The sequence below is a fragment of the Dendrobates tinctorius genome, unplaced genomic scaffold, assembly GCF_039654945.1.
Source record: "Dendrobates tinctorius isolate UK_male_01 unplaced genomic scaffold, ASM3965494v1 ptg000182l, whole genome shotgun sequence".
NCBI lineage: Eukaryota > Metazoa > Chordata > Amphibia > Anura > Dendrobatidae > Dendrobates > Dendrobates tinctorius.
The window spans coordinates 947,286-1,215,387 of record NW_027361849.1 but is presented as its reverse complement, the minus strand read 5'-3'; the positions used below and the strand labels follow the sequence as shown (position 1 = coordinate 1,215,387).

Sequence of the window (268,102 nt, the reverse complement as noted above, 5' to 3'; positions counted from 1 at the left end):
AATGGCTTGGCAATACTAGAAAATTTTGCTATAAATTTCCGATAAAAATTAGCAAAACCCAAAAACTTCTGGAGGGCCTTCAAAGAAGTGGGCTGAACCCAATCATAAATGGCCTGTACCTTGGCCGGGTCCATTTCAATAGTTGACGGAGACAAAATAAATCCCAAAAATGAAATCCTCTGTACCCCAAAAAGGCATTTCGATCCTTTGACATACAGGGAATTCTCCCTCAAGACCCGGAACACAGTCCGAACATGTTCCACATGAGAATCCCAATCCTTGGAGAAGATCAAAATATCATCCAGATACATAATCAAAAATTTATCCACAAAGTCTCGGAAAATATCGTTCATGAAGCACTGGAAGACAGAAGGGGCATTAGTGAGCCCAAAAGGCATCACCAGGTACTCAAAATGTCCCTCCGGAGTATTAAACGCCGTCTTCCATTCATCCCCATGCTTAATGCGGATAAGATTATACGCCCCCCTGAGGTCAAGCTTGGTAAACCAGCAAGCACCTTTAACTCTGGAGAATAGATCCGAAATCGGGTAACGGATACTGATATTTAATAGTAATTTTGTTGAGGGCACGATAATCAATACAAGGCCTTAATGAACCATCCTTTTTGGCCACGAAAAAAAAACCGGCACCTAAGGGTGAAGAGGATGGTCTAATATGACCCTTCTCCAACGCCTCCTTAATATAGGATCGCATAGCCTCGTGCTCGGGTACAGATAAATTGAAGAGCTGACCCTTGGGAAATTTACACCCCGGGCTCAGTTCAATTGCACAGTCATAACTCCTATGAGGAGGCAAAGACGCAGACTCATTCTCACTAAATACATCATAAAAGTCCACCAAATAATCAGGAACATCATGCGACTGAGGAGAGGTGGAAAAAACCGGAGCCTCACTAAGGGCACACCGACAACCCCAACTCACCACAGACACGGATTTCCAATCCAAAACTGGATTATGAATTTGCAACCAGGGAAAACCCAGAACAATGGTATCATGAAAATTATGCAACACCAAAAATCTGCAATTTTCTTGATGGTCTGGGGCGACCCGCATTACCACCTGGGTCCAAAACTGAGGTTTATTTTTCGCCAAAGCAGTAGCATCAATCCCCCTCAAAGGGATAGACGTCCACAGAGGTGTCATCGGAAATCCACAACGTTTAGCAAAATCCAAGTCCATTAGGTTCAGGGCTGCTCCCGAATCCACAAAAGCCTTGGCGGAAAATGTGGACAGGGAGCAGATCAGAGTAATTGCCAGAAGAAACTTAGGTTGAACACCACCCACAGAAAACGTGTGTGCAAAACGTTTCTCTCGTTTAGGACAGACAGAAATAATATGCGAGGCATCTCCACAAAAAAAACACAGGTTATTACGCCTTCTGAACTCCTGACGTTGCTCCCTGGACAAAACTCTATCACATTGCATAGGTTCAGACACTTGTTCAACAGGTGGCAACACCTCTCGTGCAGTTTTGCGTTCACGTAAACACCGATCAACCTGAATGGCTAATGACATAGAATCGTCAAGACCAGAGGGAACAGGAAATCCCACCATAGTATCTTTTACGGCTTCTGACAAACCCTTCCGAAAGAGAGCTGCCAAGGCATTATCATTCCAGGTAGTAAGGACCGCCCACTTTCGGAATTTTTGACAGTACAATTCTGCAGAATCTCGACCCTGGCTTAATGCCAACAGGGTCTTTTCAGCCTGATCAATAGCATTAGGTTCGTCATACAACAACCCCAAGGCTTGAAAAAATGCGTTCACATTAGTCAGAATAGGATCATCTGGTTTCAAAGAAAAGCCCAATCCTGGGGATCGCCACGCAGCAAAGAGATGACCATTTTAACCCGCTGCGCGGAGCTCCCTGACAAGTTAGGCTTTAAGGCAAAAAATAATTTACAATTATTTTTGAAATTCAAAAATTTAGACCGATCCCCAAAAAAACACATCAGGAGTAGGGATCTTTGGTTCAGCAGCATGTGAATGAGCAAGGTAGGCAGAAATTCCCTGCACTTCCGCAGCGAGCTGCTCCACACGATCAGACAATTGCTTTATCTCCATTGAGAGAAAAAAAAATTACCCATACGGCCTCAGAGATATAGAGGAAAAAATATACACACTTTTTTTTTTAACAATTCTTTCCTGCTATTGAGTACCCTAGGATCTGCAGTATGGCTGGTGATTCTGTTATGAATGAGTCACTGTAGGAGGCAAAAAACGAAATACTAGCTAAGTCCAGAAAACAGAGAAGTTGGCAGCTATCGGATTGCAGACCCCTGAACCTATCAACAGCAACTAGCAGTAGCCGTGGGGGGTTCCTATGGTGCCCTAGACCCCTCGATCACAGCCGGAGAACTAAATAGCCTAAAGACAGAAAGGGAAATCTAAACTGCCCCAGAGCAGACCCCAAAGCAATAGGCAGCCCCCAACATATAATGACGGTGATGCAAGATGAAAAAACACTCACACAGATAGAAAGATAGGCTGAGCAAATGATGGGGCCCAAGCTAACTAAATAGGACAGGATAGAAAAGCTGCTGTCTGCAATCCGCCAAAACCCTATCAAAACAAGAGCCAACAGACTGATAGGGAAAAAAGCCCTGAAGACGCTAGGCTTCAAAAAGACTATATCAGTACTCAGGTATTTTCTTAAGACAGAGCAAAAAGGAATTCAGCTCACCCCAGCAGGGAATGGCAGAAAAACAAGGCAAAACACAAATGCAAAAAGCAGAGCAGAAAACTTAGCTTTTGAGGAGCAGGAATCAGACTGGTCTCCTAGAATCCCTCAGAGAAATCACCAGCAAGGCAGAAGGGCGTCGGCTGCCTTATATCCAGTCAGCAATTCCAGTCACCCAGTCATCATCATCCTGCTCAGGTGCTTGGTAATCAGCCTCACTACCTTCCTTCACCAGAAGAGGGAGTTCATCAGACCTCAATGGTGAAGGGGAAAATGAACTCACAACAGTCATGTACTCATGCTTGTTCTGGTGATGTATTCATGTACTCATGCTGGTTCTGGTGATGTAGTCATGTACTCATGGTGGTTCTGGTGATGTATTCATGTACTCATGCTGGTTCTGGTGATGTAGTCATGTACTCATGGTGGTTCTGGTGATGTAGTCATGTATTCATGGTGGTTCACGGTGTATTTACACCGTGTGCAGAATTATTATGCAAGTTGTATTTGAGAGGATTCTTTTTATTATTGAACAACAACTATGTTCTCAATCAACCCAAAATACTCATAGATATCAAATCGTAATATTTTTGGAAGTTGGAGTAGGTTTTTTTTTAGATTTGGCGATCTTAGGAGGATATCTGTTTTTTTCAGGTAACTATTACAGTGCAGAATTATTAGGCAACTCAAGAAAACCAAATATCTACCCATCTCACTTGTTTATTTTCACCAGGTAAACAATAAAGCAACACAAAATTTGGAAATAAACATTTCTGACATTCAAAAACAAAAAAAATCAGTGACCAATATAGCCACCTTAAAGAAAGAAACGATGACACTCACCTTCCTTCCATCCATAGATTCTGTCAGTTGCTTGATATCTTTACGATCCACATTGCAATGTGCCGCAGCCACCACAGCCTCCCAGACACTGCTCCGAGAGGTGTACTGTTTTCCCTCCCTGTAGATCTCACATTTTATGAGGAACCACAGGTTCTCTATGGGGTTCAGATCAGGTGAACAAGGGGGCCATGTCGTTATTTTTTCTTTTAGACCTTTACTGGGCAGCCACGCTGTGGAGTATTTGGATGCATGTGATGGAGCATTGTCCTGCATGAAAATCATGTTTTTCTTGAACGACACCGACTTCTTCCTGTACCACTGCTTGAAGAAGGTGTCTTCCAGAAACTGGCACTAGGTCTGGGAGTTGAGCTTCACTCCATCCTCAACCCGAAAAGGTCCCACAAGTTCATCTTTGATGATACCAGCCAATACCGCCCAGCGGACCGGACAGCGGCAGTTTACATACATCTGAACCGATATAAAAAAGGTATTTATGCATTAAAGGTGCAGGGTCAGGGGGAAGCAAAAGTACTAAGAGAATGCATATGTGACATACAATTGAATGACATCATTATATGATATCTCCAAAAAGGGGTGACAGATTCCCTTTAAGATATTTCTTGGCCCAGTCTTGACGTTTTATCTTATGTTTCTTGTTGAGAGGTGGTCGTTTTTCAGCCTTCCTTACCTTGGCCATGTCCCTGAGTATGGCACACCTTGTGCTTTTTGATACTCCAGTAATGCTGCAGCTCTGAAATATGGCAAAACTGGTGGCAAATGGCATCTTGACAGCTTGACGCTTGATTTTCTTCAATTCATGGGCAGTTATTTTGCGCCTTTTTTTTATCAACACGCTTCTTGCGACCCTGTTGGATATTTGCCATGAAACGCTTGATTGTTCGGTGATCACGCTTCAAAAATTTGGCAATTTCAAGACTGCTGCATCCCTCTGCAAGACATCGCACAATTTTCGACTTTTCAGAGTCTGCCAAATCTTTCTTCTGACCAATTTTGCCAAAGGAAAGGAAGTTGCCTAATAATTAAGCACACCTTATATAGGGTGTTGATGTCATTAGACCACACCCCTCCTCATTATAGAGATGCAAATCACCTGATTTACATAATTGGCAGTTGGCGTTCAAGCCTATACAGCTTGGAGTAGGACGACATGTATAGAAAGGATGATGTGATCAAAATACTCATTTGCCTAATAATTCTGCACACAGTGTATGTACTCATGGTGGTTCTGGTGATGTAGTCATGTACTCGTGGTGGTTCTGGTGATGTAGTCATGTACTCGTGGTTCTGGTGATGTATTAATGTACTCGTGGTGGTTCTGGTGATGTATTCATGTACTCGTGGTGGTTCTGGTGATGTAGTCATGTACTCATGGTGGTTCTGGTGATGTAGTCATGTACTCATGGTGGTTCTGGTGATGTAGTCATGTACTCATGGTGGTTCTGGTGATGTCATGTATTCATGGTGGTTCTGGTGATGTAGTCATGTACTCGTGGTGGTTCTGGTGATGTAGTCATGTACTCGTGGTGGTTCTGGTGATGTAGTCATGTACTTGTGGTGGTTCTGGTGATGTATTCATGTACTCGTGGTGGTTCTGGTGATGTAGTCATGTACTCGTGGTGGTTCTGGTGATGTAGTCATGTACTCATGGTGGTTCTGGTGATGTAGTCATGCACTCATGGTGGTTCTGGTGATGTATTGAATAACTGACACATAAGAGGGCACCATCAATAAATTACATTAAATATGAGGTAGAACAAGTGATCAACCCAAGGCATGTCAAAAAGCTATATACTGCAACCTGTATGAAAGAGACTATGCCACTAAAAAAGGACCACAAAATATAGCAATTTGAAAAATAACAATTTTATTACAGTGTACAAAGCACACCAAACCACACAATATACAACCCCTGGCAAAGATTCTGGACTCACCGGCCTTGGAGGATGTTCATTCAGTTGTTTAATTTTGTAGAAATAAAGCCGATCACAGACCTGGCACAAAACTAAAGTCAATTGAAATGGCAACGTTCTGGCTTTAAGAAACACTAAAAGAAATCCAGAACAAGAAATGAGGCAGTCAGTAATGGTTACTTTTTTAAACCAAGCATAGGGGAAAAATTATGGAATCATGAAAAACAAACCAACAAAAAAACCCTCCAACACATCACTAGTATTTTGTCGCACCACCGCTGGCTTTTCTAACAGCTTGCAGTCTCTGAGGCATGGACTTAGGCTAGTTTCACATTTGCGTTTGGAGGCGCAGCGGACGCTCGCCGTGAAGCTTCGCCGTCTGCTGCGCCTCCTCCGGTCAGCTCTGCCTATGGGCGCATACCGCTGCATGCGGCCTGTGTACCCTATCTTTAGCATTGGGTACGCAGGATGTGTGCAGGTATGCGTTTGCCGCCGCATGCGTCATTTTGACGCTGCGGCGACCTGCACCAAACGCAACGAGCTGACCGGTGGAGGCGCGGCAGGGGGCGGAGCTTCTCGGCGATCGTCCGCTGCACCTCCAAACGTAAATGTGAAACTAGCCTTAATGAGTGTCACACAGCACTCTTCATCAATCTGGCTCCAACTTTCTCTGCTGTTCCCAGATCAGCTCTGCAGGTCGGAGCCTTGTCATCGACCATTTTCTTCATCTTCCACCAAAGATTTTCTATTGGATTGAGATCCGGACTATTTGCAGGCCATGACATTGGCCTTATGTGTCGTTTTTCAAGGAATGTTTGCACAGTTTTTGCTCTATGGCAGGATGCATTATCTTGAAAAATGATTTCATCATCCCCAAAAATCCTTTCAATTGATGGGATAAGAAAAGTCTCCAAAATATCAGCATCAACTTGTGCATTTATTGACTGCCACATTATTTGTTCTTGATTTCTTTTAGTGTTTCTTAAAGCCAGACAGTCGCCATATGAAATGACGTTAGTTTGTGCCAGGTCTGTGATCGGCTTTTTTTTCCACAAAATTAAACAACTGAATGAACATCCTCCAAGGCCGGGGATTCCATCATTTTTGCCAGGGGTTGTAAAAGCAACATGGTGATAATGCATCCATTACACAATGACACAAGCGACAAAGCAATAATCTACACTTTCTCATGAGGAATCGATGTAAGGTCCAGATACACAATATAGCTTACATTTAAACAATCGACTTGAGACAACCTGCAATTAGTGATCTTTGCTACAAATCACTGGTCCAATCTATCTCCGAAAGAGGAAACGATGTTGAGATCAGGCAAATGAAATCTTGTAATCACTTTCCCTATCTACAAGATGTAAATATAACAACCAAATCCAGCAACCCTGAAATATGTGCAAAACACAATAGATGAGGAGGAGGAGATAGAAAGGGTAAAAATAGCTCCCCAAGTCACGTGCTGAGAAGCGGGTACGTGACAGATTGGCGACAGCGGTGGGATAGAATGTATTTCTATTAGAGCATTAGTGCATGGTGTAAGCAATTATTCCCTGTGCTCATGCCTTTTTATCCTTGCGAGGAGGGCACCAGCTCTACAAGGTTCAGCTCGGTGCTTACTTACACATACTACTAAACAGTTTCCCTTCCCCGTTTTTTCCTCTTCGCCACGACAGCACCCACTGAGAGAGGGGATCCGCCCCCGGAACAGGAAACCTACAGAGAGATAAATGGGGCGGTCCCCCTCGCTCCCTCAGTTTGGTTTCCTGTTCCTGGAAAGGAACCTGCAGAAGAGGATACCTGGTCTGGTAGCCGCCTGCGTGCATAATATGAGCAGCAGGGGCCCCAGGACTGGAAGCAGCGTCGGGCGGAGAGGCGAATTTTCCCCCCCCCAGAGCTGGTAATGCAGGTGAGGCCGGAGGAGAAAAAGTGCCAAGGCTCACTAAAGGGGACGGTGCATATACCCCCCCCAGGAAGGGGGAGAAGCGCATTACATATCCCATGTATCCGGGATGGCGGTGGGCCCGGGACAGAGCAGAAGAGCCTGAGGGCCCAGCAAGTGGGGAGCGCATCGTAAGTACCAGGAGCGCGCCCCTCCCGGGAGAAAAGCGGAAGGGCCTGAGCGCTGTGCCAGGCAGCGCTACGGGGATCATACCTGCGCAAGGGGGGCGGCCGGGCGCATAGGGGTCAGGGTCCGGCGGCCGCTGCATAACCGCTTCCTGCGGCGCTCCCAGGCAAAGGCGACCCGGAAGTGGTGGGACAACTTCCGGGGTCGATACAGGAGGCGGCGATCGCGGGGAAACCCCCGCGCATGCGCAGAGGAAAAAAAAAAAAAAAAAAGGAACCTATAAAAAGAAGCCACGAGCATAGCGCCGATGCGCAGTCATGTCATCCATAGATGACCCAGCTTCGCTCCCGTTGATTCAGCCAGTGGAATCCCCACATGGCAGCAGACAAAGCGGTACTACAAGGAGAAGTAGTAGCACCAGAAGAAGTGGCAGCTCCAGGAAGGAATCTAGTGGACCTTCCAGGCAAGGCGAGCCCTTGGAGAAAGAACGTAAAGAGAAAAAACCGTCCCACGCCTCGCCTAAGCCTGAGTCGCGGACCCCGCAGCCGGTAGTTACTGATGAAACTCACGGGTGAGTGTTTTTAGTCAGAATAAATGACTGATGTTCGCTTGTTTCTGGTCCGCACCCCCCTTTTTTTAGGCCAAAAGAACGGAGAAGGCGAAAAATAGAGAGTGTGCCTTATGTTCTCAGCCCCTCCCAGACGGCCACCCTAAGAGACTATGCCAGTCGTGTGTTGAGGAGGCCTTACAGGAGGAATCCTCGCGGAAGAAGGAGGATATCCGAGCAATAATTAGAGAAGAGCTACGGGCCTTAGGCAGCTCCAGGAGTCTGGGAGATCACTCCTCCGTGAGAGAAATAGGTTCACCAAGAGGGGGAGCTTCGCCGGCGTCAAACTCATCGGCAGAAACTGGGGATCTAGACTCTGATAGATCCCAGGAATACCCTTCCTCAGAGGATGAGGAGCAGACGTGTTTCCCTACAGACAGCGTCAGCAACTTGGTTAAGTCGGTCCGGAATACCATGGGGCTACCAGAGAGTAGGGACCCCAAGACTCCGCAAGACATAATGTTTGCAGGCATTTCCTGTAAAAAGGTCCGTGCATTCCCAGTGGTCCCAGCTATAAAGGAGCTAGTAAAAAGGGAGTGGGAGAAACAGGGGCAGAGAACCTTCCTCCCCTTAACGTCAAAGCGTAAATATCCTTTTGACGACGAGGAATTGACGGCTTGGTCGAGAGCCCCCAAGGTGGATGCGGCAGTGGCCTCTACCTCTCGTAGATCCTCCCTGCCGGTAGAGGATTCAGGAATGTTGGCTGACTCATTAGATAGTAAGACCGATACACTCCTTAAACGATCCTGGGAAGCATGTACGGCAGCTTTTAAGCCCGCAATAGCAGCCACGTGCACGGCAAGGTCAATGTTGGTGTAGCTGAATGACCTAGAGGACAATATTAAGAATGGAGTAGCCAGGAGTAAACTCCTGTCCTCTATGCCCCTCATTAAGGGAGCAGCTGCCTTCCTCTCCGATTCCTCAGCGGACTCTCTCCGTTTATCCGCTAGAGCAGCAGGACTAACCAATGCAGGCCGGCGGGCCTTATGGTTGAAGGGGTGGAAAGGAGACACACAAACAAAAACTAGACTGTGTGCTATACCCTGCCAGGGTAAGTACTTATTTGGTACGGAACTGGACGAGATCTTAACAAAAGCGGGGGAGAGAAAGAAAGGTTTTCCTAACCCGTATATTCCCTTTAATAGGAGGGCCTACAGAAAACCGCCGTTTGGCAAAAAGAAAGACTTTAAACCCCAGGATCGCTGGGGAAATAAGGACCCCAAACAAAGGGGCAATCAGTTCGGAAAACGTCCCTTCAGAGGAGACAGGTTCCGCTAATACCAGTACACCGGTAGGTGGCAGACTACTGAAATTCAGCCACCAATGGGGGAAGGTAACATCAAACCCATGGGCCATTGATATCGTCTCATCGGGCCTAAAACTAGAATTCGTTCGGCACCCACCGAACCTCTTCCTATTGACTTCCATGAAATCCCAGATACAGCAGGAAGCACTAGAGATGGAGATTGCAGTACTGCTAACTAAACAGGTCCTGATAGAGGTCCCAGGAGACGAAAGAGGAATGGGTTTTTATTCTCCTCTATTTTTAATCCCAAAACCAGATGGCTCTTTCAGGACTATAATAAATTTAAAGAAGCTTAATACCTTCTTGAGGCTGAGGCCGTTTAAGATGGAGTCAATAAATTCTGCAATAAAACTTTTGTTTCCCAGGTGTTATATGGCAGTCTTGGATCTAAAGGATGCCTATTACCATCTCCCCATATTCCGAGAGCACCAGAAGTTCCTGCAGGTAGCGGTCTGGTTCAAGGGTCGGATTCAGCATTTCCAGTTTGCGGCAATGCCATTCGGGCTATCCATGGCTCCTCGGGTATTTACCAAATTGATGCTGGAGGTGATGTCGTATGTAAGACTGAATGACACCCTAGTGATCCCTTACTTGGACGACCTACTAGTAGTGGGGAATTCTGTTTCTCAGTGTGAGACAAGAATGGCTCAGATTATCTCATCCTTACAAACACTGGGCTGGCTAATTAACTGGGAGAAGTCCAGGCTAGAACCAGTGACCTGTCAGAGGTTCCTAGGCCTGCAAGTAGACTCCGTAAGTCAAAAATGCTTTTTACCAGACGCTAAAGCAGTGGCTATAATCAATAAGATGCAAGATACTATAGGAAGACCCGTAATATCATTGAGACAGGGTATGTCCTTGCTGGGATCCCTGATATCGTGCATCCCGGCGGTGCAATGGGCTCAATTCCACTCCAGAAAGCTACAATGGGCTATTCTGCAGGAAACAGATAGACTGCAGGGATGGTTGGAAGGGAAGATGTCCCTATCGCCGGTTAAGTCCCTAGAGTGGTGGTTGAATCCTACCAATTTGTCAAAGGGAGTGCAATGGTGGGTAACTCCCTCCAAGGTGCTCACCACGGATGCTAGCCCCTTAGGTTGGGGGGCCCACCTGGAGGAGCACATGATACAAGGCCGGTGGCGTAAACATGAAATAGAAACCTCCTCTAATGTAAAGGAGCTAAAAGCAATTTACTATGCGATGTCTCAATTTCTCCCGCAGTTAAGAGGAACCCACGTGAGGGTCCAGACAGACAATACCACCGCAGTGGCCTATATAAACCGACAAGGAGGTACACGATCGGGACCGTTGATGTCTATCGCGGAAAAGATCCTAGAGGTGGCCGAAGTACATCTTCACTCCTTGTCGGCACTCCACATAAGAGGAGTGGACAACTCTCAAACAGACTATCTCAGTCGACGGGTCCTATATCAGGGCGAGTGGGTCCTCAGCAGGCACGTCTTCGAGACGATAGCGACAGAATGGGGCAGACCAGAGATAGACCTGTTCGCGACCAGAGCCAACAGACGTGTAAAAAGGTTTGCTTCGCTCTACAGGTCAGACAACCCAGACATTCTAGATGCCCTCCAAGCACCCTGGACATTCCAGCTAGCCTATGCCTTCCCTCCAATGGTTCTGCTGCCAACAGTAGTCAGGAAAATAAGACAAGAGAGGGCGAGGGTCATCTTGATAGCCCCGTTTTGGCCCAAGAGGCCGTGGTTTTCCTGGCTGAGAGCCATGTCGATAACCGACCCGTGGATCCTGCCGCTGCACCAGGATCTTCTCTCGCAGGGACCCTGCTACCATCCATTGGTCAAAGCACTACACCTAGCGGCCTGGAATTTGAAAGGGAACTATTAAAGCAGAAAGGCTTTTCGAAAAACCTAATTAATACCCTGCTACAAAGTAGAAAAGAATCTACAACAAAGATATACGCCAAGGTGTGGAGGAAATTCCTGACCTTTCACCCAGCAGCGCTAGCCGGTGAACCACCCACTACGGCCATCTTAGAGTTTCTTCAAAGAGGCAGAGAATTGGGCCTCTCAGTAAATACTCTTAAAGTCCATATATCGGCCCTAGGAGCCCTATTTAACTATAACGTGGCAGCAAATAGATGGGTGACCCGTTTTGTTTCAGCCTGTCAACGATCAGAACCGGTGCATATTCCTCTGCTTCCGGCATGGGACCTTACTCTGGTCTTGGATGCCTTTACTCAGGCCCCGTTTGAACCCATAGATTCAGCATCAGTGAAGTGCCTCTCATTGAAAACGGCTACACTAGTGGCTTTAGTATCAGCTAGAAGAGTAGGTGATCTTCATGCTCTATCAATAGACCCTCCGTTCTTGTCAATAACACGAGACAGACTGATTTTGAAGACAGATACGTCCTACCTTCCCAAACGGGTAACTAAATTCCATAGGTCTCAGGAGATATGCCTACCTTCCTTCTACGAAAACCCGTCAAACCAGGACGAGGTGAAATATCACACCTTAGATGTGAGGAGAGCTGTACTAGCCTACCTTGATAGGACCAGTCCCTGGAGGCAGAGTAGGTCTCTTTTTGTCTCCTTCCAGGGCAACAGAAAGGGGTCTGGAGTTACAACAGGCACATTATCCAGGTGGATCAGAGATGCGATCATAATGGCATATTTGGCTAGAGGAGAAGAAACTCCGCTGGGGATTAAGGCGCACTCTACTAGAGCCATATCATCCTCCTGGGCCGAGAGGGCAAACGTCCCAATTGAACAAATATGTAAGGCGGCAACCTGGTCTTCTCCATCTACCTTTTATAGTCACTATAGACTAGATTTATCCTCTACCGAGGATCTGTCTTTCGGTAGATCAGTCCTTAACACGGTGTGCCCTCCCAAGTGATTATCTCTGGAAATCTCTCAGTGGGTGCTGTCGTGGCGAAGAGGAAAAACCGGATTACTTACCGGTAATACTCTTTTGTAGAGTCCACGACAGCACCCGCTCACTTCCCTCCCGTAAAACTTTTTTCACATGGGTCTCCTTGGTGGCGGAGATTGTAATTAAGATTTTATACGTGGTTAAACTTAGCAAACTTAAATGATGTAGGCGTAAGATAGATGAATCGCCCAAACAAATTGACTAAAACATGTATGGCGGTTCCTCCGTTGTTCTCAGTAACACAAACTGAGGGAGCGAGGGGGACCGCCCCATTTATCTCTCTGTAGGTTTCCTGTTCCGGGGGCGGATCCCCTCTCTCAGTGGGTGCTGTCGTGGACTCTACAAAAGAGTATTATCGGTAAGTAATCCGGTTTTCTTTTCTGTTATTTGGCAAAGGCTGTTCATCGATATGGCAGCCCTGTACAAGAAGCAGAGCAGAGAGGCTCTGAGCGACCTCTGTGAGCAGAGGAATAGAGGCAGCCGACAGATCCAAGGAACTGCTGATACGCGCCTTGGTCGAGCAGGACATAGAGCAAAATACTGAAGCATCTGGGCAAGGAGAGAGTCCCAGCAATGCCAGTGTTAGGACACCCGAGGGTGAACCCACTGGACCACGGCAACGAACCTCCCCCGGGCGAGCCGACCAGGTGGACCACCCCCTATACAGGGAGCGTTTGGGACAGGCCCAGAGGAGACTATTACCACGGCAGCTGGTACCCAGGGCACATGGGGGAAGACCAGACAGGAGGTAGGCAAGGCAGCCGGAAAGAGCGGAGAGACCAGAATACAGAGATGCGGAGATATAGGCAGGCACGGTGGGAACACAGACTGGATGGAGACACAGGATGGCACGGCAGGAACACAGACTGGATGGAGACACAGGATGGCACGGCAGGAACACAGGCTGGATGGAGACACAGGATGGCACGGCAGGAACACAGACTGGATGGAGACACAGGATGGCACGGCAGGAACACAGGCTGGATGGAGACACAGGCTGGATGGAGACACAGGATGGCAAGGCAGGAATACAGGCTGGATGGAGACACAGAATGGTAAATGCGGGGTAGGAGGAAGTGGAGGAAGCAGCGGAGACCGCCAGCAAGAGTGGGGCCAGAATCAATGGAAAATACAAGTGACGATCAGGCAGCGTCACTAGGGAGCGACGGCCTGATATGTGAGAGTGAGGAGGAGCTTCCGGGTCAGGGTCCTCCTGACCATAGAGAGGACCAGGAGGAGCGACCTGCTCACAAAGGAGGAAGTGCGCGTCCCCGGCGAGACCTGCGTGGGGCGCGCGCCCGGGAGGAAGCAAGCGCTGTCGTCAGAGCAGGAGAACAGACGGGGACGCACCGGGAAGCTGCGGTCTGGTGAGTCTGACGGGGCGCAGAAGGCGGCAGCACGACAGGAGCGAGCGGCGACGTGACAGTACCCCCCTCCTTACGCGCCCCCCTCCCAAGGCTGGAAAGAAATCTTGCCAAAATCCGGGGAGCTTGAATGTTCTCCCGAGGCTCCCAAGATCTCTCCTCAGGGCCAAAACCCTTCCAATCGACCAGAAAAAAGGTCTTTCCCCTTAGCTTTTTCATGGTGAGAATGTCTTTAACCTCAAAGACATCATCGGCGGAAACAGGCTGGGGAGTGCGGGTGGTAGTGACATGGAATTGGTTGAGCACCACAGGTTTCAGAAGAGAAACATGAAATGAATTAGGGATGCGAAGCGAGGCAGGGAGCTTTAACTTGTAAGAGACATCGTTGATGCGAGTCAAGACCTAGAAGGGTCCAATATACCGGGGACCCAATTTGTGCGAAGGGATCCTAAGGCGGATGAACTTGGAGGATAACCACACTCTGTCGCCAGGATGGTAGAGAGCTGGGTCCAAGCGCCTTTTGTTTGCGTGTCTCTTCATCTTAACCTGCGCTTGTTCGAGAGCGGTTTTGGTCTCCTGCCAGATCCTGGAGAACTCCCCAGACAGAAGATCAGCGGCCGGCACACCCGAAACAAGAGGAACCGGTAGAGGCACGCCTGGATGTAGCCCATAGATGATAAAGAAGGGAGACTTGGCAGAAGATTCGTTGGCGTGATTGTTATACGCAAATTCGACCCATGGGAGCAAGTCTGACCAGTCGTTCTGGTGAGTGTTGGAGAAATGACGGAGGTAATTAGCCAAAATTTGGTTAGTACGCTCTGCTTGACCGTTGGTCTGAGGGTGATATGCGGAGGAGAAATCCAGTGTGATGTTCATAAACTTGCAGAGCGCTCTCCAAAATCGGGAGGTGAACTGGACTCCTCTGTCAGAGACAATACGTTGAGGGAAGCCATGGACATGAAAAATATGGTGGATAAAAATCTTCGCCAAATCAGGAGCCGAGGGTAACAGAGGGATGAAATGAGTCATCTTGGAGAATCTATCCACAACGACTAAGATGACAGTACATCCAGAAGAACGAGGCAGGTCAGTGATAAAGTCCATAGCAATGTGCTGCCAGGGAGCCGAACGGACTGGAAGCGGGTGCAAGAGTCCAGAAGGTAATTGCCTGGGGACCTTGTTTTTGGCCCAGGATGGACACGAGGCTAAAAAACTACGAACAACTTGAGGAAGAGTAGGCCACCAATAGTAGCGTGAGACCAGACGAAGGGTCTTTTTCAACCCAACATGGCCTGCAATTTTGGAGGCATGACCCCAATGCAAGACTCGTTTCTTGTTGGTCACTGGGACGAAGGTCTTACCCGGTGGTAGGGTAGACAAACTGAGGGGTGTCACCGTGATGATCTTGGAGGGATCCAGGATGTGCGTAGGGCCCTCCTCGGTATCGATGGCAAGAAAGGATCTGGACAACCCATCAGCCTTGAGGTTCTTCCTACCTGGGCAAAAGTGCAATTCAAAATCGAAACGGGCGAAAAATAAAGACCATCTCGCTTGTCGTGGATTAAGTCTCTGTGCCGATCGGATGTAAGCCAAATTCTTATGGTCCGTGTAGATCTTAAAAGGATGCACAGCTCCTTCCAAAAGGTACCGCCATTCCTGCAACGCCATCTTGATGGCCAAAAGCTCCCTGTCACCAATGGAGTAATTCCGTTCCGGAGTGAAGAACGTCTTTGAGAAGAAGCCACAGGTGACCAGTCGCCCGGAAGGAGATCTCTGAGAGAGTACAGCTCTGGCCCCGATGGCAGAGGCATCCACCTCCAAAATAAAAGGATTGTTAGTCTTTGGGCGGTGAAGGACTGGAGCAGACGCAAAGGCTTGCTTCAGGACAAGAAAGGATTCTTCGGCCTCTGAGGACCAAACGTGCGGGTTGGCCCCCTTACAAATCAGAGAGGAGATGGGAGCGGTCAAGGAAGAAAAATGAGGGATGAATTGCCGGTAGTAATTGGCAAAACCCAGGAATCGTTGAATTGCCTTGACTCCGTGAGGTTGTGGCCAGTTGAGTACGGCTGACACTTTCTCTGGATCCATGCTTAAGCCAGAATCAGAAACAATGTACCCCAGGAACGGAAGAGAGGTTTGTTCAAAGGAGCATTTCTCCAGTTTCGCATATAGGCGATTCTCCCTCAGGCATGAGAGGACTAGACGAACACTCTTCCTATGGGCAGCCAAATCCGAGGAAAAGACAAGAATATCGTCCAGATACACTACCACACAAGAGTACAGGAGATCTCGGAAAATGTTATTCACGAATTCCTGGAATACTGCGGGGGCATTGCACAAGCCAAAGGGCATGACCAAATATTCATAATGGCCATCCCTGGTGTTGAACGCGGTCTTCCATTCGTCACCAGGGCGAATGCGGATGCGATTGTAGGCCCCACGAAGATCCAGTTTGGTGAAAATTCGTGCCCCCCGCAACCGATCAAACAGCTCCGGAATGAGAGGAAGTGGGTACTTGTTCTTGATAGTGATATCATTGAGGCCCCGGTAGTCGATGCAAGGACGAAGAGCCCCATCCTTCTTCACGAAAAAGAAGCCTGCGGGTGAGGAAGACTTCCGGATAAAGCCTCTAGCCAGATTTTCCTGGACGTACTCGGACATGGCTTGGGATTCGAGAGGATTCAAAGGATAAATTCGGCCCCAAGGTGGAGTAGAGCCTGGAACGAGATCGATGTGGCTGTCATAAGGACGATGCGGGGGCATGCACTCTGCCTCCTTTTTGTTGAAAACGTCCGCGAAGGACCAATAGGCTGAAGGCAAACCCACGGGCGCCGCTGGAGTCCTTAGCAACTTGATTGGCTGAATGGGAAGAAGGCACGAAGAGTGGCACGACTGACCCCATCGAGAATGTCCCCAGATCGCCAATCGAGAACGGGCTCATGAGTCCTTAACCACGGAAGGCCTAAGAGGAGCGTATGGGATAGCGAGGGCAGTACAAAGAAGGCTATCCTCTCCCGATGTAGAGCTTCGACTTGTAATTCCACTTCTTCGGTGACCAAGGTAACGACCTCCCGCAGGGGAGCGCCGTCGTCAGAAGCTAACTGCTGAGGAGACTCCAAGGATCTGACAGGTATCCGCAACTTTTTGACCGCCTCAAGCTGGATGAAGTTCCCGGCAGCTCCAGAATCAATATAGGCCAGCTCAGAGACGCGGGAGGAACCAAGATTCAATAGGACAGAAAGGGTCAAGGGTGGAGAGGTATCACTAACACCTAGGGAGGCCTCTCTTACCTGTCCTAGGCGGAGGCGTTTCCCGGCCTCTCCGGACATGAGCGCAGAAGATGGGGGGAACTGCTGCAGTAAAGACAGAGACCCTTGTCGAACCTCTCCTGGCGGCGCTGCTCTGCCGGTTTGAGGCAATCTACCTGCATAGGTTCCGACGCCAGGGCAGCAGAGGTAGAGCCAAATCGCGGACCGGAGGGACTGCGTGTTGCTAGGGAAATGCGGGGAAGTCTTCTCTCCCTGGCGGACTCGCAGGAGCGCTCCTGGAAGCGCAAGTCAATGCGAGTCGTCAGGGAGATGAGATCCTCCAGGGACGTGGGAGTGTCCCGACCCGCCAGCTCGTCCTTGATACGAGCAGACAAACCCCGCCAAAATGCTCCCACCAAAGCCTCGTTGTTCCACCCGAGCTCAGAGGACAGGGTGCGAAACTGAATGGCATATTGACCCACAGAAAGAGTACCCTGGCGGAGATTAAAAAGGGACTCCGTGGTTGAGGCCAGGCATCCCGGTTCGTCAAAAACCTTGCGAAATGTCTCGAGGAATGTGGAGAGCTGGGAGACCACCGGATCGTCTCGCTCCCAGAGAGGGTTTACCCAGGCCAATGCTTCGCTCTCCAAGTGGGATACCATAAAGGCCACCTTGGCACGGTCCGTAGGATATTGCTGAGACAGCAAATCAAAGTGTAATTGGCACTGATTAAGGAACCCCCTGCACAATCTGGGGTCTCCGCCATACCGAGGAGGCTTAGCTAAATGGGGCGGTGGATGTGGAAGCGGCGCCTAAACAGGGGCAGCTTGGCGAGAGAGGAGTCGGTTATCCACAGAGGCAATATAATTTAAAATATGGCCCTGAGTATCGCGTTGCTGGGCGAGTTCCTGCTGGAGACTGGCCAGCTGGGATGCACTTCCGGGATCAGAGGGCTGTAGTGCCGATAGCCGGGATTCCATAGACTTTAGGAAAGTCATGATCCGGGCCTGGTTGTCTCGTAGAGTCGCCAGTTCCTTCTGGTTGGTTGCTGAGGTACCAGCGGGATTCATGGCCTGATTGTACTGTTAGGACCCCCGAGGGTGAACCCACTGGACCACGGCAAAGAACCTCCCCCAGGCGAGCCGACCAGGTGGACCACCCCCTATACAGGGAGCGTTTGGGACAGGCCCAGAGGAGACTATTACCGCGGCAGCTGGTACCCAGGGCACACGGGGGAAGACCAGACAGGAGGTAGGCAAGGCAGCCGGAAAGAGCGGAAAGACCAGAATCCGGAGATGCGGAGATATAGGCAGGCACGGTGGGAACATAGACTGGATGGAGACACAGGATGGCACAGCAGGAACACAGACTGGATGGAGACACAGGATGGCACGGCAGGAACACAGGCTGGATGGAGACACAGGATGGCACGGCAGGAACAAAGACTGGATGGAGACACAGGATGGCACGGCAGGAACACAGGCTGGATGGAGACACAGGCTGGATGGAGACACAGGATGGCAAGGCAGGAATACAGGCTGGATGGAGACACAGAATGGTAAATGCGGGGTAGGAGGAAGTGGAGGAAGCAGCGGAGACCGCCAGCAAGAGTGGGGCCAGAATCACTGGAAAATACAAGTGACGATCAGGCAGCGTCACTCGGGAGCGACGGCCTGATATGGGAGAGTGAGGAGGAGCTTCCGGGTCAGGGTCCTCCTGACCATAGAGAGGACCAGGAGGAGCGACCGGCTCACAAAGAAGGAAGTGTGCGTGCTCGGCGAGACCTGCGGGGGGCGCGCGCCCGGGAGAAAGCAAGCGCTGTCGTCAGAGCAGGAGAACAGACGGGGACGCGCCGGGAAGCTGCGGTCTGGTGAGTCTGATGGGGCGCAGAAGGCGGCGGCACGACAGGAGCGAGCGGCGATGTGACAGCCAGCTCTTGCATCGGAGATACCTGATAGAGGTGCCAGTAATGCCAGTGCTGCAGAGCCTATGGACTCGTACTTTACAAATGGCTTTACAACAGCTGGGAACAAGTGACACCAATCTGCGCCTGCAGCTTATTCTACAGTGCCGAGAGGCTGAGAGAGAGGCTGCAGGACGCCGAGAGGAGAGAGAGGCTGCAGAACGCTGAGAGGAGAGAGAAGCTGCAGAATGCAGAGAGGAGAGAGAGGCTGCAGAACGCCAGAAGGAGAGAGAGAGGCTGCAGAACGCCAGGAGAGAGGCTGCAGAACGCCGAGAGGAGTGAGAGGCTGCAGAACCCCAGGAGGAGAGAGAGGCTGCAGAACGCCGAGAGGAGAGAGAGGCTGCAGAACGCCAGAAGAGAGAGAGGCTGCAGAACGCCAGGTGAGAGAGAGGCTGCAGAACGCCGAGAGGAAAGAGAGGCTGCAGAATGCCAGGAGGAGAGAGAGGCTGCAGAACACCAAGAGGAGAGAGAGGCTGCAGAGCGCCGAGAGGAGAGAGAGGCTGCAGAATGCCAGAAGGAGAGAGAGAGGCTGCAGAATGCCAGGAGAGAGAGAGGCTGCAGAATGCCAGGCTGAGAGAGAGGCTGCAGAACGCCGAGAGGAGAGAGAGGCTGCAGAATGCCGAGAGAGGCTGCAGAACGCCAAGAGAGAGGCTGCAGAACGCCAGGCTGAGTGAGAGGCTGCAGAATGCCGGAAGAGAGAGGCTGCAGAACGCCAGACTGAGAGAGAGGCTGCAGAATGCCAGGCTGAGAGAGGCTGCAGAATGCCAAGAGAGAGGCGGCAGAATGCCAGGCTAAGAGAGAGGCTGCAGAACACTGAGAGGGAGGTGGCAGAACACCATGCTGAGAGAGAGGAGGCAGAACGCCAGGCTGAGAGGAGGCAGAACGCCAGGCTGAGAGAAAGGGTTCAGAACGCCAGGCTGAGAGAGAGGCTGCAGAACGCCCTGAGGAGAGAGAGGCTGCAGAACACCGGGAGGAGAGAGAGGCTGCAGAATGCCAGAAGGAGAAAGAGGCTGCTGAACTCCGGGAGGAGAGAGAGGCTGCAGAATGCCGGGAGGAGACAGCTTTCAAGCTTCAGATGGCTCAAAAAGAAAGGGGTAACAGTCTGCAGCTGACCCCCTCCCAGGACATAAATCCAAGGAAACCACGTCTGGAAAAATTCCCTGTGATGGAGAAGGATACGGACTTAGATACTTTCCTTTCGGGGGTTTGAAAAAACCTGCAGGCAATACCATGTACCCTGTGAGCAGTGGGCGCAGTATCTAACCCCAGGGTTGAGAGGCAAAGCCCTGGAAGTTTTTGCTGGCCTCCCGCCAGAGCTAGATGGGAACTATGAGGCAATAAAAGAGGCCCTGATCAGGAAGTACAACCTAACCCCTGAAGTGTACCAGAGGAAGTTCTGGAATCTACAACGTGGATCAACGGACAGCTATGCGGATGTTGTGAGCACCTTGAGGACCACGTTCCACCAATGGATCAGGGGACATTCTGTTAACAGTCTTGAGGATTTAACAGATCTTATAGTCAAGGATCAGTTTCTTCATATGTTCCCCACGGATGTACGACAATTTGTGTGTGATCGGGAGCCACGAACTGCGGATCAGGCCGCAAAGATTGCTGACTGCTATGTGGCCAACAGGATGCCTGAGGTGCGGAAGCCATCGGGATTCAGCTGGAAGGGAGGTAAACCAAATGGGGACCCTTCTCCCTCTGCCGGCCGCTCACCAGTGCTGCCCAAGTCCACCTCCTATGGGGTCCCGGGGACTAGACATTCTCTAGGCGATGCACGCCGATGCTTCTCCTGCAACAAAGTGGGACATGTGAGCTCTGTCTGCCCTGATAGGGAGAAATGTCCAACTACAACCACAAAGCCGTCGGGCCCCCACCGTCCGTCCTCTTTGTGGCCAGCTCTGATGTGAGGACCAGTGAGAAATGTCAATCTGTCACTGTTGCCAATAAAGTGACCATTGGCCTCAAAGACACTGGGGCAGAGGTGACTCTGGTGCGTCCAGCTATGGTAAACCCTGCAGATATCATACCAGGAAAGACTATGTCTATAACCGGGGTTGGAGGTGTCAGCCCTGCCGTGCCCATGGCCCGTGTGTACCTGGACTGGGGAGCAGGGAAAGGACAGAGAGGTGGGAGTATGAGGCTATTCCCACCAATGTGCTGCTAGGCGCAGACTTGGGGAGGATGGTGTCCCACTATGTCCCTACCATGCAAGTAAATGCTACAGAGAAGGTGGAAGAAAGCAACTCACCTGAGATCCCGTGCGAGGAGGGAAAATGTACCAATGCACAGGAATGTACGTATGTGGCAGCTGTGATCAGGAGTCAGGCTGCGGCTCAGACTCAACCCCAGAGATTAGAGGATGAGGCTCAGACTGAAGTGCCAGAACAGGAGGACCATACTGTGGCACCAAGACCTCTACTACCTGTTCCTGATTTACTGTCTACAGTCTCCAGAACCTCTGCTACCTGTTCCTGATTTACTGTCTACAGTCTCCAGGACCTCTGCTACCTCTTCCTGATTTACCGTCTGCCTACAGTCTCAAGGACCTCTGCTACCTGTTCCTTATCTACTGTCTGCCTACAGTCTTCAGGACCTCTGAAACCTGTTCCCAGTCTCCAGTTGGCATACAGTCTTCAGGACCTCTACTGCCTGCTCCCTGTCTCCTGTCTGCCTACAGTCTTCAGGACCTCTGCTACCTGTTCCAAATTTACAGTCTGCCTACAGTCTCCAGGGTCTCTACTACCTGTTCCTGGTCTCTTCAGGTGGAAGCACAGTATCACTTCCCCAGTACCTACAGGCGGAGGTGCAGTATCACTTCTCCGGAACCTCGGAACCTTCAGGTGAAGGCGTGGTATCACTTCTCCTGTACCTGTAGGTGGACGCTCGGTATCACTTCTCCGGTACCTGCAGGTGGACGCTCGGTATCACTTCTCCGGTACCTGCAGGTGGACGCTCGGTATCACTTCTCCGGTACCTGCAGGTGGACGCTCGGTATCACTTCTCCGGTACCGGCAGGTGGACGCTCGCTATCACTTCTCCGATACCTGCAGGTGGACGTTCTGTATCACTTCTCCGGTACCGGAAGGTGGATGCTAGGTATCACTTCTCCGATACCTGCAGGTGGACCCTCGGTATCACTTCTCCGGTACCTGCAGGTGGATGCTCGGTATCAATTTTCCTATACGTGCAGGGGAACGATCGGTATCACTTCCTCGATACCTGCAGGTGGACGCTCAGTATCACTTCTCCGGTACCTGCAGGGGAACGCTCGGTATCACTTCTCTGGTACCTGCAGGTGGACGCTCAGTATCATTTCCACGGTACCTGCAGGTGGACGCTCAGTATCACTTCCGCGGTACCTGCAGGTGGATGCTCAGTATCACTTCCCCGGTACCTGCAGGTGAACGCTCGGTATCACGTCCCTAATACCTGGAGGTGGACGCTCGGTATCACTTCTCGGTACCTGCAGGTGGACGCTCGGTATCACTTCTCCGGTACCAGCAGGTGGACGCTCGGTATCACTTCTCCAGTACCTGCAGGTGGACTCTCGGTGTCACTTCTCCGGTACCTGCAGGTGGACGCTCGGTATCACTTCTCCGGTACCTGTAGGTGGACGCTCGGTATCACTCTCCGTTACCTGTAGGTGGACGCTCGGTATCACTTCTCCGGTACCTGTAGGTGGACGCTCGGTATCACTTCTCCGGTACCTGCAGGTGGACGCTCGGTGTCAGTTCTCCGGTACCTGTAGGTGGACGCTCGGTATCACTTCTCCAGTACCTGCAGGTGAACACTCGGTGTCACTTCTCCGGTACCTGTAGGTGGACGCTCGGTGTCACTTCTCCTGTACCTGCAGGTGAACACTCGGTGTCACTTCTCCGGTACCTGCAGGTGGACGCTCGGTATCACTTCTCCGGTACCTGCAGGTGAACGCTCGGTATCACTTCTCCGATACCCGTAGGTGGACGCTCGGTGTCAGTTCTCCGGTACCTGTAGGTGGACGCTCGGTATCACTTCTCCGGTACCTGTAGGTGGACGCTGGGTGTCACTTCTCCGGTACCTGTAGGTGGACGCTCGGTGTCACTTCTCTGGTACCTGCAGGTGAACGCTCGGTGTCACTTCTCCGGTACCTGCAGGTGGATGCTCGGTATCACTTCTCCGGTACCTGCAGGTGGACGCTCGGTATCACTTCTCCGGTTCCTGCAGGTGGACGCTCGGTATCACTTTTCCGGTACCTGTAGGTGACCGCTCGGTGTCACTTCTCCAGTACCTGCAGGTGAACGCTCGGTGTCACTTCTCCAGTACCTGCAGGTGAATGCTTGGTGTCACTTCTCCGGTTCCTGCAGGTGGACGCTCGGTATCACTTCTCCGGTTCCTGCAGGTGGACGCTCGGTGTCACTTCTCCGGTACCTGCAGGTGAACGCTCGGTGTCACTTCTCCAGTACCTGCAGGTGAACGCTCGGTATCACTTCTCCGGTACCTGCAGGTGAACGCTCGGTATCACTTCTCCGATACCCGTAGGTGGACGCTCGGTGTCAGTTCTCCGGTACCTGTAGGTGGACGCTCGGTATCACTTCTCCGGTACCTGTAGGTGGACGCTGGGTGTCACTTCTCCGGTACCTGTAGGTGGACGCTCGGTATCACTTCTCCGGTACCTGTAGGTGGACGCTGGGTGTCACTTCTCCGGTACCTGCAGGTGGACGCTCGGTATCACTTCTCCGGTACCTGTAGGTGGACGCTCGGTATCACTTCTCCGGTACCTGCAGGTGGACGCTCGGTGTCAGTTCTCCGGTACCTGTAGGTGGACGCTCGGTATCACTTCTCCAGTACCTGCAGGTGAACACTCGGTGTCACTTCTCCGGTACCTGTAGGTGGACGCTCGGTGTCACTTCTCCTGTACCTGCAGGTGAACACTCGGTGTCACTTCTCCGGTACCTGCAGGTGGACGCTCGGTATCACTTCTCCGGTACCTGCAGGTGAACGCTCGGTATCACTTCTCCGATACCCGTAGGTGGACGCTCGGTGTCAGTTCTCCGGTACCTGTAGGTGGACGCTCGGTATCACTTCTCCGGTACCTGTAGGTGGACGCTGGGTGTCACTTCTCCGGTACCTGTAGGTGGACGCTCGGTGTCACTTCTCTGGTACCTGCAGGTGAACGCTCGGTGTCACTTCTCCGGTACCTGCAGGTGGATGCTCGGTATCACTTCTCCGGTACCTGCAGGTGGACGCTCGGTATCACTTCTCCGGTTCCTGCAGGTGGACGCTCGGTATCACTTTTCCGGTACCTGTAGGTGACCGCTCGGTGTCACTTCTCCAGTACCTGCAGGTGAACGCTCGGTGTCACTTCTCCAGTACCTGCAGGTGAATGCTTGGTGTCACTTCTCCGGTTCCTGCAGGTGGACGCTCGGTATCACTTCTCCGGTTCCTGCAGGTGGACGCTCGGTGTCACTTCTCCGGTACCTGCAGGTGAACGCTCGGTGTCACTTCTCCAGTACCTGCAGGTGAACGCTCGGTATCACTTCTCCGGTACCTGCAGGTGAACGCTCAGTATCACTTCTCCGATACCCGTAGGTGGACGCTCGGTGTCAGTTCTCCGGTACCTGTAGGTGGACGCTCGGTATCACTTCTCCGGTACCTGTAGGTGGACGCTGGGTGTCACTTCTCCGGTACCTGTAGGTGAACGCTTGGTGTCACTTCTCCGGTCCCTCAGGTGGACGCTCGGTATCACTTCTCCGGTTCCTGCAGGTGGACGCTCGGTGTCACTTCTCCGGTACCTGCAGGTGAACGCTCGGTGTCACTTCTCCAGTACCTGCAGGTGGACGCTCGGTATCACTTCTCCGGTACCTGCAGGTGAACGCTCGGTATCACTTCTCCGATACCTGTAGGTGGACGCTCGGTGTCAGTTCTCCGGTACCTGTAGGTGGACGCTCGGTATCACTTCTCCGGTACCTGTAGGTGGACGCTGGGTGTCACTTCTCCGGTACTTGTAGGTGGACGCTCGGTGTCACTTCTCTGTTACCTGCAGGTGAACGCTCGGTGTCACTTCTCCGGTACCTGCAGGTGGATGCTCGGTATCACTTCTCCGGTACCTGCAGGTGGACGCTCGGTATCACTTCTCCGGTACCTGCAGGTGAACGCTCAGTATCACTTCTCCGGTACCTGCAGGTGGACGCTCGGTATCACTTCTCCGGTACCTGTAGGTGGACGCTCGGTGTCACTTCTCCGGTACCTGCAGGTGGACGCTCGGTATCACTTCTCCGGTACCTGTAGGTGGACGCTCGGTGTCACTTCTCCGGTACCTGCAGGTGGACGCTCGGTATCACTTCTCCGGTACCTGCAGGTGGACGCTCGGTATCACTTCTCCGGTACCTGCAGGTGAACGCTCGGTGTCACTTCTCCGGTGCCTGCAGGTGGACGCTCAGTATCACTTCTCCGGTACCTGCAGGTGGACGCTCGGTATCACTTCTCCGGTACCTGCAGGTGGACGCTCGGTATCACTTCTCCGGTAACCGTAGGTGGACGCTCGGTATCACTTCTCCGGTACCTGCAGGTGGACGCTCGGTATCACTTCTCCGGTACCTGTAGGTGAACGCTCGGTATCACTTCTCTGGTACCTGGAGGTGGACGCTCGGTATCACTTCTCCGGTACCTGCAGGTGGACGCTCGGTATCACTTCTCCGGTACCTGCAGGTGAACGCTCGGTATCACTTCTCCGGTACCTGCAGGTGGACGCTCGGTGTCACTTCTCCGGTACCTGCAGGTGGACGCTCGGTGTCACTTCTCCGGTACCTGTAGGTGGACGCTCGGTGTCACTTCTCCGGTACCTGCAGGTGGACGCTCGGTATCACTTCTCCGGTACCTGCAGGTGGACGCTCGGTGTCACTTCTCCGGTACCTGCAGGTGGACGCTCGGTGTCACTTCTCCGGTACCTGCAGGTGGACGCTCGGTATCACTTCTCCGGTACCTGTAGGTGGACGCTCGATGTCACTTCTCCGGTACCTGCAGGTGGACGCTCGGTATCACTTCTCCGGTACCTGCAGGTGGACGCTCGGTGTCACTTCTCCGGTACCTGCAGGTGCACGCTCGGTGTCACTTCTCCGGCACCTGCAGGTGGACGCTCGGTATCACTTCTCCGGTACCTGTAGGTGGACGCTCGGTGTCACTTCTCCGGTACCTGCAGGTGGACGCTCGGTATCACTTCTCCGGTACCTGTAGGTGGACGCTCGGTGTCACTTCTCCGGTACCTGCAGGTGGACGCTCGGTATCACTTCTCCGGTACCTGCAGGTGGACGCTCGGTATCACTTCTCCGGTACCTGCAGGTGGACGCTCGGTATCACTTCTCCGGTACCTGCAGGTGGACGCTCGGTATCACTTCTCCGGTACCTGTAGGTGGACGCTCGGTGTCACTTCTCCGGTACCTGCAGGTGGACGCTCGGTATCACTTCTCCGGTACCTGCAGGTGGACGCTCGGTATCACTTCTCCGGTACCTGCAGGTTCTCTTTGGGTAAGTTCACCATTATTACTCTGTAATCCTGCGCTCTCCTGCCTGGAGTAGTAGTCCTCTCAGTCACATGTTGGGGGTTTTCCTGGCCTCTGCGTTTTTAATCATTAATGTTTGAGGTCCGCCTTATGCCCAGCGGGTGGCGGGATTAGGATTACAGGGTTGGGAGGAGGCTGCTCCATCCTCAGTGTCAGGCAGGAGACCAGTGAGACCTGAGCGCACACCGAGCCTCCGCCACCATGGGAACGCTCCTACTGGGAGTACTGACTGTCCTGTCGCCGGTGAGTACAGAGGGGATGGTGGGAGCTGTAGTCCTAACACTGAGACACGGAGCTCCATGATTGCTGGTGACGAACATTAAACATCTGATGAGGCTTGTATGTGAGATAGCTGACATGGGGGATAGGGGCCACTGGGGGAAGAGAGAGGCACTGAGGTAAGGGAGTGACATGGGGGATAGGGGCCACTGGGGGAAGAGAGAGGCACTGAGGTAAGGGAGTGACATGGGGGATAGGGGCCACTGGGGGGAAGAGAGAGGCACTGAGGTAAGGGAGTGACATGGGGGATAGGGGCCACGGGAGGAAGAGAGAGGCACTAAGGTAAGGGAGTGACATGGGGGATAGGGGCCACAGGAGGAAGAGAGAGGCACTGAGGTAAGGGAGTGACATGGGGGATAGGGGCCACAGGAGGAAGAGAGAGGCACTGAGGTAAGGGAGTGACATGGGGGATAGGGGCCACTGGGGGGAAGAGAGAGGCACTGAGGTAAGGGAGTGACATGGGGGATAGGGGCCACTGGGGGAAGAGAGAGGTACTGAGGTAAGGGAGTGACATGGGGGATAGGGGCCACAGGAGGAAGAGAGAGGCACTGAGGTAAGGGAGTGACATGGGGGATAGGGGCCACAGGAGGAAGAGAGAGGCACTGAGGTAAGGGAGTGACATGGGGGATAGGGGCCACAGGAGGAAGAGAGAGGCACTGAGGTAAGGGAGTGACATGGGGGATAGGGGCCACTGGGGGAAGAGAAGTACTGAGGTAAGGGAGTGACATGGGGGATAGGGGCCACTGGGGGAAGAGAGAGGCACTGAGGTAAGGGAGTGACATGGGGGATAGGGGCCACTGGAGGAAGAGAGAGGCACTGAGGTAAAGGAGTGACATGGGGGATAGGGGCCACTTGGGGAAGAGAGAGGCACTGAGGTAAGGGAGTGACATGGGGGATAGGGGCCACTGGGGGAAGAGAGAGGCACTGAGGTAAGGGAGTGACATGGGGGATAGGGGACACTGGGGGAAGAGAGAGGCACTGAGGTAAAGGAGTGACATGGGGGATAGGGGCCACTGGGGGAAGAGAGAGGCACTGAGGTAAGGGAGTGACATGGGGGATAGGGGCCACTGGGGGAAGAGAGAGGCACTGAGGTAAGGGAGTGACATGGGGGATAGGGACCACTGGGGGGAAGAGAGAGGCACTGAGGTAAGGGAGTGACATGGGGGATAGGGGCCACTGGGGGAAGAGAGAGGCACTGAGGTAAGGGAGTGACATGGGGGATAGGGGCCACTGGGGGAAGAGAGAGGCACTGAGGTAAGGGAGTGACATGGGGGATAGGGGCCACTGGGGGGAAGAGAGGCACTGAGGTAAGGGAGTGACATGGGGGATAGGGGCCACTGGGGGAAGAGAGAGGCACTGAGGTAAGGGAGTGACATGGGGGATAGGGGCCACTGGGGGAAGAGAGAGGCACTGAGGTAAGGGAGTGACATGGGGGATAGGGGCCACTGGGGGAAGAGAGAGGCACTGAGGTAAGGGAGTGACATGGGGGATAGGGGCCACTGGGGGAAGAGAGAGGCACTGAGGTAAGGGAGTGACATGGGGGATAGGGGCCTCTGGTGGAAGAGAGAGGCACTGAGGTAAGGGAGTGACATGGGGGATAGGGGCCACTGGGGGAAGAGAGAGGTACTGAGGTAAGGGAGTGACATGGGGGATAGGGGCCACTGGGGGAAGAGAGAGGCACTGAGGTAAGGGAGTGACATGGGGGATAGGGGCCACTGGGCGAAGAGAGAGGCACTGAGGTAAGGGAGTGACATGGGGGATAGGGGCCACTGGGGGAAGAGAGAGGCACTGAGGTAAGGGAGTGACATGGGGGATAGGGGCCACTGGGGGAAGAGAGAGGCACTGAGGTAAGGGAGTGACATGGGGGATAGGGGCCACTGGGGGAAGAGAGAGGCACTGAGGTAAGGGAGTGACATGGGGGATAGGGGCCACTGGGGGAAGAGAGAGGCACTGAGGTAAGGGAGTGACATGGGGGATAGGGGCCACTGGGGGAAGAGAGAGGCACTGAGGTAAGGGAGTGACATGGGGGATAGGGGCCACTGGGGGAAGAGAGAGGCACTGAGGTAAGGGAGTGACATGGGGGATAGGGGCCACTGGGGGAAGAGAGAGGCACTGAGGTAAGGGAGTGACATGGGGGATAGGGGCCACTGGGGGAAGAGAGAGGCACTGAGGTAAGGGAGTGACATGGGGGATAGGGGCCACTGGGGGAAGAGAGAGGTACTGAGGTAAGGGAGTGACATGGGGGAAAGGGGCCACTGGGGGAAGAGAGAGGCACTGAGGTAAGGGAGTGACATGGGGGATAGGGGCCACTGGGCGAAGAGAGAGGCACTGAGGTAAGGGAGTGACATGGGGGATAGGGGCCACTGGGGGAAGAGAGAGGCACTGAGGTAAGGGAGTGACATGGGGGATAGGGGCCACTGGGGGAAGAGAGAGGCACTGAGGTAAGGGAGTGACATGGGAGATAGGGGCCACTGGGGGAAGAGAGAGGCACTGAGGTAAGGGAGTGACATGGGGGATAGGGGCCACTGGGGGAAGAGAGAGGTACTGAGGTAAGGGAGTGACATGGGGGATAGGGGCCACTGGGGGAAGAGAGAGGCACTGAGGTAAGGGAGTGACATGGGGGATAGGGGCCACTGGGCGAAGAGATAGGCACTGAGGTAAGGGAGTGACATGGGGGATAGGGGCCACTGGGGGAAGAGAGAGGCACTGAGGTAAGGGAGTGACGGGGGATAGGGGCCACTGGGGGAAGAGAGAGGTACTGAGGTAAGGGAGTGACATAGGCGATAGGGGCCACTGGGGGAAGAGAGAGGCACTGAGGTAAGGGAGTGACATGGGGGATAGGGGCCACTGGGGGAAGAGAGAGGCACTGAGGTAAGGGAGTGACATGGGGGATAGGGGCCACTGGGGGAAGAGAGAGGCACTGAGGTAAGGGAGTGACATGGGGGATAGGGGCCACTGGGGGAAGAGAGAGGTACTGAGGTAAGGGAGTGACATGGGGGATAGGGGCCACTGGGGGAAGAGAGAGGCACTGAGGTAAGGGAGTGACATGGGGGATAGGGGCCACTGGGCGAAGAGAGAGGCACTGAGGTAAGGGAGTGACATGGGGGATAGGGGCCACTGGGGGAAGAGAGAGGCACTGAGGTAAGGGAGTGACAGGGGGGATAGGGGCCACTGGGGGAAGAGAGAGGTACTGAGGTAAGGGAGTGACATGGGGGATAGGGGCCACTGGGGGAAGCGAGAGGCACTGAGGTAAGGGAGTGACATGGGGGATAGGGGCCACTGGGGGAAGAGAGGTACTGAGGTAAGGGAGTGACATGGGGGATAGGGGCCACTGGGGGAAGAGAGACACTGAGGTAAGGGAGTGGGGGGATAGGGGCCACTGGGGGAAGAGAGAGGCACTGAGGTAAGGGAGTGACATGGGGGATAGGGGCCACTGGGGGAAGAGAGAGGCACTGAGGTAAGGGAGTGACATGGGGGATAGGGGCCACTGGGGGAAGAGAGAGGCACTGAGGTAAGGGAGTGACATGGGGGATAGGGGCCACTGGGGGAAGAGAGAGGCACTGAGGTAAGGGAGTGACATGGGGGATAGGGGCCACTGGGGAAAGAGAGAGGCACTGAGGTAAGGGAGTGACATGGGGGATAGGGGCCACTGGGGGAAGAGAGGGGCACTGAGGTAAGGGAGTGACATGGGGGGATAGGGGCCACTGGGGGAAGAGAGAGGCACTGAGGTAAGGGAGTGACATGGGGGATAGGGGCCACTGGGCGAAGAGAGAGGCACTGAGGTAAGGGAGTGACATGGGGGATAGGGGCCACTGGGGGGAAGAGAGAGGCACTGAGGTAAGGGAGTGACATGGGGGATAGGGGCCACAGGGGGAAGAGAGAGGTACTGAGGTAAGGGAGTGACATGGGGGAAAGGGGCCACTGGGGGAAGAGAGAGGCACTGAGGTAAGGGAGTGACATGGGGGATAGGGGCCACTGGGCGAAGAGAGAGGCACTGAGGTAAGGGAGTGACATGGGGGATAGGGGCCACTGGGGGAAGAGAGAGGCACTGAGGTAAGGGAGTGACATGGGGGATAGGGGCCACTGGGGGAAGAGAGAGGCACTGAGGTAAGGGAGTGACATGGGAGATAGGGGCCACTGGGGGAAGAGAGAGGCACTGAGGTAAGGGAGTGACATGGGGGATAGGGGCCACTGGGGGAAGAGAGAGGTACTGAGGTAAGGGAGTGACATGGGGGATAGGGGCCACTGGGGGAAGAGAGAGGCACTGAGGTAAGGGAGTGACATGGGGGATAGGGGCCACTGGGCGAAGAGATAGGCACTGAGGTAAGGGAGTGACATGGGGGATAGGGGCCACTGGGGGAAGAGAGAGGCACTGAGGTAAGGGAGTGACGGGGAATAGGGGCCACTGGGGGAAGAGAGAGGTACTGAGGTAAGGGAGTGACATAGGCGATAGGGGCCACTGGGGGAAGAGAGAGGCACTGAGGTAAGGGAGTGACATGGGGGATAGGGGCCACTGGGGGAAGAGAGAGGCACTGAGGTAAGGGAGTGACATGGGGGATAGGGGCCACTGGGGGAAGAGAGAGGCACTGAGGTAAGGGAGTGACATGGGGGATAGGGGCCACTGGGGGAAGAGAGAGGTACTGAGGTAAGGGAGTGACATGGGGGATAGGGGCCACTGGGGGAAGAGAGAGGCACTGAGGTAAGGGAGTGACATGGGGGATAGGGGCCACTGGGCGAAGAGAGAGGCACTGAGGTAAGGGAGTGACATGGGGGATAGGGGCCACTGGGGGAAGAGAGAGGCACTGAGGTAAGGGAGTGACAGGGGGGATAGGGGCCACTGGGGGAAGAGAGAGGTACTGAGGTAAGGGAGTGACATGGGGGATAGGGGCCACTGGGGGAAGCGAGAGGCACTGAGGTAAGGGAGTGACATGGGGGATAGGGGCCACTGGGGGAAGAGAGGTACTGAGGTAAGGGAGTGACATGGGGGATAGGGGCCACTGGGGGAAGAGAGACACTGAGGTAAGGGAGTGGGGGGATAGGGGCCACTGGGGGAAGAGAGAGGCACTGAGGTAAGGGAGTGACATGGGGGATAGGGGCCACTGGGGGAAGAGAGAGGCACTGAGGTAAGGGAGTGACATGGGGGATAGGGGCCACTGGGGGAAGAGAGGCACTGAGGTAAGGGAGTGACATGGGGGATAGGGGCCACTGGGGGAAGAGAGAGGCACTGAGGTAAGGGAGTGACATGGGGGATAGGGGCCACTGGGGAAAGAGAGAGGCACTGAGGTAAGGGAGTGACATGGGGGATAGGGGCCACTGGGGGAAGAGAGGGGCACTGAGGTAAGGGAGTGACATGGGGGGATAGGGGCCACTGGGGGAAGAGAGAGGCACTGAGGTAAGGGAGTGACATGGGGGATAGGGGCCACTGGGCGAAGAGAGAGGCACTGAGGTAAGGGAGTGACATGGGGGATAGGGGCCACTGGGGGGAAGAGAGAGGCACTGAGGTAAGGGAGTGACATGGGGGATAGGGGCCACAGGGGGAAGAGAGAGGTACTGAGGTAAGGGAGTGACATGGGGGATAGGGGCCACTGGGGAAAGAGAGAGGCACTGAGGTAAGGGAGTGACATGGGGGATAGGGGCCACTGGGGGAAGAGAGAGGCACTGAGGTAAGGGAGTGACATGGGGGATAGGGGCCACTGGGGGAAGAGAGAGGCACTGAGGTAAGGGAGTGACATGGGGGATAGGGGCCACTGGGGGAAGAGAGAGGCACTGAGGTAAGGGAGTGACATGGGGGATAGGGGCCACTGGGGGAAGAGAGAGGTACTGAGGTAAGGGAGTGACATGGGGGATAGGGGCCACTGGGGGAAGAGAGAGGCACTGAGGTAAGGGAGTGACATGGGGGATAGGGGCCACTGGGCGAAGAGAGAGGCACTGAGATAAGGGAGTGACATGGGGGATAGGGGCCACTGGGGGAAGAGAGAGGCACTGAGGTAAGGGAGTGACATGGGGGATAGGGGCCACTGGGGGAAGAGAGAGGTACTGAGGTAAGGGAGTGACATGGGGGATAGGGGCCACTGGGGGAAGCGAGAGGCACTGAGGTAAGGGAGTGACATGGGGGATAGGGGCCACTGGGGGAAGAGAGGTACTGAGGTAAGGGAGTGACATGGGGGATAGGGGCCACTGGGGGAAGAGAGGCACTGAGGTAAGGGAGTGACATGGGGGATAGGGGCCACTGGGGGAAGAGAGGGGCACTGAGGTAAGGGAGTGACATGGGGGATAGGGGTCACTGGGGGAAGAGAGAGACACTGAGGTAAGGGAGTGATATGGGGGATAGGGGCCACTGGGGGAAGAGAGAGGCACTGAGGTAAGGGAGTGACATGGAGGATAGGGGCCACTGGGGGAAGAGAGAGGCACTGAGGTAAGGGAGTGACATGGGGGATAGGGGCCACTGGGCGAAGAGAGAGGCACTGAGGTAAGGGAGTGACATGGGGGATAGGGGCCACTGGGGGAAGAGAGAGGCACTAAGGTAAGGGAGTGACATGGGGGATAGGGGCCACTGGGGGAAGAGAGAGGTACTGAGGTAAGGGAGTGACATGGGGGATAGGGGCCACTGGGGGAAGAGAGAGGTACTGAGGTAAGGGAGTGACATGGGGGATAGGGGCCACGGGGGGAAGAGAAGTACTGAGGTGAGGGAGTAACATGGGTATAGGGGGCACTGAGGGGTAAGAGGGGGCATGGGTTTAGGGGGCACTGGGGAAAAGAAGGGTACTGAGGTAAGAGAGGGGCATGAATAGGGGGCACGAAGATGGGGGTACTGAGGTAAGAGGGGCATTGGTATAGGGGCACTGAAGTAAGAGATGGGCACTAAGGTAAGAGATGGGCACGGGTATAGGGGCATTAAGGGAATAGGGGGCACGGGTAAAGGGGCACTGGGGGAAAAGGGGTCACAGGGATGGGGACACTGGGGGAAGAGGGGGCACAGGGATAGGGGGCATTGGGGAAGAGGGGCACAGGGAAAGGGGACACAGAGGGAAGAGGGGGGCATAAGGATGGGGGTCAGTGGGGTAAGAGGGGGAACTAAGTGAAGAGGGGGCACTGGGGGAAGAGGGGGGTACTGAGATAAGAGGGGCACTGAGGTAAGAGATGGTCACTCGGGTAAGAGAGGCACAGGGATAGGGGCACTGGGGTTAGAGAAGGGCACTGATGTAAGTGAGGGTCATGGGTATAGGGGCATTGGGGTAAGAGGGGGCACGAGTATAGGGGGCACTGAGGTAAGAGGAGCACGGATATAGTGGTCACTGGGGGAAGTGGGGGCACGCGTGGAGGGGCACTGGATGAGCATGGGTATAGATGGAATTGTGGAAAGAGGGAGCACGGGTATATTGGGCATTGTTTTAAGAGGTTCAGGGGTATAGGGGGCATTGGAGGAAGAGGGAGCATGGGTATAGGGGGCACTGGGGGAAGCGGGGGCACGGGTATAAGGGACACTGGAGTTAGAGGGGGCACAAGTATAGGGGCACTAAGGTAAGTGAGAGGCACGGGACAGGGGCATTGGGGTAAGAGGGGGCACGGGTATAGGGGTCCTGGGGGAAGGAGGAGCACTAAGGGAAGAGGGGGCACGGGTATAGAGGGCACTGGGGAAAAGGGATCACAGCGATATGGGGCACTGGGGAAGAAGGGGCACAGGGATAGGTGGCACTGGGGGAAGAGAGGGGCATAGGGAAAGGGGACACAGAGGTTAGAGATGGGCACTGAGGTAAGATATGGGCACTGAGGTAAGAGGGACACTGGGATAGGGGCACTGAGGTAAGAGGGGCACCGATATAGGGGTCAATGGGGGAAGAGGGGGCACTCGTAGAGGGGCACTGGGTGAACATGGGTATAGAAGGCATTGTGGAAAGAGGGAGCATGGTTATAGAGGGAATTGGAGGAAGCAGGGGCACGGGTATAAGGGACACTGGAGTTAGAGGGGGAATGAGTATAGGGGCACTAAGGTAAGTGAGAGGCATGGGTATAGGGGCATTGGGGTAAGAGGGGGCACGGTTATAGGGGGCACTGGGGGAAGACGGGGCATGGGTATAGGGGACACTGGGTGAAGAGGGATCATGGGCAGAGAGTGGCATTGAGGTAAGAGATTTGCACTGAGGGAAGAGGGGGCACAGGGATAGGGGGCACTGGGGGAAGAGAGGGGCATGGGGACAGGGGACACCGAGGGAAGAGAGGGGCACAGGGATAGGGTTCAGTGGGGTAAGGGGGGCTCGGGTATAGTAGGCACGTTGATGGGGTACTGAGGTAAGAGGTGGTCACGGGTATAGAGGGCAATGGGGGAAGAGGGGTACTGAAGTAAAAGAGGGGCACGGGGATAGTGGGCACTGAGGGCAGAGAGTGGCACTGAGGTAAGAGATGGGCACTAAGGTAAGAGAGGGGCACGGGTATAGGGGTACTGCGGGAAGGGGGAGCACTAAGGGAAGAGGGGGCACGGGTATAGGGGGCACTGGGGGAAAATGGATAAAGGAATCACAGCGATATGGGGCACTGGGGAAGAAGGGACACAGGGATAGGTGGCACTGGGGGAAGAGAGGGGCATAGGGAAAGGGGACACAGAGGTTAGAGAGGGGCACTGAGGTAAGATATGGGCACTGAGGTAAGAGGGGCACGGGGATAGGGGCACTGGGGGAAGAGGGGGCACTGAGGTAAGTGAGGGGCATGGGTATAGGGACATTGTGCTAAGAGGGGGGAATGGGTATAGGGTACACTGAGGTAAGAGGAAGCATTGGGGTAAGAGAGGGGCACGGGTATAGGGGTCACTGGGGGAAGAAGGGGCACTTATATAAGGTCACTGGGAGAAGAGTGAGCATGGGTATAGAGGGCACTGGTGGAAGAAAGAGCACGGGTATAGTGGGCATTTTAGAAAAAGGGGCATGGGTATGGGGGCACTGGGGAAGAGGGCGCACGGGTATGGGAGGCATTGGGGGAAAAGGGAGCACGTGTAAAGGGGGCATTGGGGGAAGAGGGAATACGGTTATAGGGGGCACTGGGGCAAGAGGGGGCACGGATATAAGGGACACTGGAGTTATCGGGGGCACGGGTATAGGGGGTACTGAGGTAAGAGAGGGGCATGGGTATAAGGGGAATTGAGGTAAGTGAGAGGTACGGGTATAGGGGCATTGGGGGGTAAGAGGGAGCACAGGTAGAGGGGCACTAGGGGAAGAGGGGGCATGGGTATAGGGGCACTGGTGGAAGAGGGAGCACGGGTATAGGGGCACTGGGGGAAGAGGGAGCATGGGTATAGGGGGAACTTAGGGAAGAGGGAGCACAGGTATAGAGGCAATGGGGTAGAAGGAGCACAAGTATAGAATCATAGAATCCTAGAATGGTAGAGTTGGAAGGGATCTCCTGGGTCATCTATCTGGTCCAACCCCCTGCTCAAAGCAGGATTCACTAAATCATCCCAGTCAGATGTCTGTCCAGGGTCTTGTTTGAAGACTTCCATTGAAGGGGAACTCACCACTTCTCGTGGCAGCCTGTTCCACTCATTGATCACTCTAACTGTCAAAAAGTTTTTTCTAATATCTAATCTGTGTCTCCTCCCATTCAGTTTCATCCCATTGCTTCTAGTCTTTCCTTGTGCAAATGAGAATAAAGTTGATCCTTCTACAATGTGACAGCCCTTTAGATATTTGTAGACAGCTATTAAGTCTCCTCTCAGTCTTCTCTTTTGCAAACTAAACATTCCCAAATCCTGCAACCTTTCCTCATAAGACAGGGTTTGCAGACCGGTCACCATTCTGGTCGCTCTTTTCTGAACTTGCTCCAGTTTGTTGATGTCTTTTTTAAAATGTGGCGCCCAAAACTGGACACAATATTCCAGACTAGCTCTGTGGGTTTGGTTGCTGCTGCCACCTCTTGTCCAGCTATAGCAACGCATGCTGGTCAGCAGCGAGCTACTCCAGGGACTAAGTCCTCCTTTTGGTCTACTGAGCATGCCCATGGGACGATCTCTCATTGGAGATCGGAGGTCACATGCTCAGGTCCTGCTCCAGCTCGGATTGGACCATCAGGAAGGTCCCGGAAGGACGCTTCTATACAAGGTTCGCTCGCCTGCTCGGCCATGTGCTAGTATGCACAGTATTTGGTAGAGGTGTATGTGTTGATGGATGCCTGTGAAGCGCTGACTGACTTATTATGAAACCCCTTCCCTTTGATACGCATGTTGGTAGAGTTAGAGTTTACAGTCAGCTCCGAGTTGTGACACTGTCTAGCGTCTCAGTGCTCCCTGCTCCTCACACATGCTAGCGCCAGTGTGTGCCAGGCTTTAAGGCACCACTGTACCGCATCTACTGCAGCGCCTGTCAGAGCGGCGCCGTGCGCATTTCTGTACCATTAAAGTGCGCTTTCCAGTTCTGAGTCTAGGCTGGTTGATGGCGTCCGCCAGTACGGCACTGTATGCACTTCAGTGCGGTTTTCTGTTAGTTTAGCTTCTACCTGGCACCGCAGTTGCGGTGCCGAGTGCTAGTGGTCTAGAAGGACTCTAACCCAGCATCTTTGGGGCTGAGTCCTGAGACTGTACACTAGCGCTCACTCCGCCGAGTCCTGTGACGTGAACAGGCTCCGGCATTTGTTACAGCGGCTCTGTGAAGCAACAGAGTTCGCTCCTGTACACACCGGGTCAGCGGTTAACCCGCTGGTGTTTTGTTAGTACTCCGCCATTACCGAGCAGCAGTTTTCCATCTCTACACGGTGGACCCCGGGTTGCAATCGCACTTCCTTATATTTTATATTTAGTGCGATCCGCAACCCTAACCGTTAATGACTGTGCTTTGAGAATTTCATTTTTCAAGATTTCCCATCCTTCCTGGACATTTTTGTCCTTAAGGATATCCAGCCATTGGATCCCTCCGATTCTCTTTGTGAGTCCCTTAAAATCTAAGAGTCTCTGGACTAAGAGGGGGCAAGAGTATAGGAGACATTGGAATTAGAGCGGGCACTGAGGTAAGACAGGGGCGTGGGTATAGGGGGCACTGGGGGAAGAGAGAGCACAGTTACAGAGGGCATTGGGGAAGAGGAAGCATGGTCAAAGTGGCTGTAGCAAAACGGGGTGAGTGGGTGCTCTCGTCCACTGGCCCGGCTGCCTTTAGAAAGACTGCATGGACCAGTTCTCTCACCACTGATCGCCCGCTCTATCTCCCCGTGGGCAATACACTACACAGACAACACAGGGTGAGGGTAACACAATGCGGCAACACTTTATTGAACCACAACACCCAATAGCAAACAGAACAGTCCCAGCAATTACCCCAAGATGGTGACATTACAGGGTCTCACCCTTCCGCTGACTCACCGGGGTAATGGTAGATGATATATCAGAGCTCCCAGGGTCACTATCCCACCTGTGATACACAGAGAGGAGGTATCGACAAGCGTAGGGAGATAACCGAGAGCAGTCCTGTGTTTTCAGCTGGGTCTGATGTACCCTGAGCTGAGACCCTGAAGAGTGACACCAACCAGAAGAAAAGAAGTCTCTTTTATACCCGAGACAGGTGATCCACTTTTAGATTTACCCAGTGTCCTTCAGTCCACCCTCACAGCCTTTCCCTATCTACTTTCCATGTCACAAACTGTTTCCAGAATACAATGACAATTGGCATATCAGCAGACATCGACAGCCAAAGACAAGCACACACTATGGTATATGGCACATCAGCTCCTCACAAGGCTGTCTTCTTGACCCACCAGAATCAGCACTTAACTCCACAAGCCGATATACAGGTAAAAAGTCTTGGCTTTCAAAACATAGTTGGGAGATTAAGATACAATCTGGTTTCTTCACAGGGGCTATTGGGAGAAGAGGGTGCACGGATATAGGGGGCACTGGTATAACAGGAGGCAAGTATATGGGGCATTGTGGGCAGAGGGAGCATGGGTATTGGGGGCATTGGGGGAAGAGGGAGCATGGGTATAGTAGGGGCACTGGGGGAAGAGGGAGCACGGGTATAGGGGGCATTGTGGGCAGAGGGAGCATGGATATAGTAGGGGCACTGGGGGAAGAGGGAGCACGGGTATAGGGGGCATTGTGGGCAGAGGGAGCATGGGTATAGTAGGGGCACTGGGGGAAGAGGGAGCACGGGTATAGGGGGCATTGTGGGCAGAGGGAGCATGGGTATAGTAGGGGCACTGGGGGAAGAGGGAGCACGGGTATAGGGGGCATTGTGGGCAGAGGGAGCATGGGTATAGTAGGGGCACTGGGGGAAGAGGGAGCACGGGTATAGGGGGCATTGTGGGCAGAGGGAGCATGGATATAGTAGGGGCACTGGGGGAAGAGGGAGCACGGGTATAGGGGGCATTGTGGGCAGAGGGAGCATGGGTATAGTAGGGGCACTGGGGGAAGAGGGAGCATGGGTATAGGGGGTATTGTGGGCAGAGGGAGCATGGGTATAGTAGGGGCACTGGGGGAAGAGGGAGCACGGGTATAGGGGGCATTGTGGGCAGAGGGAGCATGGGTATAGTAGGGGCATTGTGGGCAGAGGGAGCATGGGTATAGGGGGTATTGTGGGCAGAGGGAGCATGGGTATAGTAGGGGCACTGGGGGAAGAGGGAGCACGGGTATAGGGGGCATTGTGGGCAGAGGGAGCATGGATATAGTAGGGGCACTGGGGGAAGAGAGCACGGGTATAGGGGGCATTGTGGGCAGAGGGAGCATGGGTATAGTAGGGGCACTGGGGGAAGAGGGAGCACGGGTATAGGGGGCATTGTGGGCAGAGGGAGCATGGGTATAGTAGGGGCACTGGGGGAAGAGGGAGCACGGGTATAGGGGGCATTGTGGGCAGAGGGAGCATGGGTATAGTAGGGGCACTGGGGGAAGAGGGAGCACGGGTATAGGGGGCATTGTGGGCAGAGGGAGCATGGATATAGTAGGGGCACTGGGGGAAGAGGGAGCACGGGTATAGGGGGCATTGTGGGCAGAGGGAGCATGGGTATAGTAGGGGCACTGGGGGAAGAGGGAGCACGGGTATAGGGGGCATTGTGGGCAGAGGGAGCATGGGTATAGTAGGGGCACTGGGGGAAGAGGGAGCACGGGTATAGGGGGCATTGGGGGAAGAGGGAGCATGGGTATAGTAGGGGCACTGGGGGAAGAGGGAGCACGGGTATAGGGGGCATTGTGGGCAGAGGGAGCATGGGTATAGTAGGGGCACTGGGGGAAGCGGGAGCACGGGTATAGGGGGCATTGGGGGAAGAGGGAGCATGGGTATAGTAGGGGCACTGGGGGAAGAGGGAGCACGGGTATAGGGGGCATTGTGGGCAGAGGGAGCATGGGTATAGTAGGGGCACTGGGGGAAGAGGGAACACGGGTATAGGGGGCATTGTGGGCAGAGGGAGCATGGTTATAGTAGGGGCATTGGGGGAAGAGGGAGCACGGGTATAGGGGGCATTGTGGGCAGAGGGAGCATGGGTATAGTAGGGGCACTGGGGGAAGCGGGAGCACGGGTATAGGGGGCATTGTGGGCAGAGGGAGCATGGGTATAGTAGGGGCACTGGGGGAAGAGGGAGCACGGATATAGGGGGCATTGGGGGCAGAGGGAGCATGGTTATAGTAGGGGCATTGGGGGAAGAGGGAGCACGGGTATAGGGGGCATTGTGGGCAGAGGGAGCATGGGTATAGTAGGGGCACTGGGGGAAGCGGGAGCACGGGTATAGGGGGCATCGGGGGAAGAGGGAGCATGGTTATAGTAGGGGCACTGGGGGAAGAGGGAGCACGGGTATAGGGGGCATTGGGGGAAGAGGGAGCATGGGTATAGTAGGGGCACTGGGGGAAGCGGGAGCACGGGTATAGGGGGCATTGGGGGAAGAGGGAGCACGGGTATAGGGCATTGGGGGAAGGGGGAGCATGGGTATAGTAGGGGCACTGGGGGAAGCGGGAGCACGGGTATAGGGGGCATTGGGGGAAGAGGGAGCATGGTTATAGTAGGGGTACTGGGGGAAGAGGGAGCACGGGTATAGGGGGCATTGGGGGAAGAGGGAGCATGGGTATAGTAGGGGCACTGGGGGAAGCGGGAGCATGGTTATAGTAGGGGCACTGGGGGAAGAGGGAGCACGGGTATAGGGGGCATTGGGGAAGAGGGAGCATGGGTATAGTAGGGGCACTGGGGGAAGCGGGAGCACGGGTATAGGGGGCATTGGGGGAAGAGGGAGCATGGTTATAGTAGGGGTACTGGGGGAAGAGGGAGCACGGGTATAGGGGGCATTGGGGGAAGAGGGAGCACGGGTATAGGGGGCACTGGGGGAAGAGGGAGCACGGGTATAGGGGGCATTGGGGGAAGAGGGAGCATGGGTATAATAGGGGCACTGGGGGAAGCGAGAGCACGGGTATAGGGGGCATTGGGGGAAGAGGGAGCATGGGTATAGTAGGGGCACTGGGGGAAGAGGGAGCGCGTTTATAGGGGGCATTGTGGGCAGAGGGAGCATGCATATAGGGGGCATTGTGGGAAGAGGGAGCATGGGTATAGTACGGGCACTGGGGGAAGAGGGAGCACGGGTATAGGGGGCATTGGGGGAAGAGGGAGCACGGGTATAGTAGGGGCACTGTGGCTCAGTGGTTAGCACTGCAGCCTTGCAGCGCCGGAGTCCTGGGTTTGAATCCCACCAAGAACAACATCTGCAAGGAGTTTGTATGTTCTCCCCGTGTTTGCGTGGGTTTCTTCCGGGTACTCCGGTTTCCTCCCACACTACAAAGACATACTGATAGGAAATTTAGATTGTGAGCCCCATTGGAGACAGCGATGACAATGTGTGCAAACTGTAAAGCGCTGCGGAATATGTTAGCGCTATATAAAAATAAAGATTATTATTATTTATTATTATTGTGGGCAGAGGGAGCATGGGTATAGGGGCAATGGGGGAAGCGGGAGAACAGCACTGAGAAAAGAGAGGGGCACGGGTATAGGGATTGCTGAGCTAAAAGAGTGTTCAGGTGCCCTCTCTTCACCCACAGGTGTAGGGTGCTGTGGGTGAAGAGGGGGCACTGGGGGAAGAGGGAGTATGGGTATAGAGGACACTGGGGGAACAGGGGGCAATGGAGGAAGAGGGGTGCATGGGAATAGGGGGCACAGGTGGATGACCAGTAAGGGCAGTGCGAAGGAGGTTGATATTGAAAGAAATTTGGAACTGGATCATGAAAGGAATGGTGAGGGTGGTGATCCACACCCTGCACATTGGATGCAGTTATGAAATGAATCTCTATAAATATTAGACAAATGCTTTAATTTAGTGCAGCAATCCCTCCGGAGCTGAGATCTGCCCTGGGACCGTACGGCTGAAGTGACATGAGCATAAGTTGTATCATGCGCCACAATCGGGCCAATTATGGAAATGACACTCGATTCAAACTCTGTGAGGCTCCAATCCGAGCTCAGTGTCTTGTATGAGAGAATCACATCTTCCGTCCGGAGCAGGCGGAAGCATGTCTGACAGCCATTCCATTCCAGTGTCAGGTGAATTCCAACCAGAGTCCACCTCATTCTACTCAATGTGCTTCTGATCAGGTGATCACCTGGACCAAATCTTATCTAACAAAGGAAAGTATAAAATCCCTGCTGTGGTGTTCATAGTCCTCCTGCAATAGGACAAGCTGGATGGCAAAACAAGTGCTAGTAACATCCCAAAAGTTATAGGAATGAAAAAATAACTTATAACCATGCCAAAGGAGATGAAAAGAAAAGTCTCGAGTGAGGAAAAGAAGGGCTCAATTCTGGCTTTACTAGCAGAGGGATACAGGGAGTGCCATGTGGCCTCCATCCTTAAAATTTCTAAGACAGCAGTCCATTCCAACAAGGTCAAGCAGCAGACATTGGGGACAACAAAGATACAGACCGGTAGAGGGTGAAAACGACTCTCCACTGACCGGGATGATCGTCATCTTATTCGACTGTTACTCAGCAACCGCAGGATGACATCAAGTGACCTACAAAAGGAATGGCAAATGGCAGCTGGGGTGAAGTGCACGGCAAGAACAGTTCATAACAGGCTCCTAGAGGCAGGGCTCAAGTCATGTAAAGCTAGAAAAAAGCCTTTCCTCAATGAGAAGCAAAGGAGAGCCAGGCTGAAGTTTACCAGAGACCATAAGGATTGGACCATAGAGGACTGGAGTAAGGTAATCTTCTCTGATGAGTCCAATTTTCAGCTTTGCCCAACACCTGGGCGTCTAATGGTTAGTCGGAGACCTGGAGAGGCGTACAAGCCACAGTGTCTTGCACCCACTGTGAAATTTGGTGGAGGATCGGTGATGATGTGGGGAGGCTTCAGCAAGGCTGGAATTGGGGAGGTTAATCTTTGTGAAGGACGTATGAATCAAGCAGCATACAAGGTTATCCTGGAAAAACAGCTGATTCCTTCTGGTCAGGCAATGTTCCCCAACTCTGAGGACAGTGCGCCATGCCACACAGCTAGGGCAATCGATGTGTGGATGAAGGACCACCACATCAAATCCCTGTCATGGCCGCCCAATCGCCAGACCTGAACCCCACTGAAAACCTCTGGAATGTAATCAGGAGGAAGATGGAGAGTCACAAGCCATCAGACAAAGAAGAACTGCTGACGTGTGTCCCAGGAGCGGCATAAGGTCACCCAGAAGCCGTGTGAGAGACTGGAGGAAAGCAGCCAAGACGCAGGAAAGCTGGGATTAACAATCATGGGGATTCCACAGAATACTGATCTCTGAACTCTTCCTGAGGTAAATCATTAGTATTGTTGTTTCTAAATGATTATGAACTTGTTTTCTGCATTTTTTGTTATTTGACCATTTCTCATTTTCTGAAAATACAAAATTTATTGCTTGGAAATTCGGAGACGACATGTCAGAAGTTTATAGAATAAAAGAGCAATTTACATATTACTCAGAAATATAAAGAGGAAAATCAGAGAAACTGAACATTGTGCAGCGGTCTATTAATGTTTACCAGAGCTGTATATATATAGAGATGGGATAGTGTCTCTATATAGAGGGGGATATAGTGAGTGTCTGTATATAGAGGGGGATATAGTGAGTGTCTGTATATAGAGGGGGATAGTGAGTGTCTGTATATAGAGGGGGATAGTGAGTGTCTGTATATAGAGGGGGATAGTGTCTCTATATAGAGGGGGATATAGTGAGTGTCTGTATATAGAGGGGGATATAGTGAGTGTCTGTATATAGAGGGGGATAGTGAGTGTCTGTATATAGAGGGGGATATAGTGAGTGTCTGTATATAGAGGGGGATATAGTGAGTGTCTGTATATAGAGGGGGATAGTGAGTGTCTGTATATAGAGGGGGATAGTGAGTGTCTGTATATAGAGATGGGATAGTGAGTGTCTGTATATAGAGGGGGATAGTGAGTGTATATAGAGGGGGATAGTGAGTGTCTGTATATAGAGGGGGATAGTGAGTGTCTGTATATAGAGGGGGGCATAGTGAGTGTATATAGAGGGGGATAGTGAGTGTCTGTATATAGAGGGGGATAGTGAGTGTCTGTATATAGAGGGGGATAGTGAGTGTCTGTATATAGAGGGGGGGATAGTGAGTGTCTGTATAGAGGGGGGGATAGTGAGTGTCTGTATATAGAGGGGGATAGTGAGTGTCTGTATATAGAGAGGGATAGTGAGTGTCTGTATATAGAGGGGGATAGTGAGTGTCTGTATATAGAGGGGGATAGTGTCTGTATATAGAGGGGGATAGTGAGTGTCTGTATATAGAGGGGGATAGTGAGTGTCTGTATATAGAGGGGGATAGTGAGTGTCTATATAGAGGGGGATAGTGAGTGTCTGTATATAGAGGGGGATAGTGAGTGTATATAGAGGGGGGATAGTGAGTGTCTGTATATAGAGGGGGATATAGTGAGTGTCTGTATATAGAGGGGGATAGTGAGTGTCTGTATATAGAGGGGGATATAGTGAGTGTCTGTATATAGAGGGGGATATAGTGAGTGTCTGTATATAGAGGGGGATAGTGAGTGTCTGTATATAGAGATGGGATAGTGAGTGTCTGTATATAGAGGGGGATAGTGAGTGTATATAGAGGGGGATATAGTGAGTGTCTGTATATAGAGGGGGATAGTGAGTGTCTGTATATAGAGATGGGATAGTGAGTGTCTGTATATAGAGGGGGATAGTGAGTGTATATAGAGGGGGATAGTGAGTGTCTGTATATAGAGGGGGATAGTGAGTGTCTGTATATAGAGGGGGATAGTGAGTGTCTGTATATAGAGATGGGATAGTGAGTGTCTGTATATAGAGGGGGATAGTGAGTGTATATAGAGGGGGATATAGTGAGTGTCTGTATATAGAGGGGGATAGTGAGTGTCTGTATATAGTGATGGGATAGTGAGTGTCTATATAGAGGGGGATAGTGAGTGTATATAGAGGGGGATAGTGAGTGTCTGTATATAGAGGGGAATAGTGAGTGTCTGTATATAGAGGGGGATAGTGAGTGTCTGTATATAGAGGGGGATAGTGAGTGTCTGTATATAGAGGGGGATAGTGAGTGTCTGTATATAGAGAGGGATAGTGAGTGTCTGTATATAGAGGGGGATAGTGAGTGTCTGTATATAGAGGGGGGATAGTGAGTGTCTGTATATAGAGGGGGATAGTGAGTGTCTGTATATAGAGGGGGATAGTGAGTGTCTGTATATAGAGAGGGATAGTGAGTGTCTGTATATAGAGGGGGATAGTGAGTGTCTGTATATAGAGGGGGATAGTGAGTGTCTGTATATAGAGGGGGATAGTGAGTGTCTGTATATAGAGGGGGGATAGTGAGTGTCTGTATATAGAGGGGGATAGTGAGTGTCTGTATATAGAGGGGGATAGTGAGTGTCTGTATATAGAGGGGGATAGTGAGTGTATATAGAGGGGGATAGTGAGTGTCTGTATATAGAGGGGGATAGTGAGTATCTGTATATAGAGGGGGATAGTGAGTGTCTGTATATAGAGGGGGATAGTGAGTGTCTGTATATAGAGATGGGATAGTGAGTGTCTGTATATAGAGGGGGATAGTGAGTGTCTGTATGTAGAGGGGGATAGTGAGTGTCTGTATGTAGAGGGGGATAGTGAGTGTCTGTATATAGAGGGGGATAGTGTCTGTATATAGAGGGGGGATAGTGTCTGTATATAGAGATGGGATAGTGAGTGTCTGTATATAGAGAGGGATAGTGAGTGTCTGTATATAGAGGGGGATAGTGAGTGTCTGTATATAGAGGGGGATAGTGAGTGTCTGTATATAGAGGGGGATAGTGAGTGTCTGTATATAGAGGGGGATAGTGAGTGTCTGTATATAGAAGAGGATAGTGAGTGTCTGTATATAGAGGGGGATAGTGAGTGTCTGTATATAGAGGGGGATAGTGAGTGTCTGTATATAGAGGGGGATAGTGAGTGTCTGTATATAGAGGGGGATAGTGAGTGTCTGTATATAGAGGGGGATAGTGAGTGTCTGTATATAGAAGAGGATAGTGAGTGTCTGTATATAGAGGGGGATAGTGAGTGTCTGTATGTAGAGGGGGATAGTGAGTGTCTGTATATAGAGGGGGATAGTGAGTGTCTGTATATAGAAGAGGATAGTGAGTGTCTGTATATAGAGGGGGATAGTGAGTGTCTGTATATAGAGGGGGATAGTGAGTGTCTGTATATAGAGGGGGATAGTGTCTGTATATAGAGGGGGGATAGTGTCTGTATATAGAGATGGGATAGTGAGTGTCTGTATATAGAGGGGGATAGTGAGTGTATATAGAGGGGGATAGTGAGTGTCTGTATATAGAGGGGGATAGTGAGTGTATATAGAGGGGGATAGTGAGTGTCTGTATATAGAGGGGGATAGTGAGTGTCTGTATATAGAGGGGGATAGTGAGTGTCTGTATATAGAGGGGGATAGTGAGTGTATATAGAGGGGGATAGTGAGTGTCTGTATATAGAGGGGGATAGTGTCTGTATATAGAGGGGGGATAGTGAGTGTATATAGAGGGGGATAGTGAGTGTCTGTATATAGAGGGGGATAGTGAGTGTCTGTATATAGAGGGGGATAGTGAGTGTATATAGAGATGGGATAGTGAGTGTCTGTATATAGAGGGGGATAGTGAGTGTCTGTATATAGAGGGGGATAGTGAGTGTCTGTATATAGAAGAGGATAGTGAGTGTCTGTATATAGAGGGGGATAGTGAGTGTCTGTATATAGAGGGGGATAGTGAGTGTCTGTATATAGAGGGGGATAGTGAGTGTCTGTATATAGAGATGGGATAGTGAGTGTCTGTATATAGAGGGGGATAGTGAGTGTCTGTATATAGAGGGGGATAGTGAGTGTCTGTATGTAGAGGGGGATAGTGAGTGTCTGTATATAGAGGGGGATAGTGAGTGTCTGTATATAGAGGGGGATAGTGAGTGTATATAGAGGGGGATAGTGAGTGTCTGTATATAGAGGGGGATAGTGAGTGTCTGTATATAGAGGGGGATAGTGAGTGTCTGTATATAGAGGGGGATAGTGAGTGTCTGTATATAGAGGGGGATAGTGAGTGTATATAGAGATGGGATAGTGAGTGTCTGTATATAGAGGGGGATAGTGAGTGTCTGTATATAGAGGGGGATAGTGAGTGTCTGTATATAGAGGGGGATAGTGAGTGTCTGTATATAGAGGGGGATAGTGTCTCTATATAGAGGGGGATATAGTGAGTGTCTGTATATAGAGGGGGATATAGTGAGTGTCTGTATATAGAGGGGGATAGTGAGTGTCTGTATATAGAGGGGGGATATAGTGAGTGTCTGTATATAGAGGGGGATAGTGAGTGTCTGTATATAGAGGGGGATAGTGAGTGTCTGTATATAGAGGGGGATATAGTGAGTGTCTGTATATAGAGGGGGATAGTGAGTGTCTGTATATAGAGGGGGATAGTGAGTGTCTGTATATAGAGGGGGATAGTGAGTGTATATAGAGGGGGATAGTGAGTGTCTGTATATAGAGGGGGATAGTGAGTGTCTGTATATAGAGGGGGGCATAGTGAGTGTATATAGAGGGGGATAGTGAGTGTCTGTATATAGAGGGGGATAGTGAGTGTCTGTATATAGAGGGGGATAGTGAGTGTCTGTATATAGAGGGGGGGATAGTGAGTGTCTGTATATAGAGGGGGATAGTGAGTGTCTGTATATAGAGAGGGATAGTGAGTGTCTGTATATAGAGGGGGATAGTGAGTGTCTGTATATAGAGGGGGGATAGTGAGTGTCTGTATATAGAGGGGGATAGTGAGTGTCTGTATATAGAGAGGGATAGTGAGTGTCTGTATATAGAGGGGGATAGTGAGTGTCTGTATATAGAGGGGGGATAGTGAGTGTCTGTATATAGAGGGGGGGATAGTGAGTGTCTGTATATAGAGGGGGATAGTGAGTGTCTGTATATAGAGAGGGATAGTGAGTGTCTGTATATAGAGGGGGATAGTGAGTGTCTGTATATAGAGGGGGATAGTGAGTGTCTGTATATAGAGGGGGGGATAGTGAGTGTCTGTATATAGAGGGGGATAGTGAGTGTCTGTATATAGAGAGGGATAGTGAGTGTCTGTATATAGAGGGGGATAGTGAGTGTCTGTATATAGAGGGGGGATAGTGAGTGTCTGTATATAGAGGGGGATAGTGAGTGTCTGTATATAGAGGGGGATAGTGAGTGTCTATATAGAGGGGGATAGTGAGTGTCTGTATATAGAGGGGGATAGTGAGTGTCTGTATATAGAGGGGGATAGTGAGTGTCTGTATATAGAGGGGGATAGTGAGTGTCTGTATATAGAGGGGGATAGTGAGTGTCTGTATATAGAGGGGGATAGTGAGTGTCTGTATATAGAGGGGGATAGTGAGTGTATATAGAGGGGGATAGTGAGTGTCTGTATATAGAGGGGGATAGTGAGTGTCTGTATATAGAGATGGGATAGTGTCTCTATATAGAGGGGGATATAGTGAGTGTATATAGAGGGGGGATAGTGAGTGTCTGTATATAGAGGGGGATATAGTGAGTGTCTGTATATAGAGGGGGATAGTGAGTGTCTGTATATAGATGGGAGATAGTGAGTGTCTGTATATAGAGGGGGATAGTGAGTGTATATAGAGGGGGGATAGTGAGTGTCTGTATATAGAGGGGGATAGTGAGTGTCTGTATATAGAGGGGGATATAGTGAGTGTCTGTATATAGAGGGGGATATAGTGAGTGTCTGTATATAGAGGGGGATAGTGAGTGTCTGTATATAGAGGGGGATAGTGAGTGTATATAGAGGGGGATATAGTGAGTGTCTGTATATAGAGGGGGATAGTGAGTGTCTGTATATAGAGATGGGATAGTGAGTGTCTGTATATAGAGGGGGATAGTGAGTGTATATAGAGGGGGATAGTGAGTGTCTGTATATAGAGGGGGATAGTGAGTGTCTGTATATAGAGGGGGGATAGTGAGTGTCTGTATATAGAGGGGGATAGTGAGTGTCTGTATATAGAGGGGGATAGTGAGTGTCTATATAGAGGGGGATAGTGAGTGTCTGTATATAGAGGGGGATAGTGAGTGTCTGTATATAGAGGGGGATAGTGAGTGTCTGTATATAGAGGGGGATAGTGAGTGTCTGTATATAGAGGGGGATAGTGAGTGTCTGTATATAGAGGGGGATAGTGAGTGTATATAGAGGGGGATAGTGAGTGTCTGTATATAGAGGGGGATAGTGAGTGTCTGTATATAGAGGGGGATAGTGAGTGTATATAGAGGGGGATAGTGAGTGTCTGTATATAGAGGGGGATAGTGAGTATCTGTATATAGAGGGGGATAGTGAGTGTCTGTATATAGAGGGGGATAGTGAGTGTCTGTATGTAGAGGGGGATAGTGAGTGTATATAGAGGGGGATAGTGAGTGTCTGTATATAGAGGGGGATAGTGAGTGTCTGTATATAGAGGGGGATAGTGAGTGTCTGTATATAGAAGAGGATAGTGAGTGTCTGTATATAGAGGGGGATAGTGAGTGTCTGTATATAGAGGGGGATAGTGAGTGTCTGTATATAGAGGGGGATAGTGAGTATCTGTATATAGAGGGGGATAGTGAGTGTATATAGAGGGGGATAGTGAGTGTCTGTATATAGAGATGGGATAGTGAGTGTCTGTATATAGAGGGGGATAGTGAGTGTCTGTATGTAGAGGGGGATAGTGAGTGTCTGTATATAGAGATGGGATAGTGAGTGTCTGTATATAGAGGGGGATAGTGAGTGTCTGTATGTAGAGGGGGATAGTGAGTGTCTGTATGTAGAGGGGGATAGTGAGTGTCTGTATATAGAGGGGGATAGTGAGTGTCTGTATATAGAGGGGGATAGTGAGTGTCTGTATATAGAGGGGGATAGTGAGTGTCTGTATATAGAGGGGGATAGTGAGTGTCTGTATATAGAGGGGGATAGTGAGTGTCTGTATATAGAGGGGGATAGTGAGTGTCTGTATATAGAGGGGGATAGTGAATGTCTGTATATAGAGGGGGATAGTGAGTGTCTGTATATAGAGGGGGATAGTGAATGTCTGTATATAGAGGGGGATAGTGAGTGTCTGTATATAGAGGGGGATAGTGAGTGTCTGTATATAGAGGGGGATAGTGAGTGTCTGTATATAGAGGGGGATAGTGAGTGTCTGTATATAGAGGGGGATAGTGAGTGTATATAGAGGGGGATAGTGAGTGTCTGTATATAGAGGGGGATAGTGAGTGTCTGTATATAGAGGGGGATAGTGTCTGTATATAGAGGGGGGATAGTGTCTGTATATAGAGATGGGATAGTGAGTGTCTGTATATAGAGGGGGATAGTGAGTGTCTGTATATAGAGATGGGATAGTGAGTGTCTGTATATAGAGGGGGATAGTGAGTGTCTGTATGTAGAGGGGGATAGTGAGTGTCTGTATGTAGAGGGGGATAGTGAGTGTCTGTATATAGAGGGGGATAGTGAGTGTCTGTATATAGAGGGGGATAGTGAGTGTCTGTATATAGAGGGGGATAGTGAGTGTCTGTATATAGAGGGGGATAGTGAGTGTCTGTATATAGAGGGGGATAGTGAGTGTCTGTATATAGAGGGGGATAGTGAGTGTCTGTATATAGAGGGGGATAGTGAATGTCTGTATATAGAGGGGGATAGTGAGTGTCTGTATATAGAGGGGGATAGTGAATGTCTGTATATAGAGGGGGATAGTGAGTGTCTGTATATAGAGATGGGATAGTGAGTGTCTGTATATAGAGGGGGATAGTGAGTGTCTGTATATAGAGGGGGATAGTGAGTGTCTGTATGTAGAGGGGGATAGTGAGTGTCTGTATATAGAGGGGGATAGTGAGTGTCTGTATATAGAGGGGGATAGTGAGTGTCTGTATATAGAGGGGGATAGTGAGTGTCTGTATATAGAGGGGGATAGTGAGTGTCTGTATATAGAGGGGGATAGTGAGTGTCTGTATATAGAGGGGGATAGTGAGTGTCTGTATATAGAGGGGGATAGTGAATGTCTGTATATAGAGGGGGATAGTGAGTGTCTGTATATAGAGGGGGATAGTGAATGTCTGTATATAGAGGGGGATAGTGAGTGTCTGTATATAGAGGGGGATAGTGAGTGTCTGTATATAGAGGGGGATAGTGAGTGTCTGTATATAGAGGGGGATAGTGAGTGTCTGTATATAGAGGGGGATAGTGAGTGTCTGTATATAGAGGGGGATAGTGAGTGTCTGTATATAGAGGGGGATAGTGAGTGTCTGTATATAGAGGGGGATAATGAGTGTCTGTATATAGAGGGGGATAGTGAGTGTATATAGAGGGGGATAGTGAGTGTCTGTATATAGAGGGGGATAGTGAGTGTCTGTATATAGAGGGGGGATAGTGAGTGTCTGTATATAGAGGGGGATAGTGAGTGTCTGTATATAGAGGGGGATAGTGAGTGTCTGTATATAGAGGGGGGATAGTGAGTGTCTGTATATAGAGGGGGATAGTGAGTGTCTGTATATAGAGGGGGATAGTGAGTGTCTGTATATAGAGGGGGGATAGTGAGTGTCTGTATATAGAGGGGGATAGTGAGTGTCTGTATATAGAGGGGGGATAGTGAGTGTCTGTATATAGAGGGGGGATAGTGAGTGTCTGTATATAGAGGGGGATAGTGTCTGTATATAGAGGGGGATAGTGAGTGTCTGTATATAGAGGGGGATAGTGTCTATATAGAGGGGGATAGTGAGTGTCTGTATATAGAGGGGGATAGTGAGTGTCTGTATATAGAGGGGGATAGTGAGAGTCTGTATATAGAGGGGGATAGTGAGTGTCTGTATATAGAGGGGGATAGTGAGTGTCTGTATATAGAGGGGGATAGTGAGTGTCTGTATATAGAGGGGGATAGTGAGTGTCTGTATATAGAGGGGGATAGTGTCTCTATATAGAGGGGGATAGTGAGTGTCTGTATATAGAGGGGGATAGTGAGTGTCTGTATATAGAGGGGGATAGTGAGTGTCTGTATATAGAGGGGGGATAGTGAGTGTCTGTATATAGAGGGGGATAGTGAGTGTCTGTATATAGAGGGGGATATAGTGAGTGTCTGTATATAGAGGGGGATAGTGAGTGTCTGTATATAGAGGGGGATAGTGTCTCTATATAGAGGGGGATAGTGAGTGTCTGTATATAGAGGGGGATAGTGAGTGTCTGTATATAGAGGGGGATATAGTGAGTGTCTGTATATAGAGGGGGATAGTGAGTGTCTGTATATAGAGGGGGATAGTGTCTCTATATAGAGGGGGATAGTGAGTGTCTGTATATAGAGGGGGATAGTGAGTGTCTGTATATAGAGGGGGATAGTGTCTGTATATAGAGGGGGATAGTGTCTGTATATAGAGGGAGATAGTGAGTGTCTGTATGTAGAGGGGGGTAGTGAGTGTCTGTATATAGAGGGGGATAGTGAGTGTCTGTATATAGAGGGGGATAGTGAGTGTCTGTATATAGAGGGGGATAGTGAGTGTCTGTATATAGAGGGGGATAGTGAGTGTCTGTATATAGAGGGGGGATAGTGAGTGTCTGTATATAGAGGGGGATAGTGAGTGTCTGTATATAGAGGGGGATAGTGAGTGTCTGTATATAGAGGGGGATAGTGAGTGTCTGTATATAGAGGGGGATATAGTGAGTGTCTGTATATAGAGGGGGATAGTGAGTGTATATAGAGGGGGATAGTGTCTGTATATAGAGGGAGATAGTGAGTGTCTGTTTGTAGAGGGGGATAGTGAGTGTCTGTATATAGAGGGGGATAGTGAGTGTCTGTATATAGAGGGGGATAGTGTCTGTATATAGAGGGGGATAGTGTCTGTATATAGAGGGGGATAGTGAGTGTCTGTATATAGAGGGGGATAGTGAGTGTCTGTATATAGAGGGGGATGAGAGAGATATATATCCTTATTTCGCCCCTCTCCTCCGGTTCTCCCGGCAATTCCCTGTGTGTGACTTGTATATAGTGTCTTGGTCTCATGCAGTTTTTGCCCCCACAGGTAGGGGGCGCTCACCTGCTGTGCGATCTGCTGGGGGTAATGATGAAGGCGCAGGAGATGTGTGCAGACTCTCTATCTCAGCTCAATGTCTCTGCTGCCCCCTGGCTGCCTGAAGGTGAGTTGCAGCTTCTAATAACCATGTTGAGTTAATAATAATACTATTATTTTTGTAGCGCAAACATATTAGCAGCGCTGTACAATATAAGACATATACAGGCAATGGGGCCGTCACACGGTAACACACCGTTCACCAGTTACAGGGGAAGTGAGGGTCCTGCTGCGCGAGTGCTGCCATCTAAAAGGAAATAGGGGGGCGCAGAAGGTAGCGAGAGCTCGTCCTGTACGGTCGTCATCATAAATGGGCCCATGGTATAAAGTCTCCAGCCGGGATCTGTATATACAGTCACCTATCGGATACATGGAGGATGTGGAGATATGGCAGAAGAGGGAACAGGAGAAAGTTACAGTAGGTGATCAGCCGGTCTAAAGGGGAGCGTTTTTAAAGAATGATTAAAAATTTGGGGTACTTGGTATTAATCAGATCTTCCGGAGTAGTGCATTCCAGAGAACTGGCTCAGCATGAGAGAAGTCTTGGAGACCGAGGTGGGAGGATCAGATGCTGTTACTCTTAGATCCGTTTCAGGGCTTAGACCATGGCTAGCTGTCAGGCTGGGATCACACTTGTGTGTGCGATGCGAGAAACTCGCCCGAGTCTCATCAACCCCCGGCGCTCAGACCGGAGCGTCCAGCCGCATAGAAATACCCAAATGTATAGAGATAAGCGGCACCACTTCAATACAGCAACAGGGATCCACCATGTGTATAAGCCACGATATGGAAAGAAAAACATATACACAATGTTTGGGATCAACCTGAGCAAATTATTATATCAAAAATACAATATTGATTCACCCAGAGGCAAAGAAAAGACGAAAACCAACTAAGAAGCCAAGTAGGCAAAGAGACAAAAGCACTGAGCAGTGATGGTGAAGCCCCGGACCCTGAAGCACAGGTAGCACTCAACAATATTCACAACGATCTTCAGGTCCCAGAGAGAAAACCAATCCATCCCTGGCATACAGGGGTCCATCACTGGCATACAGGGGTCCATCACTGGCATTACAGGGGTCCATCACTGGCATACAGGGGTCCATCACTGGCATACAGGGGTCCATCCCTGGCATACAGGGGTCCATCTCTGGCATACAGGGGTCCATCACTGGCATACAGGGGTCCATCTCTGGCATACAGGGGTCCATCTCTGGCATACAGGGGTCCATCCCTGGCATACACGGGTCCATCACTGGCATACAGGGGTCCATCACTGGCATACAGGGGTCCATCTCTGGCATACAGGGGTCCATCACTGGCATACAGGGGTCCATCTCTGGCATACAGGGGTCCATCTCTGGCATACAGGGGTCCATCACTGGCGTACAGGGGTCCATCCCTGGCATACACGGGTCCATCCCTGGCATACAGGGGTCCATCACTGGCATACACGGGTCCATCCCTGGCATACAGGGGTCCATCCCTGGCATACAGGGGTCCATCCCTGGCATACAGGGGTCCATCCCTGGCATACACGGGTCCATCTCTGGCATACAGGGGTCCATCCCTGGCATACAGGGGTCCATCTCTGGCATACAGGGGTCCATCACTGGCATACAGGGGTCCATCACTGGCATACAGGGGTCCATCTCTGGCATACAGGGGTCCATCTCTGGCATACAGGGGTCCATCACTGGCGTACAGGGGTCCATCACTGGCATACAGGGGTCCATCACTGGCGTACAGGGGTCCATCACTGGCATACAGGGGTCCATCTCTGGCATACAGGGGTCCATCTCTGGCATACAGGGGTCCATCACTGGCATACAGGGGTCCATCCCTGGCATACAGGGGTCCATCTCTGGCATACAGGGGTCCATCACTGGCGTACAGGGGTCCATCACTGGCGTACAGGGGTCCATCACTGGCATACAGGGGTCCATCCCTGGCGTACAGGGGTCCATCACTGGCATACAGGGGTCCATCCCTGGCATACAGGGGTCCATCTCTGGCATACAGGGGTCCATCCCTGGCATACAGGGGTCCATCTCTGGCATACAGGGGTCCATCACTGGCATACAGGGGTCCATCTCTGGCATACAGGGGTCCATCTCTGGCATACAGGGGTCCATCACTGGCATACAGGGGTCCATCTCTGGCATACAGGGGTCCATCCCTGGCATACAGGGGTCCATCTCTGGCATACAGGGGTCCATCCCTGGCATACAGGGGTCCATCCCTGGCATACAGGGGTCCATCTCTGGCATACAGGGGTCCATCACTGGCGTACAGGGGTCCATCTCTGGCATACAGGGGTCCATCCCTGGCATACAGGGGTCCATCTCTGGCATACAGGGGTCCATCCCTGGCATACAGGGGTCCATCTCTGGCATACAGGGGTCCATCCCTGGCATACAGGGGTCCATCACTGGCATACAGGGGTCCATCACTGGCATACAGGGGTCCATCCCTGGCATACAGGGGTCCATCACTGGCGTACAGGGGTCCATCACTGGCGTACTGGGGTCCATCACTGGCGTACAGTGGTCCATCACTGGCGTACAGGGGTCCATCCCTGGCGTACAGGGGTCCATCACTGGCATACAGGGGCCCATCACTGGCATACAGGGGCCCATCCCTGGCATACAGGGGTCTATCACTGGCATACAGGGGTCCATCACTGGCATACAGGGGTCCATCACTGGCGTACAGGGGTCCATCCCTGGCATACAGGGGTCCATCACTGGCGTACAGGGGTCCATCACTGGCGTACAGGGGTCCATCCCTGGCATACTGGGGTCCATCGCTGGCATACAGGGGTCCATCCCTGGCATACAGGGGTCCATCCCTGGCATACAGGGGTAAACCCATAAGAAAGGGGATCACACGGAATCATACATGCAGTCCTAAGCAAAGAGCTGCTGCAGCAGCATAAACCCCAGAGAAGGAGAGGTATATGCACAGCAATAATGCAGCTAATACACAGCACCTACATCGTGCAGGAGGCCGGTGACACCGTCACTCCACGCAATGAGCCGGAGCCGTCCCGGTGGTGAAAAGGCCATGAGGACAGAATAAAGTGCTACGTGCGCTCCATGGGAGGTCAGGCCGCCCGCGTTCCCACAGCAGGTGCCTTCATCAGGGGCGTTGATGATGCATAACTGAGCCAGGCCTTTTTTATAATACAACTAGATGGTGGTCCGATTCTAAAGCATCAGGTGTTCTACAGTCTATCCCCCCCCGTTCAAATGCGCAACCAATCAGCGCCACGGGATTTCCGTTACAGACAGACAGAATTAGACGATTATATAGTAGATAAGTGTGCACCAGCTGTGAGGGCGCGAGAGCGCTATGCATTACTGCGGCGTTCACCTCCATCCCAGTTGCTGTGTCTGGCGTAGGAGCAAATATCACCCCCATTCCCATAGTGCGCACGCGCTGAGGTCGTCATGCCAACCAAGGACGCTAAGAAACAGCTATTGATGTAAAGCAGTCAGAGTGCGCATGCGCGAATCAATATCCAGTCATAGAGTCGCGTTACCTGACATAGCGTAACCATGACGACCAATGACGCTGAAGTCGCGATAGCCAGCATGAAACAGTCGGACTGCGCATGCGCACACGGTCGCAGAATAACATTATAGTACGCAGAAGCAAAGTACGCCGAAAAACCCAAACATGACGCCTAACAGTATCAGTCCACAATATCCTAGCGTGGCCTCACACAAGCACAAAAAATGCCTCAGTACTAAAGAGGGAAACAAACGTAGGTAAGTGGTGGCGACATCTGCAGAATATGGCGCAGGCGCAGACTCTGCCATCATGAGCCGTGATGGGGACTGTGCGTAGAGATCCAAATCTAACAACAGAGACGGGAAGTGCTAGAAATATAGGTATAGATGTGATGTCCTAGATCATAGCTAATAATTCCAAATACATATCTATCTCCAAAGACTTACTGATGGGGAATGTAGATTGTGAGCCCCATTGGGGACAGCGATGATGATGTGTGCAGGCTGTAAAGCGCTGCGGAATATGTTAGCGCTATATAAAAATAAAGATTATTATTATTCTCTTTTTTGACCAGAATAGTAAACGCTCCTTTATATGTCCAATGATTCACGGGTCCCTAAGACTCAGGGAAAGTTTACACAAAAGTCTTTACACAAAAAGTTACTATTATATATGCGGTCCACCCTGGATTATGCCCAAGGGACATGCAGGGACCGATTATAGGCGATATACGTAACCACAATCTATACACCAAGCACCATAGGGTCACAATGAGGACACAGTGATAAGGCGCTGCCATCATGGGGAGCCGTCACACGTCATCACCGACCGCCGGGCCGGAGACAGGGCTGTGATCCAGAACCGGCAGGCTACAGAGAAGAGCGATAGTCCCGGCCGCACAGTCTGCTGTCGCTGCTTCATCTATTTGCTTGATGAGGATATTCTCTGCTGCTTCCATTATTTTTGGAGACTTATAACAAACCCCTATCAGTAATTTATTATTTCCCCCTCCCCTTATCTCCCCCCACAGCGACTCTACATTCTCATTAGATTCATATATATTATCACGCAGGATGGGTTTTAATGATTTTACATAAAGACGCCCCCCTCCCCCTCGCTTATTTGTACGGTCATTCCTGATCAGACTATAGCCCTGTAAATTATGCGCCCGCTCACGGCTCTCGTCCGGCCAGGTCTCAGATATCCCCACCAGGTCAGAATTATGCTCCAATAAAGGTAATGATCTCCATCATCCACCACTTCTCCTTCTGTGAGTCCACGCGGCACGGACTGGACTTCCATCTATTCCATCACACTGGCTTTGCTCGTTTTGCAGGCTGCGCAGGGATGTGGGACAACCTCAGTTGTTGGCCACCGACACTCGCTGGTCACACCGTCTCTCTCCCGTGTCCGGAGGTCCTGCAGCTCATTACAGGCATCACAGGTGAGTGCAGCACGTACACGGCCCTGGCCCATAAGTGGCACATACGTGTATAAAGCATGGACATCAATGCTCTTACCAGAGGGGGTAATGCCATAGAGGATGACCTGAGGCCACCATAGAGGACGACCTGGGGACATAGAGGACGACCTGGGGCCACCATAGAGGACAACCTGGGGCCACAGAGGACGACCTGGGGCCATAGAGGGCGACCTGCGGCCACCATAGAGGACGACCTGGGGCCATAGAGGGTGACCTGGGGCCACCATAGAGGGCGACCTGGGGCCATAGAGGGCGACCTGAGGCCATAGAGGGCGACCTGGGGCCACCATAGAGGGCGACCTGGGGCCATAGAGGGCGACCTGAGGCCATAGAGGGCGACCTGGGGCCACCATAGAGGACGACTTGGTGCCATAGAGGGCGACCTGGGGCCATAGAGGGCGACCTGGGGCCACCATAGAGGGCGACCTGGGGCCATAGAGGGCGACCTGGGGCCACCATAGAGGACGACCTGGGGCCATAGAGGACGACCTGCGGCCACCATAGAGGGTGACCTGGGGCCACCATAGAGGGTGACCTGAGGCCATAGAGGATGACCTGGGGCCATAGAGGACGACCTGGGGCCATAGAGGACAACCTGGGGCTTCCTGTGCCAGCTTCACTGATGTTGTTGAGGGGCTGATACTTGGCTGTTGTATGTGTGTGCGCTGCTGGCTGCCATTAGTGATTGTCCTGTATATTATGCTTTATATCAGGCACTGTGAATCGAAACTGCACTGAGAGCGGCTGGTCGACGACTTTCCCCCCGGTGGACGTAGCCTGTCAGTATGACATCAACGACACTGAGTACGAGGATGTGGTGAGTGCTGGGACTCTCCTGCATCGGCCTGAACTCGAGCTTTTTTTCACCGTAGACACTTGAAGCTCTCAGATATTTCATGGTGAAATAAGTAGACTTGTTACAGCGCAGACTATGGATTGCGGCATTGTAGCCTCCGCTGTCCCTCCGGCCAGGAGACGTCTGCTGAGAAATCAGCACAAGGTCTCATGACTCCAGTTCTTCATAATTAATGTGTAATATATTTCTGTAATGGAAGGTTAAACCACTGCCAAGAGCAAGGACAAAGCTTGTCCCACTGAAAAGGTCTGTCTGGTCAGTGCCTAAACTCCGCGGTACTGTTAAGGCCATGGACGGAGATCTGCTAATAATTCAGGAAGATGCATGGGGTCTGTAGAGAGTGACAGGATCAGTTCTAGGCTGGGCTGTCACTTTGGGATCCCATAATGTTGAGATTGGATCTTATAAATTCTACAGGAGGTTCTATAGCGAGAGCAAAGACCCTGGTGGAGAGGGGACGCCCTGCCTAGTACCATCGTGTAAAGGGAATGGGGCAGAAAGAAATCCTGACTCGAGCCGATGGCCCTGTATAGAAAAATGAGTCTCAATCTACACAAGATTTCTAGAGACCAGTACATGCCTTCTCCGCATCATAGGAAAGGAGCCATGTGAGCATCTCATGAAAAGAGCCGTGGGGTGTCTCAGGAGAAGAGACATAGGGGCGTCTCAGGAGAAAAGACGTGGGGGCGTCTCAGGAGAAGAGATATAGGGGCATCTCAGGAGAAGAGCCGTGGGGGCGTCTCAGAAGAGCCGTGGGGGCGTCTCAGAAGAGCCGTGGGGGCGTCTCAGGAGAAGAGACATAGGGGCGTCTCAGGAGAAGAGACATAGGGGCGTCTCAGGAGAAGAGATATAGGGGAGTCTCAGGAGAAGAGCCGTGGGGGCGTCTCAGGAGAAGAGACGTGGGGGCGTCTCAGGAGAAGAGACGTGGGGGCGTCTCAGGAGAAGAGATATAGGGGCGTCTCAGGAGAAGAGCCGTGGGGGCGTCTCAGGAGAAGAGCCGTGGGGGCGTCTCAGGAGAAGAGACATAGGGGCGTCTCAGGAGAAGAGACATAGGGGCGTCTCAGGAGAAGAGACGTAGGGGCGTCTCAGGAGAAGAGCCGTGGGGGTGGGTCGGGGTGGGTCGGGGTGGGTCGCCCTCCCAGGGCTGTGGGGTACTCGGTACCGGGCCTGTGTCAGCGGGATGTGTCACAGCAGCAGTGACCCGGTCCGTGGCCCTGGGCGCCCAATGTAAAAAGGGAAGTTGAAATGGTGGAATGTAATTGATTAAATGAATAGTTTGTGACGCCACCTGTGGTGCTCGGCAAGGTAGGTGTTAAGCTGACGCTGCGTTCAGATCCGCTGGGACTGATGGTATGGTGCAGCGAAGATGTAAAAGCTTCCCACAGGTGAAGCTGTAGTCCCAGGGCAGTGTAGATGTGGTTGGCACGGGGATGTAGCAGTGCCGGAAGGGTAGGAAGCAGACAATGACACAGCGGGGTGCAATTTCTGTACCTTTACTTGATAAATGCAGTCCAGGGTCCTGATTACAGATGGTACCGGAGCAGGCTAGCCTGGAAGCAACTCAGGGATTCTCTCTCAGCAGATGGGCTGTGCAGTCTCCTTCCTAGCGCTTATTTGAGTGAAGTACTCCTAGTACTGAGTTACACTGAAGTTCCTCTCAATGCTCTTCTACTCTCACTCCTCGTATGGCAGACAGCTGTAGCCGCTATTCCACTCTTGGCTCACTCTGTGCTGTTGTGCCTCCGAGTTTTAGATGGGGGTAGGGCATTTACAGCCTCCTACTCCTCTGGTGTCTGTTGCAGGATCATTAGCATCCATACAACCGTGGAGACCAGGCTCCATTTCATTCGCTCTCACTGGAGATGAGCCTTTCCTCTCTGCTCGATCTCCGCGCTTCTTCCACACGTCTGCACACTTCACCCTCCTCAGACTAACTGACCACTCCTTCCTCTCGGCCCCCAGAGAGCACTCCTCCCCTTAATCCCGGTTCAGAGTCCCCACTGCTGGCCTGGAGTGGAACTGTGTTGCATGAGTAGGTTAACTGCAAGAGAGACCCTTCCTTGCTTCCAGGCATGACATCACCCTCCCTAGAGGAAGGCAATGCCATTGTGGTGGCCATACTCCTGGGGGCGCCACATTCCCCCCTAGTGCAAGTCAGCACTCCTGGGCTGATAAAAGAAAACATGAATAACATATAACAAATATAATTGTACAAGATTTTGAAAAATGAAAAATATACAAAAACCACAAGCTCCAAAAACAGTCCTATGATGACAAGTCCAAGCATCAATATCCATGGTCCATTCCTGGGCAAATGGTGAACTAATTACAAAGAAAGTTTTTGACCACACACAGTCCTGTGGTTCAGTGTACATGAAACAAGGTAAAAAACTGGAAAATTCAGATGAAACTCTTACAGGTTACCTGTAGGCACAAAACTTGAGAACAGTTACATATATATATATACAGTATATATATATATATATATATATATATATATATATATATATATATACAATTTTAACATTTACATTTATTTATCTATATACGATATCTGATGGGCGGTATACCTTGTGTAGTACGGGTAGACCTGCGTGACTCTGGTGTGGGTAAACTGGGTAGTATTCTCCTATGGACTCTTAGACTCACCATAGGCATAACAGGTTCACCACTGGCAGGGCGAGGGTTCTCTGGCTCCACTGCTGGTGTGGCATCTGCTGCCTGATTTTCCTGATCCTCAGGATTTTCTTGAGCAACGTCTTCTTGTACTACCAGTTGGGGAAATGTCAACACTGGCACCACTATTGCATCATTTACTTTAGTCTAATTTGCAGGGAATTCTCCAAGTATAGTGCTGACCTTTTCTTCTTCTATGGGTTGGATGTTATCTTGTTCTTCCATTCTTTCTCTTAACTGGTCAGGGCATAATTTCAAATGATCCCTCGATACGGCTGCTGAGGTTTCTCCTCCATCTTTACTAATAAGGCACACCTTGGTATTGTCGAAGTTTGAGGGTAGAATGGGGTAGGGTTCAGCTTCCCATTGGTCATCCAATTTATGCATCCTCCTTTTCCTCTTTAGGACTTGTTCTCCTGGTGACAAGGGAACTGCAGGTGCATGCTGATTGTAGTTCCTCTCTTGTTTTTGTCTTGCCTGAGCTAGACTCTTCTCCACACACACAGTACTCTTCTGTACTGTTGCTGCCTCTCTGTGTCCCAGTCAGCATCTGGTGACGTTACTTCAGGTGTCAGGACTCCCATGTCCAAATCAATAGGCAGTTTACCTGGCTTCGCTCTCATCAGGTACGCTGGGGTACAGTTGGTGGAGTTCACTGGAATATGGTTGTAGAGGTCTACCAGATCTGGCAATTTTTCTGGCCACAGATTTCTCTCCTCCAAAGGCAATGTCTTCAGTAGGTCAATCACTACCTGGTTCATCTTATCACACATGCCATTGGTCTGTGGATGATAAGGGGTTGTCCGGATCTTCTTACAACCATACATGTTACAGAATTCCTGGAACACTTCTGCCTCAAAAGCTGGACCTTGATCTGTAAGCACTTGCTCAGGATATCCATGTGGTCTACAGAAGTGCTGTTAGAATGCTCTGGTTGCTGTCCTGGCTGTTTGATCTTTGAAAGGCACAACTACCAGGAATCTTGAGTAGTGGTCCACGATGGTAAGAGCATAGATGTAGCCCGACCGGCTTGGGACCATCTTCACATGGTCCAGGGCTACCAACTCGAGTGGCTGTTTGGTTACTATTGGCTGCAGAGGAGCTCTCTGGCTGTTTCGATCCTTTCTGCGCAGGTTACATTGTCCACATTCCCGGCACCACCTCTCAATGGCTTTCCTCATACCAGCCCAGTAGAATCTCTCCCGGAGCAATGCTTCCAACTTCTTCCATCCGAAGTGTCCAGCTCCATTGTGGTATGCTTCAAAGACCATTGATGCCTCTCTCTTTGGGACTACTACCTGCCAGACCAGCTCATGAGTGGGGCCATTGATACTCCTCCGACACAGCTTTCCTTCATAGATGAACAGCCGACCTCTTTCTTTCCACAACTGCTGGGTTTCTTCCAGAGCATCCGACTCTGGGCGTGAGTCCGCTTGTGACAGTAGCTCCTTCACCAGGCGGACTGCGGGGTCATCATCCTGAGTTTCTGCCCAGTCATGATGGGGCAATGGATTTAGGGTGACCTCTTTCAAGCCAGACCTTCTGTTTCTCACCCCTTGAGCACGTTAGGCCGCAAGTGGCCGGTGGAAGGGAGGCAACTCTATTTCCTCAAGAGCCTCAGGGTCTTCTCCTGCATCTGGCAGATTAGTCATTCTGGACAGCGCATCAGCATTGGCATTCTTGTGCCCTGCTCTGTACTTGATGGTGAATTCATAGTTAGACAGCCGAGCCATCCACCGCTGCTCCAGTGCACCTAGTTTCGCAGTTTCCAAGTGGGTCAACGGATTGTTGTCCATGAAGATAGTAAACTTGGCTGAAACTAGGTAATGCTTGAACCTTTCAGTGACAGCCCAGACTATGGCAAGGAACTCCAACTTGAAGGAACTGTAGTTGTCAGGGTTCCTTTCAGTGGGACGAAGCTTCCAGCTGGCGTAGGAGATCACTCTTTCTTTTCCATTCTGTACCTGTGACAGTACTGCTCCCAGTCCCACGTTGCTGGCATCAGTATACAACACAAAGGGCTTCTCATAATCTAGGTAGGCCAGAGCTTCATCTCCTGTGAGAGCCATCTTCAGTCGGGTGAAGGATCTCTCCAGCTCCTCAGTCCATTCAAATGTGGAGTTCTTCTGTTTGGCTTTCTTAGACTGCCCCACCAGAAGATTTTGCATAGGAGTGGCTATTTCAGTGAAGCCTTTGATGAATCTTCGGTAGTAACCTACCAGTCCAAGAAATTGGCGTACTTCATGGAGGCTACTGGGCTTCGGCCAGTCCCGGATGACTGTGACTTTGTCCGGATCTGGTGCCACACCTTCTGCACCCACTACATGACCAAGGTACTGTACCTTGGGCTTCAGGAGGTGACAATTGGAAGGCTTCACCTTCAGGCCAAAATTGGACAAAGCTTCAAACACTTCAGCCAGGTGTTCCAGATGGTCCTCAAACGTCTTGGAGAAAACAATGACATCATCAAGGTACAACAGGACTGTCTCAAAGTTCATGTGTCCCAGGAGGCAGCACTCCATCAGCCGTTGAAATGTTCCTGGGGCGGTGCAGAGCCCGAATGGCATATAGTTGAACTCACAGAGACCCATTGGGGTGGTAAATGCTGTTTTCTCCTTATCTGCCTGTGCCACGGGAACCTGCCAATACCCACTAGTGAGATCCAAGGTGGAAAAGTAGTTAGCAGTTTTAAGTGCAGCTAAGGACTCTTCAATTCTGGGTAATGGGTAGGCATCTTTATGTGTAATGCTGTTAATTTTCCTGTAATCAACACACATTGTCATGGTACCATCCTTTTTCTTTACAAACACTATTGGAGCTGCCCAGGGGCTACAACTGTCTCTGATAACCCCAGCTTCCTTCATCTCTCTCAACATACTCTTAGCTTTTATGGGTGGATGGTCTCCTGTGGGGATATGATGTTGAACCCCTTTTGCCTGCCCAAAATCTAGTGGGTGTTTGCTGAATACCTGCTCATACTCTTGTGTCATTCTGTAAACCCCATTTTTCTGGTATGAAGGTGTAGAGTCAGTCCCCACCTGCAGTTGCTGGCACCACTCTTCCATCTGCTTCACAGAGCCATTGTCCTCCACCTGGTCGGATGAGACCAAGGGCTCTGCTGCCTGCAAAGAGTTGTTATTAACAGTGAGCAGCTTAGCAACTGTGGCGTACCGAGGTATTGTAGCCTCCTCCTCCCCACAATTCAAAAGGCATACAGGTACTCTCCCTTTTCGTACATCAACCACCCCTCTGGCTGTCAGGACAGTGGGCCTGCTATCAGAGTATACTGGTTCTACCAATGCCTGGTAATCCTTCCCTCTGAGGCCTATGGCTGCCCGACACCAAACCAACAATTCACATCTGGGGGGTATTGCAATGGGGAAAGCATCACTCACTCTGACGCTGCCAATTTCTCCGCCAGAGAGTTCTACCTGTTGTCTTTGCATGAGAGCTCTGATCTCCTTCTGCAGGACTCGTTGTTCACTGGAACCAGCAGTCTCAGCCACCTATTGCAACAAGACAATAACCTCGGACAGACAGTTTTCAATTACATTTGTAACAAGAGTCATCATGGGATTACCTTCACATCGATCAATATCAACACCTCTCAGACCTTGAGATTTTAGCTCTACCCGACCCACTTTAACAGTAATCTCTTTACATCCAATCTGCGGCAAAGACTGACCATTACTGGCAACTACTGTCAGTTCATCAGTTGGGCCACGGGTAAGTTCAGAATCAGCCCAATACCGCTTGTAAAGGATATAGGGCATAGTGGTCACCTGGGAGCCAGTGTCCAGCAAAGCGTTCATGGGGATGCCGTCAATCACCACAGGGAGAATCGGTCTCCCTCCAACATACTTGGCTCTCCAGTTCCTTGGGCCTGGGGATCCTACTCCTGGGGGTTGGCCCTCTGCCCCAGGGGTTGTTCGTTTAAAGGACAGAATCTTGCAAGATGACCTGCCTTGTAGCAGCGACGACAGATGGGACGTCCGTCCTGGTCATAGCGGTCGTTGTTCCTCCCTCGGAGTGGCAGGGCTCTCCTCCTCCGGAGCCACGGAACATCCTCTGGACTGGAAGCCAGCTGGATCTTCTCTTTGGAGGACACTTGCAGGGACTGCACAGTTTTAGTAAGTGCAGCCATTCCTTTGGTCAACTCCTGGACCTGTAGACGCTGCTCCTCAGTTGGATTTTTGTCCAGAGTCTGTGCATCAGCCTCCACAGGGATGGAAGGGAAAGATGTTGCTTCCTGGTGGTAGGTGATCGCTTGGCGCTTAGGGGGCGCTGGACGGCTGACAGTTGGTTCCTGCAGGACCCGATTAGCCCTGTCCGTAAAATCAGCAAAGTCCAGATCAGGATTTTGCAGGGTTATGATGCGCAACTGTCCTCTGTGTGTACTGGATAGGAGTCCTTCAATGAACTGCTCCTGGGTCGCTCTCGCCGGCTTGACCCAGGGCTGTGGGGTACTCAGTACCGGGCCGGTGTCAGGGGGATGATGTGTCACAGCAGCGGTGACCCGGTCTTTGGCCCTGGGCCCCAATATCAATGGCAGTGATGTTTGTTTGTAATGTAAAGTTTGTGACGCCACCCGTGGTATTTGGCAAATAAGGTGTTAGCCAACGCTGCTTGCAGATCCTCTGGGGCTGATGGTATATTGCAGCTTAGATGGTATAGCTCCTCACAGGTAGAGCTGTAACCCCAGGGCAGTGTACAGGTGCGATGGAGGAGTAGGGCACAGGATGGTGTCGATGTTGATACCCAGATGTAGCGGTGCTGATGCGGGAATGAATGGAGGACACCAGAGCTTGCAGTTTCAAAGCTTTACTCACAGTTCGTAGTGCACACAGGTGCCCGCTTCGGTACTGTGTCCTCCGTGGCAGAGGCCCAGCCAACCTCCAGGCAAGATAAGACTCTCCCCGCCAGCACCCAGCCAATATGTGCCTTCCTGAACGACTCCTCTATTGCGCCTTTTAATGTGAAGAGGTCCAGTACCGTGGTTACTCTGAAGTTCCTCCTGTCAGATGTTCCTAACAACTCTCTCACTTGTACGACAGACAGCTGTAGCCTGCTTCGGGGACTCCCTTCTCCTGAATTCCGACTCTCTATCCGTTTCGCTGTTGTGTCCCCAGTCTTGGTTGGGAGTAGTGCATGTACAGCCAACTACTCCACCGGTGTCTGCTGCAGAACCATAAGTGTCCATACAACCTCGGGGACCGGGCCCCGGCCTTGCGCTGCGAACCTATAGGCAGGGTTCCTATCCAACACACTCCTCCTCTCTGTTCTCTCTCCACTTCATTCCGTGCTTGTCTTTCTCTCTCTTATGGAAATGCAGATTACAGTTCTACGTCTCTCTCTCTTTCCCGTGCCAGCTGGCTCAGGTCACTGAGGCAGCTGCAGCACTCCTTCCTCCATCCCTTCTTCCAGGGATCCTCACTCCTGTCTGAGTGACTTCCTTCCCGACTGACCTCCTGTCAGACTGACCTGTAATCCTATTTTTCCCCTTCTTTTTATACTAACTCCACCCACCTCCCAGCACATCTCGTGTTACGAAGCAAGGATCCACGAAAGGTGCTTTGCTACACCCTGAGCCTAAAGCTACAGTGTGGTTCTGCTGAACTATCCTGTGTGTGGGATGCAGGTGTTGGAGTGTGGCAGGGAGTTCCCACCTTACCTGGATGGTGGGGCACTACACCTTAGGAGAAGGTGCAGTACCTCTGTGGCGACTGAGCCTCAGGGGCGCCACACTCCTTTAACAGTTTATCTTCCTCCTTCACACTGTCAGGATCAACTCGCTTAACTGCTCGCAGCGCCTCCTGCAGGTTGAGAGCATAGTCCCTTATACTGTCCTGCGCCTTCTGTTTGCATCCAAAGAATCGCATCTTGATTTCAGCTGCAGGGCGGGTGTCAAAGGTGCTTCTCAGCTTGGCTAGAATCTTTTTAACAGTCTCTTTATCAGTGTCCTGCCAGGCTTTCACCTCTCTCTGTGCTGCCCCTGTCAGTTGTCCAATAAGGATGTTCACTTTCTGGCTTTCAGACAGGGGGTATACTTGAAACAAACTGCACAGTCTCTCTTTAAATTCACTCAGGGTATGGGACTCACCCGAGTACTGTGGTAGCCTGGCCGCTCCTGGTATGTAGGGCATAGACAGCGGCATTATGGGAACCGCTGCGGTGGGCGCTACTCCTTGAGGCGCGGAGGGGTTGGCGGCATTGCTGTGTGGCGCGGACATTCTCTTCCCCCCTAGTTAACGTTAGCCAGGGCCGGGGGTTGGGTGAGCTTACCGGCTTCGCAGGCCCGATGCTCCGGGCTGTAGGCCTCAGCTCCTCACACTTCTCGCGCGCTTTTTCCTCTTCCCGCGCAGGGCTTCGCTGCTTCTCGCTTTCTGAGGGGCTCCGCCCATGACGGCCTGCCTCTTTGGTTTCTCGCTTGCGCCAAGTGGCGCGGCAATGGCGGCAATTGGCGCCAACACAGTCTTTTACACAAACACAGTCTATGGTACACAGGACCCGGGGGGTTACCGGGCTCCGTAATCCTATTCGTGACGCCAAAGTTGGGTCGCCCTCCCAGGTCTGTGGGGTACTCGGTACCGGGTCGGTGTCAGCGGGATGTGTCACAGCAGCAGTGACCCGGTCCGTGGCCCTGGGCGCCCAATGTAAAGAGAGAAATTGAAATGGTGGAATGTAATTGATTAAATGAATAGTTCATGACGCCACCTGTGGTGTTCGGCAAGGGAGGTGTTAAGCCGATGCTGCGTGCAGATCCGCTGGGACTGATGGTATGGTGCAGCAGAGATGTAAAAGCTTCCCACAGGTGAAGCTGTAGTCCCAGGGCAGTGTAGATGTGGTTGGCATGGGGATGTGGCGGTGCCGGAAGGGTCGGAAGCAGACAATGACACAGCGGGATGCAATTTCTGTACCTTTACTTGATAAATGCAGTCCAGGGTCCTGATTACAGATGGTACCGGAGCAGGCTAGCCTGGAAGCAACTCAGGGATTCGCTCTCAGCAGATGGGCTGTGCAGTCTCCTTCCTAGCGCTTATTTGAGTGAAGTACTCCTAGTACTGAGTTACACTGAAGTTCCTCTCAATGCTCTTCTACTCTCACTCCTCGTATGGCAGACAGCTGTAGCCGCTATTCCTCTCTTGGCTCACTCCGTGCTGTTGTGCCTCCGAGTCTGCGATGGGGGTAGGGCATTTACAGCCTCCTACTCCTCTGGTGTCTGTTGCAGGATCAATAGCATCCATACAACCGTGGAGACCAGGCTCCAGTTCATGCGCTCTCACTGGAGATGAGCCTTTCCTCTCTGCTCGATCTCCGCGCTTCTTCCACACCTCTGCACTTCACTTCACTTCACCCTCCTCAGACTAACTGACCACTCCTTCCTCTCGGCCCTCAGAGGGCACTCCTCCCCTTAATCCCAGTTCAGAGTCCCCCCTGCTGGCCTGGAGTGGAACTGTGCTGCATGAGTAGGTTAACTGCGAGAGCGACCCTTCCTTGCTTCCAGGCATGACATCACCCTCCCTGGAGGAAGCCAATGCCATTATGGCGGCCATACTCCTGGGGGCGCCACAGGGGCATCTCAGGAGAAGAGCTGTGGGGGGCGTCTGAGGAGAAGAGCCTTGGGGGCTTCTCAGGAGAAGAGCCGTGGGGGCCTCTCAGGAGCAGAGCCTTGGGGGCGTCTCAGGAGAAGAGCCGTGGGGGCGTCTCAGGAGCAGAGCCGTGGGGGCGTCTCAGGAGAAGAGCCGTGGGGGAGTCTCAGGAGAAGAGCCGTGGGGGAGTCTCAGGAGAAGAGCCATGAGGGCATCTCAGGAGAAGAGCTATGGGGGAGTCTCAGGAGAAGAGCCATGAGGGCGTCTCAGGAGAAGAGCCATGAGGGCGTCTCAGGAGAAGAGCCGTGTGGGCGTCAGAGGAGAAGAGCCGTGCGGGCGTCAGAGGAGAAGAGCCGTGGGGGCGTCTCAGGAGGGGAGCCATGGGGGCGTCAGAGGAGAAGAGCTGTGGGGGCGTCAGAGGAGAAAAGCCATGAGGGCGTCTCAGGAGGGGAGCCGTGGGGGCATCTTAGGAGGGGAGCCATGGGGGCGTCAGAGGAGAAAAGCCATGAGGGCGTCTCAGGAGAAGAGCCATGGGGGCGTCTCAGGAGGGGAGCCGTGGGGGCGTCAGAGGAGAAGAGCCTTGGGGGCCTCTCAGGAGAAGAGCCATGGGGGCGTCTCAGGAGAAGAGCTGTGGGGGAGTCTCAGGAAAAGAGCCGTGGGGGCATCTTAGGCCTGTTTCACATTTCCGTCTTTTCATGTCAGTCCAAATCCGCCAGAGCGTTAAAAAACGGATCCGTTTCCATCATGGGCCAAACGGATGCCACTGGATCCTTTTTTATACGGATCCGTTGCAGCCGGCAAGTGGATGAAATTTAAAGGAGCCGCGGTCTGGAAAAGGAGAGAGAGATTTTTTTTTTCTTTCTTCACAGCGCTTCCAGAACGCTATTCAGGGTTAAAATGCTTGGCAGAGCTAATCTTCCGGGCATGCACAATTGAAAATAGCAGTCCGGCGCTCAAAAAAAAAATTTCAGAGTCCGTCTCCTCCGCCCGGGAGGCGCTACAATTCTAACGGATCCGTCAAAAACGGTTGCGATGGACGACCATCAGTCAAAATCCGCCGCTAATGCAAGTCTATGGAGGAAAAAAACGGATCTGCCAAAAAAGGGGCGGATCCGTTTTTTTCTAAACGTGGCGGATTTTGACTGACGTCAAAAAGTGGAAATGTGAAACAGGCCTTAGGAGGGGAGCCGTGAGAGTGTCTCAGGAGGGGAGCCGTGGGGGAGTCTCAGGAGAAGAGCTGTAGGGGCGTCTCAGGAGGGGAGCCGTGGGGGTGTCTCAGGAGGGGAGCCGTGGGGGCATCTTAGGAGGGGAGCCGTGGGGGCATCTCAGGAGGGGAGCCATGGGGGCGTCTCAGGAGAAGAGCCGTGGGGGCATCTTAGGAGGAGAGCCGTGGGGGCATCTCAGGAGGGGAGCCGTGGGGGCATCTCAGGAGGGGAGCTGTGGGGGCATCTCAGGAGGGGAGCTGTGGGGGCGTCTCAGAAGAAGAGCCGTGGGGGCATCTTAGGAGGGGAGCCGTGGGGGCATCTCAGGAGGGGAGCCGTGGGGGCATCTCAGGAGGGGAGCCGTGGGGGCGTCTCAGGAGAAGAGCCGTGGGGGCATCTTAGGAGGGGAGCCGTGGGGGCATCTCAGGAGGGGAGCCGTGGGGGCGTCTCAGGAGAAGAGCCGTGGGGGCATCTCAGGAGGGGAGCCGTGGGGGTGTCTCAGGAGAAGAGCCGTGGGGGCATCTTAGGGGAGCCGTGGGGGAGTCTCAGGAGGGGAGCCGTGAGGGCGTCTCAGGAGGGGAGCCATGGGGGAGTCTCAGGAGAAGAGCGTGGGGACATCTTAGGAGGGGAGCCGTGGGGGCGTCTCAGGAGGGGAGCCGTGGGGGCGTCTCAGGAGGGGAGCCGTGGGGGGAGTCTCAGGAGGGGAGCCGTGAGGGCGCCTCAGGAGGGGAGCCCTGGGGGCATCTCAGGAGAAGAGCCATGGGGGCGTCTCAGGAGGGGAGCCGTGGGGGCGTCTCAGGAGGGGAGCCGTGGGGGCGTCTCAGGAGGGGAGCCGTGGGGGAGTCTCAGGAGGGGAGCCGTGGGGGAGTCTCAGGAGGAGAGCCGTGGGGACATCTTAGGAGGGGAGCCGTGGGGGCGTCTCAGGAGGGGAGCCGTGGGGACATCTTAGGAGGGGAGCCGTGGGGGCGTCTCAGGAGGGGAGCCGTGGGGGCGTCTCAGGAGGGGAGCCGTGGGGGCGTCTCAGGAGGGGAGCCGTGGGGGAGTCTCAGGAGGGGAGCCGTGGGGGAGTCTCAGGAGGAGAGCCGTGGGGACATCTTAGGAGGGGAGCCGTGGGGGCGTCTCAGGAGGGGAGCCGTGGGGACATCTTAGGAGGGGAGTCGTGGGGGCGTCTCAGGAGGGGAGCCGTGGGGGCGTCTCAGGAGGGGAGCCGTGGGGGCGTCTCAGGAGGGGAGCCGTGGGGGAGTCTCAGGAGGGGAGCCGTGAGGGCGTCTCAGGAGAAGAGCCTTGGGGGAGTCTCAGGAGGGGAGCCGTGGGGGCGTCTCAGGAGGGGAGCCGTGGGGACATCTTAGGAGGGGAGCCGTGGGGGCGTCTCAGGAGGGGAGCCGTGGGGACATCTTAGGAGGGGAGCCGTGGGGGCGTCTCAGGAGGGGAGCCGTGGGGGCGTCTCAGGAGGGGAGCCGTGGGGGCGTCTCAGGAGGGGAGCCGTGGGGGAGTCTCAGGAGGGGAGCCGTGAGGGCGTCTCAGGAGAAGAGCCATTGGGGCGTCTCAGGAGGGGAGCCGTGGGGGCGTCTCAGGAGGGGAGCCGTGGGGGCGTCTCAGGAGGGGAGCCGTGTGGGTAGCAATGAATGAATCTTCTTGTGCTGCCATTTGTGTCTTTACGTTTAGGGAACCTGTCACCATGAAAACACATCCGAGTCTTTCCTGTTTAATAGAATCTATAACGATCCGAGATAAGAACAGTAATAATATTCGGTGGGTTAGAATCAGTCATTAACCCCTCCACCCCTGCAGCTTCGGTACTTTTCAGACGTTTATCACATTAAACACTTGCGTAGAATTTATTGCTTCTGTTGCTTCGGTAAAGATATTTGGTTAATAGAGTGAATGAAGAATGGTGGGATTTCTGGGTGAGAGCATCAGTCATTAAGGACCGTAATATTCTGCACAGGTGTTGGCAAAGATAAAATATACTGCATCACTGCACCCCCATATACTATATATAAAACATACCGCATCACTACACCCCCGTATACTATATATAAAATATACTGCATCACTACACCCCCGTATACTATATATAAAATACACTGCATCACTGCATCCCCGTATCCATATACTATTTATAAAATATATTGCATAACTGCACCCCCATATACTATATATAAAATATACTGCATCACTGCACCCCCATATACTATATATAAAATATACTGCATCACTGCACCCCCGTATACTATATATAGAATATACTGCATCACTACACCCCCATATACTATATATAAAATACACTGCATCACTGCACCCCCATATACTATATATAAAATACACTGCATCACTGCACCCCCGTATACTATATATAAAATATACTGCATCACTACACCCCCATATACTATATATAAAATACACTGCATCACTGCACCCCCATATACTATATATAGAATATACTGCATCACTGCACCCCCATATACTATATATAAAATACACTGCATCACTGCACCCCCATATATTATATATAAAATATACTGCATCACTGCACCCCATATACTATATATATAAAATATACTGCATCACTGCACCCCCCGTATACTATATATAAAATATACTGCATCACTGCACCCCCATATACTATATATAAAATATACTGCATCACTGCACCCTGTATACTATATATAAAATATACTGCATCACTGCACCCCCATATACTATATATAAAATATACTGCATCACTGCACCCCCGTATACTATATATAAAATATACTGCATCACTGCACCTCCGTATACTATATATAAAATATACTGCATCACTGCACCCCCATATACTATATATAAAATATACTGCATCACTGCACCCCGTATACTATATATAAAATATACTGCATCACTGCACCCCCATATACTATATATAGAATATACTGCATCACTGCACCCCATATACTATATATATAAAATATACTGCATCACTGCACCCCCGTATACTATATATAAAATATACTGCATCACTGCACCCCCATATACTATATATAAAATATACTGCATCACTGCACCCCGTATACTATATATAAAATATACTGCATCACTGCACCCCCGTATACTATATATAAAATATACTGCATCACTGCATCCCCATATACTATATATAAAATATACTGCATCACTGCACCCCCGTATACTATATATAAAATATACTGCATCACTGCATCCCCGTATACTATATATAAAATATACAGCATCACTGCACCCCCATATACTATATATAAAATATACTGCATCACTGCATCCCCATATACTATATATAAAATATACTGCATCACTGCACCCCCATATACTATATATAAAATATACTGCATCACTACATCCCCATATACTATATATAAAATATACTGCATCACTGCATCCCCGTATACTATATATAAAATATACTGCATCACTGCACCCCGTATACTATATATAAAATATACTGCATCACTGCACCCCGTATACTATATATAAAATATACTGCATCACTGCATCCCCATATACTATATATAAAATATACTGCATCACTGCATCCCCATATACTATATATAAAATATACTGCATCACTGCATCCCCATATACTATATATAAAATATACTGCATCACTGCACCCCCATATACTATATATAAAATATACTGCATCACTGAATCCCCATATACTATATATAAAATATACTGCATCACTGCATCCCCATATACTATATATAAAATATACTGCATCCCCATATACTATATATAAAATATACTGCATCACTGCACCCCCATATACTATATATAAAATATACTGCATCCCCATATACTATATATAAAATATACTGCATCACTGCACCCCCATATACTATATATAAAATATACTGCATCACTGCATCCCCATATACTATATATAAAATATACTGCATCACTGCACCCCCATATACTGTATATAAAATATACTGCATCACTGCATCCCCATATACTATATATAAAATATACTGCATCCCCATATACTATATATAAAATATACTGCATCACTGCACCCCCATATACTATATATAAAATATACTGCATCCCCATATACTATATATAAAATATACTGCATCACTGCACCCCCATATACTATATATAAAATATACTGCATCACTGCATCCCCATATACTATATATAAAATATACTGCATCACTGCACCCCCGTATACTATATATAAAATATACTGCATCACTGCATCCCCATATACTATATATAAAATATACTGCATCACTGCACCCCCCATATGATATATATAAAAAATACTGCATCACTGCACCCCCGTATACTATATATAAAATATACCGCATCACTGCATCCCCATATACTATATATGAAATATACTGCATCACTGCACCCCCATATACTATATATAAAATATACTGCATCACTGCATCCCCATATACTATATATAAAATATACTGCATCACTAAACCCCATATACTATATATAAAATATACTGCATCACTGCATCCCCATATACTATATATAAAATATACTGCATCACTACATCCCCATATATAAAATATACTGCATCACTGCATCCCCATATACTATATATAAAATATACTGCATCACTGCATCCCCATATACTATATATAAAATATAATGCATCACTGCACCCCCGTATACTATATATAAAATATACTGCATCACTGCATCCCCATATACTAAATATAAAATATAATGCATCCCCATATACTATATATAAAATATACTGCATCACTGCACCCCCATATACTATATATAAAATATACTGCATCACTGCATCCCCATATAATATATATATAATATATACTGCATCACTACATCCCCATATACTATATATAAAATATACTGCATCACTGCACCCCCATATACTATATATAAAATATACTGCATTACTGCACCCCCATATACTATATATAAAATATACTGCATCACTGCACCCCCATATACTATATATAAAATATACTGCATCACTGCACCCCCTTATACTATATATAAAATATACTGCATCCCCATATGCTATATATAAAATATACTGCATCACTGCACCCCCATATACTATATATAAAATATACTGCATCACTGCATCCCCATATATAAAATATAGTGCATCACTGCACCCCCGTATACTATATATAAAATATACCGCATCACTGCATCCCCATATACTATATATAAAATATACTGCATCACTACATCCCCATATACTATATATAAAATATACTACATCACTGCATCCCCATATAATATATATAAAATATACTACATCACTACATCCCCATATACTATATATAAAATATACTACATCACTGTAACCCCATATACTATATATAAAATATACTGCATCACTGCACCCCCATATACTATATATAAAATATACTGCATCACTGCATCCCCATATACTATATATAAAATATACTGCATCACTGCACCCCCATATACTATATATAAAATACACTGCATCACTGCACCCTCATATACTATATATAGAATATACTGCATCACTGCACCCCCATATACTATATATAAAATACACTGCATCACTGCATCCCCATATACTATATATAAAATACACTGCATCACTGCACCCCCATATACTATATATAAAATATACTGCATCACTGCACCCCCATATACTATATAAAAAATATACTGCATCACTACATCCCCATATACTATATATAAAATATACTGCATCACTGCACCCCCATATACTATATATAAAATATACTGCATCACTGCATCCCCATATACTATATATAAAATATACTTCATCACTACACCCCCATATACTATATATAAAATATACTGCATCCCCATATACTATATATAAAATATCCTGCATCACTGCATCCCCTTATACTATATATAAAATATACTGCATCACTGCACCCCGTATACTATATATAAGATATACTGCATCACTGCACCCCCGTATACTATATATAAAATATACTGCATCACTGCATCCCCGTATAATATATATAAAATATACAGCATCACTGCATTCTCATATACTATATATAAAATATACTGCATCACTGCACCCCCATATACTATATATAAAATATACTACATCACTGCATCCCCATAAACTATATATAAAATATACTGCATCACTACATCCCCATATACTATATATAAAATATACTGCATCACTGCACCCCCATATACTATATATAAAATATACTGCATCACTGCATCCCCATATACTCTATATAAAATATACTGCATCACTACACCCCCATATACTATATATAAAATATACTGCATCCCCATATACTATATATAAAATATCCTGCATCACTGCATCCCCTTATACTATATATAAAATATACTGCATCACTGCATCCCCATATACTATATATAAAATATACTGCATCACTTCATCCCCATATACTATATATAAAATATACTGCATCACTGCACCCCCGTATACTATATATAAAATATACTGCATCACTGCATCCCCATATACTATATATAAAATATACTGCATCACTGCATCCCCGTATAATATATATAAAATATACTGCATCACTGCACCCCCATATACTATATATAAAATATACTGCATCACTGCATCCCCATATACTATATATAAAATATACTGCATCACTGCATCTCCATATACTATATATAAAATATACTGCACCACATATACTATATATAAAACATACCGCATCACTACACCCCCGTATACTATATATAAAATATACTGCATCACTGCACCCCCATATACTATATATAAAATATACTGCATCACTGCACCCCCATATATAAAATATAGTGCATCACTGCACCCCCGTATACTATATATAAAATATAAAGCATCACTGCATCCCCATATACTATATATAAAATATACTGCATCACTACACCCCCATATACTATATATAAAATATACTGCATTACTGCACCCCCATATACTATATATAAAATACACTGCATCACTGCACCCCCATATACTATATATAAAATATACTGCATCACTGCACCCCCTTATACTATATATAAAATATACTGCATCACTGCATCCCCATATGCTATATATAAAATATACTGCATCACTGCACCCCCATATACTATATATAAAATATACTGCATCACTGCATCCCCATATATAAAATATAGTGCATCACTGCACCCCCGTATACTATATATAAAATATACCGCATCACTGCATCCCCATATACTATATATAAAATATACTGCATCACTACATCCCCATATACTATATATAAAATATACTACATCACTGCATCCCCATATAATATATATAAAATATACTACATCACTACATCCCCATATACTATATATAAAATATACTACATCACTGTACCCCCATATACTATATATAAAATATACTGCATCACTGCACCCCCATATACTATATATAAAATATACTGCATCACTGCACCCCCATATACTATATATAAAATATACTGCATCACTGCACCCCCATATACTATATAAAAATATACTGCATCACTGCACCCCCATATTCTATATATAAAATATACTGCATCACTGCACCCCCATATACTATATAAAAAATATACTACATCACTGCATCCCCATATACTATATATAAAATATACTGCATCACTGCACCCCCATATACTATATATAAAATATACTGCATCACTGCACCCCCATATACTATATATAAAATATACTGCATCACTGCACCCCCATATACTATATAAAAAATATACTGCATCACTACATCCCCATATACTATGTATAAAATATACTGCATCACTGCACCCCCATATACTATATATAAAATATACTGCATCACTGCATCCCCATATACTATATATAAAATATACTGCATCACTACACCCCCATATACTATATATAAAATATACTGCATCCCCATATACTATATATAAAATATCCTGCATCACTGCATCCCCTTATACTATATATAAAATATACTGCATCACTGCATCCCCATATACTATATATAAAATATACTGCATCACTGCATCCCCATATACTATATATAAAATATACTGCATCACTGCACCCCCGTATACTATATATAAAATATACAGCATCACTACATCCCCATATACTATATATAAAATATACTACATCACTGCATCCCCATATAATATATATAAAATATACTACATCACTACATCCCCATATACTATATATAAAATATACTACATCACTGTACCCCCATATACTATATATAAAATATACTGCATCACTGCACCCCCATATACTATATATAAAATATACTGCATCACTGCATCCCCATATACTATATATAAAATATACTGCATCACTGCACCCCCATATACTATATATAAAATACACTGCATCACTGCACCCCCATATACTATATATAGAATATACTGCATCACTGCACCCCCATATACTATATATAAAATACACTGCATCACTGCATCCCCATATACTATATATAAAATATACTGCATCACTGCACCCCCATATACTATATATAAAATATACTGCATCACTGCACCCCCATATACTATATAAAAAATATACTGCATCACTACATCCCCATATACTATATATAAAATATACTGCATCACTGCACCCCCATATACTATATATAAAATATACTGCATCACTGCATGCCCATATACTATATATAAAATATACTGCATCACTACACCCCCATATACTATATATAAAATATACTGCATCCCCATATACTATATATAAAATATCCTGCATCACTGCATCCCCTTATACTATATATAAAATATACTGCATCACTGCATCCCCATATACTATATATAAAATATACTGCATCACTGCATCCCCATATACTATATATAAAATATACTGCATCACTGCACCCCCGTATACTATATATAAAATATACAGCATCACTGCATCCCCATATACTATATATAAAATATACTGCATCACTGCATCCCCGTATAATATATATAAAATATACTGCATCACTGCATCCCCATATACTATATATAAAATATACTGCATCACTGCACCCCCATATACTATATATAAAATATACTACATAACTGCATCCCCATATACTATATATAAAATATACTGCATCAATACATCCCCATATACTATATATAAAATATACTGCATCACTGCACCCCCATATACTATATATAAAATATACTGCATCACTGCATCCCCATATACTATATATAAAATATACTGCATCACTACACCCCCATATACTATATATAAAATATACTGCATCCCCATATACTATATATAAAATATCCTGCATCACTGCATCCCCTTATACTATATATAAAATATACTGCATCACTGCATCCCCATATACTATATATAAAATATACTGCATCACTGCATCCCCATATACTATATATAAAATATACTGCATCACTGCACCCCCGTATACTATATATAAAATATACTGCATCACTGCATCCCCATATACTATATATAAAATATACTGCATCACTGCATCCCAGTATAATATATATATAATATACTGCATCACTGCACCCCCATATACTATATATAAAATATACTGCATCACTGCATCCCCATATACTATATATAAAATATACTGCATCACTGCATCTCCATATACTATATATAAAATATACTGCACCCCATATACTATATATAAAACATACCGCATCACTACACCCCCATATACTATATATAAAATATACTGTATCACTGCACCCCCATATACTATATATAAAATATACTGCATCACTGCACCCCCATATATAAAATATAGTGCATCACTGCACCCCCGTATACTATATATAAAATATAAAGCATCACTGCATCCCCATATACTATATATAAAATATACTGCATCACTGCACCCCCATATACTATATATAAAATATACTGCATCACTGCATCCCCATATACTATATATAAAATATACTGCATCACTGCATCTCCATATACTATATATAAAATATACTGCACCCCATATACTATATATAAAACATACCGCATCACTACACCCCCGTATACTATATATAAAATATACTGCATCACTGCACCCCCATATACTATATATAAAATATACTGCATCACTGCACCCCCATATATAAAATATAGTGCATCACTGCACCCCCGTATACTATATATAAAATATAAAGCATCACTGCATCCCCATATACTATATATAAAATATACTGCATCACTACACCCCCATATACTATATATAAAATATACTGCATTACTGCACCCCCATATACTATATATAAAATATACTGCATCACTGCACCCCCATATACTATATATAAAATATACTGCATCACTGCACCCCCTTATACTATATATAAAATATACTGCATCCCCATATGCTATATATAAAATATACTGCATCACTGCACCCCCATATACTATATATAAAATATACTGCATCACTGCATCCCCATATATAAAATATAGTGCATCACTGCACCCCCGTATACTATATATAAAATATACCGCATCACTGCATCCCCATATACTATATATAAAATATACTGCATCACTACATCCCCATATACTATATATAAAATATACTACATCACTGCATCCCCATATAATATATATAAAATATACTACATCACTACATCCCCATATACTATATATAAAATATACTACATCACTGTAACCCCATATACTATATATAAAATATACTGCATCACTGCACCCCCATATACTATATATAAAATATACTGCATCACTGCATCCCCATATACTATATATAAAATATACTGCATCACTGCACCCCCATATACTATATATAAAATACACTGCATCACTGCACCCTCATATACTATATATAGAATATACTGCATCACTGCACCCCCATATACTATATATAAAATACACTGCATCACTGCATCCCCATATACTATATATAAAATATACTGCATCACTGCACCCCCATATACTATATATAAAATATACTGCATCACTGCACCCCCATATACTATATAAAAAATATACTGCATCACTACATCCCCATATACTATATATAAAATATACTGCATCACTGCACCCCCATATACTATATATAAAATATACTGCATCACTGCATCCCCATATACTATATATAAAATATACTTCATCACTACACCCCCATATACTATATATAAAATATACTGCATCCCCATATACTATATATAAAATATCCTGCATCACTGCATCCCCTTATACTATATATAAAATATACTGCATCACTGCACCCCGTATACTATATATAAGATATACTGCATCACTGCACCCCCGTATACTATATATAAAATATACTACATCACTGCATCCCCATATACTATATATAAAATATACTGCATCACTGCATCCCCGTATAATATATATAAAATATACAGCATCACTGCATTCTCATATACTATATATAAAATATACTGCATCACTGCACCCCCATATACTATATATAAAATATACTACATCACTGCATCCCCATAAACTATATATAAAATATACTGCATCACTACATCCCCATATACTATATATAAAATATACTGCATCACTGCACCCCCATATACTATATATAAAATATACTGCATCACTGCATCCCCATATACTCTATATAAAATATACTGCATCACTACACCCCCATATACTATATATAAAATATACTGCATCCCCATATACTATATATAAAATATCCTGCATCACTGCATCCCCTTATACTATATATAAAATATACTGCATCACTGCATCCCCATATACTATATATAAAATATACTGCATCACTGCATCCCCATATACTATATATAAAATATACTGCATCACTGCACCCCCGTATACTATATATAAAATATACTGCATCACTGCATCCCCATATACTATATATAAAATATACTGCATCACTGCATCCCCGTATAATATATATAAAATATACTGCATCACTGCACCCCCATATACTATATATAAAATATACTGCATCACTGCATCCCCATATACTATATATAAAATATACTGCACCACATATACTATATATAAAACATACCGCATCACTACACCCCCGTATACTATATATAAAATATACTGCATCACTGCACCCCCATATACTATATATAAAATATACTGCATCACTGCACCCCCATATATAAAATATAGTGCATCACTGCACCCCCGTATACTATATATAAAATATAAAGCATCACTGCATCCCCATATACTATATATAAAATATACTGCATCACTACACCCCCATATACTATATATAAAATATACTGCATTACTGCACCCCCATATACTATATATAAAATACACTGCATCACTGCACCCCCATATACTATATATAAAATATACTGCATCACTGCACCCCCTTATACTATATATAAAATATACTGCATCACTGCATCCCCATATGCTATATATAAAATATACTGCATCACTGCACCCCCATATACTATATATAAAATATACTGCATCACTGCATCCCCATATATAAAATATAGTGCATCACTGCACCCCCGTATACTATATATAAAATATACCGCATCACTGCATCCCCATATACTATATATAAAATATACTGCATCACTACATCCCCATATACTATATATAAAATATACTACATCACTGCATCCCCATATAATATATATAAAATATACTACATCACTACATCCCCATATACTATATATAAAATATACTACATCACTGTACCCCCATATACTATATATAAAATATACTGCATCACTGCACCCCCATATACTATATATAAAATATACTGCATCACTGCACCCCCATATACTATATTTAAAATATACTGCATCACTGCACCCCCATATACTATATAAAAAATATACTGCATCACTGCACCCCCATATTCTATATATAAAATATACTGCATCACTGCACCCCCATATACTATATAAAAAATATACTACATCACTGCATCCCCATATACTATATATAAAATATACTGCATCACTGCACCCCCATATACTATATATAAAATATACTGCATCACTGCACCCCCATATACTATATATAAAATATACTGCATCACTGCACCCCCATATACTATATAAAAATATACTGCATCACTACATCCCCATATACTATGTATAAAATATACTGCATCACTGCACCCCCATATACTATATATAAAATATACTGCATCACTGCATCCCCATATACTATATATAAAATATACTGCATCACTACACCCCCATATACTATATATAAAATATACTGCATCCCCATATACTATATATAAAATATCCTGCATCACTGCATCCCCTTATACTATATATAAAATATACTGCATCACTGCATCCCCATATACTATATATAAAATATACTGCATCACTGCATCCCCATATACTATATATAAAATATACTGCATCACTGCACCCCCGTATACTATATATAAAATATACAGCATCACTACATCCCCATATACTATATATAAAATATACTACATCACTGCATCCCCATATAATATATATAAAATATACTACATCACTACATCCCCATATACTATATATAAAATATACTACATCACTGTACCCCCATATACTATATATAAAATATACTGCATCTCTGCACCCCCATATACTATATATAAAATATACTGCATCACTGCATCCCCATATACTATATATAAAATATACTGCATCACTGCACCCCCATATACTATATATAAAATACACTGCATCACTGCACCCCCATATACTATATATAGAATATACTGCATCACTGCACCCCCATATACTATATATAAAATACACTGCATCACTGCATCCCCATATACTATATATAAAATATACTGCATCACTGCACCCCCATATACTATATATAAAATATACTGCATCACTGCACCCCCATATACTATATAAAAAATATACTGCATCACTACATCCCCATATACTATATATAAAATATACTGCATCACTGCACCCCCATATACTATATATAAAATATACTGCATCACTGCATGCCCATATACTATATATAAAATATACTGCATCACTACACCCCCATATACTATATATAAAATATACTGCATCCCCATATACTATATATAAAATATCCTGCATCACTGCATCCCCTTATACTATATATAAAATATACTGCATCACTGCATCCCCATATACTATATATAAAATATACTGCATCACTGCATCCCCATATACTATATATAAAATATACTGCATCACTGCACCCCCGTATACTATATATAAAATATACAGCATCACTGCATCCCCATATACTATATATAAAATATACTGCATCACTGCATCCCCGTATAATATATATAAAATATACTGCATCACTGCATCCCCATATACTATATATAAAATATACTGCATCACTGCACCCCCATATACTATATATAAAATATACTACATAACTGCATCCCCATATACTATATATAAAATATACTGCATCAATACATCCCCATATACTATATATAAAATATACTGCATCACTGCACCCCCATATACTATATATAAAATATACTGCATCACTGCATCCCCATATACTATATATAAAATATACTGCATCACTACACCCCCATATACTATATATAAAATATACTGCATCCCCATATACTATATATAAAATATCCTGCATCACTGCATCCTCTTATACTATATATAAAATATACTGCATCCCCATATACTATATATAAAATATACTGCATCACTGCATCCCCATATACTATATATAAAATATACTGCATCACTGCACCCCCGTATACTATATATAAAATATACTGCATCACTGCATCCCCATATACTATATATAAAATATACTGCATCACTGCATCCCCGTATAATATATATAAAATATACTGCATCACTGCACCCCCATATACTATATATAAAATATACTGCATCACTGCATCCCCATATACTATATATAAAATATACTGCATCACTGCATCTCCATATACTATATATAAAATATACTGCACCCCATATACTATATATAAAACATACCGCATCACTACACCCCCATATACTATATATAAAATATACTGTATCACTGCACCCCCATATACTATATATAAAATATACTGCATCACTGCACCCCCATATATAAAATATAGTGCATCACTGCACCCCCGTATACTATATATAAAATATAAAGCATCACTGCATCCCCATATACTATATATAAAATATACTGCATCACTGCACCCCCATATACTATATATAAAATATACTGCATCACTGCATCCCCATATACTATATATAAAATATACTGCATCACTGCATCTCCATATACTATATATAAAATATACTGCATCCCCATATACTATATATAAAATATCCTGCATCACTGCATCCCCTTATACTATATATAAAATATACTGCATCACTGCATCCCCATATACTATATATAAAATATACTGCATCACTGCATCCCCATATACTATATATAAAATATACTGCATCACTGCACCCCCGTATACTATATATAAAATATACAGCATCACTGCATCCCCATATACTATATATAAAATATACTGCATCACTGCATCCCCGTATAATATATATAAAATATACTGCATCACTGCATCCCCATATACTATATATAAAATATACTGCATCACTGCACCCCCATATACTATATATAAAATATACTACATAACTGCATCCCCATATACTATATATAAAATATACTGCATCACTGCACCCCCATATATAAAATATAGTGCATCACTGCACCCCCGTATACTATATATAAAATATAAAGCATCACTGCATCCCCATATACTATATATAAAATATACTGCATCACTGCACCCCCATATACTATATATAAAATATACTGCATCACTGCATCCCCATATACTATATATAAAATATACTGCATCACTGCATCTCCATATACTATATATAAAATATACTGCACCCCATATACTATATATAAAACATACCGCATCACTACACCCCCGTATACTATATATAAAATATACTGCATCACTGCACCCCCATATACTATATATAAAATATACTGCATCACTGCACCCCCATATATAAAATATAGTGCATCACTGCACCCCCGTATACTATATATAAAATATAAAGCATCACTGCATCCCCATATACTATATATAAAATATACTGCATCACTACACCCCCATATACTATATATAAAATATACTGCATTACTGCACCCCCATATACTATATATAAAATATACTGCATCACTGCACCCCCATATACTATATATAAAATATACTGCATCACTGCACCCCCTTATACTATATATAAAATATACTGCATCCCCATATGCTATATATAAAATATACTGCATCACTGCACCCCCATATACTATATATAAAATATACTGCATCACTGCATCCCCATATATAAAATATAGTGCATCACTGCACCCCCGTATACTATATATAAAATATACCGCATCACTGCATCCCCATATACTATATATAAAATATACTGCATCACTACATCCCCATATACTATATATAAAATATACTACATCACTGCATCCCCATATAATATATATAAAATATACTACATCACTACATCCCCATATACTATATATAAAATATACTACATCACTGTAACCCCATATACTATATATAAAATATACTGCATCACTGCACCCCCATATACTATATATAAAATATACTGCATCACTGCATCCCCATATACTATATATAAAATATACTGCATCACTGCACCCCCATATACTATATATAAAATACACTGCATCACTGCACCCTCATATACTATATATAGAATATACTGCATCACTGCACCCCCATATACTATATATAAAATACACTGCATCACTGCATCCCCATATACTATATATAAAATATACTGCATCACTGCACCCCCATATACTATATATAAAATATACTACATAACTGCATCCCCATATACTATATATAAAATATACTGCATCAATACATCCCCATATACTATATATAAAATATACTGCATCACTGCACCCCCATATACTATATATAAAATATACTGCATCACTGCATCCCCATATACTATATATAAAATATACTGCATCACTACACCCCCATATACTATATATAAAATATACTGCATCCCCATATACTATATATAAAATATCCTGCATCACTGCATCCTCTTATACTATATATAAAATATACTGCATCCCCATATACTATATATAAAATATACTGCATCACTGCATCCCCATATACTATATATAAAATATACTGCATCACTGCACCCCCGTATACTATATATAAAATATACTGCATCACTGCATCCCCATATACTATATATAAAATATACTGCATCACTGCATCCCCGTATAATATATATAAAATATACTGCATCACTGCACCCCCATATACTATATATAAAATATACTGCATCACTGCATCCCCATATACTATATATAAAATATACTGCATCACTGCATCTCCATATACTATATATAAAATATACTGCACCCCATATACTATATATAAAACATACCGCATCACTACACCCCCATATACTATATATAAAATATACTGTATCACTGCACCCCCATATACTATATATAAAATATACTGCATCACTGCACCCCCATATATAAAATATAGTGCATCACTGCACCCCCGTATACTATATATAAAATATAAAGCATCACTGCATCCCCATATACTATATATAAAATATACTGCATCACTGCACCCCCATATACTATATATAAAATATACTGCATCACTGCATCCCCATATACTATATATAAAATATACTGCATCACTGCATCTCCATATACTATATATAAAATATACTGCATCCCCATATACTATATATAAAATATCCTGCATCACTGCATCCCCTTATACTATATATAAAATATACTGCATCACTGCATCCCCATATACTATATATAAAATATACTGCATCACTGCATCCCCATATACTATATATAAAATATACTGCATCACTGCACCCCCGTATACTATATATAAAATATACAGCATCACTGCATCCCCATATACTATATATAAAATATACTGCATCACTGCATCCCCGTATAATATATATAAAATATACTGCATCACTGCATCCCCATATACTATATATAAAATATACTGCATCACTGCACCCCCATATACTATATATAAAATATACTACATAACTGCATCCCCATATACTATATATAAAATATACTGCATCACTGCACCCCCATATATAAAATATAGTGCATCACTGCACCCCCGTATACTATATATAAAATATAAAGCATCACTGCATCCCCATATACTATATATAAAATATACTGCATCACTGCACCCCCATATACTATATATAAAATATACTGCATCACTGCATCCCCATATACTATATATAAAATATACTGCATCACTGCATCTCCATATACTATATATAAAATATACTGCACCCCATATACTATATATAAAACATACCGCATCACTACACCCCCGTATACTATATATAAAATATACTGCATCACTGCACCCCCATATACTATATATAAAATATACTGCATCACTGCACCCCCATATATAAAATATAGTGCATCACTGCACCCCCGTATACTATATATAAAATATAAAGCATCACTGCATCCCCATATACTATATATAAAATATACTGCATCACTACACCCCCATATACTATATATAAAATATACTGCATTACTGCACCCCCATATACTATATATAAAATATACTGCATCACTGCACCCCCATATACTATATATAAAATATACTGCATCACTGCACCCCCTTATACTATATATAAAATATACTGCATCCCCATATGCTATATATAAAATATACTGCATCACTGCACCCCCATATACTATATATAAAATATACTGCATCACTGCATCCCCATATATAAAATATAGTGCATCACTGCACCCCCGTATACTATATATAAAATATACCGCATCACTGCATCCCCATATACTATATATAAAATATACTGCATCACTACATCCCCATATACTATATATAAAATATACTACATCACTGCATCCCCATATAATATATATAAAATATACTACATCACTACATCCCCATATACTATATATAAAATATACTACATCACTGTAACCCCATATACTATATATAAAATATACTGCATCACTGCACCCCCATATACTATATATAAAATATACTGCATCACTGCATCCCCATATACTATATATAAAATATACTGCATCACTGCACCCCCATATACTATATATAAAATACACTGCATCACTGCACCCTCATATACTATATATAGAATATACTGCATCACTGCACCCCCATATACTATATATAAAATACACTGCATCACTGCATCCCCATATACTATATATAAAATATACTGCATCACTGCACCCCCATATACTATATATAAAATATACTGCATCACTGCGCCCCCATATACTATATAAAAAATATACTGCATCACTACATCCCCATATACTATATATAAAATATACTGCATCACTGCACCCCCATATACTATATATAAAATATACTGCATCACTGCATCCCCATATACTATATATAAAATATACTTCATCACTACACCCCCATATACTATATATAAAATATACTGCATCCCCATATACTATATATAAAATATCCTGCATCACTGCATCCCCTTATACTATATATAAAATATACTGCATCACTGCACCCCGTATACTATATATAAGATATACTGCATCACTGCACCCCCGTATACTATATATAAAATATACTGCATCACTGCATCCCCATATACTATATATAAAATATACTGCATCACTGCATCCCCGTATAATATATATAAAATATACAGCATCACTGCATTCTCATATACTATATATAAAATATACTGCATCACTGCACCCCCATATACTATATATAAAATATACTACATCACTGCATCCCCATAAACTATATATAAAATATACTGCATCACTACATCCCCATATACTATATATAAAATATACTGCATCACTGCACCCCCATATACTATATATAAAATATACTGCATCACTGCATCCCCATATACTCTATATAAAATATACTGCATCACTACACCCCCATATACTATATATAAAATATACTGCATCCCCATATACTATATATAAAATATCCTGCATCACTGCATCCCCTTATACTATATATAAAATATACTGCATCACTGCATCCCCATATACTATATATAAAATATACTGCATCACTGCATCCCCATATACTATATATAAAATATACTGCATCACTGCACCCCCGTATACTATATATAAAATATACTGCATCACTGCATCCCCATATACTATATATAAAATATACTGCATCACTGCATCCCCGTATAATATATATAAAATATACTGCATCACTGCACCCCCATATACTATATATAAAATATACTGCATCACTGCATCCCCATATACTATATATAAAATATACTGCATCACTGCATCTCCATATACTATATATAAAATATACTGCACCACATATACTATATATAAAACATACCGCATCACTACACCCCCGTATACTATATATAAAATATACTGCATCACTGCACCCCCATATACTATATATAAAATATACTGCATCACTGCACCCCCATATATAAAATATAGTGCATCACTGCACCCCCGTATACTATATATAAAATATAAAGCATCACTGCATCCCCATATACTATATATAAAATATACTGCATCACTACACCCCCATATACTATATATAAAATATACTGCATTACTGCACCCCCATATACTATATATAAAATACACTGCATCACTGCACCCCCATATACTATATATAAAATATACTGCATCACTGCACCCCCTTATACTATATATAAAATATACTGCATCACTGCATCCCCATATGCTATATATAAAATATACTGCATCACTGCACCCCCATATACTATATATAAAATATACTGCATCACTGCATCCCCATATATAAAATATAGTGCATCACTGCACCCCCGTATACTATATATAAAATATACCGCATCACTGCATCCCCATATACTATATATAAAATATACTGCATCACTACATCCCCATATACTATATATAAAATATACTACATCACTGCATCCCCATATAATATATATAAAATATACTACATCACTACATCCCCATATACTATATATAAAATATACTACATCACTGTACCCCCATATACTATATATAAAATATACTGCATCACTGCACCCCCATATACTATATATAAAATATACTGCATCACTGCACCCCCATATACTATATTTAAAATATACTGCATCACTGCACCCCCATATACTATATAAAAAATATACTGCATCACTGCACCCCCATATTCTATATATAAAATATACTGCATCACTGCACCCCCATATACTATATAAAAAATATACTACATCACTGCATCCCCATATACTATATATAAAATATACTGCATCACTGCACCCCCATATACTATATATAAAATATACTGCATCACTGCACCCCCATATACTATATATAAAATATACTGCATCACTGCACCCCCATATACTATATAAAAAATATACTGCATCACTACATCCCCATATACTATGTATAAAATATACTGCATCACTGCACCCCCATATACTATATATAAAATATACTGCATCACTGCATCCCCATATACTATATATAAAATATACTGCATCACTACACCCCCATATACTATATATAAAATATACTGCATCCCCATATACTATATATAAAATATCCTGCATCACTGCATCCCCTTATACTATATATAAAATATACTGCATCACTGCATCCCCATATACTATATATAAAATATACTGCATCACTGCATCCCCATATACTATATATAAAATATACTGCATCACTGCACCCCCGTATACTATATATAAAATATACAGCATCACTACATCCCCATATACTATATATAAAATATACTACATCACTGCATCCCCATATAATATATATAAAATATACTACATCACTACATCCCCATATACTATATATAAAATATACTACATCACTGTACCCCCATATACTATATATAAAATATACTGCATCACTGCACCCCCATATACTATATATAAAATATACTGCATCACTGCATCCCCATATACTATATATAAAATATACTGCATCACTGCACCCCCATATACTATATATAAAATACACTGCATCACTGCACCCCCATATACTATATATAGAATATACTGCATCACTGCACCCCCATATACTATATATAAAATACACTGCATCACTGCATCCCCATATACTATATATAAAATATACTGCATCACTGCACCCCCATATACTATATATAAAATATACTGCATCACTGCACCCCCATATACTATATAAAAAATATACTGCATCACTACATCCCCATATACTATATATAAAATATACTGCATCACTGCACCCCCATATACTATATATAAAATATACTGCATCACTGCATGCCCATATACTATATATAAAATATACTGGATCACTACACCCCCATATACTATATATAAAATATACTGCATCCCCATATACTATATATAAAATATCCTGCATCACTGCATCCCCTTATACTATATATAAAATATACTGCATCACTGCATCCCCATATACTATATATAAAATATACTGCATCACTGCATCCCCATATACTATATATAAAATATACTGCATCACTGCACCCCCGTATACTATATATAAAATATACAGCATCACTGCATCCCCATATACTATATATAAAATATACTGCATCACTGCATCCCCGTATAATATATATAAAATATACTGCATCACTGCATCCCCATATACTATATATAAAATATACTGCATCACTGCACCCCCATATACTATATATAAAATATACTACATAACTGCATCCCCATATACTATATATAAAATATACTGCATCAATACATCCCCATATACTATATATAAAATATACTGCATCACTGCACCCCCATATACTATATATAAAATATACTGCATCACTGCATCCCCATATACTATATATAAAATATACTGCATCACTACACCCCCATATACTATATATAAAATATACTGCATCCCCATATACTATATATAAAATATCCTGCATCACTGCATCCCCTTATACTATATATAAAATATACTGCATCACTGCATCCCCATATACTATATATAAAATATACTGCATCACTGCATCCCCATATACTATATATAAAATATACTGCATCACTGCACCCCCGTATACTATATATAAAATATACTGCATCACTGCATCCCCATATACTATATATAAAATATACTGCATCACTGCATCCCCGTATAATATATATAAAATATACTGCATCACTGCACCCCCATATACTATATATAAAATATACTGCATCACTGCATCCCCATATACTATATATAAAATATACTGCATCACTGCATCTCCATATACTATATATAAAATATACTGCACCCCATATACTATATATAAAACATACCGCATCACTACACCCCCATATACTATATATAAAATATACTGTATCACTGCACCCCCATATACTATATATAAAATATACTGCATCACTGCACCCCCATATATAAAATATAGTGCATCACTGCACCCCCGTATACTATATATAAAATATAAAGCATCACTGCATCCCCATATACTATATATAAAATATACTGCATCACTGCACCCCCATATACTATATATAAAATATACTGCATCACTGCATCCCCATATACTATATATAAAATATACTGCATCACTGCATCTCCATATACTATATATAAAATATACTGCACCCCATATACTATATATAAAACATACCGCATCACTACACCCCCGTATACTATATATAAAATATACTGCATCACTGCACCCCCATATACTATATATAAAATATACTGCATCACTGCACCCCCATATATAAAATATAGTGCATCACTGCACCCCCGTATACTATATATAAAATATAAAGCATCACTGCATCCCCATATACTATATATAAAATATACTGCATCACTACACCCCCATATACTATATATAAAATATACTGCATCACTGCACCCCCATATATAAAATATAGTGCATCACTGCACCCCCGTATACTATATATAAAATATAAAGCATCACTGCATGCCCATATACTATATATAAAATATACTGCATCTCCATATACTATATATAAAATATACTGTATCACTGCACCCCCGTATACTATATATAAAATATACTGCATCACTGCATCTCCATATACTATATATAAAATATACTGCATCACTGCATCTCCATATACTATATATAAAATATAATGCATCACTGCATCTCCATATACTATATATAAAATATACTGCATCACTGCACCCCCATATACTATATATAAAATATACTGCAGCACTGCATCCCCATATACTATATATAAAATATACTGCAGCACTGCATCCCCATATACTATATATAAAATATACTGCAGCACTGCATCCCCATATACTATATATAAAATATACTGCATCACTGCACCCCCATATACTATATATAAAATATACTGCATCCCTGCATCTCCATATACTATATATAAAATATACTGCATCACTACACCCCCATATACTATATATAAAATATACTGCATCACTGCACCCCCATATACTATATATAAAATATACTGCATCACTGCACCCCCATATACTATACAGTCATGGCCAAAAGTATTGACACCCCTGCATTTCTGTCAGATAATATTCAGTTTCTTCATGAAAATGATTGCAAACACAAATTCTTTGGTATTATTATCTTCATTTAATTTGTCTTAAATGAAAAAACACAAAAGAGAATGAAGCAAAAAGCAAAACATTGATCATTTCACACAAAACTCCAAAAATGGGCCGGACAAAAGTATTGGCACCCTCAGCCTAATACTTGGTTGCGCAACCTTTAGCCAAAATAACTGCGACCAACCGCTTCCGGTAACCATCAATGAGTTTCTTACAATGCTCTGCTGGAATTTTAGACCATTCTTCTTTGGCAAACTGCTCCAGGTCCCTGATATTAGAAGGGTGCCTTCTCCAAACTGCCATTTTTAGATCTCTCCACAGGTGTTCTATGGGATTCAGGTCTGGACTCATTGCTGGCCACCTTAGAAGTCTCCAGTGCTTTCTCTCAAACCATTTTCTAGTGCTTTTTGAAGTGTGTTTTGGGTCATTGTCCTCCTGGAAGACCCATGACCTCTGAGGGAGACCCAGCTTTCTCACACTGGGCCCTAAATTATGCTGCAAAATTTGTTGGCAGTCTTCTGACTTCATAATGCCATGCACACGGTCAAGCAGTCCAGTGCCAGAGGCAGCAAAGCAACCCCAAAACATCAGGGAACCTCCGCCATGTTTGACTGTAGGGACCGTGTATTTTTCTTTGAATGCCTCTTTTTTCTCCTGTAAACTCTATGTTGATGCTTTTGCCCTAAAAGCTCTACTTTTGTCTCAACTGACCAAAGAACATTCTTCCAAAACATTTTAGGCTTTTTCAGGTAAGTTTTGGCAAACTCCAGCCTGGCTTTTTTATGTCTCGGGGTAAGAAGTGGAGTCTTCCTGGGTCTCCTACCATACAGTCCCTTTTCATTCAGACGCCGATGGATAGTACGGGTTGACACTGTTGTACCCTCAGACTGCAGGGCAGCTTGAACTTGTTTGGATGTTAGTCGAAGTTCTTTATCCAACATACGCACAATCTTGCGTTGAAATCTCTTGTCAATGTTTCTTTTCCGTCCACATCTAGGGAGGTTAGCCACAGTGCCATGGGCTTTAAACTTCTTGATGACACTGCGCACGGTAGACACAGGAACATTCAGGTCTTTGGAGATGGACTTGTAGCCTTGAGATTGCTCATGCTTCCTCACAATTTGGTTTCTCAAGTCCTCAGACAGTTCTTTGGTCTTCTTTCTTTTCTCCATGCTCAATGTGGTACACACAAGGACACAGGACAGAGGTTGAGTCAACTTTAATCCATGTCAACTGGCTGCAAGTGTGATTTAGTTATTGCCAACACCTGTTAGGTGCCACAGGTAAGTTACAGGTGCTGTTAATTACACAAATTAGAGAAGTATCACATGATTTTTCGCACAGTGCCAATACTTTTGTCCACCCTCTTTTTTATGTTTGGTGTGGAATTATATCCAATTTGGCTTTAGGACAATTCTTTTTGTGTTTTTTCATTTAAGACAAATTAAATGAAGATAATCATACCAAAGAATTTGTGTTTGCAATAATTTTCAGGAAGAAACTGAGTATTATCTGACAGAATTGCAGGGGTGTCAATACTTTTGGCCATGACTGTATATAAAATATACTACATCACTCCATCCCCATATACTATATATAAAATATACTGCATCACTGCACCCCCATATACTATATATAAAATATACTGCATCACTGCGCCTCCATATACTATATCTAAAATATACTGCATCACTGCATCCCCATATACTATATATAAAATATACTGCATCACTGCATCCCCATATACTATATATAAAATATACTGCATCACTGCGCCTCCATATACTATATATAAAATATACTACATCACTGCACCCCCATATACTATATCTAAAATATACTGCATCACTGCATCCCCATATACTATATATAAAATATACTGCATCACTGCATTCCCATATACTATATAAAATATACTGCATCACTGCACCTCCATATACTATATATAAAATTTACTGCACCACTGCACCCCCATATATAAAATATAGTGCATCACTGCACCCCCATATACTATATATAAAATATACCACATCACTGCATCCCATATACTATATATAAAATATACTGCATCACTGCACCCCCATATACTATATATAAAATATACTGCATCACTGCACTCCCATATACTATATATAAAATATACTGCATTACTGCATCCCCATATACTATATATAAAATATACTGCATCACTGCATCCCCATATACTATATATAAAATATACTGCATCACTGCATCTCCATATACTATATATAAAATATACTGCATCACTTCACCCCCGTATACTATATATAAAATATACTGCATCACTGCATCCCCATATACTATATATAAAATATACTGCATCACTGCACCCCCGTATACTATATATAAAATATACTGCATCACTGCATCCCCGTACACTATATATAAAATATACTGCATCACTACATCCACATATACTCTATATAAAATATACTGCATCACTGCATCTCCATATACTATATATAAAATATACTGCATCACTGCATCTCCATATACTATATATAAAATATACTGCATCACTGCACACTTGTATACTATATATAAAATATACTACATCACTGCATCTCCTGTATACTATATATAAAATACACTGCATCACTGCATCTCCATATACTATATATAAAATATACTGCATCACTGCACCCCCGTATACTATATATAAAATATACTGCATCACTGCACCCCGTATACTATATATAAAATATACTGCATCACTGCACCCTCGTATACCATATATAAAATATACTGCATCACTGCACCCCCGTATACTATATATAAAATATACTGCATCACTGCACCCCCGTATACTATATATAAAATATACTGCATCACTGCACCCCCGTATACTATATATAAAATATACTGCATCACTGCACCCCCGTATACTATATATAAAATATACTGCATCACTGCACCCCCGTATACTATATATAAAATACACTGCATCACTACATCCCCATATACTATATATAAAATATACTGCATCACTGTATCCCCGTATACTATATATAAAATATACTGCATCACTGCACCCCGTATACTATATATAAAATATACTGCATCACTGCACCCTCGTATACTATATATAAAATATACTGCATCACTGCACCCCCGTATACTATATATAAAATATACTGCATCACTGCACCCCCGTATACTATATATAAAATATACTGCATCACTGCACCCCCGTATACTATATATAAAATATACTGCATCACTGCACCCCCGTATACTATATATAAAATATACTGCATCACTGCATCCCCATATACTATATATAAAATATACTGCATTACTGCATACCCATATACTATATATAAAATATACTGCATCACTGCATCCCCATATACTATATATAAAATATACTGCATCACTGCATCTCCATATACTATATATAAAATATACTGCATCCCCGTATACTATATATAAAATATACTGCATCACTGCATCCCCATATACTACATATAAAATATACTGCATCAATGCACCCCCGTATACTATATATAAAATATACTGCATCACTGCACCCCCGTATACTATATATAAAATATACTACATCACTGCTCCCCCGTATACTATATATAAAATATACTGCATCACTGCATCCCCGTACACTATATATAAAATATACTGCATCACTACATCCCCATATACGCTATATAAAATATACTTCATCACTGCATCTCCATATACTATATATAAAATATACTGCATCACTGCACCCCCGTATACTATATATAAAATATACTGCATCCCCATATACTATATATAAAATATACTGCATCACTGCACCCCCGTATACTATATATAAAATATACTGCATCACTGCACCCCCGTATACTATATATAAAATATACTGCATCACTGCACCCCCGTATACTATATATAAAATATACTGCATCACTGCACCCCCGTATACTATATATAAAATATACTGCATCACTGCACCCGTATACTATATATAAAATATACTGCATCACTGCATCCTCATATACTATATATAAAATATACTGCATCACTGCACCCCCATATACTATATTTAAAATATACTGCATTACTGCATCCCCATATACTATATATAAAATATACTGCATCACTGCATCCCCATATACTATATATAAAATATATTGCATCACTGCATCCCCGTACACTATATATAAAATATACTGCATCACTGCACCCCCGTATACTATATATAAAATATACTGCATCACTGCACCCCCGTATACTATATATAAAATATACTGCATCACTGCACCCCCGTATACTATATATAAAATATACTGCATCACTGCACCCCCGTATACTATATATAAAATATACTGCATCACTGCACCCGTATACTATATATAAAATATACTGCATCACTGCATCCCCATATACTATATATAAAATATACTGCATCACTGCACCCCCATATACTATATTTAAAATATACTGCATTACTGCATCCCCATATACTATATATAAAATATACTGCATCACTGCATCCCCATATACTATATATAAAATATATTGCATCACTGCATCCCCGTACACTATATATAAAATATACTGCATCACTGCATCTCCATATACTATATATAAATTATACTGCATCACTGCATCTCCATATACTATATATAAAATATACTGCATCACTGCATCCCCATATACTATATATAAAATATACTGCATCACCATATACTATATATAAAATATACTGCATCACTGCATCCCCATATACTGTATAAAATATACTGCATCACTGCATCTCCATATACTATATATAAAATATACTGCATCACTGCATCTCCATATACTATATATAAAATATACTGCATCACTGCACACCTGTATACTATATATAATATACTACATCACTGCATCTCCTGTATACTATATATAAAATATACTGCATCACTGCACCCCCGTATACTATATATAAAATATACTGCATCACTGCACCGCCGTATACTATATATAAAATATACTGCATCACTGCATCCCCATATACTATATATAAAATATACTGCATCACTGCACACCCATATACTATATATAAAATATACTGCATCACTGCACCCCCGTATACTATATATAAAATATACTGCATAACTGCATCCCCATATACTATATATAAAATATACTGCATCACTGCATCTCCATATACTATATATAAAATATACTGCATCACTGCACCCCCGTATACTATATATAAAATATACTGCATCACTGCACACCCATATACTATATATAAAATATACTGCATCACTGCACCCCCGTATACTATATATAAAATATACTGCATAACTGCATCCCCATATACTATATATAAAATATACTGCATCACTGCATCCCCATATACTATATATAAAATATACCGCATCACTGCTTCTCCATATACTATATATAAAATATACTGCATCACTGCACCCCCGTATACTATATATAAAATATACTGCATCCCCCTATACTATATATAAAATATACTGCATCACTGCATCCCCGTATACTATATATAAAATATACTGCATTACTGCATCCCCATATACTATATATAAAATATACTGCATCACTGCATCCCCATATACTATATATAAAATATACTGCATCACTGCATCTCCATATACTATATATAAAATATACTGCATCACTGCACCCCCGTATACTATATATAAAATATACTGCATCACTGCATCCCTATATACTATATATAAAATATACTGCATCACTGCACCCCCGTATACTATATATAAAATATACTGCATCACTGCATCTCCATATACTATATATAAAATATAATGCATCACTGCATCTCCATATACTATATATAAAATATACTGCATCACTGCACCCCCGTATACTATATATAAAATATACTGCATCACTGCACCCCCGTATACTATATATAAAATATACTGCATCACTGCACCCCCGTATACTATATATAAAATATACTGCATAACTGCATCCCCATATACTATATATAAAATATACTGCACCACTGCACCCCCATATACTATATATAAAATATACTACATCACTGCATCCCCATATACTATATATAAAATATACTGCATCACTGCATCCCCATATACTATATATAAAATATACTGCATCACCATATACTATATATAAAATATACTGCATCACTGCATCCCCATATACTGTATAAAATATACTGCATCACTGCACCTCCATATACTATATATAAAATATACTGCATCCCCATATACTATATATAAAATATACTGCATCACTGCATCCCCATATACTGTATAAAATACACTGCATCACTGCATCCCATATACTATATATAAAATATACTGCATCACTGCACCCCCATATACTATATATAAAATATACTGCATCCCCATATACTATATATAAAATATACTGCATCACTGCATCCCATATACTATATATAAAATATACTGCATCACTGCATCTCCATATACTATATATAAAATATACTGCATCACTGCATCCCATATACTATATATAAAATATACTGCATCACTGCATCCCCGTACACTATATATAAAATATACTGCATCACTACATCCCCATATACTCTGTATAAAATATACTGCATCACTGCATCTCCATATACTATATATAAACTATACTGCATCACTGCATCCTCATATACTATATATAAAATATACTGCATCGCTGCACCCCCGTATACTATATATAAAATATACTGCATCACTGCACCCCCGTATACTATATATAAAATATACTGCATCACTGCACCCCCGTATACTATATATAAAATATACTGCATCACTGCACCCCCGTATACTATATATAAAATATACTGCATCACTGCACCCCGTATACTATATATAAAATATACTGCATCACTGCATCCCCATATACTATATATAAAATATACTGCATCACTGCACCGCCATATACTATATATAAAATATACTGCATTACTGCATCCCCATATACTATATATAAAATATACTGCATCACTGCATCCCCATATACTATATATAAAATATACTGCATCACTGCATCCCCGTACACTATATATAAAATATACTGCATCACTACATCCCCGTATACTCTATATAAAATATACTGCATCACTGCATCTCCATATACTATATATAAAATATACTGCATCACTGCATCTCCATATACTATATATAAAATATACTGCATCACTGCACACCTGTATACTATATATAATATACTACATCACTGCATCTCCTGTATACTATATATAAAATATACTGTATCACTGCACCCCCGTATACTATATATAGAATATACTGCATCACTGCATCCCCATATACTATATATAAAATATACTGCATCACTGCACCCCCGTATACTATATATAAAATTTACTGCATCACTGCACCCTCGTATACTATATAAAATATGCTGCATCACTGCACCCCCGTATACTATATATAAAATATACTGCATCACTGCACCCCCGTATACTATATATAAAATATACTGCATCACTGCACCCCCGTATACTATATATAAAATATACTGCATCACTGCACCCCCGTATACTATATATAAAATATACTGCATCACTGCACCCCCGTATACTATATATAAAATATACTGCATCACTGCATCCCCATATACTATATATAAAATATACTGCATCACTGCACCCCGTATACTATATATAAAATATACTGCATCACTGCACCCCCGTATACTATATATAAAATATACTGCATCCCCCTATACTATATATAAAATATACTGCATCACTGCATCCCCGTATACTATATATAAAATATACTGCATCACTGCATCCCATATACTATATATAAAATATACTGCATCACTGCATCTCCATATACTATATATAAAATATACTGCATCACTGCATCTCCATATACTATATATAAATTATACTGCATCACTGCATCCCTGTATATTATATATAAATTATACTGCATCACTGCATCCCCATATACTATATATAAAATATACTGCATCACTGCATCCACATATACTATATATAAAATATACTGCATCACTGCACCCCCGTATATTATATATAAAATATACTGCATCACTGCATCCCCATATACTATATATAAAATATACTGCATCACTGCATCTCCATATACTATATATAAAATATACTGCATCACTGCACCCCCGTATACTATATATAAAATATACTGCATCCCCCTATACTATATATAAAATATACTGCATCACTGCATCCTCATATACTATATATAAAATATACTGCATCACTGCATCTCCATATACTATATATAAAATATACTGCATCACTGCATCTCCATATACTATATATAAAATATACTGTATCACTGCATCCCCATATACTATATATAAAATATACTGCATCACTGCATCCCCATATACTATATATAAAATATACTGCATAACTGCATCCCCATATACTATATATAAAATATACTGCATCACTGCATCTCCATATACTATATATAAAATATACTGCATCACTGCACCCCGTATACTATATATAAGATATACTGCATCCCCCTATACTATATATAAAATATACTGAATCACTGCATCCCCGTATACTATATATAAAATATACTGCATTACTGCATCCCCATATACTATATATAAAATATACTGCATCTCTGCATTCTCATATACTATATATAAAATATACTGCATCACTGCACCCCCGTATACTTTATATAAAATATACTGCATCACTGCACCCCCGTATACTATATATAAAATATACTGCATCACTGCATCCCTATATACTATATATAAAATATACTGCATCACTGCACCCCCGTATACTATATATAAAATATACTGCATCACTGCACCCCCGTATACTATATATAAAATATACTGCATCACTGCACCCCCATATACTATATATAAAATATACTGCATCACTGCACCCCCGTATACTATATATAAAATATACTGCATCACTGCATCTCCATATACTATATATAAAATATACTGCATCACTGCACCCTCGTATACTACATATAAAATATACTGCATCACTGCATCCCCATATACTATATATAAAATATACTGCATCACTGCATCCCCATATACTATATATAAAATATACTGCATCACTGTACCCCCGTATACTATATATAAAATATACTGCATCACTGCACCCTCGTATACTATATATAAAATATACTGCATAACTGCACCCCCGTATACTATATATAAAATATACTGCATCACTGCACCCCTGTATACTATATATAAAATATACTGCATCACTGCACCCCCGTATACTATATATAAAATATACTGCATCACCATATACTATATATAAAATATACTGCATCACTGCATCCCCATATACTATATATAAAATATACTGCATCCCCGTATACTATATATAAAATTTACTGCATCACTGCATCTCCATATACTATATATAAAATATACTGCATCACTGCATCTCCATATACTATATATAAAATATACTGCATCACTGCACACCTGTATACTATATATAATATACTACATCACTGCATCTCCTGTATACTATATATAAAATATACTGTATCACTGCACCCCCGTATACTATATATAGAATATACTGCATCACTGCATCCCCATATACTATATATAAAATATACTGCATCACTGCACCCCCGTATACTATATATAAAATTTACTGCATCACTGCACCCTCGTATACTATATAAAATATGCTGCATCACTGCACCCCTGTATACTATATATAAAATATACTGCATCACTGCACCCCCGTATACTATATATAAAATATACTGCATCACTGCACCCCCGTATACTATATATAAAATATACTGCATCACTGCACCCCCGTATACTATATATAAAATATACTGCATCACTGCATCCCCATATACTATATATAAAATATACTGCATCACTGCACCCCGTATACTATATATAAAATATACTGCATCACTGCACCCCCGTATACTATATATAAAATATACTGCATCCCCCTATACTGTATATAAAATATACTGCATCACTGCATCCCCGTATACTATATATAAAATATACTGCATCACTGCATCCCATATACTATATATAAAATATACTGCATCACTGCATCTCCATATACTATATATAAAATATACTGCATCACTGCATCTCCATATACTATATATAAATTATACTGCATCACTGCATCCCTGTATATTATATATAAATTATACTGCATCACTGCATCACCATATACTATATATAAAATATACTGCATCACTGCATCCACATATACTATATATAAAATATACTGCATCACTGCACCCCCGTATATTATATATAAAATATACTGCATCACTGCATCCCCATATACTATATATAAAATATACTGCATCACTGCATCTCCATATACTATATATAAAATATACTGCATCACTGCACCCCTGTATACTATATATAAAATATACTGCATCCCCTATACTATATATAAAATATACTGCATCACTGCATCCTCATATACTATATATAAAATATACTGCATCACTGCATCTCCATATACTATATATAAAATATACTGCATCACTGCATCTCCATATACTATATATAAAATATACTGTATCACTGCATCCCCATATACTATATATAAAATATACTGCATCACTGCATCCCCATATACTATATATAAAATATACTGCATCACTGCATCCCCATATACTATATATAAAATATACTGCATCACTGCATCTCCATATACTATATATAAAATATACTGCATCACTGCACCCCGTATACTATATATAAGATATACTGCATCCCCCTATACTATATATAAAATATACTGAATCACTGCATCCCCCTATACTATATATAAAATATACTGAATCACTGCATCCCCGTATACTATATATAAAATATACTGCATTACTGCATCCCCATATACTATATATAAAATATACTGCATCTCTGCATTCTCATATACTATATATAAAATATACTGCATCACTGCACCCCCGTATACTTTATATAAAATATACTGCATCACTGCACCCCCGTATACTATATATAAAATATACTGCATCACTGCACCCCCGTATACTATATATAAAATATACTGCATCACTGCACCCCCGTATACTATATATAAAATATACTGCATCACTGCACCCCCATATACTATATATAAAATATACTGCATCACTGCACCCCCGTATACTATATATAAAATATACTGCATCACTGCATCTCCATATACTATATATAAAATATACTGCATCCCCATATACTATATATAAAATATACTGCATCACTGCATCCCCATATACTATATATAAAATATACTGCATCACTGTACCCCCGTATACTATATATAAAATATACTGCATCACTGCACCCTCGTATACTATATATAAAATATACTGCATAACTGCACCCCCGTATACTATATATAAAATATACTGCATCACTGCACCCCTGTATACTATATATAAAATATACTGCATCACTGCACCCCCGTATACTATATATAAAATATACTGCATCACCATATACTATATATAAAATATACTGCATCACTGCATCCCCATATACTATATATAAAATATACTGCATCCCCGTATACTATATATAAAATTTACTGCATCACTGCACCCCCGTATACTATATATAAAATATACTGCATCACTGCACCCCCGTATACTATATATAAAATATACTGCATCACTGCACCCCGTATACTAGATATAAAATATACTGCATCACTTCATCCCCATATACTATATATAAAATATACTGCATCACTGCATCCCATATACTATATATAAAATATACTGCATCACTGCATCTCCATATACTATATATAAAATATACTGCATCACTGCATCTCCATATACTATATATAAAATATACTGCATCACTGCATCCCCGTACACTATATATAAAATATACTGCATCACTACATCCCCATATACTCTGTATAAAATATACTGCATCACTGCATCTCCATATACTATATATAAAATATACTGCATCACTGCACCCCCGTATACTATATATAAACTATACTGCATCACTGCATCCCCATATACTATATATAAAATATACTGCATCACTGCACCCCCGTATACTATATATAAAATATACTGCATCACTGCACCCCCGTATACTATATATAAAATATACTGCATCACTGCACCCCCGTATACTATATATAAAATATACTGCATCACTGCACCCCCGTATACTATATATAAAATATACTGCATCACTGCACCCCGTATACTATATATAAAATATACTGCATCACTGCATCCCCATATACTATATATAAAATATACTGCATCACTGCACCGCCATATACTATATATAAAATATACTGCATTACTGCATCCCCATATACTATATATAAAATATACTGCATCACTGCATCCCCATATACTATATATAAAATATACTGCATCACTGCATCCCCGTACACTATGTATAAAATATACTGCATCACTACATCCCCATATACTCTATATAAAATATACTGCATCACTGCATCTCCATATACTATATATAAAATATACTGCATCACTGCATCTCCATATACTATATATAAAATATACTGCATCACTGCACACCTGTATACTATATATAATATACTACATCACTGCATCTCCTGTATACTATATATAAAATATACTGTATCACTGCACCCCCGTATACTATATATAAAATATACTGCATCACTGCATCCCCATATACTATATATAAAATATACTGCATCACTGCACCCCCGTATACTATATATAAAATTTACTGCATCACTGCACCCTCGTATACTATATAAAATATGCTGCATCACTGCACCCCCGTATACTATATATAAAATATACTGCATCACTGCACCCCCGTATACTATATATAAAATATACTGCATCACTGCACCCCCGTATACTATATACAGTGGGGCAAAAAAGTATTTAGTCAGTCAGCAATAGTGCAAGTTCCACCACTTAAAAAGATGAGAGGCGTCTGTAATTTACATCATAGGTAGACCTCAACTATGGGAGACAAACTGAGAAAAAAAAATCCAGAAAATCACATTGTCTGTTTTTTTTTCATTTTATTTGCATATTATGGTGGAAAATAAGTATTTGGTCAGAAACAAAATTTCATCTCAATACTTTGTGATATATCCTTTGTTGGCAATGACAGAGGTTAAACGTTTTCTGTAAGTCTTCACAAGGTTGCCACACACTGTTGTTGGTATGTTGGCCCATTCCTCCATGCAGATCTCCTCTAGAGCAGTGATGTTTTTGGCTTTTCGCTTGGCAACACTGACTTTCAACTCCCTCCAAAGGTTTTCTATAGGGTTGAGATCTGGAGACTGGCTAGGCCACTCCAGGACCTTGAAATGCTTCTTACGAAGCCACTCCTTCGTTGCCCTGGCGGTGTGCTTTGGATCATTGTCATGTTGAAAGACCCAGCCACGTTTTATCTTCAATGCCCTTGCTGATGGAAGGAGGTTTGCACTCAAAATCTCACAATACATGGCCCCATTCATTCTTTCATGTACCCGGATCAGTCGTCCTGGCCCCTTTGCAGAGAAACAGCCCAAAAGCATGATGTTTCCACCACCATGCTTTACAGTAGGTATGGTGTTTGATGGATGCAACTCAGTATTCTTTTTCCTCCAAACACGACAAGTTGTGTTTCTACCAAACAGTTCCAGTTTGGTTTCATCAGACCATAGGACATTCTCCCAAAACTCCTCTGGATCATCCAAATGCTCTAGCAAACTTCAGATGGGCCCGGACATGTACAGGCTTAAGCAGTGGGACACGTCTGGCACTGCAGGATCTGAGTCCATGGTGGCGTAGTGTGTTACTTATGGTAGGCCTTGTTACATTGGTCCCAGCTCTCTGCAGTTCATTCACTAGGTCCCCCCGCGTGGTTCTGGGATTTTTGCTCACCATTCTTGTGATCATTCTGACCCCACGGGGTGGGATTTTGCGTGGAGCACCAGATCGAGGGAGATTATCAGTGGTCTTGTATGTCTTCCATTTTCTAATTATTGCTCCCACAGTTGATTTCTTCACTCCAAGCTGGTTGGCTATTGCAGATTCAGTCTTCCCAGCCTGGTGCAGGGCTACAATTTTGTTTCTGGTGTCCTTTGACAGCTCTTTGGTCTTCACCATAGTGGAGTTTGGAGTCAGACTGTTTGAGGGTGTGCACAGGTGTCTTTTTATACTGATAACAAGTTTAAACAGGTGCCATTACTACAGGTAATGAGTGGAGGAAAGAGGAGACTCTTAAAGAAGAAGTTACAGGTCTGTGAGAGCCAGAAATCTTGATTGCTTGTTTCTGACCAAATACTTATTTTCCACCATAATATGCAAATAAAATGAAAAAAAAACCAGACAATGTGATTTTCTGGATTTTTTTTTCTCAGTTTGTCTCCCATAGTTGAGGTCTACCTATGATGTAAATTACAGACGCCTCTCATCTTTTTAAGTGGTGGAACTTGCACTATTGCTGACTGACTAAATACTTTTTTGCCCCACTGTATAAAATATACTGCATCACTGCACCCCCGTATACTATATATAAAATATACTGCATCACTGCACCCCCGTATACTATATATAAAATATACTGCATCACTGCATCCCCATATACTATATATAAAATATACTGCATCACTGCACCCCCGTATACTATATATAAAATATACTGCATCACTGCACCCCCGTATACTATATATAAAATATACTGCATCCCCCTATACTATATATAAAATATACTGCATCACTGCATCCCCGTATACTATATATAAAATATACTGCATCACTGCATCCCCATATACTATATATAAAATATACTGCATCACTGCATCCCATATACTATATATAAAATATACTGCATCACTGCATCTCCATATACTATATATAAAATATACTGCATCACTGCATCTCCATATACTATATATAAATTATACTGCATCACTGCATCCCTGTATATTATATATAAATTATACTGCATCACTGCATCCCCATATACTATATATAAAATATACTGCATCACTGCATCCACATATACTATATATAAAATATACTGCATCACTGCACCCCCGTATATTATATATAAAATATACTGCATCACTGCATCCCCATATACTATATATAAAATATACTGCATCACTGCATCTCCATATACTATATATAAAATATACTGCATCACTGCACCCCCGTATACTATATATAAAATATACTGCATCCCCCTATACTATATATAAAATATACTGCATCACTGCATCCTCATATACTATATAAAATATACTGCATCACTGCATCTCCATATACTATATATAAAATATACTGCATCACTGCATCTCCATATACTATATATAAAATATACTGTATCACTGCATCCCCATATACTATATATAAAATATACTGCATCACTGCATCCCCATATACTATATATAAAATATACTGCATCACTGCACCCCGTAAACTATATATAAGATATACTGCATCCCCCTATACTATATATAAAATATACTGAATCACTGCATCCCCGTATACTATATATAAAATATACTGCATTACTGCATCCCCATATACTATATATAAAATATACTGCATCTCTGCATTCTCATATACTATATATAAAATATACTGCATCACTGCACCCCCGTATACTTTATATAAAATATACTGCATCACTGCACCCCCGTATACTATATATAAAATATACTGCATCACTGCATCCCTATATACTATATATAAAATATACTGCATCACTGCACCCCCGTATACTATATATAAAATATACTGCATCACTGCATCCTCGTACACTATATATAAAATATACTGCATCACTGCATCTCCATATACTATATATAAAATATACTGCATCACTGCATCTCCATATACTATATATAAAACATACTGCATCACTGCACCCTCGTATACTACATATAAAATATACTGCATCACTGCATCCCCATATACTATATATAAAATATACTGCATCACTGCATCCCCATATACTATATATAAAATATACTGCATCACTGTACCCCCGTATACTATATATAAAATATACTGCATCACTGCACCCTCGTATACTATATATAAAATATACTGCATAACTGCACCCCCGTATACTATATATAAAATATACTGCATCACTGCACCCCTGTATACTATATATAAAATATACTGCATCACTGCACCCCCGTATACTATATATAAAATATACTGCATCACTGCACCCCTGTATACTATATATAAAATATACTGCATCACTGCACCCTCGTATACTATATATAAAATATACTGCATAACTGCACCCCCGTATACTATATATAAAATATACTGCATCACTGCACCCCCGTATACTATATATAAAATATACTGCATCACTGCATCCTCATATACTATATATAAAATATACTGCATCAATGCACCCCCGTATACTATATATAAAATATACTGCATCCCCGTATACTATATATAAAATTTACTGCATCACTGCACCCCCGTATACTATATATAAAATATACTGCATCACTGCACCCCCGTATACTATATATAAAATATACTGCATCACTGCACCCCCGTATACTATATATAAAATATACTGCATAACTGCATCCTCATATACTATATATAAAATATACTGCATCAATGCACCCCCGTATACTATATATAAAATATACTGCATCACTGCACCGCCGTATACTATATATAAAATATACTGCATCACTGCACCCCCGTATACTATATATAAAATATACTGCATCACTGCACCCCCGTATACTATATATAAAATATACTGCATCACTGCACCCCCGTATACTATATATAAAATACACTGCATAACTGCATCCCCATATACTATATATAAAATATACTGCATCACTGCACCCCCATATACTATATATAAAATATACTGCATTACTGCATCCCCATATACTATATATAAAATATACTGCATCACTGCATCTCCATATACTATATATAAAATATACTGCATCACTGCACCCCCGTATACTATATATAAAATATACTGCATCCCCCTATACTATATATAAAATATACTGCATCCCCGTATACTATATATAAAATATACTGCATCACTGCATCCCCATATACTATATATAAAATATACTGCATCCCCCTATACTATATATAAAATATACTGCATCACTGCATCCCCGTATACTATATATAAAATATACTGCATCACTGCATCCCCATATACTATATATAAAATATACTGCATCTCCATATACTATATATAAAATATACTGCATCATTGCATCTCCATATACTATATATAAAATATACTGCATCACTGCATCTCCATATACTATGTATAAAATATACTGCATCACTGCACACCTGTATACTATATATAAAATATACTACATCACTGCATCTCCTGTATACTATGTATAAAATACACTGCATCACTGAATCTCCATATACTATATATGAAATATACTGCATCACTGCACCCCCGTATATTATATATAAAATATACTGCATCACTGCATCCCCATATACTATATATAAAATATACTGCATCACTGTACCCCTGTATACTATATATAAAATATACTGCATCACTGCACTCTCGTATACTATATATAAAATATACTGCATCACTGCATGCCCGTATACTATATATAAAATATACTGCATCACTGCACCCCCGTATACTATATATAAAATATACTGCATCACTACACCCCCGTGTACTATATATAAAATATACTGCATCACTGCACCCCCATATACTATATATAAAATATACTGCATCACTGCACCCCCGTATACTATATATAAAATATACTGCATCACTGCATCCCCGTACACTATATATAAAATATACTGCATCACTACATCCCCATATACTCTATATAAAATATACTGCATGACTGCATCTCCATATACTATATATAAAATATACTGCATCACTGCACCCCCGTATACTATATATAAAATATACTGCATCACTGCATCCCCATATACTATATATAAAATATACTGCATCACTGCACCCCCATATACTATATCTAAAATATACTGCATTACTGCATCCCCATATACTATATATTAAATATACTGCATCACTGCATCCCCATATACTATATATAAAATATACTGCATCACTGCATCTCCATATACTATATATAAAATATACTGCATCACTGCATCTCCATATACTATATATAAAATATACTGCATCACTGCATCTCCATATACTATATATAAAATATACTGCATCACTGCATACCTGTATACTATATATATAATATACTACATCACTGCATCTCCTGTATACTATATATAAAATATACTGCATCACTGCATCCCCATATACTATATATAAAATATACTGCATCACTGCACCCCCGTATACTATATATAAAATATACTGCATCACTGCATCCCCATATACTACATATAAAATATACTGCATCACTGCACCCCCGTATACTATATATAAAATATACTGCATCACTGCACCCCGTATACTATATATAAAATATACTGCATCACTGCACCCTCGTATACTATATAAAATATGCTGCATCACTGCACCCCCGTATACTATATATAAAATATACTGCATCACTACATCCCCATACACTCTATATAAAATATACTGCATCACTGCATCTCCATATACTATATATAAAATATACTGCATCACTGCATCTCCATATACTATATATAAAATATACTGCATCACTGCACACCTGTATACTATATATATAATATACTACATCACTGCATCTCCTGTATACTATATATAAAATATACTGCATCACTGCACCCCCTTATACTATATATAAAATATACTGCATCACTGCATCCCCATATACTATATATAAAATATACTGCATCACTGCACCCCCGTATACTATATATAAAATATACTGCATCACTGCACCCTCGTATACTATATAAAATATGCTGCATCACTGCACCCCCGTATACTATATATAAAATATACTGCATCACTGCACCCCCGTATACTATATATAAAATATACTGCATCACTGCACCCCCGTATACTATATATATAAAATATACTGCATCACTGCACCCCCGTATACTATATATAAAATATACTGCATCACTGCATCCCCATATACTATATATAAAATATACTGCATCACTGCACCCCCGTATACTATATATAAAATATACTGCATCACTGCACCACCGTATACTATATATAAAATATACTGCATCCCCCTATACTATATATAAAATATACTGCATCACTGCATCCCCGTATACTATATATAAAATATACTGCATTACTGCATCCCCATATACTATATATAAAATATACTGCATCACTGCATCCCCATATACTATATATAAAATATACTGCATCACTGCATCTCCATATACTATATATATAATATACTGCATCACTGCATCTCCATATACTATATATAAATTATACTGCATCACTGCATCCCTGTATATTATATATAAAATATACTGCATCACTGCATCCCCATATACTATATATAAAATATACTGCATCACTGCATCCCCATATACTATATATAAAATATACTGCATCACTGCATCTCCATATACTATATATAAAATATACTGCATCACTGCACCCCCGTATACTATATATAAAATATACTGCATTCCCCTATACTATATATAAAATATACTGCATCACTGCATCCCCGTATACTATATATAAAATATACTGCATTACTGCATCCCCATATACTATATATAAAATATACTGCATCACTGCACCCCCGTATACTATATATAAAATATACTGCATCACTGCACCCCCATATACTATATATAAAATATACTGCATCACTGCACCCCCATATACTATATATACAATATACTGCATCACTGCAACCCCGTATACTATATATAAAATGTACTGCATCACTGCATCCCCATATACTATATATAAAATATACTGCATCACTGCACCCCCTTATACTATATATAAAATATACTGCATCACTGCACCCCTGTATACTATATATAAAATATAGTGCATCACTGCACCCCCGTATACTATATATAAAATATACGGCATCACTGCATCCCCATATACTATATATAAAATATACTGCATCACTGCATCCCCATATACTATATATAAAATATACTGCATCACTGCACCCCCATATACTATTTATAAAATATACTGCATCACTGCACCCCCGTATACTATATATAAAATGTACTGCATCACTGCATCCCCATATACTATATAGAAAATATACTGCATCACTGCACCCCCATATACAATATATAAAATATACTGCATCCCCATATACTATATATAAAATATACTGCATCACTGCACCACCGTACACTATATATAAAATATACTGCATCACTACATCCCCATATACTATATATAAAATATACTTCATCACTGCATCCCCGTATACTATATATAAAATATACTGCATCACTGCATCCCCATATACTATATATAAAATATACTGCATCACTGCACCCCCGTATACTATATATAAAATATACTGCATCACTGCACCCCCATATACTATATATAAAATATACTGCATCACTGCACCCCTGTATACCATATATAAAATATACTGCATCACTGCATCTGCATATACTATATATAAAATATACTGCATCACTGCATCCCATATACTATATATAAAATATACTGCATCACTGCATCTCCATATACTATATATAAAATATACTGCATCTCCATATACTATATATAAATTATACTGCATCACTGTATCCCTGTATATTATATATAAAATATACTGCATCACTGCATCCCCACATACTATATATAAAATATACTGCATCACTGCATCCACATATACTATATATAAAATATACTGCATCACTGCACCCCCGTATATTATATATAAAATATACTGCATCACTGCATCCCCATATACTATATATAAAATATGCTGCATCACTGCATCTCCATATACTATATATAAAATATACTGCATCACTGCACCCCCGTATACTATATATAAAATATACTGCATCCCCCTATACTATATATAAAATATACTGCATCACTGCATCCCCGTATACTATATATAAAATATACTGCATCCCCATATACTATATATAAAATATACTGCATCACTGCATCCTCATATACTATATATAAAATATACTGCATCACTGCATCTCCATATACTATATATAAAATATACTGCATCACTGCATCTCCATATACTATATATAAAATATACTGTATCACTGCATCCCTATATACTATATATAAAATATACTGCATCACTGCATCCCCATATACTATATATAAAATATACTGCATCACTGCACCCCCGTATACTATATATAAAATATACTGCATCACTGCACCCCAGTATACTATATATAAAATATACTGCATCACTGCATCCCCATATACTATATATAAAATATACTGCATCACTGCACCCCCGTATACTATATATAAAATATACTGCATCACTGCATCTCCATATACTATATATAAAATATACTGCATCACTGCACCCCGTATACTATATATAAAATATACTGCATCACTGCACCTCCGTATACTATATATAAAATATACTGCATCACTGCACCCCCATACACTATATATAAAATATACCGCATCAGTGCATCCCCATATACTATATATAAAATATACTGCATCACCGTATACTATATATAAAATTTACTGCATCACTGCATCTCCATATACTATATATAAAATATACTGCATCACTGCACCCCCGTATACTATATATAAAATATACTGCATCACTGCACCTCCGTATTCTATATATAAAATATACTGCATCACTGCACCCCCATACACTATATATAAAATATACCGCATCAGTGCATCCCCATATACTATATATAAAATATACTGCATCACTGCACCCCCGTATACTATATATAAAATATACTGCATCACTGCACCCCAGTATACTATATATAAAATATACTGCATCACTGCATCCCCATATACTATATATGAAATATACTGCATCACTGCACCCCAATATACTATATATAAAATATACTGCATCACTGCACCCCCGTATACTATATATAAAATATACTGCATCACTGCATCTCCATATACTATATATAAAATATACTGCATCACTGCACCCCCGTATACTATATATAAAATATACTGCATCACTGCACCTCCGTATACTATATATAAAATATACTGCATCACTGCACCCCCATACACTATATATAAAATATACCGCATCAGTGCATCCCCATATACTATATATAAAATATACTGCATCACCGTATACTATATATAAAATTTACTGCATCACTGCACCCCCGTATACTATATATAAAATATACTGCATCACTGCACCCCCTTATACTATATATAAAATATACTGCATCACTGCACCCCTGTATACTATATATAAAATATACTGCATCACTGCACCCCCGTATACTATATATAAAATATACTGCATCACTGCACCCCCTTATACTATATATAAAATATAATGCATCACTGCACCCCTGTATACTATATATAAAATATACTGCATCACTGCATACCCATATACTATATATAATATATACTGCATCACTGCACCCCCGTATACTATATATAAAATATACTGCATAACTGCATCCCCATATACTATATATAAAATATACTGCATCACTGCACCCCCGTATACTATATATAAAATATACTGCATAACTGCATCCCCATATACTATATATAAAATATACTGCATCACTGCACCCCCATATACTATATATAAAATATACTGCATCACTGCACCCCCGTATACTATATATAAAATGTACTGCATCACTGCACCCCCATATACTATATATAAAATATACTGCATCACTGCATCCCCATATACTATATATAAAATATACTGCATCACTGCACCCCAGTATACTATATATAAAATATACTGCATCACTGCATCCCCATATACTATATATAAAATATACTGCATCACTGCATCCCCGTACACTATATAAAATATACTGCATCACTACATCCCCATATACTATATATAAAATATACTGCATCACTGAACCCCCGTATACTATATATAAAATATACTGCATCACTGCATCCCCATATACTATATATTAAATATACTGCATCACTGCACCCCCGTATACTATATATAAAATATACTGCATCACTGCACCCCCATATACTATATATAAAATATACTGCATCACTGCACCCCCGTATACTATATATAAAATATACTGCATCACTGCACCCCCATATACTATATATAAAATATACTGCATCACTGCACCCCCGTATACTATATATAACATATACTGCATCACTGCATCCCCATATACTATATATAAAATATACTGCATCACTGCATCCCCATATACTATATATAAAATATACTGCATCCCCGTATACTATATATAAAATTTACTGCATCACTGCACCCCCGTATACTATATATAAAATATACTGCATCACTGCACCCCCGTATGCTATATATAAAATATACTGCATCACTGCACCCCCGTATACTATATATAAAATATACTGCATAACTGCATCCCCATATACTATATATAAAATATACTGCATCACTGCACCCCCGTATACTATATATAAAATATACTGCATCACTGCACCGCCGTATACTATATATAAAATATACTGCATCACTGCACCGCCGTATACTATATATAAAATATACTGCATCACTGCACCCCCGTATACTATATATAAAATATACTGCATCACTGCACCCCGTATACTATATATAAAATATACTGCATCACTGCACCCCCGTATACTATATATAAAATATACTGCATCACTGCATCCCCATGTACTATATATAAAATATACTGCATCACTGCACCCCCATATACTATATATAAAATATACTGCATCACTGCACCCCGTATACTATATATAAAATATACTGCATCACTGCACCCCCGTATACTATATATAAAATATACTGCATCCCCCTATACTATATATAAAATATACTGCATCACTGCATCCCCGTATACTATATATAAAATATACTGCATTACTGCATCCCCATATACTATATATAAAATATACTGCATCACTGCATCTCCATATACTATATATAAAATATACTGCATCACTGCACCCCCGTATACTATATATAAAATATACTGCATCCCCCTATACTATATATAAAATATACTGCATCACTGCATCCCCGTATACTATATATAAAATATACTGCATCACTGCATCCCCATATACTATATATAAAATATACTGCATCACTGCATCTCCATATACTATATATAAAATATACTGCATCACTGCACCCCCGTATACTATATATAAAATATACTGCATCACTGCATCCCTATATACTATATATAAAATATACTGCATCACTGCACCCCCGTATACTATATATAAAATATACTGCATCACTGCATCCTCGTACACTATATATAAAATATACTGCATCACTACATCCACATATACTCTATATAAAATATACTACATAACTGCATCCCCATATACTATATATAAAATATACTGCATCATTACATCCCCATATACTCTATATAAAATATACTGCATCATTGCATCTCCATATACTATATATAAAATATACTGCATCACTGCATCTCCATATACTATATATAAAATATACTGCATCACTGCACACCTGTATACTATTTATAAAATATACTACATCACTGCATCTCCTGTATACTATGTATAAAATACACTGCATCACTGAATCTCCATATACTATATATGAAATATACTGCATCACTGCACCCCCGTATATTATATATAAAATATACTGCATCACTGCATCCCCATATACTATATATAAAATATACTGCATCACTGCACCCTCGTATACTATATATAAAATATACTGCATCACTGCACCCCCGTATACTATATATAAAATATACTGCATCACTGCACCCCCGTATACTATATATAAAATATACTGCATCACTTCACCCCCGTGTACTATATATAAAATATACTGCATCACTGCACCCCCGTATACTATATATAAAATATACTGCATCACTGCACCCCCGTATACTATATATAAAATATACTGCATCACTGCATCCCCGTACACTATATATAAAATATACTGCATCACTACATCCCCATATACTCTATATAAAATATACTGCATCACTGCACCCCCATATACTATATCTAAAATATACTGCATTACTGCATCCCCATATACTATATATAAAATATACTGCATCACTGCATCCCCATATACTATATAAAAAATATACTGCATCACTGCATCTCCATATACTATGTATAAAATATACTGCATCACTGCATCTCCATATACTATATATAAAATATACTGCATCAGTGCATCTCCATATACTATATATAAAATATACTGCATCACTGCACACCTGTATACTATATATAATATACTACATCACTGCATCTCCTGTATACTATATATAAAATATACTGCATCACTGCATCCCCATATACTATATATAAAATATACTGCATCACTGTACCCCCGTATACTATATATAAAATATACTGCATCACTGCATCCCCATATACTACATATAAAATATACTGCATCACTGCACCCCCGTATACTATATATAAAATATACTGCATCACTGCACCCCCGTATACTATATATAAAATATACTGCATCACTGCACCCTCGTATACTATATAAAATATGCTGCATCACTGCACCCCCGTATACTATATATAAAATATACTGCATCACTACATCCCCATACACTCTATATAAAATATAATGCATCACTGCATCTCCATATACTATATATAAAATATACTGCATCACTGCATCTCCATATACTATATATAAAATATACTGCATCACTGCACACCTGTATACTATATATATAATATACTACATCACTGCATCTCCTGTATACTATATATAAAATATACTGCATCACTGCACCCCCATATACTATATATAAAATATACTGCATCACTGCACCCCCATATACTATATATAAAATATACTGCATCACTGCACCCCCGTATACTATATATAAAATATACTGCATCACTGCACCCTCGTATACTATATAAAATATGCTGCATCACTGCACCCCCGTATACTATATATAAAATATACTGCATCACTGCACCCCCGTATACTATATATAAAATATACTGCATCACTGCACCCCCGTATACTATATATAAAATATACTGCATCACTGCACCACCGTATACTATATATAAAATATACTGCATCACTGCACCACCGTATACTATATATAAAATATACTGCATCCCCCTATACTATATATAAAATATACTGCATCACTGCATCCCCGTATACTATATATAAAATATACTGCATTACTGCATCCCCATATACTATATATAAAATATACTGCATCACTGCATCCCCATATACTATATATAAAATATACTGCATCACTGCATCTCCATATACTATATATAATATACTGCATCACTGCATCTCCATATACTATATATAAATTATACTGCATCACTGCATCCCTGTATATTATATATAAAATATACTGCATCACTGCATCCCCATATACTATATATAAAATATACTGCATCACTGCATCCCCATATACTATATATAAAATATACTGCATCACTGCATCTCCATATACTATATATAAAATATACTGCATCACTGCACCCCCGTATACTATATATAAAATATACTGCATTCCCCTATACTATATATAAAATATACTGCATCACTGCATCCCCGTATACTATATATAAAATATACTGCATTACTGCATCCCCATATACTATATATAAAATATACTGCATCACTGCACCCCCGTATACTATATATAAAATATACTGCATCACTGCACCCCCATATAATATATATAAAATATACTGCATCACTGCACCCCCATATACTATATATACAATATACTGCATCACTGCACCCCCTTATACTATATATAAAATATACTGCATCACTGCACCCCTGAATACTATATATAAAATATAGTGCATCACTGCACCCCCGTATACTATATATAAAATATACTGCATCACTGCATCCCCATATACTATATATAAAATATACTGCATCACTGCATCCCCATATACTATATATAAAATATACTGCATCACTGCACCCCATATACTATATATAAAATATACTGCATCACTGCACCACCGTATACTATATATAAAATATACTGCATCCCCGTATACTATATATAAAATATACTGCATCACTGCATCCCCGTATACTATATATAAAATATACTGCATCACTGCACCCCCGTATACTATATATAAAATATACTGCATCACTGCACCACCGTATACTATATATAAAATATACTGCATCCCCGTATACTATATATAAAATATACTGCATCACTGCATCCCCATATACTATATATAAAATATACTGCATCACTGCACCCCCGTATACTATATATAAAATATACTGCATCACTGCACCACCGTATACTATATATAAAATATACTGCACCCCCGTATACTATATATAAAATATACTGCATCACTGCATCCCCGTATACTATATATAAAATATACTGCATTACTGCATCCCCATATACTATATATGAAATATACTGCATCACTGCATCCCCATATACTATATATAAAATATACTGCATCACTGCATCCCCATATACTATATATAAAATATACTGCATCACTGCATCTCCATATACTATATATAATATACTGCATCACTGCATCCCCATATACTATATATAAAATATACTGCATCACTGCACCCCCTTATACTATATATAAAATATACTGCATCACTGCACCCCTGTATACTATATATAAAATATAGTGCATCACTGCACCCCCGTATACTATATATAAAATATACTGCATCACTGCATCCCCATATACTATATATAAAATATACTGCATCACTGCATCCCCATATACTATATATAAAATATACTGCATCACTGCACCCCCATATACTATTTATAAAATATACTGCATCACTGCACCCCCGTATACTATATATAAAATATACTGCATCACTGCATCTCCATATACTATATATAAAATATACTGCATCACTGCACCCCGTATACTATATATAAAATATACTGCATCACTGCACCTCCGTATACTATATATAAAATATACTGCATCACTGCACCCCCATACACTATATATAAAATATACCGCATCAGTGCATCCCCATATACTATATATAAAATATACTGCATCACCGTATACTATATATAAAATTTACTGCATCACTGCATCTCCATATACTATATATAAAATATACTGCATCACTGCACCCCCGTATACTATATATAAAATATACTGCATCACTGCACCTCCGTATTCTATATATAAAATATACTGCATCACTGCACCCCCATACACTATATATAAAATATACCGCATCAGTGCATCCCCATATACTATATATAAAATATACTGCATCACTGCACCCCCGTATACTATATATAAAATATACTGCATCACTGCACCCCAGTATACTATATATAAAATATACTGCATCACTGCATCCCCATATACTATATATGAAATATACTGCATCACTGCACCCCAATATACTATATATAAAATATACTGCATCACTGCACCCCCGTATACTATATATAAAATATACTGCATCTCCATATACTATATATAAAATATACTGCATCACTGCACCCCCGTATACTATATATAAAATATACTGCATCACTGCACCTCCGTATACTATATATAAAATATACTGCATCACTGCACCCCCATACACTATATATAAAATATACCGCATCAGTGCATCCCCATATACTATATATAAAATATACTGCATCACCGTATACTATATATAAAATTTACTGCATCACTGCACCCCCGTATACTATATATAAAATATACTGCATCACTGCACCCCCTTATACTATATATAAAATATACTGCATCACTGCACCCCTGTATACTATATATAAAATATACTGCATCACTGCACCCCCGTATACTATATATAAAATATACTGCATCACTGCACCCCCTTATACTATATATAAAATATAATGCATCACTGCACCCCTGTATACTATATATAAAATATACTGCATCACTGCATACCCATATACTATATATAATATATACTGCATCACTGCACCCCCGTATACTATATATAAAATATACTGCATAACTGCATCCCCATATACTATATATAAAATATACTGCATCACTGCACCCCCGTATACTATATATAAAATATACTGCATAACTGCATCCCCATATACTATATATAAAATATACTGCATCACTGCACCCCCATATACTATATATAAAATATACTGCATCACTGCACCCCCGTATACTATATATAAAATGTACTGCATCACTGCACCCCCATATACTATATATAAAATATACTGCATCACTGCATCCCCATATACTATATATAAAATATACTGCATCACTGCACCCCAGTATACTATATATAAAATATACTGCATCACTGCATCCCCATATACTATATATAAAATATACTGCATCACTGCATCCCCGTACACTATATAAAATATACTGCATCACTACATCCCCATATACTATATATAAAATATACTGCATCACTGAACCCCCGTATACTATATATAAAATATACTGCATCACTGCATCCCCATATACTATATATTAAATATACTGCATCACTGCACCCCCGTATACTATATATAAAATATACTGCATCACTGCACCCCCATATACTATATATAAAATATACTGCATCACTGCACCCCCGTATACTATATATAAAATATACTGCATCACTGCACCCCCATATACTATATATAAAATATACTGCATCACTGCACCCCCGTATACTATATATAACATATACTGCATCACTGCATCCCCATATACTATATATAAAATATACTGCATCACTGCATCCCCATATACTATATATAAAATATACTGCTTCCCCGTATACTATATATAAAATTTACTGCATCACTGCACCCCCGTATACTATATATAAAATATACTGCATCACTGCACCCCCGTATACTATATATAAAATATACTGCATCACTGCACCCCCGTATACTATATATAAAATATACTGCATCACTGCACCCCCGTATGCTATATATAAAATATACTGCATCACTGCACCCCCGTATACTATATATAAAATATACTGCATAACTGCATCCCCATATACTATATATAAAATATACTGCATCACTGCACCCCCGTATACTATATATAAAATATACTGCATCACTGCACCGCCGTATACTATATATAAAATATACTGCATCACTGCACCGCCGTATACTATATATAAAATATACTGCATCACTGCACCCCCGTATACTATATATAAAATATACTGCATCACTGCACCCCGTATACTATATATAAAATATACTGCATCACTGCACCCCCGTATACTATATATAAAATATACTGCATCACTGCATCCCCATATACTATATATAAAATATACTGCATCACTGCACCCCCATATACTATATATAAAATATACTGCATCACTGCACCCCGTATACTATATATAAAATATACTGCATCACTGCACCCCCGTATACTATATATAAAATATACTGCATCCCCCTATACTATATATAAAATATACTGCATCACTGCATCCCCGTATACTATATATAAAATATACTGCATTACTGCATCCCCATATACTATATATAAAATATACTGCATCACTGCATCTCCATATACTATATATAAAATATACTGCATCACTGCACCCCCGTATACTATATATAAAATATACTGCATCCCCCTATACTATATATAAAATATACTGCATCACTGCATCCCCGTATACTATATATAAAATATACTGCATCACCATATACTATATATAAAATATACTGCATCACTGCATCTCCATATACTATATATAAAATATACTGCATCACTGCACCCCCGTATACTATATATAAAATATACTGCATCACTACATCCACATATACTCTATATAAAATATACTACATAACTGCATCCCCATATACTATATATAAAATATACTGCATCATTACATCCCCATATACTCTATATAAAATATACTGCATCATTGCATCTCCATATACTATATATAAAATATACTGCATCACTGCATCTCCATATACTATATATAAAATATACTGCATCACTGCACACCTGTATACTATTTATAAAATATACTACATCACTGCATCTCCTGTATACTATGTATAAAATACACTGCATCACTGAATCTCCATATACTATATATGAAATATACTGCATCACTGCACCCCCGTATATTATATATAAAATATACTGCATCACTGCATCCCCATATACTATATATAAAATATACTGCATCACTGCACCCTCGTATACTATATATAAAATATACTGCATCACTGCACCCCCGTATACTATATATAAAATATACTGCATCACTGCACCCCCGTATACTATATATAAAATATACTGCATCACTTCACCCCCGTGTACTATATATAAAATATACTGCATCACTGCACCCCCGTATACTATATATAAAATATACTGCATCACTGCACCCCCGTATACTATATATAAAATATACTGCATCACTGCATCCCCGTACACTATATATAAAATATACTGCATCACTACATCCCCATATACTCTATATAAAATATACTGCATCACTGCACCCCCATATACTATATCTAAAATATACTGCATTACTGCATCCCCATATACTATATATAAAATATACTGCATCACTGCATCCCCATATACTATATAAAAAATATACTGCATCACTGCATCTCCATATACTATGTATAAAATATACTGCATCACTGCATCTCCATATACTATATATAAAATATACTGCATCACTGCATCTCCATATACTATATATAAAATATACTGCATCACTGCACACCTGTATACTATATATAATATACTACATCACTGCATCTCCTGTATACTATATATAAAATATACTGCATCACTGCATCCCCATATACTATATATAAAATATACTGCATCACTGCACCCCCGTATACTATATATAAAATATACTGCATCACTGCATCCCCATATACTACATATAAAATATACTGCATCACTGCACCCCCGTATACTATATATAAAATATACTGCATCACTGCACCCCCGTATACTATATATAAAATATACTGCATCACTGCACCCTCGTATACTATATAAAATATGCTGCATCACTGCACCCCCGTATACTATATATAAAATATACTGCATCACTACATCCCCATACACTCTATATAAAATATAATGCATCACTGCATCTCCATATACTATATATAAAATATACTGCATCACTGCATCTCCATATACTATATATAAAATATACTGCATCACTGCACACCTGTATACTATATATATAATATACTACATCACTGCATCTCCTGTATACTATATATAAAATATACTGCATCACTGCACCCCCATATACTATATATAAAATATACTGCATCACTGCACCCCCATATACTATATATAAAATATACTGCATCACTGCACCCCCGTATACTATATATAAAATATACTGCATCACTGCACCCTCGTATACTATATAAAATATGCTGCATCACTGCACCCCCGTATACTATATATAAAATATACTGCATCACTGCACCCCCGTATACTATATATAAAATATACTGCATCACTGCACCCCCGTATACTATATATAAAATATACTGCATCACTGCATCCCCATATACTATATATAAAATATACTGCATCACTGCATCTCCATATACTATATATAATATACTGCATCACTGCATCTCCATATACTATATATAAATTATACTGCATCACTGCATCCCTGTATATTATATATAAAATATACTGCATCACTGCATCCCCATATACTATATATAAAATATACTGCATCACTGCATCCCCATATACTATATATAAAATATACTGCATCACTGCATCTCCATATACTATATATAAAATATACTGCATCACTGCACCCCCGTATACTATATATAAAATATACTGCATTCCCCTATACTATATATAAAATATACTGCATCACTGCATCCCCGTATACTATATATAAAATATACTGCATTACTGCATCCCCATATACTATATATAAAATATACTGCATCACTGCACCCCCGTATACTATATATAAAATATACTGCATCACTGCACCCCCATATAATATATATAAAATATACTGCATCACTGCACCCCCATATACTATATATACAATATACTGCATCACTGCACCCCCTTATACTATATATAAAATATACTGCATCACTGCACCCCTGAATACTATATATAAAATATAGTGCATCACTGCACCCCCGTATACTATATATAAAATATACTGCATCACTGCATCCCCATATACTATATATAAAATATACTGCATCACTGCATCCCCATATACTATATATAAAATATACTGCATCACTGCACCCCATATACTATATATAAAATATACTGCATCACTGCACCACCGTATACTATATATAAAATATACTGCATCCCCGTATACTATATATAAAATATACTGCATCACTGCATCCCCGTATACTATATATAAAATATACTGCATCACTGCACCCCCGTATACTATATATAAAATATACTGCATCACTGCACCACCGTATACTATATATAAAATATACTGCATCCCCGTATACTATATATAAAATATACTGCATCACTGCATCCCCATATACTATATATAAAATATACTGCATCACTGCACCCCCGTATACTATATATAAAATATACTGCATCACTGCACCACCGTATACTATATATAAAATATACTGCACCCCCGTATACTATATATAAAATATACTGCATCACTGCATCCCCGTATACTATATATAAAATATACTGCATTACTGCATCCCCATATACTATATATGAAATATACTGCATCACTGCATCCCCATATACTATATATAAAATATACTGCATCACTGCATCCCCATATACTATATATAAAATATACTGCATCACTGCATCTCCATATACTATATATAATATACTGCATCACTGCATCCCCATATACTATATATAAAATATACTGCATCACTGCACCCCCTTATACTATATATAAAATATACTGCATCACTGCACCCCTGTATACTATATATAAAATATAGTGCATCACTGCACCCCCGTATACTATATATAAAATATACTGCATCACTGCATCCCCATATACTATATATAAAATATACTGCATCACTGCATCCCCATATACTATATATAAAATATACTGCATCACTGCACCCCCATATACTATTTATAAAATATACTGCATCACTGCACCCCCGTATACTATATATAAAATGTACTGCATAACTGCATCCCCATATACTATATAGAAAATATACTGCATCACTGCACCCCCATATACTATATATAAAATATACTGCATCCCCATGTACTATATATAAAATATACTGCATCACTGTACCCCCGTACACTATATATAAAATATACTGCATCACTACATCCCCATATACTATATATAAAATATACTTCATCACTGCATCCCCATATACTATATATAAAATATACTGCATCACTGCATCCCCATATACTATATATAAAATATACTGCATCACTGCACCCCCGTATACTATATATAAAATATACTGCATCACTGCACCCCCATATACTATATATAAAATATACTGCATCACTGCACCCCCGTATACTATATATAAAATATACTGCATCACTGCATCTGCATATACTATATATAAAATATACTGCATCACTGCACCCCCGTATACTATATATAAAATATACTGCATCACTGCACCTCCGTATACTATATATAAAATATACTGCATCACTGCATCCCCATATACTATATATAAAATATACTGCATCACTGCATCCCCATATACTATATATAAAATATACTGCATCACTGCACCTCCGTATACTATATATAAAATATACTGCATCACTGCATCCCCATATACTATATATAAAATATACTGCATCACTGCACCCCCGTATACTATATATAAAATATACTGCATAACTGCACCCCCGTATACTATATATAAAATATACTGCATCACTGCACCCCTGTATACTATATATAAAATATACTGCATCACTGCACCCCCGTATACTATATATAAAATATACTGCATTACTGCACCCCTGTATACTATATATAAAATATACTGCATCACTGCACCCCCGTATACTATATATAAAATATACTGCATCACTGCATCCCCATATATTATATATAAAATATACTGCATCACTGCACCACCGTACACTATATATAAAATATACTGCATCACTGCACCCCCATATACTATATATAAAATATACTACATCACTGCATCCCCATATACTATACAGTCATGGCCAAAAGTATTGACACCCCTGCAGTTCTGTCAGATAATACTCGGTTTCTTCCTGAAATTGATTACAAACAAAAATTCTTTGGTATTATTATCTTCATTTAATTTGTCTGAAATGAAAAAACACAAAAGAGAATGAAGCAAAAAGCAAAACATTGATCATTTCACACAAAACTCTCAAAATGGGCCAGACAAAAGTATTGGCACCCTCAGTCTAATACTTGGTTGCACAACCTTTAGCCAAAATAACTGCGTCCAACCGCTTCCAGTAACCATCAATGAGTTTCTTACAATGCTCTGCTGGAATTTTAGACCATTCTTCTTTGGCAAACTGCTCCAGGTCCCTGATATTTGAAGGGGGCCTTCTCCAAACTGCCATTTTTAGATCTCTCCACAGGTGTTCTATGGGATTCAGGTCTGGACTCATTGCTGGCCACCTTAGAAGTCTCCAGTGCTTTCTCTCAAACCATTTTCTAGTGCTTCTTGAAGTGTATTTTGGATCATTGTCCTGCTGGAAGACCCATGACCTCTGAGGGATACCCAGCTTTCTCACAGTGGGCCCTACATTATGCTGCAAAATTTGTTGGTAGTCTTCACACATCATAATGCCATGCACACGGTCAAGCAGTCCAGTGTCAGAGGCAGCAAAGCAACCCCAAAACATCAGGGAACCTCCGCCATGTTTGACTGTAGGGACCGTGTTCTTTTCTTTGAATGCCTCTTTTTTTCTCCTGTAAACTCTATGTTGATGCCTTTGCCCAAAAAGCTCTACTTTTGTCTCCTCTGACCAGAGAACATTCTTCCAAAATGTTTTATGCTTTTTCAGGTAAGTTTTGGCAAACTCCAGCCTGGCTTTTTTGTGTCTCGGGTTAAGAAGTGGAGTCTTCCTGGGTCTCCTACCATACAGTCCCTTTTCATTCAGACGCCGACGGATAGTACGGGTTGACACTGTTGTACCCTCGGACTGCAGGGCAGCTTGAACTTGTTTGGATGCTAGTCGAGGTTCTTTATCCAACATCCGCACAATCTTGAGTTGAAATCTCTTGTCAATGTTTCTTTTCCGTCCACATCTAGGGAGGTTAGCCACAGTGCCATGGGCTTTACACTTCTTGATGACACTGCACACAGTAGACACAGGAACATTCAGGTCTTTGGAGATGGACTTGTAGCCTTGAGATTGCTCATGCTTCCTCACAATTTGGTTTCTCAAGTCCTCAGACAGTTCTTGGGTCTTCTTTCTTTTCTCCATCCTCAATGTGGTACACACAAGGACACAGGACAGAGGTTGAGTCAACTTTAATCCATGTCAGCTGGCTGCAAGTGTGATTTAGTTATTGCCAACACCTGTTAGGTGCCACAGGTAAGTTACAGGTGCTGTTAATTACACAAATTAAAGAAGCATCACATGATTTTTCGCACAGTGCCAATACTTTTGTCCACCCTCGTTTTTATGTTTGGTGTGGAATTATATCCAATTTGGCTTTAGCACAATTCTTTTTGTGTTTTTTCATTTAAGACAAATTAAATGAAGATAATAATACCAAAGAATTTGTGTTTGCAATAATTTTCAGGAAGAAACTGAGTATTATCTGACAGAATTGCAGGGGTGTCAATACTTTTGGCCATGACTGTATATAAAATATACTACATCACTCCATCCCCATATACTATATATAAAATATACTGCACCACTGCATCCCCATATACTATATATAAAATGGAATGGAGGATGTGTATGATGGGTATATGGGCACGGGACTATGGGATGGAGGATATGTATGATGGGTATATGGGCACGGGACTATGGGATGGAGGATATGTATGACGGGTATATGGGCACTGGACTATGGGATGGTGAATATGTATATGGACACGGGACTATGGGTTGGAGGATATGTATGATGGGTATATGGGCACTCGACTATGGGATGGAGGATATGTATGATGGGTATATGGGCACGGGACTATGGGATGGAGGATATGTATGACGGGTATATGGGCACGGGACTATGGGATGGCGAATATGTATATGGACACGGGACTATGGGTTGGAGGATATGTATGATGGGTATATGGGCACGGGACTATGGGATGGAGGCTATGTATGATGGGTATATGGGCACTGGACTATGGGATGGAGGATGTGTGATGCGTATATGGGCACTCTACTATGGGATGGAGGATATGTATGATGGGTATATGGGCACGGGACTATGGGATGGAGGATATGTATGATGGGTATATGGGCACGGGCCTATGGGATGGAGGATGTGTATGATGGGTATATGGGCACGGGCCTATGGGATGGAGATGTGTATGATGGGTATATGGGCACGGGACTATGGGATGGAGGATGTGTGATGGGTATATGGGCACTCGACTATGGGATGGCGAATATGTATGATGGGTATATGGGCACGGGACTATGGGATGGAGGATATGTATGATGGGTATATGGGCACGGGCCTATGGGATGGAGGATGTGTATGATGGGTATATGGGCACGGGCCTATGGGATGGAGATGTGTATGATGGGTATATGGGCACGGGACTATGGGATGGAGGATGTGTGATGGGTATATGGGCACTCGACTATGGGATGGCGAATATGTATGATGGGTATATGGGCACTGGACTATGGGATGGAGGGTATGTATGACGGGTATATGGGCAAGGGACTATGGGATGGAGGATGTGTGATGGATATATGGGCACGGGCCTATGGGATGGAGGATGTGTGATGGGTATATGGGCACTCGACTATGGGATGGCGGATATGTATGATGGGTATATGGGCACGGGACTATGAGATGAAGGATGTGTGATGGCGGGTATTTGGGCTTGGGACTATGGGATGGAGGATGTGTGATGGGTATATGGGCACTCGACTATGGGATGGAGGATGTGTGATGGGTACATGGGCACGGGCCTATGGGATGGAAGATGCGTGATGGGTATATGGGCACGGGACTATGGGATGGAGGATATGTATGATGGGTATATGGGCACGGGCCTATGGGATGGAAGATGCGTGATGGGTATATGGGCACGGGACTATGGGATGGAGAATGTGTGATGGGTATATGGGCATGGGACTATGGGATGGAGGATGCATGATGGGTATATGGGCATGAGATTGTGGGATGGAGGATGTGTGATGGGTATATGGGCACGGGGCTATGGGATGGAGGATGTGTATGATGGGTATATGGGGACTGGACTATGGGATGGAGGATGTGTGATGGGTATATGGGCACGGGGCTATGGGATGGAGGATGTGTATGATGGGTATATGGGGACTGGACTATGGGATGGAGGATGTGTGATGGGTATATGGGCACGGGACTATGGGATGGAGGATGTGTGATGGGTATTTGGGCACGGGACTATGGGATGGAGGATATGTATGATGGGTATATGGGCACGGGACTATGGGATGGTGGATATGTATGATGGGTATATGGGCACGGGACTATGGGATGGTGGATATGTATGATGGGTATATGGCACGGGACTATGGGATGGAGGATATGTATGATGGGTATATGGGCACGGGACTATGGGATGGAGGATATGTATGATGGGTATATGGGCACGGGACTATGGGATGGAGGATGTGTGATGGGTATATGGGCACGGGACTATGGGATGGAGGATATGTATGATGGGTATATGGGCACTGGACTATGGGATGGAGGATGTGTATGATGGGTATATGGGCACGGGACTATGGGATGGTGGATATGTTTGATGGGTATATGGGCACGGGACTATGGGATGGTGGATATGTATGATGGGTACATGGCACGGGACTATGGGATGGAGGATGTGTATGATGGGTATATGGGCACGGGACTATGGGATGGAGGATGTGTATGATGGGTATATGGGGACTGGACTATGGGATGGAGGATATGTATGATGGGTATATGGGCACGGGACTATGGGATGGAGGATATGTATGACAGGTATATGGGCACTGGACTATGGGATGGAGGATGTGTGATGGGTATATGGGCACGGGCCTATGGGATGGAGGATATGTATGATGGGTATATGGGCACTGGACTATGGGATGGAGGATGTGTGATGGGTATATGGGCACGGGACTATGGGATGGAGAATATGTATGATGGGTATATGAGCATGGGCCTATGGGATGGAGGATATGTATGATGGGTATATGGGCACTGGACTATGGGATGGAGGATGTGTGATGGGTATATGGGCACGGGACTATGGGATGGAGAATATGTATGATGGGTATATGGGCACTGGACTATGGGATGGAGGATGTGTGATGGGTATATGGGCACGGGCCTATGGGATGGAGGATATGTATGATGGGTATATGGGCACTGGACTATGGGATGGAGGATGTGTGATGGGTATATGAGCACGGGCCTATGGGATGGAGGATATGTATGATGGGTATATGGGCACTGGACTATGGGATGGAGGATGTGTATGATGGGTATATGGGCACTGGACTATGGGATGGAGGATGTGTGATGGGTATATGGGCACTGGACTATGGGATGGAGGATGTGTGATGGGTATATGGGCACTGGACTATGGGATGGAGGATATGTATGATGGGTATATGGACACGGGACTATGGGATGGAGGATATGTATGATGGGTATATGGGCACTGGACTATGGGATGGAGGATGTGTGATGGGTATATGGGCACTGGACTATGGGATGGAGGATGTGTGATGGGTATATGGGCACAGGACTATGGGATGGAGGATATGTATGATGGGTATATGGGCACGGGACTATGGGATGGAGGATGTGTATGATGGGTATATGGGGACTGGACTATGGGATGGAGGATGTGTATGATGGGTATATGGGGACTGGACTATGGGATGGAGGATGTGTATGATGGGTATATGGGCACGGGACTATGGGATGGAGGATGTGTGATGGGTATATGGGGACAGGACTATGGGATGGAGGATGTGTGATGGGTATATGGGCACGGGCCTATGGGATGGAGGCTGTATTTATAATTTGCTATAGCTATCCACAGTTAGTTACTATGCCCGGGCAGCGTCGGGCTCTTCAGCTAGTATAAAATATACTGCATCACTGTACCCCCATCTTAATATATAATTACCTTGCAATGTCTTCACACCCTGTTCCGACCAGATGTGTCCGGATCCCAGAATTCCTAGCGACGGAAGTTCACCGACCGCCATATTGGGAGACCCAAGTGATGGATGTCTCAATATGGAAACTGCTGCTGGTACCAGCCTCTTGCGCGGTACCACCAGCGGAATACCGTTGCACCACACACACACACAAACACTGTATACGCCTACGCAGCCTCTTGCGCGGTATCACCAGCGGAACCCCTTTGTGAACACGCCGCCTCCGTGATCAACCAAATGATTCACTGACCAACGCCATCTTTGTACAGGAGGAGCGCATGCGCAGTTTTAATGTGACCGCCGCTATATGTCTGCACAAAGATGGTGGTGGTCTGATTTACTGCGCAGGTGCAGTGAATCATTCGGCTGATCCCGGTGTCAGATGCGGGACGTGTCTACAGGCAGAGGAAGCCGGCCACATTAAAGGGGTTTTCCCATGAACGGAATTCATTTTTAAAAATTGTCTGTGTCTGACCGTGTACGGAGCATACCACATCTCCTGGGCAGGGGAGGCAGCAAAAGACAACACTGACATTACAGCAGGAGATCGCAGAGGATACATGTTGTGAGGTAAAATATTTCATTTTTTAAACAATATTTTACCTCACAACATGTATCCTCTGCGATCTCCTGCTGCAATGTCAGTATTGTCTTTTGCTTCCTCCCCTGCCCAGGAGATATGGTATGCTCCGTACACGGTCACAGAGGTGAGAGACAGAGCACAGGGGGAGACAGCTCAAACGGGACAGCACATGAGGGGAGAACACAGGAAGGAGAGAGACAGCAGACAAGGGGGACAGCACATGGGGTAGACAGGTCAAAGAAGAGAGCGCAGACGGGAGAAGTCAGCACATGGGGAAAGAGAGAGTGGATAGGTGGGTGAGCAAATGGGGGGGAAAAAGCCAGCCCCCATCACGACATTACCGCCCTCCCGATGCGATACCTTCGCCCTCCATCTAGTATACTACATATAAAATACACTGCATCACTACATTCCCATCATATTTAGGACTTTACTATTATTTTTTTCATGTATTTATCACAGATCTTCGCTGTTTGTGTCTTTACAGCAGGAATATTATATGCATCTGAAGACCCTGTATACAGTGGGCTATGGCACCTCGCTGAGCTCCCTGCTTCTGGCCCTTCTGCTCCTACTGTCATTTAGGTGATTAGTGCCTTGTCCGATTTATTTTGTTTGTATGTTATAATAAGAGTAGATTGTGAGCAGTGATGATGGGAGTGATACTTCTGTGTAGTGTGTACATATACAGTATATATATATATATACAGCTCTGGTAAACATTAATAGACCGCTGCACAATGTTCAGTTTCTCTGATTTTCCTCTTTATATTTCTGAGTAATATGTAAATTGCTCTTTTATTCTATAAACTTCTGACATGTCGTCTCCAAATTTCCAAGCAATAAATTTTGTATTTTCAGAAAATGAGAAATGGTCAAATAAAAAATGCAGAAAACAAGTTCATAATCATTTAGAAACAACAATACTAATGATTTACCTCAGGAAGAGTTCAGAGATCAGTATTCTGTGGAATCCCCATGATAGTTAATCCCAGCTTTCCTGCGTCTTGGCTGCTTTCCACCAGTCTCTCACTCTGATTTTGGGTGACCTTATGCCGCTCCTGGGACACACGTCAGCAGTTCTTCTTTGTCTGATGGCTTGTGACTCTCCATCTTCCTCCTGATTACATTCCAGAGGTTTTCAGTGGGGTTCAGGTCTGGAGATTGGGCGGCCATGACAGGGATTTGATGTGGTGGTCCTTCATCCACACATCGATTGCCCTAGCTGTGTGGCATGGCGCACTGTCCTCAGAGTTGGGGAACATTGCCTGAGCAGAAGGAAACCGCTGTTTTTCCAGGATTACCTTGTATGCGGCTTGATTCATACGTCCTTCACAAAGATTAACCTGCCCAATTCCAGCCTTGCTGAAGCCTCCCCACATCATCACCGATCCTCCACCTAATTTCACAGTGGGTGCAAGACACTGTGGCTTGTACGCCTCTCCAGGTCTCCGACTAACCATTAGACGCCCAGGTGTTGGGCAAAGCTGAAAATTAGACTCATCAGAGAAGATTACCTTACTCCAGTCCTTTATGGTCCAATCCTTATGGTCTTTGGCAAACTTCAGCCTGGCTCTCCTTTGCTTCTCAATGATGAAAGGCTTTTTTCTAGCTTTACATGACATGAGCCCTGCCTCTAGGAGCCTGTTGCGAACGGTTCTTGCCGTGCACTTCACCCCAGCTGCCATTTGCCATTCCTTTTGTAGGTCACTTGATGTCATCCTGCGGTTGCTGAGTGACATTTGAATAAGATGACTGTCATCCCGGTCAGTGGAGAGCCGTTTTGCCCTCTGCTGGTCTGTATCTTTGTTGTCCCCAATGTCTGCTGCTTGACCTTGTTGTAATGGACTGCCGTCTTAGAAATTTTAAGGATGGAGACAACATGGCGCTCACTGTATCCCTCTGCTAGTAAAGTCAGAATTGAGCCCTTCTTTTCCTCACTCGAGACTTTTCTTTTCATCTCCTTTGGCATGGTTATAAGTTATTTTTTCATTCCTATAACTTTTGGGATGTTACTAGCACTTGTTTTGCCGTCCAGCTTGTCCTATTGCAGGAGGACTATGAACACCACAGCAGGGTTTTTATACTTTCTTTCGTTAGATAAGATTTGGTCCAGGTGATCACCTGATCAGAAGCACATTGAGTAGAATGAGGTGGACTCTGGTTGGAATTCACCTGACACTGGAATGGAGGAATGGCTGTCAGACATGGAGAGAAGCGGATTTTTATAAAACACCGCAGTCGGCTCTTGATTTTTACCAGAGCTGTATTCTTACACATTGAAATTACAACACCAAGAAGGAGAAGTGGAGGATGATGGAGATCACCGGACGGAGACGTCATCGATCTGCACATGGTGGAAATTTCAACATTATCACAACCTCTGGATTCTCCAGTCCGGACTCTGAGCCTCCTGCAGAAATCCCAGCACCTCCGGCCTCAGCTGCTTTCACTGAGGTCATTAATGGTCTTCTGAGGAAGGTTCTGCCACTGAATGTATAGATCATCTCGATCCGCTGCCAGCAGCTCCTGTGTAGTCATAGACCAACGACGTTCTGGATGTGCTCGATGGAGACAACTCAGGAGACGCTGCCGCCAGCTCCTGTGTTATCAACGATTAAGACGTCCCCGATGTGCTCTATGGAGACAACTCAGGAGACGCTGCCGCCAGCTCCTGTGTTATCAACGACTAATGACATCCCCGATGTGCTCGATGGAGAAAATTCAGGAAACGCTGCCGACAGCTCCTGTGTAATCACGGACCAATGACGTCCCCGATGTGCTCGATGGAGACAACTCAGGAGACGCTGCCAACAGCTCCTGTGTAATCACCGGTGATGTCCCCGATGTGCTCTATGAAGACAAGTCTGGAGATGCTGCCAGCAGCTCCTGTGTAATCACCGACCAATGACGTCTCTAATGTGCTTTATGGAGACAACTCCAGAGACACTGTCGGCAGCTCCTGTGTAATGACCGACCAATCACATCCCCGATGTGCTCAATGGAGACAAGTCTGGAGATGCTGCCAACAGCTCCTGTGTAATCACCGGTGATGTCCCCGATGTGCTCTATGGAGACAAGTCTGGAGATGCTGCCAGCAGCTCCTGTGTAATCACCGACCAATGACGTCTCCAATGTGCTCTATGGAGACAACTCCAGAGACACTGTCAGCAGCTCCTGTGTAATCACAGACCAATCACATCCCCAATGTGCTCGATGGAGACAAGTCTGGAGATGCTGTCAACAGCTCCTGTGTAATCACCGGTGATGTCCCCGATGTGCTCTATGGAGACAAGTCTGGAGATGCTGCCAACAGCTCCTGTGTAATCACCGAATAATGACGTCCCCGATGTGCTCGATGGAAACAACTCTGGAGACACTGCTGACAGCTCCTGTGTAATCACAGACCAATGACGTCCTCGATGTGCTCGATGGAGTCAACTTGGGAGACACTGCTGACAGCTCCTGTGTAATCACCGGCCAATGATGTCCCCAATGTGCTCTATGGAGACAACTTCAGAGACGCTACTGGCAGCTCCTGTGTAATCACCGACCAATCACATCCCCAATGTGCTTGATGGAGAAAAGTCCGAAGGCGCTGCAGACAGCTCCTGTGTTGTCACTGATTAATGTCGTCCCCGATGTGCTCGATGAAGACATGTCAGGAGACGCTGCCGACAGCTCCTGTGTAATCACCGACCAATGACGTCCTGGATGTAGTTGATGGAGACAAGTCTGGAGAAGCTGCCGAGAGCTACTGTGTAATCACCGACCATTGACATTCCTGATGTGCTCTCTGGAGCCAGGTCTGGAGATGCTGCCAGCAGCTCCTGTGTAATCACCAACCAATGATTTTGCCAACGTGCTTGAGGGAGACAAGAGTGGAGACGCTGCCAGTAGCTCCTGTGTAATCACCGATCAATGACGTCCCTGATGTGCTCGATGGAGACAAGTCCAGAGATGCTACCGGCAGCTCCTATGTCATCATCGACCAATGACGTTCACGATGTGCCCAGTGGTAGACTAGTCACAAGACGCTGCAGCCACGAGAGCAGGTTTAGGCCACACAGTCGCTCACAGTAGTGCGAGGAATATGCAGTATGAGGATTTGATGTGGAAAAATGGCTCTTTGGACACTTTGGAGAAATAGCTGCACCACTGGGTCCACTAACAAACCAATATATCGCAAGCAGTTAGTGATTTGGAATGAAGACTAGATGTGTCCGACTACAGAACATTATGTCCCCCCCCACCATAATCCTGAGAGTAGGACTGGTATTGCGTGCCTTCATGAAGTCCTCCTCATGGATCTGCCCTTGTCATCTCCACACTAATCATTGGATATCATTGCGTGGAAGAGAAAAGTGTGACTCGTCCCTGAAGAGGGTAGACCTCCATTCCAGTCTCCATTGCCGTCTTGAAATGTGCCATGATCACCTTTGGGACGGGTGGTATGAGGTCAGTGGACCCCTGTAGCCGGATGTCCGGATTGAAGCACAATGTCGTGCTGACGCCCTCTAAAGGTTTGTGTAGACACTTAACATCTTACTCTTAGTAGGTGACATCTAATTTCACTTGCAGCACAGAACGGACCACTGCGCGCCATTCTTCTAATCTGACGAGACCATGTGGACAGCACCATGATGATGCCTTATAATAATAATACATTGTATTTCTATAGCGCCGACATATTCCGCAGCGCTTTACATTTCAGAGGGGATTTGTACAGACAATAGACATTACAGCATAACAATAATCACATAGATCATAACAGATACCAAGAGGAGTGAGGGCCCTGCTCGCAAGCTTACAGTCTATGAGGAAAGAGGGAGACACGAAAGGTGGGTGGTAACAGTTACCCTGATTGTATGGACCAGTCATAATGTTAAGTGTGTAACAGTACAGACACAGAGGGCTGATGGATGCATAAAGCATGTGGGAACATGATGCGGGAATCTGGTTATGGTAAAACTTTTGGCTCTGCCACACAGGGATAGGTTAGGTTAATGTGTTGAGGCGATAGGCCAGTCTGAATAAATGCGTTTTCAGGGCACGCTTAAAATTGTGGGGATTGGGGACTAATCGTATTGACCTGGGAAGTGCATTCCAAAGAATTGGCGCAGCACGTGTAAAGTCTTGGAGACGGGAGTGGGAGGTTCTGACTATTGAGGATGCTAACCTCAGGTCATCAGCAGAACGGAGTAATAATAAAGTAACTTGGCACTCAACTGAATTGTCCTTTTTAGGTGAAGTTTTTATTTATGTGCAGTCCTACAAAAAGACGTTTCGGCCTACACTTGGCCTTCGTCAGTCCGACTGCTGTCTATATAGTATGAAGAAACGTATGTCCACGAGCAAAATAATTTTTTGTAAGTACCTGCTTCCAAATATGGTGTAGGCCTATAGCAGGCTTCCAATTACCCTAAAGGCGTGCTGTGCTGGTAAATCAATTAGATGCAATATATTCCATAAGGAAATGAGGAGAGGTTCCCGCTGGATTGCTGAAGCAATATACCTGTAGAAAATGTACTGAGACCGGTAGCAAAAGGCCCGTATGGAGCATATAATAGTAGCTTGCAGGTGAGACCGGCAGCCTAAGGATAATATGGGGCTTATAGAAGTAGGTTGCAAGTGTGCAGGGCTGAACGCGGTATCCGCCGCCATTTGGAAGCTTGGATACCGCGTTCAGCCCAGCACACTTGCAACCTACTTCTATTGTATAAGCCCCATATTAGCCTTAGGCTGCCAGTCTCACCTGCAAGCTACTATTATATGCCCCATACGGGCCTTTTGCTACCGGTCTCAGTACAGACATTTTCTACAGGTATATTGCTTCAGCAATCCAGCGGGAACCTCTCCTCATTTCCTTATGGAATATATTGCATCTAATTGATTTACCAGCACAGCACGCCTTTAGGGTAATTGGAAGCCTGCTATAGGCCTACACCATATTTGGAAGCAGGTACTTACAAAAAATTATTTTGCTCGTGGACATACGTTTCTTCATACTATATAGACAGCAGTCGGACTGACGAAGGCCAAGTGTAGGCCGAAACGTCTTTTTGTAGGACTGCACATAAATAAAAACTTCACCTAAAAAGGACAATTCAGTTGAGTGCCAAGTTACTTTATTATTATCCACTTGGGTCTGGGTAACCTACTTGTGCACCTTGTGGTCGTGCCACGCTATACTTGACATAAGCAGAACGCAGGGCGCAGGTAGGATGGTATACTGAAACAAGGGAGGATGTCATGGTCCAGTCCGGAGTTTATTTTCTGCTGTCTTCACTCTGGACTGGTCATGCGGGAGTTAGTCTCCTCAGCCTCGTTCTGGAGCTAGCTGGGCTATTTCAGTCTCTCACAGCCTGATGACCAGTGTTAGTGATGGCTGTAGCTTCCAGTTTAGAGCCTCTGACCCTTGTACCTTGGTGATCCTCCTGCCTTTGACAGATATTCACGTGTATGACCCGGACTGATTTCTGACCCCGTCTCTTGGTATTCGTCTCTGCTCCTATGTTCCCTCTCTGGCATCTGACTCCCCGGCTTCTTCCCCGACCACGTATTTCGTCTCACGTTTTGGACCCTGTGCTCATGTTCTGGCTTTCTGACCCTTGGCTTGGTATTTTGACTACGTGTATTGCTCCTCCTTCTGGTACGTCTGCTCCTGTTAGTTTCTGACTCGGTTCGTCTGACTATTCTCTCTCGTTGCCTGTGTCACCTGTGCTGTTGCTCAGAGTTGCTGCTCTTAGGCCGGAGTCACACTACAGCGAGATACGGCCGAGTCTCGCAGGTTAAAACCAAGCTCTGGCACCGGCACTCCGGAGCGTGCAGCTCCCTGTATTGCTGTGCGGCTGCACGCTCCGCTCCAGAGTGCTGGCGCCAGAGCTTGGTTTTAACCTGCGAGACTCGGCCGTATCTCGCTGTGTGTGATCCCGGCCTTAGTGTGTAACCTCTCTTCCCTCACCAGCTCCCCCTGGTGGAAGTTTCACTACATTATCACTAACCCATACATTTAAACGGGATTTTGCACTTTTTTTTCTTTGGTCATGGATCTGCTGCATAACTTGGCAGATCAAGTGTCCAGTTTGAGGCAGATGGCGCAGGACTTTTCTGTGAATCATCAGTCCCTCGTCATGTCTCAGACCCACTTACAGAAAGAACTGACTGAGACTATTAAGACCATGCAGGGAAACACCTCTCATATTGTTTGTCCACCAGGTGACTCTGTAGATGTTGTTTTGCACTCTCCTGAACCCTCAGTTAACCTTCCTGACACGTTTTCTGGTGAAAAAGATACATTTCACCTATTCAAGGAGAGTTGTAAATTATGGTTTTCTCTTAGGGTACCGTTACACCTAGCGACTCACCAGCGATCCCGACCAGCGATATGACGCGGTCAGGATCGCTGGTGCATCGCTAGGTGGTCGCTAGTAAGCTGCCACACAGGCAGATCTCACCAGCGACATCGCAGGGGACGGGGATCGCTACTTACCTGTCAGACGAGGCGATCCTGCGTCCTCCCACCCGGCTCCGCGCGTCGCTCGTCGTCACAGCAGGAAGCGCCGCAGGAAGTGGCCGACGATGACGAATGGTCCAGGAGCTTTTCGCGCGATCACCGATAATCAGCGGGGGAGCCGGTCGGAGGTAAGTATTACATGGAGCGATATCGCTAGCAATATCGCTGCAACGTCACAAAATCGGTGACTTTACAGCGATATTGCTAGTGATATCGCAGTGAGTAACGGGGGCTTTAGACCCCGATCGTCTGGGGATGAGACTCAGCGGGAGGGGATTGTTATCTCCTTTCTTAGGGAGGGTCCCCAATCCTGGGCTTTTTCATTGCCCCCTACTGCCCCTGAATGGATGTCGGTAGATAAGTCCTAGGGCCTCAAAGAACCTATCTATGACGAACCGGACCGTGTTAGGGTGGCAGAGGACACTATTTTGGGTCTGGGGCAAGGGATGCACTCAGCCGAATGGTACAGCTCCGAATTCTGTCGATGGTCCACTGAGGTGTCCTGGGACGACTCCGCACTGAGATGTCTGTTCAGGAAGGGACCGTCGGATTGCTTGAAGGACGCTCTGGCTCTCCATCCACCTCCCAGCTCACTGGAGGAGGCTATGACTCAGGCTATCCGTATGGATCAGAGACTGCGGGAGAGAGGTGTTACTCAGCGAGGGTTTCCATTTTTCCCTGCTAACCCTGATGTTTTGCATCCATCTGAACCTATGGAGGTGGGAGCCGCCAACCCCCAGGAGAAGGAGAGGAAATGGCGACGTGATGGAAAGTTATGTTTTTACTGCGGAGATCCCGGACACTGGAAAAAAGACTGCCCCTCCTGTCCACCGACTAACAAGCGGCTGAGTCTGGGTGATCATTGTGGAGGTCACCCAGACTCCCAGGTACCTTTTTCTTCATTTTCAAAGATACTGTTAATGGTGGAACTTGGGATTGAGAACGGCTTTTTCCATACTTTGGCTTTTGTAGAGTGTGGGTCATCCTTAAACCTGATTGACTCTAAGCTGGTGGCCCGCTATAGATTAGGGACAGTTAGGTTGGAGACTCCTTTAAAAATTGTGGCTATCGACGCTACACCTCTCACTAAGGACGGTCTCCATTTCAGTTCTAAAGCATTCACCCTCAGGGTGGGGGCCCTACACCAGGAGCGCATGTCATGCTTTGTTTTGGATAACCTCCCTGCTGGCTTGGTGTTAGGGTTTCCCTGGTTGCAACGGCATAACCAGGTAATTGACTGGGGGTCCAGGGATATTGTTAAATGGGGACCTGCTTGTTCTGAAAATTGTCTTGCCACTGTGTCTGTCATCCGTCAGTCTGGAGGGTATTCCAGAGTACCTGAAGGATTTTGAGGATGTGTTCTCCGAAAAGGAGGCTGAGGTTCTACCACCACACCGCCCATTCGATTGTGCTGTTGATCTGGTTCCCGCTGCCAAATTGCCCAAAGTCCATCTGTACAATCTCTCCAGCCCTGAGCGGGCTGCTATGAAGGAGTATATCTCTTAGAGCCTCCGTAAAGGGCATATTCGGTCTTCTGTCTCTCCCGTGGTGGCGGGGTTCTTTTTTGTAATAAAAAAAGGATGGTAGTTTATGCCCATGCCTCGATTTTCGAGAACTGAATAAGATAAGCATAAGAAACACTTATCCTCTCACCACTGATACCTGATTTGTACAATCAATTGTCGGGGCCAGGTGGTTCTCTAAGTTGGACCTAAGGGGAGCATACAATCTCATCCGTATGCGGGAGGGGGATGAGTGGAAAACTGCGTTTCTCACCTCTGAGGGTCTGTTTGAAAATTTGGTTATGCTGTTCGGTTTGACTAACGCACCAGTGGTATTCCAGAATTTCATTAACCATGTTTTTTCTGATTTTATTGGACGCTTTGTAGTAGTTTATCTTGATGATGTACTCATATATTCTTCTGATAGACAAAGTCACATGAGTAGTGTTGAGCATTCCGATACCGCAAGTATCGGGTATCGGCCGATACTTGCTGTATCGGAATTCCGATACCGACTTCCGATATTTTTTCAATATCGGAATTCGGCATCGGAATCGGAAGTTCAAAGTTGATTGACAGCCTGACGTCATCATGATGCGCGGTGTGTGCGCATCATGATGCGCCGTCATTTCGGGCCTTCCGGGGGTCTCTGCCGGCCTGCCGGGGGGGGCTGTGTGGACTGCCCGGGGTCTGTACCGGCCTGCCGGGGGGCTGTGCCGGCCTGCCGGTGGTCTGTGCACCCTGTGGGGGTCTGTACCGGCCTGCCGGGGGGCTGTGCCGGCCTGCCGGTGGTCTGTGCACCCTGTGGGGGTCTGTACCGGCCTGCCGGGGGGCTGTGCCGGCCTGCCGGTGGTCTGTGCACCCTGTGGGGGTCTGTACCGGCCTGCCGGGGGGCTGTGCTGATGTCCGGGGGTCTGTGCAAGCATCGTCCGATGGGACTACAAGTCCCATCTGGCGATGCCTGCTACCATGACAGTGATTGACACATTAGCCAATGATGGGACAGTAGTAGTCCCATCATCCGGCTAATGTGTTAAATGTTAAAAAAAAAAAAAAAAAAAATACTACATACATACTACATACATACTGCATGCTACATACATACTACATACATACTACATACATACTACATGCATGCTACATGCATGCTACATACATACTACATGCATGCTACATGCATGCTACATACATACTACATGCATGCTACATGCATGCTACATACATACTACATGCATGCTACATACATACTACATACATACTACATGCATGCTACATACATACTACATACATACTACATGCATGCTACATGCATGCTACATGCATGCTACATACATACTACATGCATGCTACATACATACTACATACATACTACATGCATGCTACATACATACTACATGCATGCTACATACATGCTACATACATACCACATGCATGCTACATACATACTACATACATACTACATATATACTACATGCATGCTACATACATACTACATGCTACATACATACCACATACATACTACATACATGCTACATGCTACATACATACTACATACATACTACATGCATGCTACATGCATGCTACATGCATGCAACATACATACTACATACATACTACATGCATGCTACATGCATGCTACATGCATGCTACATACATACTACATACATACTACATACATACTACATGCATGCTACATACATACTACATGCTACATACATACCACATACATACTACATACATGCTACATGCTACATACATACTACATATATACTACATGCATGCTACATATATACTACATGCATGCTACATACATACTGCATGCTACATGCATGCTACATACATACTACATGCTACATACATACCACATATATACTACATACATACAATACATTCATACAATACATACATAGACATACAGTACATATAACATAGAGTAACATACTTACCAATACTTGTCACATTGTTCCCCGAAGCCATTGTCTTTTCCGGAATAAATATTAACATAACAAACCACAAAAATACTCACCCACGATCCGAAGCAGTCCACGAGTGTGTCCCACGATGATCTTGGGTAGAGAACTGCAGCATCAGCTGATGCTGCCGTTCTCTACGGGCTGCAGGAATCCAATGACGGAAGGTAGGTATCCTTCCGCACTGTATTCCTCCGCCACTTAAAAAAAAAAGTCCCTAGTCTCACTTTATGCCATTGCTGCGTGGGAAATTCCCACACAGCAATGGCATAAAGTGAGACTAGGGACTTTTTTTTTTTTTAAGTGGCGGAGGAATACAGTGCGGAAGGATACCTACCTTCCGTCATTGGATTCCTGCAGCCCGTAGAGAACGGCAGCATCAGCTGATGCTGCAGTTCTCTACCCAAGATCGTCGTGGGACACACTCGTGGACTGCTTCGGATCATGGGTGAGTATTTTTGTGGTTTGTTATGTTAATATTTATTCCGGAAAAGACAATGGCTTCGGGGAACAATGTGACAAGTATTGGTAAGTATGTTACTCTGTGTTATATGTACTGTATGTCTATGTATGTATTGTATGAATGTATTGTATGTATGTAGTATATATGTGGTATGTATGTAGCATGTAGTATGTATGTAGCATGTAGTATGTATGTAGCATGCATGTAGTATATATGTAGTATGTATGTAGCATGTAGTATGTATGTAGCATGCATGTAGTATATATGTAGTAAGTATGTAGCATGTAGTATGTATGTAGTATGCATGTAGTATATATGTAGTATGTATGTAGCATGCATGTAGTATATATGTAGTATGTATGTAGCATGCATGTAGTATGTATGTGGTATGTATGTAGTATATATGTAGTATGTAGCATGCAGTATGTATGTAGCATGCATGTAGTATATATGTAGTATGTAGTATGTATGTAGCATGCATGTAGTATGTATGTGGTATGTATGTAGTATATATGTAGTATGTAGCATGCAGTATGTATGTAGCATGCATGTAGTATGTATGTAGTATATATGTAGTATGTATGTTGCATGTAGTATTTATGTAGTATGAATGTAGCATGTATGTAGTATGCATGTTGTATGTATGTAGCATGTATGTAGCATGTAATTTTTTTTTTTTTTTTTTTTTTTTACATTCAACACATTAGCCGGATGATGGGACTACTACTGTCCCATCATTGGCTAATGTGTCAATCACTGTCATGGTAGCAGGCATCGCCCGATGGGACTTGTAGTCCCATCGGACGATGCCTGCACAGACCCCCGAAGCCTGCACAGACCACCGGCAGGCCGGCACAGCCCCCCGGCAGGCCGGCACAGACCACCGGCAGGCCGGCACAGCCCCCCGGCAGGCCGGCACAGCCCCCCGGAGCCTGCACAGCCCCCCGGCAGGCCGGCACAGCCCCCCCGGCAGGCCGGCACAGCCCCCCGGAGCCTGCACAGACCACCGGCAGGCCGGCACAGCCCCCCGGCAGGCCGGCACAGCCCACCGGAGCCTGCACAGACCACCGGCAGGCCGGCACAGCCCCCCCGGCAGGCCGGCACAGACCACCGGAGCCTGCACAGACCCCCTGGCAGGCCGGCACAGCCCCCCGAAAGGCCCATACAGACCCCAGAGAGGCTGTACAAGGCAAAAACAGGGTTTTTCTTATTCCGATACCGGAAGTCCCATAGACTTGAATGGGACTTCCGGTATCGGAATCTGCGATACCGATACTTTTTTTAAAGATCGGCCGATCCATTCCGATCCGATACTTTGAAGTATCGGACGGTATCGCTCAACTCTACACATGAGTCATCTTCGTGCGGTTCTCCAGAGGCTCACGGAGAACTCACTCCAAACTGGAGAAATGTTCATTTTTTACTCAAGAATTGTCCTTTCTAGGGGTCATCCTGTCCACTGAGGGGTTTTGTATGGACCCTAGGAAGGTACAGGCCATTGTGGATTGGGTGCAACCCAGAGATCTCAAGGGTCTTCAGCGATTTCTGGGTTTCGTCAATTACTATAGAAAATTCATCAAGGGGTTCTCTCAAGTGGTCAAACCCCTCACTGATTTCACCCACAAGGGGGCTGATCTCAAAAACTGGTCAGCTCCAGCTGTGGCTGCGTTTTCTTTGTTAAAAAAAGTTTCATGACTGCTCCGGTACTGGTTCAACCTGATTTGTCTAAACCATTCATCATAGAAGTGGATGCCTCTGGGGTGGGAGCGGGAGCTGTGTTGTCCCAGGGCCCCACCACATTAGCTAACTTAAGACCCTGTGTAATGTACTGTAGATACGTTTCTGAAACATTCCAGAATCTCCCATTGCTACTCTTGTGATGACATTGTAGACTGTCAGCTTTTGCAGCATCCCCCCTTGCCCCTCCTTAGCAGCTGTGTGTGTGTACAGCTCTCTGCCTGCTGGTAACAGGATACCGGGCATTTCCTCTCACAGCTTCTCCTCCCCCTCCCTGCACAGCTAAGTGGGAAGGATGTCTTTTGTTCTGAAACCACAAGGCTTGAATACAGGTATAGAAATATTAAGAGAAGCATATCACAAGAACCCTACGTGACAGAGATATAAAACTCACATTTCTGCGAAGGGCACGAGGCCAGCTTACGAACCCCTAATTTTCATGATTCTAACCTCTCCAGAAACTGAGATATGGATTGCTCCCAAATGGAGTGTCTTAAGTATGGCATGTCTGATGTTGTTTTATTTTATTTGATAAACTACAACCAACTAGACCCTCCAAGAGTTTATATGAGCTTTTCTCGTCCAGATATAGTTAGTATAAGTTTTTAGTGAAATTTCAACTTGGAGAGTAGGGGGGGTGGAACCTCCCCAGCCGGCCCCTTTTGCTGAGGTCACACAGCCAGGACCATAAGGGATGCGAGGGGACAATGAGCTCAGTTGGAGCTGCAGAGTCCGTGCTGACAAGAACCCCAGATGAGTGGAGACGTGTGACTCCGCCTTCTTTCCCCACATGGTCTGCCTAATACCACCTAAGCACATGTAAGTGTTGCTTTCTGTTCTTTCATCCATGTTGTTTTCATATATTTGCATTGTACATATTTGATGTCTCGACTTCATAGCAACTTTTATCTGTATAATCACTGCCCACATTTTTGGGAATAAATTATAAAATATTATCAGTCTGCCTTCATGCTCTAAGAAACGAACTATGCACCTTTTTTAGATAATCGCTACTAATTTGGGGGTTTACCACGGACCCTCTTAATTAACTCTTTGATTAAGTAAAGCGTGGCTGGTGGCAGCGTGGTGTGTGCGGTTGGTTAGGCTGGTTGGCAGTCCGGAAGGGTCTTATATTGCTGAATAAGGGGGGCTGCGGCCACAGCATTCATAATTCCCTTACTGCAGTAGTCTAATTGCCCGTGCACAGCAAGCAGCCCATCCGGCAACTAATTATCCTAGGTGCAGTTCCCTGACTGACCTGAGGGTAAGGGGGCGCCGGAGAGCTGCGAGTTCCAAAGTGGAACTGAGAAAGTGGGATATACATAAATCCCCGCAGTTCTTGGAAGGTTGCTAGCAGTGGTGGGGCATCCAAAATACCCCCCTGCGTTAAATTGTTAGAGCGAGATTAGCTTGCTGTATATTTTGGTCACGTGTCAGTGGTGGGATAACTAAGATATGCCCCCACTGTGCCTGTGATAGCCGTGTGCCGGCAGTGCATCGCGTCCCTCCGTCCGCTGACATACCCGGGTCAGTGGTGGGATCGTTACATATTGGTGGCACCGGCAGCCCTGTTGTCACAATTTGGTGGCAGAGCGGTGGGATTATCATAGAGCATTAGAGATTTGGTTTGAGCAATCATCCCTCTCACTAAAAACCTGCACGGTTCCTGCGGGAAATCCTGCGTCATAGGTTTTGAAGAACAGACTCAGTGGTTATTAGTTCTGAGACATTTGTGTGTACTTGTGAGTATCCCCTCCCTTCTCTCTGTTTTTCTTTTTCTATCTTTTATTTGGCAACCATGGCGGCAAAAGGAGAACACTGGTACACACAGCAGAAAAAGGAAAATCTTGCTGTAATATTCACGTACCGGGGCCTTGATGCCACGCACAAGAGCAAAAGCCAGCTGATCGCGGCTCTGGTGCAGCTGGACAACGACCAGAGCCCAGCGGACGCAGAAGCTGGCCCAAGTGACAATGGGGCTGCAGCAGAGGCTCCACTCCTGAGCGCTGGCCCCACATTCAACCAGAGTGGGCTGGACCCCTACCTGCAAGCGGCCTTGGACGCACTCCCTGCCGAGGACAGTGAGGCACTGGTGAGGCTGATCCAGCAATATCGGCAGGAGGCCCAAGCCGAAAGAGAGGCTGAGAGAGCCCATGAACTGGAGATGCTCCGACAAGGGGGGAATTCCCCCACAGCCCGAAGCAGTGAGCCCAGCAGCGCCCAGAGTCCTAAACCCTGGCCAGAGCATTTTCCCCTGATGGAAAAGGACGGGGACTTGGACACGTTTCTGTGGGCATTTGAGAAAGCCTGCAGACAGTACCAGCTGCCTAGAGCACAATGGGCCAGGTACTTGACCCCAGGGCTAAAAGGCAAAGCTCTGGAGGCGTTTGCTTCTCTCCCGCCAGAAGACGATGACGACTATGATGCCATCAAGCAGGCCCTGATCGCCAAATACCGACTGACACCTGAGGTGTACCGAAAGAAGTTCCGGAGCCTCCAACGTGGCCCACACGATATCTATAGCGATGTGGTGCAAGGACTCAGGGCCCACTTTGACCAGTGGATCCATGAACTGTCCATTGATTCCTTTGAGCAGCTACGGGACCTGATGATCAAAGACCAGTTCCTGCATCTTTGCCCAGCTGAGGCCCGACAGTTCATCCTGGACCGCGAACCAATGAATGCGGACAAAGCGGCGCAGATCGCCGACAGCTATGAGGCCAACCGGAGGCCAGAGACTCCGAGGCCAGTCACCACCAGCTGAAGAGGGGGTAAGCCTACAACCAACCCCAGTGCCCCAGCTAGCCGTCCCTCCGGAGGCCCTGTCCCTGTTGCCAACACCAGGCCTACTACTGACAGTCGCCAGTGTTTCAACTGCAATCGGACTGATCACCTCAGTTACACCTGTCCGGAAAAGCCGAAGAACCCACCAGCCAAGGCCTCTGGGCCCAATGCCTCTGTTCTGTTGGTGGGAGGTGTGGTTGGGAGGATTGACGACAACGTTCAACCCGTCCAGGTAGGGGTCCGTCTTGCTACAGGCCTCATGGACACCGGGGCTGAACGAACCCTAATCCGTCCTGGACTGGCGGCCCCTGAAGAGTTTGTTGAGGGGAAAACCCTGACTGTCACTGGGATCAGGGGTACCCGCTGTCCCTTGCCAGTGGCCCGGGTATTCCTTGATTGGGGTGCTGGGAGCGGGTTGAGGGAAGTGGGAGTGTCTGAAAACCTGCCCACTGATGTTTTATTGGGGACTGACTTGGGGAGGATGGTTGCATACCATGTCCCTGACACCCCTCCCCGATCTGATAATAAGGGTAACGTTAACCCTTGTGATGATGATGGGAAACTGAATGTGTTACCTGCTAATGACGTGATGAGTAATGATGCAACTAACAACCATTCTCTCCCCGGGAATGATGCTGATGGTGATGTAACTGTACCAAAGAAATCTGATAACCATTCTTTTCCTAGGAATGATGATGTATCTGTGCCGACTGAACCTGTTAACCATTTCTTTGAAACGGTAGATGTGTCCACGGGTACCGAAGTGCTCAGCCCCGTCACTCTGCGGAGTGAGATGGCTGAGGAACCCCTGGCAGGAGCAAGCAATGGTGCTCAAGGAAATGGGGAGGTGCATGGGGACCATGAGGAAGGTAATGCCATGCAACTGAACAGTGCCACCGAGGAAGGTAACTGGCCCATAAGTAGCACTGCTCCTGAAGTGTTGGGGGTGGATGGGGAGGTGGGGCCCATAGCAGCACTGACTGGTGGGTCTGTAGAAATCCCTGGGGAGACAGCATACATAACAGCTGTCACACGCAGCCAGAGTGTCCAGATCGCAGGTAGCACCCTGTCTTCTGGACCCTCTTATGCTACAGGAGAGACTGAACCAGAGGTGAACCCAGAGCAGGTTCCAGAGGGTCCCAGTATGGTAGGGTCCCTCTGGCAGCCTCCAGCAAGGAGTTCCAGGCAGCTCTGCACTCAGACGCGAGCCTGGAGAAATTGAGAGGCCTCGCCGAAACGTCCACCTCCGAGTCTGATAAGGAGAGGGTGTTCTGGAGCGAGGAAGGTTGTACCGGGAGACAATACCCAGAGATTCCCAAAAGGAGTGGTTGAGGGAAAGACAGCTAGTCGTCCCCCTACAGTTCAGAACTGAGTTGTTGCGGATTGCCCATGAGATTCCACTCGCTGGACATTTGGGGATCAGCAAAACAAAGGCACGGCTGTCTCAACACTTTTATTGGCCCAAGATGGGGACAGAGGTAACACAATACTGCCGCACCTGTAACACCTGTCAAAAAGTGGGTAAGGCAGGGCCTGCCCTTAAGGCTCCCCTTATTCCTTTGCCGGTGATAGAGGAGCCTTTCCAGAGAATCGCGGTGGACATAGTAGGCCCGCTGGCCGTCCCCAGCAGCTCCGGAAAGCAATACATTCTCACCATGGTAGGCTACGCTACCCGGTACCCAGAGGCAGTAGCTCTGTCTTCAACCAGGCAGATAAGGTGGCTGACGCACTGGTGACCATCTTTTCAAGGGTAGGATTTCCCAGGGAGATGCTTACCGATCAAGGGACCCAATTCATGTCTCGCCTAATGGAGGCTCTCTGTGAAAAAAATTCAGGTGAAGCACCTGGTATCGAGTGCGTATCACCCACAGACTAATGATTTGTGTGAACGCTTCAACGGTACCCTCAAACAGATGTTCCGCATGCTGGTTTGAGACCCAAGGGCGCGACTGGGAGCAGTACCTCCCATACCTGCTGTTCGCTTACAGAAAAGTTCCGCAGGCCTCGACCGGGTTCTCCCCCTTCGAGCTACTGTATGGCAGGCGAGTCCGGGGACCCCTTGGGTTGATAGGAGAATCCTGGGAAGATGAGCCAAACCCCACAGAAGTGTCCATCGTGGATTATGTCATGCGCTTCCGTGACAAGATGCAGACCTTGACGCAGTTGGTGCATGACAACATGACGCAGGCTCTGGCTGACCCGAAGCACTGGTATGGCCAGAACGCCCGGGAGCGGACCTACCAGGTGGGTCAAAAGGTGTGGGTGCTGGTCCCCGTACCAACGGATAAGCTTCAGGCAGCCTGGGAAGGCCCCTACGTCGTCCACCAACAGCTCAACCCGGTCACCTACGTGGTCACGCTTGACCATGCTCGGGGGCGCAAGGCCTTTCACGTCAACATGCTGAAGGCGCACCCCGAACATGAAGCTTGCGCCCTACCGGTCTGCAACCTGCCCAAGGATGGGGAGGAAGATCCCCTCCTGGACATGCTGGCCCAAGCCAAGGCCAATGGGTCCATTGATGACATGGAGATAAGTTGTTTGTTTACCGTATCCCAGCGGTCGCAGTTGGTGGCCACCCTGGAACCCTTCCGGGCCGTGTTCACCAACCGACCTGGGAGGACGGAGTTAGCGGTCCATGAGGTGGACACCAGGAATCACGCCCCACTACGGTGAACACCTTTTCGGATCTCTGAGGAGGTGCAACAGGTCATGCGCCAAGAGATCGATGAGATGTTAAGGCTGGGGGTGATTCGACGGTCAAAAAGCGCATGGGCCTCGCCTGTAGTCCTCGTGCCTAAAAAGGATCGAACCACCCGGTTCGGCGTGGACTACAGGGGCTCAACACCATCACAACCTCTGATGCCCACCCGATGCCGCGCATCAAGGATCTGCTTGAACGATTGGCGAAAGCAAGGTACATATCCATCATGGATTTGAGTCGGGGATACTGGCAGATTCCCCTGAGCCCTGAGGCGCAGGAGAAATCCGCCTTTATCACCACCTTTGTGCTGTACGAGTCCACAGTCATGCCCTTCGGCATGAAAAATGCCCCTGCCACTTTCCAGCGGATGGTCAACCACCTGCTCTGGGGACTGGAGGAGTACGCGGTGACGTACTTGGGCGACATCGCCATCTTCAGTTCCACCTGGGAAGAACACCTTCAGCATCTCCAGGAGGTGCTCAAGCGTCTTCACCAGGCGGGCCTGACTATCAAGCCGGGAAAGTGCCAGATGGGCATGAGCGAGGTCCACTACCTGGGGCACCGGGTAGGCGGGGGTTCCATGAGTCCGGAGCCAGAAAAGGTGGACGCAATTGTGTCCTGGCCCACCCCCAGGACCAAGAAACAGGTGAAGTCCTTCTTGGGCACTGTAGGGTACTATAGGCAGTTCATGCAGGACTATAGCACCTGTTATGTATGAATGGGTCACCGAGGAGAAAAAACAAAACAAGCTAAGTCACAGAAAACCAGAGAGGTTGGTAACTATGCAGATTGCAGATCCCTGATCCTAACCACACAACTAGCAGCAGCCGTGGAGCGTACCTACGATGGTCCTAGACGCTTCGTCACAGCCGGAGGACTAAATAAGCCTGAAGCAAGAAAAGGGGAAAACTAACTGCCCCAGAGCAGACCCCAAAGGAAAGACCGCACCTACACATGTTTTGACGGTGAAACAAGATGAAAGCACAAACACAGGCAGGAAAATAGGCTGAGCAAACGATGGGGCCCAAACTAGAAAGGATAGGAAAGACACTGTCTCCAATCTGCAAAAAACCCTACAAAAATAAAGTCCAACACTTCTGATAGCAAAATTAACCCTGAAGTCACTAGACTTCTCCCACTATATCAGCACTCTGAAATATTCTGAGACAGAGCAAAAAGAGGCCAATCTCATAAGGGACAAAAAGCAAATGGGCAAATACAGATAAATAAGAGTGGAAATTTAGCGCAGCCCCAGCCGGGGCTTGCTGACCACACAAAAAGCTGAATAGACCAACAAAATCAAGTGTGAACATTAGCAGAAAAAATATAGCTTTAGATGACTGGAACAGAGCTGAAAACAAAAGACCTGACAAGCCAGAAGGAATCACCAGCACCAGACTAGGGCGTCGGCTGTCTTAAATCCAGTCTGAGATTCCTGAGGCCCAATCGTCATCCTCATTAACAGGTGGCAGATTTCTACTGATTAAATCAGCCTCACTACCTCCAGTTACCACCAGAGGGAGCCTGGAAGGAGAACTCACAACTGGTGGACCGGAAAATGAACTCTTAACAAGCACCCTTGCAAAACCCTTGACCGACCTCACCAAGCAGAGGCTACCCCAAACAGTCAACTGGACAGATGACTGTGAGGCGGCCTTCCAAGCTTTGAAAACAGCCCTGTGCAACTCTCCAGTGTTGAGAGCAGTTGACAGCAATCGCCCGTTTCTGGTACTAACCGACGCCAGCGAGTTTGGCCTCGGTGCTGTGCTCAGCCAGGTCTACTCGGGGAACCAGGAGCACCCCGTGTTGTACCTGAGCCGGAAACTTTTGCCGAGGGAAGTGGCATACTCCACCATCAAGAAGGAGTGTCTTGCTATGGTGTGGGCCCTGCAACGTTTGCAGCCCTACCTGTACGGGCGCACCTTCACGGTGGTAACCGACCACAACCCTCTGAGCTGGCTGTACACAGTGTCCGGAACCAATGGAAGGTTGCTCCGCTGGAGCCTTGCCCTTCAACAGTACGACTTTACCGTACAACACAAAAAGGGCAGCGAACATGGGAATGCCGATGGGTTGTCCCGCCGGGGAGTACCCGCTTAGGTGCGCATGGCCGATTACCGTCAGGTAATGCCTCCGTAGCGCCCTCTAAAAGAGGGAGGTGTAATGCACTGTAGATACATTTCTGGAACATTCCAGAATCTCCCATTGCTACTCTTGTGATGACATTGTAAACTGTCAGCTTTTGCAGCATCCCCCCCTTGCCCCTCCTTAGCAGCTGTGTGTGTGTACAGCTCTCTGCCTGCTGGTAACAGGATACCGGGCATTTCCTCTCGCAGCTTCTCCTCCCCCTCCCTGCACAGTTAAGTGGGAAGGATGTCTTTTGTTCTGAAACCACAAGGCTTGAATACAGGTATAGGAAATATTAAAAGAAGCATATCACAAGAACCCTACGTGACAGAGATATAAAACTCACATTTCTGCGAAGGGCACAAGGCCAGCTTACTAACCCCTAATTTTCATGATTCTAACCTCCAGAAACTGAGATATGGATTGCTCCCAAATGGTGTGTCTTAAGTATGGCATGTCTGATGTTGTTTTATTATATTCGATAAACTACAACCAACTAGACCCTCCGTAAGTTTATATGAGCGTTTCTCGTCCAGATATAATTAGTATAAGTTTTTAGTGAAATTTCACCTTAGAGAGTAGGGGGGTGGAACCTCCCCAGCCGGCCCCTTTTGCTGAGGTCACACAGCCAAGACCATAAGGGATGCGAGGGGACAATGAGCTCAGTTGGAGCTGCAGAGTCCGTGCTGACAAGAACCCCAGATGAGTGGAGATGCGTGGCTCCGCCTTCTTTCCCCACATGGTCTGCCTAATACCACCTAAGCACATGTAAGTGTTGCTTTCTGTTCTTTCATCCATGTTGTTTTCATATATTTGCATTGTACATATTTAATGTCTCAACTTTATAGCAACTTTTATCTGCATAATCACTGCCCACATTTTTGAGAATAAATTATAAAATATTATCAGTCTGCCTTCATGCTCTAAGAAACGAACTATGCGCCTTTTTTAGATAATCGCTACTAATTTGGGGGTTTACCACGGACCCTCTTAATTAACTCTTTGATTAAGTAAAGCGTGGCTGGTGGCAGCGTGGTGTGTGCGGTTGGTTAGGCTGGTTGGCAGTCCGGAAGGGTCTTATATTGCTGAATAAGGGGGGCTGCGGCCACAGCATTGATAAATCCCTTACTGCAGTAGTCTAATTGCCCGTGCACAGCAAGCAGCCCATCCGGCAACTAATTATCCTAGGTGCAGTTCCCTGTCTGACCTTGAGGGTAAAGGGGGCACCGGAGAGCTGTGAGTTCCAAAGTGGAACTGAGAAAGTGGGATATACATAAATCCCTGCAGTTCTTGGAAGGTTGTTAGCAGTGGTGGGGCATCCAAAATACCCCCCTGCGTTAAATTGTTAGAGCGAGATTAGCTTGCTGTATATTTTGGTCACATGGTGTCAGTGGTGGGATAACTAAGATAAGCCCCCACTGTGCCTGTGATAGCCGTGTGCCGGCAGTGCATCGCGTCCCTCCGTCCGCTGACATACCCGGGTCAGTGGTGGGATCGTGACATATTGGTGGCACCGGCAGCCCCGTCGTCACACCCTGTGCCTTTTCTAAAAAATTTTCCTCTGCGGAGAGGAATTATGATGTGGGTGTGACGAACATCCCACCGCTGCCACCAATATGTGACGAACGCCGGACCGCTGCCGCCAACTGGGAACGGACAGCGGACCCTGTGCCGCCAATATGTCATGATCCCACCACCGACACGGGTTTGTCAGCGGACGGAGGGACGCGACGCACTGCTGGCACACAGCTATCACGGGCACAGTGGGGGCTTATCTTAGTTATTCCACCACCGGCACCACGTGACAAAAATACAGCAAGCTAATCTTGCTCTAATAATTTACCGCAGGGGGGTATTTTGGATGCCCCACCACTGCTAACAACCTTCCAAGAACTGTGGGGATTTATGTATATCCCACTTTCTCAGTTCCACTTTGGAACTCGCAGCTCTCCGGCACCCCCCCTTACCCTCAGGTCAGTCAGGGAACTGCACCTAGGATAATTAGTCGCCGGACGGGCTGCTTGTTGTGCACGGGCAACTAGACTACTGCAGTAAGGGAATTATCAATGTTGTGACCTCAACCACTCATTCAGCAATATAAGACCCTTCTGTACTGCCAGCTAGCCTCGCCAGCCGCGCACACCACGCTGCCACCAGCTCCTGGTTTCTCCACTTAAGTTATAGACTTAATGGAGGGGTTCAAAGCCAACACGAACAGTAGCGTAATTATCTAAAAAAGGCGCATAGTTCGTTTCCTAGAGCATGAAGGCAGACTAATTTTATCATTTATTCCCCAAAAAAGTCGGGCAGTGGTTACAAATATAAAAAATTGTTACAAAGTTGAGACATTACATATGTACAAATACAAATATAAAACAAAGTGGATGAAAGCACAGAAAGTAACACTCACATGTGCGTAGTTGGTATTAGCAGGACCATGTGGGAGGGGCGCTAACCAAACGTCCCCACTCATCCGCATGTCTTTCTGGCATGAGGACTTTAGCTGAACTGACTGGAATTTGGTAGGGAATACCTATAGCCTAGGGTCTTTGACATCACGAAAGGGGCAGTTTGCAGAAGTTCATCCCCCCCTTTCTCCAAGTTGCCAATTAACTAAAAAACTTATGATAACCATATCTCAATGAGGGAAGCTCGTATCAACACACTGGGGGCCTCATAGGTTGTAGTTATCGAATGTAATAAAGCAACATCGGACATACCATACTTAGGACACTCCGTTTGGGAGCAATCCATATCTCAGGTTCTGGCGGTGATAGAACTTTGCAAGAGCCACCGTAGGGAAGCCGAGTCCACGCAGATCACAGAAATGTCCGTTTCATTTTTCAGTCACGATCGGAGCCCATGCTAGCCTATTTTAATATCTCTCATAGTTTTATTTCAGACACATGTCCCAGAAAACAAAGGACTTCCTTTAGCTTAACTAATTAACATTCCTTTCTGTGGAGATGGGCCAAATGCTATAGGGGAAGTGTCCTATTACCAGTGCGGACACAGGCTGTTAAGGTGGGGGAAGGAGGGAAGCTATAGGAGCTGACAGGCTGAATTTCTCATCAGAGTGAAGTGGGAGATTTCTAGAAAGTTCTAGAAACATCATACTTTATAGACATTTTACATTTCAGTGGGTAACCGAGAGTTGTTGGCCATTAAATTAGCTTTAGAAGAATGGAGGCATTTTTTGGAGAGGGCTGTCCATCGTATCACTGTCATTACAGATCACATGAACCTGTCTTACATCGAGTCCGCCAAACGTCTGACTCCAAGACAGGCAAGGTGGTCACTTTTTTTTTTCCCGATTTCAGTTTTCCATCACTTTCAGACCAGGTTCCAAGAATGTGAAGGCGGACGCCTTGTCTCGCAGCCTAGATCCGGTATCGCCTCCTGAGCCTCCCTCCTCCATTCTTCAGCGCGGGGTGGTGGTGGCTGTGGTGTCCCCGAGATTGGAGCAGGAGATTCGTGAGGCCCAATCTCTTGCTCCTCCATCCATACCTGAAAAAAAGCTTTTTGTGCCTGTTCAGTATCAATTAAGGGTGCTTCGGGAGTTCCACGACTCGGCTCTGAGTGGGCATCCTGGAATCTCGGCCACTCGTAAAGCCATCACTAGGCTGTTCTTGGTGGCCCTCGCTGACTTCTGACATCACTGGCTTTGTGTCCTCCTGTGAAATTTGTGCCCGCGCTAAAGCCTCCCACAACCGGCCGGCCGGGGAATTGGTGCCACTGCCAATTCCGGATAGACCGTGGACTCATCTGTCCATGGATTTTATTACCGATCTCCCCCCCTCTAATGGCAAAACCGTGATCTGGGTAGTGGTGGATAGGTTCAGTAAACAAGCACATTTTGTACCATTAATGGGCCTTCCTAATGCTGAGACTCTATCTAAACTATTAATTGAGCATGTGATCCGGTTGCATGGTGTGCCTGTCAGTGTGGTGTCTGATAGAGGGGTCCAATTCATGGCAAAATTCTGGAGGGCTTTTTGTAAAAGGCTGGGCATCAGTCTGACCTTTTCATCGGCCTACCATCCCGAGACCAATGGTCAGACTGAAAGGACCAATCAGTCTTTGGAGCAGATTCTACGGTGTCTGGTCACATCCAGACAGGATGATTGGTGCTCTGTGATACCTATAGCGGAATTTGCTTTCAATAATTGGGTCAATCAGTCTACTAGTGCTTCTCCTTTTCTTCTGCAACTATGGGTTTCACCCTCATTTTGGTGAATTTTCCCGACTAGATTTGGAGTGTCCAGGGGCTGATTCGGCCTTTTTGCTTTTGGGGGATGTTTGGAGGGAGGTTCAGAGGACCATTGGGGAGGCTCAAGGCAAATATAAATTTTTTGCGGATAAACGACGCTCTGTGGGGCTGGCTTATCAGGTGGGGGATAAGGTATGGTTATCCACCAAAATATAAGGCTGAGAATTCCCTCTGCTAAGTTGGGTCCCAAGTTTATTGGTCCGTATGAAATTCTAGAGGTGATTAATCCTGTTGCCTTTTGCCTGTGTTTGCCTCCGTTGTTGTGGATCCCTAATGTGTTCCATAAGGCGCTTCTGAAGCCGTCGGTGCCTTCCTCTGATGAGTCTCCCTCACACCCGTCGCCTGTTATGGTAGATGGCCAGACCGAGTATGAGGTGGAACAGGTGGTGGATTCTCGTATGCTCCGCCGTTCACTTCAGTACTTAGTCCATTGGAATGGGTACGGTCCTGAGGATCCGTCATGGGTGCCGGCGCGTTTGGTCCATTCGGATCAGTTGGTCCGGGTCTTTCATGCTCATTATCCAGGGAAGCCTGGGGGTTCGGTGGCCCCCCATTGAGAGGGAGGTACTGTCATGGTCCAGTCCGGAGTTTATTTTCTGCTGTCTTCACTCTGGACTGGTCATGCGGGGTTAAGCTCCTCAGCCTCGTTCTGGAGCTAGCTGGGCTATTTCAGTCTCTCACAGCCTGCTGACCAGTTTTAGTGATAGCGCAAGCTTCCAGTTTAGAGCCTCTGACCCTTGTACCTTGGTGATCCTCCTGCCTCTGACTAGTATCCACGTGTATGACCCGGACTGATCTCTGACCCCGTCTCTTGGTATTCGTCTATGCTCCTTCGTTTCCTCTCCGGCATTTGACTTCCCGGCTTGTACCCCTACCACGTATTTCGCCTCACGTTTCTGGACCCTGTGCTCATGTTTTGGCTTTTTGACCCTCGGCTTGGTATTTTGACTATGTGTATTGCTGCTCCTTCTGGTACGTCTGCTCCTGCTAGTTTCTGACTCGGTTCGTCTGACCATTCTCTCTCGTTACCTGTCACACCTGTGCTATTGCTCAGTGTTTGCTACTCTTAGTGTGTAACCTCTCTTCCCTCACCAGCTCCCCCTGGTGGGTTTCACTACAGAGGAGATGTAGGGTGGTGCTGAGCCATGGAGCGCTTTGTGGGTGAGGTAATAAGTTTGTACTGGATTCTGGAGTGGATGGGTAACCAGTGTAATGACTGGCACAAGGTAGGGGCATCGATGTAACGATTGGCGAGGAATATGATCCTGGCTGCAGCATTCAAGACAGATTGGAGGGGGGAGAGTTTGGTAAGAGGGAGACCGATTAGAAGAGAGTTATAATAGTCGAGACGAGAATAAGAGTTTTTGCGGAGTCAAAAGTAAGAAAAGGTCGAATTCTTGAAATGTTTTTGAGGTGCAGATAACAAGAGCGAGCCAGTGATCGTATGTGGGGGACAAAGGAAAGCTCGGAGTCAAGTATGGCCCCAAGACAGCAGGCATGTTGCTGGGGAGTAATAGTGAAACCACACACGGAAACGGCAATGTCGGGTATAGGTACATTAGTAGCGGGAGGAAACACAAGGAGTTCAGTCTTTGACAGGTTCAGTTTCAGATATAGTGAGGACATGATGTTAGACACAGCGTTTAGACAATCGCCGGTGTTTTCTAGAAAGGCAGGCCTGATGTCAGGAGAAGAAGTATATAATTGGGTGTCATCAGCATAGAGATGGTACTGGAAACCAAATCTACTGATTGTTTGACCAATAGGGGCAGTGTACAATGAGAAGAGGAGGGGGCCTAGAACCGATCCTTGAGGAACCCCAACAGTAAGGGGAAGGTGAGAGTAGGAGGAACCGGCAAAAGATACAGTAAAGGAGCGGTCAGAGAGATAGGAGAAGAACCAGGAGAGAACGGTGTCCTTGAGGCCAATGGAATGGAGCATAGTGAGGAGGAGCTGATGATCCACAGTGTCGAATGCTGCAGAGAGATCCAAGAGAATTCGCATGGAGTAGTGACCATTTGATTTAGCTGTTAGTAGATCATTAGAGACTTTAGTGAGGGCAGTTTCAGTAGAGTGTAAAGAGCGGAAACCGGATTGGAGAGGGTCGAGAAGAGAGTTATCAAAGAGATAGCGGATAAGACGGGAGTGGACCAGGCGTTCCAGGAGTTTAGAGATGAAGGGAAGATTAGAGACAGGTCTATAGTTAGCTGCACAGTTTTGGCCGAGGGATGGTTTTTTAAGTAGTGGATGTATGATGGCATGCTTAAATGAGGAGGGAAAGATACCAGAAGAGAGAGAGAGGTTAAATATTTTAGTTAGGTGAGGGGTGACAGCAGGGGAAAGGGACTGGAGCAGATGTGACGGAAATGGGTCACTGGTGCAAGTGGTTGGGCGAGAAGATGCAAGGAGCCTGCTTACTTCTTCTGTGACTGGTTCAAAATCAGGGAGTGAGCTAGATGCAGTGGAGGAGGGAGGACAGTGCATGGTATGAGGTGAATTGGAGATAATTTCCTGTCGAATCTGGTCAATTTTTTCGTTGAAGTAATTGACCAGATCGTCAGCTCGGAGCTCCGTGTTTGGGGCCTGTACTCTTGGGTTGAGTAGAGAATGAAAAGTGTCAAAGAGACGTTTAGGGTTATTGGACAGTGAGGTGATGAGGGTGTTGAAATAGGTTTGTTTGGAGAGGTGAAGGGCAGTGTTGTATGTTCTATGCATAAACTTATAATGGATGAAATCTTCGTGTAGATTGGATTTTCTCCACAGACTTTCGGCGCACCTGGAGCACTGCTGCAGGAAGCGTGTTTGCACCGTGTGCCAGGGTTGTCGCCGTCTGCGTTGTGGTGTTCTATTTATAGGGGGTGCAAATTCATCCAGGGCAGTTTGAAGTGTTTCATTGTAATGCTTCAGTGCAGAATCAGGACATGAGAGGGAGGAGATAGGGGCCAATGAAGACTGCAAGTTCTTCATAAGTTTCTGGGTGTTAATGGCCTGTATGTTTCTATAAGTATGGACAGTGGGGGTGACCTGAGCGGCCTGGCAGTTCTTGATAGAGAATGATAGAAGGTTGTGGTCAGAGAGCGGGAGGGGGGAGTTTGCAAAATCATCCACTGCACAAAGCCGAGAGAAGACCAAGTCGAGGGAGTTTCCGTCTTCATGCGTTGGAGAATTAGTAAGCTGCAAAAGGCCAAACGAGGAGGTTAGAGATAAAAGATGAGTAGCACATGGGGAGAGGGGAAGAGCAATGGGGATGTTGAAATCTCCCATGATGATGGTAGGGATGTCACAGGAGAGAAAATGTGGAAGCCAAGTGGCAAAATAATCCAGCAACTGATGGGAGGGGCCGGGAGGATGATACACCACCGCCACTTGCATGGAGAAGGGGGTGTAGAGTCTGACGACATGGACCTCAAAAGAATGGAAGACTAGTGAGGGTACATTTTGGTGATAGGAGCAGACCTACGCATCCACCTGCTCTATTGTCTGATCTTGGGGTATGAGAGAAGTGTAGTCCCCCGTATGAAAGAGCAGCGGTAGTGTCTGACTGCTGGATCCAGGTTTCAGTAAGAGCCAGGAGGTTAAGAGAATTAGAAAGGAAAAAGTCATGGATGAAGGAGAGTTTGTTACACACTGAGCGAGAATTCCAAAGGGCACAATTAAGAGAGACATATGGCATGCAGGGAATATTAATAAGATTAGAGGGGTTTCTGAGTAGCAGTTGGGGGGTTTGACTTTCTATAACATGGGGGAACAGGGTTGGGAGCAATGTCTCCTGCGACTAGGAGGAGGATAGAAAGAGTGAGCAGATGGTTAAGTGATTTGTGAGAGCGTCTCTGATGTTGAATGGTGGGACTGAATGGATCTGTGCTGTGTAGCAATGTGAAAAGAGCGTGAGTGCTATACATAGGAGAGTGTTATGAATGGGTCACCGAGGAGGAAAAAAAACCAACAAGCTAAGTCTCAGAAAACCAGAGAGGTTGGTAACTAGCAGATTGCAGATCCCTGATCTTAACCACACAACTAGCAGCAGTCGTGGAGCGTTCCTACGATGGTCCTAGACGCCTCGTCACAACCAGAGAGCTACATAAGCCTAAAACAGGAAAAGAGGAAAACTAACTGCCCCAGAGCAGACCCCAAAGGAAAGACAGCCCCCCACATGTATTGACGGTGAAGCAAGATGAAAACACAAACAAAGGCAGGAAAATAGGCTGAGCAAACGATGGGGCCCGACTAACTAGAAAGGACAGGAAAGGAAAGCCACTGTCTGCAATCTGCCAAAAAACCCTACCAAAATAATGTCCAACACGTCTGATAGCAAAATTAACCCTGAAGTCACTAGACTTCTCCCACTATATCAGCACTCTGAAATATTCTGAAACAGATCAAAAAGAGGCCAATCTAATAAGGGACAAAAAGGCAAATGGGCAAATACAGATAAATAGGAGTGGAAGTTCAGCATAGCCCCAGCAGGGGCAGGCTGACCACACAAGAAACTGAATTGACCAACAAGCGCAAGTGTGAACATTAGCAAAAAACAAACTTAACTTGATTAGACTGGAAGAGAGCTGGAGTCCAAGACCTGAGAAGCAGACTGAATCACCAGCACCAGGATAGGGCGTCGGCTGTCTTATATCCAGTCTGATACTCCAGAGATCCAATCGTTATCCTCCTCAAGTGGCAGATCACTACCACTTAAACCAACCTCACTACCTCCTGTCACCACCAGAGGGAGAACGGAAGGAGAACTCTCAACTGGTGGAGCAGAAAATGAGCTCGTAACAGTACCCCCCCTTGAGGAGGGGTCACCGAACCCTCATCCATGCCACCAGGCCAATCAGGATGGGCCCGGTGAAAAGCACGAACTAATTTATTGGCATGAATATCAGAGGCAGAGACCCAAGAATTATCTTCCTGGCCATAACCCTTCCATTTGACCAAATACTGGAGTCTCCGTCTAACCAAACGAGAATCCAATATTTTCTCTACCTCATATTCCACATTGCCTTTAACCAATACAGGGTCAGGAGGTGCCGCCACAGGAACTACTGGCTCAACAAACCTCTTCAACAGTGACTTGTGAAATACGTTATGGATTTTGAACGTAACTGGAAGAGCCAATCTAAAAGAAACAGGATTAAGAATCTCCAAAATCTTATAAGGTCCAATAAATCTGGGCTTAAATTTTGGAGATGCAACCTTCATAGGAATATTCTTGGATAACAACCAAACCATATCACCCACTTTAAACCAGGGACCAATGGTCCTATGCCTGTTTGAAAAACGCTGGGCCTTTTCCTGAGAGAGTGACAACTTATCCACCACTTGGTCCCATATCTGCTGCATTCTCACAACCACAGTGTCCACACCTGGGCTGGACGAAGATTCCACTTGCCCTGAAGAGAATCGAGGATGAAACCCAAAATTACAGAAAAAGGGTGACATCAAAGTGGCAGAACTAGCTCTATTGTTCAGCGCAAATTCGGCCAAGGGCAAAAATGAGACCCAATCATCTTGATCAGCAGATATAAAACATCTTAAATAAGACTCCAGGGTCTGGTTTGTTCTCTCAGACTGCCCATTGGTCTGGGGATGAAACGCGGAGGAAAAGGATAACTGAATTCCCAGATTGGAACAAAAGGCTTTCCAGAATCTGGAAACAAACTGGACCCCTCTATCGGACACAATGTTCTCAGGAATCCCGTGTAACCGAACCACCTGTTGTAAAAACAAGGGTACCAACTCAGCGGAAGATGGCAACTTTGGGAGTGGTACAAGATGGACCATCTTCGAAAATCTATCACAAATCACCCAGATAACAGTCATTCTCTGAGAGACAGGAAGATCAGAAATAAAATCCATTGAGATATGGGTCCATGGCCTCTTGGGCACCGGCAGGGGCATCAGAAACCCACTAGAACGAGAACAGGGTTTAGACTGAGAACAAGTCCCACAGGACTGTACAAAATTCCTGACATCACGAGATAAGGCAGGCCACCAAAACGACCGACTCACCAAATCTCTGGTACCAAAAATACCCGGATGACCAGCCAATGCGGAGCAATGGACTTCAGACATCACTCTCTTTCTCCACTGGTCAGGAACATACAATCTTCCCATAGGGCAACGCTCAGGTTTATCCTCCTGAAATTCCTCCAGGGCGCGTCTCAAATCGGGCGAAATACCCCCTCACCTAGGATAGTAGTATGCTCGGTCACATTAAGAGAATCAGCAAAGAAACTCCAAGAAAGGGCGTCTGCCTTAACATTCTTAGTGCCCGGAAGAAAAGAGACCACAAAATTAAAATGCGTGAAAAACAAGGCCCATCTAGCCTGTCTAGGATTCAAGCGTTTGGCCGACTCCAGATAAATCAGATTCTTGTGATCGGTGAGGACCACAAATTGATGTCTAGCTCCCTCCAACCAATGTCTCCACTCCTCAAATGCCCATTTCATGGCCAACAAATCCCGATTCCCCACGTCATAGTTGCGTTCAGATGGGGAAAACTTTCGAGAAAAGAAGGTACAAGGATTCATCTTAGAAGTCACAGGGTCTTTTTGGGACAAAACACTTCCTGCACCAATCTCAGAAGCGTCCACCTCCACTTGAAATGGAAGTGAGACATCAGGTTGCCGTAAAACTGGAGCTGAAGTAAATCTCCGCTTAAGCTCCTGAAATGCTGAGACAGCCTCAGGAAACCAATTTAGCACATCAGCTCCCTTCTTGGTCAGATCAGTCAGTGGTTTGACAATACTAGAAAAATTACCTATAAATTTACGATAGAAATTAGAAAAACACAAAAACTTCTGGAGAGCCTTCAAAGAAGTAGGCTGAACCCAATCATAAATGGCCTGTAACTTGGCCGGGTCCATTTCAATAGTCGATGGAGACAAGATAAATCCCAAAAATGAAATCCTCTGTACACCAAAGAGGCACTTCGATCCCTTAACAAACAGGGAATTCTCCCTCAAAATCCGGAACAGTCTGGACATGTTCCACATGGGAATCCCAATCACTAGAAAAGATCAAAATATCATCCAGATAGATGATCAAAAACTTATCCACAAAGTCACGGAAAATATCATTCATAAAGGACTGGAAGACAGAAGGGGCATTAGTGAGCCCAAAAGGCATCACCAGGTACTCAAAATGTCCCTCCGGAGTATTAAACGCCGTCTTCCATTCATCCCCGTGCTTGATGCGAATAAGATTATACGCCCCCTGAGGTCAAGCTTAGTAAACCAGCAAGCACCTTTAACTCTGGAGAATAAATCAGACATCAGGGGTAACGGGTACTGATATTTAACCGTCATCTTATTAAGGGAACGATAATCAATAAACGGTCTTAATGAACCATCTTTCTTGGCCACAAAAAAAACAGCACCTAGAGGTGACGAGGATGGTCTAATATGACCCTTCTCCAACGACTCCTTAATATAGGATCGCATAGCATCTTGTTCGGGTACAGATCTGAAAAGCCGACCCGTGGGAAATTTACACCCAGTTATCAACTCAATTGCACAGTCATAACTCCTTTGAGGAGGCAAAGACGCAGACTTACTCTCACTAAATACATCAGAGAAATCAGCCAGATAATCAGGAATATCATGAGACTGAGAGGTGGAGAAAATAGGAGCGTCCCTAAGAACACACTGACAACCCCAACTCACCACAGACAGATTTCCAATCCAAAACTGGATTATGAGTTTGCAACCAGGGGAACCCCAGAACAATAGTATCATGCAAATTATGCAGCACCAAAAATTTACAATTTTCTTGGTGGTCTGGGGTAACCCGCATTATCACCTGGGTCCAAAACTGAGGTTTATTCTCCGCCAAAGGAGTAGCATCAATACCCCTCAAAGGAATAGGCGTCTGCAGAGGCGTCATGGACAAACCACAACGTTTAGCGAAGTCCAAATCCATCAGATTCAGAGCTGCTCCTGAATCCACAAAAGCCTTAGTGGAAAACGTGGATTAGGAGCAGATCAGTGTAATTGCCAAAAGGAACTTAGGTTGTATACTGCCCACAGCAAATGTGTGTGCAAAACGTTTCTCTCGTTTAGGGCAGACAGAAATAGTATGAGAGGCGTCTCCACAGAAAAAACACAACTTATTACGCCTTCTAAACTCCCGGCGTTGCGCTCTAGACAAAACCCCATCACATTGCATAGGTTCAGACATTTGTTCAAAAGGTGGCAGCGCCTCCCATGTAGTTTTACGTTCACGTAAACGCCGATCAACTTGAATGGCTAATGACATAGAGCCATCCAGATCAGAAGGAACAGAAAATCCCACCATAACATCTTTTACGGTCTCTGACAAACCTTTCTGAAAGAGAGCTGCCAATGCACTATCATTCCATGTAGTAAGGACCGCCCACTTTGGGAATTTTTGACAGTACAACTCTGCAGGATCCTGACCCTGGTCTAATGCCAACAGGGTTATCTCAGCTTGATCAACGGCATTAGGTTCATCATACAACAACCACAAGGCTTGAAAAAATGCATCCACATTAGTCAAAATAGGATTTTCAGGTGTCAGAGAAAAAGCCCAATCCTGTGGATCGCTGCGCAGCTAGGAGATGACAATTTTAACCTGTTGCACAGAGCTCCCTGATGAATTAGGCTTCAAGGCAAGAAATAATTTACAATCATTCTTAAAATTCAGAAATTTAGACCGATACCCAGAAAACTCATCAGGAGTAGGGATCTTAGGTTCAGCAGCATGTGACTGAATGAGGTAGTTGGAAATTCCCTGCACTTCAGCACCAAGTTGCTCCACACGATCAGACAATTGCTTAATCTCCATTACGAAAAAAAATAAAAAATCCTCCTACGGCCCCAGAAAAAAAAGAGGAAAAAATATATATATTAAAAAAAAAAATTCTGACACTTTTTTTTTTTTCCTTTTCCTCTAAACAATTCTTCCCTGCTTTTGAGTACTCTAGAATCTGCGGTATGGCTGGTGATTCTGTTATGAATGGGTCACTGAGGAGGAACAACAAAAAGCTAAGTCCCAGAAAACCAGAGAGGTTGGTAACTATGCAGATTGCAGATCCCTGATCTTAACCACACAACTAACAGTAGCAGTGGAGCGTTCCTACGATGTTCCTAGACGCCTCGTCACCGCTGGAGGACTACATAAACCTAAAGCAAGAAAAGGGAATACTAACTGCCCCAGAGCAGACCCCAAAGGAATAGACAGCCCCCACACATGTATTGACAGTGAAGCAAGATGAAAACACAAACACAGGCAGGAAAATAGGCTGTGCAAACAATGGGGCCCGACTAACTTGAAAGGACAGGAAAGGAAAGCCACTGTCTGCAATCTGCCAAAAAACCCTGAAGTCACTAGACTTCTCCCACTATATCAGCACTCTGAAATATTTTGAAACAGCAGAAAGAGGCCAATCTAATAAGGGACAAAAAGGCAAATTGGCAAATACAGATAAATAGGAGTGGAAGTTCAGCATAGCCCCAGCAGGGGCAGGCTGACCACACAAGAAACTGAATTGACCAACAAGTGCAAGTGTGAACATTAGCAAAAAACAAACTTAACTTGAGAAGACTGGAAGAGAGCTGAAGTCCTAGACCTGAGAAGCAGACTGAATCACCAGCACCAGGATAGGGCGTCGGCTGTCTTATGTCCAGTCTGATACTCCAGAGATCCAATCGTTATCCTCATCATCAGGTGGCAGATCACTACCACTTAAACCCACCTCAGTACTTCCTGTCACCACCAGAGGGAGAACGGAAGGAGAACTCTCAACTGGTGGAGCAGAAAATGAGCTCATAACAGGAGAGGAAAGGAGTGAGGGGCCAATATGGATGGAGTGTAGAGAGTTAATGCCAGGGCGGTGGATGTGTGTGAATGCAGCGCCCAGGATATAAATTATACAAATGCATATCTATAATAATAAATGCCCTAAGCAGCTTTTGTAACCGGTGACGTCACCGCACACCTCTTTCCATGTTAACCCTTAACGCACCACTCCTCAACACACACTCCTCTCACCTTTCACCATCTCCACTCACGTCCACTCACTCTTTCACTCCACATACAACCCTTTCTCTCACTCCGTCTCTCATACTCACGACGTCATCGCCGCTGATCCACGATCCCCGACATCTTCTTCCACCGACGCCATCCTGGATCCAGACGTCCTCCACGCCGGCGACATGTTCTTGCGGCGACGCCATCTTGAGTATCGCGATATCCCGCGATACTCAAGATGGTGTCACTGCAAGAACATGTCGCCGGCGTGGAGGACGTCGGGATCCAAAATGGCGTCGGCGAAATCTCGCGAGATTTCGCCGACGCCATTTTGGATCCCGACGGCATCCACGCCAGCGACATGTTCCTGCGGCGACGCTATTTTGGATCGGCAAAATCCCGCGATACTCAAGATGGCGTCGCTGCAAGAACATGTCGCCGGCGAGGACGACGTCGGGATCCAAAATGGCGTCGGCGAAAACTCGCGAGATTTCACCGACGCCATTTTGGATCCCGACGTCGTCCACGCCGGCGACATGTTCTTCCGTGACGCCATCTTGAGTATCGCGGGATTTCACGATACTCAAGATGGCGTCGCCGCAAGAACATGTCGCCGGCGTGGACAACGTCTGGATCCAGGATGGCGCCGGCGGAAGATGTCGGGGATCGTGGAGCAGTGGCGATGACGGCGTGAGTATGAGAGACGGAGTGAGAGAAGGGGTCGTATGTGGAGTGAAAGAGTGATTGGACGTGAGTGGAGATGGTGAAAGGTGTGAGGAGTGTGTGTGTTGAGGGTTAACATGGCAAGAGGTATGATGCTATCGCATCCTCCCGATGCGATAGCATCGGGCCATAATCTAGTGGTAAATATTTGTGGTAGTCCAAATGTACAGGGAATTGATTTATTTATTTGTCTTACCTGTCTCCTGCCCTGTCTAACTGCCATGTTATAACTGCCAGCGTACTTTGATACATGTACTTCGATTACATGTACAAAAATGCCCCCCTGCATAAATGCCTTCCCCAGGCTAGCTCTGAATTTATAGAAGGCCAGTTCTAAGATCTTCCTTTTTTTTTTTATTTCTCTCTCCTTACTCGTTAGCAATCAATCAAATTAAGTTAGGACATTAGGACACAATAAATGTATTTAGCAGATAAACAAGTGTCCAGGCCTACATGGATCGTAAACCACTTTGAAAAGTTACTTGACCTCAATAGCATAAGGGGACAAGCAGGGTGAGATGAAATAACTATATACCATTATATATGCTGCAAAGATGAATGATATAGGTTGGACACATGCAGGAATCAGTGAAGTTGCAGGAAATAGTTAAATACCATTATATATGCCTTCACCATTATATATGCCTTCACAAGGGAACTTCTCACCATTTCTCCTCCAGGGATTATCGTGTGCGGGGACATAATTTCCATTGGCCGAACCCCTCAAGTCTACATTTCAGGTCACTAACCGCTTGCGATACATTGATTTAGTGATGGAACCAGTGGTGCTGTGATTTCTCCAAGTTTTCCAGGAGCTATTCTTCCACATGACAACCCTAGGGCACATATTCCTCGCTCAACTGTGAGCTGCCTAAGTGGCCTACATTTGCTCCCGTGGCCGCAGCATCTCCAGACTTGTGTCCATCAGGCACGGAGACATCATTGATCGATGATTAAGTAGGTGTTGCTGGCAGCATCTCCGGTTTTGTCTCCATCGAGCACATCGGGAACATCATAAGTCAGATTACACGGGAGCAGCTGGCAGCATCTCCGGTTTTATCTCGATTGACCACATCAGGGTTTTCATTGGTCGGTGATTACACAGGAGCTGACGGCAGCGTCTCCGGACTTTTCTCTATGGAGCACATTGGGGACATCATTAGTCAGTGATTACACAGGAATTGCTGGCAGTGTCTCCTGACTTGTCTCCATCAAGCACATCAGAGATGTCATTGATCGGTTATTACACAGGAACTGCCAGCAGCATGCGTGGACTTGTCTCCATCGGACACATTGGGGATGTCATTGGTCGGTGATTACACAGGAGCTGTTAGCAGAGTCTCCACCCTTGTCTCCATCGGAGATGTCATTGGTTGGTGATTACACAGGAGCTGCTGACAGCGTCTCCAGACTTGTTGCCATCGAGCACATTGGCGATGTCATTGGTCGTTTTTTATTCAGGAGCTGCCGGCAGCGTCTTTACTCTTGTCTACATCGGGGACGTCATTGGTCGGTTATTACACAAGAGCTGCCAGCAGCGTCTCTTGACTTGTCTCCATCTAACACATTGGAGATGTCATTGGTAGGTTATTATTCAGGAGCTGCCAGCAGCGTCTCCGGACTTGTCTCCATCAGGGATGTCATTGGTCGGTGATTACACAGGAGCTGCCAGCAGCATCTCCGGACTTGTCCGGAATTGTCGCCATCAAGTACATTGGAGATGTCATTGGTCGTTTTTTATTCAGGAGCTGCCGGCAGCGTCTCCACTCTTGTCTCCATCGGGGACGTCATTGGTCGGTTATTACACAGGAGCTGCCAGCAGCATCTCCGGACTTGTCTCCATCAGGCACATTGGGGATGTCATTGGTCGATGATTACACAGGAGCTGCCGGCAACGTCTCCACTCTAGCCTCCATCGGGCACATCGGAGACGTCATTGGTCGGTTATTACACAAGAGCTGCTGGTAGCGTCTCTTGACTTGTCTCCATCTAAAACATTGGAGATGTCATTGGTAGGTTTATTCAGGAGCTGCCAGCAGCCTCTCTGGACTTGTCTCCATCGGGGACGTCATTTTTTGGTGATTACACAGGATGCATTGTACATTCTGCAGCAGAAACTTCCTCAGACGACCATTAATGACCTCAGTGACAGCAGCTGAGGACGGAGGTGCCGGGATTTCTGCACAAGGCTCAGACTCCGGACTGGAGAAATCAAGCGGGTTTCAATATGTTGTTTCCATTTTTTCAGCATGTGCAGATCGGTGATGTCTCTGTCCTGTGATTTCCAGAATCACGTGACTTTCCCTTCTCGGTGCTGTAAGCTCACTGTTGTGGACTGTCTCCATCATGGTGTTGGTGTTGATGGCGCAATGTCTGGTCGTTGTTCTCTCATGTAGGAGGCTGCGCTGTACACGTAATTATATCCACATGAACCTCTTCTCCTCCTTCATCCTCCGGGCCATGTCCATCTTCATCAAGGACGCCGTGCTCTTCTCCATCGATGACATCAACCACTGCAAAGTCTATCTGGTGAGTGCGACTGTGGAGGTGAGTGACCACCGAAGAACTGGACCCCAGATCACTCTGTCCATTGCCATGGCCATCCACCTCACCTGGTCGTATGGACGCTGGTACTGGTTCAAACTGTACAGATACAGGATAAGGAGGATTCAGGTTCAGGCAGGGCTGGAACTGGATGACTGACGGTATGGACACTGTTACTGGCTCAGACTGTACAAATACAGGATAATTAGGACTCAGGTTCAGGCAGGACCGGAACAGGATGACTTACAGTATCGACGCTGGTACTGATTCAGACTCTGTGGAAACAGGATGAGGAGAATTCAGGTTCAGGTAGAATCGGAACAATATAACTGACCATATGTACGCTGGTACTGGTTCAGACTGTAGGGATACAGTATAAGGAGGACTCAGGTTCAGGCAGGACTGGAACAGGATGACTGACAGTATGGACGCTTGTACTGGTTCAGACTGAACGGATACAGGATAAGGAGTACTCAGGTTCAGGCAGGACTGGAGCAGGATGACTGACAGTATGGACGCTAGTACTGGTTCAGACTGTAGGGATACAGTATAAGGAGGACTCAGGTTCAGGCAGGACTGGAACAGGATGACTGACAGTATGGACGCTTGTACTGGTTCAGACTGTACAGATACAGGATAAGGAGGACTCAGGTTCAGGCAGGACTGGAACAGGATGACTGACAGTATGGACGCTGGTACTGATTCAGACTGTACAGATACAGGATAAGGAGGATTCAGGTTCAGGCAGGACCGAAACAGGATGACTGACAGTATGGACGCTTGTACTGGTTCAGACTGTACAGATACAGGATAAGGAGGATTCAGGTTCAGGCAGGACCGAAACAGGATGACTGACAGTATGGACGCTTGTACTGGTTCAGACTGTACAGATACAGGATAAGGAGGATTCAGGTTCAGGCAGGACCGGAACAGGATGACTGACAGTATGGACGCTGGTACTGATTCAGACTGTAGGGATACAGGATAAGGAGGATTCAGGTTCAGGTAGGATTGGAACATTATAACTGACCATATGTACGCTGGTACTGGTTCAGACTGTAGGGATACAGGATAAGGAGGACTCAGGTTCAGGCAGGACTGGAACAGGATGACTGACAGTATGGACGCTTGTACTGGTTCAGACTGTACGGATACAGGATAAGGAGAACTCAGGTTCAGGCAGGACTGGAGCAGGATGACTGACAGTATGGACGCTTGTACTGGTTCAGACTGAACGGATACAGGATAAGGAGGATTCAGGTTCAGGCAGGACTGGAACAGGATGACTGACAGTATGGACGCTGGTACTGATTCAGACTGTACAGATACAGGATAAGGAGGATTCAGGTTCAGGAAGGACCGAAACAGGATGACTGACAGTATGGACGCTTGTACTGGTTCAGACGGTACGGATACAGGATAAGGAGGACTCAGGTTCAGGCAGGACTGGAGCAGGATGACTGACAGTATGGACGCTTGTACTGGTTGAGACTGTACAGATACAGGATAAGGAGGATTCAGGTTCAGGCAGGACCGGAACAGGATGACTGACAGTATGAACGCTGGTACTGGTTCAGACTGTAGGGATACAGGATAAGGAGGATTCAGGTTCAGGCAGGACCGGAACAGGATGACTGACAGTATGGACGCTGGTACTGATTCAGACTGTACAGATGCAGGATAAGGAGGATTCAGGTTCAGGCAGGACCGGAACAGGGTGACTGACAGTATGGACGCTGGCACTGCTTCAGACTGTACAGATACAGGATAAGGAAGATTCAGGTTCATGCAGGACCGGAACAGGATGACTGACAGTATGGACGCTGGCACTGCTTCAAACTGTATGGATACAGGATAAGGAGGATTCAGGTTCAGGCAGGACCGGAACAGGATGACTGACAATATGAACGCTGGTACTGGTTCAGACTGTACAGATACAGGATAAGGAGGACTCAGGTTCAGGCAGGACTGGAACAGGATGACTGACAGTATGGACGCTTGTACTGGTTGAGACTGTACAGATACAGGATAAGGAGGATTCAGGTTCAGGCAGGACCGGAACAGGATGACTGACAGTATGAACGCTGGTACTGGTTCAGACTGTTGGGATACAGGATAAGGAGGATTCAGGTTCAGGCAGGACCGGAACTGAATGACTGACAGTATGGACGCTGGTACTGATTCAGACTGTACAGATGCAGGATAAGGAGGATTCAGGTTCAGGCAGGACTGGAACAGGATGACTGACAGTATGGACGCTTGTACTGGTTCAGACTGTACAGATACAGGATAAGGAGGACTCAGGTTCAGGCAGGACTGGAGCAGGATGACTGACAGTATGGACGCTTGTACTGGTTGAGACTGTACAGATACAGGATAAGGAGGATTCAGGTTCAGGCAGGACCGGAACAGGATGACTGACAGTATGAACGCTGGTACTGGTTCAGACTGTAGGGATACAGGGTAAGGAGGATTCAGGTTCAGGTAGGACCGGAACAGGATGACTGACAGTATGGACACTGGTACTGATTCAGACTGTACAGATGCAGGATAAGGAGGATTCAGGTTCAGGCAGGACCGGAACAGGGTGACTGACAGTATGGACGCTGGCACTGCTTCAGACTGTACAGATACAGGATAAGGAGGATTCAGGTTCATGCAGGACCGGAACAGGATGACTGACAGTATGGACGCTGGCACTGCTTCAGACTGTACGGATACAGGATAAGGAGGATTCAGGTTCAGGCAGGACCGGAACAGGATGACTGACAGTATGAACGCTGGTACTGGTTCAGACTGTACGGATACAGGATAAGGAGGATTCAGGTTCATGCAGGACCGGAACAGGATGACTGACAGTATGAACGCTGGTACTGGTTCAGACTGTACGGATACAGGATAAGGAGGATTCAGGTTCAGGCAGGACCGGAACAGGATGACTAACAGTATGGACACGGTACTGGTTTAGACTGTACAGAATAAGGAAGGATCAGGCAGGAGTGGAACAGGATGACTGACAGTATGGACGTTGGTTCAAGTTCAGACTCTGCAGATACAGGATAAGGAAGAATCAGGTTCAGGCAGGACCGGAACAGGATGACTAACAGTTTGGACATGGTACTGGTTCAGACTGTACAGGATAAGGAAGGATCAGGCAGGAGCGGAACAGGATGACTGACAGTATGGACACGGTACTGGTTCAGACTGTACAGGATAAGGAAGGATCAGGCAGGAGCGGAACAGGATGACTGACAGTATGGACTTTGGTTCTGGTTCAGACTCTGCAGATACAGGATAAGGAAGAATCAGGTTCAGGCAGGACCGGAACAGGATGACTGACAGTATGGACACTGGAAATAATGACACCAATTTAATAGAAAACAAAAAGTTCCCATGCAGGGCCGATGTAGTCCATGGCGTTCCCACAACGATCCCTGAATTTGGCCTCCAAAGGCTATAGAGTAACGTGCTCTTCCCTCTCTCCCCCGATGTAATGTCCTCTGCCCCTACTCTCTCCCCTGGAGTAACTTCCTCTGTCCCTTCTCTCTCCCCCGATGTAACGTCCTCTGCCCCCTTTCGCTCCTTCGGTGTAACATCCTCTGACCCCCCTCTCTAACTTCATGTAATGTCATCTGCCCCCTCTCTCTCCTCGTGTATAACGTCCTCTGCTCCCTCTCTCTCCCTCGGTATAACGTCCTCTGCCCCCTCTCTCTCCCCGGTATATTGTCCTCTGCCCCCTCTCTCTCCGTATAATGTCCTCTGCTCCCCTCTCTCCTTGTGTATAATGTCCTCTCCCCCCTCTCCCTCGGTATAATGTCCTCTGCCCCCTCTCTATCCCCGGTATATTGTCCTCTGCCCCTCTCTCTCCCCGGTATATTGTCCTCTGCTCCCTCTCTCTCCGTATAATGTCCTCTGCCCCCCTCTCTCCTTGTGTATAATGTCCTTTCCCCCCTCTCTCCCTCGGTATAATGTCCTCTACCCCTCTCTCTCCCCGGTATATTGTCCTCTGCCCCCTCTCCCTCTGTATAATGTCCTCTGCCCCCTCTCTCCTGGTATAACATCCTCTGCCCACTCTCTCCCTCGGTATAACATCCTCTGCCCCCTCTCTCCCTCCGTATATTGTCCTCTGCCCCCTCTCTCTCCCCGGTATAACATCCTCTGCCCCCTCTCTCCTTGGTATATTGTCCTCTGCCCCCTTCTCTCCCTCCGTGTATTGTCATCTGCCCCCTTCTCTTCCTCCGTATATTGTCCTCTGCCCCCTCTCTCTCCCCGGTATAACATCCTCTGCCCCCTCTCTCCTTGGTATATTGTCCTCTGCCCCTTCTCTCTCCCTCCGTATATTGTCCTCTGCCCCCTCTCTCTCCCTCCGTATATTATCCTCTGCCCCCTCTCTCTCCCTCGGTATAACATCCTCTGCCCTCTCTCTCCCTCCGTAAATTGTCCTCTGCCCACTCTCTCTCCCCGGTATATTGTCCTCTGCCCCCTCTCTCTCCCCGGTATATTGTCCTCTGCCCCCACTCTCTCCCCGTTATAACGTCATCTGCCCCCTTCTCTCCCTCGGGATAACGTCCTCTGCCCCCTCTCTCTCCTGGTATAACATCCTCTGCCCCCTCTCTCTCCCTCTGTATATTGTCCTCTGCCCTCTCTCTCCCTCCGTATATTGTCCTCTGCCCCCCTCTCTCTCTCCCTCCTCTCCCTCCGTATATTGTCCTCTGCCCACTCTCTCCTTGGTATATTATCCTCTGCCCCCTCTCTCCTTGGTATATTGTCCTCTGCCCCCTTCTCTCCCTCCGTATATTGTCCTCTGCCCCCTCTCTCTCTCCCTCCGTATAATGTCATCTGCCCCCTTCTCTCCCCGGTATAACGTCATCTGCCCTCTCTCTCTCTCTCCCCGGTATATTGTCCTCTGCCCCCTCTCTCTCCCCAGTATATTGTCCTCTGCCCCTCTCTCTCCCCGTTATAACGTCATCTGCCCCCTTCTCTCCCTCGGTATAACGTCCTCTGCCCCCTCTCTCTCCTGGTATAACATCCTCTGCCCACTCTCTCTCCTGGTATAACATCCTCTGCCCACTCTCTCCCTCGGTATAACATCCTCTGCCCCCTCTCTCTCCCTCCGTATATTGTCCTCTGCCCTCTCTCTCCCTCCGTATATTGTCCTCTGCCCCCTCTCTCTCCCTCCGTATATTGTCCTCTGCCCACTCTCTCCTTGGTATATTGTCCTCTGCCCCCTCTCTCTCCCCGGTATAACATCCTCTGCCCCCTCTCTCTCCCTCCGTATATTGTCCTCTGCCCCCTCTCTCTCCCTCCGTATATTGTCCTCTGCCCACTCTCTCCTTGGTATATTTTCCTCTGCCCCCTCTCTCTCCCTCCGTATGTCCTCTGCCCTCTCTCTCTCCCTCGGTATAACATCCTCTGCCCTCTCTCTCCCTCCGTAAATTGTCCTCTGCCCACTCTCTCTCCCCGGTATATTGTCCTCTGCCCCCTCTCTCTCCCTCGGTATAACGTCCTCTGCCCCTCTCTCTCCTGGTATAACATCCTCTGCCCCCTCTCTCTCCCTCCGTATATTGTCCTCTGCCCCCTCTCTCTCCCCGGTATAACATCCTCTGCCCCCTCTCTCCTTGGTATATTGTCCTCTGCCCCCCTCTCTCTCTCCCTCCATATAATGTCATCTGCCCCCTTCTCTCCCTCCGTATATTGTCCTCTGCCCCCTCTCTCCTTGGTATATTGTCCTCTGCCCCCTCTCTCCTTGGTATATTGTCCTCTGCCCACTCTCTCCTTGGTATATTGTCCTCTGCCCACTCTCTCCTTGGTATATTGTCCTCTGCCCACTCTCTCCTTGGTATATTGTCCTCTGCCCACTCTCTCCTTGGTATATTGTCTTCTGCCCCCTCTCTCCTTGGTATATTGTCTTCTGCCCACTCTCTCCTTGGTATATTGTCCTCTGCCCACTCTCTCCTTGGTATATTGTCCTCTGCCCACTCTCTCCTTGGTATATTGTCCTCTGCCCACTCTCTCCTTGGTATATTGTCCTCTGCCCACTCTCTCTCCCCGGTATAACGTCATCTGCCCTCTCTCCCTCCGTATATTGTCCTCTGCCCTCTCTCTCCTGGTATAACATCCTCTGCCCCCTCTGTCTCCCTCCGTATGTCCTCTGCCCCCCTCTCTCTCTCCCTCCATATAATGTCATCTGCCCCCTTCTCTCCCTCGGTATAACGTCCTCTGCCCCCTCTCTCTCCCCGGTATAACATCCTCTGCCCCCTCTCTCTCCCTCCATATATTGTCCTCTGCCCCCTCTCTCTCCCTCGGTATAAAGTCATCTGCCCTCTCTCTCTCTCCCTCCGTATATTGTCCTCTGCCCCCTCTCTCCTTGGTATATTGTCCTCTGCCCACTCTCTCCTTGGTATATTGTCCTCTGCCCACTCTCTCCTTGGTATATTGTCCTCTGCCCCCTCTCTCCTTGGTATATTGTCCTCTGCCCCCTCTCTCCTTGGTATATTGTCCTCTGCCCCCTCTCTCCTTGGTATATTGTCCTCTGCCCCCTCTCTCCTTGGTATATTGTCCTCTGCCCCTCTCTACTTGGTATATTGTCCTCTGCCCCCTCTCTCCTTGGTATATTGTCCTCTGCCCCCTCTCTCCTTGGTATAACATCCTCTGCCCCCTCTCTCTCCCTCCGTATATTGTCCTCTGCCCCCTCTCTCTCCCTCCGTATATTGTCCTCTGCCCCCTCTCTCTCCCTCCGTATATTGTCCTCTGCCCCCTCTCTCTCTCCCCGGTATAACGTCATCTGCCCTCTCTCTCTCCCTCGGTATAACGTCATCTGCCCTCTCTCTCTCCCTCGGTATAACGTCATCTGCCCCCTCTCTCCACAGACGGACTGTCATTACGTCATGATCTTCTTCCAGTACTGCATCATGGCGAACTACAGCTGGCTCCTGGTGGAGGGGCTCTACCTGCACACGCTGCTCGTCGTCTCCTTCTTCTCGGAGTGGAAATATTTCTGCTGGTACATTGCCCTGGGGTGGGGTGAGTGCACGGCGCAGCAGGAGACCCCCAGAACCTGGACCCCACCTCATCAATATCTGTGTCCTGCAGGTTCTCCTCTGGTCTTCATCATCGCCTGGTCTGTGTGCCGACAGCTGTATGAAAACACGGGGTGAGCAACCAAAGCCGAGCCCTCCGCCATAACACTCCTCCCGGATATTACCCAGAAGCCCCCATTATACCGACACCAACAATATTACCCAGAAGCCCCCATTATACCGACACCAACAATATTACCCAGAAGCCCCCATTATACCGACACCAACAATATTACCCAGAAGCCCCCATTATACAGACAACAACAATATTACCCAGAAGCCCCCATTATACAGACACCAACAATATTACCCAGAAGCCCCCATTATACAGACACCAACAATATTACCCAGAATCCACCATTATACCGACACCAACCATATTACCCAGAAGCCCCCATTATACAGACACCAACAATATTACCCAGAAGCCCCCATTATACCGACACCAACAATATTACCCAGAAGCCCCCGTTATACCGACACCAACAATATTACCCAGAAGCCCCCATTATACCGACACCAACAATATTACCCAGAAGCCCCCATTATACAGACACCAACAATATTACCCAGAAGCCCCCATTATACCGACACCAACAATATTACCCAGAAGCCCCCATTATACCGACACCAACAATATTACCCAGAAGTCCCCATTATACAGACACCAACAATATTACCCAGAAGCCCCCATTATACCGACACCAACAATATTACCCAGAAGCCCCCATTATACCGACACCAACAATATTACCCAGAAGCCCCCATTATACCGACACCAACAATATTACCCAGAAGTCCCCATTATACAGACACCAACAATATTACCCAGAAGCCCCCATTATACAGACACCAACAATATTACCCAGAAGCCCCCATTATTCAGACACCAACAATATTACCCAGAATCCCCCATTATACTGACACCAACAATATTACCCAGAAGCCCCCATTATACTGACACCAACAATATTACCCAGAAGCCCCCATTATACAGACACTAACAATATTACCCAGAAGCCCCCATTATACCGACATCTATTATATTACCCAGAATCCCTCATTTTACCGAGATCTATTACATTACCCAGAATCCCCCATTATACCGACACCAACAATATTACCAAGAATCCCCCATTATACCGACACCAACAATATTACCCAGAATCCCCCATTATACCGACATCTATTATATTACCCAGAATCCCTCATTTTACCGAGATCTATTACATTACCCAGAATCCCCCATTATACCGACATCTATTACATTACCCAGAATCCCCCATTATACCGACATCTATTACATTACCCAGAATCCCTCATTATACCGCCATCTATTACATTACCCAGAATCCCTGATTATACAGACATCTATTACATTACCCAGAATCCCTCATTTTACCGGCATCTATTACATTACCCAGAATCCCCCATTATACCGACATCTATTACATTACCCAGAATCCCTCATTATACCGACATCTATTACATTACCCAGAATCCCTCATTATACCGACATCTATTACATTACCCAGAATCCCCCATTATACCGACATCTATTACATTACCCAGAATCCCTCATTATACCGACATCTATTACATTACCCAGAATCCCCCATTATACCGACATCTATTACATTACCCAGAATCCCTCATTATACCGACATCTATTACATTACCCAGAATCCCTCATTATACCGACATCTATTACATTACCCAGAATCCCTCATTATACAGACATCTATTACATTACCCAGAATCCCTCATTATACCGACATCTATTACATTACCCAGAATCCCCCATTATACCGACACCAACAATATTACCAAGAATCCCCCATTATACCGACACCAACAATATTACCCAGAATCCCCCATTATACCGACATCTATTATATTACCCAGAATCCCTCATTTTACCGAGATCTATTACATTACCCAGAATCCCCCATTATACCGACATCTATTACATTACCCAGAATCCCCCATTATACCGACATCTATTACATTACCCAGAATCCCTCATTATACCGCCATCTATTACATTACCCAGAATCCCTGATTATACCGACATCTATTACATTACCCAGAATCCCTCATTTTACCGGCATCTATTACATTACCCAGAATCCCCCATTATACCGACATCTATTACATTACCCAGAATCCCTCATTATACCGACATCTATTACATTACCCAGAATCCCTCATTATACCGACATCTATTACATTACCCAGAATCCCCCATTATACCGACATCTATTACATTACCCAGAATCCCCCATTATACCGACATCTATTACATTACCCAGAATCCCCCATTATACCGACATCTATTACATTACCCAGAATCCCTCATTATACCGCCATCTATTACATTACCCAGAATCCCTGATTATACAGACATCTATTACATTACCCAGAATCCCTCATTTTACCGGCATCTATTACATTACCCAGAATCCCCCATTATACCGACATCTATTACATTACCCAGAATCCCCCATTATACCGACATCTATTACATTACCCAGAATCCCTCATTATACCGCCATCTATTACATTACCCAGAATCCCTGATTATACAGACATCTATTACATTACCCAGAATCCCTCATTTTACCGGCATCTATTACATTACCCAGAATCCCCCATTATACCGACATCTATTACATTACCCAGAATCCCTCATTATACCGACATCTATTACATTACCCAGAATCCCTCATTATACCGACATCTATTACATTACCCAGAATCCCTCATTATACCGACATCTATTACATTACCCAGAATCCCTCATTATACCGACATCTATTACATTACCCAGAATCCCTCATTATACCGACATCTATTACATTACCCAGAATCCCTCATTATACAGACATCTATTACATTACCCAGAATCCCTCATTATACAGACATCTATTACATTACCCAGAATCCCTCATTATACAGACATCTATTACATTACCCAGAATCCCTCATTATACTGACATCTATTACATTACCCAGAATCCCTCATTATACCGACATCTATTACATTACCCAGAATCCCTCATTATACAGACATCTATTACATTACCCAGAATCCCTCATTATACAGACATCTATTACATTACCCAGAATCCCTCATTATACAGACATCTATTACATTACCCAGAATCCCTCATTATACTGACATCTATTACATTACCCAGAATCCCTCATTATACCGACATCTATTACATTACCCAGAATCCCTCATTATACCGACATCTATTACATTACCTAGAATCCCTCATTATACCGACATCTATTACATTACCCAGAATCCCTCATTATACCGACATCTATTACATTACCCAGAATCCCCCATTATACCGACATCTATTACATTACCCAGAATCCCTCATTATACCGACATCTATTACATTACCCAGAATCCCCCATTATACCAGCATGTATTATATTACCCAGAATCTCTCCTTACAATGGCTTGTAAAAGTTTAGGCACCCCTGGTCGAAATTACTGTTGTTGTGAACAGTTAAGCAATTTGCAGATGAAATGATCTGAAAGGCTTAAAGTCACAGATGACACATTTATTATGTATTTTAGGGAAAAAAAAATTATATTTTCAACTTTTGCATTTTAAAAATTACAAAAAAGAAAATGGTTAGATGCAAAAGTTTTTGCACCCTTGGAGATTTGTGTGCTTAGAAAACTTTGACGGAGGTTTCAGACCTTAATGATCCTGTTAGGGTTATGGCTCATACACTGTCATCGTTAGGAAAGGCCAGGTGATGAAAATTTCCAGCTTTATAAGAACCCAGCCTCCACTAACCTTGTGCCAAAAACAGCAGCCATGGGATCTTCTAAACAGCGGCCGAGCACTCTGAGAATGGTGGAGACCACAAAGCAGGAGAAGTGTTATGAATGGGTAACCGAGGAGGAGCAACAAAAAGCTGAGTCCCAGAAAACCGGAGAGGTTGGTAACTATGCAGATTGCAGATCCCTGATCTTAACCACACAACTAACAGTAGCAGTGGAGCGTTCCTACGATGTTCCTAGACGCCTTGTCACTGCCGGAGGACTACATAAACCTAAAGCAAGAAAAGGGAAAACTAACTGCCCCAGAGCAGACCCCAAAGGAAAAGACATCCCCCACACATGTATTGATGGTAAAGCAAGATGAAAACACCAAACACAGGCAGGAAAATAGGCTTAGCAAATGATGGGGACCAAACTAACTAGAAAGGACAGGAAAGGAAAGCCACTGTCTGCAATCTGCCAAAAAACCCTGAAGTCACTAGACTTCTCCCACTATATCAGCACTCTGAAATATTCTAAAACAGAGCAAAAAGAGGCCAATCTAATAAGGGACAAAAAGGCAAATACAGATAAATAGGAGTGGAAGTTCAGCATAGCCCCAGCAGGGGCAAGCTGACCACACAAGAAACTGAATTGACCAACAAGCGCAAGTGTGAACATTAGCAAAAAACATACTTAACTTGAGAAGACTGGAAGAGAGCTGAATTCCAAGACCTGAGAAGCAGACTGAATCACCAGCACCAGGATAGGGCGTCGGCTGTCTTATATCCAGTCTGATACTCCAGAGATCCAATCGTTATCCTCCTCATCAGGTGGCAGATCACTACCACTTAAACCAACCTCACTACCTCCTGTCACCACCAGAGGGAGAACGGAAGGAGAACTCTCAACTGGTGGAGCAGAAAATGAGCTCATAACAGTACCCCCCCCTTGAGGAGGGGTCACCGAACCCTCATCCATGCCACCAGGCCGATCAGGATGGGCCCGGTGAAAAGCACGAACCAATTTATTGGCATGAATATCAGAGGCAGAGACCCAAGAATTATCTTCCTGGCCATAACCCTTCCATTTGACCAAATACTGGAGTCTCCGTCTAACCAAACGAGAATCCAATATTTTCTCTACCTCATATTCCACATTGCATTTAACCAACACAGGGTCAGGAGGTGCCGCCACAGGAACTACTGGCTCAACAAACCTCTTCAACAGTGACTTGTGAAATACGTTATGGATTTTGAAAGTAACTGGAAGAGCCAATCGAAAAGAAACAGGATTAAGAATCTCCAAAATCTTGTAAGGTCCAATAAATCTGGGCGTAAATTTAGGAGATGCAACCTTCATAGGAATATTCTTAGATGACAACCAAACCATATCACCCACTTTAAACCGGGGACCAATGGTCCTATGCCGGTTGGAAAATCGCTGGGCCTTTTCCTGAGAGAGTGACAACTTATCCACCACTTGGTCCCATATCTGCTGCATTCTCACAACCACAGTGTCCACACCTGGGCAGTACGAAGACTCCACCTGCCCTGAAGAGAATCGAGGATGAAACCCAAAATTACAGAAAAAGGTGACATCAAAGTGGCAGAACTAGCTCTATTGTTCAGTGCAAATTCGGCCAAGGGCAAAAATGAAACCCAATCATCCTGATCAGCAGATATAAAACATCTTAAATAAGACTCCAGGGTCTGGTTTGTTCTCTCAGTCTGCCCATTGGTCTGGGGATGAAACGCGGAGGAGAAGGACAACTGAATTCCCAGATTGGAACAAAAGGCTTTCCAGAATCTGGAAACAAACTGGACCCCTCTATCGGACACAATGTTATCAGGAATCCCGTGCAACCGAACCACCTGTTGTAAAAACAAGGGCACCAACTCAGCGGAAGATGGCAACTTTGGGAGTGGTACAAGATGGACCATCTTCGAAAATCTATCACAAATCACCCAGATAACAGTCATTCTCTGAGAGACAGGAAGATCAGAAATAAAATCCATTGAGATATGGGTCCATGGCCTCTTGGGCACCGGCAGGGGCATCAGCAACCCACTAGAACGAGAACAGGGCTTAGACCGAGAACTAGTCCCAAAGGACTGTACAAAATTCCTGACATCACGAGATAAGGCAGGCCACCAAAACGACCGACTCACCAAATCTCTGGTACCAAAAATACCCGGATGACCAGCCAATGCGGAGCAATGGACTTCAGACATCAGAAAATTAGGAAGGGGAAAGGGAAATTTGTGCTCACCAAAATAGTCCTGTAAGCCGGTCGTGCCTAGGGATCAAATGGCTGACCACCATGTGTTGCAAACATGAAGAGAGAGGGAAGATCCGGCACTGGAGACTTAGTAAAATCCATGATAAGTTTTATTCACATAATTTCATGATAAAACCATAAAGGGGAAACAGACCCCCACGCCTGACGCGTTTTGAACCTTACACCAGGTTCTTCCTCAGAGACATGAAACAAAACAGTTCACAAAATGATTATAAACATTCCTAATCAGCAGAGGGACTCCACACATGTGTATAATCAAAGAGGCAGACAACTAAGCCCTCAAATCACTGGTGGAGTCACTCCCTTGCAAGAAGAAAGAAAAAAAAAAAAGGAAAAGACCTAAACAACAATGGACAAGACATAGAATAAATAAAAACATGTGCAATACACACGTACAAATGCATAAATACATAGCAACTATCAAATGACAAACAAAAAAAAAAAAAATAAAAAACACCAAAAATCTCAGCACTCAATAGAAATACATAAGATCATTTCTATAATTTAGACCTTGCGGATATCGTGCATCAAGCGCAAGTATCCAGAAGGCTTCCCGACAGTGTAGTAAATGTTCCCAGTCACCCCCTCTGGGGGGTTTCAATACCCGTTCTATTCCCTTAACTTTAAGACTGCATAAATTACCCTTGTGTATTTCAAGGAAATGCTTGGACAAGCCAGACACATTCCTAGGACTGGACATAGACTCTGGATTAGAAGCGGTGATGTGCTCACTTAGTCTCCTCTTCAGGCTGCGTGTGGTGCAGCCAATGTAATATAAACTGCACAATGTGCACTCTGCCATATACACTAAGTGTGTGGTGTTACAGTTCATGTAGGTTTTAATTTTGTAGGTTTGTTGTGTACTAAAATTAACAAATTTATCTGTAATATCCATATAACGGCACAAACCACACAAATTTTCACCACACTTATAATTGCCCAAGTAATTTAACCACGTAGGTTTAGTGCAATCAGACAAATACATGATTTGGCATTATCTGCTGTTTCCACCATTTTGACTGAAGAAAGTAATTTCAGTTCTGATCTTAAAAAATTTATCATTATGGCGTTACAACATCTTTTGAACACCAATTTTTTCAAATTTGACACTAAGTACTATCTTCAGGTGTGTGGCTTCCCGATGGGGTCAAAATTCTCTCCTACTCTGGCCAACTTATATATGTCCTTTTGGGAGGACAAATACATATATATATACTATGGATAATCCCTATTTAGACAATGTATTGTGGTGGGGGAGATACATTGATGACGTGATCCTATTGTGGTTTGATCGTTGTGATTTATCTCCCTCTCCTGGCATGCTTGAGTTTTTTGAGTATATTGGGACTAATTCTTTGAATATTAAATTCACCCACGAAATACATGGCATTTGTGCCACATATCTAGATGTTAAAATTATGGGAGATGTCAAAACCGGGAATATATATACTTCCCTATATAGAAAAGATACCAGTGGTAATGCCATATGGCATGCGGATAGTTGTCACCCGCCACATGTGATACGAAATTTACCGTTGGGTGAATTAATCCGTGCCAAAAGATCATGCTCTAATGATGCTCTTTATGAATCCGAGCGTCGTAAAATTTGCACCAGGCTATCAAAAAGGGGTTATAAGAACTGGATGTTAAATAGGGCTATTAAGAAAGTGGATAACAAAACTAGGAGTAGTTTATTGCAGACTGACATGGTACACACTAATCAAAATAAAAATATTCCCACTTTCTCTACCGCTTTCAGTTCAGATTACAAGGGTGTTATTAAAATCATAAACAAACATCTTCCCTTACTGCATCAAGATCCAGTCTTATCGCAGATATTGGCTGGTGGACATAGGTGTGTTCCAAAGAGAGCTAAAAATTTGAGTCATTTTTTGTCCCCCTCATTGTATTTGTCTGATTGCACTAAACCTACGTGGTTAAATTACTTGGGCAATTATAAGTGGGGTGAAAAATTGTGTGGTTTGTGCCGTTATATGGATATTACAGATAAATTTGTTAATTTTAGTACACAACAAACCTACAAAATTAAAACCTACATGAACTGTAACACCACACACTTAGTGTATATGGCAGAGTGCACATTGTGCAGTTTATATTACATTGGCTGCACCACACGCAGCCTGAAGAGGAGACTGAGCACATCACCGCTTCTAATCCAGAGTCTATGTCCAGTCCTAGGAATGTGTCTGGCTTGTCCAAGCATTTCCTTGAAATACACAAGGGTAATTTATGCAGTCTTAAAGTTAAGGGAATAGAACGGGTATTGAAACCCCCCAGAGGGGGTGACTGGGAACATTTACTACACTGTCGGGAAGCCTTCTGGATACTTGCGCTTGATGCACGATATCCGCAAGGTCTAAATTATAGAAATGATCTTATGTATTTCTATTGAGTGCTGAGATTTTTTTATTTATTTATTTATTTATTTTATTTTTTTTTTTTGTTATTTGATAATTGTTATGTATTTATGCATTTGTACGTGTGTATTGCACATGTTTTTTTATATATTCTATGTTTTGTCCATTGTTGTTTAGGTCTTTTCCCCTTTTTTTTTTTTTTTTCTTTCTTCTTGCAAGGGAGTGACTCCACCAGTGATTTGAGGGCTTAGTTGTCTGCCTCTTTGATTATACACATGTGTGGAGTCCCTCTGCTGATTAGGAATGTTTATAATCATTTTGTGAACTGTTTTGTTTCATGTCTCTGAGGAAGAACCTGGTGTAAGGTTCGAAACGCGTCAGCCGTGGGGGTCTGTTTCCCCTTTATGGTTTTATCATGAAATTATGTGAATAAAACTTATCGTGGATTTTACTAAGTCTCCAGTGCCGGATCTTCCCTCTCTCTTCATGACTTCAGACATCACTCTCTTTCTCCACTGGTCAGGAACATGCAATCTTCCCATAGGGCAACGCTCAGGTTTATCCTCCTGAAATTCCTCCAGGGCGCGTCTCAAATCGGGCGAAATACCCCCTCACCTAGGATAGTAGTAGGCTCGGTCACATTAAGAGAATCAGCAAAGAAACTCCTAGAAAGGGCGTCTGCCTTAATATTCTTAGTGCCCGGAAGAAAAGAGACCACAAAATTAAAACGCATGAAAAACAAGGCCCATCTAGCCTGTCTAGGATTCAAGCGTTTGGCCGACTCCAGATAAATCAGATTCTTGTGATCGGTGAGGACCACAACTTGATGTCTAGCTCCCTCCAACCAATGTCTCCACTCCTCAAATGCCCACTTCATTGCCAACAATTCCCGATTCCCCACGTCATAGTTGCGTTGAGATGGGGAAAACTTTCGAGAAAAGAAGGCACAGGGATTCATCTTAGAAGTCACAGGGTCTTTTGGGGATAAAACAGATCCTGCACCAATCTCAGAAGCATCTACCTCCACCTGAAATGGAAGTGAGACATCAGGTTGCCGTAAAACCGGAGCTGAAGTAAATCTCCGCTTAAGCTCCTGAAATGCTGAGACAGCCTCAGGAGACCAATTCAGCACATCAGCTCCCTTCTTGGTCAGATCAGTCAGTGGTTTGACAATACTAGAAAAATTACCAATAAATTTACGATAGAAATTAGAAAAACCCAAAAACTTCTGGAGAGCCTTCAAAGAAGTAGGCTGAACCCAATCATCAATGGCCTGTACCTTGGCCGGGTCCATTTCAATAGTCGATGGAGACAAGATAAATGCCAAAAATGAAATCCTCTGTACACCAAAGAGGCACTTCGATCCCTTAACAAACAGGGAATTCTCCCTCAAAATCCGGAACACAGTCCGGACGTGTTCCACATGAGAATCCCAATCACTAGAAAAGATCAAAATATCATCCAGATAGATGATCAAAAACTTATCCACAAAGTCTCGGAAAATATCATTCATAAAGGACTAGAAGACCGAAGGGGCATTAGTGAGCCCAAAAGGCATCACCAGGTACTCAAAATGTCCCTCCGGAGTATTAAACGCCGTCTTCCATTCATCACCGTGCTTGATGCGAATAAGATTATACGCCCCCCTGAGGTCAAGCTTAGTAAACCAGCAGGCACTCTTAACTCTGGAGAATAAATCAGACATCAGAGGTAACGGGTACTGATATTTAACCGTCATCTTGTTAAGGGAACGATAATCAATACACGGTCTTAATGAACCATCTTTCTTGGCAACAAAAAAAACAGCACCTAGAGGTGACGAGGATGGTCTAATATGACCCTTCTCCAATGACTCCTTAATATAGGATCGCATAGCATCATGTTCAGGTACTGATAAGATGAAAAGCCGACCCTTGGGAAATTTACACCCAGGCATCAACTCAATTGCACAGTCATAACTCCTATGAGGAGGCAAAGAAGCAGACTTACTCTCACTAAATACATCAGCGAAATCAGCCAGATAATCAGGAATATCATGAGACTGAGGAGAGGTGGAGAAAACAGGAGCGTCCCTAAGAACACACTGACAACCCCAACTCACCACAGACACAGATTTCCAATCCAAAACTGGATTATGAGTTTGCAACCAAGGAAAACCCAGAACAATAGTATCATGCAAATTATGCAGCACCAAAAATTTGCAATTTTCTTGGTGGTCTGGGGTAACCCGCATTATCACCTGGGTCCAAAACTGAGGTTTATTCTCCGCCAAAGGAGTAGCATCAATACCCCTCAAAGGAATAGGTGTCTGCAGAGGCGTCATGGACAAACCACAACGTTTAGCAAAGTCCAAATCCATCAGATTCAGAGCTGCTCCTGAATCCACAAAAGCCTTAGTGGAAAATGTGGACAAGGAGCAGATCAGAGTAATTACCAAAAGGAACTTAGGTTGTATACTGCCCATAGCAAATGTTTGTGCAAAACGTTTCTCTCGTTTAGGGCAGACAGAAATAGTATGAGAGGCGTCTCCACAGAAAAAACACAGCTTATTACACCTTCTAAACTCCCGACGTTGCGCCCTAGACAAAACCCCATCACATTGCATAGGTTCTGACATTTGTTCAAAAGGTGGCAGCGCCTCCCCTGCAGTTTTACGTTCACGTAAACGCCGATCAACTTGAATGGCTAATGACATAGAGCCATCCAGACTAGAAGGAAAAGGAAATCCCACCATAACATCTTTTACGGTCTCTGACAAACCTTTCCGAAAGAGAGCTGCCAATGCACTATCATTCCATGTAGTAAGGACCGCCCACTTTCGGAATTTTTGACAGTACAACTCTGCAGGATCCTGACCCTGGTCTAATGCCAACAGGGTTCTCTCAGCTTGATCAGCGGCATTAGGTTCATCATACAACAACCCCAAGGCTTGAAAAAATGCATCCACATTAGTCAGAATAGGATTTTCAGGTGTCAGAGAAAAAGCCCAATCCTGTGGATCGCCGCGCAGCAAGGAGATGACAATTTTAACCTGTTGCACAGAGCTCCCCGATGAATTAGGCTTCAAGGCCAGAAATAATTTACAATTATTCTTAAAATTCAGAAATTTAGACCGATCCCCAGAAAACACATCAGGAGTAGGGATCTTAGGTTCAGCAGCATGTGACTGAATGAGGTAGGTGGAAATTCCCTGTACTTCAGCAGTGAGCTGCTCCACACGATCAGACAATTGCTTAATCTCCATTAGGAAAAAAAAAAAAATCCTCCTACTGCCCCAGAAAAAAAAAAAGAGGAAAAAATATATTAAAAAAAAAAAAAATTCTGACACTTTTTTTTTCTTTTTCCTCTAAACAATTCTTCCCTGCTTTTGAGTACTCTAGAATCTGCGGTATGGCTGGTGATTCTGTTATGAATGGGTCACCGAGGAGGAACAACAAAAAGCTAAGTCCCAGAAAACCAGAGAGGTTGGTAACTATGCAGATTGCAGATCCCTGATCTTAACCACACAACTAACAGTAGCAGTGGAGCGTACCTACGATGTTCCTAGACGCCTCGTCACCGCTGGAGGACTACATAAACCTAAAGCAAGAAAAGGGAATACTAACTGCCCCAGAGCAGACCCCAAAGGAATAGACAGCCCCCACACATGTATTGACGGTGAAGCAAGATGAAAACACAAACACAGGCAGGAAAATAGGCTGAGCAAACGATGGGGCCCGACTAACTAGAAAGGACAGGAAAGGAAAGCCACTGTCTGCAACCTGCCAAAAAACCCTGAAGTCACTAGACTTCGCCCACTATATCAGCACTCTGAAATATTCTGAAACAGAGCAAAAAGAGGCCAATCTAATAAGGGACAAAAAGGCAAATGGGCACATACAGATAAATAGGAGTGGAAGTTCAGCATAGCCCCAGCAGGGGCAGGCTGACCAACAAGAAACCGAATTGACCAACAAGCGCAAGTGTGAACATTAGCAAAAAACAAACTTAACTTGAGAAGACTGGAAGAGAGCTGAAGTCCAAGACCTGAGAAGCAGACTGAATCACCAGCACCAGGATAGGGCGTCGGCTGTCTTATATCCAGTCTGATACTCCAGAGATCCAATCGTTATCATCCTCATCAGGTGGCAGATCACTACCACTTAAACCAACCTCAGTACCTCCTGTCACCACCAGAGGGAGAACGGAAGGAGAACTCTCAACTGGTGGAGCAGAAAATGAGCTTATAACAGAGAGGCCTATAAGACGAGAGCAAAGTGTTTTAAAGTTGTCCTTTCCTCAGTTTAAAATGTAATTAAGAAATGGCCATTAACAGGAACAGTGGAGGTCAAGATAAGGTCTGGAAGACCAGGCAACATTTTCAGTGCGATCTGCTCGTAGGATTGCTAGATCTCTTGCACTCCACTTGAGTGCAAAATATCTTCAGAAATATTTAACAGACTCTGGAGTTGTGGTACATTGCTCTACTGTTCAGGGCAGGGGCGCACACTGTCAGCTTGGGGCCCATGTGCAAAAAATGTGTCTGGGCCCCCCTCCTTTTATGGCGACAAAGATACATTGTATGTATATGTATATATATATAGCCATACACACATGTATATATGTATGTATTCCGACAAGCCTATAACCTGCAGTAAACAACGATCGACCAAATCGCTGCATGACCAGCTCTACCCTCGCCTAATGTATCCTCACCCATCCCTTGTAGATTGTGAGCCTTCGCGGGCAGGGTCCTCTCTCCTCCTGTACCTGTTATGACTTGTATTGTTTAACATTATTGTACTTGTTTTTATTATGTATACCCCTCCTTACATGTAAAGCGCCATGGAATAAATGGCGCTATAACAATAAATAATAATAATAATATATATTATATAGTCTCCTTTATTATGTATATTGCCGTCCCTTATTATACAGTGCCCTCTCATTATGTACAGCACCGTCCCTTACATACTGGATTATATAGAGCCCTGTTTTTTATTACATACCGTCCTGTCTTGTTAGCTGTATAATGCAATGATGGCGCATGGGAAAGTTTCTTTTCTTATGGAGTAGCTGATTGACTGGTAATCTGGTCACCAGCTGCTCCATCAGCAGTCATTTTATATCTAACAAGAGAGGGGCTACGTAATAAAAGAGGGCACTGTAAATAACAAGAATACACTATGTAAGAGACAGCACTATACATAACAGCAGAGGAAGCTATATAATAAGGGACGGCGTCATATATGACTAGAGAGGATGGTACGTAATAAGGGATGGTGTTATACATAATAAAAGAGGAAATTTATGTAACTAAGGATGGTGTTATACATAATAAGTGAGTACACTATATACTAAGGGACTGTGCTATTCATAAGTGAGTACGCTATATACTAAGTGATTGTGCTATACATAAGACGTGACTACACTATATACTGGGGGATGGCACTATACATAATAAGTGAGTACACTATATACTTAGGGTCCTGTTTCACTTAGCGACGCACCAGCGATCCCGACAACGATATGACCTGGTAGGGATCGCTGGTGCATCGCTAAATGATCGCTAGTAAGCTGCCAAACAGGCAGATCTCTTCAGCGATGCAGCAACGATCCAGCAATCAAACACAGCGATGCGCGCTGGCCAGTGGGACGCCGCCGACGAAAAAATGGCCTAGGACATTCCTGCACGATCAGCGATATCCAGCAGGGGGGCTGGTCGCTTCTGTGTGTCACATGTAGCGAGATTTCAGGCGAGATCGCCGTTGTGTTACAAAATCGATGACGCATTAGCGATCTCACTAGCGATCTCGCTATGTGAGACAGGGCTTTAAGGGACTTTGCTATACTTAATAAGTGAGTACACTATATACTAAGGGGCTGTGCTATACATAATAAGTGAGTACACTATATACTAAGGGGCTGTGCTATACTTAATAAGTGAGTACTCTATATACTAATGGACTAAGATAGCCACCCAGGAAAAAAGGCAAAAATTAGTAATATCTACAAAGGGAACCCATGCAGAGCTAGGACCCGACGCGTGTTGCCACCCTGAGTGGCTTCGTCAGGGGTGACCATTTCTAAAACTTTGTGCACTATACATGGGTGGTAGCCATCCTTGGTAATATGCTTACATTCTGATTGCACTCCATGTGTGCGCTGCTGTGCAGTGATTTCTAACCATTACTATGGGGATTATCATATAGGGCCCTTAATCAGTTTTCTGTGTGCTTATATTTATTCAGAAATCAAACTGCTTCTTGTGTGGGCAGTGAATGTACCTTATACACTCAGTATATCATGGTATGCTGATTATATGATCTCAGGGTTTCTATCTAAGTTACTGTATTATGGAGTAATTGCTTCAGGCAGTTGGCTTTATTATAAGCCTCGTATTGTCTGCATATATGTCACATGTGTGACTATTTTAATGTGTTTTTATATGTTTTGTGCTTGTCTATCTGTGTTCAATAAAATGAATTGATTTAATGCTAGTCCATGCCTCGAGGTGATCCCCTTTTGTGGCCTATCCCTTTCTCTTCTTTATACCCATCTCAATTCCCCACATCCCTCATTGTCCTCCTCCCCCTGCATCCCATTATTGTCCTCTTCCCCACCCCCATCATTGACCTCTTCTCCTCCTCCAGCATTACCTTCTCCCCCCACCACCCCATCATTGCCCTTTCCACCACCTCTATCATTGCTTTCTCCCCCACCATCCCATCATTGCTCATTCCACCACTTCCATCATTTCCCTTTCCACCATCATTGTCCTTTTCACTACCACCCCATCATTGCCCATACCACCACCTCTATCATTTCCTCCTCCCCCACCAACATTATTGCCTTTTCCACTTTTCAACCATGACCATCACTGTCCTTTCCACCACCACCATCATTGCATTCTACCCCACCACCCCATCATTGTCCTTTCCACCACGTCCATCATTGCTTTTTCGCCCATCACCCACATTATTGTCGTTTCCACCAGCTCCATCATTGTTTTAACCCCCCCACCACCATCATTGCCCTGTCCGTCACCACCATCATTGCCTTTTCCCCATTACTGCACCATTCACCTCTCTGCACGTTCACCCCTGCAGGACGGATCGCTGCAGCTCCACTCCGCTGCCATGCTCTCTTGTAGGCAGCGGAGCTGCAGGGATCTCTCCCTGCCTGCCGCACATGAGTGCAGTCTGGCCAGGGGCCCCCCTGAGCCTTGGTGCTGGATAAACAGGCCAGATTGTCCTCATTATTAGCCACCCTGCAGGGGCCCTCCTCCACCCCTGGGCCCCGATGCAGTCACAGAGGCTGCACATGCGGAATCTTCACCCCTGGTTCAGAGACACCAGCACAAATATGGCCTTCATGGAAAAGTCATCAGAAGAAAACCTCTCCTCTGTCCTCCTCATAAAATTCAGCATCAGAAGTGTGAAAAGAACATTAAACAAGCCTGATGCATTATGCAAACAAGTCCTGTGGACGATGAGGGTAAAATAGATCTCTGTGGCCACAAGGATCAAAGGTGGAGAAAAAGGGCACAAAATTTCAGGAAAAGAACATCTCGCCAACCATTAAGCATGGGGGTGGACCAATCACGCTTTGGGGTTGTGTTACAGCCAATGGCACGGGGAACATTTCATGGGTAGAGGGAAGAATGGATTCAATGAAATTTCCACAAATTCATGATGGAAACATAACACCATCTGTAAAAACCTGAAGGTGAAAAGAGGATGAGGAAGAGGATGAGGAAGAGGATGGCTGCTACAAATGGATAATGATCCTAAACACACGTCACAATCCACAATAGACGACCTCAAAAGGTGCAAGATGAAGGTTTCACTATGGCCCCTGAGTCCCCTGATCTGATCATCATAGAAAATCTAGTGAGACCTCAAAATAGCAGAGGAAGCGAGACGCCCCAGGAATCTCGCAGAACGGGAGGAATTCACACGTATCGCTGTGCTAGACAGCTTCGTCAGAAGTCTGTACCGGGTCAAATAGACAAACATTATATAGAACAAATTAATGAGTCCAGATGTGTTCCGGGCGATACGCGTGGGGCTTTTGCCCACCCCTGTGGCATGTGATTGATTGCCCACTTGGATTTGATGATGGCTCCTTTCTTTTGAGCTACCCGGCAGCCGTCATTACACTTACCTCCCTTTCCATGAGCTTTTTGTTTCCTGTCGGAGCTATTGGTGTGCTGCAGCTGGTGCTTTCATTTACAGTACTAGCATACATACATCATTTTTGTCTCGGCTTTGATGGGGAGTATACAGGCCCAGCCTCATAGGATTGGGCGTTATGGTCAGTCATTAGGATGCTTACTCCTTACAGGGGGAGATGAGGAATTTTGCTGCATTGCTTTGTAATATCCCTGCCTCATATACATGCTGCCATTATTGGGGGGTTGGATTCGCAGCATGCTGTATACATTACATTATACGAGGTGTGCCGCCAGCTTTGTTTGCTGTTTTGTCTCCTTGCTTTGTAGTCATGTAGGTGTAGCACCCATCATTAGTCTTTCACTATGGAGCTGCATCCTATTCTTTATATATTGTATTAATAACAGTAATTTTGACCAGGGGTGTACAGACTTTTCCATGCCACTGTATGTGACATTCCTCAGAGTCCCCCATTGTACACATAGCAGACATCGGCTCACCCCGGCTTGTGTGGACATTGATGTGGTTGCCTGATAGCAGAGGCGCGAGGCTGTGAGGTTGATGCCTCGGGTGCAGGTTGTGTCTGATTTTGGCTTTTGTGTCTTTCAGCTGCTGGAACATCAACTCGAACGCCAGCATCTGGTGGATTATCCGGGGCCCGGTCATCCTCTCCATATTTGTAAGTGACACAATGTGACCCTGAATCATTTCAGGACTTTTTCCCCTCTTTAATGTCGCCCATAATCTATACAAACAAACTGCAATTTTTTTGGGTGGAAAAGAAAAACAAAGAAGTAAAATAATGTGGATGCATAAATCTGCACACCCTTCCACTATTACTTTCCTGCTGTCCCTGTGAATCGCTGACATTCAGTGTTTTTGGGTCGGGGTCGATCACTCAGCACATCTAGAGTTGGCGATCATTGCCGGCTCCTCCCTACAGCAGCACCACATCTGTCAGATCAATGAGCATCTCCTGTGTACAGCGCCCTCTTCAGGACACCACAGATTGTGGGGACATCTCCTGTGTACAGCGTCCTCTTCAGGACACCACAGATTGCGGGGACATCTCCTGTGTACAGCGCCCTCTTCAGGACAACACAGATTGCGGGGACATCTCCTGTGTACGGCGCCCTCTTCAGGACACCACAGATTGCGGGGACATCTCCTGTGTACGGCGCCCTCTTCAGGTCACCACAGATTGTGGGGACATCTCCTGTGTACAGCGCCCTCTTCAGGACACCACAGATTGTGGGGACATCTCCTGTGTACGGCGCCCTCTTCAGGTCACCACAGATTGTGGGGACATCTCCTGTGTACAGCGCCCTCTTCAGGACACCACAGATTGCGGGGACATCTCCTGTGTACAGCGCCCTCTTCAGGACACCACAGATTGTGGGGACATCTCCTGTGTACAGCGCCCTCTTCAGGACACCACAGATTGCGGGGACATCTCCTGTGTACAGCGTCCTCTTCAGGACACCACAGATTGTGGGGACATCTCCTGTGTACAGCGCCCTCTTCAGGTCACCACAGATTGTGGGGACATCTCCTGTGTACGGCGCCCTCTTCAGGACACCACAGATTGTGGGGACATCTCCTGTGTACAGCGCCCTCTTCAGGTCACCACAGATTGTGGGGACATCTCCTGTGTACAGCGCCCTCTTCAGGACACCACAGATTGCGGGGACATCTCCTGTGTACAGCGTCCTCTTCAGGACACCACAGATTGTGGGGACATCTCCTGTGTACAGCGCCCTCTTCAGGACACCACAGATTGCGGGGACATCTCCTGTGTACGGCGCCCTCTTCAGGTCACCACAGATTGTGGGGACATCTCCTGTGTACAGCGCCCTCTTCAGGACACCACAGATTGCGGGGACATCTCCTGTGTACAGCGCCCTCTTCAGGACACCACAGATTGCGGGGACATCTCCTGTGTACGGCGTCCTCTTCAGGTCACCACAGATTGTGGGGACATCTCCTGTGTACGGCGCCCTCTTCAGGTCACCACAGATTGCGGGGACATCTTCTGTGTACGGCGCCCTCTTCAGGACACCACAGATTGTGGGGACATCTCCTGTGTACAGCGCCCTCTTCAGGACACCACAGATTGTGGGGACATCTCCTGTGTACGGCGCCCTCTTCAGGACACCACAGATTGTGGGGACATCTCCTGTGTACAGCGCCCTCTTCAGGACACCACAGATTGCGGGGACATCTCCTGTGTACAGCGCCCTCTTCAGGACACCACAGATTGTGGGGACATCTCCTGTGTACAGCGTCCTCTTCAGGACACCACAGATTGCGGGGACATCTCCTGTGTACAGCGCCCTCTTCAGGACAACACAGATTGCGGGGACATCTCCTGTGTACGGCGCCCTCTTCAGGACACCACAGATTGCGGGGACATCTCCTGTGTACGGCGCCCTCTTCAGGTCACCACAGATTGTGGGGACATCTCCTGTGTACAGCGCCCTCTTCAGGACACCACAGATTGTGGGGACATCTCCTGTGTACGGCGCCCTCTTCAGGTCACCACAGATTGTGGGGACATCTCCTGTGTACAGCGCCCTCTTCAGGACACCACAGATTGCGGGGACATCTCCTGTGTACAGCGTCCTCTTCAGGTCACCACAGATTGTGGGGACATCTCCTGTGTACAGCGTCCTCTTCAGGACACCACAGATTGCGGGGACATCTCCTGTGTACGGCGCCCTCTTCAGGACACCACAGATTGCGGGGACATCTCCTGTGTACAGCGTCCTCTTCAAGACACCACAGATTGCGGGGACATCTCCTGTGTACAGCGCCCTCTTCAGGACACCACAGATTGTGGGGACATCTCCTGTGTACAGCGCCCTCTTCAGGACACCACAGATTGCGGGGACATCTCCTGTGTACAGCGTCCTCTTCAGGACACCACAGATTGTGGGGACATCTCCTGTGTACAGCGCCCTCTTCAGGTCACCACAGATTGTGGGGACATCTCCTGTGTACGGCGCCCTCTTCAGGACACCACAGATTGTGGGGACATCTCCTGTGTACAGCGCCCTCTTCAGGTCACCACAGATTGTGGGGACATCTCCTGTGTACAGCGCCCTCTTCAGGACACCACAGATTGCGGGGACATCTCCTGTGTACAGCGTCCTCTTCAGGACACCACAGATTGTGGGGACATCTCCTGTGTACAGCGCCCTCTTCAGGACACCACAGATTGCGGGGACATCTCCTGTGTACGGCGCCCTCTTCAGGTCACCACAGATTGTGGGGACATCTCCTGTGTACAGCGCCCTCTTCAGGACACCACAGATTGCGGGGACATCTCCTGTGTACAGCGCCCTCTTCAGGACACCACAGATTGCGGGGACATCTCCTGTGTACGGCGTCCTCTTCAGGTCACCACAGATTGTGGGGACATCTCCTGTGTACGGCGCCCTCTTCAGGTCACCACAGATTGCGGGGACATCTTCTGTGTACGGCGCCCTCTTCAGGACACCACAGATTGTGGGGACATCTCCTGTGTACAGCGCCCTCTTCAGGACACCACAGATTGTGGGGACATCTCCTGTGTACGGCGCCCTCTTCAGGACACCACAGATTGTGGGGACATCTCCTGTGTACAGCGCCCTCTTCAGGACACCACAGATTGCGGGGACATCTCCTGTGTACAGCGCCCTCTTCAGGACACCACAGATTGCGGGGACATCTCCTGTGTACGGCGTCCTCTGCAGGTCACCACAGATTGTGGGGACATCTCCTGTGTACGGCGCCCTCTTCAGGTCACCACAGATTGCGGGGACATCTTCTGTGTACGGCGCCCTCTTCAGGACACCACAGATTGCGGGGACATCTCCTGTGTACGGCGCCCTCTTCAGGACACCACAGATTGCGGGGACATCTCCTGTGTACGGCGTCCTCTTCAGGTCACCACAGATTGTGGGGACATCTCCTGTGTACGGCGCCCTCTTCAGGTCACCACAGATTGCGGGGACATCTTCTGTGTACGGCGCCCTCTTCAGGACACCACAGATTGTGGGGACATCTCCTGTGTACGGCGCCCTCTTCAGGACACCACAGATTGCGGGGACATCTCCTGTGTACGGCGCCCTCTTCAGGACACCACAGATTGCGGAGACATCTCCTGTGTACAGCGTCCTCTTCAGGACACCACAGATTGCGGGGACATCTCCTGTGTACAGCGTCCTCTTCAGGTCACCACAGATTGTGGGGACATCTCCTGTGTACGGCGCCCTCTTCAGGACACCACAGATTGCGGGGACATCTCCTGTGTACGGCGCCCTCTTCAGGTCACCACAGATTGCGGGGACATCTCCTGTGTACGGCGCCCTCTTCAAGTCACCACAGATTGCGGGGACATCTCCTGTGTACGGCGCCCTCTTCAGGTCACCACAGATTGCGGGGACATCTCCTGTGTACGGCGCCCTCTTCAGGTCACCACAGATTGCGGGGACATCTCCTGTGTACGGCGCCCTCTTCAGGTCACCACAGATTGCGGGGACATGTCCTGTGTACGGCGCCCTCTTCAGGTCACCACAGATTGCGGGGACATCTCCTGTGTAGGGTTCTAGCAGGTTCTCAGGATGCAGTGACGAGACACGAGACAGGGTATGACTTGTATAATAAACTTTTATAAATTGAAGCCACTAGGGCTATACTGAACAGACAAAACGGGGGAACAAGCAATCTGTCCTCACAGGGACTCAATGAACTAAACAGTACTTTTTGTGTAACTGCGAGTCACCCGGCTAGTCCGGGTGACGAAGGCCAGACTATGGCCAAACTATAATACTTATTTTCTAAAGTCCACTTATCCTTCCATGCGTCGCTCGGGATTGCAGATGCGGCCGCCTAGAGGTCGTTGATGCGGCTGCCTTGTTGCCTCGATCTTCCGGGAAGGTTTGGGCTCGTCGGGACCTGAAGAAACTGTACCGGTGGGGCGCAACAGGCCCTGAAGAAACAATGCCGGTGGGGCAAAACAGGCCCTGAGGAAACGGTGCCGACGGGGCGCAACAGGCCCTGAAGAAACTGTACCGGTGGGGCGCAACAGGCCCTGAAGAAACAATGGCGGTGGGGCGCAACAGGCCCTGAAGAAACGTGCCGGTGGGGTGTAACAGGCCCTGAAGAAACGGTGCTGGTGGGGCGCAACAGGCCCTGAAGAAACGATGCCGGTGGGGCGCAACAGGCCCTGAAGAAACGGTTTCGGTGGGGTGCAACAGGCCCTGAAGAAGCGATGCCGGTGGGGTGCAACAGGCCCTGAAGAAGCGATGACGGTGGGGCGCAACAGGCCCTGAAGAAACGGTACTGATGGGGGTGCGGTAATGACGCAGTCTCTAAATATAACCGTTCACCAACCTCTGCTCAGGGTCCCTTAGCAAACCGGACGGGGGCCTCTACTACCGCCTGTAGCAAGGTGACACCCCCTGGGGCCGGTGATGACAGGGCCGCAGCTGAGGGAAAAGGCAGGGGGCAGTGTCCTGACCACTGTAAAGGAATGGTCTGTCGTCGCAGTGGTCACCTGAGGTAGCCGCCTTGTCACAACAGGGTGGGAAGCAGCGGGAGTGGCTGTATGTGACCGTATGCGGGGAGCGGACACCGGTGCAAGTCTCTCACATGTCACTAGTCGGTGAGTCCGTAGCTTTCCTTTCACAGGCCCCTGTCGGTCTCTCCACAACACACTGTCTGCTCCCTCGGTCCTCTCTGTCTCGCACGGCTTCCTGTCTGTTGTCTTGCTCTCTGTCAACTGCCACTTCAGCGCGCCCCCTGCTCCTTTTAAGCTTGCCCCGCCCCCTGTTTCCCTGACAACTTCAATCAAGTCTTTCCTTTTACTGTCCTCCCAGCATCGTTCCCTCAGGAACCCTGATGGCGGTCCCCTGGGTATCTGTCCTTTCACTGTCTGGGAGTCCTCCTCAGGACACCACAGATTGCGGGGACATCTCCAGTGTACGCGCCCTCTTCAGGTCACCACAAATTGCGGGGACATCTCCTGTGTATGGCCCCCTCTTCAGGTCACCACAGATTGCGAGGACGTCTCCTGTGTACGGCGCCCTCTTCAGGTCACCACAGATTGCGGGGACATCTCCTGTGTACGGCGCCCTCTTCAGGACACCACAGATTGCGGGGACATCTACTGTGTACGGTGCCCTCTTCAGGTCATCACAGATTGCGGGGACATCTCCTGTGTACAGCGTCCTCTTCAGGACACCACAGATTGCGGGGACATCTCCTGTGTACGGCGCCCTCTTCAGGACACCACAGATTGCGGGGACATCTCCTGTGTACATCGCCCTCTTCAGATCACCACAGATTGCGGGGACATCTCCTGTGTACGGTGTCCTCTTCAGGACACCACAGATTGCAGGGACATCTCCTATGTACGGCGTCCTCTTCAGGACACCACAGTACGGCGTCCTCTTCAGGTCACCACAGATTGGGTTCGACGCCCTCTTCAGGTCACCACAGATTGGGTTCGACGCCCTCTTCAGGTCACCACAGATTGCGGGGACATTTCCTGCGTACGGCTTGCCCCGCCCCCTGTTTCCCTGACAACTTCAATCAAGTCTTTCCTTTTACTGTCCTCCCAGCATCGTTCCCTCGGGAACCCTGATGGCGGTCCCCTGGGTACCTGTCCTTTCACTGTCTGGGAGTCCTCCTCAGGACACCACAGATTGCGAGGACATCTACTGTGTACGGTGCCCTCTTCAGGTCATCACAGATTGCGGGGACATCTCCTGTGTACAGCGTCCTCTTCAGGACACCACAGATTGCGGGGACATCTCCTGTGTACGGCGCCCTCTTCAGGACACCACAGATTGCGGGGACATCTCCTGTGTACATCGCCCTCTTCAGATCACCACAGATTGCGGGGACATCTCCTGTGTACGGTGTCCTCTTCAGGACACCACAGATTGCGGGGACATCTCCTATGTATGGCGTCCTCTTCAGGACACCACAGTACGGTGTCCTCTTCAGGTCACCACAGATTGGGTTCGACGCCCTCTTCAGGTCACCACAGATTGGGTTCGACGCCCTCTTCAGGTCACCACAGATTGCGGGGACATTTCCTGCGTACGGCTTGCCCCGCCCCCTGTTTCCCTGACAACTTCAAATCAAGTCTTTCCTTTTACTGTCCTCCCAGCATCGTTCCCTCGGGAACCCTGATGGCGGTCCCCTGGGTACCTGTCCTTTCACTGTCTGGGAGTCCTCCTCAGGACACCACAGATTGCGAGGACATCTCCAGTGTACGGCGCCTTTTTCGTGTCACCACAGATTGCGGGGACATCTCCTGTGTATGGCGTCCTCTTCAGGTCACCACAGATTGGGTTCTTATGGTGATTTGGACGTCTTTTAGGGTCGTTGTCGCTGAAAGTTGAAATTCCTCCTAATTTTCAGATTTTCAGCAGAGGTGTTTTTTTTTTCTGTCCATGATTCCATCCCCCTTGACTAAAGCACCATTTCCAACTACCAAAAAATAGCTCCAGAGAACAATGCTACTCCCACCATATTTCACTGTGGGAATGAGGTCTTCTGGTGATGGTGGATCCTACAGTGGGCCCCGCCTCCCATTTTGTAATTTAGTTTCAGGCGTTTACTAGGGAGCTGAGGGCCCTATCGACAGTTACTTGAGGCCCCCTTCTCCCATGATGGACAGAGCAGGGTATCAACAGCTGCGACCAGTACCAGGAGGGCAATATCCAATTAGTAGAGATGGTGGAACCTGTTCATCACAGTGGAAAAAAGAAAACAGTACAGGGAGCAGGTGAAGGAGCAGAGAAAACGGCATCTGAATAACACAGCAAGGAGGTGCTATAAGGAGTACAACATGGCGGCAGGAGCCAGGCATAATTGATGTCTCCATTTTTTCTGGTGAAAGAAAGAGGTAGAAAGACAGTTTTCTTCCTCTTTATAAACCCCCACCCCCCTCACAGAGAGAGACCAGCCCCCTCCATCCTCACAGAGAGAGACAGCATTACCTCACCTAGATAAGTCCCACTCTCCTCACAGCGGCACACCAGGCACAGACTCCTGCTTAAAATCTACACCGCTAAACACACAAAACTGCAGGAGTTAAAGATCCGCCCATCCCAAAGTCATGCCCTCCTGCGCCTATTGCTCCGGTGGTTTCTTTTCTATAGTTTTTTGTTGTTTTGGTTTATTTGGAACCACCCGCTCTATAAAACTGTCCCCCTGATAAGTCCTTTCAGGGAACACCATAGAAAGCAATGCTTTATCATCACTTCTGCACAGCTCAGCGTGTCGCTTCTGCGCAGCTCAGCCTGTCTCTTCTGCGCAACTCAGCCTGTCTCTTCTGCGCAACTCAGCCTGTCGCTTCTGCGCAGCTCAGCCGGTCGCTTCTGCACAGCTCAGCCGGTCGTTTCTGCACAGCTCAGCCGGTCGCTTTTGCACAGCTCAGCCGGTCGCTTCTGCACAGCTCAGCCGGTCGCTTTTGCACAGCACAGCCGGTCGCTTCTGCACAGCTCAGCCGGTCGCTTTTGCACAGCTCAGCCGGTCGCTTCTGCACAGCTCAGCCGGTCGCTTTTGCACAGCTCAGCCGGTCGCTTCTGCACAGCTCAGCCGGTCGCTTCTGCACAGCTCAGCCGGTCGCTTCTGCACAGCTCAGCCGGTCACTTGTGCACAGCTCAGCCGGTCATGCTCATGTTTACTTATTTTCTGTGTCCCACGTTTATTTCAGCAGAGATTTACGTATATCTGTCTGCTCTGTCTTACCTGTGCTGGTCTGCGTGAACTGGGACATGATTTATCAGGGCCTTTTAGTGTTAGAGTACGCTGAGCGAGGTGCCATATCGTCACGTTAAGGATGCCGACCTCTGCGGCGAGGCGGGGACAGTATAGGGACTCTTCAGGGACTGTATATAGTGTCCCGCCATCACGCCATGCCCCCACATACACTTCTATAAGGCCAATATACTTCTCTCTCCTGGTCTTTTAAGTCAGCGCGTTTTAATGTATTCCTAATAAACATTAGATATTTTTAATGGGCTTTTTTTCTTGGTTGTAATGTCACTGTTGTGCAGCACAGTGGTCTCAGGTTGTCGGGAGCCACAGGACGATGGTCTCAGGTTGTCGGGAGCCACAGGACGGTGGTCTCAGGTTGTCGGGAGCCACAGGACGATGGTCTCAGGTTGTCGGGAGCCACAGGACGATGGTCTCAGGTTGTCGGGAGCCACAGGACGATGGTCTCAGGTTGTCGGGAGCCACAGGACGATGGTCTCAGGTTGTCAGCAGCCACAGGACGTTGGTCTCAGGTTGTCAAGAGCCACAGGACGGTGGTCTCAGGTTGTCAAGAGCCACAGGACGGTGGTCTCAGGTTGTCAAGAGCCACAGGACGGTGGTCTCAGGTTGTCAAGAGCCACAGGACGGTGGTCTCAGGTTGTCAGGAGCCACAGGACGATGGTCTCAGGTTGTCGGGAGCCACAGGACGATGGTCTCAGGTTGTCGGGAGCCACAGGACGATGGTCTCAGGTTGTCGGGAGCCACAGGACGATGGTCTCAGGTTGTCGGGAGCCACAGGACGATGGTCTCAGGTTGTCGGGAGCCACAGGACGATGGTCTCAGGTTGTCAGGAGCCACAGGACGGTGGTTTCAGGTTGTCAAGAGCCACAGGACGGTGGTCACAGGTTGTCAGGAGCCACAGGATGATGGTCTCAGGTTGTCAAGAGCCGCAGGATGGTGATATCAGATTGTCGAAAGCCACAATACAGTGATCTCAGGTTGTCAGGAACCACACTACAGTGGTCTCAGGTTGTCAGGAGCCACAGGACGGTGGTCTCATGTTGTCAGGAACCACAGGATGATGGTCTCAGGATGTCAAGAGCCGCAGGATAGTGATATCAGATTGTTGAAAGCCACAATACAGTGATCTCAGGTTGTCAGGAGCCACGCTACAGTGGTCTCAGGTTGTCAGGAGCCACAGGACGGTAGTCTCAGGTTGTCAGGAGCCACAGGATGACGGTCTCAGGTTGTCAAGAGCCGCAGGATGGTGATATCAGATTGTCGAAAGCCACAATACAGTGATCTCAGGTTGTCAGGAGCCACAGGACGGTGGTCTCAGGTTGTCAGGAGCCACAGGACGGTGGTCTCAGGTTGTCAGGAGCCACAGGATGACGGTCTCAGGATGTCAAGAGCCGCAGGATGGTGATATCAGATTGTCGAAAGCCACAATACAGTGATCTCAGGTTGTCAGGAGCCACAGGACGGTGGTCTCAGGTTGTCAGGAGCCACAGGACGGTAGTCTCAGGTTGTCAGGAGCCACAGGATGACGGTCTCAGGTTGTCAAGAGCCGCAGGATGGTGATATCAGATTGTCGAAAGCCACAATACAGTGATCTCAGGTTGTCAGGAACCACACTACAGTGGTCTCAGGTTGTCAGGAGCCACAGGACGGTGGTCTCAGGTTGTCAGGAACCACACTACAGTGGTCTCAGGTTGTCAGGAGCCACAGGACGATGGTTTCCTTAATGCTCCTTATAACCTGCCTCTGTGCAGTCCACTTGTGTGATGAAGGTCTGAGGGTGCGGCCTAAACGTTGTGTGTGCAAATGTGGCATTGTCCTCCTGTTACACTATCTTCCTATGAAACCTGCGCAGCGCTTTCTAATACTGTGTGAAGGTGATCCCTTAAATTGAGATCTTAGTGACTGCCAGTTCTTGACCCAATAAATAACTAAGTGCTAGCTTAGAAGATAGGCATCGGATACAAAATCAGATGTACACTCCTTTCTCCGCAAAGGCTTGTACAAAACTGAACTTTATTTTCAGGACAAAGGAACTGTACGACAGACAGGAAAAGGGCGTCACTCAAACTGTTGAGCAGCCAGTGTCAGTCTATGATGGGTCGATGCCGACTCCACTTCCATATATAGTGTCTTGGTGTATGCACGTCTGCATTCCAAACATTCCTTCCAGGGTTTTATTCAGGACGCAGACGCCATGTTACTACACCATATCTGAACTGACTTATATAAGGTTTAATAATTGATTTCATTAGCCATTCTGTCCTTCACAACTGAATTGGGGCGCAGTGTCCTGGCCTTGCCGTGCACCCCGTCTAATAGTGACGTGCCACTCCTCCTTTAACTCTATGGTGTCCAGCTCTCCTCCTGCCGATGAATGGACATCAGGTAGGAAACATCCCATAGGGAATGTGCCACACTTTCTGCCAATCAACGCAATACGCAGCACATCATCCAAAGCAGTGCAGCAATCTACATCCATCATTGGATGCACCAAGGAAATGCAAGTGAGACGCCGGCCCCTCAATGGCATCCATGCTATTCTGAAAGTCTCTTGCTGCCATGGGTAGGATCTTTATCGTATTGCATATGGTGATGTGAGATCTGCAGGGACTCCGCACATTGCTTTGTATGCACTATGGCACCGGATGCCTCACATAAACTCTTTGTGATCCCTCTAGATAAACTTCATTCTGTTTGTGAGAATTATCCGAATTTTGATGAAGAAGCTCCGGACGTCGGATGTTTGGGGAAAAGACTTCAACCAGTACAAGTGAGTGTGCCCCTTGATGTTAGGTGCGGGTAGCTTTTGCCTCATTTGTCAGGGTTCAGTCAGATGGAGGTGCTACAAGTGCATCTATACATAAAATGAGTCTTTAACCCTACCCCTGTGTATTGATGTCATCGGGAAGCGCAGCCAGTCCTGCAGCCTAAACCCCTCCCCTGCACAGTGATGTCATCGGGAAGCGCAGCCAGTCCTGCAGCCTAAACCCCTCCCCTGCACAGTGATGTCATCGGGAAGCGCAGCCAGTCCTGCAGCCTAAACCTCTCCCCTGCACAGTGATGCCATTCAGAGGTGCAGCCAGTCCTGCAGCCTAAAACTCTCCCCTGCACAGTGATGTCATTGGAAAGTGCAGCCAGTCCTGCAGCCTAAACCCCTCCCCTACATTGTGATGTCATTCAGAGGTGCAGCCAGTCCTGCAGCCTAAACCCCTCCCCTGTGCAGTGATGTCATTGAAAAGTGCAGCCAGTCCTGCAGCCTAAACCCCTCCCCTGCATAGTGATGTCATTCAGAGGTGCAGTCAGTCCTGCAGCCTAAACCCCTCCTCTACTTAGTGATGTCATTCAGAGGTGCAGCCAGTCCTGCAGCCTAAACCCCTCCCCTGCACAGTGATGTCATTGGAAAGTGCAGCCAGTCCTGCAGCCTAAACCCCTCCCCTGCATAGCGATGTCATTCAGAGGTGCAGCCAGTCCTGCAGCCTAACCCCCCCTGCATAGTGATGTCATTCAGAGGTGCAGTCAGTCCTGCAGCCTAAACCCCTCCTCTACTTAGTGATGTCATTCAGAGGTACAGCTAGTCCTGCAGCCTAAACCCCTCCCCTGTGTAGTGATGTCATTGGAAAGTGCAGCCAGTCCTGCAGCCTAAATCCCTTCCCTGCACAGTGATGTCATTGGAAAGTGCAGCCAGCCCTGCAGCCTAAACCCCTCCCCTGCACAGTGATGTCATTCAGAGGTGCAGTCAGTCCTGCAGCCTAAACCCCTCCCCGGCACAGTAATGTCATTGGAAAGTGCAGCCAGTCCTGCAGCCTAAACCCCTCCCCTGCACAGTGATGCCATTCAGAGGTGCAGTTAGTCCTGCAGCCTAGATTCCTCCCCTGCACAGTGATGTCATTCAGAGGTGCAGTCAGTCCTGCAGCCTAAATCCCTCCCCTGCACAGTAATGCCATTCAGAGGTGCAGTCAGTCCTGCAGCCTAAACCCCTCCCCTGCACAGTGATGCCATCAGAGGTGCAGTCAGTCCTGCAGCCTAAATCCCTCCCCTGCACAGTGATGTCATTGGAAAGTGCAGCCAGTTCTGCAGCCTAAACCCCTCCCCTGCACAGTGATGCCATCAGAGGTGCAGTCAGTCCTGCAGCCTAAACCCCTCCCCTGCACAGTAATGTCATTGGAAAGTGCAGCCAGTCCTGTAGCCTATACCACTCCTGTGCACAGTGATCTCATCGAAGTGTGATGCCAGTCCTGTATACTAAACCCCTCCACTATGCAGGGCTGCCACTGGGAATTTTGGAGCCCCTTACTGGCTAAATATTTTGGCCCCCTTGAGATGCCGCCCAGGCTCCACCCCAGCTCCGCCTCCACCCCGTGAACCTTCCACATTCCCACCATCCACTTTTGGAAAAACTCCACGTCTGCACCATGTCCTCACCCATCACACATTATCAGTTCCCATCACCAGATCACATATAACCAATGGCTTTTGTTTTGGCCAAAAGATTTTTTAAGCCGCCACCACGACAAGGTAGACTCTTCTGGTGGGGCCCTACTCTACTCAATCCTATACATTTCTTACAATATTCCATACTCTTTTTAGTTATATTTTTATATATTTTTCTTTAAGGGAATGTGTCACTTTAACCCCCGAAACGCTGCTATCGAACACGATCACAGCACTCCGGAAGCAGGCAGAGAGCTGACAGCACCTCTTCCTTTGGATCAGAGACCCCGCAGCGTGACGTGGGGTCCTGATCGCTGCCATGGTAACCCGATGTCGTCCGACATCCGGGTCTCCAGAGCTCAGAGACTTCCTGTCATGTGCAGAGCCTGTCTCTCAGGTCAGTGTCCAGTGCTGACAGCTTCTATGGCATGGGGATCTGCATGCTATAGGTGATCAACCCACACAGGATGAGGGTCCCATAGTGGGACAGGGTGTAAAAGTTAGAATGAAGTAAAAAACATTTTAAATAATTGTAAATATATTTAAAAAATTATTATTAAACAATATGTATTCTATCACTAAATAAATATTTGAATGAAAAAAAATCAGGGGCCACATGATCAGGGGCCTCCGTGTCTGCAGGACTCTTGTTCTTTCTTTCTTTCTTTCCCTCTCTTTTCTTCCTTTCTCTTTCTCTGTTCTTTCTTTCCCCTTTCTTTCTTTCTTTCTTTCTTTCCCCTCTTTCTCTCTCTGTCCTTTCTTTCTCTCTCTGTTCTTTTTTTCTTGTACCTTTTTCTTTCTCTCTTTCTCTTTTCTTTCTTTCTCTCTGTTCTTTCTTTCCCCTTTTTCTCTCAGTTCTTTCTTTCTCTGTGTTCTTTCTTCCCCCTCTTTCTTTCTTTCCCCTCTTTCTCTCTCTCTGTCCTTTCTTTCTCTCTGTTCTTTTTTCTTGTCCCTCTTTCTTTCTCTGTTCTTTTTCTCTCTTTCTCGGTTCTTTCTTTCTCTCTGTTCTTTCTTTCCCCTTTCTTTCTCTCTCTCTGTTCTTTCTTTCTCTCTGTGTTCTTTTTCCCCCCTCTTTCTTTCCCTTCTTTCTCTCTCTGTTCTTTCTTTCTCTCACTGTTCTTTTATTCTGTCCCGCTTTCTTTATCTCTGTTCTTTCATTCTCTGTTCTTTCTTTCTCTCTGTTCTTTCTTTCCCCTCTTTCTCTCTCCCTCTGTTCTTTTTTCTGTCCCCTCTTTCTTTCTCTCTCTGTTCTTTCTTATTTCCCCTCTTTCTTTCTTTCCTCGCTTTCTCTCTCTCTGTTCTTTTTTTCTGTCCCTTTTTCTTTCTCTGTTTTCTTTCTCTGTTCTTTCTTTCTTTCCCCTTTCTTTCTCTCTCTGTTCTTTCTTTCCCCTCTTTCTTTTGCTCTCCCTCTGTTCTTTATTTCTGTCCCCTCTTTCTCTCTCTCTCTGTTCTTTCTTCTTTCTCTCTCTGTTCTTTCTTTCTCTCTCTGTTCTTTATTTCGCTCTCTGTTCTTTCTTTCTTGCTCTCCTTTCTTTCTCTCTCTCTTTTCTTTTTTCTCTCCCTCTGTTTTCCTTCTTTCCTTTCCTCAGTACCAGTCAGTGTGCCCACAGTACCAGCCACTGTGCCCATAATGCCAGCCACTGTGCCCTCAGTATCAGTCAGTGTGATCATCAGTGCTAAATGGGTAGGGTTGGGCATGGACATGGGTGTGACTAGTTGTGAAACGGGTGTTGTCGTGGGCATGGCCTTAAATTTGCCGCTGTGCGCGCCGCAGCATTTGTCCCTCTTTCCCTTCTTCAAAAGTTGGGAGGTATGTTTAACCCCTTTAGTGAACACCAAAAAAAACACAAAACAATGCTTTATCATACCACCGAACAAAAAGTGGAATAACACGCAATCAAAAAGATGGATATAAATATCCATGGTACCCCTGAAAGCTTCATCTTGTCCCGCAAAAAACAAGCCGCCACACAGCTCCATCACTAGAAAAATAAAAGTTATCGCTCTCAGAATAAAGCGATGCAAAAATAATTATTTTTTATATAAAATAGTTTAATTGTATAAAAGCGCCAAAACATAAAAATCTATATAAATGAGGTATCGCTGTAATCGTACTGACCCGAAGAAAAAAGCCGCTGTATCAATTTTACCACACGCGGAACGGTGTAAACGCCCCCCCCCCCCCCAAAAAAAAAAGAAATTCATGAATTGCTGGTTTTTGTTCATTCTGCCTCACAAAAATCGGAAGAAAGAGTCATCTAAAGTGTCTTGTGCCTGAAAATGGTGCCAATAAAAACGTCAACTTGTCCCGCAAAAAACAAGACCTCACATGGCGCTGTAGGCCAAAATATGGGAAAATTATAGCTCTCAAAATGTGGTGACGCAAAAACTAGTTTTTGCAATAAAATGTGTCTTTAAGTGTGTGACAGCTGCCAAACATAAAAACCCGCTATAAAAACCCGCTATATCGCCTCTTTCACACGTCCTGATATTTCCGGTACCGGAGATGTCAGTGCCCATGTGTGTAATACTTGCAGCACACGTGTGGCCTGCGTGTGCCGCATCAGTACCACAAGGACGGGTGCCCGGGAATAAGCATTACAGTAAGCGCTGTTCCCAGGCGCCTGGTGCTGAACACGGCTCTCATCATTCTCCCCTGCTCTGCTGGCGATCGGTGCGAGCAGGGGAGAATGATGAGAGTTACATTTAAGTAATAAAAGAGACAGCAGGCGGCGGCTGATGGGACTATTACTCCCATCAGCCTACCCCTGCTGCTGCTAATAAGAGTGACAGCAGGAGCGGCAGATGGGAATATATCTGATGGGCCTATATCTGACAGGACTATATCGGATGGGCCTATATCTGATGGGCCTATATCTGACGGGACGATATCAGATGGGCCTATATCTGATGGAACGGTATCTAATGGGACTATATCTGACAGGACGATATCGGATGGGACGATATCTGATGGGACAATATCTGATGGGACTATATCTGAAGGGACGATATAGGATGGGCCTATATCTGATGGGACTATATCTGACGGGACGATATCGGATGGGCCTATATCTGATGGGACGATATCGGATGGGCCTATATCTGATGGGACAATATCGGATGGGTCTATATCTGATGGGACGATATCGGATGGGCCTATATCTGATGGGACAATATCGGATGGGTCTATATCTGATGGGACGATATCTGACGGGACTATATCTGGTGGGACTATATCTGATGGGACTATATCTGATGGGCCTATATCTGATGGAACTATATCGGATGGGCCTATATCTGACGGGACGATATCTGATAGGCAGATATCTGATGGGCCTATATCTGACAGGACGATATCTGATGGGCCGATATCTGATGGGCATAGGCTATATATATATATATATATATATATATATATATATATATATCAGATATAGATCTGACGGGACGATATCTGATGGGCTATATCTCTCGTCACTGAACTTGCCCATCAGCAGATATGATTAATACTTGAACTGTGACTGTGGGGTTGATGGTGTCATTGTGAAGATCTGGTAGGATGGGCCCTCAGCATCGGTGGCCCCTGCAGCGCTCATGTATTATTTGGTCTCTGCAGGAGATTGGCCCGATCTACGCTCCTTCTTATTCCGCTTTTTGGGGTCCATTACATCATCTTTGCCTTCTTCCCGGAGGATGTGAGCAGCGGCACGGTGGAGATCCGCTTATCCTTTGAGCTGGCGCTCGGTTCCTTCCAGGTGATTGCGGCGCGGGTGGCAGCCATTGTAAAACCTGATGTCACATCACTTCTGTGTGCGGGGCCTCGGCGCTCACTTTCCATATGGTGCAGCCATGATGTTCCCTGACGGTACGTTCCCACGTACAGGATTTGCTGCGGTTTTGATGCTGCAGAATGTCCGCACCATTTCCGCACTTATTAGCATTTACAATTTTTACACATTACTGCAAGTCTGTGGGTAAAATCCACACGCTGCGGTCCAGAAAGGCGTGCCACATGTCAGTTTCCGCGGGTGACCTGCAGGCGCACATAGCCGCACAGTGGACATGGGATCTCCAGAAATCCGTCCACTGTGCTGTAACGTCCGGCCGCCTTGGGTTTCACATTGCATAAATACGCAGCAAATCCTGGATGTGGGCGCGGACCCTCATATTATTACTGCCGACCCTATAAGGGCTTGTGCACATGGTGCAGATTTCCTAGCAAAACCTGAAGCAATCCAGATGTCAGCAAAGTGGGTGAGAATCCTGAGGTCTCGGGCACACGGTGGGTGATTCTCCTGAGGTCTCGGGCACACGGTGGGTGATTCTCCTGAGGTCTCGGGCACACGGTGGGTGATTCTCCTGAGGTCTCGGGCACACGGTGGGTGATTCTCCTGAGGTCTCGGGCACACGGTGGGTGATTCTCCTGAGGTCTCGGGAACACGGTGGGTGATTATCCTGAGGTCTTGGGCACACTGTGGGTGATTATCCTGAGGTCTCGGGCACACGGTGGGTGATTATCCTGAGGTCTCGGGCACATGGTGGGTGAGAATTCAGAGGTCTCGGGCACACGGTGGGTGAGAATCCAGAGGTCTCGGGCACACGGTGAGTGAGAATCCTGAGGTCTCGTGCACACGGTGGGTGAGAATTCTAAGGTCTCGTGCACACAGTGAGTGAGAATCCTGAGGTCTCGTGCACACGGTGGGTGAGAATCCTGACGTCTCAGGCACACGGTGAGTGAGAATCCTGAGGTCTCGGGCACACGGTGGGTGAGAATCCTGAGGTCTCGGGCACACGGTGAGTGAGAATCCTGAGGTCTCGGGCACACGGTGAGTGAGAATCCTGAGGTCTCGTGCACACGGTGGGTGAGAATCCTGACGTCTCGGGCACACGGTGAGTGAGAATCCTGAGGTCTCGGGCACACGGTGAGTGAGAATCCTGAGGTCTCGGGTACACGGTGAGTGAGAATCCTGAGGTCTCGGGCACACGGTGAGTGAGAATCCTGAGGTCTCGTGCACACGGTGGGTGAGAATCCTGAGGTCTCGGGCACACGGTGAGTGAGAATCCTGAGGTCTGGGGCACACGGTGGGTGAGAATCCTGAGGTCTCGGGTACACGGTGAGTGAGAATCCTGAGGTCTCGGGCACACGGTGAGTGAGAATCCTGAGGTCTCGGGCACACGGTGGGTGAGAATCCTGACGTCTCGGGCACACGGTGAGTGAGAATCCTGAGGTCTGGGGCACACGGTGGGTGAGAATCCTGACGTCTCGGGCACACGGTGGGTGAGAATCCTGAGGTCTGGGGCACACGGTGGGTGAGAATCCTGACGTCTCGGGCACACGGTGGGTGAGAATCCTGACGTCTCGGGCACACGGTGGGTAAGAATCCTGACGTCTGGGGCACACAGTGGGTGAGAATCCTGACGTCTCGTGCACACGGTGGGTGAGAATCCTGAGGTCTCGTGCATTCGGTGAGTGAGAATCCTGACGTCTCTGGCACACGGTGAGTGAGAATCCTGAGGTCTCGGGCACACGGTGGGTGAGAATCCTGAGGTCTGGGGCACACGGTGGGTGAGAATCCTGAGGTCTGGGGCACACGGTGGGTGAGAATCCTGACGTCTCGTGCACACGGTGGGTAAGAATCTTGAGGTCTCGTGCATGCGGTGAGTGAGAATCCTGAGGTCTCGGGCACACAGTGGGTGAGAATCCTGACGTCTCAGGCACACGGTGAGTGAGAATCCTGAGGTCTGAGGCACACGGTGGGTGAGAATCCTGACGTCTCGTGCACACGGTGGGTAAGAATCCTGAGGTCTCGTGCATGCGGTGAGTGAGAATCCTGAGGTCTCGGGCACACAGTGAGTGAGAATCCTGAGGTCTGGGGCACACGGTGAGTGAGAATCCTGACGTCTCGGGCACACGGTGAGTGAGAATCCTGAGGTCTCGTGCACACGGTGGGTGAGAATCCTGACGACTCGTGCACACGGTGGGTGAGAATCCTGACGTCTCGGGCACACCGTGGGTGAGAATCCTGAGGTCTGGGGCACACGGTGGGTGAGAATCCTGACGTCTCATGCACACGGTGGGTGAGAATCCTGAGGTCTCGGGCACACGGTGGGTGAGAATCCTGACGTCTCGGGCACACGGTGGGTGAGAATCCTGAGGTCTCGTGCACACGGTGGGTGAGAATCCTGACGTCTCGGGCACACGGTGGGTGAGAATCCTGACGTCTCGGGCACACGGTGGGTGAGAATCCTGAGGTCTCGGGCACACGGTGGGTAAGAATCCTGACGTCTCGGGCACACGGTGGGTGAGAATCCTGACGTCTCGGGCACACGGTGGGTGAGAATCCTGACGTCTCATGCACGCGGTTGGTGAGATTCCTGACGTCTCGGGCACGCGGTGGGTGAGAATCCTGACGTCTCGGGCACGCGGTGGGTGAGAATCCTGACGTCTCGGGCACGCGGTGGGTGAGAATCCTGACGTCTCGGGCACGCGGTGGGTGAAAAACCTGACGTCTCGGGCACGCGGTGGGTGAGAAACCTGACGTCTCGGGCACGCGGTGGGTGAGAATCCTGACGTCTCGGGCACGCGGTGGGTGAGAATCCTGACGTCTCGGGCACGCGGTGGGTGAGAATCCTGACGTCTCGGGCACGCCGTGGGTGAGAATCCTGACGTCTCGGGCACACGGTGGGTGAGAATCCTGAGGTCTCGTGCACACGGTGGGTGAGAATCCTGACGTCTCGGGCATGCGGTGGGTGAGAATCCTGACGTCTCGTGCACGCGGTGGGTGATAATCCTGAGGTCTCGTGCACACGGTGAGTGAGAATCCTGACGTCTCGTGCACGCGGTGGGTGAGAATCCTGATGTCTCGGGCACACGGTGAGTGAGAATCCTGACGTCTCGTGCACGCGGTGGGTGAGAATCCTGACGTCTCGTGCACACGGTAGGTGATAATCCTGAGGTCTCGGGCACACGGTGGGTGAAAATCCTGAGGTCTCGTGCACACGGTGGGTGAGAATCCTGAGGTCTCGTGCACACGGTGGGTGAGAATCCTGAGGTCTCGTGCACACGGTGGGTGAGAATCCTGAGGTCTCGTGCACACGGTGGGTGATAATCCTGAGGTCTCGTGCACACGGTGGGTGATAATCCTGACGTCTCGGGGACACGGTGGGTGAGAATCCTGACGTCTCGGGCACACGGTGGGTGAGAATCCTGAGGTCTCGTGCACACGGTGGGTGAGAATCCTGAGGTCTCGGGCACACGGTGGGTGAGAATCCTGAGGTCTCGGGCACACGGTGGGTGAGAGTCCTGAGGTCTCGGGCACACGGTGGGTGAGAATCCTGAGGTCTCGTGCACACGGTGGGTGAGAATTCAGAGGTCTCGTGCACACGGTGGGTGATAATCCTGAGGTCTCGTGCACACGGTGGGTGATAATCCTGACGTCTCGGGGACACGGTGGGTGAGAATCCTGACGTCTCGGGCACACGGTGGGTGAGAATCCTGAGGTCTCGTGCACACGGTGGGTGAGAATCCTGAGGTCTCGGGCACACGGTGGGTGAGAATCCTGAGGTCTCGGGCACACGGTGGGTGAGAGTCCTGAGGTCTCGGGCACACGGTGGGTGAGAATTCAGAGGTCTCGTGCACACGGTGGGTGATAATCCTGAGGTCTCGTGCACACGGTGGGTGATAATCCTGAGGTCTCGTGCACATGGTGGGTGAGAATCCTGAGGTCTCGTGCACACGGTGGGTGAGAATCCTGAGGTCTCGGGCACGTGGTGGGTGAGAATCCTGACGTCTCGGGCACGCGGTGGGTGAAAAACCTGACGTCTCGGGCACATGGTGGGTGAGAATCCTGAGGTCTCGGGCACACGGTGGGTGAGAATCCTGAGGTCTCGGGCACACGGTGGGTGAGAGTCCTGAGGTCTCGGGCACACGGTGGGTGAGAATTCAGAGGTCTCGGGCACACGGTGGGTGAAAATCCTGAGGTCTCGTGCACACGGTGGGTGAGAATCCTGACGTCTCGTGCACATGGTGGGTGAGAATCCTGAGGTCTCGTGCACACGGTGGGTGATAATCCTGACGTCTCGGGCACACGGTGGGTGAGAATCCTGAGGTCTCGGGTACACGGTGAGTGAGAATCCTGAGGTCTCGGGCACACGGTGGGTGAGAATCCTGACGTCTCGGGCACACGGTGAGTGAGAATCCTGAGGTCTCGGGCACACGGTGGGTGAGAATCCTGACGTCTCGGGCACACGGTGAGTGAGAATCCTGAGGTCTGGGGCACACGGTGGGTGAGAATCCTGAGGTCTCGGGTACACGGTGAGTGAGAATCCTGAGGTCTCGGGCACACGGTGGGTGAGAATCCTGACGTCTCGGGCACACGGTGAGTGAGAATCCTGAGGTCTGGGGCACACGGTGGGTGAGAATCCTGACGTCTCGGGCACACGGTGGGTGAGAATCCTGAGGTCTGGGGCACACGGTGGGTGAGAATCCTGACGTCTCGGGCACGCGGTGGGTAAGAATCCTGACGTCTGGGGCACACGGTGGGTGAGAATCCTGACGTCTCGTGCACACGGTGGGTGAGAATCCTGAGGTCTCGTGCATTCGGTGAGTGAGAATCCTGACGTCTCAGGCACACGGTGAGTGAGAATCCTGAGGTCTGGGGCACACGGTGGGTGAGAATCCTGACGTCTCGTGCACACGGTGGGTAAGAATCCTGAGGTCTCGTGCATGCGGTGAGTGAGAATCCTGAGGTCTCGGGCACACGGTGGGTGAGAATCCTGACGTCTCAGGCACACGGTGAGTGAGAATCCTGAGGTCTGGGGCACACGGTGGGTGAGAATCCTGACGTCTCGTGCACACGGTGGGTAAGAATCCTGAGGTCTCGTGCATGCGGTGAGTGAGAATCCTGAGGTCTGGGGCACACGGTGAGTGAGAATCCTGACGTCTCGGGCACACGGTGAGTGAGAATCCTGAGGTCTCGTGCACACGGTGGGTGAGAATCCTGACGACTCGTGCACACGGTGGGTGAGAATCCTGAGGTCTCGTGCACACGGTGGGTGATAATCCTGAGGTCTCGGGCACACGGTGGGTGATAATCCTGACGTCTCGGGGACACGGTGGGTGAGAATCCTGACGTCTCGGGCACACGGTGGGTGAGAATCCTGAGGTCTCGTGCACACGGTGGGTGAGAATCCTGACGTCTCGGGCACACGGTGGGTGAGAATCCTGAGGTCTCGGGCACACGGTGGGTGAGAATCCTGAGGTCTCGTGCACACGGTGGGTGAGAATCCTGACGACTCGTGCACACGGTGGGTGAGAATCCTGAGGTCTCGTGCACACGGTGGGTGATAATCCTGAGGTCTCGTGCACACGGTGGGTGATAATCCTGACGTCTCGGGGACACGGTGGGTGAGAATCCTGACGTCTCGGGCACACGGTGGGTGAGAATCCTGAGGTCTCGTGCACACGGTGGGTGAGAATCCTGAGGTCTCGGGCACACGGTGGGTGAGAATCCTGAGGTCTCGGGCACACGGTGGGTGAGAATTCAGAGGTCTCGTGCACACGGTGGGTGATAATCCTGAGGTCTCGTGCACACGGTGGGTGATAATCCTGACGTCTCGGGGACACGGTGGGTGAGAATCCTGACGTCTCGGGCACACGGTGGGTGAGAATCCTGAGGTCTCGTGCATGCGGTGAGTGAGAATCCTGAGGTCTCGGGCACACAGTGAGTGAGAATCCTGAGGTCTGGGGCACACGGTGAGTGAGAATCCTGACGTCTCGGGCACACGGTGAGTGAGAATCCTGAGGTCTCGTGCACACGGTGGGTGAGAATCCTGACGACTCGTGCACACGGTGGGTGAGAATCCTGAGGTCTCGTGCACACGGTGGGTGATAATCCTGAGGTCTCGTGCACACGGTGGGTGAGAATCCTGACGTCTCGGGCACACGGTGGGTGAGAATCCTGACGTCTCGGGCACACGGTGGGTGAGAATCCTGACGTCTCGTGCACACGGTGGGTGAGAATCCTGACGTCTCGGGCACACGGTGGGTGAGAATCCTGACGTCTCGGGCACACGGTGGGTGAGAATTCAGAGGTCTCGTGCACACGGTGGGTGATAATCCTGAGGTCTCGTGCACACGGTGGGTGATAATCCTGACGTCTCGGGCACACGGTGGGTGAGAATCCTGACGTCTCGGGCACACGGTGGGTGAGAATCCTGAGGTCTCGTGCACACGGTGGGTGAGAATCCTGAGGTCTCGGGCACACGGTGGGTGAGAATCCTGAGGTCTCGGGCACACGGTGGGTGAGAGTCCTGAGGTCTCGGGCACACGGTGGGTGAGAATTCAGAGGTCTCGGGCACACGGTGGGTGATAATCCTGAGGTCTCGTGCACACGGTGGGTGAGAATCCTGACGTCTCGTGCACATGGTGGGTGAGAATCCTGAGGTCTCGTGCACACGGTGGGTGAGAATCCTGACGTCTCGGGCACGTGGTGGGTGAGAATCCTGACGTCTCGGGCACGCGGTGGGTGAAAAACCTGACGTCTCGGGCACATGGTGGGTGAGAATCCTGAGGTCTCGGGCACACGGTGGGTGAGAATCCTGAGTTCTCGGGCACACGGTGGGTGAGAGTCCTGAGGTCTCGGGCACACGGTGGGTGAGAATTCAGAGGTCTCGGGCACACGGTGGGTGAAAATCCTGAGGTCTCGTGCACACGGTGGGTGAGAATCCTGACATCTCGTGCACACGGTGGGTGAGAATCCTGAGGTCTCGTGCACACGGTGGGTGATAATCCTGACGTCTCGGGCACACGGTGGGTGAGAATCCTGAGGTCTCGGGTACACGGTGAGTGAGAATCCTGAGGTCTCGGGCACACGGTGGGTGAGAATCCTGACGTCTCGGGCACACGGTGAGTGAGAATCCTGAGGTCTCGGGCACACGGTGGGTGAGAATCCTGACGTCTCGGGCACACGGTGAGTGAGAATCCTGAGGTCTGGGGCACACGGTGGGTGAGAATCCTGAGGTCTCGGGTACACGGTGAGTGAGAATCCTGAGGTCTCGGGCACACGGTGAGTGAGAATCCTGAGGTCTCGGGCACACGGTGGGTGAGAATCCTGACGTCTCGGGCACACGGTGAGTGAGAATCCTGAGGTCTGGGGCACACGGTGGGTGAGAATCCTGACGTCTCGGGCACATGGTGGGTGAGAATCCTGAGGTCTGGGGCACACGGTGGGTGAGAATCCTGACGTCTCGGGCACGCGGTGGGTAAGAATCCTGACGTCTGGGGCACACGGTGGGTGAGAATCCTGACGTCTCGTGCACACGGTGGGTGAGAATCCTGAGGTCTCGTGCATTCGGTGAGTGAGAATCCTGACGTCTCAGGCACACGGTGGGTGAGAATCCTGACGTCTCGTGCACACGGTGGGTAAGAATCCTGAGGTCTCGTGCATGCGGTGAGTGAGAATCCTGAGGTCTCGGGCACACGGTGGGTGAGAATCCTGACGTCTCAGGCACACGGTGAGTGAGAATCCTGAGGTCTGGGGCACACGGTGGGTGAGAATCCTGACGTCTCGTGCACACGGTGGGTAAGAATCCTGAGGTCTCGTGCATGCGGTGAGTGAGAATCCTGAGGTCTCGGGCACACAGTGAGTGAGAATCCTGAGGTCTGGGGCACACGGTGAGTGAGAATCCTGACGTCTCGGGCACACGGTGAGTGAGAATCCTGAGGTCTCGTGCACACGGTGGGTGAGAATCCTGACGACTCGTGCACACGGTGGGTGAGAATCCTGAGGTCTGGGGCACACGGTGGGTGAGAATCCTGACGTCTCATGCACACGGTGGGTGAGAATCCTGAGGTCTCGGGCACACGGTGGGTGAGAATCCTGACGTCTCGGGCACACGGTGGGTGAGAATCCTGAGGTCTCGTGCACACGGTGGGTGAGAATCCTGACGTCTCGGGCACACGGTGGGTGAGAATCCTGACGTCTCGGGCACACGGTGGGTAAGAATCCTGACGTCTCGGGCACACGGTGGGTGAGAATCCTGACGTCTCGGGCACACGGTGGGTGAGAATCCTGACGTCTCGTGCACGCGGTTGGTGAGATTCCTGACGTCTCGGGCACGCGGTGGGTGAGAATCCTGACGTCTCGGGCACGCGGTGGGTGAGAATCCTGACGTCTCGGGCACGCGGTGGGTGAAAAACCTGACGTCTCGGGCACGCGGTGGGTGAGAAACCTGACGTCTCGGGCACGCGGTGGGTGAGAAACCTGACGTCTCGGGCACGTGGTGGGTGAGAATCCTGACGTCTCGTGCACACGGTGGGTGAGAATCCTGAGGTCTCGTGCACACGGTGGGTGATAATCCTGAGGTCTCGTGCACACGGTGGGTGATAATCCTGACGTCTCGGGGACACGGTGGGTGAGAATCCTGACGTCTCGGGCACACGGTGGGTGAGAATCCTGAGGTCTCGTGCACACGGTGGGTGAGAATCCTGAGGTCTCGGGCACACGGTGGGTGAGAATCCTGAGGTCTCGGGCACACGGTGGGTGAGAGTCCTGAGGTCTCGGGCACACGGTGGGTGAGAATTCAGAGGTCTCGTGCACACGGTGGGTGATAATCCTGAGGTCTCGTGCACACGGTGGGTGATAATCCTGACGTCTCGGGGACACGGTGGGTGAGAATCCTGACGTCTCGGGCACACGGTGGGTGAGAATCCTGAGGTCTCGTGCACACGGTGGGTGAGAATCCTGAGGTCTCGGGCACACGGTGGGTGAGAATCCTGAGGTCTCGGGCACACGGTGGGTGAGAGTCCTGAGGTCTCGGGCACACGGTGGGTGAGAATTCAGAGGTCTCGTGCACACGGTGGGTGATAATCCTGAGGTCTCGTGCACACGGTGGGTGATAATCCTGAGGTCTCGTGCACACGGTGGGTGAGAATCCTGAGGTCTCGTGCACACGGTGGGTGAGAATCCTGACGTCTCGTGCACACGGTGGGTGAGAATCCTGACGTCTCGTGCACACGGTGGGTGAGAATCCTGACGTCTCGGGCACACGGTGGGTGAGAATCCTGACGTCTCGGGCACGTGGTGGGTGAGAATCCTGACGTCTCGGGCACGCGGTGGGTGAAAAACCTGACGTCTCGGGCACATGGTGGGTGAGAATCCTGAGGTCTCGGGCACACGGTGGGTGAGAATCCTGAGGTCTCGGGCACACGGTGGGTGAGAGTCCTGAGGTCTCGGGCACACGGTGGGTGAGAATTCAGAGGTCTCGGGCACACGGTGGGTGAAAATCCTGAGGTCTCGTGCACACGGTGGGTGAGAATCCTGACATCTCGTGCACACGGTGGGTGAGAATCCTGAGGTCTCGTGCACACGGTGGGTGATAATCCTGACGTCTCGGGCACACGGTGGGTGAGAATCCTGACGTCTCGGGCACACGGTGGGTGAGAATCCTGAGGTCTCGTGCACACGGTGGGTGAGAATCCTGAGTTCTCGGGCACACGGTGGGTGAGAATCCTGAGGTCTCGGGCACACGGTGGGTGAGAGTCCTGAGGTCTCGGGCACACGGTGGGTGAGAATTCAGAGGTCTCGTGCACACGGTGGGTGATAATCCTGAGGTCTCGTGCACACGGTGGGTGATAATCCTGAGGTCTCATGCACACGGTGGGTGATAATCCTGAGGTCTCGTGCACACGGTAGGTGATAATCCTGAGGTCTCGTGCACACGGTGGGTAAGAATCCTGAGGTCTCGTGCATGCGGTGAGTGAGAATCCTGAGGTCTCGGGCACACGGTGGGTGAGAATCCTGACGTCTCAGGCACACGGTGAGTGAGAATCCTGAGGTCTGGGGCACACGGTGGGTGAGAATCCTGACGTCTCGTGCACACGGTGGGTAAGAATCCTGAGGTCTCGTGCATGCGGTGAGTGAGAATCCTGAGGTCTCGGGCACACAGTGAGTGAGAATCCTGAGGTCTGGGGCACACGGTGGGTGAGAATCCTGACGACTCGTGCACACGGTGAGTGAGAATCCTGAGGTCTCGTGCATGCGGTGAGTGAGAATCCTGAGGTCTCGGGCACACAGTGAGTGAGAATCCTGAGGTCTGGGGCACACGGTGAGTGAGAATCCTGACGTCTCGGGCACACGGTGAGTGAGAATCCTGAGGTCTCGTGCACACGGTGGGTGAGAATCCTGACGACTCGTGCACACGGTGGGTGAGAATCCTGAGGTCTGGGGCACACGGTGGGTGAGAATCCTGACGTCTCATGCACACGGTGGGTGAGAATCCTGAGGTCTCGGGCACACGGTGGGTGAGAATCCTGACGTCTCGGGCACACGGTGGGTGAGAATCCTGAGGTCTCGTGCACACGGTGGGTGAGAATCCTGACGTCTCGGGCACACGGTGGGTGAGAATCCTGACGTCTCGGGCACACGGTGGGTAAGAATCCTGACGTCTCGGGCACACGGTGGGTGAGAATCCTGACGTCTCGGGCACACGGTGGGTGAGAATCCTGACGTCTCGTGCACGCGGTTGGTGAGATTCCTGACGTCTCGGGCACGCGGTGGGTGAGAATCCTGACGTCTCGGGCACGCGGTGGGTGAGAATCCTGACGTCTCGGGCACGCGGTGGGTGAAAAACCTGACGTCTCGGGCACGTGGTGGGTGAGAATCCTGAGGTCTCGGGCACGCGGTGGGTGAGAAACCTGACGTCTCGGGCACGCGGTGGGTGAGAAACCTGACGTCTCGGGCACGTGGTGGGTGAGAATCCTGACGTCTCGTGCACACGGTGGGTGAGAATCCTGAGGTCTCGTGCACACGGTGGGTGATAATCCTGAGGTCTCGTGCACACGGTGGGTGATAATCCTGACGTCTCGGGGACACGGTGGGTGAGAATCCTGACGTCTCGGGCACACGGTGGGTGAGAATCCTGAGGTCTCGTGCACACGGTGGGTGAGAATCCTGAGGTCTCGGGCACACGGTGGGTGAGAATCCTGAGGTCTCGGGCACACGGTGGGTGAGAGTCCTGAGGTCTCGGGCACACGGTGGGTGAGAATTCAGAGGTCTCGTGCACACGGTGGGTGATAATCCTGAGGTCTCGTGCACACGGTGGGTGATAATCCTGACGTCTCGGGGACACGGTGGGTGAGAATCCTGACGTCTCGGGCACACGGTGGGTGAGAATCCTGAGGTCTCGTGCACACGGTGGGTGAGAATCCTGAGGTCTCGGGCACACGGTGGGTGAGAATCCTGAGGTCTCGGGCACACGGTGGGTGAGAGTCCTGAGGTCTCGGGCACACGGTGGGTGAGAATTCAGAGGTCTCGTGCACACGGTGGGTGATAATCCTGAGGTCTCGTGCACACGGTGGGTGATAATCCTGAGGTCTCGTGCACACGGTGGGTGAGAATCCTGAGGTCTCGTGCACACGGTGGGTGAGAATCCTGACGTCTCGGGCACACGGTGGGTGAGAATCCTGACGTCTCGGGCACGTGGTGGGTGAGAATCCTGACGTCTCGGGCACGCGGTGGGTGAAAAACCTGACGTCTCGGGCACATGGTGGGTGAGAATCCTGAGGTCTCGGGCACACGGTGGGTGAGAATCCTGAGGTCTCGGGCACACGGTGGGTGAGAGTCCTGAGGTCTCGGGCACACGGTGGGTGAGAATTCAGAGGTCTCGGGCACACGGTGGGTGAAAATCCTGAGGTCTCGTGCACACGGTGGGTGAGAATCCTGACATCTCGTGCACACGGTGGGTGAGAATCCTGAGGTCTCGTGCACACGGTGGGTGATAATCCTGACGTCTCGGGCACACGGTGGGTGAGAATCCTGACGTCTCGGGCACACGGTGGGTGAGAATCCTGAGGTCTCGTGCACACGGTGGGTGAGAATCCTGAGTTCTCGGGCACACGGTGGGTGAGAATCCTGAGGTCTCGGGCACACGGTGGGTGAGAGTCCTGAGGTCTCGGGCACACGGTGGGTGAGAATTCAGAGGTCTCGTGCACACGGTGGGTGATAATCCTGAGGTCTCGTGCACACGGTGGGTGATAATCCTGAGGTCTCATGCACACGGTGGGTGATAATCCTGAGGTCTCGTGCACACGGTGGGTGATAATCCTGAGGTCTCGTGCACACGGTGGGTGAGAATCCTGACGTCTCGGGCACGCGGTGGGTGAGAATCCTGACGTCTCGGGCACACGGTGGGTGAGAATCCTGACGTCTCGGGCACGCGGTGGGTGAAAAACCTGACGTCTCGGGCACATGGTGGGTGAGAATCCTGAGGTCTCGTGCACACGGTGAGAGTTTCTGATTTGCAGATTTGGGGCAGAACACAACATGCAGCCACCGTTCTCTGTGCCTTTCTCCAATACATTAAAAACACAGGGAAAACGTTTTAGCAGCTGCGCAATTCATCCAAGAGATGCAGAAATTTCAGCTCCATTTACTTAACGTGTGCACATTGCCTAAGTGACTGTTCTCTGGGGGCTTCTGGCGGTAGAGACATGGCCTCCGGGCGCCCTGAAGAGACATTCTTTGTGGGGGTTCTGGTGAAGGTGGAGGGCCGGGGTCTCACACATCGTCATCTTCTGGTCGGTGATTTTATTCACTCTACCTTGCAGGGTTTTGTGGTCGCCGTCCTGTACTGCTTCCTGAATGGTGAGGTGAGTAGTTCTACTCCTCTGTCCTCAGGGCAATCCCCGGCGTCCAGGGCAGAGAACGGACGAAAGCTTCAGAGATGGTGTGGATCAGGGCGTCTGATGGAGCAGTGAAGTTTACCTCTAGGACAAATCGCAACATCCTGCACTATTGCAAATCCTGACACTTTGAATCCCCCTGCGTCACACAGTTTTCCCCCCCTGTATTACCATCGCCCTTGTCATGGTGTATCACCCCCCTCCCCGCCACTATGTATCACTTATTTATATATCTCCTCTGCCCCCACCCTCACGTATCGCCCCCAAACCCGTGTATCACCCCGCCACGCGTATCACTCCCGCCCCTGCGTATTGCCCCTGAACCAGTGTATCAACCCCGTGTATTGCCCCTGCCCCCACGTATCGCCACTTTGTATCAACCACGCCTCCGTATATCACCCCCGCCCCTGGATATCGCCCCCGCCCCCACACATTGCACCCCGCCCCCACGTATCGCCACCTTGTATGAAACCCGCACCCGTATTTCACCCCCGCCCCCACGTATCGCCTTCTTGTATGAAACCCGCCCGCCCCCGTATATCACCCCTGCCCCCACATATCACTCCTGCATCGCCCCCGCTCCAACGTGTCTCCCCTTCCCCCTTGTATTGCCCCCGCATCCGGTCATCACCCCGCCCCCGCGTATCGCTCCCCGTCACGGTGTGTCACCCCTCCTCATGGTATATTGCCCCCATCGCTGTGTATCAGCCCCGTCCTATTATGTCACAATACCTTGCCATATGTCGCAGCTTTTGACCCGAGTTCTGGTTCTGTTTCTCCAGGTGCAGTTTGAGATCCAGAGGAAATGGCGCAGATATCACCTGAGGAAACACTTCTGGCTGCGGCAGAACAAGCACTCGACGGTGAGTAATGGCGGCAGCGTCCTGACGCAGGTGGTGCAGCTCAGCCGGAGCAGCCAGCGAGAGGCCCGGAAGAACTCCACCCCAATGACCAGCCTCATCTGACGGCCGGAGGCCGCCATCACGTGACTGACAACTTGCACCAAAGACTGACCCGATCCATCTGTGCGGAGACCCTAGGAGTGGAGCCGGCAGGATTCCCCCGGGATCAGCGCTCGGAGCTGCAGACACGTGCAAAAGGCTGTGGGACCCCCGATCAGACTGACCACGGACGCCGGGGGGCACTGCAGATAAATATACAGAATGTTAATGTCCCTCGGAGGAGTCAGGGGAGGGCGCTCTTTGGTGACGAGAGGGTTAACATAGCTGTGCAAAAAGGGCCACATATCGGGGTCACCCCTGATCAGTCGCCAGAGACCCGCGGGATCACCAATCATATGGCGCAGCACCGGATCCCAGAGATGTCTGGTTCCTGGACCACGGCGGGTGCTGACCGCCAGGACTCCGCCGCGCCACGCGATCCATTATTATCCCCCCATAGATTATAATAAACAGGTCTTTCCCAGAATGTGCGCCCTGATCCATCATCTGTGGAATCTACCGAGACCACCGCACAGGACACTCACAGAGCAATGTGGGGAGGGTGGGTGCTATCAGTGTTATGGGGGCTTGCATCCCAATCATTTTTGTCTTTGATCAGCTGAGTGAAATGTGCAGCTCCAGACCCCAAAGACCATATGCAGCCCCCCTGTGTATGGAGGGCAACATGGAGCCGATTATGTACCGCTACGCTGCAGCTACAGGTGATCAGCCCCGCAGGTAGGGGGCGCTCTACCGCTCCTCGCAGGTAGCGGGCGCTCTGCCGCTCCTCGCAGGTAGGGGGCGCCCTGCCGCTCCTCTCCGGTAGGGGGCGCTCTGCCGCTCCGCACAGGTAGGGGGCGCTCTGCCGCTCCTCTCAGGTAGGGGGCGCTCTGCCGCTCCTCTCAGGTAGGGGGCGCTCTGCCGCTCCGCACAGGTAGGGGGCGCTCTGATGCTCCTCGCTGGTAGGGGGCACTCTGCCGCTCCTCGCAGGTGGGGGGCGCTCTGCCGCTCCTCTCAGGTGGGGGGCGCTCTGCCGCTCCTCTCAGGTGGGGGGCGCTCTGCCGCTCCTCTCAGGTGGGGGGCGCTCTGCCGCTCATCGAAGGTCGGGGGCGCTCTGCCGCTCCTCGCAGGTAGGGGGCGCTCTGCCGCTCCGCGCAAGTAGGAGGCGCTCTGACGCTACGCGCAGGTAGGGGGCGCTCTGACGCTACGCGCAGGTAGGGGGCGCTCTGACGCTCCGCGCAGGTAGGGGGCGCTCTGCCGCTCCTCGCAGGTAGGGGGTGCTCTGCCGCTCCTCCCAGGTGGGGGGCGCTCTGACGCTCCTCTCAGGTGGGGGGCGCTCTGCCGCTCCTCTGAGGTAGGGGGCGCTCTGCCGCTCCTCTCAGGTGGGGGGCGCTCTGCCGCTCCTCTGAGGTAGGGGGCGCTCTGCCGCTCCTCGCAGGTGGGGGGCGCTCTGCCGCTCCTCGCAGGTGTGGGGCGCTCTGCCGCTCCCCACAGGTGGGGGCGTTCCTCACCAATCATACACACTCCCGCCCAGGAATCCCCCCATTATTCTGGACCCCACACGACGAGGACGCTCTGCCATCACCAGCTTTATGTGGCTCTGCACTGATTACAGCATTATATGCACAGAACAATCACCCCCATCATCTCCTGCAGTCAGTAGTGGATATTTCCCGCTGGCAGTAGTCCCCGCTGCCGGCATTAGTCCAGTTGGGCTCGGGCCGGTGTCCTCTGCCGCTCAGGTGGTCACAGTACAGGCCGCTGACACCATTGAAGAAGAAGAGGAAGGTGCCCAGGAGCTGACACCAGAAGGTCAGGGTGAAGGCATTGCGCACGAGCGCGTCCCTCAGGAGGAAGACGTAGGTCACGGTTCCCGCGGAGGATAGGAGGAAAGAGGCGAGGAGCAGCGCGCAGCCCATGCACCACTTCCTCCGGGAATGTCCATCATCACAAAGCTGGGAAACCATCAGTAGCTCCAAGCCGAAGATTGCCAAGACCACAGCCAGGCACACACCTGAGCGGACCACCACCATGGCACCACTGATCCTCCTCCACTCTGGGCTGCATGCTGCCTCCTCCTCACAGGTTCCCCATACGCCAAAAAGCTGCTGCTCAGTAGAGAAGAGCCAGTGCCCATCACACACTGAGATGGACGATAAGACGACGGCGGTCCCTGCGCTGAGTGTGATCAAAGCCCGCAGGAAGGTCTCAAAGAACGAGCGCGACTGGAGCCAAGGCATCGAAGTATGCGCCAACTGAGGAGAAAACAGACAATATTACTACAGGAGGGAAGATCGACAGCCGCCGCATATCTACAAGCTGCCCCCTCCTACGTACAACCGCCATCCGCCTGCTGTCCACTCCTATAGACAACCGCGATCTGCCCGCTGTCCCCTCCTATATACAATCGCCATCTGCCCGCTGTCCCCTCCTATATACAACCGCCATCTGCCCGCTGTCCCCTCCTATATACAACCGCCATCTGCCCGCTGTCCCCTCCTATATACAACCGCCATCTGCCCGCTGTCCCCTCCTATACACAACCGCCATCTGCCCGCTGTCCCCTCCTATAGACAACCGCCATCTGCCCGCTGTCCCCTCCTATAGACAACCGCCATCTGCCCACTGTCCCCTCCTATAGACAACCGCCATCTGCCCGCTTTCCTCTCCTATAGACAACCGCCATCTGCCCGCTGTCCCACCTATAGACAACCGCCATCTGCCCGCTGTCCCCTCCTATAGACAACCGCCATCTGCCCGCTGTCCCTCCTATAGACAACCGCCATCTGCCCGCTGTCCCTCCTATAGACAACCGCCATCTGCCCGCTTTCCTCTCCTATAGACAACCGCCATCTGCCCGCTTTCCTCTCCTATAGACAACCGCCATCTGCCCGCTGTCCCTCCTATAGACAACCGCCATCTGCCCGCTGTCCCCTCCTATAGACAACCGCCATCTGCCCGCTGTGCCTCCTATAGACAACCGCCATCTGCCCGCTGTCCCTCCTATAGACAACCACCATCTGCCCGCTTTCCTCTCCTATAGACAACCGCCATCTGCCCGCTTTCCTCTCCTATAGACAACCGCCATCTGCCCGCTTTCCTATAGACAACCGCCATCTGCCCGCTGTCCCTCCTATAGACAACCGCCATCTGCCCGCTGTCCCTTCCTATAGACAACCGCCATATGCCCGCTGTCCCCTCTTATAGACAACCGCCATCTGCCTGCTGTCCCCTCCTATAGACAACCGCCATCTGCCCGCTGTCCCCTCCTATAGACAACCGCCATCTGCCCGCTGTCCCCTCCTATAGACAACCGCCATCTGCCCGCTGTCCCCTCGTATAGACAACAGCCATCTCCCCGCTGTCCCCTCCTATAGACAACCGCCATCTGCCCGCTTTCCCCTCCTATAGACAACCGCCATCTGCCCGCTGTCCCCTCCTATAGACAACCGCCATCTGCCCGCTGTCCCCTCCTATAGACAACCGCCATCTGCCCGCTGTCCCCTCCTATAGACAACCGCCATCTGCCCGCTGTCCCCTCCTATAGACAACCGCCATCTGCCCGCTGTCCCCTCCTATAGACAACCGCCATCTGCCCGCTGTCCCTCCTATAGACAACCGCCATCTGCCCGCTGTCCCCTCCTATAGACAACCGCCATCTGCCCGCTGTCCCCTCCTATAGACAACCGCCATCTGCCCGCTGTCCCCTCCTATAGACAACCGCCATCTGCCCGCTGTCCCCTCCTATAGACAACCGCCATCTGCTCGCTGTCCCCTCCTATAGACAACCGCCATCTGCCCGCTGTCCCTTCCTATAGACAACCGCCATATGCCCGCTGTCCCCTCTTATAGACAACCGCCATCTGCCTGCTGTCCCCTCCTATAGACAACCGCCATCTGCCCGCTGTCCCCTCCTATAGACAACCGCCATCTGCCCGCTGTCCCCTCCTATAGACAACCGCCATCTGCCCGCTGTCCCCTCGTATAGACAACAGCCATCTCCCCGCTGTCCCCTCCTATAGACAACCGCCATCTGCCCGCTTTCCCCTCCTATAGACAACCGCCATCTGCCCGCTGTCCCCTCCTATAGACAACCGCCATCTGCCCGCTGTCCCCTCCTATAGACAACCGCCATCTGCCCGCTGTCCCCTCCTATAGACAACCGCCATCTGCCCGCTGTCCCCTCCTATAGACAACTGCCATCTGCCCGCTGTCCCCTCCTATAGACAACCGCCATCTGCCCGCTGTCCCTCCTATAGACAACCGCCATCTGCCCGCTGTCCCCTCCTATAGACAACCGCCATCTGCCCGCTGTCCCCTCCTATAGACAACCGCCATCTGCCCGCTGTCCCCTCCTATAGACAACCGCCATCTGCCCGCTGTCCCCTCCTATAGACAACCGCCATCTGCTCGCTGTCCCCTCCTATAGACAACCGCCATCTGCCCGCTGTCCCCTCCTATACACAACTGCCATCTGCCCGCTTTCCCCTCCTATAGACAACTGCCATCTGCCCGCTGTCCCCTCCTATAGACAACTGCCATCTGCCCGCTGTCCCCTCCTATACACAACCGCCATCTGCCCGCTGTCCCCTCCTATAGACAACTGCCATCTGCCCGCTGTCCCCTCCTATAGACAACCGCCATCTGCCCGCTGTCCCCTCCTATAGACAACCGCCATCTGCTCGCTGTCCCCTCCTATAGACAACCGCCATCTGCTCGCTGTCCCCTCCTATAGACAACCGCCATCTGCCCGCTTTCCCCTCCTATAGACAACTGCCATCTGCCCGCTGTCCCCTCCTATACACAACCGCCATCTGCCCGCAGTCCCCTCCTATAGACAACCGACATCTGCCCGCTGTCCCCTCCTATAGACAACCGCCATCTGCCCGCTGTCCCCTCCTATAGACAACCGCCATCTGCCCGCTGTCCCCTCCTATAGACAACCCCCATCTGCCCGCTTTCCCCTCCTATAGACAACCGCCATTTGCCCGCTGTCCCCTCCTATACACAACCGCCATCTGCCCGCTGTCCCCTCCTATAGACAACCGCCATCTGCCCGCTGTCCCCTCCTATAGACAACCGCCATCTGCCCGCTGTCCCCTCCTATAGACAACCGCCATCTGCCCGCTTTCCCCTCCTATAGACAACCGCCATCTGCCCGCTGTCCCCTCCTATACAGAACCGCCATCTGCCCGCTGTCCCCTCCTATAGACAACCGACATCTGCCCGCTGTCCCCTCCTATAGACAACCGCCATCTGCCCGCTGTCCCTCCTATAGACAACCGCCATCTGCCTGCTGTCCCCTCCTATAGACAACCGCCATATGCCCGCTGTCCCCTCCTATAGACAACCGCCATCTGCCCGCTGTCCCCTCCTATAGACAACCGCCATCTGCCCGCTGTCCCCTCCTATAGACAACCGCCATCTGCTCGCTGTCCCCTCCTATAGACAACCGCCATCTGCCCGCTGTCCCCTCCTATAGACAACCGCCATCTGCCCGCTGTCCCCTCCTATACACAACCGCCATCTGCCCGCTGTCCCCTCCTATACACAACCGCCATCTGCCCGCTGTCCCCTCCTATAGACAACGGCCATCTGCTCGCTGTCCCCTCCTATATACAATCGCCATCTGCCCTCTGTCCCCTCCTATATACAACTGCCATCTGTCCGCTGCCCCGTCCTATATACAACCAGCATCTGTCCGCTGTCCCTCCTATATACAACCGCCATCTGTCCGCTGTCCCTCCTATATACAATCGCCATCTGCCCGCTGTCCCGTCCTATATACAACCGCCATCTGCCCGCTGTCCCCTCCTATATACAACCAGCATCTGTCCGCTGTCCCTCCTATATACAACCGCCATCTGTCCGCTGTCCTTCCTATATACAACCGCCATCTGTCCGCTGTCCCTCCTATATACAATCGCCATCTGCCCGCTGTCCCCTCCTATAGACAACCGCCATCTGCCCGCTGTCCCCTCCTATACACAACCGCCATCTGCCCGCTGTCCCCTCCTATAGACAACCGCTATCTGCCCGCTGTCCCCTCCTATAGACAATCGCCATCTGCCCGCTGTCCCCTCCTATATACAACTGCCATCTGTCCGCTGCCCCGTCCTATATACAACCGCCATCTGTCCGCTGTCCCTCCTATATACAATCGCCATCTGCCCGCTGTCCCCTCCTATAGACAACCGCCATCTGCCCGCTGTCCCCTCCTATACACAACCGCCATCTGCCCGCTGTCCCCTCCTATAGACAACCGCTATCTGCCCGCTGTCCCCTCCTATAGACAATCGCCATCTGCCCGCTGTCCCCTCCTATATACAACTGCCATCTGTCCGCTGCCCCGTCCTATATACAACCATCTGTCCGCTGTCCCCTCCTATATACAACCGCCATCTGCCCGCTGTCCCCTCCTATACACAACCGCCATCTGCCCGCTGTCCCCTCCTATATACAACCGCCAGCTGCCCGCTGTCCCCTCCTATACACAACATCCATCTGCCCGCTGTCCCCTCCTATATACAATCGCCATCTGCCCGCTGTCCCTTCCTATATACAACTGCCATCTGTCCGCTGCCCCGTCCTATATACAACCATCTGTCCGCTGTCCCCTCCTATATACAACCGCCATCTGCCCGCTGTCCCCTCCTATACACAACCGCCATCTGCCCGCTGTCCCCTCCTATACACAACCGCCATCTGCCCGCTGTCCCCTCCTATAGACAACCGCCATCTGTCCGCTGTCCCCTCCTATATACAATCGCCATCTGCCCTCTGTCCTCTCCTATATACAACTGCCATCTGTCCGCTGCCCGGTCCTATATACAACCAGCATCTGTCCACTGTCCCTCCTATATACAACCGCCATCTGTCCGCTGTCCCTCCTATATACAATCCCCATCTGCCCGCTGTCCCGTCCTATATACAACCGCCATCGGCCTGCTGTCCCTCCTATATACAACCGCCATCTGTCTGCTGTCCCCTCCTATATACAACCGCCATCTGCCCTCTGTCCCCTCCTATATACAACTGCCATCTGTCCGCTGTCCCTCATATATACAACCGCCATGTGTCCGCTGTGCCCTCTTATAGACAACCGCCATCTACCCGCTGTGCCCTCTTATAGAAAATCGCCATCTGCTCGTTGTCACATGCTATAGACAACCGCCATCCGTCCGCTGACCCCTCCTATATACAACCGCCATCCGTCCGCTGCCCCCTCCTATATACAACCGCCATCTGCCCGCTGTCCCCTCCTATAGACAACCATCATCTGTCTGCTGTCTTTCCTATATACAACCGCCATCTGTCCGCTGTCCCTCCTATATACAACCGCCATCTGCCTGCTGTCCCCTCCTATATACAACCGCCATCTGCCCGCTGTCCCCTCCTATAGACAACCGCCATCTGTCCGCTGTCCCCTGCTATAGACAACCGCCATCTGCCCGCTGTCCCCTCCTATAGACAACCGCCATCTGCCCGCTGTCCCTCCTATATACAACCGCCATCTGCCCGCTGTCCCCTCCTATATACATGCGCCATCTGCCCGCTGTCCCTCCTATATACAACCGCCATCTGCCCGCTGTTCCCTCCAATATACAACCGCCATCTCAACGCTGTCCACTCCTATATACAACCGCCATCTGCCCGCTGTCCCCTCATATAGACAACCACCATCTGCCCACTGTCCCTTCTATAGACAACCGCCATCTGCCCGCTGTCCCTCCTATATACAACCGCCATCTGTCCGCAGTCCTTGCTATAGACAACCGCCATCTGTCCGCTGTCCCCTCCTATATACAGTCGCCATCTGTCCGCTGTCCCCTCCTATATACAACCGCCATCTGTCTGCTGTCCCTCCTGTATACAACCACAATCTGCCCGCTGTCCCCTCATATACAACCGCCATCTGTCCGCTGTCCACTCCTATATACAATCGCCATCTTCCCGCTGTCCCCTACCTATACACGACCGCCATCTACCCGCTGTCCCCTCCTATAGACAACCGCCATCTGCCCGCTGTCCCCTCCTATATACAACTGCCAACTGTCCGCTGCCCCCTCCTATATACAACCGCCATCTGTCCGCTGCCCCCTCCTATGTACAACCGCCATCTGTCCGCTGTCCCCTCCTATACACAACCGCCATCTGCCCGCTGTCCCCTCCTATTTACAACCGCCATCTGTCCGCTGCCCCCTCCTATGTACAAACGCCATCTGCCCGCTGTCCCCTCCTATTTACAACCGCCATCTGCCCGCTGTCCCCTCCTATAGACAACCGCCATCTGCCCGCTGTCCCCTCCTATAGACAACCGCCATCTGCCCGCTGTCCCCTCCTATACACAACCACCATCTGCCCGCTGTCCCCTCCTATAGACAACCGCCATCTGCCCGCTGTCCCCTCCTATAGACAATCGCCATCTGCCCGCTATCCCCTCCTATACACAACTGCCATCTGTCCGCTGCCCCGTCCTATATACAACCATCTGTCCGCTGTCCCCTCCTATATACAACCGCCATCTGCCCGCTGTCCCCTCCTGTACACAACCGCCATCTGCCCGCTGTCCCCTCCTATATACAACTGCCATCTGTCCGCTGCCCCGTCCTATATACAACCATCTGTCCGCTGTCCCCTCCTATATACAACCGCCATCTGCCCGCTGTCCCCTCCTGTACACAACCGCCATCTGCCCGCTGTCCCCTCCTATACACAACCGCCATCTGCCCTCTGTCCCCTCCTATATACAACCGCCATCTGCCCGCTGTCCCCTCCTATTTACAACCGCCATCTGCCCGCTGTCCCCTCCTATAGACAACCGCCATCTGCCCGCTGTCCCCTCCTATACACAACCGCCATCTGCCCGCTGTCCCCTCCTATAGACAACCGCCATCTGCCCGCTGTCCCCTCCTATAGACAATCGCCATCTGCCCGCTATCCCCTCCTATACACAACTGCCATCTGTCCGCTGTCCCCTCCTATACACAACCTCCATCTGCCCGCTGTCCCCTCCTATATACAATCGCCATCTGCCCGCTGTCCCCTCCTATATACAACTGCCATCTGTCCGCTGCCCCGTCCTATATACAACCATCTGTCCGCTGTCCCCTCCTATATACAACCGCCATCTGCCCGCTGTCCCCTCCTGTACACAACCGCCATCTGCCCGCTGTCCCCTCCTATACACAACCGCCATCTGCCCGCTGTCCCCTCCTATATACAATCGCCATCTGCCCTCTGTCCCCTCCTATATACAACTGCCATCTGTCCGCTGCCCCGTCCTATATACAACCAGCATCTGTCCGCTGTCCCTCCTATATACAACCGCCATCTGTCTGCTGTCCCTCCTATATACAATCGCCATCTGCCCGCTGTCCCGTCCTATATACAACCGCCATCGGCCTGCTATCCCTCCTATATACAACCGCCATCTGCCCTCTCTCCCCTCCTATATACAACCGCCATCTGTCCGCTGTCCCTTATATATACAACCGCCATGTGTCCGCTGTGCCCTTCTATAGACAACCGCCATATGCCTGCTGTGCCCTCCTATAGACAACCACCATCTGCTCTCTGTCACATGCTATAGACAACCGCCATCCGTCCGCTGACCCGTCCTATATACAACCGCCATCCGTCCGCTGCCCCCTCCTATATACAACCGCCATCGGCCCGCTGTCCCCTCCTATAGACAACCGCCATCTGCTTGCTGTCCCCTCCTATAGACAACCACCATCTGTCCGCTGTCCCTCCTATATACAACCGCCATCTGTCCTCTGTCCCTCCTATATACAACCGTCATCGGTCTGCTGTCCCCTCCTATATACAACCGCCATCTGTCCGCTGTTCTTCCTATATACAACCGCCATCTGTCCGCTGTCCCTCCTATATACAACCGTCACTTGTCCGCTGTCCCTCCTATATACAACCGCCATCTGCCTGCTGTCCCCTCCTATAGACAACCGTCATTTGTCTGCTGTCCTTCCTATATACAACCGCCATATGTCCGCTGTCCCTCCTATATACAACCGCCATCTGCCTGCTGTCCCCTCCTATAGACAACCACCATCAGTCTGCTGTCCCTCCTATAGACAACCGCCATCTGTCCGCTGTCCCCTGCTATAGACAACCGCCATCCCCCGCTGTCCCCTCCTATATACAACCGCCATCTGCCCGCTGTCCCTCCTATATACAACCGCCATCTGCCCGCTGTCCCCTCCTATATACATGCGCCATCTGCCCGCTGTCCCTCCTATATACAACTGCCATCTGCCCGCTGTCCCCTCCAATATACAACCGCCATCTCAACGCTGTCCGCTCCTATATACAACCGCCATCTGCCCGCTGTCCCCTCCTATAGACAACCACCATCTGCCCACTGTCCCCTACTATAGACAACCGCCATCTGCCCACTGTCCCTCCTATATACAACCGCCATCTGTCCGCAGTCCCTGATATAGACAACCTCCATCTGTCCGCTGTCCCCTCCTATATACAATCGCCATCTGTCCGCTGTCCCCTCCTATATACAACCGCCATCTGTCCGCTGTCCCTCCTGTATACAACCACAATCTGCCCGCTGTCCCCTCATATACAACCGCGCCATCTGTCCGCTGTCCTCTCCTATATACAATCGCCATCTGCCCGCTGTCCCCTACCTATATACGACCGCCATCTACCCGCTGTCCCCTCCTATAGACAACCGCCATCTGCCCGCTGTCCCCTCCTATATACAACTGCCAACTGTCCGCTGCCCCCTCCTATATACAACCGCCATCTGTCCGCTGCCCCTTCCTATGTACAACCGCCATCTGTCCGCTGCCCCCTCCTATGTACAACCGCCATCTGCCCGCTGTCCCCTCCTATTTACAACCGCCATCTGTCCGCTGCCCCCTCCTATGTAGAACCGCCATCTGCCCACTGTCCCCTCCTATTTACAACCGCCATCTGTCCGCTGCCCCCTCCTATGTAGAACCGCCATCTGCCCACTGTCCCCTCCTATTTACAACCGCCATCCGTCCGCTGTCCCCTCCTACGTACAACCGTCATCCGCCTGCTGTCCCCTCCTGTAGACAACCGCCATCTGCCCGCTGTCCCCTCCTATATACAACCGCCATCTGTCCGCTGTCCCCTCCTATAGACAACCGCCATCCGTCCACTGTGCCCTTGTTACGTGTTACAGAACCACTCAGTACCCAGAATATGTTGTGCAGTTATATGTAAGTATAATAGGTTCTATGTGAGATGCATGTCCCTAATGCATCAGTTCACAGGCTGCGCCCCTGGGCAGAGGGGACACGATATTCTCCTTTTGTCCGCCCTCCCCCCACTTTTGTAATTCCCACAGTAAACATCGGCAGGCTCCGGCCACCTGCGGCTTTTGTAATGTATGTCTGGCCTGCCGCTTTTCTATTGGCCGGCCCTCTGTATCTGTGTGATATATTCTGTGTCCTGTGAGTAAAGTGTTGTCAGACTGGAAATACATGGAGAAGCAGTGATCTTTTATATGCGCCCATGCACTCAGAGGAATTCCAGCCAGCGTCATTCATTCAGACTCCAGCCAACGCAGAGCGGATCTCCGAAAACATGGGGTGGTACTGAAAGAGGTACCCCAGCTTGGGTAGACCCCGTTACACAGGTGGCAGTAGTGGGATATGATACCCCTTCTACAGGAGGAAAGGAATGAATGGAAAATAACTACCAGAAGTTAAAGAGGACTACATTAAAAGATCTGGTGGAAGCCCGAGGGTTGATCGCCAGCAACAAAACAAAAGCGGATTTGATAGCAGCCATCATGGAACACGACAGTGCAGCGCCCCCCAATGTGAACATGGAGGAGACCGAATTCCAGAGGGAGGTAAAGAACAGATTGGCGTTCTATGGCCTAAACCCTGCAATAGAGATCATACGAGAGGTGATGGCTGATGTGCGTACTGATCTGAAGGAAAAGATGGCCGAGCGGACCAGGAAAGAGCTAGCCAAGATGGAGATGGCAGAGCGGACCAAAGTGGAGCTGGCCAAGATGGAGATGGCAGAGCAGAGAGAGGAGAGTCAGCGAGCAGGGGGAGCTCTGGCCTTCGACCAGGTACCTTCAACAGTAAGCCACAAAAAGATCCAGTATAATGCCTTCTGACAGTTGGGGGAGGCAGAGGAAGACATTGATGGCTTTCTGCAGGACTTTGAGCGGCAGTGTGCCCTTCATCAAGTGAAGCCGGAGGAACGGGTTCAGATTCTGGCCAGCAAGCTGACAGGCCGGGCAGCGGACGCCTATCGCACGATACCTGATGAGGACTGTATGGACTATGAGCGGATCAAAGAAGTGATCTTGGCCCGGTATGCGCTGACACCAGAGGCCTACCGCCAAAAGTTCTGCGGACTTATAAAACACGTAACCGATACCCACGCTGAATGGGCCTGTAAATTACGGCGGTCACTGCTACAGTGGGTACAAGGGAGCCAAGCAACCACTAAGGAGGACGTCCTCCAGCTCTTCCTGTTAGAACGATTCTTTAATGGACTAAACCCCGAGACACAGGAATGGCTTCGGGATAGGCGGCCAACGACTCTTGAGGATGCCGCTCGTCTGGCCGATGAACACCATGATGCCAGGAGGCCGAAGTTGTCCGGATCAAAGGTGGTCACTAGGGGCCTGCCCAAGGACCTGGAGGGCCCCAAACCACCGAAGATTGTAGGGGGACCAGCTAGAAACCCGGCTTACCAGAGTCCCCCTGGGGCACGATGCCACACCTGTCGTCAGCTGGGCTACCTGCAAAGACAATGCCCCAACCGGACTCAGCATACCCAGTGGCCAAAGGCGGGAACAGCTACCTTCAGCCGGGCTACTGTACACTGCTACCAAGGCGAAGCTGACCCGGCATTGGGGGCTACGATTAACCAAGGGGTGGAAGAGATGGAGGAAGCGCTGCATGAAGTAGACCCCGTGCAGGCAGCCTGGGCAGATAATCGACAACAGCATCGACAGGTCGTGTGGGTTAATGGGAAACATATGCAGGGACTAAGAGATTCTGGGGCAACTTTGACCCTTGTGAAGCCTCATCTCGTCCGAGACCAAGAGAAGACGGACCGGACAGTGGCAGTCCGTGTAGCAGGGGGAGCTATACATCGACTACCCACTGCCAGGATTCACCTGAACTCGGGAGTCGGGGATGGCCTTGTTGAGGTCGGCTTGATGGAGGATTTGCCTGCAGACGTCTTGCTAGGAAATGACTTGGGGCCCATGTTGTCTGCATTCTCGGTGGCCCCTCTGGCTGAGACCTATCCTGTGACCACCCGGAGACAAGCTCGAGCTGCGGAGGCGGAATCACACTCAGAGGAGGTCCAGGTAAGACATCCCAGCCCTGCATGTATTCCCGTAGCCAGACACATTTCTTGGACCACCCCAGAGGAATTTAAGATGGAGTTACTTGAGGATCCTTCATTAGAGGGATATCGTGGGAAGGCACAGGAGGGGAGAGGGGTACTGGAAGGGGAACAGTTTGTATGGAAGCAGGGACTCCTCTACCGGATCACAGAGCAGCACCACACAGGGACGAGCCCCACTATAAAACAACAGCTGGTAGTTCCCAAGAAGTATAGGCAGGAGTTACTGCGAATCTCTCATGATATACCCCTGGCCGGGCACTTCGGCGTCAGTCGCACCAGGCATCGTCTGGCACAAAACTTCTTTTGGCCGGGGGTAACCTATGATGTTCGTCAGTACTGCCAGACCTGTGACAGTTGTCAGCACATTGGCAAGAGGGGGGATCGATGAAAGGCCAAATTACGCCCCCTCCTGTTATGAATGAGTCACCGTAGGAGGCAAAAGCAGAAATACAAGCTTAGTCCAGAAAACCAGAGAAGTTGGCAACTATCAGATTGCAGACCCCTGAACCTATCAACACAACTAGCAGTAGCCGTGGGGGGTTTCTACGATGCCCTAGACCCCTCGATCACAGCCGGAGAATTAAATAGGCCTAAAGAGAGAAAGGGGAAATCTAAACTGCCCCAGAGCAGACCCCAAAGCAATAGGCAGCCCCCAACATATAATGACAGTGAAGCAAGATGAAAACACTAACACAAACAGAAAGATAGACTGAGCAAAGACGGGGCCCAAAACTACCTAGATAGGAAAGGACAGGAAGGCTGCTGTCTGCAATCTGCCAAAACCCTATCAAAGACATAAGCCAACAAGCTGATATGAAAAAGGCCCTGAAGCAGCTAGGCTTCAAAAACTAAATCAGCACTCAGGTATTTTCAGAAGACAGAGCTAAAGGAATTCAGCACACCCCAGCAGGGAATGGCAGAAATCCAGAAAAACAAAGCAAAACAAAGTCAAAGCACCAATGCAAAAGGCAGAGCAGCAAACTTAGCTTTAGAGGAGCAGGAATTCAGACTGGTCTCCAAGGATCCCACAGAGAAATCACCCGCAGGGCAGAAGGGCGTCGGCAGCCTTATATCCAGTCAGTAACTCCACTCAGCCAGTCATCATCATCAGCCTCAGGTGTATGATAATCAGGCTCACTACCTTTCTTTACCAGAAGAGGGAGTTCCTCGGGCCTCATTAATGAAGGGGAAAATGAACTCACAACACCCTCCCCATTGTGGAGGAACCATTTAGCCGAGTAGCGGTCGATCTGATAGGGCCTTTAGCCAAACCCAGTCCATCCGGGAAAAAGTATATATTGACAGTGGTAGATTATGCCACACGGTATCCAGAGGCGGTTGCGTTACCTAACATACTGGCAGAGACGGTGGCGGCCGCCCTGCTCCAGGTTTTCTCACGGGTTGGATTTCCCCGGGAGATTATCTCGGACCAGGGTACCCAGTTTACAGAAGAGGTGACCAACCAACTGTGGAAGCTGTGCGGCGTAAAGTCCATTACAAGCGCCCCGTACCACCCACAATCCAATTGGTTGTGTGAACGCTTTAACGGGACATTAAAACAGCTCATTGGGACTTTTACCAGGACCTACAGGGACTGGGAGAAATTCTTGCGACACCTCCTGTTTGCCTATCGGGTGGTGCCCCAAGAATCCACAGGGTTCTCCCCATTCGAGCTGGTATACGGGAGACGAGTAAGGGGACCCCTAGACTTAGTGCTGGAACACTGGGAAGGGGAGGCCCTCATAGAAGGGGTACCTATTGTATCCTATGTGCTGGAATTTCGGGACCGCCTACAGGAGCTGACTCAGGCTGTACGTGAGAACATGCAGGCGACCCAGCGGTGCCAGCGCGTATGGTACGATCGGAGGGCCAGAGAGCGCACTTTGGAAATAGGACAGAAGGTCCTGGTGTTAGAGCCCATTAAGCAGAATAAGTTTCAAGCTGCATGGCAGGGGCCCTACCAGGTAGTGGGGAAAATAGCCGACACAACCTATAATGTCGCCGATTGTGACGACCCCAGGGTTATCCGCATGTTCCACGTGAATATGCTGAAGCCCTACCGGGAGCGCCCTGAAGAGGTAGTGGCCATCTGTGCACCTGAAGCAGAGGATTTAGCCGGACTTCCCTTGCTGGATGTCTTAGGGGAAAGGACTCAGTCTAAAACATGGGACCAGGTACACTTAGGTGAAGACCTAGGCCCCCGGGAGAGACAGCAGGCGGAGGCGTTGTTGAGGCTGCGACAGAGGATGTTTTCAGAGAGACCGGGGTACACTCACCTGGCACAACACAAGGTTGAGACCCAGGATCAGACCCCCCTGCGACAAAACCCCTTCCGCGTCCCTGAGTCTGTACGAGAGGGGATGCGACATGAGATACAAGAGATGTTGCATTTAGGGGTCATTGAAGAGTCAGATAGTCCCTGGGCATCCCCCGTAGTATTAGTGCCCAAGAAGGATGGGACTCCACGGTTTTGTGTAGACTATCGTAAGCTCAATGGGAAAACAGTGACGGATGCATACCCCATGCCGCGTGTGGATGAGTTGTTAGACCGGCTGGCGGGGGCAAAATATTTGACCACCATCGATCTATGCAAAGGCTACTGGCAGATTCCCCTTAGTCCTGACGCTATTCCCAAGTCGGCATTTGTCACCTCGTTCGGCTTATTCCAGTTTCGAGTTATGCCATTCGGGATGAAGAATGCCCCGGCGACCTTCCAAAGGCTGGCTGACCGGCTTCTGGATGGTCTCCAGGACTATGCTTGTGCCTACCTGGATGACATCGCCATCTACAGTGCGACATGTGAAGAGCATCTAAATCACCTAGAGACAGTATTGGACAGGATCCACCAGGCCGGAATCACCCTGAACCCAAACAAGTGTCACGTGGGCAAAGCAGAGGTTCAGTATTTAGGGCATTGGGTGGGAAACAGCGACCAGAACCAGCCAAGATTGAGGCCATAGCCAAATGGCCCATCCCACGCACTAAAACCCAGGTCATGGAGTTTCTAGGGACAGCGGGGTATTACAGGAAATTCGTTCCCACTTACAGCAGCGTAGCCAAGCCCCTCACTGATCTGACCCGTAAGAATCAACCCCGCCAGGTAACCTGGACCTCAGAGTGTGAGGAAGCCTTCCGCCAACTAAAGGACGCCCTCACCAATACCCCTGTAGTGGCCACACCCGATCCAACTAAACGTTTCCTGGTTCACACAGACGCTTCTATGTTTGGATTGGGGGCAGTACTGAGCCAAGTCGGGCCGGACGGCCAAGAACACCCGGTAGCTTACCTGAGTCGGAAACTACTGCCCCGTGAAGTAAGCTATGCGGCCAACGAGAAGGAGTGCTTGGTGGAAGTATGGGCACTCAAGAAGTTGCAACCATTTTTGTATGGATGACAGTTTTCCCTCCTAATGGACCATAATCCCCTAGTCTGGCTTAATTGGGTCTCCGGAGACAACACCAGATTGCTGCGGTGGAGTTTAGCCCTGAAACCTCTGGACTTCACCATCCACCACAGACCCGGCAAACAAAACGGTAACGCCGATGGACTAAGTCGACAAACAGAACTTGTACCAACCCCATAAACTTCGGTCATCCGCAAACCGATCCGCTGAGGATCAGACTGTGTATGCCGATCGCGTCGCTGAAAAGGGAGCCGTGTTACGGAACCACTCAGCACCCAGAATATGTTGTGCAGTTATATGTATGACAACAAGGGTCCTATAAATTAAAGGTGAAATGGAGACAAGGGAGAACCCTGCTCCAACACCAAATGCAAAAGTTCAAAAAACTAATGTAGAGCCAGGAGAAACAAAAGAGCATGCAATATTTTAGATATAAAAATATCAAAATTCTTTATTAAATCACAAAATAACAGCATAGATAATAATGAGGTGCTCATAAAAAGTGTGGGCAATAAGTCCCAGGAATCTCCCCAACCTCCCCGAGATGGAAAACCTGGTAAGTAGAAAAATGGGAGCATAGCACATGTTTTGTCACATATAGAAATACCATTACAACATCCAGGAACTAAATCACTAAAGCTCAGTGGCTAAGTACAATTCCAGTGCTGCCTGCTAAAGGGGTATGGTGAAGTTCAGCCATAAAAAATGCCCACAGAAGATTGCAGGAAACCCATGTGATGACTTACCAGGGAGGAGAGGAAGGGGAGCGCCCAGCTGTATAATAGGTTCCATGTGAGATGCATGTCCCTAATGCATCAGCCTACAGGCTGCGCCCCTGGGCAGAGGGGACTCGATATCCTCCTTTTGTCCGCCCTCTCCCCACCTTTGTAATTCCCACAGTAAACATCGGCAGGCTCCGGCCACCTGCAGCTTTTGTAATGCATGTCTGGCCTGCTGCTTTTCTATTGGCCGGCCCTCTGTATCTGTGTGATATATTCTGTGTCCTGTGAGTAAAGTGTGGTCAGATTGGAAATACGTGGAGAAGCAGTGATCTTTTATATGCGCCCATGTAACCAAGGAATTCCAGCCAGCATCATTCATTCAGACTCCAGCCAACGCAGAGCGGACCTCTGAAAACACGGGGTGGTACTGAAAGAGGTACCCCAGCTTGGGTAGACTCCGTTACACCCCTCCTATATACAACCGCCATCCGTCCGCTGCCCCCACCTATATACAACCGCCATTGGCCCGCTGTCCCTCCTATTTACAACTGCCATCTGTCCGCTGTCCCCTCCTATAGACAACTGCCATCGGCCCGCTGTCCCCTCCTATAGACAACCTCCATCTGTCCGCTGTCCCTCCTATATACAACCGCCATCTGTCCTCTGTCCCCTCCTATAGACAACCGCCATCTGTCCGCTGTCCCTCCTATATACAACCGCCATCGGTCTGCTGTCCCCTCCTATAGACAACCGCCATCTGCCTGCTGTCCCTCCTATATACAACCGCCATCCGTCCGCTGTCCACTCCTATATACAACCGCCATCCGTCCGCTGCCCCCACCTATATACAACCGCCATCCGTCCGCTGCCCCCACCTATACACAACCGCCATTCGTCCGCTGCCCCCTCCTATATACAACCACCATCTGTCCGCTGTCTCCTCCTACAGACAACCGCCATCTGCCCGCTGTCCCTCAAATATATATAACTGCCATCTGCCCACTGTCCCCTGCTATAGACAACCTCCATCTGCCCGCTGTCCCCTCCTATATACAACCGCCATCCGTCCGCTGCCCCCTCCTATATACAATCGCCATTGGCCCGCTGTCCCCTCCTTTATACAACCTCCATCTGTCCGCTGTCCCCTCCTATATACAACCGCCATCTGCCCGCTGTCCCCTCCTATACACAACCGCCATCTGCCCGCTGTCCCCTCCTATAGACAACCGCCATCTGCCCGCTCTCCCCTCCTATATACAACCGCCATCGGCCTGCTGTCCCCTCCTATATACAACCGCCATCGGCCTGCTGTCCCTCCTATATACAACCGCCATCCGTCCGCTGCCCCCTCCTATATACAATCGCCATTGGCCCGCTGTCCCTCCTTTATACAACCGCCACCTATCCACTGTCCCCTCCTATATACAACCGCCATCTGCCCGCTCTCCCCTCCTATATACAACCGCCATCTGTCCGCTGTCCCTCCTATATACAACCGCCATCTGTCCGCTGTCCCTCCTATATACAGCCGCCATCGGCCCGCTGCCCCCCTAAATACCACTGCTATCGGTATACTGTCACAGAAGTGGTGCCGCTGCCTGGTGCACCGTGTGGCGGTCAGGTGAGCAGTGCGGTGCAGTTTTCGGACGACCTCCCCCCTGGACATTGCTCTGCACGGAGGCTGTAAACCTTCCCTTACTGCCGATAATTACACTTATAAACCAGAGGCTATAAACTGCGCCGCATTAACCTCTAGTGTGCTGGGGGGACAGACATCCAGCCAGGGGCCTCAACGCAGATTTGGGGCCCCCAGGGGCCACTGCTCACACTCGTCCTGATGGATCTGAATCTGTGCATAATGTTCAGGACAACTCCCCCATCATCTAGTAAGAGAAACATCACCCCCATCAGATGCCCCGGACCCCCTCTCTACAATGGCCCCCAGGGGCCCGACCGATGCCAAGGAGACTGTATGGAGGGCTCAGTGTGCTTCCTACCTGCAGCCCCACAGCCGCCATGTCCACAGACTGTGGAGAGAGTGCAGAGATCAGTGCGGGACAGCGGCGACATCACCGGGGAGGAGCAGCGGGGCGTCACTGCTGGGCCCAGGAGCTGACACTCCAGTCACATGACTGCACACCTGCATGGCAGAGGAGAAGCAATGCAGAGGAATGTGTGTGTGTGCTGTGTATATATATGTACTGTATATATACAGTATGTGTGCATGTGTGTGTATATATATATATATATGTGTGTATATAGTGTGCACGCTGTGCAGTGATGTCCACGCTGTGCGGCGGTGTCGGTGTGCACGCTGTGCAGTGATGTCCACGCTGTGCGGCGGTGTCGGTGTGCACGCTGTGCAGTGATGTCCACACTGTGCGGCGGTGTCGGTGTTCACATTGTGCAGTGATGTCCACGCTGTGCAGTGATGTCCACGCTGTGCGGCGGGGTCGGTGTCCACGCTGTGCAGTCATGTCCACGCTGTGCAGCAGTGTCGGTGTGCACGCTGTGCAGTGATGTCCACACTGTGCGGCGGTGTCGGTGTTCACATTGTGCAGTGATGTCCACACTGTGCGGTGGTGTGGGTGTCCACGCTGTGCAGTGATGTCCACGCTGTGCGGCGGGGTCGGTGTCCACGCTGTGCAGTCATGTCCACGCTGTGCAGCAGTGTCGGTGTGCACGCTGTGCAGTGATGTCCACACTGTGCGGCGGTGTCGGTGTCCACGCTGTGCAGTCATGTCCACGCTGTGCGGCAGTGTCGGTGTCCACACTGTGCAGTGATGTCCACGCTGTGCGGCGGTGTCGGTGTCTACACTGTGCAGTCATATCCACGCTGTGCGGCGGGGTCGGTGTCGACGCTGTGCAGTGATGTCCGCGCTGTGTGGCGGGGTCGGTGTCCACGCTATGCAGTGATGTCCACGCTGTGCGGCAGTGTCGGTGTCCACGCTGTGCAGTGATGTCCACGCTGTGCGGCGGTGTTGGTGTCCTCGCTGTGCAGTGATGTCCACACTGTGTGGCGGTGTCGGTGTGCACGCTGTGCAGTGATGTCCACGCTGTGTGGCGGTGTCGGTGTGCACGCTGTGCAGTGATGTTCACAATGTGCGTTGGTGTTCACGTTGTGCAGTGATGTCCACACTGTGCGGCGGGGTCGGTGTCCACGCTGTGCAGTGATATCCACACTGTGCGGCGGTGTTGGTGTGCATGCTGTGCCATGATGTCCACACTGTGCGGCGGTGTCGGTGTCCACGCTGTGCAGTGATGTCCACGCTGTGCGGCGGGGTCGGTGTCCACGCTGTGCAGTGATGTCCACGCTGTGCGGCGGGGTCGGTGTCCACACTATGCAGTGATGTCCACGCTGTGCAGTGATGTCCACGCTGTGCGGCGGGGTCGGTGTCCACGCTGTGCAGTGATGTCCACGCTGTGCGGCGGGGTCGGTGTCCACGCTATGCAGTGATGTCCACTCTGTGCAGTGATGTCCACGCTGTGTGGCTGGGTCGGTGTCCACGCTAAGCAGTGATGTCCATACTTTTCGGCGGTGTCGGTGTCCACGCTGTGTGGCGGTGTCGGTGTCCACGCTGTGCAGTGATGTCCACGCTGTGTGGCGGTGTCGGTGTCCACGCTGTGCAGGGATGTCCCCGCTGTGCGGCGGTGTCGGTGTCCACGCTGTGCAGGGATGTCCACGCTGTGCGGCGGTGTCGGAGTCCACGCTGTGCAGTGATGTCCATACTTTTCGGCGGTGTTGGTGTCCACGCTGTGCAGTGATGTCCACGCTGTGTGGCGGTGTCGGTGTCCACGCTGTGCAGGGATGTCCACGCTGTGCTGCGGTGTCGGTGTGCACTTTGTGCAGTGATGTCCACGCTGTGCGGCGGTGTCGGTTGCACGCTGTGCAGTGATGTCCACGCTGTGCGGCGGTGTTGGTGTGCACGCTGTGCAGTGATGTCCACACTGTGCGGCGGTGTTGGTGTCCACACTGTGCAGTGATGTCCATGCTGTGTGGCGGTGTCGGTGTGCACGCTGTGCAGTGATGTCCACGCTGTGTGGCGGTGTTGGTGTGCACGTTGTGCAGTGATGTCCACGCTATGCGGCGGTGTTGGTGTCCACGTTGTGCAGTGATGAGGCAGTGACACAAACAAGTCCAAAACAGAACGTGTTTAACCCCTTAGTGACGGGGCCCAGGGTCACTTTCTGTGGTGATAGCTCTGGAGCGTCACGTTTCCCGGTGATTGTGAGACTGCTTTCCGTGACACTTTATACTTTATGATCTTGGTGAGTTTAGGTCGATGTTTCGCGTTTATAAAAGAATAGCAATGGTCAAGCGCTGAATGATTCTCCCCTTGATCCGCAGTCGCACCACAGAGAAGCATCAGTAAATGACATTTCCCACACGTCTCTTCACGTCAGCGCCGTTTGTATGTTGTCTTTAGGGTATTTGCCTTTTTGGAGGTTTAATATTGGAGCCGTCGTTTTTCATTTTTCATTTTTTTCAATGAAATTTACAAAATTCCTTTTTTTAGTGACCTATCGGGGTTTGAAGTGACTTTGGGGGTCCTATATATTGGAAACCCCCCAAAAGTGACACCATTTTAAAAACAGCACCCCCTGACATATTGAAAACTGCTGTCAGGTAGTTTATTAACCCTGTTTTTCAGGAATGAATGCAAAGTGACATGACCGGAATGAAAAGTTTGATTTTTACCACCTAAATGTCGCTGACTTCTGAGCAGGCCGCTGTGGCCGGCAGACTCTGAGGCCGCTATTGGGCCGTGAATTGCCACAGCAAACATCAGGAGCACAGAATCATGATCTCAGGGTGCCGATGGGGATAAATAGGAAGCCCCCACGCTCAGTTAACCATTTACATGATGTAGTCACTATTGACAGCAGCATCGAAGGGGTTAACCCTGATATTTCCGGTACCAGAGATGCCAATGTCCATGTGTGTAATACTTGCGGCACACGTGTGGCATGTGTGTGCCGCATCAGTACCACACGGACGGGCGCCAGGGAAGAAGCGGTACAGTAAGTGCTGTTCCCCGGCGCCGGGTGCTGAACGCGGCTCTCATCATTCTATCCTGCTTGCGCTGATCGCCGGTGGAGCAGGGGAGAATGATGAGAGCCGCGTTCAGCACCCGGTGCCGGGGAACAGCGCTTACTGTACCGCTTCTTCCCCGGTGCCGATGCCTGTCACATGGATGACATCCGTGTGTTATGTGTGCGGGATGCTTTGTGGCCCGTGCTGACATTAATAAGCAGACATGTCAGCGCATTTTGCCCACGGTCACACGATCCATGGAAACGCACCGACATGTGCACAGACCCTTTCCCTTGAATAGGCACATAGCGCTCCGTCCCTCCCGAGTCTCTCCGTATGGCTAAGCAGTACTGTACCGCCACATATGGGGTACTGCCATGTTCAGCAGAAATTGGGGGACACACTCTGGGGCCATTTTTCGCCATTTCCCAATGTGAAAATGTAAAACTTGGGGCCAACACACAATCTTGGTGGTAAGAATGTAAATTATTCTTTCTTCACTGCCCGGTGGTGTAAAATTCTGTGACTCACCCGTGGTGTCCATATGATCACTGCTCCCCTAGATGAATTCATTCAGAGGTGCAGTTAGTAAAATGGGGTCACTTACGGGGGGTTCTGCTGTTCTGGCATCTCATGGGCTCTCCCAGTGGGTCATAGCACCTGCAAACCATAACGGTAAATCTGGCGCTCCTTCCCTTCTGAGCTCTGCACTGGGCCTGTAAATATTCCCTGATTACTTGTGGGGTATTACAGTAGGTTATTACAGTGGGGGTATTACAGTGGGGGTATTACAGTGGGGTATTACAGTGGGGGTATTACAGTGGGGTATTACAGTGGGGGTATTACAGTGGGGTATTACAGTGGGGGTATTACAGTGGGGGTATTACAGTGGGGTATTACAGTAGGGTGTTACAGTGGGGGTATTACAGTGGGGTATTACAGTGGGGGTATTACAGTGGGGTATTACAGTGGGGGTATTACAGTGGGGGTATTACAGTGGGGTATTACAGTGGGGTATTACAGTAGGGGTATTACAGTGGGGGTATTACAGTGGGGTATTACAGTGGGGGTATTACAGTGGGGGTATTACAGTGGGGTATTACAGAGGGGTGTTACAGTGGGTTATTACAGTAGGTTATTACAGAGGGGTGTTACAGTGGGGTATTACAGTAGGGTATTACAGTGGGGTACTACAGTGGGGGTATTACAGTGGGGTATTACAGTAGGGTATTACAGTAGGGGTATTACAGTGGGTTATTACAGTGGGGGTATTACAGTGGGGTATTACAGTGGGGGTATTACAATGGGGGTATTACAGTGGGGGTATTACAGTAGGTTATTACAGAGGGGTGTTACAGTGGGTTATTACAGTAGGTTATTACAGAGGGGTGTTACAGTGGGGGTATTACAGTGGGGTATTACAGTGGGGGTATTACAGTAGGGTATTACAGTGGGGTACTACAGTGGGGGTATTACAGTGGGGTATTACAGTAGGGTATTACAGTGGGGTATTACAGTAGGGTATTACAGTAGGGGTATTACAGTGGGTTATTACAGAGGGGGTATTACAGTGGGGTATTACAGTAGGGGTATTACAGTAGGTTATTACAGAGGGGTATTACAGTGGGTTATTACAGTAGGTTATTACAGAGGGGTGTTACAGTGGGGGTATTACAGTGGGGTATTACAGTAGGGTATTACAGTGGGGTATTACAGTAGGGTATTACAGTAGGGGTATTACAGTGGGGTATTACAGTGGGGTATTACAGTGGGGTATTACAGTAGGTTATTACAGTGGGGTATTACAGTAGGGGTATTACAGTGGGGGTATTACAGTGAGGTATTACAGTAGGGTATTACAGTGGGGTATTACAGTGGGGTATTACAGTAGGGTATTACAGTGGGGTATTACAGTAGGGTATTACAGTAGGGGTATTACAGTGGGTTATAACAGTGGGGGTATTACAGTGGGGGTATTACAGTGGGGTATTACAGTGGGGGTATTACAGTGGGGTATTACAGTAGGTTATTACAGTGGGGTATTACAGTAGGGGTATTACAGTGGGGGTATTACAGTGAGGTATTACAGTAGGGTATTACAGTACGGTATTACAGTACGGTATTACAGTAGGGGTATTACAGTGGGTTATTACAGTGGGTTATTACAGTGGGGGTATTACAGTGGGGTATTACAGTAGGTTATTACAGTGGGGTATTACAGTAGGGGTATTACAGTGGGGGTATTACAGTGGGGTGTTACAGTGGGGTATTACAGTGGGGTGTTACAGTGGGGTGTTACAGTGGGGGTATTACAGTGGGGTGTTACAGTGGGGTATTACAGTGGGGTATTACAGTGGGGTGTTACAGTGGGGAATTACAGTGGGGTATTACAGTGGGGGTATTACAGTGGGGTATCACAGTGGGGGTATTACAGTGGGGTATTACAGTGGGGGTATTACAGTGGGGTATTACAGTGGGGGTATTACAGTGGGGTATTACAGTGGGTTATTACAGTAGGTTATTACAGAGGGGTGTTACAGTGGGGGTATCACAGTGGGGGTATTACAGTAGGGGTATTACAGTGGGGTATTACAGTGGGGGTATTACAGTGGGGTATTACAGTGGGGTATTACAGTAGGGGTATTACAGTGGGGTGTTACAGTGGGGTATTACAGTGGGGGTATTACAGTGGGGTATTACAGTGGGGTATCACAGTGGGGTATTACAGTGGGGTGTTACAGTGGGGTATTACAGTGGGGGTATTACAGTGGGGTATCACAGTGGGGGTATTACAGTGGGGTATCACAGTGGGGGTATTACAGTGGGGTATCACAGTGTGGGTATTACAGTATGGTATTACAGTAGGGTATTACAGTGGGTTATTACAGTAGGTTATTACAGAGAGGTGTTACAGTGGGGTATTACAGTAGGGTATTACAGTGGGGTATTACAGTGGGGGTATTACAGTGGGGTATTACAGTGGGGGTATTACAGTGGGGTATTACAGTGGGGGTATTACAGTGGGGTATTACAGTGGGGTATCACAGTGGGGGTATTACAGTGGGGTATTACAGTAGGGTATTACAGTGGTGGTATTACAGTGGGGGTATTACAGTGGGGTATTACAGTGGGGTATTACAGTGGGGGTATTACAGTAGGTTATTACAGTGGGGTATTACAGTAGGGGTATTACAGTGGGGTATTACAGTAGGTTATTACAGTGGGGTATTACAGTAGGGGTATTACAGTGGGGTATTACAGTGGGGTGTTACAGTAGGGGTATTACAGTTGGGTATTACAGTGGGGTGTTACAGTGGGGTATTACAGTGGGGTATTACAGTAGGTTATTACAGTGGGGTATTACAGTAGGGGTATTACAGTGGGGTAATACAGTGGGGGTATTACAGTAGGGGTATTACAGTGGGGTATTACAGTGGGGTGTTACAGTGGGGTATTACAGTGGGGGTATTACAGTGGGGTATTACAGTGGGGGTATTACAGTGGGTTATTACAGAGGGGTATTACAGTGGTATTATAGTAGGGGTATTACAGTGGGGTATTACAGTGGGGGTATTACAGTGATGTATTACAGTGGGGTATTACAGTGGGGTGTTACAGTAGGGGTATTGCAGTGATGTATTACAGTGGGGTATTACAGTGGGGTGTTACAGTGGGGTATTACAGTGGGGGTATTACAGTGGGGTATTACAGTGGGGGTATTACAGTGGGGGTATTACAGTATGGTATTACAGTAGGGGTATTACAGTGGGGTATTACAGTGGGGGTATTACAGTGGGGTATTACAGTGGGGGTATTACAGTGGGGTATTACAGTGGGGTATCACAGTGGGGGTATTACAGTGGGGTATTACAGTAGGGTATTACAGTGGGGTGTTACAGTGGGGTATTACAGTGGGGGTATTAGAGTGGGGTATCACAGCGGGGTATTACAGTAGGGGCATTACAGTAGGGGTATTACAGTAGGGGGTATTACAGTGGGGTGTTACAGTGGGATGTTACAGTGGGGTATTACAGTGGGGGTATTACAGTGGGGGTATTACAGTAGGGGTATTACAGTAGGGTGTTACAGTGGGGTGTTACAGTGGGTTATTACAGTGGGTTATTACAGTGGGGGTATTACAGTGGGGTATTACAGTGGGGTATTACAGTAGGGGTATTACAGTGAGGTATTACAGTAGGGGTATTACAGTGGGGTATTACAGTAGGGGTTTACAGTGGGGGTATTACAGTGGGGTATTACAGTAGGGGTATTACAGTGGGGTATTACAGTAGGGGTATTACAGTGGGGGTATTACAGTGGGGTGTTACAGTGGGGTATTACAGTGGGGTGTTACAGTAGGGTATTACAGTGGGTGTATCACAGTGGGGTATTACAGTGGGTGTATTACAGTGGGGGTATTACAGTGAGGTATTACAGTAGGGGTATTACAGTAGGGTATTACAGTGGGGTATTAAAGTGGGGTGTTACAGTAGGGTATTACAGTGGGGTATTACAGTGGGGTATTACAGTGGGGGTATTACAGTGAGGTATTACAGTGGGGTATTACAGTAGGGTATTACAGTGGGGGTATTACAGTGGGGGTGTTACAGTGGGGGTATTTCAGTGGGGTATTACAGTTGGGGTATTACAGTAGGGGTATTACAGTGGGGTATTACAGTGGGGTATTACAGTGGGGGTATTACAGTGGGGTGTTACAGTGGGGGTATTACAGTAGGGGTATTACAGTAGGGTATTACAGTGGGGTATTACAGTAGGGGTATTACAGTAGGGGTGTTACAGTAGGGGTATTACAGTGGGGTATTACAGTGGGTGGTATTACAGTGGGGGTATTACAGTGGGGTGTTAGTGTGGGTATTACAGTAGGGGTATTACAGTAGGGTATTACAGTGGGGTATTACAGTAGGGGTGTTACAGTAGGGTATTACAGTGGGGGTATTACAGTGGGGGAATTACAGTGGGGTATTATAGTGGGGGTATTACAGTGGGGGTATTACAGTAGGTTATTACAGTAGGAGTATTACAGTGGGGGTATTACAGTGGGGTTTTACAGTGGGGTATTACAGTGGGGGTATTACAGTGGGGTATTACAGTGGGGTATCACAGTGGGGGTATTACAGTGGGGTATTACAGTGGGGTGTTACAGTGGGGTATTACAGTGGGGGTATTACAGTGGGGTATCACAGTGGGGGTATTACAGTGGGGTATCACAGTGGGGTATCACAGTGGGGGCATTACAGTATGGTATTACAGTAGGGTATTACAGTGGGTTATTACAGTAGGTTATTACAGAGAGGTGTTACAGTGGGGTATTACAGTAGGGTATTACAGTGGGGAATTACAGTGGGGGTATTACAGTGGGGTATTACAGTGGGGGTATTACAGTGGGGTATTACAGTGGGGGTATTACAGTGGGGTATTACAGTGGGGTATCACAGTGGGGGTATTACAGTGGGGTATTACAGTAGGGTATTACAGTGGTGGTATTACAGTGGGGGTATTACAGTGGGGTATTACAGTGGGGGTATTACAGTAGGTTATTACAGTGGGGTATTACATTAGGGGTATTACAGTGGGGTATTACAGTGGGGTATTACAGTAGGTTATTACAGTGGGGTATTACAGTAGGGGTATTACAGTGGGGTATTACAGTGGGGTGTTACAGTAAGGGTATTACAGTGGGGTATTACAGTGGGGTATTACAGTGGGGTATTACAGTGGGGTATTACAGTAGGTTATTACAGTGGGGTATTACAGTAGGGGTATTACAGTGGGGTATTACAGTGGGGGTATTACAGTAGGGGTATTACAGTGGGGTGTTACAGTGGGGTATTACAGTGGGGGTATTACAGTGGGGTATTACAGTGGGGTATTACAGTAGGGGTATTACAGTGGGGTATTACAGTGGGGGTATTACAGTAGGGGTATTACAGTGGGGTGTTACAGTGGGGTATTACAGTGGGTATTACAGTGGGGGTATTACAGTGGGGGTATTTCAGTATGGTATTACAGTAGGGGTATTACAGTGGGGGTATTACAGTGGGGGTATTACAGTGGGGTATTACAGTGGGGGTATTACAGTGGGGTATTACAGTGGGGGTATTACAGTGGGGTATCACAGTGGGGGTATTACAGTGGGGTGTTACAGTGGGGTATTACAGTGGGGGAATTAGAGTGGGGTATCACAGCAGGGTATTACAGTAGGGGTATTACAGTGGGGGTAGTACAGTGAGGTATTACAGTAGGGGTATTACAGTAGGGGGTATTACAGTGGGGTGTTACAGTGGGGTGTTACAGTGGGGTGTTACAGTGGGGTATTACAGTGGGGGTATTACAGTGGGGGTATTACAGTAGGGGTATTACAGTAGGGTGTTACAGTGGGGTATTACAGTGGGGGTATTACAGTGGGGTATTACAGTGGGGGTATTACAGTGGGGGTATTACAGTGGGGTATTACAGTAGGTTATTACAGTGGGGTATTACAGTAGGGGTATTACAGTGGGGTATTACAGTGGGGGTATTACAGTAGGGGTATTACAGTGGGGTGTTACAGTGGGGTATTACAGTGGGGGTATTACAGTGGGGTATTACAGTGGGGGTATTACAGTATGGTATTACAGTAGGGGTATTACAGTGGGGGTATTACAGTGGGGTATTACAGTGGGGGTATTACAGTGGGGTATTACAGTGCGGTATCACAGTGGGGGTATTACAGTGGGGTTTTACAGTAGGGTATTACAGTGGGGTGTTACAGTGGGGTATTACAGTGGGGGTATTAGAGTGGGGTGTCACAGCGGGGTATTACAGTAGGGGTATTACAGTGGGGGTAATACAGTGAGGTATTACAGTAGGGGTATTACAGTAGGGGGTATTACAGTGGGGTGTTACAGTGGGGTGTTACAGTGGGGTATTACAGTGGGGGTATTACAGTGGGGGTATTACAGTAGGGGTATTACAGTAGGGGTATTACAGTGGGGTGTTACAGTAGGGTGTTACAGTGGGGTATTACAGTGGGTTATTACAGTGGGGGTATTACAGTGGGGTATTACAGTGGGGTATTACAGTAGGGGTATTACAGTGAGGTATTACAGTAGGGGTATTACAGTGGGGTATTAAAGTAGGGGTATTACAGTGGGGGTATTACAGTGGGGTATTACAGTAGGGGTATTAGAGTGGGGTATTACAGTAGGGGTATTACAGTGGGGGTATTACAGTGGGGTATTACAGTGGGGTGTTACAGTGGGGTATTACAGTGGGGTGTTACAGTAGGGTATTACAGTGGGTGTATCACAGTGGGGTATTACAGTGGGTGTATTACAGTGGGGGTATTACAGTGAGGTATTACAGTGGGGTATTACAGTAGGGTATTACAGTGGGGTATTAAAGTGGGGTGTTACAGTAGGGTATTACAGTGGGGGTATTACAGTGAGGTATTACAGTGGGGTATTACAGTGGGGGTGTTACAGTGGGGGTATTACAGTGGGGTATTACAGTTGGGGTATTACAGTGGGGTATTACAGTAGGGGTATTACAGTGGGGTATTACAGTGGGGTATTACAGTGGGGGTATTACAGTGGGGTGTTACAGTGAGGGTATTACAGTAGGGGTATTACAGTAGGGTATTACAGTGGGGTATTACAGTAGGGGTATTACAGTAGGGGTGTTACAGTAGGGGTATTACAGTGGGGGTAATACAGTGGGGGTAATACAGTGGGGTATTACAGTGGGGTGTTACAGTAGGGGTATTACAGTGGGGTATTTCAGTGGGGGTAATACAGTGGGGTATTACAGTGGGGTATTACAGGTGGGGTATTACAGTGGGGTATTACAGTGGGGTATTACAGTAGGGGTATTACAGTGGGGTATTACATTAGGGGTATTACAGTGGGGTATTACAGTGGGGTATTACAGTGGGGGTATTACAGTGGGTTATTACAGAGGGGTATTACAGTGGTATTATAGTAGGGGTATTACAGTGGGGTATTACAGTGGGGGTATTACAGTGGGGGTATTGCACTGAGGTATTACAGTGGGGGATTACAGTGGGGTATTACAGTAGGGGTATTACAGTGGGGGTATTACAGTGGGGGTATTACAGTGGGGTATTACATTGGGGGTATTACAGTGGGGTATTACAGTAGGGGTATTACAGTAGGGTATTACAGTGGGGTTATTACAGAGGGGGTATTACAGTAGGGTATTACAGTGGGGGTATTACAGTGGGGTATTACAGTGGGGTATTACAGTAGGGGTATTAGGGTAGGGTATTACAGTGGGGTTTTACAGTGGGGTATTACAGTAGGGGTATTACAGTGGGGGTATTACAGTAGGGGTATTACAGTAGGGGTATTACAGTAGGGGTATTACAGTGGTGGTATACAGTTGTGGTATTACAGTAGGGGTATTACAGTGGGGTATTACAGTAGGGGTATTACAGTGGGGGTATTACAGTGGGGGTATTACAGTGGGGGTATTACAGTAGGGTATTACAGTGAGGGTATTACAGTAGGGTATTACAGTAGGGTATTACAGTGGGATATTACAGTGAGGTATTACAGTAGGGGTATTTCAGTAGGGTATTACAGTGGGGTATTACAGTGGGGGTATTACAATGGGGGTATTACAGTAGGGTATTACAGTAGGGGTATTACAGTAGGGGTATTACAGTAGGTTATTACAGTGGGGTATTACAGTGAGGTATTACAGTAGGTTATTACAGTATGGTATTACAGTGGGGGTATTACAGTGGGGGTATTACAGTAGGGTATTACAGTAGGGTATTACAGTGGGTTATTACAGTGGGGGTATTACAGTAGGGTATTACAGTGGGTTATTACAGTGAGGTATTACAGTAGGGGTATTTCAGTAGGGTATTACAGTGGGGTATTACAGTGGGGGCTTTACAGTAGGGTATTACAGTGGGGTATTACAGTAGGGGTATTACAGTGGAGGTATTACAGTGGGGATATTACAGTGGGGGCATTACAGTAGGGTATTACAGTGGGGTATTACAGTAGGGGTATTACAGTGGAGGTATTACAGTGGGGATATTACAGTGGGGGTATTACAGTGGGGGTATTACAGTGGGGTATTACAGTGGGGTATCACAGTGGGGGTATTACAGTGGGGCATTACAGTAGGGTATTACAGTGGGGTGTTACAGTGGGGTATTACAGTGGGGGTATTAGAGTGGGGTATCACAGCGGGGTATTACAGTAGGGGTATTACAGTGGGGGTAATACAGTGAGGTATTACAGTAGGGGTATTACAGTAGGGGGTGTTACAGTGGGGTGTTACAGTGGGGTATTACAGTGGGGGTATTACAGTGGGGGTATTACAGTAGGGGTATTACAGTGGGGTATTACAGTGGGGTGTTACAGTGGGGTATTACAGTGGGGGTATTACAGTGGGGTATTACAGTGGGGGTATTACAGTATGGTATTACAGTAGGGGTATTACAGTGGGGGTATTACAGTGGGGTATTACAGTGGGGTTTTACAGTAGGGTATTACAGTGGGGTGTTACAGTGGGGTATTACAGTGGGGGTATTAGAGTGGGGTGTCACAGCGGGGTATTACAGTAGGGGTATTACAGTGGGGGTATTACAGTAGGGGTATTACAGTAGGGGTATTACAGTAGGGGGTATTACAGTGGGGTGTTACAGTGGGGTGTTACAGTGGGGTATTACAGTGGGGGTATTACAGTGGGGGTATTACAGTAGGGGTATTACAGGAGGGGTATTACAGTGGGGTGTTACAGTAGGGTGTTACAGTGGGGTATTACAGTGGGTTATTACAGTGGGGGTATTACAGTGGGGTATTACAGTGGGGTATTACAGTAGGGGTATTACAGTGAGGTATTACAGTAGGGGTATTACAGTGGGGTATTAAAGTAGGGGTATTACAGTGGGGGTATTACAGTGGGGTATTACAGTAGGGGTATTATAGTGGGGTATTACAGTAGGGGTATTACAGTGGGGGTATTACAGTGGGGGTATTACAGTGGGGTTTTACAGTGGGGTATTACAGTGGGGTGTTACAGTAGGGTATTACAGTGGGTGTATCACAGTGGGGTATTACAGTGGGTGTATTACAGTGGGGGTATTACAGTGAGGTATTACAGTGGGGTATTACAGTAGGGTATTACAGTGGGGTATTAAAGTGGGGTGTTACAGTAGGGTATTACAGTGGGGGTATTACAGTGAGGTATTACAGTGGGGTATTACAGTAGGGTATTACAGTGGGGGTATTACAGTGGGGGTGTTACAGTGGGGGTGTTACAGTGGGGGTATTACAGTTGGGGTATTACAGTAGGGGTATTACAGTGGGGTATTACAGTGGGGGTATTACAGTGGGGTGTTACAGTGAGGGTATTACAGTAGGGGTATTACAGTAGGGTATTACAGTGGGGTATTACAGTAGGGGTATTACAGTAGGGGTGTTACAGTAGGGGTATTACAGTGGGGGTAATACAGTGGGGGTAATACAGTGGGGTATTACAGTGGGGTGTTACAGTAGGGGTATTACAGTGGGGTATTTCAGTGGGGGTAATACAGTGGGGTATTACAGTGGGGTATTACAGGTGGGGTATTACAGTGGGGTATTACAGTGGGGTATTACAGTAGGGGTATTACAGTGGGGTATTACAGTGGGGTATTACAGTAGGGGTATTACAGTGGGGTATTACAGTGGGGTATTACAGTGGGGGTATTACAGTGGGTTATTACAGAGGGGTATTACAGTGGTATTATAGTAGGGGTATTACAGTGGGGTATTACAGTGGGGGTATTGCACTGAGGTATTACAGTGGGGGATTACAGTGGGGTATTACAGTAGGGGTATTACAGTGGGGGTATTACAGTGGGGGTATTACAGTGGGGTATTACATTGGGGGTATTACAGTGGGGTATTACAGTAGGGGTATTACAGTAGGGTATTACAGTGGGGTTATTACAGAGGGGGTATTACAGTAGGGTATTACAGTGGGGGTATTACAGTGGGGTATTACAGTGGGGTATTACAGTAGGGGTATTAGGGTAGGGTATTACAGTGGGGTTTTACAGTGGGGTATTACAGTAGGGGTATTACAGTGGGGGTATTACAGTAGGGGTATTACAGTAGGGGTATTACAGTAGGGGTATACAGTTGTGGTATTACAGTAGGGGTATTACAGTAGGGGTATTACAGTGGGGTATTACAGTGGGGGTATTACAGTGGGGGTATTACAGTGGGGGTATTACAGTAGGGTATTACAGTGAGGGTATTACAGTAGGGTATTACAGTAGGGTATTACAGTGGGATATTACAGTGAGGTATTACAGTAGGGGTATTTCAGTAGGGTATTTCAGTGGGGTATTACAGTGGGGGTATTACAGTAGGGTATTACAGTAGGGGTATTACAGTAGGGGTATTACAGTAGGGTATTACAGTGGGGTATTACAGAGGGGTATTACAGTGAGGTATTACAGTAGGTTATTACAGTAGGGTATTACAGTGGGGGTATTACAGTGGGGGTATTACAGTAGGGTATTACAGTAGGTTATTACAGTGGGGGTATTACAGTAGGGTATTACAGTGGGTTATTACAGTGAGGTATTACAGTAGGGGTATTTCAGTAGGGTATTACAGTGGGGTATTACAGTGGGGGCATTACAGTAGGGTATTACAGTGGGGTATTACAGTAGGGGTATTACAGTGGAGGTATTACAGTGGGGTATTACAGTGAGGATATTACAGTGGGGGTATTACAGTGGGGGTATTACAGTGGGGTATTACAGTGGGGTATCACAGTGGGGGTATTACAGTGGGGTATTACAGTAGGGTATTACAGTGGGGTGTTACAGTGGGGTATTACAGTGGGGGTATTAGAGTGGGGTATCACAGCGGGGTATTACAGTAGGGGTATTACAGTGGGGGTAATACAGTGAGGTATTACAGTAGGGGTATTACAGTAGGGGGTGTTACAGTGGGGTGTTACAGTGGGGGTATTACAGTGGGGGTATTACAGTGGGGGTATTACAGTAGGGGTATTACAGTAGGGGTATTACAGTGGGGTATTACAGTGGGTTATTACAGTAGGGGTATTACAGTAGATTATTACAGAGGGGGTATTACAGTGAGGTATTACAGTGGGTTATTACAGAGGGGGTATTACAGTGGGGTATTACAGTAGGGGTATTACAGTGGGGTATTACAGTAGGGGTATTACAGTAGGGGTATTACAGTGGGGGTATTACAGTAGGGGTATTACAGTGGAGGTATTACAGTGGGGGTATTACAGTGGGGTGTTACAGTAGGGTATAACAGTGGGTGTATCACAGTGGGGTATTACAGTGGGTGTATTACAGTGGGGGTATTACAGTGAGGTATTACAGTGGGGTATTACAGTAGGGTATTACAGTGGGGTATTAAAGTGGGGTGTTACAGTAGGGTATTACAGTGGGGTATTACAGTGCGTGTATTACAGTGGGGGTATTACAGTGAGGTATTACAGTGGGGTATTACAGTAGGGTATTACAGTGGGGATATTACAGTGGGGGTATTACAGTGGGGGTATTACAGTAGGGTATTACAGTGAGGGTATTACAGTAGGGTATTACAGTGGGATATTACAGTGAGGTATTACAGAGGGGTATTACAGTGGTATTATAGTAGGGGTATTACAGTGGGGTATTACAGTGGGGGTATTACAGTGGGGGTATTGCAGTGAGGTATTACAGTGGGGGATTACAGTGGGGTATTACAGTAGGGGTATTACAGTGGGGTATTACAGTAGGGGTATTACAGTGGGGGTATTACATTGGGGTATTACATTGGGGGTATTACAGTGGGGTATTACAGTAGGGGTATTACATTAGGGGTATTACAGTAGGGGTATTACAGTGGGGTTATTACAGAGGGGGTATTACAGTAGGGTATTACAGTGGGGGTATTACAGTGGGGTACTACAGTGGGGTATTACAGTAGGGGTATTAGGGTAGGGTATTACAGTGGGGTATTACAGTGGGGTATTACAGTGGGGGTATTACAGTGGGGTGTTACAGTGGGGGTATTACAGTGGGGTATTACAGTAGGGGTATTACAGTAGGGGTATTACAGTGGGGTATTACAGTAGGGGTATTACAGTGGGGTATTACAGTAGGGGTATTACAGTAGGGGTATTACAGTGGGGGTATTACAGTAGGGGTATTACAGTGGAGGTATTACAGTGGGGGTATTACAGTGGGGTGTTACAGTAGGGTATAACAGTGGGTGTATCACAGTGGGGTATTACAGTGGGTGTATTACAGTGGGGGTATTACAGTGAGGTATTACAGTGGGGTATTACAGTAGGGTATTACAGTGGGGTATTAAAGTGGGGTGTTACAGTAGGGTATTACAGTGGGGTATTACAGTGCGTGTATTACAGTGGGGGTATTACAGTGAGGTATTACAGTGGGGTATTACAGTAGGGTATTACAGTGGGGATATTACAGTGGGGGTATTACAGTGGGGGTATTACAGTAGGGTATTACAGTGAGGGTATTACAGTAGGGTATTACAGTAGGGTATTACAGTGGGATATTACAGTGAGGTATTACAGAGGGGTATTACAGTGGTATTATAGTAGGGGTATTACAGTGGGGTATTACAGTGGGGGTATTACAGTGGGGGTATTGCAGTGAGGTATTACAGTGGGGGATTACAGTGGGGTATTACAGTAGGGGTATTACAGTGGGGTATTACAGTAGGGGTATTACAGTGGGGGTATTACATTGGGGTATTACATTGGGGGTATTACAGTGGGGTATTACAGTAGGGGTATTACATTAGGGGTATTACAGTAGGGGTATTACAGTGGGGTTATTACAGAGGGGGTATTACAGTAGGGTATTACAGTGGGGGTATTACAGTGGGGTACTACAGTGGGGTATTACAGTAGGGGTATTAGGGTAGGGTATTACAGTGGGGTATTACAGTGGGGTATTACAGTGGGGGTATTACAGTGGGGTGTTACAGTGGGGGTATTACAGTGGGGTATTACAGTAGGGGTATTACAGTAGGGGTATTACAGTGGTGGTATTACAGTAGTGGTATTACAGTAGGGGTATTACAGTAGGGGTATTACAGTGGGGTATTACAGTAGGGGTATTACAGTGGGGGTATTACAGTGGGGGTATTACAGTAGGGTATTACAGTGAGGGTATTACAGTAGGGTATTACAGTAGGGTATTACAGTGGGATATTACAGTGAGGTATTACAGTAGGGGTATTTCAGTAGGGTATTACAGTGGGGTATTACAGTGGGGGTATTACAGTAGGGTATTACAGTGGGGTATTACAGTAGGGGTATTACAGTAGGGTATTACAGTGGGGGTATTACAGTGGGGGTATTACAGTAGGGTATTACAGTAGGGTATTACAGTGGGTTATTACAGTGGGGGTATTACAGTAGGGTATTACAGTGGGTTATTACAGTGAGGTATTACAGTAGGGGTATTTCAGTATGGTATTACAGTGGGGTATTACAGTGGGGGTATTACAGTGGGGGTATTACAGTAGGGTATTACAGTGGGGTATTACAGTAGGGGTATTACAGTAGGGTATTACAGTGGGTTATTACAGTGAGGTATTACAGTAGGGGTATTTCAGTAGGGTATTACAGTGGGGTATTACAGTGGGGGTATTACAGTGGGGGTATTACAGTAGGGTATTACAGTGGGGTATTACAGTAGGGGTATTACAGTGGGGTATTACAGTAGGGGTATTACAGTGGGGGTATTACAGTAAGGTACTAGAGTGAGGTATTACAGTAGGTTATTACAGTAGGGGTATTACAGTGGGGTATTACAGTGGGTTATTACAGTGGGGGTATTACAGTGAGTTATTACAGTAGGTTATTACAGTAGGGGTATTACAGTGGGGTATTACAGTGGGGTATTACAGTGGGGTATTACAGTAGGGGTATTACAGTGGGGGTATTACAGTAGGGTATTACAGTGGGGTATTACAGTGGGTTATTGCAGTAGGGTATTACAGTGGGGTATTACAGTAGGGTATTACAGTAGGGCTATTACAGTGGGGGTATTACAGTGGGGGTATTACAGTGGGATATTACAGTGGGGTTATTACAGAGGGGGTATTACAGTGGGGGTATTACAGTGGGGTATTACAGTGGGGTATTACAGTGGGGTGTTACAGTAGGGGTATTACAGTAGGGTATTACAGTAGTGGTATTACAGTAGGGGTATTACAGTGGGGTATTACAGTAGGGGTATTACAGTGGGGTATTACAGTGGGGGTATTACAGTTTGGGTATTACAGTAGGGTATTACAGTGGGTTATCACAGTGGGGGTATTACAGTGGGGTATTACAGTGAGGTATTACAGTAGGGGTATTTCAGTAGGGTATTACAGTGGGGTATTACAGTGGGGGTATTACAGTGGGGTTATTACAGTAGGGTATTACAGTAGGGGTATTACAGTGGGGTATTACAGTGAGGTATTACAGTGAGGTATTACAGTAGGTTATTACAGTAGGGTATTACAGTGGGGGTATTACAGTAGGGTATTACAGTAGGGTATTACAGTGGTTTATTACAGTGAGGTATTACAGTAGGGGTATTTCAGTAGGGGTATTACAGTGGGGGTATTACAGTAGGGTATTACAGTAGGGGTATTACAGTAGGGTATTACAGTGGGGTATTACAGTAGGGGTATTACAGTGGGGGTATTACAGTAGGGTATTACAGTGGGGTATTACATTAGGGGTATTACAGTGGGGTATTACAGTGAGGTATTACAGTGAGGTATTACAGTAGGTTATTACAGTAGGGTATTACAGTGGGGGTATTACAGTAGGGTATTACAGTAGGCTATTACAGTGGTTTATTACAGTGAGGTATTACAGTAGGGGTATTTCAGTAGGGGTATTACACTGGGGGTATTACAGTGGGGGTATTACAGTAGGGTATTACAGTAGGGGTATTACAGTAGGGTATTACAGTGGGGTATTACAGTAGGGGTATTACAGTGGGGGTATTACAGTAGGGTATTACAGTGGGGTATTACATTAGGGGTATTACAGTGGGGTATTACAGTGAGGTATTACAGTAGGTTATTACAGTAGGGTATTTTAGTGGGAGTATTACAGTAGGGTATTACAGTAGGGTATTACAGTGGGTTATTACAGTGAGGTATTACAGTAGGGGTATTTCA

The 268,102-nt window shown here is 47.0% G+C and overlaps 2 protein-coding genes and 1 pseudogene across 2 annotated transcripts; 2 read left to right on the top strand and 1 right to left on the bottom strand.

The window, feature by feature from the left end:
• The first annotated feature begins 19,633 nt into the window (after positions 1-19,633).
• Positions 19,634-21,433, top strand: LOC141055006 (uncharacterized; annotated as a pseudogene).
• Positions 21,434-26,652: 5,219 nt separating this feature from the next.
• Positions 26,653-230,274, top strand: SCTR (secretin receptor). The gene is made up of 13 exons (XM_073551893.1): positions 26,653-26,739; positions 53,277-53,391; positions 58,177-58,284; positions 59,037-59,140; positions 136,973-137,070; positions 174,665-174,797; positions 181,682-181,835; positions 181,905-181,965; positions 199,124-199,193; positions 209,968-210,059; positions 215,337-215,475; positions 228,327-228,368; positions 229,184-230,274. Exons 1-13 carry the CDS (start codon positions 26,698-26,700, stop codon positions 229,364-229,366), a joined length of 1,341 nt encoding a protein of 446 aa, XP_073407994.1. The 5' UTR covers positions 26,653-26,697; the 3' UTR covers positions 229,367-230,274.
• A 644-nt stretch (positions 230,275-230,918) lies between these two features.
• On the bottom strand, positions 230,919-248,951 carry TMEM37 (transmembrane protein 37). Its single transcript, XM_073551892.1, has 2 exons — positions 248,851-248,951; positions 230,919-231,597 (listed from the first exon to the last, which is right to left on the bottom strand). The coding sequence occupies exons 1-2, from the start codon at positions 248,869-248,871 to the stop codon at positions 230,986-230,988; spliced, it is 633 nt and encodes a 210-aa protein (XP_073407993.1). The 5' UTR covers positions 248,872-248,951; the 3' UTR covers positions 230,919-230,985.
• Between the last annotated feature and the right edge of the window lie 19,151 nt (positions 248,952-268,102).

Bases quoted from the DNA above. Each gene is read 5' to 3' on its own strand.
- TMEM37 (XM_073551892.1), bottom strand. From the start codon at position 248,871: ATGGCGGCTGTGGGGCTGCAG. The intron at 231,598-248,850 runs GTAGGAAGCACA...TTTTCTCCTCAG, and splicing joins TGGCGGCTGTGGGGCTGCAG to TTGGCGCATACTTCGATGCC.
- SCTR (XM_073551893.1), top strand. From the start codon at position 26,698: ATGGGAACGCTCCTACTGGGAGTACTGACTGTCCTGTCGCCG. The intron at 199,194-209,967 runs GTAAGTGACACA...TGATCCCTCTAG, and splicing joins CGGTCATCCTCTCCATATTT to ATAAACTTCATTCTGTTTGT. The intron at 215,476-228,326 runs GTGATTGCGGCG...TCTACCTTGCAG, and splicing joins TGGCGCTCGGTTCCTTCCAG to GGTTTTGTGGTCGCCGTCCT.